Genomic DNA, 264,302 nt, shown 5'->3' with positions numbered 1-264,302 from the left:
CCCCCCCCCCCCTCTCCCCTGCTCATTCTATGTTGTGGCTACCCCTCCTGTTCTTTGGCTTCTTAGTTGTTGGCTACAAATAGGTCTTGGAACAACCGAGTGAATGGCTCCCAAGTTTTGTGGAAGCCTTCTTCCGACCCTCGGATGGCGAATTTAATTTTCTCCATTTGGTGAAATTCTGACCGGTCGGACAGCCAGTCTGCAGCTTTGGGTGGTGCTACTGACCGCCAGCTAAGCAAGGTTCCCCGGCAGCCGATTAGGGAGGCAAAGGCGTCGGCCCTCCCCATGAATAGACTGCCACTCTCGGGCATGGCTCCATTCTCATGCCCACTACTTTGGACATTGCCTCAAAGAAGGCTGGCACGTCTGGGGCAAGACCAGAACCTGGGGCGTGGTTGGCCGCGTCTCCTTGGCACCGTTTGCATTTGTCCTGCACTTCCGGGAAGAATTTACTCATTCGGATTCTGGCTAAGTGGGCTCTGTTAGCTCCATTAGGCTTTGATTAGATTGGATTTGATTTATTATTGTCACATGTATTGGTATACAGTGAAAAGTATTGTTTTTTCCATGCTATACAGACAATGCGTACCGTACATAGGGAAGGAAGGAGAGACTACAGAATGTAATGTTAGTCATAACTGGGATGTAGAGAAAAGATTAACTCAATACGAGGTAGGTCCATTCAAATGTTTGATGGCAGCAGGGAAGAAGCTGTTCTTGAGTCGGTTAGTTCGTGACCTCAAACTTTTGTATCTTTTCCTGACGGAAGATTTCCTGTCCGGGGTCCTTAATTATGCTAGTTGACTTTAAGAGGCAGTGGGAATTATTGACAGAATCAATGGATGGGAGACTGGTTTGTGTGATGGACTGGGCTACAGGTCAAAGTCCATCTGTAGCTTTTTCCTCCCCGACAGGAGCTCTACGATCAGGGCCTCGGGAGTATCGCTGGTCTACCTCCAGTATGGAGTCAACGAGCTGTTGCTGAGCCACCCTCTCTTCCCTATCTCCATGCTTTGTAAACTATAATTTCACCCCTGATCACAGCCTTCAGTGCCTCCCAGAATGTGGAGGGTGAGACCTCGCCATTCTGGTTGTTAGTAACGTACTCGTCTATGGCTTCTGATATTTTTTCACAGAAAGTCTTATCGGCCAGGAGGGCTGAGTCCATCCTCCGGGGGTGAGGGGGGGGTGCGTTAGGTGTGGTCCATCTCCAACCTCGCATCCGTATAATGTAGAGCATAGTCATAGATTACGATCGTGGAATATTCCGCTCTTACTAGCCCTGGAAGCACCGATTTTCCCACTACAAAATAGATCCGTAAATAGGCACTATGTGCTTGGGAGAAGAAGAACTCCTTATCCTCTTAGTGGGTGAATCGCCATGGATCTACCGCCCCATCTGTTCTATGAATAGGGTCAGTTCTTTGACTATGTTCGAGGTTTTTCTCGTTTTGGTCGGTGTGGGTCTATGTTATGGGATTTCCGCCATGGTCTTCTTTACAAACTCTGTCGTCCCAGTTGGGAGTGTAGGCATTTAAGAAGACTACCGGTACCCCGTCCAGGACACCGCTGAGCATAACGTACCATCCCTCTCGGCCCGTAACCTTGTCGCTGTAAACATCATCCTCTTAGCAGTATGGCTACCCCACTAGCCCTGTGGCAGGAGTAGTAGGTCTGTCACACCCAGCTCTTCCTTAGCTACAATCAGTCCTTCTCCCTCAGATAATTCTCTTGGGGGAAGACTATGTCGGCTTCCATACTTTTCAGGTGGGCAAAGACTTTGGATCTCTTCACTGGGCCATTAAGTCCCTTGATGTTCCAGGGGTGTGGCAGTCACCACTGATACATTATATTGTATATATGGGTTTTACGGTAAGGCCCCTGTACTACAGATACGGGGGTAGATCCCTGCCTACTGGCTCCACCCAGTAGGCGGAGTATAAATGTGTGTGCTGTCCGTACAACAGCCATTTCGTCAGCTGCTGTAGGAGGCCACACATCTCTGTGTAATAAAGCCTTGATTACATTCTACTCTCATCTCGTGGTAATTGATAGTGCATCAATTTATTACACAGATTTTTCAGAGGTGGACCTCCGCATCAAGCCGGATCGCCTGCAGCTGCGTCCTCAAGCAGACAACGCCAAAAAGGACTTTGCACATTGGCTTGCTTGCTTTGAAGCGTACATTGGGTCTGCGCCAGACCCAATCTCAGAAGCACAGAAGCTCCGGATTCTGTACATGCAGCTGAGCTCCAACGTCTTTCCCCTCGTCCAGGACGCGCCGACCTACGCAGAAGCCATGGCGCTACTGAAGGAGAATTACGCTCAGTGGACCAACAAGATCTATGCCAGGCACCTCCTGTCCACGCGGCACCAACTTCCCAGTGAGTCTGTGGAAGATTTCTGGTGTGCCCTGCTCGCCCTGGTGAGAGACTGACTGCCAGGCCGTTTCAGCCACTGAACATTCGAACCTGCTGATGAGAGACGCGTTTGTTACGGGCATAGGGTCTGACTACATCGGCCAGCGGCGACCAAGAAGCTAGCGCTCTCGCTTACGGTCGCCTCACGCAACGTACAGGCTTACGCCCCCGACCGCCCCCCCCCCCCCCCCCCCCCGGTGCTTCGTGGACCCCACCGATGACCACCCCATCAGCGACCGCCCCCAGCCAACCAACCTCTGGGACCCAAATGCTACTTCTGCGGACAGGCAAAACCCCCCTGGCAGCGCTGCCTGATGCGGAGCGCGCTCTGCAAGGCCTGTGGCAAGAAGGGACATTTCGATGCAGTGAGCCAGGACCGCTCAATCGTCGCTATTGTTCTGGTAACCCCCACGTGCGGCCAGTGGGCGCCGCCATCTTGCTCTACTCACAACACTGAGGTGGAGGACTGAGCGCTCCACCTACAATTACGAGATTTTGTATCGCCCCGGTAAGCTCAACGAGCCCCCCCGATGCCCTATCCCAAGGACCGACTCCGGACCCTGCACGTCAATCTCTGTCACTCAGGAGTCACCTGTTTGTACGACTTCATTAAGGCCCACAATCTGCCCTACTCCATCGAGGAAGTCAGGGCTATCACCAGAGACTGCCAGGTCTGCGTGGAGTGTAAACCACACTTTTACCGGCCAGACCGTGCGCGCCTGGTGAAGGCCCACCGCCACCTCAGCGTGGACTTCAAAGGGCCCCTCCCCTCCATCAACTGAAACACTTACTTTCTCAGTGTGGTCGACAAATATTCCTGATTCCCCTTTGCCGTCCCATGCCCCGATATAACGTCTGCCACCGCCATCAAGGCCCTCAACACCATTTTCGCTCTGTTCGGTTTCCCTGCCTACGTCCACAGTGACCGGGGATCCACATTTATGAGCGATGAGCTGCGCCAGTACCTGCTCAACAGGGGCATTGCATCGAGCAGGACGACCAGCTACAACCCCAGGGGAAACGGGCAGATGGAGCGGGAGAATGGGACGGTCTGGAGGGCCGTCCAGCTGACCTTGCGGTCAGAAATCTCTCCGGCCTCCCTCTGGCAGGAGGTCCTCCCCGACGCACTTCGCTCCATTCGGTCGCTCCTGTGCACCCCCACCCCCCATGAACGTCTTTTTGCCTTCCCCAGGAAGTCCACCTCCGGGTTTTCGCTCTGAACGTGGCTGGCAGCTCCAGGACCCGTTCTCCTCCGTAAACACATGCGGCACCACAAGGCAGACCAGTTGGTTGAGAGGGTACAGCTACTCCACGCCAACCCACAGTATGCTTACGTAGCGTACCCCGACGGCCGCCAAGACACAGTCTCCCGCAGGGACATGGCACAACTTTTGCATTGTGGGGGCAAAACCCACGCAAACATGGGGAGACCCTGAACAGGCGCCGGAATGTGGAAACTAGGGGCTTTTCACAGTAACTTAATTGAAGTCTATTTGTGACAATAAGTGATTATTATTATTATTATTATTATTAATAATAATGTGGAAACTCCACACGGACAGTGACCCAGAGCTGGGATCGAACCTGGGACCTCGGTGCCGTGAGACAGCAGTGCTAACCACTGTCCCACCATGCTGCCTTCCAGGTGATTACCCTGGTGTTTTTTGTCCCCTCGCTCCTGTGGGATCAACCATACTTACATGGTGGATGCCCCTGCACTCCGGGTTTTCATTTGTTGGTGGACTGTCCAAGATGGCCGTAGTCACTGTTCTCCCCATGAGGTTGGGTCCCTGCGCTCTGGGGTTTTCCTTTGTCCGGGTAAACACAAGATGGCCTCCAACGGGGTAGCCGTGTGGGTGAGCCTCTGCACTACGGGGTTTTGCTTTGTTCAGGGACCCTCCAAAGTGGTTGCTTGCAGCGCCATTGTGTTCTTCATGTGGCCTGTTGTAGCCAGCCTAATGCCCTCAGTCTTTCTTTACCTATCTCTTCCCCCCTGTCTTTTTCCTCCTCTACTCTGTAGCTGCCCCCTTCTCCCTTCCCCCTGTTTCTTCTCCTAGTTGATTGCCCCCCCCCCCCCCCCCCCCCCGCCCACCCGGCCAGGCACTTTCCCCTGACGGGATACGCGCCGCGGCCTCTCCTACACACTTCCCGGTGGTAGCTACCTCGCTAGTGTGATGGCCCCTCTCTTCTGGGGCCAGTTGTGCGTCCTGTCGCCATTCCCCTCACCTGCTCCTACGCTTTGCTGCACTCATTCGTACTTTCCTCTCTTTCTGCTCTCGTCTCCAGAACGAGGCAGTACACTCCCGCACAAATTGGTCGATATGGTGATGGTTTACGGTTGGCTGTACAGAATGTAACAAATAAACACTAAGCACTAAGAGTCTCTACCTATGGGTTCTTCATCGCTGTCCCTGCTGCCGCTTTTCCAGTCCGTTCTCCGTGACGAACTTGTCCACAGGGGCCATAAAGAAGTGGACATGACCCAGAGCTTGGCTGGGTACAGCATCCTGAACCTTACACCGTTTCTGTACATCTTCGCCTCATTAAATTCGACCCAGCGCTTGGCCAGGTCAGCTCCAATGTCCTGATGTATCCAAATCCGGTGGCCTTCCCAGTTACAGATTTTGGACTGCCTGGTCCAGTGCAGGATTCGTTTCCGGTCCCGGTAACCGTGCATTTTGGCAATTATCGCCCATGGCTGTTCCCTAGTTTTGGGCTTTGGGGGAAGCGACTGGTGTGCTCTGTCGATTTCTGGTGAGTTGGGGTAGCTATCACCTCCCACCAGGTTGCCCAGCATTTGGGCCACATAGTCTGTCAGGTTCCGACCTTTGATCCCCTCCGGTCGGCCCATGATTAATAGGTTTTGCTACTTCGACCGGTTCTCCTGGTCCTCGATTTTCCCTTTCTGGTTTCCTTGCATTGCCACCTGCCTTGCCACCTCCTTTTCCAGGATGATGATCCAGTCGCCCTGGTCTGTTGCAGCCCTTTCTAGCTCCTTGATCGTTTCTTCCTGGGCTTCCAATCGTCTTTCCGTCTTATCCAGGGCCACCTGCCTGGTCGCCATAGCTTCGACGACCGCACCCTTCATGTCCGATTTAGTTTCCTCCCGATGCTCTCTCCATTCTCTCGAGAGAAATATCCTCCACCCATCCCCTGGCTTCTCGTGCGGCTGGCCTGTCCCTCTCGGTCTGGCGAAGCCAGGGTTTCGCAGCCTCGTGCCCCGGCCAGTTCGGTTGTTTGCTTGTCCAGGCTTTTTCCGCTCCGGGTTTCCACCTGCCCTCTGGAGTGGCTGCTGTTTGACATTTTCCTCTCTCTGCCGTGTTGTGGTAGTGGTGTGGGGATGTTTTGTGGTGTCAGCGGGCGTTTTTCGGGCAAAAAGTGTTCAGGTTTGTGGGAGGAGAGCCACCTGATATGCGACTTCTCAGCACATCCTTGTCCCAGGTAGTCCCTTTGTTCATGAATCTTAACAACTGGAACAGTGCAGAAGGTTTCACACCCAGATAAGTTCTCAGGTGATATGACCTGCCTTTCCGAAGTCGATTCTCAATTTTACAATTTGTGAACTGGGCCCACAGCAGAGGAAAATTTAAATTCCCACTAACTTCTGCATGTGAAGATCTTTTTCCAAGTTGCCTGTTTGTTCTTGGGCCTTTTTCAGTCATTAATGAATGAAGTAAGTGTTTCAGAGTGTGTACTTTGTGTTGAGATTCCTGGGTGTCTGCATGTGCACATGAATCTTCATCCATCTCTAGTCGAGTGCAGTTGTGTGGCTGCTCATGTTGTATGGCATATCAGCATTTTAGGACTCAACTCTACATGCTGGTCTCAGTGGTATGAGTTCACTCATTGAGCACTGCTGCCATTTTGGTTTGCTTCTGTGCGTTTTTATCTTTTGTGTCTCAGTTCAGATTTGTTAAAGATTTCAAAACTGATTTTCCATGGCAAATTCTTGTTACATACAGCTGGTTGGTATGGTGGCTTTACATGCCAGCTCAATGATGGGGTGAGATTCTTTAACAAATGTAAAGATTCTTCCGAAATTCAAGTTGAGTACTCTTGTGGTTTACGTTACATTGGGATAGAGCGTGTTGCTTTGGATGGTAGCATGAAATGGGTGGTAACACTCAGTGTGCCTGTTATAACACCCCCACCCCATAAACAACTTCATTGAAATCAGTGAAAGGCAGGGTGTACAAGGTAGCCTATCTGTCTTATTTATGCTTCTGCAGACTAATTACATTTTGTGTCCAAAATATTTACTGTTGTAAAATGTTAAAGGCCTCTGAATGCGTGCATGTTCCTGCTGTTGCCGGAATAAAGAAAAGTCTTACGAAAGGTGAGTGGAAGGTGTTTTACTGTGAGGCTGGGCATACTAGATTAAACCTTGAGGTGTTTGCAGGTGATTAAACATTGACGTGAAGATAGTCTCCCCTGGCAGAGCACTGAAATCCATTGTCTCAATCATCAAAATTCATCATTGTTTATAGCCCATTTATTAAAATTGCCTGGTAAGTATACTGGCCGTGTCATATTTATATTTCCGCTATTATAGAGATTTATTTACAGCGGAGGACCCATCACGGCAAAAAGCAAAACAGGATTGATGTTCTTCCAGGCGATTTGTTCTTGCAGATACTGAACTGGCAGTTAGTTGTAATAATAAGAATTATCTTTATTAACACTGCAGTGAAGTTACTGTGAAAATCTAGTCGCCACACTCCGGATCCTGCTCGGGTACACAGAGGGAGAATTCAGAATGTCCAATTCACCTAAAAAGCATGTCTTTCGGGACTTGTGGGAGGAAACCGGAGCACCCGGAGGAAACCCACACAGACACAGGGAGAACGTGCAGACTCCGCACGGACAGTGACCCAAGTGGGAATCGAGCCTGGGACCCTGGCGCTGTGAAGCAATAGTGCTAACCACATTGCTACCATGCCGCCCTTGTATAGTGGGAGAAGGGATAAAAATCTCGACAGCTACAGCATGCTTGTTTTCCTACGTTGCTGGCTAATTTTTCCAACCAATGAGAAAGACCTCTTAGTTTATGCAGGTAATTGAACAATTGTACACTGGCAATTTTCTGGCATTACGACGATTATTTTATTACTTAAATAGAAACGATGGGCACAGAAACTATCCAAGGCACCAGTTGGACCCCACCTGGAATACTGTGAACAGTTTTGGTCTTGTTATCTAAAAAAAGAAACACTGGCATTGGAGGCAGTCCAGAGAAGGTTCACTAGGTTGATTCCAGGTATGGAGGGGATTTTCTCATGACGGGTTAAGCTGGTCGTAATCCCAGCCTCACAGTAAAAAACACCTCCCACTCCAATGTATTCATTGAAGTTTAAATGGCACTGAGTCATGATGCTCATTTGGAGAGCCAGTGCAGACACAATAGGCCAAATGGCTTCCTTCTGGCCCGCAACAATTCTATGATTCGGTGGAGAGCCACACTGTCATAGAGCAAAGATGGAACAAATTCCATTCCCACTGGGATTACCAAATTAACTCTACCAGCACTACTTTTAAACAAAAAGGGACCCACAAGGCCACATCATCAATACTAAGAACACCAGTGGCAAATGTCAGCTCAGCCCAGTAGTAGCACTCTTGTCTTTCAGTCAGGTTGTGGGAGCAAGCTTTACTCTGGAACTTAGACAGAAAATTAAGGCTGATACTTCAGTTGGAATTCCTGCAGTGCAGAAGGAGGCCATTCGGCCCATCGAGTCTGCACCGACCCTCTGAAAGAACATCCGACCTAGCCCCACTCCCCACCCTATCCCCGCAACCCCACCTAACCTGCACATCCCTGGACATTAAGGGGCAATTTAGCATAGCCAATCCACCTAATCTGCGCTTCTTTGGACTGTGGGAGGAAACTGAACCACGCAGAGGAAACCCCACACAGACACTGGGAGAAAATAGAAACTCCACAAGTGTTGGAGGTACTATCTTCTGAATGACTGGTAAAGTAAGGCGTTGGCTGCTTCGGCCATCATAGAAGCTCTAAAGTAGGAAGAGAAGTTCTCCTCAGTACTAGCCAATGTTCAACCCTCGAGCGAAATCATCAAAACAATAACAGATCATTCGCCTCATTTGCATGATCCTCCTGCGCTCAAACTGACTGTTATCTTTGCTGATAAGACAGCAGCAACTATGCTCCAGAAACAATTGGTTGGCTGGGCTACAAGGAGAGATTGAAGAAGAAAATGGAGGATACAAGGGTGTGTGGAATGTTTATCAAACGATAATAGATAAACTGGAGCTGATTAAAATGGCACACGTACAAGCTCTGCACTCAGGAATATGAGCTGGCTGCTTACAATTAACTACTGAGAAGGTGGAGAATGTGTGTACAAAACTACTCAGCGAGACTTGTAGCTACACTTCAAGAGGGAGATGGATAGTTTTTAAAACTCTAATTGAACATTGACCAGCAGCAGACAAAAAAAGGCTCAAGATATTTGAATTACATTCCTCTTTAATTTTAAGGCGGGCATTAATTAATTATTTTAGATGGCTTATTGCTCCCATTAAATGAGTAGACCAAGAAATGCCATGTGTACTGGGAACAGAAATGTATGGGCTGCAGTAGAGTTCATCCTCAGGGAATTGGAGGAGACAGGGATCAGGAGTTTGGGGCTTGGGGCAGGGTGGTCAGGAGCAGCAGCAATGTGAGTTGAATTGGTGTGAGCGAGGAACTCCCAGTAAGGGGTGAGTGAAACCTGTCGACATTGTTCTATTCACAGTGAAAGATTGTTTTCACAGATTAAAGAATGGGGAACAAGGGGATGGAGACTGAGCCTGAGATTGGCAAAGCTACCAATGGTGGACCAGTTAAAATCTGGGATGACCAAGAGGCTAGATTTGGAGCAGTGAAAAGATGTAGGATTTGTAAGGCTGGAGGAGATTAACGATGAGAAGTCCATGGAAGGGTTTGAAAACACAAGGGTGACACTTTAAAATGGAGGCATTGCCGGATTGGCAGCCACTGTAGGTGAGTCAGTACAGGACAAGAATTTGATGTGTACTAGAATATATACGATGATGTGGAGATGCCGGCATTGGACTGAGGTGGATGCAGTAAGAAGTCTTCCAATACCAGGTTAAAGTCCAACAGGGTTATTTGGAATCACTAGCTTTCGGAGCACTGCTCCTTCATCAGGTGAGTTGTGATTGGGCTCAAGATTATAAAAGATGGAAAGTGAGGGTTTGGCCAAAAAGGGCAATTAAATATTCAAGTCTAAAACATTTCAGCAGCAGATGAGCTGAGACACGAACAAAGGTGGGTTGTGGAGGTGGACATGGGCTATGTTGGTATAGATAAGCAGTGAAGTTTATCTCGAGATTAAATACAGCACCAAGGTTGTGAAGGGTTGGACCAGCATTAGGCAGAAATGTGATGGATTTCTGAAGACTGGTTTTGGTATTCCCCATGTCTGTTCATCCAGTACTGGGTATCAGACAAGTTGTCTTTTTTAAATTATTTCTTGAGGTGTGGGCATTGCTGGCTAGGCCAGCATTTACTGCCCATCTCTAATTACCCTTGAGAAGGTAATGGTGAGCCATCACCTTGAACCACTGCAGTCCATGTGCTGTAGGAATACCCGCAGTGCTGTGAGGAAGGGAGTTCCAGGATTGTGACCAAGACAGAGCGAAGGAACAGCGATATTGTTCTGAGTCGGGATGACGTGTGGCTTAGAGGGGAACGTGCAGGTGGTGGTCTTTCCATGCCTCATCTGCCATTGTCCTTTTAGGTGGTAGAGGTCATGGGTTTGGGAGGTGCTGTCAAAGGAGCCTTGATGAGAAACTGCAGTGAAGCTTGCAGATAGTACACACTGTTGTCACTGTGGGTCAATGGTGGAGGGAGTGAATGTTTAAGGTGCTCAGTGGGGTGCCAGTGTTGATAGTTAAATTCTTCACCCGGTAGTCTGGCTCAATAAAATGAGAGATGGATTTGTAGGTATAGTATCATTTAATAATAACTAACTTGCAAGGCTGGCCTACTGGGAGAACTCCAGGACACACAGCTGCCTCCTGTGAGTTCCACAGTAAGTGAGACAGAAGACAAAAGGGTTTCTGCTGATGTATTCAAAATCACAGTAAGAGTCACATATAAGCTTCCCATTGGTCATTCTATACACCTTCTGACCTGGCCCTATATCCTAATTGGTCACTTTGCATTGTAACCCCAGCATCCTTTTCACCTTACTCACCATGCGGCCACCCTCCCCCGATGGTTTCAAACAGGCTTTGGCTGAATCTCTTTGTCCTTTGTCTGTGAGCCCCCTACCATCAGACCGGCCCTACTAACATCAGACCGGCCCTACTAACATCAGACCGGCCCTACTAACATCGGACCGGCCCTACCATCTATCCTATCTTAACTAATAATTCTAATTTTATCACATTCATTTATTCATTTCCTCACCAGTAAAGTGGGCTGCATGTCCTGGATGGTGTCAAGTTTCCCGAGTGTTGGAGTTGCACTCATCCACGCAAGTGGACAGTATTCCATCACATCTTGCCTTGTACCTTGGATATGGTGGATGGGCTTTGAGGAATCATGAGGTGAGTTATGTGCTGCAGAATTCCCAAATCCTGACCTACTTTGTAGCCAGAGTATTTACATGGCTAGCCCAGTTACTGTTCTGGTCAATAGGGCAGCACGGTGGCACAGTGGTTAGCACTGGGAGTACAGCGCTGAGGACCATGGTTCAAATCCTGGCCCTGGGTCACTCTCCGTGTGGAGTTTCCACATTCACGCCCACAACCCAAAGATGTGCAGGTGAGGTTGGTTGGCCACACTAAATTGGCCCTTAATTGGAAAAAAAAATAATTGGGCACTCTAAATTTAAAAAAAAGTTTTCTGGTCAATGGTAACCCCCAGGATGTTGATGGGGATTCAGCGATGGTAATGTCATTGAATGTCAAGGGAAGATAGTTTGATATTTTCATGTTGGAGATGGTCATTGCCTGGTACTTTGTGGCATGAATTTTACTTGCCACTTATCAGTCATTGCCTGAATGTTGGCCAGGTCTTGCTGCACATGGAAACTGTGGAAGGTTTGAGAGAGGCAGTGGTGAGCTAGTTCTGGTTGAAATCAGCATGCCTGTGATTTTGGATGATACTGAGGGGCAGCATGTAGATGAGAAGCAGAAGAATGTCAAAGGTAGATCTTTGAATAAAATAGTAACAGCCTTCAACAGGAAATGGAGATTCTGTAGACGGGTCATATGGACTTGAAACATTAACTCCTGTTTCTCTCTCCACTGAAGCTACCAGATCTGCTGAGTTTATCCAGCATTGTCTATTTTTATTTCAGATTTCCAGCATCCGCGGTATTTTGCTTTTGTCAGCAGGAAATAGAGAGGCTTGTACAACATGGACCAAGGAATCCATAGAATCCCGACATTGCAGAAGGAGGCCATTCGGCCCATTGCGGCTGCACGGCCCTCCGAAAGAGCACTCTACCTCGGCCCACTGCCCGCCCTACGACTATGGATGTATTTATGGGTGAACAACGATATTGTATGACTGTTGGTTATAAGGAGATTCTGAGTGTTACCATGATCACTATTTGTACTTGGTGTAACTTCAGTGAGTTTCTGCAGTGAATGAAATCAAACATCCTCCTATCTCTGGTTTCCACCCCTAAAAATCCAGCTCCCCATTCCTTGGCCTCCTGGATCTTCGGAACTTCTTGTACAAAAGCTCTTGTGAAATCAAGTTAAACTGCTCAGCCATAGATGGCACAACCCTTATACGGTAGGGCTGGCAACCCTTCAGGATTGCCCTGGAGTGTCCAGGAATTAAAGTTTAATCTAACTGGACACTGCTGCCAGCAACACTTGGATAAAATGCAGTGTTACCATTGAGTTTGTAAAATTTTTGTTGAATACTTTTGTCTGTTTATAGGCTCTAAAGCCGTTGGAGACGGGGGAGGGGGGATGTGATTGATGGTCCAGAATTATTCAATTGGATAACAAAGAGTCTATTTGTTACCCAATTTGGCTGCAGAGGTAGCGAACCATATGATTAGTGGTGGCAGGGTGGTTGGAGATATGTAATGACACCTCCAAAAATACATCCAGAGTTGACAATCCTATTATAAGGTGAAATCCATGTTTACAGATACCATATACTCAGATACTTCTGTTATTTCCCTTAGATGGGTATGCATTTATATTTAAGAACATTGCAATTTAGATATAACTCACAAAGGACAAAGTAGGAGTGGAAAGAAAAAAACAATAGAAACTACAGCTACTGGCATATAACCTCGAAACAACGTGGCATCTCATTGATGCAGCAACCATTTCCAGTCTGGTGCTTTGATACACAGATCCATCACTGGACAGCAGACTAGACACAGACATCATTCAAGACAGCCACTGAGAACCTGTAGGCACCACTTAGTGTTCAGTTAGGGTTCATCAAATCATCTGTAAGTTATCAAAATTATGTTTAAGTCTCTTCAATCGCAAGACCTCTTTCAAACCCACACTGAGATTGGACAACGCTATCAAAATACATTGTTGACCAATCAGGCAACACTGAAAAGAATTTAATGACGATCTATACAACAGTTCTTGCACAGCTTCTATTGGCAAGAATATCCCCATTACCAAATATGGAGCTAGCCCTGAAGCTATCCCTGGTATAATCAAAGAATTGTACATCCATTTTCAGCTGACACTCAATTGTATATGACAGTATAATAATGCAGTGACGCATTCTATCTCTATTTTGAATTTACAAAATGTGCCAGTGATTATGCTTCATCTAATCCCCTATTCCATTTGACAAATATGTTCAAACCCGGTTATTCATATTTTAGGGAGGTAAATGTGTGTTCCTGGCAAGTCCAGCATTTCTCTTGTCGGTGCCTAGTTACCCTGAGAAGGTGGTGTTGCGCCTTCTGCGACCTCTACGTGGCAAAGTGATATACAAACTAATTGGCTTTCAAGGCCACTTCAGAGAGCAATTGAGTCAATTGGGGTGACTGTGGGGTTGAAGTCACATGCCGGCCAGACAGGGTCAAAAGGTCAGGTTTCAAAGCAAGGTATTCCCGGTGAATGAGCCAGGACAGTGGGCTAATTTAGGGGGATGCCATTTACGGTAGTGAGGGATAGGTGTAGATATTTGGGGATTCAGGGAGCGAGGGAATCAATAAGCGGAACTTAACGAAGCTGGTGGAGGAGGCCAGGGAGGATCTTAGGAGGTGGGATACACTGCACTTAACATTGGTGGGGGGGGTCCAAGTGGTGAAAATCAATATTCTGCCGAGGTTCTTGTTTATCTTTCAGGCTCTCCTGATCTTTATACAAAAGGCCTTTTTTTTTTGGAAAGTGGACACGATCAGCTCAGACTTTGTATGGGTGGGGAAGGTGCCGAGGGTGGCGAGGACCCTGCTGCCTTGGTGTTGCCGAACTTGCTTCATTATTATGGGGCAGTGTTGGAACCAACAATTCTACGGACACGTGCTTGTAGGATTAGAATAGCGGTTTTAATATACTCACAACAGAGCCAGCCTATTAGCCATTGAACTTTCGGTGAACTGGCCGGCTGACCATGTGGCACTGATCTTTATACAGCAGCTTCCGGGGGAGGAGTCCTGGGCAGAGCCAAGGGAAAAGCCCCGTACAACTCGAGCATTCCCAGAGCTACTCCCCCTGGAGGACAGATAGTGCAACTGCACTTACAATATAGACACATGTATATACAGATTATAATCCGGTGTGAATCACATTCACCACATTCACCCCCTGTGAAAAAAATCAAGTCCAGCGGGGTTGGTGGCTCACAGAGTTAGTCTGTCCGGTGGATGAATTGTTCTTTTCGATCTGTGGAGCACCGGGGTTGCAGCCTCTTGCGGTGGCTGGGTGGGTGTTGAGAGCTGGGGTACGATGGCAGACTCCGGGGCGGGTCTCGTCCGAACTTTATACACCTCTGGCTCGACCGGAGACGGGGGGCGCTGGGGGCGGGCTGGTTCTGGCGCGTGGAACCGGTGGGGTGAGCTTGCGGAATCGGGGGCGCGAGGGGGCGGCAGCATAGGGAACGGGGTAAGGGGTTCCTCAGTGGGGGTAGGGGGGGGGGGCTGGGTCCCGAAGGGATACTGTGACCTGGCGACCGTCCGGGAACTCCACAAATGCTTTCTGGGGGTTGGAATGGACACCTTTTCAACAAGGGGGTCAGTTTTGTGCCCCCTGACGTGCTTCCTCAGGAGGACCGGGCCTGGTGTCCTCAGCCACGCCGGAAGTCAGACTCCCGTGGTAGTGCCCCTAGAAAAAATGAAGAGTCGCATGTGAGGGGTTTGATTTGTAGCTGTACAGAGGAGGGATCTGATTGCGTGGAGCGTGTCTGGGAGGACTTCTTGCCATTGGGAGACTTGGAGTTTTCTAGACCGGAGGGTCAGTAGAACGGTCTTCCAGACCGTCGCGTTCTCCCTCTCCACCTGCCCGTTCCCCCTGGGGTTGTAACTGGTAGTCCTGCTCGAGGCAATGCCCTTGTTGAGCAGGTACTGACGCAGCTCGTCGCTCATAAAGGACGAACCCCGGTCGCTGTGCGCGTAGCTGGGGAAACCAAACAGGGTGAAGACACTATGCAGGGCCCTAATGACTGTATGGGAGGTCATATCAGGGCATGGAATGGCAAAAGGGAATCGGGAAAACTCGTCGATGATGCTGAGGAAATAAATGTTCTTGTTAGTGGAGGGGAGTGGCCCTTTGAAATCGATCGCAAGGCGTTCAAAGGGCCTAGAAGCCTTGACCAGGTGGGCCCTGTCTGGTCTATAGAAGTGCGGTTTGCACAGATCGGGCAGTCCCTGGTGACCGCTTTTACCTCCTCGTTGGAGAAAGGCAGGTTTCGGGCTCTGATGTAGTGGGCGAGCCGGGTGCCCCTGGATGGCAGAGGTCAACGTGGATGGCTTTCAGACGGCTGATCTGCGCGCTGGCGCATGTCCCGCGGGATAGGGCATCCGAGGGCTCGTTGAGCTTCCCCGGTCGATATTTAATATCGTAACTATAGGTGGAGAGTTCGATCCTCCACCGAAGGATTTTATCATTTTTTATTTTGCCCCTTTGCGAGTTGTCAAACATAAAGGCAACCGATCGTTGGTCGGTGATGACGGTGAACCTCCTACCTGCGAGGTAGTGCCTCCAGTGACGAACAGCCTCCACGATGGCTTGTGCTTCCTTCTCGACTGAGGAGTGTCGGAGTTATGAAGCGGATAGGGTACGGGAGAAAAATGCAACGGGCCTCCCTGCCTGATTTAAAGTGGCTGCTAGAGCTACCTCTGAGGCGTCGCTCTCAACCTGAAAGAGAGTGGATTCATCCACCGCCCGCATGGCTGCTTTGGCGATGTTCTCCTTGATGTAGTTGAAGGCCTGGCGCGCCTCAGCTGACAGGGGAAATCGTGTGGCCTTAAAGAGTGGGTGGGCTTTGTCCGCATATTGAGGGACCCACTGGGCGTAGTATGAGGAGAACCCCAAGCCCGTTTGAGGGCCTTGGGGCAATGAGGGAGGGGGAGTTCTAAGAGGGGGCGCATGCGGTCCGGGTCTGGGCCCAGGACTCCGTTCTCCACGACATAGCCGAGGATGGCCCGTCTGTTTGTGCGGAAAACGCATTTCTCCTTGTTATAAGTGAGATTTAGTTTCTGTGCCATTTGGAGAAAACGGTGGAAGTTGGCGTCGTGGTCCTGCTGGTCATAGCCGCAGATGGTAACATTGCCCAGATATGGAAACATGGCCCGCAGCCCATACTGGTCTATCATTCGGTCCATTGCTCGTTGGAACACCGAAACCCCGTTAGTGACGCCGAAAGGGACCTGGAGGAAATGGAAGAGGCGGCCAATGGCCTCGAATGCCGTGTAGTGGCGGTCCTCCGGGCGGATTGGGAGCTGGTGGTATGCAGACTTCAGATCCACCGTGGAAAATAGCCGATATTGGGCGATCTGATTAACCATGTCTGCAATTATGGGGAGGAGCGTAAAGCGATTTATGGTCTGGCTATAGTCGACGACCATGCGAAATGTTTCCCCGGTCTTGACGACCACCACCTGAGCTCTCCAGGGACTATTACTGGCCTCTATGATCCCCTCACTGAGCAGCCGTCGGACCTCTGATCGGATAAAGACCCTATAATGTAGGCTGTATCGCCTGCTGTGAGTAGCTACTGGCTTGCAATCTGGAGTGAGATTGGCGAAGAGCGGAGGGGGGGGGAGATGCGCAGCGTGGTTAGGCTGCAGATAGTGAGTGGGGGCAGGGGCTCGCCGAAGCTGAGGGTGAGGCTCTTGAGGTTGCACTGGAAATCCAGGCCTAACGAGTGGCGCGCAGAGGTCGGGCAGGACATAAAGTTTAAATTTAGAATAACTAGCACCTCGAATTGTGAGCGTAGCAACGGTGCGTCCTTGGATTTGGACTGAGTGGGAGCCCGAAGCGGGGGCGATAGTTTGGTTCACCGGAGAAATAGAAAGCGAACAGCGTCTTACCAGCTCTGGATGTATAAAGCTCTCGGTGCTCCCGGCGTGCTGTACCCGTTCATCTGGACCTCCGCCATCGAACTTCGTAGGTGCTTGGGGCGGGATTGATCCAGGGTGACTGCGCTGAGTTGCGGAAGTCGGCGGCTCGATCAGCTGTGCTGGAGTGGCCCCGTGATGACTGCCCTCTGAGTTCGTAGTCGTCGAGGTGAGTTTCAGAGTTTGAAGGGACTGGATCCCAAGATGGCCGCCCCCATGAGTTGCACATGGCCGGCCGCATGGAGGAGGATTGCCAAGATGGCTGCCCCCATGAGTCGCACATGGCCGGCCGCATGGAGGAGGATTGCCAAGGTGGCCGCCCCCATGAGTCGCACATGTCGGGTGGGGGCGGAGTCGGCATACAGGCTGCAGCATTTCGGGGCCTGCAGGCCTGTGAATTCAGGGAACGAGTGCTTTGAGCATTGGGAGGGTTAAAGGCTGGGGCTTTCTTCGCCAGACACACTCTGGCATAGTGTCCTTTTCGCCCGCAGCTGCTGCAGGTCGTGTTACGGGCCAGGCAGTGCTGCCGCGGGTGCTGGCTTTGGCCACAGAAATGGCAGGCTGGAGCAGCCGAGTGGCTGGCTGGGGCAGCAGAGTAACTGGCTGGGGCGGCAGAGTAACTGGCTTTGGCAGCGCGGTAGCTGGGGGGCCATGCGGCACAGGTTTGGGGGGACTGTTGTTCGGGGGTCCACGATGAGGTTGCGGGGTCCGCGGGAAACGAGGTAAGGCTGCGGAAGGAAACTTCCACAGTGGTAGCAGCCTTCACAGTAGTGTCTAAGTCCTGGGCCCCCTTTTCTAGCAGTCTTTGGCGCACATAGTTAGACCTAAGGCCCGCCACGAAAATGTCCCGCACAGCAAGCTCCCTATGTTCAGCCGCGGTTACGGCTTGATAATTACAGTCATTGGAAAGATTGTTCAATTCCCTTACAAACTCGGCTAGCGTTTCTGTAGGCCGCTGACGGCGAGTCGTAAACAAGTGGCGTGCATAAACCTCGTTAATGGGCCTAACGTACATTTTGTCCAATATTGCCAGCGCTGCGGTGTAAGAACCGGCCGGATTTAGCTGTGTGGATATTCTGTGGCTTACCCTCGCGTGCAGTAGGCTGAGTTTTTGTTCCTCCGTTGTTCCGGCGGTGTTGGCTTCTGCCAGGTAGGCTTTAAAACATCTCAGCCAGTGGGAAAAAATTTCCTTAGCCTCTGCATCCTCTGGGTCGAGTTCTAGGCGTCCGGGCTTGAGGGCTGCTTCCATGATTTCTTCGACTGTTTCCTGAGTATATTAAATTATTGGAACCAACAATTCTACGGACACGTGCTTGTAGGATTAGAATAGCAGTTTTAATATACTCACAACAGAGCCAGCCTATTAGCCATTGAACGTTCGGTGAACTGGCCGGCTGACCATGTGGCACTGATCTTTATACAGCAGCTTCCAGGGAGGAGTCCTGGGAAGAGCCAAGGGAGAAGTCCCGTACAACTCGAGCATTCCCAGAACTACTCCCCCTGGAGGACAGGTAGTGCAACTGCACTTACAATATAGACACATGTATATACAGATTATAATCCGGTGTGAATCACATTCACCCCAGGCAGCAAATGTAAACAAGGTGCGGCGGTTGTGGGAAGGAGAAGGGGGTGAGTGGGTTAGGATGGAGGAGGAATCTTGTCAAGTGTTTAGTTTGAGGTCTATGGTGATGGCAGCATAGCCAATGGCTCAGAGTAGGTATTCAGGGAACCCAGTGGTGCAGCCCACGGTGAAGATATGGAATCAGCTGAGGAGGTATTTTAGGATGGAAGGGATGTCGGTGCTAACACGGCTGTGTGGGAATCATGGGTTTGAGCTGGGGGGGGGGGGGGGGTGGACAGTGTATACAGGAGGTGGAGGGAAGTAGGTCTGGTCAACGTGAGGGATTTGTGACTTCCGGTGGTGGCTATGAGGGAGAAGGTCGCACAATTGGTGGCTCCTGTTTCGGTCGGACCTTTGGATCTTTTCCCCTGACTTTTTGAGCCCGGAACTGGAAAGCAATAGTACTCAGGCACAGGACCCATACAAAATTGTATAGACCAAAGAAGCCGGAGGGACCGTAAACAGCAGAAGACGTGGTCGAGTAAGGGCACAGTGGAGGCTGTGAGAGAGACCAGCATGGCTGGTGTTCAGAGCAAGGAGCTGACAGCCCAGCCCACAATGGAGCAGCTGCTGCAGACTATGTAGGAGGGCTTTTTGCCTTTGAAGCGTGACAAATTGGAGCTGCTTCAGAAGTCGATTGATCGGATGGGAAAAAGGCTGGATGATCAGGCTGAGAAGCTCCAGCAGTTGGAGAAGTCAGTGGAGGAGCAGGCTGACTTTCAAACGGTGGCAGATGTGGAGATTCGGAGGCTGAGGGAGCAGCAATAATTGCTTCTGGAAAGGCTGGAGGATCTGGGCAACAGATCTCCGCCAGCAGAACGTGAGAATCGTGGGCCCCCCGGAGGGGGCAGAGGGGCTAGACGCTGCCGCATATGTGGAGGGTATGTTTCAGAAGTTGCTGGGGAACGAGGTGTTCCTGCACCCGCCAGTGGTGGACAGGGCACACAGAGTGCAGGTGAGGCAGCCGCGACAAGGGGGTCCCCCACGAACGATGGTGGTACGCTTTCACAGGTACCTGGACAAGGAACGGGTGCTGCAATGGGCAAAGAGCACATGAAGCTGTATTTGGGATGTTTGGACTCATGCTAGAACTTTTAAATATATGTGGTGTCTCTCCCGTTTTGGGATGTATCTTTTTTTTCTTGTTTTTGCGTGCTTTTTGCATGGTTTCCCTGAATGTTTCCTGTTTGGGCTCTTTGCTTAGTTGGAGTTTGGCTGGGGGGAATTAATAAAGAAAATAGTTGAAAGGGTTGGGTTAAAATGGATGCTTCAGGGGAACTTTGTGCAATCTTTTTCTGTGTCTGTATGGGTAAGACTGAAGAGTGCCTGTAATTTCTTATCTCGTTTTTTTCTTGTTTAACTTGAATTGTGCTATTGTGGGGGTTGCTTATGACTTGTATAGAGTGTTTGCTTAAGTAGGGCTGATCTGAGGAAGTGGTGCGGAGAGGTCGGGGGGAGGGGTGACTGGGGAAAATGGGTGCGAGACGGGCTGGTGCCGAGTATGGGAGCCCCAGGCTAGCTGAGTGCAGCTAGTCAACAAGAGCCGAGGTGGGGTGGTGTCTATGTAGTTAGATTAGAGCAGGGGTTAGGTGATAGGATGCTGTTGCTGGGGGGGGCGGGGTTGCGAGTTGTTCTGACGGGGATGGAAACTGGGCAAGGTAACAGTGAGGAGGTCATGGGTGGAGCCAGCCAGGAGGCGGGCCAGAGGAAGCGCGACACATGGCTGGGGGGCTGGCCAAGGAAAGGGGATGGCTGATCGGCAAAGGGGGGGGCGAAGTGCCCCCCAACCAGGCTGATCACCTGGAATGTTAGAGGGTTAAACGGGCCAGTGAAGAGGGCGTGTGTGTTTGCGCATCTGCGGGTTCTGAAGGTGGACATAGTCTTGTTGCAGGAGACGCACCTGAAAGTGGCAGACCAGGTTAGGTTAAGGAAGGGCTGGGTCAGTCAGGTCTTTCATTCGGGGCTTGATTCTAAGACAAGGGGGGTTGCGATCCTGATTAATAAAAGGGTACAATTTGAGGCGGAGGGCATAGTCGTGGATGGGGGTGGCAGGTTCGTTATGGTGAGGGGTAAGCTCAAAGGGGTGAGAGTAGTCCTGGTCAGTGTGTGCCCCTAATTGGGACGATGTGGATTTTATTAGGAGGAATGCTCGGGAAGATCCCCGACTTGGACCCGTGTAAGTTGATCATGGGCGGGGACTTTAATACAGTCCTGGACCCGAGCCTGGACCGGTCATGTTCAAGAACGGGCAGGTTGCCAGCGATGGCCAAGGAACTGAGAGGGTTCATGGAGCAAATGGGGGGAGCAGATCCGTGGAGATTTAGTCGGCCGTCGGCAAGGGAGTTCTCGTATTACTCCCATGTCCACAAGGTGTATCCCCGAATTGACTACTTTGTGAGAGTAGGGACCTGCTGGTCGGAATGATGGGGGCAGAATATTCGGCAATTGCCATATTGGACCATGCTCCGCACTGGGTAGACCTGCAGTTTTGTAAGGACAGCTTTCAGCGCCCACCATGGAGGCTGGAAGTAGGACTACTCGCGGACGAGGCGGTGTGTGAGATGCTGAGGAAATGCATGCAGAATTACCTGCAGGTGAACAATACTGGAGAAGTCTCGGCAGCGGTGCTCTGGGAGGCACTGAAGGCAGTGGTGAGAGGGGAGCTGATTTCAATCCGGGCGTACAGGGACGGGAAGACAGGGCAGAAACGGACCGACAGATTAAGGAATTTTATGGACGGACTAGAGTTACGCGGAATCCCCGAGGCCAGAGTTACTCAGGAAATGACAGAGGCTGCAGGCCGAGTTTGGGGTGCTGACTACAGGCAAGGCTGTAGAGCAGTTTAGAAAGGTAAAAGGCGCGATTTGTGAGCATGGTTGTGTCAGTAGAATGCTTGCGCAGCAACTGAGGAAGAGGGAAGCAGCTTGGGAAATAAGGAGGGTAGTGGATGGGGAAGGTAATCTAGTGGGTGATCCAGCAGGGCTGAACAAGGTCTTCAGGGACTTTTATAGGAAGCTTGTTTTTCAGTGTCTCCCCATCTTTATCCTTCTTTAAGAGGCTGAATAAAATTATTCTGGGATTTGTATGGGCAGGTAAGTCCCCGCAGAGGAAGAGAGTGATGCTTGAAAGGAGAAGAGGGGCTGGCGTTGCCGAACATCAGCAACTATTACTGGGCGGCCAACATAGCGATGATAAGGAAATGGATGGTGGGTGCAGGGTCGGTTTGGGAGTGGATGGAGGCTGCTTCGTGCAGGGGCACTAGCTTAGCAGCCCTGGTCACAGTGCCTTTGCCGCTTCCCGGGAGTCCATGAAGAGAGAGAGGCCGATGTTCTGGCCTTTACTTCCCTGTTAGCCCGGCGACGAATACTGTTAGCATGGAGGGACTCAAAGCCCCCGAGGGCTGAGGTATGGCTATCGGACATGGTGAGCTTTCTTGGCCTAGAGAAAGTCAAGTTTGCCTTGAGAGGTTCGCTACTAGGGTTTGCCCGAAGGTGGCAGCCATTTATTGACTTCTTCGCAGAGGAGTAAGCGTCAGCGGGGGGGGTGGGGGGGGGGGGGGGGGGGGCAAGAGTACAGTAGAGGGATATTGAGGCAGGTCCGTGCGTGAACAGAGCCATGGTTTGCACTATGTTTAATTTGTAATTTGTGTCTTGACTTTTTTTTGTACTGTACAATGTCACTTTTTCTATATGCCCAGAATACCTCAATAAAATTGTTTGTGAAAAAAATAGGTGAGGGATTTGTATTTGGAGGAAGCATTTGCCAGTCTGGGGGACCTAAGGGAGAAGGTAGACCTGCCGAGGAGTAGTGAGTTCAGGTATCTGCAGGTTAGGAACTTTGCGCGAAAGGTTTGGAGGGGATTCCCTAGGTTACCGGGATACATTCTGCTGGAGCGACTGCAGCTTCCGGATGTGGAAGTGGAGGGAAGAATTGGCGATATATACAAGTGGTTGGGGAGCAGGGAGGTGAGCGGGTGAAGGTCAAGGAGAAATGGGAAGCAGAGTTGGGAATGGAGATCAATTGGAAGTATGGAGTGAGGCACTGTGAAGGGTAAACGGGACCATCACTTGTGCAAGGATGAGCCTGATACAGTTTAATGTGGTGCAAAGGGTGCATATGACTCGGGCGAGAATCAGTGGGTTCTTTCAGGGGGTATCAGATGAGTTTGAGAGGTGTGGGCAGGGGCCAGCGAATCACGCGCACATGTTTTGGGGTTGTGAAAAATTGGGAAGATTCTTTGCGGTCTTAGCCAGGATAGTGGAGGGGAAGGTGGACCTGGACCCTTTGGTGGCGATATTTGGGGTTTCAGAGAAGCAGGGGCTCATGGAGAGGAGGAAGGCCAATGTCTTGGCCTTCGCCTCTCTGATTGCACGGCGACCAATTTTGCTGGAGTGGCGGTCGGCATCGCCACCGGGGGGGGGGGGGGGGGGGGGGGTAGCAGCATGGTTGGGTGACCTGTACGACTTCCTGCAGTTGGAGAAGATAAAGTATGAGTTAAGGGGCTCTACAGGGGAGTTTGAGAAAAGGTGGGGGATGTTTGTGACCATGTTTGAGGGGCTGTTCGTCTTGGGTGGGTGGGGAGCGGGGGTGGTGGGGAGGGGTGGGGGGGGGGGGGGGGGGGGGGAGGTTGAAAAATTGGAAAAATCTGTACAGTTGATTGTTGGGAAGAATGTTTCCCGGGGTGTTTATTGGCTGTAACCTTCTTTGATACATGTTTGTAATAAAATACATTTAAGAAAAAACTAAAGGTCAGGTTTCCATCTCAAAAAGGCATTCATTAATGATTTTTACAGCAATCCTGTCGTTTCATGGGCACTTTTACTGCTCTCAACTGTTAAACTGTAATCACTACTGACAGATAATACAGTAGCTACAATTAAATGCCAACTGTATAGTTACTGTATGATAACAGTATTAAACCTCTAGTCCTCTCACTACTTGCAGCCTTTGGGTCTTCTTTGCGCTCTCTGTGAAATGATACATAACTCTGACTCACAAACAATGTTAAATATTTTACACCCACAGTTATTCCATATGCTCTGATTCATCTCTCTCTCTGTGATGTCGGGGTCTCGTTTCCTAGCAACTGTCTTAGAATTTCAACAGATGAGAAAACCTTCAGCTTGCCTCCATATCTTATAAAGAGGTTTCCAATTATTCTGCTGAAAGTGCCTCACACTTTCCTTACACGTGGGAAAAGGTGGGAATACAAACATAAAGAAAAGGGAGATTGGGGCATGTACGGAGGGATCGCTCACCATGGCCACAGTCGCACACAATGTCATTTCGGGCTCTTTCAGTACTGAGGCCGGGTGGAGAGACTAAACAACAGAGTTGCGGGTCAAATAGGCAAGGGTTTGAGAGTTGATTAGTTTGAAGACTTTAGAAAAATAAATTCTGCAATATAATAATTCATCTGGTTGTTTTACCATTTGTTAAAATTCATTACGTGGGAAAAGAAAGTGCCGTTAAACTGCCCTTAGTGTTGGACTAACTTATAGAAGGTGTCACCCGGTGATGAGGCTGAGGTTTAGAATTGATGCCGTGTTTTCCGCCTATGAAAGGTATTCAGGAAGGATTCAGGGTGTGAGCAAATCGCAATAAAGGGCCTGTTAACTCAAGCTACTCTTGACGGCAGTAGGTGCTTAAGGCAACTGCATGTCTAGAGAGGACCTGAAATACAACAGGAGACAATCAAAATAAAAGTGGTCTTATATTTTGAAGTAAATGCTTGAATTTAATTTGAGTCCAGCTCAGTTCAAACCAGATCAAACCTAAAGTAACAGCAAAAATTCACAAGGTAATGAGATGCTGTCGTTAGTTGTTCTGTGTAACAACATTGTAATCAAATGGGGGAAGAGGCTCTCTAATCAAACTCAATTTTGGCTTTGCTACTGAGTACACAACACCTTTTTTATATTTATTCTTGGGGGAGATTCCAACCGCATCAAGAAGCCACCCAAGCTCCTACCAGCAGCCTGCCAGCTCCTGGACTATAACGGCAATGCCATCACAGCACTGAGATCTGCTCGTCTCCAACAGGAGCATTCACGCAAGGCCAAGGTTTCAAATCGTCAAGCCAGACGGGGTCTCCCTGCTCGGTGCACATGCATGCAAGCAGCTAAACCTTCTGCAGCCGGTCGACACAATGACCTCCCCCAACGTGGATCTTCAAGCCGGCATTGATGACACCCTCTCTCAGTATCCGGATGTGTTTGACGGGATGGGCATTCTGCCATATCGGTAGAAGATCCTGCTGTGGCCTGATGCCACGCCTGTGGTCCACGCACCACGCCGGGTCCCGGCTCCACTGAAGGAGTGCCTGAAGGTACAGCTAAAGGATATTCAGGGCCAGGGCATTTATTCACCAAAGTTACAGAACCGACTGACTGGGTTAGCCTTCAGGGGAGCTGCGCATCTGCATTGATTACAAGGATCTCAAACAGAATATAATGCGGGAAAACTACCCCATCCCGAAGCAGGAGGAACTCACAAGTGAGATGGCACACGCCCGGTTTTTCACAAAGTTAGATGCGTCACATGGATTCTGGCAAATCCAGCTGGATGAGTCTAGCAGAAGGCTCTGCACCTTCAACACACCGTTTGGCAGGTACTGCTACAATCGTATGCCGTTTGGCATTGTCTCGGCTCGGAGACCTTTCATAGAATCATGGAGCAGATGATGGAGGGCATTGAAGGGGTTTGTGCGAATGTGGGCGACGTTATATGGTCCACAATCCCCGAAAAGCACATCTCTCATCTGCAGCAGGTATTCTGCCGTGTCCATGCCAATGGCCTCAAGCTGAACAGGGCCAAGTGTTGCTTTGGCATGTTGACACTCAAGTTCTTAGGTGACCAGATATCTCAGCAGGGTGTGCGCCCGGACACAGACAAGGTCAAGGCCATCGAAGCCATGAAGACCCCTGAAGACAAGAAGATCCCTGAAGAAAAGTTTACCAATCACTTCCGAGGCATGGTAAACTTTTTGGGCAAGTTTATCCCAAACCTGGCCTCACACACCACGGCCCTCAGACATCTGGTGAAAAAGTCCACTGCCTTTGAGTGGCAGGCAGCTCATCAAGGTTGGAGCTGAAAGCCAAGCTCACCACTGCACCTGTATTGGCATTTTTTGACCCTGACAGGGAAACAAAAATCTCGACAGATGCGAGCCAGGACGGCATCGGCGCGGTGTTGCTCCAGCGCGATGTCACCTCATCCTGGGCATCGGTTGCCTATGCATCACGGGCAATGACACCCACCGAGCAGCGGTATGCCCAAATTGAAAAGGAATGCCTGGGCCTTCCCCCTGGAATTCTCAAGTTCCATGATTATGTCTATGGCCTGCCGACATTCACCATCGGGACGGACCACAGGCCTCTGGTCCACATTATCTACAAGGACCTTAACGACATGACGCACCGGCTGCAGCGCATCCTCCTCAGACTCCGGAGGTTTGACTTTGAACTCGTACACGCCTGGCAAGGAGCTCATTATTGCAGATGCCTTGTCCCGCTCCGTAATCTTGCCTGCTGACCCGCGGCATTCATCCAACAGATCAAATTACAGGTGCAGCTGTGGGCCAGCAACCTCCCGGCGTTGGATGAAAAGATGATTCGCATTCGCGATGAGACAGCCAAAGACCTTCTTCTGCAGCGTGCCATGCGCCGCCTCGCCAATGGCTGGCACAAAGGGCAGTGCCCTCAATTCTTCAATGTGAAGAACGACCTGACGGTAGTTAATGGCATCCTCCTCAAACTGGACCGCATTGTCATTCCACTCAGTTTCCAGAGCTTGGTGCTCCGGCATATCCACGAGGGACATCTGGGTGTCGAGAAGTGCAGGCGCAGAGCTAGGCAACCGTATACTGGCCTGGGATTAGTCAGGATATCTCAAATATGGTTCTCAACTGTCCAACCTGTCAACGCTTCCAGCCAGCACAGGGCAAGGATACGCTTAGGCAGCACAAAATCGTGACCTCCCCGTGGTCCAAGGTAGGCATCGACCTCTTTCACGCCAATGGTCATGATTATGTGTTAATCATTGATTATTTTTCCAACTACCTAGAAGTCGTGAAGCTCTCGGACCTCACATCCAAGACCATCATCAAGGCCTGTAAGGAGACATTCTGAAGGCATGGTATTCCACTCACTGTCATGAGTGACAATGATCAGGGCAGCACGGTGGCCTAGTGGTTAGCCCTGTTGCCTCACGGCGCTGAGGTCCCAGGTTTGATCCCGGCTCTGGGTCACTGTCCGTGTGGAGTTTGCACATTCTCCCCGTGTCTGCGTGGGTTTCGCCCCCACAACCCAAAGATGTGCAGAGTAGGTGGATTGGCCACACTAAATTGCCCCTTAATTGGAAAAAATAATTGGGTACTCTAAATTTATTTTTAAAAAATGAGTGACAATGATCCTTGCTTCAGCAGCCAAGAGTGGTCAAGATTTGCCCAGTTATATCAGTTTCATCACGTCACTTCCAGCCCACATTATGCACAGGCCAACGGGAAGGTTGAGAAAGGGGTGCACATAGTGAAGCAGTTCATCTGCAAGGCCGCGGATTCTGTTTCTGATGTCAACCTTGCTCTGCTTGCATCCAGGGCAACCCCTCCGTCTACCGCATGTCACCGGATCAACTCCTGATGAACAGGGACCTGCGGACGACTCTTCCAGCCTTACACTTGCCTGATCTGGATCACCTCCCGGTGCTGCAGAAGGTGCAGAAACTCAGGGACCAGCAAAAGCAAAGCTATGATGCTCATGCCACTGATTTGCCTGTGCAATCCCCGGCGGATGCTGTTCGGATCAGGCTACCTGATGGAGGCTGGTCAGCTCCAGCTGTTGTTGTTTGATAGGCTGCTCCTCGATCGTAAGTTGTGCGTATTCCTGATGGCTCTGTTGTGCGGTGAAACAGACGGGCACTGCGCACAGTTGTCCGCCCGCAACCACATTCTTCGTTGTTTCCATCCGTTATTGTGCCACCTCCTGATACCTCGAACCACGAGGCCACCAGTCCGGCTTCAATCCCGCCTATCAAGGCGCCATTGTCCCCACCACCACCTCTCTGGCGGTCAACCAGGAACAGACGCAAGCCCCAGAGACTGGACTTATGAACATTTGTTTTGTTTGCTATGTTCTGTTTTCGCACATTAGACACCTGTTTTCACATGTACATATGTTCCGATCTGCCATTGTATGTAAAAAAGTTAGTTTTTTGGCCTACACATGTACTTTTACATATGCTACAGAAAAACAGTTCAAAAGGGGAGATGTCATGATATTCAGACATGCAAATAATGAGATACAGACAGGCAGCTAATGAACACAGAGAACAGGACATAACCAATCAGCAGGCAGAACACTTGGGGGTGGTTTCCCACTATAAAAGGCACGAGGCACTCACACTCAGCCTCTTTCCATTGGGGACATCTACAGCCTGAGTCAGGTGTATATATCACATAACACCTACAGCACGTGGCTAAGAGCTAGTCTGGTTCAGTCAGACAGAGTAATCACACTTAGGTTAGCAGAGAGTCGAACTCACAGAGAACTGAGCTAACTGTGACAGGTTTAATAAATCAAACTGTACTAACTTCAAGGTCTGGAGTATATCTCAGTTATAGCTGCATCCCGTGTTATCTCAGTGTGCTTAACACGATAGAGGAGTCTCAGAGGCTTAGGGCGCAGGGGATGGCAACAGCAATGCTTGGCACAGAGGCCACCCCTGCTAGAATGGCTACCGCAGTGGAGAGCCTGGTGCACAACGTCGGCAGCATGAGTGGAGGAGTCCAAGGTATGGCGCAGGCGGTGATGGACATGGCTGAGCACCACGACAGCATGCACCAGTCACTGGGGGATGTGATCCAGTACCAATTGGACTTTGATGAGGTGCTACGGAGCATTTCCCAGTCTCAAGTGGACATTGCCGAGGACCTCCAGAGCATGTCCCGGTCGCTAGGGGAGGTCTCCCAGTCCTATGTGGGCACAGCCAAGTCACTCAGGTGGGAATAGCCAAGGTGCTGCAGAGCTTGGGGGGGCATGTCTGAGTCGCAGGTGGGCATTGCCGGGGCACTACAGAGCATGCTCCAGTCACTGAGGAGCATCACTGAGGGCATCGACACCATGCTGCAGATATTGGGGTGCCGCCAGGGCTGGCAGAGCCAGGTGACGCAGCAGCAGCCAGGCTCGATCCAGCTGCCCCTCCATCCCGTGGTGAACCTCAGGGCTTTATGGGCACCAACTGGGAGGAGGGGGCACTGGGTGCCAAACCAGAGCTGCCCTATGGAGTGGCGATGGTTTCACCGCTTCCCCGAGACCCACACCACTGACAACGGTGCGTCTCGGAGTCAGCATACGGAACAGGGCAACATGGCGGGGCATGCGGTAGGCAGCATACTACCTCCACTTCTGGGGACACACTTGGTTGCAGCAGTAGAGCATGGAAGGCTAAGGATGTCGAGGATTACTGAGAGGGGGAGTTGGGGGGAAAATAGGGGTTTGGGTGCACTGTGGGGGGAGGGAGGAGGGAGGGTCTGGGAGGAGTGGGGAAGGAGCGGCAGCACCATCGGTGGATTGGGGCAGTTGGGGGACACGTGTTAATTAATAACAATCATTGACTTTGACCAATATGACACCTCTGGCACATTCCTCCACAATGCAGGGTGAGCATCAGCCTCATTCCCCATCTCCCCAGACACGGAGGTCCTGGATGCCTCTTCCCCGCAATCCCTCTATTGCTACCCTATTCATGTATTTGTCAAGACGCCCCTTAAAAGTCACTCTCGTATCTGCTTCCGCTACGTCCCCCAGCAGTGGGTTCCAGGCTCCTACCACCCCCTGTGTAAAAAAACCTGCCTCGTACATCTCATTTAAATCTTGACCCTCGCATCTTAAACCTATACCCCCTCGTAATTGACTCTTCCACCCTGAGAAAAAACTTCTGACTATCCACTCTGTCCATGCCACTCATAATTTTGTAGACCTCTATCAGGTCGCCCCTTAACCGCCCTCGTTCCAGTGAGAACAAACCAAGTTTATTCAACCTCTCCTCATAGCTAATGCCCTCCATACCAGGAAACATCCTGGTAAATCTTTTCTGTACCCTCTCCAAAGCCTCCACATTCTTCTGGTAGTGTGGCGACCAGAATTGAACACTATATTCCAAGTGCGGCCTGACTAAGGTTCTATAAAGCTGCAACATGACTTGCCAACATTTAAACTCAATACCCCAGCTGATGAAAGCAAGCATGCCTATGCCTCCTTGACTACCTTCTCCACCTATCACTTTCAGTGACCAATGTCCCTGTACACCCAGATCCCCCTGCCTATCAATACTCATAAGGGTTCTGCCATTTACTTTATATTCCCCATCTGTATTAGATCTTCCAAAATGCATTACCTCACATTTGTCTGCATTAAACTCCTTCTGCCATCTCTTTGGCCAAGTGTTCAACCCACCTATATTCTGCTATATCCTCTGGTGGTTCTCATTGCTATCTGCAATTCCACCAACCTTTGTGTCGTCCGCAAACTTACTAATCAAATCAGTTACATTTTCCTCCAAATCATTTATATATATATATTAAAATAGCAAGGGTCCCAGCACTGATCCATGAGGAATGTCACTAGTCACAGCCCTCCATTCAGAAACACGCTCTTCCACTGCTAATGACCGAGCCAGTTCTGTACCCATCTTGCCAACTCACCTGTGATCCTATGCGACTTCACCTTCTGTACCAGTCTGCCATAAGGGACCTTTTCAAAGGCCTTACTGAAGTTCATGTAGATAATATCCACTGCCCTATCCTCATCAATTATCTTTGTCACTTCTTTTTAAAACTCGATCAAGTTAATGCGACATGACCTCCCCTTCACAAAACCATGTTGCCTCGCTAATACATCCACTTATTTCCAAGTGGGAGTAAATCTTGTCTCGACGAATCCTTTCCAATAATTTCCCTACCATTGATGTAAGCCTCACTGGCCTGTAATTACCTGGATTAATCTTGCAACCCTTCTTAAACAAAGGAACAACATTGGCTCTTCTCCAATCCTCTGGGACATCCCCTATAGTCAGTGACGATTTCTCTCAAGGCCCCAGCAATTTCCTGCCTTGCCTCTCTCAGTATTCTGGGGTATATCCCATCAGGCCCTGGGGACTTGTCTACCTTAATGTTTTTCAAGACCCCCCAATACCTCCTCCTTTTTGATCTCAACATGACCCAAACTATCTACACACCCTTCCCCAGACTCATCATCCACCAAGTCCTTCTCTGTGATGGATACTGACACAAAGTACTCATTTAATACCTCGCACATTTCCTCTGGCTCCATGCATAGATTCCCTCCCTTGTCCTTGAGTGGGCCAACCCTCTCCCTGGCTACCCTCTCGCTCTTTATATATGTATAAAATGCCGTGGGATTTTCCTTAACCCTTTTTAGCCCTCCTGACTCCTTGCTTAAGTTTCTTTCTACTTTCCTTGTATTCCACACTTGCTTCATATGTTCCCAGCCTCCTAGCCTTGACAAATGCTTCCTTTTTCTTTTCGACTAAGCTCATAATAGCCCTCGTTTTCCCAAGGTTCCCAAAACTTACCATACTTAACCTTCATCCTTACAGGAACGTGCCGGTCCTGAATTCCTATCAATTTACACTTGAAATGCTAGACGTTGATTTGCCCTCAAACATCTGACCCCAATCTACATTCTTCAGTTCCTGCCTAACAATGTTGTAATTAGCCTTCCCCAAATTTAGTACCTTCAGCTGAGGACTACACTTATCTTTATCCATCAGTGCCATAAAACTTACTGAATTGTGGTCACTGTTCCCGAACTGCTCCCCACCTGAAATGTCGACCACCTGGTCGGGCTCATTCCCCAATACCAGATCCAGTATGACCCCTTCCCTAGTTGGAATATCTACATACTGTTTCAAGAAGCCCTCCTGGATGCTCCTTACAAACTCTGGCCCACCCACGCCGCTCGCATTAAGTGAGTCCCAGTCAATCTCAGGGAAGTTACAATCACCCACCACAACAACCTGTTACTTTTAAACCTTGACAAAATCTGCCTACATATCTGTTTCTCTATCTCCCACTGGATTTTGGGACGCCTACAGTAAACCCCCAACATTGTGACTACACCCTTCCTATTCCTGAGCTCTACCCATATTGCCTCGGTGTATGAGGTGTGCTCTCACACTATAGTTGTGATATTCTCCTTAACCAGTAGTGCAACTCCCCCATCCCTTTTATATCCCCTCTATCCCGCCTGAAACATCTTTGTCCTGGAACATTAAGCTGCCAATCCTAGCCTTCCCTTAACCAAGTCTCTGTAATGGCAACAACATCATAGTTCCAAGTACTAATCCAAGCTCTAAGTTCATCTGCCTTACCTGTTACACTTCTTGCATTGAAACAAATGCACTTCAGTCCACCAGACCCTCTTTGATCAGCAGCACACCCTGGCTGCTCTTCCTCTGAGTCTTACTGGCCCTATTCTCTAGTTCAGTGTTTTCAATCTTTTATTCCGGGGACCCATTTTTACCAACCGGCCAATCTTCACGACCAACGGCAACTGTGACCTTCCATTTTCACTTACCTTTAATGCGACAGGTGAGCATGCTTGGTCCTCATAATCTCACTTGCTTTGTCATTCAATGTTACATTTCTGTATGAGTTGTTCATCAGAGGTCCTGAAGCTCAACCAGCACTGCTTTGTCCTGTTGTGGACTCTCCTGCACAACTCACACCACCACTGCTGTGGATTCTCCTGAGCCACTCTCTCCATATAATAATCGCTTATTGTCACAAGTAGGCTTCAATGAAGTTACTATGAAAAGCCCCTAGTCGCCACATTCCGGCGCCAGTTCGGGGAGGCCGGTAAGGGAATTGAACACGCGCTGCTGGCCTTGTTCTGCATTACAAGCCAGCTGTTTAGCCCACTGTGCTAAACCAATAGGCTTAGTTGTGAGATCCTGGCCTGTTTGTGTCTCTGGCGCTCCCTTATTACAAAACGATCCATTTTAAATTTTTCAGTCTTGTTTACTGCTGATGGAAGAATCGCAATCGCGCCCAGAGCACATGTTCGGGGCTGGTGACCTGTTCTTGCCGTCGCTTCAGGCAGGAAGACTGCATTGGATTTTTTAAAAATCTTCTGGGTCAGATCACTGATGTCAGGATGAGGCAGTGTTTCTTGCTGGACTCCTGGTGTGCACACTGATGAGTGGGCACACATGCGCAGTGCGCAGGTCTCGGTGGATTGAAAACACACTAATGTAACTCCCCTATTCAAAAAGGAAGAGGGGCAAAAATTAGGAAACTAGACCGGGTAGCTTGACTCTGTGGTAGAGAAATTGCTGGAATCAATCATTAAGGAGGAGATGACTGTACATTTGGAAATACAAATCTCAACCCACCATTGTCAGCATGGTTCTTTGAAGAGTAAGTCATGCTTGACAAACTTGCTTGAGTTCTTTGAGGATGTAGCCAGCAATGTGGATAACGGGGAACCTGTGGATGTGATATATCGAGACTTCCAGAAGGCTTTTGACAAGGTGCCGCATACAAATTGATCCAGAAGGTGAGATCGCAGTGGGTTGGGGGTAGAATACTAGATTGGATTGAGGATTGGCAGATTGACAGAAAGCAGAGGGTGGGCTGGCAAACTGTAACTAGCGGGGTGTCGCAGGGTTCAGTCCTCGGACCTCAACTCTTTACAATCTATATAAATGATCTGCAAGCAGTGACAGAGTGTAACAGAGCTTCACAGATGCACTAGCAGGTTGTAGCTTGTAAGATACTGCACAAGTCCCCGCTCGAGCCCTGGAATGATCCTGAGGCGTAGAGGTTCAGAGCTGCGACGATCTTGACGGCCATCCAAAGTAGTTTTCTCCTCCTCCATGTGGTACTAAGTCCACGCGAACATGGCACAGGTGCTGCACAGTACCATTGTTGAGGCAGAACGTCCTACGGCGCATGCTATACATCACCTGTTCGAAAGACCACTGACACCTGTACACCATGGGCCATCGCGGGCATCCCCCTTTGGGTCCATACCTGGCCTGATGGACGACCGGGTCCTCAGGGTGTGGGGCTGGACCCTGCACCTGTTGAAAGGAAATGAAATGAAAATCGCCTATTGTCACAAGGAGGCTTCAAATCAAGTTACTGTGAAAAGTCCCTAGTCGCCACATTCCGGCGCCTGTTCGGGGAGGCTGTTACGGGAATCGAACCGTGCTGCTGGCCTGCCTTGGTCTGCTTTCAAAGCCAGCGATTTAGCCCTGTGCTAAACAGCCCCTGTTGATGCTACTGCCGCTGCCTTCACCGGTGTCTGGCCGCCTGGCCTTCCAGCAACACCACTAGGGCAGCTTCCGCGGGGTCCGGGATATCATCCATAATGTGTAATATCTGTAGGGAATTGGAAGAGGGTGTGAGACTGACAAGCAGTGGTGACCCCTACCCGGGACCCTCCAGTTTCCCCATTGCTCCCCCCACCACCCCCCCCGGCATGCCCTGCCCACACACCCCGGCCGCAGTGAGGCTCCTGCTCACCAGACCCCACACCCTGTACCCCAGACATTCACACGTAACATGACCTGGACTGGGGTCTGGTCCCCTGCCTGGTGTTCACACCTACCCTCTGGTCATAGAAATGTTATGGTGCTGTCTCGGATGTTGGCCGTTGTATCCTATTTACCTCCCGCAGTATTCAGCCACAGTGTCCATGCACCATAGTCTGATTGGGTGCTAGGCAATATCCCCCCACATGCTACATGGCACGCTTACCCACGAGGATCCATTTGGGAGGTGTGAAATGCTCACTTAACCATGATTGCTAAATCCCAATTAGCTGTAGCCATCAGCCGCGCCACCAGAGCCCTCCACGGTCAGTGGGAGTTACGGGTGGTCGGGCGGCTGGCAGGCAGGGTCTGAGTAGGGTTGCCCCCAGAACGGGACCACATGATCCAGGAGTTGGCATAGCAGTCCCGTGGGTGCTGAGACACCCATCCTACCCCGCCCCCTTCAGCCCTGGGCATGGGTGGCCATTCCCCATGCTCCAGGCCCCCCTCCCCACCGATGGCGGCCCACCCCAGCCGAGGATGGCTGCCCCGGAGACTCCCCCCAGCCCCCCTACAAGCACCGGGGCAATAACCTCAGTGTCCCCAGTCTCATTGCCTGGGAGTGAAGGTGATTACTCACCTCCCTGGGTCCCCGCAGCAGCCATTCCGCCAGCTTCACGTTTTAAAAAATGAGTACGAATTGATGCCTGCGTGACCACTTGCTGGGGGTGCAGGGGGTGGGGATTAGATCACGGGGGGCCTTTAGATAGGGATCGTTCCCGTTAATTGCATGGAGATTGGGCTTAAGTTGTAATTCAAGGTATAGTTCTACTAAACATGATAACTGGAGGAGAGCATTCCCCACTGATTAGAATTGTACTGCTGGTTACAAATGCAGCATCCAAGTGCCCTCTAGTGTCCGGGATAGATCTGCAATCAAAATTACCCCCAACAATCCGACCTTGGGTTGCTTCAAATTACAGAGAGAGTTAGGTTGACACCAGCTGGAAGAAATCAACATTGCTGATCAAAATGTCCTGCTTAAAGAAACAGGTGGTGACTTATAAGTGCAAAGTACTTGACTTGATTTAACACCTTCTCACGCGAACTATGTCCAAAAGCACTTAACATAGTTAAAACATGGGGCGGGATTCTCCGATCCTGGGGCTAAGTGTTGACTTAAAACACCAGAGCGTTTTATGACAGCATCAACAGGCCCCTAGAATCAGCGATCCTGCGCCGCACAGGGGGACAGCATGGCACTGGAGCGACTCACGCAGCTCCAGCTGCCGATATGGGTATCAGGACGGGCGCCGTGGGTCCGCGCATGCGTGCCACAGCCGGCGCAAGTTCGCCCATGCGCATGGGTTGCTGTCTCCGTGCCGGCCCCGATGCAACATGGCGGAGATCTGCATAGGCCCCCACCAGGATAAGTCCGCCCGCTGATCGGTATGCCCCGATTGCGGGCCAGCCTACCGTGGAGGACCCCCCGGAGTCGGATCCGCCCCCCCCCCCCCCCACTCCACACCAGGCCGCCCCCCTGCAGCATAAATGCTGAGGTCCGCTGAGTAGGACCACACGAGAACAACGCTGGCGGGACTCAGCCTAACTCAGCAGGCGCTCGGTCCATCGCGCGGGGAGAATCGCCACGGCCCCTGACAGGCGCCGCTCCAACCACGCTGCTGCCAATGGGGTCGATTCTCCGGTCCCCGGAGAATTGTTGGAATGCCGTCGCATGATTCGAGTCCCCTGCCCTGATTCTCCGATCCGCAGGGTTGGAGAATCCCACCCATGGTGCTGTGATTATTGTTGAGGCAATAACATTTAAAACTGAAATTGCCCAGTGCCTCATTTAAAATGTTGTTTAGTGGCCAGTGATGAGGTGGTCAGGAGTAAAAGCTGGTAACAAGAAAGTATGAGATGGAAGGAGTGTGCCTCCGCTGTCAGGAAGGATGTGCAATTATGTAATGTCTCAGGATGCTCCAACATAGTTTACAGCCAAATAAGTCCTTTTGAAATGTAGTCATTGTCATATGTGGGAAGCACTTTCATTTCATTTCATTTCATTTCACAGCACTCAATTTACACACAGTCACTGCAGGGTCCCACAAACAGCAACGTGAGATTGACCAGATTAAATGTTTGTAACTGTTGGTTGAAGATCAACATTGGTCAGACTATTGGGAAGAGCTCCCTTGCTATGCTTTGAAATAGTGCCAGGGAATCTCTGAGAGCGCAGGTCGGTCCTCGGAAGTCTTTCCTCTTTCTGTCATCATCTGTTCACTCAGCCTCACCGAGTGATGCCTCCTGTTTGTTTGCAAAGTGATTTGAGTTATCTTTGAACCTTTTTAAAGACTGATTACAGGAAAGGTTCATTGTAGTGCAGAGCAAACAAGCAGACCGTCCAGAATCTGAAGGTCCAGTGCTTTTTTTCACTAAGTATACTTTTTCGAATTTTACATTTTAGAAATCAATGCAGCAAAGTGACAAAATAGTCCAATATTTAAAAAATAATCAGAACAGCAGTTTAAGATACATGGGCCCAGGAGAACGACAACAAAATTGGGGCAGCACGGTAGCATGGTGGTTAGCATAAATGCTTCACAGCTCCAGGGTCCCAGGTTCGATTCCCGGCTGGGTCACTGTCTGTGTGGAGTCTGCACGTCCTCCCCGTGTGTGCGTGGGTTTCCTCCGGGTGCTCCGGTTTCCTCCCACAGTCCAAAGATGTGCGGGTTAGGTGGATTGGCCATGCTAAATTGCCCGTAGTGTCCTAAAAAGTAAGGTTAAGGGGGGGGTTGTTGGGTTACGGGTATAGGGTGGATACGTGGGTTTGAGTAGGGTGATGATTGCTCGGCACAACATCGAGGGCCGAAGGGCCTGTTCTGTGCTGTACTGTTCTATGTTCTATGTTCTAAAATTGGCTCGGTACAAAAATTAGATAAAACCTAATGCCCTCGTAACCCTACCAAGAACTGAAGGAAAAACAGGATAAGATCATGATCCATAGAATTTGTACAGTGCAGAAGGAGGTCATTCGGCCCATTGAGCCAGCACCGACCCTCTGAAAGAGCACCCTACCTAGGCCCGCTCCCACGTCCTATCCCCATAGCCCAGTAACCCCACCGTTGGACTGTGGGAGGAAACCCATGCAGACATGGGGGGAATGTGCAAACGCCACACAGTCGCCTGTGGTCGGAATCGAACCTGGCTCCCTGGTGCTGTGAGGCAACAGTGCGAAACACAGTGCCACCGTGAGTCAACGTGGTGCTCCCCCTCTCATGCCGCTCAGGACAAGTATTATATGAAGCTACAATAAATTTCCTGCAGCCAGATTGGGTGCACACCAACATATAATTCCCTCAACCCCAGCAGCGACACAGGCATCTGAGGCCAAACATAGTCATCTCCTTCAGATAGCATACCCAGCTGCATCTATGCAGAAGCCAAGAGTGGATTTGCCATGCTCAACTCTACAAAGGAAAATCCAGGAGAACCCCAGTTCTTAGGAGAAATTACATACATGCTCTGCAATGGAGCCTAACCCCGTTCCAGGCCCAGAATAGAACTAATATCATTCCGATAATTCCAAAATTATAAAGAGAGGACCGGCAGCAACAATTCTGAGTTGTTCTCGGGCCCCATGGTCTCCCAGACAAAAAGCGGAAAGGAAAGACTAGATATGCCAGAGCTAACCCACTGGATAACAAGAGTTTAGGACCCAGCAGACTCTGACTCACTACATCGTTCGTGAGGCATCCATCAACAGAAAGGGAATAGCCCACTCAAGATTTAAAATGTAAAACTCTCCTGGACTGCTGGCCACGTTGCCTGGGAGATGCAGATCTGATTTTTTTTAGGAACGTGCTTGGGAAAATTTATGGTCAGGAAAGAGGCCACTGCAGTCCAGGGTTTTCCCAGAGGGCATCACCGAGCCACACCCGGCAGAATGATTTAAGCCTTTACAGCACGCACGTCCCAAGCTGTGGATCGCAGCCTCCGCAATTCCGTGACTGAGGCCCAAGTGGCAGCTGACCTTGCCCTTTCCCTGCTCCTCTCTTCCTCTCACTCCCAGGTTTCACAGAGAAGAGCGATGGGCCTGGTGGTTGGGACAAGAGGCTTGGTAAACATTTTGTGTAGGCCGTAAATCTTTAATAAGAAGCTACCTTGTTTGCCCTGAGTGGGTTGGCAGTTGGTGGGGGCTTCTCGCATTGACAGGTCAAGGTTAACAGCTGCCTTCTGTAAAGGGGGCAATGTTCAGAAGGGTGAAAGTGTGACTGTCCTGGGCCAGGAGGTAGGAGGAGGGGGTCTTCACAGAGTCTTCTATCACTGGAGAATGTGGAGATCTTGACTGAAAACTACATAAATGTATGAAATAACATCTTGTCAAAGTATTTTCAAATTTGGATAACATACAACCTTTAATTATATACTATGCGTCTTTATTGCTGTTTTATATTTATTGACATCTGGGGGCACATCAATCTTTGAGAATTAATGGAAAATAGTTCAGGAAACACTGGTGATCAATGTCCTTCCTGCTGATCATTGCAGTGTTTACTCCAGTATTTTCTTCTGGCAGTATTACATCAAATTCCCCAAAATGCTCCATGTGCAGTCCCTGCACCGTACATAAAGGAACTGTACTGGGTGCACAGCTCCATCCGCAGCCTGTGACGACCTTGTACACTCCTTCCGTAGGCTGCATTGATCTATCACCAGCCTGTGATTTCCCCCTGTACACTTCCTCTATTCCCAGTCTGTGTACACTCGCTGCCTATTTTTAAAAATTTGTTCATGGGTGTGGGCATCTCAGGGGGTGCCAGCATTTATTGCCTATACCTAATTGCTCTTTTTTTCCATAAATTTAGAGTACTAAATTATTTCTTTTTCCAATTGAGGGGCAATTTAGTGTGGCCAATCCACCTAACCTGCACATCTTTTTGGGTTGTGGGGGTGAGACCCACACAGACACCGGGAGAATGTGCAAACTCCACACAGACAGTAACCTGGGTCCGGGATCGAACCCGGGTCCTCGGCGCCGTGGGGCACCAGCGTGCTGCCCGGGGCAGTTAAGAATCAACCACATTGCTGTGGGTCTTGAATCAGATGTAGGCCAGACTAGGTAAGGATGGCAGATTTCCTTTTCTTAAAGACATTGGTGAACCAGATGGGTTTTTATGACAATCGATAATGGTTTCATGGTTATCATTGGACTTTCAATTTAAATGTCACCATCTGCAGTGGTGAGATTTGAACCTGGGACCCCAGATCATTATCCTGGGTCTCTGGTTTACTAGTCCAGTGACAATACCACTATGGCACCACCTCCCAATTCCATTGCTCTATCACCAGCCTGCGTACATTCCCTGTCTATTATGCATTACGCTATCCCCAGTCTGTGTCCACTCCTTGTCTATTGTGCATTGCTCTATCCCCAGTCTGTATATCTGCCTGTCTATTGTGCATTGCTCTATCCTCAGTCTATGTACACTCCCTGTCTACAGTGCATTGCTCTATCCCCAATGTATGTGTGCACTCCCCTATGATCTATTGTGCATTGCCCTACCACAGTCTGTGCGCACTCCCTGTCTAATGTGCATTGCTCTATCCATAGTCTGTGTACACTTCCTGTCTACAGGAACCTCGCCAATTTCATCTCTACAGACCCTTTGGCATGCTTCTTTATGCCCCTCTTAAAAGTCTGCACCGCCCGCTCAGCCAGGCTGTTTGAAGAGGGGAGGTACGGGACATTCCAAAGTGCGAGAATTTCCCACTAGTAATAGGGGTGCCGTTATCAGTAACGAGCACCTCCAGGATGCCATGGATACTAAACGATTTGTGTAACCTCTCAATGGTAGTGTGTGAAGTGGTGGGCGGCATCCGGTAAACATCTAACCATTTTGAGTTGACGTCAACTAGTAGCAGGAACATTGACCCTTGAAAGGGTCTGGCGAAGTTGGCATGTATCCATACCCAAGGCCGGACTGGCCACTCCCAGCCGTGAAGAGACGCAGCTGATGAGAGATTTTGATGTTTCTGATGTGTGGTGCATTGTTGCACCAACCTCGCGATGTCGCCATCAAGTCCCGGCCACCACATATAGCTTTTAGCGAGCATCTTCATCTTGGACAATCCCAGGTGTCCATTGTGCAGATTTGCAATTTGGCTTTCCTGCCTTGGCTTGGGACCAGAACAGGCGCTCCCCACAGAAGAACGCTGTCTTCCACACAAAGCTCCTGTTGCTTATTTGTGAAGATCTGCAGCTCCTCAGGCAATCTTCCCTGTTGTCCCCTGCGCAGAATGACGTAACCTCGTTAAGGTCAGGTCCTTCTGTGTCCACTCACAAATCTGTGAGGCTGTGACCAGCAAGGTATCAATAAAATTTAGTGCCAACACAACTTCATCTGCTACTGGTGGAGACAGGGGCATGTCGACAATAGGAGTCAACTCAGGGCATCCACGTGCGAATTGTGCGCCTGGGCGATAATCAAAACAATATTCATATACCACCAATAATAGCTTCCATCGCTGTATCCTGGCCAAGGCATTTGTTGGGAAAACCTTGAATTCCTTGAACAGACTGAGCAGCAGTTTGTGGTTTGTTATGATTGTAAAGTGCTGCCCATAAACGTACTGGTGGAATGTTTTGACCGCAAAGGTTACGGCAAGCCCTTTCTTTTTGCTCTGAGCGTCACATCGATCACAGTCCTTGATGAATAGGGTATTGGCCTGTCCGTCGCATCGTCCACATCCAAAGACCACCCCAATGCCATATGGGAAGGCATCACACATGACCAGGAGCAGCCGGGAAGGGTTGTAATGAGTCAGTCTGGAGGATGATAGCTATCGTTTTATCTTGAGAAACGCCTCTTCTTGGAGGTGCCCTCCATGCCCATTCCTGTGTTTTTTCAGGAGTGCATGCTGCGGTGCCAGTATGGTTGCCAAATTCGGGATGAATTCGCCGTAATAATTTAAGAGTTTGAGGAACGGTCGTAGTTCGGTTGTATTCTCAGGTGTTGCAGCCTGTTTGATAACTCGTATCTTCTCTTTCATCGGGTGCAAGCCATCCTTGTTGATCCGGTATCCCAGGTAAGTTTAACCTGGAATACACACTTGCCCCTTTGTAGATGGATGGAGAAATGGCGGAGGACTTCCTCATAATTACCCAGGTGTTCCTTCTTGGTGACCCCGGTATTCAGGATGTTGTCCAGGTAGACTGCCACTGTTGGGAGCCCTTTGAGGATATTCCCGATAACCCACTGGAAAATTGCCCAGATGGGAGCCCGGTACATTCACTTCTATGGGTATTGATGGTCACATAGTTCCTTTTTTTTAATAAACATTTTATTGAGGTGTTTATGGTTTTATAACAATAACAGAAGAAACTGTGTACATACAATTATAAACATAGTGCAAAAGCCGTCTTCCTCTCTCACAGGTCCCACCTTTTCTAACCCCCTGCTGTAAACTAAACCAACTCCACAGCTCCCCCTCCCCCCCCCCTTCTGCTGACAATTAATTTTCCCTAAAGAAGTTGACGAGCGGCTGCCACCTCTGGGTGAACCCCAACATTGATCCTCTCAGGGAGAACTTGATTTTCTCCAAACAGAGAAAGCTAGCCATGTCAGTTAGCCAGGTCTCCGACTTTGGGGGCTTTGAGTCCCTCCAAGCTAATAATACCCGTCTTCGGGCTACCAGGGAGGCAAAGGCCAGAACGTCTGCCTCTTTCTCCTCCTGGATTCCCGGATCTTCAGACACCCCGAAAGTCGCCAGCCCTAGACTCGGCGCCACCCTTGTTTTCAATACTTTGGACGTGACGTACGCAAACCCCAGCCAAAATTCCCTAAGCTTCGGGCATGTCCAGAATATGTGAACATGGTTCGCTGGTCCTCCCGCACACCTTGCGTACCTGTCTTACACCCCAAAGAACCTGCACATCCGGGCCACTGACATGTGAGCCTGGTGTGTGGATGCGTTGACCCTGCTCAACGCATCCACCCAAAGACCATCCTCCAGCTCTCCACCTAACTCCTCTTCACATTTGTGTCTCAGCTCCTCGGTCTATATTTCCTCTGACCCCATAAGCTCCTTATAAATGCCCGAAACCCTCCCTTCTCCCACCCGCACTCTGGAAACGACCCTATCCTGTATCCTCCTTGATGGTAGGAGTGGGAACGTTGAGACGTGCCTGCGTAGGAAGTCTCGCGCCTGCAGGTACATAAATTCATTCCCTCCCATCAGTTCAAATTTCACCTCCAGTTCCCTTAAGCTGGGAATGCTCCCTTCTATAAACATATCGCCCATCCTCTCGATCCCTGCTCTCTGCCACCTCGGGAACCCCCCCCATCTAACCTCCCCGGGGCAAACCGGTGATTATTGCAAATTGGAGACCAGACCGATGCTCCCTCTGCTCCCACATGCCTCCTCCACTGCCCCCAGACTCTCAGGGCTGCGAGAACCACAGGGCTGGTGGAATAGCGTGATGGCGGGAATGGCAGAGGCGCCGTTACCAATGCCCCCAAACTAGTGCCCTTACAAGATGCCACCTCTACTCGCTCCCACACCGACCCTCCCCCCACCCCCCACCACCAGCATCCATTTCCTAATCATGGCTATATTTGCCACCCAGTAATAATTACTGAAGTTTGGGAGTGCCAACCCCCCCCCCCCCCCCCCGGGCTGCGCTCCAACATCCCCTTTTTAACTCGCGGGGTCTTACCCGCCCATACAAAGCCTGAGATCTTGTTGACAAGTTTAAAACACGACCGAGGAATAAAGATGGGGAGGCACTGAAACACAAACTGGAATCTCGGGAGAATCGTCATTTTCACTATCTGTACCCTCCCAGCCAGTGACAGCAGGAGCACGCCCCACCTCCAAAAATCCTCACCATTTGGTCTACTAGTCGGGCCAGATTAAGCTTGTGCAGCCGTTCCCATTCCCGCGCCACCTGGATGCCTAGGTACCGAAAGCTTCCCCCTACACTCTAAACGGCAGCTCCCCCAATCGCCTCTCCTGCCTCCTTGTCTGGATCGCGAACATCTCGCTTTTCCCCATGTTCAATTTATAACCCAAAAACCGGCAAAAAAAATCCCCATAATTTCTTCCATCCCTTCCAATGGGCCCGACACATATAAGAGCAGATCGTCCGTGTAAAGTGAGACTCTGTGTTCCATCCCCCACCCTCCTCGGACCAGTCCTTTCCAGACCGATGAGGCTCTCAACGCAAGGGCCAGCAGTTCTATGGCTAGTGTGTCGTTCCCCCGGTGCAGCCTAAAATAGCCCGATGTCAGCCTGTTCGTCCGAACACTTGCCAAGGGCGCCTGATAGAGTCAATGAAGCCCAAATCCAAACCACCCCAGTACGTCCCACAGATATATCCCATTTCACCCGGTCAAGTGCCTTCTCTGCGTCCATTGCGACCACTACCTCTACGTCCCTACCCTCTGGGGGCATCATGATAACATTCAACAGGATTCTTACAATGGCCGCCAACTGCCTCGTCTTAACAAATCCCATCTGGTCCTCCCCAATCACGTCCGAGAAGCAGTCCTCAATCCTTGACGACAAGATCTTGGCCAACAATATGGCGTCAACATTTAATAAGGAGATCGGTCTGTAGGACCCGCATAGCTCCGGGTCCTTGTCCCACTTCAGGATCAGTGAGATTGTGGCCTGTGATATCGTCGGGGGAAGCCCCCCTCTCACCCTTGCCTCATTAAATGTCCTCATCAACAGTGGCCCCAGCATCCCAGAGAACTTTTTGTAAAACTCCACTGGGTACCCATCTGGTCCCGGGGCTTTACCCGACTGCATGGCCTTCAGCCCTTCTGCTATCTCTTCCAACCTGATCGGGGCCCCCAGCCTTTCTCCCAAGTCTTCATCAACCTTCGGGAGCTTCAGCCCCCTTGAGAATTGCCTCATCCCCTCTGGCCCAGCTCATACAGCCTGCTGTAGAATTCCTCAAACGCCTTATTCACCCCAGCTAAATCTCTGACCAGGTTCCCACCTCTGTCCGTAACTTTCCCAATCTCCCTGGCCGCCTCCCGCTTTCTAGGCTGCTGCGCAAGCATTCTGCTGGCCTTCTCTCCATATTCATAGATCGCACCCCGTCCTCTTCCTCAGCTGCTCTACCGCCTTCCCTGTAGTTAACAAGCCAAACTCCACCTGTAGCTTCCGTCGTTCCCTTAGAAGCCCTACTTCTGGGGTCTCCGCATACCTCCTGGCGATCTGTAGTATTTCCTTTATCAGTAGGTCCGAGTCTGTTCTGTCTGCCTTCTCCCTATGGGCCCATATTGAAATCAGCTCCCCTCTAACCACCACCTTCAGCGCCTCCCAGACCACTGCAGCCGAAACTTCCCCCGTGTCTTGACTTCCAGTTAGTTCTGGATACATTTTGTCAGCCGCCCACGCACCTCCTCATCAGCCAGAAGTCCCACGTCCAGCCTCCAGTGTGGGCGCTGGCTACCCTCCTTGCTCACCTGTAGGTCAATCCAGTGCGGGGCATGATCCGAGATCGTGATCGCTGAGCACTCAGTGTCCACTACCCCCGTCAGCTAGACCGGTCTAACCCTGGGTCAATGACTGTGTTAAAGTCCCCCCCGCCATGACCAACTTATGTGAATCCAGGTCCGGGATCTTCCCCAGCATCCTCCTTATAAACTCCACATCATCCCAATTTGGCGCGTGTACATTCACGAGTACCACCGGCAGCCCCTCCAGCTTCCCACTGAACATAATGTACCGACCCCCACGTCCGCAACTATTCTTCCCACCTCGAAGGACACTCACTTATTAATCAAGATCACGACTCCTCTAGTCTTAGAGGCCAGCCCCTTGTGGAAAACCTGTCCGACCCATCCCTTCCTTAGTCTGACCTGGTCAGTTACTCGAAGGTGCGTCTCCTGCAACATTGCCACGTCCGCCTTCAGTTTCCTCAGATGCACGCACACGCATGCCCTCTTCACCGGCCCATGTTACAAGGGGCTGTTTAGCACAGGGCTAAATCGCTGGCTTTGAAAGCAGGCCAGCAGCACCGTTCTATTCCCGTACCAGCCTCCCCGAACAAGCGCCGGAATGTGGCGACCTGAGGCTTTTCACAGTAACTTCATTTGAAGCCCACTTGTGACAATGAGCGATTTTCAGTTTCATTTAGCCCTCTTACGTTCCATGTGATCAGCCTGGTCGGAGGGCTTCTTGCAACCCCCTCCACCGATTAGCCATCACCTTTCTTGTCCAGTCTCCAGCCCGCGCCCCATGCAACCGTATGCCCGCCCCCCGGCAGCCTCCGTCCCCGACATCCATATTGTCCCACAGCAAAAGTCCCTCCCACATCAGCAGAATATTTCCCCCCCTCGCCCCCCCCAGTAACAGCACTATACACACAGCCCCCTCCAACAAGCATACCATCTGCTCACCTCCCCACTGCGCTTCCGTAAGCTAGCCCACCCAGCTAGCTTGGTGGCCCCCGCCCATGGCGCCAGACATGTTCCCACCTATTGTATCCCCCCCCCGGGGGGGGCTTGGGCACACATATGCAAACGGAAACAATCCCAACCAAATTTCCCAAAAGAAACACACAAAGAAAATCAAAACGAGGATCAAACATCTAACATTCACACCTCCATCCCCCATCAGGGCAAATGCAAATTTTAACTCAAGCAGCTCGTCCGCAGACCCCAACTCAATACAAAGGGCATTGCAAGTAACATCCAAAGACAAAAACTTTTCTCTTGCAGCAAAGTTCAATCCAAACACCTCAGTCCGCTACCAGCCCTTTTCTTCTCACGAAGTCCATCGCTTCCTCAGGCGACTCGAAGTACTGTACGGACCAGGTATAGTAATCCATACTTTACCTTCTTCTTAAAAAGGGTCGATTTTATCTGGTTAAACCCTGCTCTTCTCCTGGCCACGTTTGCACTCAGATCCTGATATATACGCAGGATGCTGTTCTCCCATTTGCAGCAGTCGCTGCCTGGCCCACCGTAGAATGCACTCCTTGTCCAGGTACCCGTGGAATCTCACCACTATTGCTCTCGGGGGGCACCCACACGCGGCTTCCTCGCTAGCGCTCTGTGCGCCCTGTCCACCTCCAAGGGTCGGGTGAACGTCCCCTTCCCCAGTAGCTTCTTGAATTTATCCGCTATGTATTCCCCTACGTCTGTACCTTTGGATCCCTCCAGGAGACCCACGATTCTCAGGTTCTGCTGGCGGGACCTGTTCTCTTGGTTGTCCATCTTCTCCTGGAGCCTTTTCTGTTGGTCTCTCAACATTCCCACCTCCAACTCCACTGCAGCTTGGTGCTCCTCCTGCTCAGTCAGTGCCTTCTCCACTTTCTGGATCACCCGATCTTGAGCACCCAGTCTGAGTTCCAGTCGCACAATCGACTACTCCGTTGACCGCTGGGTTGTCAAGCGAGAACTCCAGTCCTCAGCCATGCTTTCTCCTGTTGCAGCCTCAGCCCAAGCCATCTCTGTTCGCCTAGATCTTCCTTTGCGAGCACTCCTAGTCCACTTCTTCATGCACTGATGTAAGATTTCTTGTCACTGTTGTATCCAACATCAATTTTCCACTTCAGATGCAACAAAGAATCGGGGAGAAAGGTCCAAAGTTCCGACCCGAGCAGGAGCCACCAAATGTGCGACCTACTCCTTCATAGCCGCCACTTGAAGCCATGGTCACATATTTCCTGGACGCCACATACAACTCAAACTCAAGATACGTGTGGCTCATGTCTAATTTGGAGAGGGAGTGACCGCAGCCAATTCCATCCAGGAGGCCATGTTCGCCGTTAATTTGTAAACGCCACACAAGCGGACAGTTTTATCTGGCTTTGGCACCAAGACTACAGGCGCTGCCCACTCCGCGAACTGGACAGGATGAATAATCCCCAGAATAATCAGCCAGCTGAGCTCATGTCCACTTTCAACAACAGGGCATGGAGACCTGGGTGATCTTGAAATACTTTGGTGGGGGCTTCTGTGTCCAAGTAGATTTTGGCCACGGCTCCCTTTACTTTTCCCAAGCCATTCTGGAAAACATCCGAGTACTTCCTCGTACAATTCCCCAGTGCCCATTTTGAAAATCTGTTAAGGGAGGCACGGTGGTGCAGTGGTTAGCACTGCTGTCTCATGGTGCCGATCAAGGCCCCGGGTGACTGCCCATGTGGAGTTTGAACACTCTCTCCGAGTCTGTGTAGGTCTCACCCCCACAACCCAAAGATGTGCAGGGCAGGAAGATTGTCCACGCTAAATTGTCCCTTAATTGAAAAAAAAAAGGTATTCTAAATTTTGAAAAAAAGAAGAAAAAAAAAAGAAAATCTGTTGCCAGTCCTCGTGGAGCCTCTGCAGCCAGTCACAGCCCAAGAGACTGGGTCCGGGCCCTTGTACCACTATCAGTGGCAAATGAATGGATCGCTGCCCATAGGCAACCGGAGCTATCACTGTGCCAGCAATGGTTAGTGGTTCTCCTCTATGTGTTGCCAAATGTGCCCTAGTGTCTCTGAGGTCCAGGCGTTGGATCCCTGTATGGACTTTCTGGTACATCTACTGTCCTATAACCGAGGCAGCAGTCCCTGTGACAATTTCCATCTGTAGCGGGTTGCCATTAACCTGGATGGTAATTTTGATGGCGGCCACTCTTAGTGCGGTGATGCAGTTTAGCTGCATGCATTCGTCCTCCTCGGGTTGTGCGAGCTGTAAAGCCCTGGTTCTGGGTGGGTGTGTCCCCGCTGACACGCTTCCTGATGGTTCTGGGGCCTTGGCCCCCACAGTTCCTTCGACCACAGGTAGAGCACCACTATAAGTTATATGGTTTAAATACACAGGTTTAGTCTGCTAAAGAAAAACAAGGCTGCAAGACGGCAGGTAGTACATCCGTCACAGCCGGGGCCATCTGAAAATGCTGTTTCCAATCCTGGCCGGTTGTAATCTGTCCGATTCAGCGAGCCCCGCTGTTGGGACTCCGCCCCTCAGCGGGGGAGTTCATAGTCCACGAGCCCCATGGGGCAGATCAATTCGGTCAACCCCATGGGTCTCGTGAGGGCTGTTATATAGGCCTTCAACATAGTCTTTAAAGTTCAATGCCACCTTTCTAACACTCCCTGTGATTCTGGACGATATGCAGTTGAGTTAAATTGCTTTGTTCCTAAGCTATCCGTAACGTCCCTGAACAACTTCGCCATAAAATTGGATTCTTGATCTAATTGGATTTTGCTTGGCAGTCCACATCTGGTAAAACAATTAATTCATCCCTGTATAAGCCTCTTAGCTGTAATATTTTGCTGTAATATTTTAAATGGAGGGCGACACGGTGGTGCTGTAGTTAACACTGTTGCCTCACGGCGCTGAGGACCTGGGTTCGATCCCGGCCCTGGGTCACTGTCCATGTGGAATTTGTACATTCTCCATGTGTCTGTGTGTGTGTGTCACCTCAAGAACCCCAAAGATATACAGGGTGGGTGGATTGCCGATGCTAAATTGCCCCTTAATTGGAAAAATTAAAAAAAGACAAAAAAAATTGGAAAAAATTATTTAATAATGGAATAGCCTCTGGAGAAAATCTAGTAGACACATCCATTATGTTCAACAAATACTGATTCCCATTTTTTGTTTTAGGAAGGGATCCCACACAATCAATTAGGACCCTAGTTAACGGTTCCTCAAATGCCGGAATGGGTATTAAGGGTTTGATTTCTGCTTGAGGTTTTCCTATTACCTGACATGTGTGGTATGTACAGCAAAATCCAACCTTATGCAGTCTAGGCCAATAAAAATGTTTTTTATATTTTTGCTTGAGATTTCCTCCCTCCTAAATGACCCCCTACTGGAACCTCATGCAATACCCACAAAACCTTTCTATAACTGACCTGTAACTTCTGCCCATTTCACTTCTGCCTGAATATGTAATGGTCACCACTTACTCATTAATATATAATTTCTAATGCAATAACAACTCTGGTATACACTCAGATTCTACTTCTATGTATGCTTCCTGAGGTTTATCTCTTGACCAACTTTCCTGAACTAAAGATATCTGCTTCATCCATCACCTGCTCTTGTTCTTTATTAACCACCTGGTCAAAGATGGTTTCTGATAACTGAACTTCAGCCTCCCTATCTTTACTCCTTGATTTCTCCTCCTCGTGTCTCAGCCAATGGCTTTGTGATCTTGTCACAGCACAATCTGGAAATAGCCCAGGATATGCTTCTTTCGACAACTCAGTTGTTTGACATTCCAATGATTTTCAACCACAGTAGATATTACTCCCACCTATGATCCAGCTATATCATTACCCAGGATAAACTGTACCCCTGAAAAGGGTCATTTCTCTCTTACTCCTACCACTACTTCACCTTTCACTGGAATACATAATACGCTTCACCACAAATTCCACATATTACCACTGTAGTAATCCACGGGAGGCAGGAGTTCCGTCACCACACCAATATTTATTTACGATATTACAGGAGCAGCTACAAACAGTGCTGCTAGCAGTCCAGTCAACTTAAGACTGGCTCACAAAGCCTACACAGGTGATTATATGGGCCCCCTCAATGAGTGGTCATTGAGGGAGCTCATACTCCAATTGGCCAACCAATAAAGCCAATTGGAGTTCATTACAACCACCTTTTCTGGCAATACTCCTTCTGAATTACATATCTCCTTATCTCTTACCATTAACAGTTCACTTGCTCCTGTATCCCTTAATTGTTTAACCTCCTTACCCACTCCACCTTCTACACGCGAGTAAACCTTATATTCACAAATCAAATATGAAAAAAGAAAAAAGCTTGCTGATCCACCAACATATGAACGGCTGACTACTCTTTTGCACATCTTCCATTGCAGCCATGGCATTTTATTTACCACTTTACAAACCCCACTGGCTTAACTTGTTTTAACAAGTCTGTTTTTCCAGTACTTTTGTTAAGCCACCAACACTGCGACTCTGTGTGTCCAACTTTATTACTATTAAAACATTTAAGTTTTCTTACCTCTTTGCTACTATCATAAGTTTATTTTTAAACCTGAGGCAAACTCTCCTTCATATCTCCGACTAGGCCACCTTTGTCTTGCCCACCTGTGGATTTCTCATTTTCCCAGTTGCTATCTTTCACAGTTTGAAATTGATGTTCAAAATCAAACCTGAATTTTTGAACCAATTCAAAATCATCTACCATTTCTGCTGCCAGTATAGCAGTTTTAACCCTTTGCTCTTCCACGTGGGTTCCAACTCCTGCTGAAAGTGACTCTCTTTAAATTCCTCAAAAATAACCATTTCTCTAAGAGCGCCGTACACTTGGTCAGTTTTAATGCTCTTATTCGCCTATCAAAATTACTTTGATTCTTTCAAGTTCTGTATACATCTGACCTAGTTCTTTTGTTAGATTTCTAGACTTATGCCTGCTGGCTTCTGTCACCAGTTCATATGTTCACCTCATCACAATCTCTAGACACCTCTTCTGATAGTGATGCAAACACTTCACTAGCTCTACCTACCGACTTTGTTTGAACGTTAATAATACTCACGTGGCCTTTGGCCACTTCAATTGCTTAGCCACTCACATCTTTCTCGTCAAATCTCAACAGGGTTGAATATATTTAAACATATCCCCACTAGGCTTTTGACTAAGAAGTGTTAATCCTTCCTCTAGACTTTCCTCACTGTCTGTCTTTAATTACAACAGTTTAAGTTGATATTATCTTTTCCTTTCGAATTCACTCTCCTCAATTTACATTTTGTGAAGTTCAAATTCTCTCTCATTACTCTTTCCTCTTGCCATTGCCTCTCTCTCTTCCCTTTGTTTCTGCTATTACCTTTCTCGCTTTTTCCTTTTATTCTGTCATTGCCACTCTCTACTTTTCTTTTACCTGCATTTCCAATTGTTTAATTTGTAATCGCTAATCCTGATTATTCAGGCTGTCTCTAGCAAATTTAAATACTGAGTTATTGCTGTAATTATCTCTACCATATTCGCCTCTACAGGTAAAATCATCTCCAGCTTGTTCGGCAAATCTAAAAGCTTTGTTTTAACCACCTTTTGTAAAACACTCCCCGTGATCACTTCCACACCCAAAAAGCCATTGTGCCAATCATTCCCTATTTAAGCTGCAAAAGCTGAACAAAAGCACCAGTTCCGGTGATGAATGTAGGGGTTTCATATGTATTGTATGTTTTTGGTGCAGTAAGGGTTAAAAAGGTGAGTTTGTGTATGACTGCTGCAGTAGTGTCTTTAAAAACCCTCGTTCGCAAGACAATTGAGCTTTTAACAGCCAGAAGTTCAATTAAAGCATCATAAATGTTTGGGCTAGTGACCCTTTATTTATACTAAGTGAGTTCCCTGCAAATCAGTTAGTTAGAGCCAATGGCCGGGATTCTCCAATCCCGCGGCTAAGTACTGACGCTGGCGTGAAAAGCGGCGCCAACCACTCCGGCGTCAATGGTCCCCGATAATGAGGAATGCTCCTCTTCCTAGGGGGCTCGGTCAGCGCCGGAGTGGTCCCCACAGTTCCAGCTGGCGCGGCACGACTGGCACGAGTTCGCGCATGCACGCCACGGCCGGCGTGATTCCACGCATGCGCGGAACGGCCGGCATGATTCCACGCATGCGTATGGGTTCCCGTCTCCGCGCCGGCCCCCAGGCAATATGGCGGAGCCCTACAGGGGCCCGGCGCGGTGGAACATAGGCCCCATAGAACCAGCCTGCCTGCCGATCAGTAGGCCCCGATCGTGGGCCAGGCCACCATGGAGGACCCCCCCAGGGTCGGATCCCCCCGCCCCCCTCCACCCCCCGTAGACACACCTTCCAGGTCCCGCTGTGTGGGACCTGGACGCGCCCGAACTCTGCGGGCACTCGGCCCATTGGGGCCCGGATAATCACTGTGGGGGGGGGGGGTGCTTTCAATGCCCCCCGACTGGCGCGGCGGCCATCCTGTGGGAGTCCGAGAATCGGCGTCGGAGAATAGATAAGTTAGTGTCGGGCGAGATTCTCACTTCCCCGTAGGGATTCTACGACCCGGCGCCGGATCGGAGAATCCCGGCCATTGTGTTCAGTTTAGTAAGATTGATGTAATTACTGGGATGAGCTGGAGATTGAAGCAGTCAGATGTCAAGGGTTTTCACAGAGTTTTAGGTTTTGGCTGGAAGGTGAGCTGAAGTCGAAACAATACAATGAAGAAATACAGCCAGAGATTCTGCATTATTCTTACAAGGTCTTGGGTCTTTTTCTTTAAGCAGTCTCAAAAGAACTCTCTTTATGAAGGTGAAGTCAAGACATCTATGCAGCAAGTATTCCAGACTGCTAACTGTATTTAAAAGTGGATTGGGATCTGAGATGGTTTTGTTGTTTGAATGGGAATAAAGATAGAAGTTAAGGGTTATTGTGTCACTGTATTGATTAGCATTGTTTAAGTGGTAATTGTAAGCTGTTTTCTTGTGCGATGGTAATGATATTTTAATAGTGTGTCAGTAATAAAGTTCTGTTTTGGAAAATATTTTATTGAGGCATTTATAATTTTAACAATTTTAAACATCAAATTTCAATTAGAAAAAACACACAATAATATACCCAACGAACACCCCTTGGAACAAAACCCAGCCAACATGGCTTACACAAACAGTGTCACCTTCCTCAACCACCTCCCATGCCTCCCCTATTCCCCCTCCCCCTCCCTGTTGACAGCTTAATTTTTCTCAAATAAATTGATGAATGGCTGCCACCTCTGAGCAAACCCCTGCAACAAACCCCTCAAGGCGAATTGTTTCGAGTCTGAGAAACCCCGCCATGTCGCTAACCCACACCCCTAACTTCGGGGGCTCCGAGTCCCTCCACCCGAGTAAGATCCGTCTCCGGCCACCTGGGAGGCAAAGGCCAGGATGCGGCCTCTCTTGCCCCTGGGCTCCCTGGTCTTCCGACACACCGAAGATCGCCACCTCTGGACGCGGCACCACCCTCGTTTGTAATACCTCTGACATGACGTCAGCAGACCCCTCCCAGAAACCCCTCAGCTTTGGAGATGCCCAAAACATATGGACATAGTTTGCAGGACCCCATGCGCACTGCCCACACCTATCCTCCGCCTCTTCAAAGAACCTGCTCGTCCGGACACAGTCATGTGTGCCCTGTGGGCCATCTTAAATTGTATCAGACTGGAGCACGACGAGGACGCATTAACTCTCCTCAGGGTCTCCTTCCATAACCCGGCCGCCAACTCCCCACCCAGCTCTTCTTCCCACTTTTCTTCACCTCCCCTATCGGAGTCCCCTCCCACTCCATCAGCTCCTTATAGATCTCTGAGAACTTCCACTCTCCTACTCCTGTTCTTGACACCACCATATCCTGTAGCCCCTGGGGCGGCAGGTACGGGAAGATTGAAACCTGCCTCCGCACAAAATACCTCACCTGCAGGTACTGGAACCCATTCCTCGCTGGCAACTCAAACTCCTCCTCCAGTTCGTCCAGGCTCGGGAAACCTCATCAATAAAGAGATCCCCAAATCTCTCGATCTCTCCTCGCATCCACCCCCGAAACCCCTGTCCAGCACTCCCCCCCCCCCCCGCCCCCCGCCCGGAGCGAACCGGTGATTATCATATATCGGCGCCCCCTCTAATCCCAGTTGCTGCCTCCACTGTCCCCACACCCTCAGGGCTGCCACTGCATTTGGGCTTGTGGAGTACCGAGCCGGCGAGAACGGTAATGGTGCCGTCAATAATGCCCCCAAACTCGTGTCCTTACATGAGGCCACCTCCACCCGTTCCCATACCAACCCCTCCCCTATGACTCACTTCCTGACCATCACAATATTTGTCGCCCAGTAATAGTTGATGAATTTCTGGAGGGCCAACCGCCCCCCCCCCCCCACCCCCCTCCCCGCCACACCTCCATTCCAGCAGCACCTTTTTCACCCGCAGGGTTTTACGCGCTGTTGCACGTTTTACTTGAGTGTTACGTGTTTTATTGGAGTGTATTAACACGCCTCCGTTTAAAGGCCGTGTGCTTAACACTACTACAGCTCTGTGTATGTAATTCAGCTCAGGAGTCGCCAGGTGCCGTATCTAGACACCTCACAAGTATATTAAGGTCAGGTTCAAAGTAATAAATCTGTACACCGATTAGTAAGTTCAAACGATTGATATTTATTATAACAAATATAATAAATACACATGCATACGCTAAAGAGACTAAGTTACTTCTAAACTAAACGACTAAAATACTTATCTAAACAGGAACAGGCAAGGTCAGGGAGCGAGGCCTTCGTCCCGTTCTTGGTCTGCAACTCTCAGGTATTAAAGGTCGTCAGGGTCTAGCAAGTCTGGATCACGTAGCGATCGTCGTGGTGACACTTACAGTTCGATGGCTGGTGGCTCAACGGCTGGTGATGGAACTGGAGTCAGGATGCGATGTATCAGCAAGCGATGAAGACAGTAGAGAGCCGGAGCCAAAACAACAGACCGGACCATGTGCGGGGTTTACTTTTATAGGTCCCCCCAAAGTCCGTGCCTCTTCGGGGCGGTCTCTACCTGCTGTATATCGATTGGGTCTTCTCCCAATCGATATTTTCCAAACCCCCCAATCTGAGGGTCGCTTCTCGATGGGTGGGGCGGTCTCTATGGTGCTTTGTGATGGATACTTATGGTGCCGTTTCGTCTGGGCGTCTACTCAAAGTATCCATTCAAACCTAAATGTTTCTATTGTGTGGGCCTGGATCTGGATCACCTCATTACTATGTAAATCGTTGTTGCCATTTACACCTTTAGCTGAGATTCTGCACCTGGCCATAAACTGGTTTCTGTACGTGCAGAATGCTAATTAGCCTTCTGCAAACTGCTTGTCCTTGCTAAGACTGTTTTCTCCCTGCAGCCTTAGCAGTTCTCCATTTTGTAGTCCAGTGTCCATCTTAGGTGGCTACAGCGCCCAAACAAATGCCGAGATCTCTGCATTCACCTTTTTGAAGATCGCCTTGGCAATAAAGATTGGGAGACTCTGGAAAACAAACGAAAACCTCAGGAGGACCGTCATTTTAACTGTCTGTCCACCAATGACAACGGGAGCGCGTCCCACCTCCGAACGTCCCCTCTCATCTGTTCTACCAGCTGCCCCAAATTCAGTTTATGCAGTTGCTCCCACTCCCGTGCCATCTGGATACCCAAATATCGAAAGCTCCCCCCCACCACCTTGAACGGCATCTCACCCAGTCTCTTTCCGTGCTCCTTCGCATGGATCGCAAAGACCTCACTCTTACCCATATTCAATTTGTATCCCGAAAACCAGCCAGATTCCTCTAATATCCCCAGAATCCCTCCCATTCCCCCCAGCGGGTCCAATATGTACAGCAGCAGATTGTCCACGCAGAGTGAGACCCTGTGTTCCACCCCCACCGTACTATCCCCTGCCAGACCCTCGACGCTATCGATGGCTCTATAGCCAAGGCAAATAACAGTGGGGAAAGTGGACAGCCCTGTTTTGTAACCTGAAGTAGTTCGATCTCGCCCGATTCATCCGCACACTCACCACTGGTGCCTGATATAACAACCGGACCCAATCCACAAATTCCTGCCCAAAACCAAACCACCTCAGGACTTCCCACAAGTATTCCCACTCCACCCGATCAAAGGCATTCTTTGCATCCATGGCCACCACCACCACCTTGCGCCCCTCTGGAGGAATCATGATTACATTAAGCATTTCCTAATGTTGGTCGCCAAATGCCGCCTCTTATCAAACCCCGTCTTGTCCTCCCCCATTATCCCTGGGACGCAATCCTCGAACCTTGTGGCCAGGATCTTCGCCAACAGTTTGGTATCCACATTTAAGAGGGAGATTGGCCTGTATGATCCAGTTTTTTGGGTTCTTGTCCCGTTTTAAAATGAGCAGTCATGATATGCAGACATGCACATAATGAGATACAGTCAGGCAGCTAATGAACACAGAGAACAGGACATAACCAATCAGCAGGCAGAACACTTTGGGTTTCCCACTATAAAAGGCACAAGGCGCTCACACTCCGTCTCTTTCCACTGGGGACATCTACAGAGTGAGTCAGGGTGTATATATCACATAACACCTTCAGCACGTGGCTAAGAGCTAGTCTGGTTCAGTCAGACAGAGTAATCATACTTAGGTTAGCAGAGAGTCGAACTCACAGAGAACTGAGCTAACTGTGTGACAGGTTCAATAAATCAAATTGAACTAACTTCAAGGTCTGGAGTATATTTCAGTTATAGCTGCATCCCGTGTTATCTCAGTGTGCTTAACACGACATGAGGGAGATCAATGCCTGTGACAATGTCGGAGGGAGCATTCCTAGCTCCTTTGCTTTATTGAAGGCCCTTACCAACAGTGGTCCCAACACTCCCAGAACTTCCCAGAATACCACTGGGTACCCGTCTGGTCCCGGAGTCTTACCCGATTGCATCACCTCCATTACTTCTTCAAGCCTGATTGGGGCCCCTAAGCCCTCCACCAACTCCTCGTCCACCTTCAGGAACTCCAACCCTCCCAGAAACCTCCTCATCCCCCCTTCACCGGCCAGGGGGTCCGACTTATACAGTTTACTATAAAACTCCCTAAACGCGCCATTCACCCGCGCCAGGTCCAAGATCGTGTTCTCTCTCATGTCCTTCACTTTCCCAATTTCTCTAGCCACCTCTTGCTTCCTCAACTGGTGCGCTAACATCCTGTTCGCCTTCTCCCCATACTCACACACTGCTCCTCTCACCCCTCGCAACTGCCCTACCGTCTTACCGTCTTACCCATGGATAACAACCCAAATTCCATTTGCAGCCTCTGGCGTTCCTTTAACAGTCCGTCCTCCGGGGTCTCTGCGTATGCCCGGTCCACCTGCAGGATTTCCTCCACTAGCCTTTCTATCTCCACCGCTCCGCCTTTTCCAATGTGCCCAAAATCAAATGAACTCCCCTCAGACTACTGCTTTCAGTGCCTCCCAGACCGTACCTGCTGAAGCCTCCCCACATGTCATTAATCTCCACATACTCCTGTATGGCCTTCCTCACCCGCTCATACACCTCCTCCTCTGCTAACAGTCCCATATCCAACCTCCATTGCGGGTGCTGCCTCCCCCCTTACTCCTAAATCTACCCAGTGTGGGCCATGGTCCAACACCACTATTGTCGAATACTCAACATCCACCACCCCTGCCAATAACGTCTTTTCTACTACACAAAAATCTATTCGGGAGTACACATTGTGCACATGGGAGTAAAACAAAAATTATTTTGCCCTCGCCCTCCCAAATCTCCACGGGTCCACCCCCCATGTGCTCCATGAACCCCCGGAGCTCCTTAGCTGTAGCCGACATCCTCCCCGACCTCGAGCTCAAACGGTCCAGTCTCGGATCCAGGACCGTTTTAAAGTTCCCCCCATAATCAGCCAATGAGAGTCTAGGTCTGGAATCTTACCCAGCACCCACCTCATAAATTGTCCCAGCCCTCCGCTTAGCCACCTCTGCACTCCAGTCCTGGTAGATCCGTACCACCGCGTTCTCCCACCTGCTACTCCGCTCCTTCTTGGCCCACCTGAGCACACACTCCCGGTCAGCGAACCGGTGGAAACGCACCAGCACCGCCCGTGGCGGCTCATTCGGCTTGGGCCTCCTTGCCAGTATTCTGTGGACCCCCTCCAGCTCCAGGGGCCCCTGGAAGGACCCAGCTCCCATCAGCGAGTTCAGCAGGACGACCACATAGGCCCCCAGGTCTGACCCCTCCAACCCCTCCGGGAGGCCCAGGATCCGCAAATGTTTCCGCCTCGACTGGTTCTCCATGTCCTTGAACCGCTCCTGCCACTTTTTATGGAGTGCCTCATGCATCTCCACCTTTACTGCGAGGGCTGAGGCCTCATCCTCTCTTTCAGAGGCCTGCTGTCGGATCTCCCGGATTGCCACCCCCTGGGCAGTCTGAGTCTCCAGCAGCTTGTCGATGGAAGCCTTCAACGGCTCTAGAAGCTCCGCTTTGAGCTCCTGAAAGCAGCGCTGGAGAGTCTCCTGCTGCTCCTGCGCCCACTGCCTCCATTCCTCTAGGTGTGATATTGTGTGAAGCAAATAATGGCATGATGGGAAAACTAGTCAAGTCTTCTTGGTACAATTGAATTTAACCTAAGACACAGATACAAAATACAAAATGTTCGTCATCAACCTAGAAGCAGTCTCAATAAATAACAAGCTGAACAACTGTCTCTTCCTGTATGTAAACAAGTTTGTCCAGTTCTTAAAACAAAGACAAGATAATGATATGAGACTCCAGTCCCCTAAAGGTCAGCAAGGTGACGCCATTGTAACGATTATTACTTATGTTTTACTTTCGATCAAATTCCTGACCAAGTTGTATTCATGTTATCTTGATCCTATAATGTATAAGAATCGCCTTCTTTTCTGTAATATCGCAGACTTGGGACGGACTCAGCAGTTTGTAATTGACTGCTTTCCGACTTCAAATCTCAGCCATACTGCTAGCAGTCAGTTCTAATTCGGAAATAAAGTTCAATTTTGCTTACCTAATGAATCATGTTTGTATTTCTCTATCACAGTCAAGACGCGGGGAAAATATAAAATACAACATTTACCGCGGCTGAACATCGGGAGCTTGCTGTGCGGGACGTTTTCGTAGCGGGCCTTAGATCGAACTATGGGCGCCAAAGACTGCTAGAAAAGGGGGCCCAGGACTTAGATACTACTGTGGAGGCTGCTACCACTATGGAAGTCTCCTTCAGCAGCCTCACCTCGTTTCCTGCGGACCCCGCGACCTCATCGTGGGCCCCCGACCAACAACTCCCCCAGGCCTGTGCCGCACAGCCCTCCAGCTACCGCGCTGCCAAAGCCAGTTACTCTGCGGTCCCAGCCAGTCACTCTGCTGCCCCAGCCAGCTACTCAGCTGCCCCAGCCTGCCATTTCTGCGGACAAAGCCAGCATCCGCGGCAGCACTGCCCAGCCCGATCCGCGACCTGCAGCAGCTGCGGGAAGAAAGGCCACTATGCCAGAGTGTGCCTCATGAAAAGGGCCCCAGTTTCTAACTCCCCAGTAGAGAGAACAAATCGCTCCCAGCACCAGCGGGCCCGCGGGGCCCGAAACGCTGCGGCCTACGCCCCGACTCCGCCCCCTCCTGCCACGTGCGATCCATGGGGGCCGCCATCTTGGCAAACCCCCACCATGCGGCCGGCCACGTGCGACTCATGGGGGCCGCCATCTTGGACGCAATCTTCCTCGCCGCTCACCACGTGCGATCCACGGGCCCCATCTGCATTTCCATGCTCAGATAGCTCATCAGAAGACGACGACTTCCCCGGGCACTCATCACGCTGCCCGCAACTCAGCGCAGCGATCCTGCATCAAGCTCGCCAGAACGTACCGGCATCTACTCGACCGGACGCCCACTCGGAAGACTACGACTTCCCCGGGCACCCATCACGCAGCCCGCAACTCAACGCGGTCACCCTAGATCAATCCCGCCCCAAGCACCTACGAAGTTCGATGGTGGAGGTCCAGATCAACGGGTACAGCACGCCATGCCTCTTTGACTCCGGGAGTACCGAGAGCTTCATACACCCAGAGCTGGTAAGACGCTGTTCGCTTCCTATTTTTCCTGTGAGACAAACTATCGCCCTCGCTTTGGGCTCCCACTCAGTCCAAATCCAAGGACGCACCGTCGCTACATTCACAATTCGAGGCGCTAGTTATTCAAAATGTAAACTTTATGTCCTGCTCGATCTCTGCGCGCCACTCTTATTAAGCCTGGATTTCCAGTGCAATCTCAAGAGCCTCACCCTCAGCTTCGGGGGGCCCCTGCCCCCACTCACTATCTGCAGCCTAGCCACGCTGCGCATCTCCCCCCCTCCTCTCTTCGCCAATCTCACTCCAGATTGCAAGCCAGTAGCTACTCGCAGCAGGCGATACAGCCTACAGGATAGGGTCTTTTTCCGATCGGAGGTCCGGCGACTGCTCAGTGAGGGGATCATAGAGGCCAGTAATAGTCCTTGGAGAGCTCAGGTGGTGGTCGTCAAGACCGGGGAAACATTTTGCATGGTCGTCGACTACAGTCAGACCATAAATCGCTTTACGCTCCTAGACGCGTATCCCCTCCCCAGAATTGCAGACATGGTAAACCAGATCGCCCAATATCGGCTATTTTCCACGGTGGATCTGAAGTCTGCATACCACTAGCTCCCAATCCGCCCGGAGGACCGCCACTACACGGCGTTCGAGGCCGATGGCCGCCTCTTCCATTTCCTCCGGGTTCCCTTCGGCGTCACTAACGGGGTTTTGGTGTTCCAACGAGCAATGGACCGAATGGTGGACCAGTATGGGCTGCGGGCCACGTTTCCATATCTGGACAATGTTACCATCTGCGGCTATGACCAGCAGGACCACGACGCCAACCTCCACCGTTTTCTCCAAACGGCACAGAAATTAAATCTCACTTATAAGGAGAAATGCGTTTTCCGCACAAACAGACTGGCCATCCTCGGCTACGTCGTGGAGAACGGAGTCCTGGGCCCAGACCCGGGCCGTATGCGCCCCCTCTTAGAACTCTCCCTTCCTCATTGCCCCAAGGCCCTCAAACGGTGCTTGGATTTCTTTTCATACTACGCCCAGTGGGTCCCTCAATATGCGGACAAAGCCCGCCCACTCTTTAAGGCCACACGATTTCCCCTGTCAGCTGAGGCGCGCCAGGTCTTCAGCTGCATCAAGGAGGACATCGCCAAAGCAGCCATGCGGGCGGTGGATGAATCCACTCCCTTTCGGGTTGAGAGCGACGCCTCAGAGGTAGCTCTTGCAGCCAGTTTAAATCAGGCAGGGAGGCCCGTTGCATTGTTCTCCCGTACCCTATCCGCTTCAGAACTCCGACACTCCTCAGTCGAGAAGGAAGCACAAGCCATCGTGGAGGCTGTTCGTCACTGGAGGCACTACCTCGCAGGTAGGAGGTTCACCCTCATCACCGACCAACGATCGGTTGCCTTTATGTTTGACAACTCGCAAAGGGGCAAAATAAAAAACGATAAAATCCTTCGGTGGAGGATCGAACTCTCCACCTATAGTTACGATATTAAATATCGACCGGGTAAGCTCAGCGAGCCCTTGGATGCCCTATCCCGCGGGACATGATCAGCCGTCTGAAAGCCATCCACAATGACCTCTGCCATCCAGGGGTCACCCGGCTCGCCCACTACATCAGAGCCCGAAACCTGCCTTTCTCCAACGAGGAGGTAAAAGCGGTCACCAGGGACTGTCCGATCTGTGCAGAGTGCAAACCGCACTTCTATAGACCAGGCAGGGCCCACCTGGTCAAGGCTTCTAGGCCCTTTGAACGCCTTGCGATCGATTTCAAACGGCCACTCCCCTCCACTAACAAGAACATTTATTTCCTCAACATCATAGACGAGTTCTCCCGATTCCCTTTTGCCATCCCGTGCCCCGACATGACCTCCCACACAGTCATTAGGGCCCTGCATAGCACCTTCACCCTGTTCGGTTTCCCCAGCTACGTGCACAGCGACCGGGGTTCGTCCTTTATGAGCGACGAGCTGCGTCAGTACCTGCTCGACAAGAGCATCGCCTCGAGCAGGACTACCAGATACAATCCCGGGGGAACGGGCAGGTGGAGAGGGAGAACGCGACGGTCTGGAAGACCGTTCTACTGACCCTCCAGTCTAGAAAACTCCAAGTCTCCCAATGGCAAGAAGTCCTCCCAGACGCGCTCCACGCAATTAGATCCCTCCTCTGTACAGCGACCAATCAAACCCCTCACGAGCGACTCTTCATTTTTTCTAGCCGCACTACCACCGGGGTCTCACTTCCGGCGTGGCTGAGGGCACCAGGCCCGGTTCTCCCGAGGAAGCACGTCAGGGCGCACAAAACCGACCCCCTTGTTGAAAAGGTGCGCCTCCTCCATTCCAACCCCCAGTACGCATTCGTGGAGTTCCCGACGGTCGCCAGGACACAGTATCCCTTCGGGACCTGGCACCCGCTGGATCCAGCCCCCACCCCATCCCCACCCCTTACCCCATTCCCTATGCTGCCGCCCCCTCGCGCCCCCGATCCCGCAAGCTCGCCGCACCTGTTCCACGCGCCAGCACCAGCCCGCCCCCAGCACCCCCAGTCTCCGGTCAAGCCAGAGGTGTATGAGGTTTGGACGAGACCCGCCCCGGAGTCTGCCATTGTACCCCAGCTCTCAACACCCACCCAGCCACCGCAAGAGGCTGCAACCCCGGTGCTCCGCAGATCGCAATGAACAATTCGTCCATCGGACAGACTAACTCTGTGAGCCACCACCCCCGCCGGACTTGATTTTTTTCACAGGGGGTGAATGTGGTGAATGAGATTCACACAGTATTATAAGTTACCAATGTCACTCTGTTCCCATTGTATATATGTACCGATATTGTAAGTGCAGTTGCACTACCTGACCACCGGGGGAGTAGCTCTGGGAGTACTCGAGCGTTTGTACTGGGCTCCCCCCTTGGCTCCGCCCAGAACTCATTCCCCTGGAGCTGCTATATAAAGATCCGTGCCACAGAGCCAGCCGGCCAGTTCATTGAAAGTTTAACGGCGAACAGGCTGGCTCTGTTGTAAGTAAATTAAAACCGCTATTCTAATCCTACAAGCACGAGTCCGTAGAATTGATGGTTCCATCACGGGGGTCTGTATGTAACTGGGTTATTTTCTGAGGGGGGGCTTTCTGTTTAATGCTGGTTCTGTGTCGTTTTCAGGGCGGGTGGGGTTCGGTGGATGGGCTCGAGGCGGGGGGGTAGACTTGCAGTGTGGGGAGCTGATGGTGGGAAGGGAGCTGGGGCCCCGCGAGGGGCTTGGGCCGACAATGGGAGCTTCTTTAGAGGAGGCGGGGTCGGGCAGGTGGAAAGCGCGGGCTTTTTCCCGCGCTGAGGGTTGATGGGGGTGGGGTCGGAGCTGAAAAGCGCGGGCTTTTTTCCCGCGTGAGAGCGAGAGGGGGAGGAGGAGAGCCTGCTGGTGGGCACTGGGGAGGAGGGGTAGCCCCACGCTGGGAGGGGTCAGAGGAATGGCGTGAGTTGCTGGGGTCAGCAGGAGTCAGCTGGCTTACGGGAGTACTATGGAGGGAGTAACGCGGCTAGGGGGGGTCCTAGCTTGGGGGGTGGGGGGGGGGTACCAGGTTGCTGCTGGAATGGCCAGGAAGGAGCTGGAGTATGCAGGGGGGGTTGAGATGGGGGTTTGCCGCCGTGGGGAACGGGCCGAGCGGGGGGCGCGGGCCAGTGGCGGGCAGATGAAGGGTTATGGCTAGTCGGCAGGGGAGGGGGACAGGGAGCCCCCTGATCCGGCTGATAACCTGGAATGTGAGGGGACTGAATGGGCCGGTCAAACGGGCCCGTGTGTTTATGCACCTGAAGGGGCTGAAGGCGGACGTGGCCATGCTTCAGGAGACGCACCTGAAGGTGGCGGACCAGGTTAGACTGAGGAAGGGATGGGTAGGCCAAGTGTTTCATTCAGGGCTGGATGCAAACAATCGGGGGGTGGCGATCTTGGTGGGAAAGAGGGTGTCGTTTGAGGCGTCAAATGTGCTGGCGGACAGCGGCGGGAGGTATGTGATGGTGAGCGGCAAACTGCAGGGGGAGCGGGTGGTGCTGGTTACCGTATACGCCCCAAACTGGGACGATGTGGGTTTTATGCGGCGCATGTTGGGCCGCATTCCAGATCTGGAGACGGGGGGGGGCCTGATAATGGGGGGGGACTTCAATACAGTGCTGGATCCCCCATTGGATCGATCCAGGTCCAGGACGGGTAGGAGGCCAGCGGCGGCTAAGGTGTTGAGGGGGTTTATGGACCAGATGGGAGGGGTGGATCCTTGGAGGTTTGCGAGGCCGAGGGCCAGGGAGTTTTCATTCTTCTCCCATGTGCATAAGGCCTATTCCTGGATCGATGTTTTTATTATGAGCAGGGGGCTGATTTCAAGGGTGGAGGATGCCGAATATTCGGCGATAGTCATTTCGGATCATGCCCCGCACTGGGTGGACCTCGAGCTGGGGGAGGAGAGAGACCAGCGCCCGCTCTGGCGCTTGGAGGTGGGACTGCTGGCAGATGAGGAGGTGGGCGGGCGGGTTCGAGGATGTATCAAGAGGTACCTGGAGGCCTATGATAATGGGGAGGTCCGAGTGGGGACGGTTTGGGAGGCATTGAAGACGGTGGTTAGAGGGGAGTTGATCTCCATCCGAGCCCATAGGGAGAGAAGAGAGCAGAGAGAGAGGGAGAGGCTGGTGGGGAGTTGGTGAGGGTTGATAGGAGATACGCGGAGGCTCCGGAGGAGGGATTGCTGGGGGAGCGTCGTAGTCTTCAGGCCAAGTTAGACTTACTGACCACCAGAAAGGCGGAAGCTCAGTGGAGGAAGGCACAGGGAGCGGTGTATGAATATGGGGAGAAGGCAAGTAGGATACTGGCGCATCAGCTCTGGAAGCGGGATGCGGCCAGGGAGATTGGTGGAGATAAGGATAGGGGTGGGAATGTGGTGCGAAAGTGGGTAGACATCAATCGGGTCTTTAGGGACTTTTACGGGGAATTGTATCGGTCTGAACCCTCCGCTGGGGAGGGGGGGGGGGGTGGGGAATGGGGCACTCCTTGGTCCGGCTGAGATTCCCGAAGGTGGAGGAGGGGCAGGTGGAGGGACTGGGGGCGCCGGTTGAGCTGGAGGAGCTGGTCAAAGGGATAGGGAGCATGCAGCCGGGGAAGGCGCCGGGGCCGGATGGGTTCCCGGTCGAATTCTATAAAATTTATGCAGACCTGCTGGGCCCCCTGTTGGTTAGGATCTTTAACGAGGCAAGGGAGGGCGGTGCTTTGCCCCCGACGATGTCTTGGGCACTGATTTCCTTGATCCTTAAGCGGGACAAGGACTCCCTGCAGTGTGGATCATACAGGCCGATCTCGCTGTTAAATGTAGACGCCAAGCTTTTGGCGAAGATCTTGGCCACAAGGATAGAGGACTGTGTGCCGTGGGTCATCCACGAGGATCAGACGGGGTTCGTGAAGGGAAGGCAGCTGAACACCAACATACGGAGGCTCTTGAATGTCATTATGATGCCGGCGGTAGCGGGGGAAGCGGAGATAGTGGTTGGGCGCGGAGAAGGCCTTTGATAGGGTTGAGTGGGGGTACTTGTGGGAGGTGCTGGAAAGGTTTGGGTTTGGGGAGGGGTTTGTCAGATGGGTGAGGTTGTTATATGAGGCCCCGATGGCGAGCGTGGCCACGAATAGGAGGAGATCGGAGTACTTTTGGTTATACCGAGGGACGAGACAGGGGTGTCCCTTGTCCCCCTTGCTCTTTGCGTTGGCAATCAAACCCCTGGCCATGGCGTTGAGGGAGTCGAGGAATTGGAGGGGTCTGGTGCGGGGTGGGGAGGAGCACCAAGTGTCACTATACGCAGATGAGTTGTTGCTATATGTGGCGGACCCAGTGGGGGGAATGACGGAGGTGAAGATTCTCAGGGAATTTGTGGACTTCTCAGGGTACAAGCTCAACCTGGGTAAGAGTGAGCTGTTCGTCGTGCACCCGGGGGATCAGGAGGAGGGGATTGGTAGGCTCCCACTAAAAAGGGCGGAGAGGAGCTTTAGGTACCTGGGAGTCCACGTGGCCAGGAGCAGGGGGGCCCTACACAAACTTAACCTTACAAGGCTGGTGGAGCAAATGGAGGAGGAGTCTAAAAGATGGGACATGTTGCCGCTGTCGCTGGCGGGCAGGGTGCAGTTGGTTAAGATGACAGTGCTCCCAAGGTTTTTGTTCCTGTTCCAGTGCCTCCCCATCCTTATCTTGAAGACCTTTTATAGGAGGGTCAACAGGAGTATTACGGGATTTGTATGGGCGCACGGGATCCCGAGGGTGAGAAGGGTGTTTTTGGAACGGGGCAGGGATAGGGGGGGGGGCTGGCGCTGCCCAACCTCTGTGGGTACTATTGGGCTGCCAACGCAGCGATGGTGCGTAAGTGGGTAATGGACGGGGAAGGGGCAGCATGGAAGAGGATGGAGATGGCGTCCTGTGTGGACACGAGCCTGGAGGCGCTGGTAACGGCGCTGTTGCCGCTTCCTCCAACGAGGTATACCACGAGCCCGGTGGTGGCAGCTACCCTCAAAATTTGGGGGCAATGGAGACGGCACGGGGGTAGGTGGGGGTCTCGATAGGGTCCCCGATACGGGGGAACCACCGGTTTGTTCCAGGGAGAATCGATGGCGGGTTCCTGAGTTGGCATAGGGCAGGTGTTAGGAGGTTGAGGGACCTGTTTGTAGACGGGAAGTTTGCGTGCCTGGGTGAGTTAGAGGGGAGGTTCGGGCTCCCCCTGAGGAACATTTTTAGGTACATGCAGGTACATGAGGTTCCTCTGTTGCCCCCGCGTAGGGTCCAGGACAGGGTGCTCTGGGGGGTGTGGGTTGGAGAGGGGAGGATTTCGGACATGTTCCAAGTGATGCAGGAGGTAAACGAGGCCTTGGTGGAGGAGCTGAAGGGTAAATAGGAAGAGGAGCTGGGTGAGGAGATTGAGGAGGGGACGTGGGCGGATGCTCTGGAAAGAGTGAACTCCTCTTCTTGTGTGAGGCTTAGCCGCATACAGTTCAAGGTGCTACATAGGGCTCATATGACCGGGATGAGGATGAGTAGGTTCTTTGGGGGCGAAGACAGGTGTACTAGGTGCTCGGGGAGCCCAGCGAACCATGCCCATATGTTCTGGGCATGCCCAGCGCTGGGGGAATTTTGGAAAGGGGTAGCAAGGACGGTGTCGAGGGTGGTAGGATTCAGGGTCAAGCCAGACTGGTGACTCGCAATATTTGGGGTTGCAGTGGAGCCGGGAGTGCAGGAGGCGAAAGAGGCCGGTGTTCTGGCCTTTGCGTCCCTAGTAGCTCGCCGGAGGATTCTTCTTCAGTGGAAGGATGCGAGGCCCCCAAGCGTGGAGGCCTGGATCAATGATATGGCGGGGTTTATCAAATTGGAGAGGGTGAAATTTGCCCTGAGGGGATCAGTACAGGGATTTTTCAGGCGGTTCCTAGATTTCCTGGCAGAACTGTAGGGAAAAAGGCCAGCAACAGCAGCAGCCCGGGTGGGGGGGGAGTCGTTTCTGTGGGTTGGGTTGAAGGGATGTGTACATGTGTTCTTTGTTTCTGACGGGTGTTAATCTATTTCTTCTTTTTTGTATTTACCTGGGGGGGGGGGGGGGGGGGGGTTTGCTCGTTCTTATTTTTCTTAGTTGCTAATATTTTTTGTTAATATTTTCTGTTATTGATATTTTGTGAAAATCTGAATAAAAATTATTTTTTAAAAAAACACGGGATTAAACGCATTAACATCACAGAAAATACTTACAATTAACAGTTAAACAATTCTCAACACTGAAAAGAAACACTAACTTCTAACGGTTAAGTTCTCTGTCTCGAATTAAGAAAAGTACATCACAGGTCTAAACCCACTTCGAAATGTCGTCAGCAAGCATAGAGATACTTGCAGTCCTCTCGATCACGATTTCATGCAAGAGGCTGTTTGAAGAGAGAGAAACCCTTTCAGGCACCAGCTGCATGTTTTGCCGTCTTTTGGAGACTACTGCTTAACCTGAAAGCCTTTGGCAAAAGCTCCTGCTCAGCTCAAAGCTATCAGCAAAACTCCAAAACTAAACTGCCTGCTACAGACCTGGCTCCTCCCATTAATTACATCATCACTATTTCAATAACTATATTATGACCATCTTATTAAGGCTAATCACAACACTCAACTCTCTAAATGCCAGGAACCTTCTTTCTATCAACAAAATTCCATTAGCCCTATTTAGGGAAACAATATACATTGTTGGAATGAATGCTGATCTCATTTTTTTGAAATCTTAATTGCACCTTCTGCAGACACAAATTTTATCTGTATGTTAAACCAGGATTTTAATTTTTTTTACTGCAAAGCTCAATATGGGTGTTTGGTAACATTACTGCAACTGTATAAGAATTTTCAACATTCATTACACTGTGTATGCCCCCTGACTATTGTTGGTGTACATTCCCTGTCTATTATGCCTGGCTCTACCTGCAATCTGTGTACAATCCCTGTCTATTCTGTGATGTGCTATCCCCAGTCTGTGTATAGTCCCTGTCTATTGTGCATTGCTCTATCCCCAGTCTGTGTACACTCCCTGTCTATTCTGCGATGCTCTATCCCCAGTCTGTATACACTCCCTGTCTATTCTGCGATGCTCTATCCCCAGTTTGTGTACAGTCCCTGTCTATTGTGCATTGCTCTATCCCCAGTCAGTATACACTCCCTGTCTATTCTGCGATGCTGTATCCCCAGTCTGTATACACTCCCTGTCTATTCTGCGATGCTCTATCCCCAGTCTGTATACACTCCCTGTCTATTCTGCGATGCTGTATCCCCAGTCTGTATACACTCCCTGTCTATTCTGCGATGCTGTATCCCCAGTCTGTATACACTCCCTGTCTATTCTGTGATGCTCTATCCCCAGTCTGTGTACACTCCCTGTCAATTCTGCGATGCTCTATCCCCAGTCTGTATACACTCCCTGTCTATTCTGTGATGCTGTATCCCCAGTCTGTATACAGTCCTGTCTATTGTTATGACACCCTGGGCTATTGCCTGGAAAATTCCAGACCCTGGGGTCCAAACACAAGTGAATGAACCAATAATGTGTATATTTTGTCTTAGGTCTGTGACCCTTGATTTCTCCAATGACTTACAGGCATCAGATTTGTAAGTAAAACACAAAAGAACTATTTATTAATAATAAGAGAAGAGTTAAACATGTAATGGCAATAATAGAACGGTCTGCTAATCCACTCATTTTCAAATCCAGAGGCGTGACCAGTGGGCGTGTCATGGGCCGGGTGTCAGGAGGGTCGCGGATCCATGCGTCGCGGCGCTCCCGATCGTGGGGCCATGCGTCTCGGTGTTCCCGGTCACGAGACTATGCATCACGGTGTTGCAAAACGCGGGACCATGCGTCTCAGCGTTCCCGATCGCGGGGCCATGCGTCTCAGCATTCCCGATCGCGGGGCCATGCGTCTCAGCGTTCCCGATCGCGGGGCCATGCGATTCGGCATTCCCGATTGTGGGGCCATGCGTCTCAGCGTTCCCGATCGCGGGGCCATGCGTCTCAGCGTTCCCGATCACGGGGCCATGCGTCTCAGCGTTCCCGATCGCGGGGCCATGCGTCTCGGTGTTCCCGGTCACGAGACTATGCATCACGGTGTTGCAAAACGCGGGACCATGCGTCTCAGCGTTCCCGATCGCGGGGCCATGCGTCTCAGTGTTCCCGATCGCGGGGCCATGCGTCTCAGCGTTCCCGATCGCGGGGCCATGCGTCTCAGCGTTCCCGATCGCGGGGCCATGCGATTCGGCATTCCCGATCGCGGAGCCATGCGTCTCAGCATTCCCGATGGCGGGGCCATGCGTCTCGGCGTACCTGATCGCGGGACCATGCGTCTCGGCATTCCCGATTGTCGGGTCATGCGTCTCGGCGTTCCCGATTGTGGGGCCATGCGATTCGGCATTCCCGATTGTGGGGCCATGCGTCTCAGCGTTCCCGATCGCGGGGCCATGCGTCTCAGCGTTCCCGATCACGGGGCCATGCGTCTCAGCGTTCCCGATCGCGGGGCCATGCGTCTCGGTGTTCCCGGTCACGAGACTATGCATCACGGTGTTGCAAAACGCGGGACCATGCGTCTCAGCGTTCCCGATCGCGGGGCCATGCGTCTCAGCGTTCCCGATCGCGGGGCCATGCGTCTCAGCGTTCCCGATCGCGGGGCCATGCGTCTCAGCGTACCTGATCGCGGGGCCATGCGTCTCAGCGTTCCCGATCGCGGGGCCATGCGATTCGGCATTCCCGATTGTGGGGCCATGCGTCTCAGCGTTCCCGATCGCGGGGCCATGCGTCTCAGCGTTCCCGATCGCGGGGCCATGCGTCTCGGCGTACCTGATCGCGGGGCCATGCGTCTCGGCATTCCCGATTGTGGGGTCATGCGTCTCGGCGTTCCCGATTGTGGGGCCATGCGTCTCGGTGTTCCCGGTCACGAGACTATGCATCACGGTGTTGCAAAACGCGGGACCATGCGTCTCAGCGTTCCCGATCGCGGGGCCATGCGTCTCAGCATTCCCGATCGCGGGGCCATGTGTCTCGGCGTTCCCGATCGCGGGGCCATGCGTCTCAGTGTTCCCGATCGCGGGGCCATGCGTCTCAGCATTCCCGATCGCGGGGCCATGCGTCTCAGCGTTCCCGATCGCGGGGCCATGCGTCTCAGCGTTCCCGATCGCGGGGCCATGCGTCTCAGCGTTCCCGATCGCGGGGCCATGCGTCTCAGCGTTCCCGATCGCGGGGCCATGCGTCTCAGCGTTCCCGATCGCGGGGCCATGCGTCTCGGTGTTCCCGGTCACGGGGCCATGCGTCTCAGCGTTCCCGATCGCGGGGCCATGCGTCTCAGCGTTCCCGATCGCGGGGCCATGCGTCTCAGCGTTCCCGATCGCGGGGCCATGTGTCTCAGCGTTCCCGATCGCGGGGCCATGCGTCTCAGCGTTCCCGATCACGGGGCCATGCGTCTCAGCGTTCCCGATCGCGGGGCCATGCGTCTCAGCGTTCCCGATCGCGGGGCCATGCGTCTCGGTGTTCCCGGTCACGAGACTATGCATCACAGTGTTGCAAAACGCGGGACCATGCGTCTCAGCGTTCCCGATCGCGGGGCCATGCGTCTCGGCGTACCTGATCGCGGGACCATGCGTCTCGGCATTCCCGATTGTGGGGTCATGCGTCTCGGCGTTCCCGATTGTGGGGCCATGCGATTCGGCGTTCCCGATTGTGGGGCCATGCGTCTCAGCGTTCCCGATCGCGGGGCCATGCGTCTCAGCGTTCCCGATCACGGGGCCATGCGTCTCAGCGTTCCCGATCGCGGGGCCATGCGTCTCGGTGTTCCCGGTCACGAGACTATGCATCACGGTGTTGCAAAACGCGGGACCATGCGTCTCAGCGTTCCCGATCGCGGGGCCATGCGTCTCAGCGTTCCCGATCGCGGGGCCATGCGTCTCAGCGTTCCCGATCGCGGGGCCATGCGTCTCAGCGTTCCCGATTGTGGGGCCATGCGTCTCAGCGTTCCCGATCGCGGGGCCATGCGTCTCAGCGTTCCCGATCGCGGGGCCATGCGTCTCGGCGTACCTGATCGCGGGGCCATGCGTCTCGGCATTCCCGATTGTGGGGTCATGCGTCTCGGCGTTCCCGATTGTGGGGCCATGCGTCTCGGTGTTCCCGGTCACGAGACTATGCATCACGGTGTTGCAAAACGCGGGACCATGCGTCTCAGCGTTCCCGATCGCGGGGCCATGCGTCTCAGCATTCCCGATCGCGGGGCCATGCGTCTCGGTGTTCCCGGTCACGAGACTATGCATCACGGTGTTGCAAAACGCGGGACCATGCGTCTCAGCGTTCCCGATCGCGGGGCCATGCGTCTCAGCATTCCCGATCGCGGGGCCATGTGTCTCGGCGTTCCCGATCGCGGGGCCATGCGTCTCAGTGTTCCCGATCGCGGGGCCATGCGTCTCAGCATTCCCGATCGCGGGGCCATGCGTCTCAGCGTTCCCGATCGCGGGGCCATGCGTCTCAGCGTTCCCGATCGCGGGGCCATGCGTCTCAGCGTTCCCGATCACGGGGCCATGCGTCTCAGCGTTCCCGATCGCGGGGCCATGCGTCTCAGCGTTCCCGATCGCGGGGCCATGCGTCTCGGCGTTCCCGCTCACGGGGCCATGCGTCTCAGCGTTCCCGATCGCGGGGCCATGCGTCTCAGCGTTCCCGATCGCGGGGCCATGCGTCTCAGCGTTCCCGATCGCGGGGCCATGTGTCTCAGCGTTCCCGATCGCGGGGCCATGCGTCTCAGCGTTCCCGATCACGGGGCCATGCGTCTCAGCGTTCCCGATCGCGGGGCCATGCGTCTCAGCGTTCCCGATCGCGGGGCCATGCGTCTCGGTGTTCCCGGTCACGAGACTATGCATCACGGTGTTGCAAAACGCGGGACCATGCGTCTCAGCGTTCCCGATCGCGGGGCCATGCGTCTCAGTGTTCCCGATCGCGGGGCCATGCGTCTCAGCGTTCCCGATCGCGGGGCCATGCGTCTCAGCGTTCCCGATCGCGGGGCCATGCGATTCGGCATTCCCGATCGCGGAGCCATGCGTCTCAGCATTCCCGATCGCGGGGCCATGCGTCTCGGCGTACCTGATCGCGGGACCATGCGTCTCGGCATTCCCGATTGTGGGGTCATGCGTCTCGGCGTTCCCGATTGTGGGGCCATGCGATTCGGCATTCCCGATTGTGGGGCCATGCGTCTCAGCGTTCCCGATCGCGGGGCCATGCGTCTCAGCGTTCCCGATCACGGGGCCATGCGTCTCAGCGTTCCCGATCGCGGGGCCATGCGTCTCGGTGTTCCCGGTCACGAGACTATGCATCACGGTGTTGCAAAACGCGGGACCATGCGTCTCAGCGTTCCCGATCGCGGGGCCATGCGTCTCAGCGTTCCCGATCGCGGGGCCATGCGTCTCAGCGTTCCCGATCGCGGGGCCATGCGTCTCAGCGTACCTGATCGCGGGGCCATGCGTCTCAGCGTTCCCGATCGCGGGGCCATGCGATTCGGCATTCCCGATTGTGGGGCCATGCGTCTCAGCGTTCCCGATCGCGGGGCCATGCGTCTCAGAGTTCCCGATCGCGGGGCCATGCGTCTCGGCGTACCTGATCGCGGGGCCATGCGTCTCGGCATTCCTGATTGTGGGGTCATGCGTCTCGGCGTTCCCGATTGTGGGGCCATGCGTCTCGGTGTTCCCGGTCACGAGACTATGCATCACGGTGTTGCAAAACGCGGGACCATGCGTCTCAGCGTTCCCGATCGCGGGGCCATGCGTCTCAGCATTCCCGATCGCAGGGCCATGTGTCTCGGCGTTCCCGATCGCGGGGCCATGCGTCTCAGTGTTCCCGATCGCGGGGCCATGCGTCTCAGCATTCCCGATCGCGGGGCCATGCGTCTCAGCGTTCCCGATCGCGGGGCCATGCGTCTCAGCGTTCCCGATCGCGGGGCCATGCGTCTCAGCGTTCCCGATCACGGGGCCATGCGTCTCAGCGTTCCCGATCGCGGGGCCATGCGTCTCAGCGTTCCCGATCGCGGGGCCATGCGTCTCGGTGTTCCCGGTCACGGGGCCATGCGTCTCAGCGTTCCCGATCGCGGGGCCATGCGTCTCAGCGTTCCCGATCGCGGGGCCATGCGTCTCAGCGTTCCCGATCGCGGGGCCATGTGTCTCAGCGTTCCCGATCGCGGGGCCATGCGTCTCAGCGTTCCCGATCACGGGGCCATGCGTCTCAGCGTTCCCGATCGCGGGGCCATGCGTCTCAGCGTTCCCGATCGCGGGGCCATGCGTCTCGGTGTTCCCGGTCACGAGACTATGCATCACGGTGTTGCAAAACGCGGGACCATGCGTCTCAGCGTTCCCGATCGCGGGGCCATGCGTCTCGGCATACCTGATCGCGGGACCATGCGTCTCGGCATTCCCGATTGTGGGGTCATGCGTCTCGGCGTTCCCGATTGTGGGGCCATGCGATTCGGCATTCCCGATTGTGGGGCCATGCGTCTCAGCGTTCCCGATCGCGGGGCCATGCGTCTCAGCGTTCCCGATCACGGGGCCATGCGTCTCAGCGTTCCCGATCGCGGGGCCATGCGTCTCGGTGTTCCCGGTCACGAGACTATGCATCACGGTGTTGCAAAACGCGGGACCATGCGTCTCAGGGTTCCCGATCGCGGGGCCATGCGTCTCAGCGTTCCCGATCGCGGGGCCATGCGTCTCAGCGTTCCCGATCGCGGGGCCATGCGTCTCAGCGTACCTGATCGCGGGGCCATGCGTCTCAGCGTTCCCGATCGCGGGGCCATGCGATTCGGCATTCCCGATCGCGGGGCCATGCGTCTCAGCGTTCCCGATTGTGGGGCCATGCGTCTCAGCGTTCCCGATCGCGGGGCCATGCGTCTCAGCGTTCCCGATCGCGGGGCCATGCGTCTCGGCGTACCTGATCGCGGGGCCATGCGTCTCGGCATTCCCGATTGTGGGGTCATGCGTCTCGGCGTTCCCGATTGTGGGGCCATGCGTCTCGGTGTTCCCGGTCACGAGACTATGCATCACGGTGTTGCAAAACGCGGGACCATGCGTCTCAGCGTTCCCGATCGCGGGGCCATGCGTCTCAGCGTTCCCGATCGCGGGGCCATGCGTCTCGGTGTTCCCGGTCACGAGACTATGCATCACGGTGTTGCAAAACGCGGGACCATGCGTCTCAGCGTTCCCGATCGCGGGGCCATGCGTCTCAGCATTCCCGATCGCGGGGCCATGCGTCTCGGCGTTCCCGATCGCGGGGCCATGCGTCTCAGCGTTCCCGATCGCGGGGCCATGCGTCTCAGCATTCCCGATCGCGGGGCCATGCGTCTCAGCGTTCCCGATCGCGGGGCCATGCGTCTCAGCGTTCCCGATCGCGGGGCCATGCGTCTCAGCGTTCCCGATCACGGGGCCATGCGTCTCAGCGTTCCCGATCGCGGGGCCATGCGTCTCAGCGTTCCCGATCGCGGGGCCATGCGTCTCGGTGTTCCCGCTCACGGGGCCATGCGTCTCAGCGTTCCCGATCGCGGGGCCATGCGTCTCAGCGTTCCCGATCGCGGGGCCATGCGTCTCAGCGTTCCCGATCGCGGGGCCATGTGTCTCAGCGTTCCCGATCGCGGGGCCATGCGTCTCAGCGTTCCCGATCACGGGGCCATGCGTCTCAGCGTTCCCGATCGCGGGGCCATGCGTCTCAGCGTTCCCGATCGCGGGGCCATGCGTCTCGGTGTTCCCGGTCACGAGACTATGCATCACGGTGTTGCAAAACGCGGGACCATGCGTCTCAGCGTTCCCGATCGCGGGGCCATGCGTCTCAGCGTTCCCGATCGCGGGGCCATGCGTCTCAGCGTTCCCGATCGCGGGGCCATGCGTCTCAGCGTTCCCGATCGCGGGGCCATGCGTCTCAGCGTTCCCGATCGCGGGGCCATGCGTCTCAGCGTTCCCGATCGCGGGGCCATGCGTCTCGGTGTTCCCGGTCACGGGGCCATGCGTCTCAGCGTTCCCGATCGCGGGGCCATGCGTCTCAGCGTTCCCGATCGCGGGGCCATGTGTCTCAGCGTTCCCGATCGCGGGGCCATGTGTCTCAGCGTTCCCGATCGCGGGGCCATGCGTCTCAGCGTTCCCGATCACGGGGCCATGCGTCTCAGCGTTCCCGATCGCGGGGCCATGCGTCTCAGCGTTCCCGATCGCGGGGCCATGCGTCTCGGTGTTCCCGGTCACGAGACTATGCATCACGGTGTTGCAAAACGCGGGACCATGCGTCTCAGCGTTCCCGATCGCGGGGCCATGCGTCTCGGCGTACCTGATCGCGGGACCATGCGTCTCGGCATTCCCGATTGTGGGGTCATGCGTCTCGGCGTTCCCGATTGTGGGGCCATGCGATTCGGCATTCCCGATTGTGGGGCCATGCGTCTCAGCGTTCCCGATCGCGGGGCCATGCGTCTCAGCGTTCCCGATCGCGGGGCCATGCGTCTCAGCGTTCCCGATCGCGGGGCCATGCGTCTCGGTGTTCCCGGTCACGAGACTATGCATCACGGTGTTGCAAAACGCGGGACCATGCGTCTCAGCGTTCCCGATCGCGGGGCCATGCGTCTCAGCGTTCCCGATCGCGGGGCCATGCGTCTCAGCGTTCCCGATCGCGGGGCCATGCGTCTCAGCGTACCTGATCGCGGGGCCATGCGTCTCAGCGTTCCCGATCGCGGGGCCATGCGATTCGGCATTCCCGATCGCGGGGCCATGCGTCTCAGCGTTCCCGATTGTGGGGCCATGCGTCTCAGCGTTCCCGATCGCGGGGCCATGCGTCTCAGCGTTCCCGATCGCGGGGCCATGCGTCTCGGCGTACCTGATCGCGGGGCCATGCGTCTCGGCATTCCCGATTGTGGGGTCATGCGTCTCGGCGTTCCCGATTGTGGGTCCATGCGTCTCGGTGTTCCCGGTCACGAGACTATGCATCACGGTGTTGCAAAACGCGGGACCATGCGTCTCAGCGTTCCCGATCGCGGGGCCATGCGTCTCAGCATTCCCGATCGCGGGGCCATGCGTCTCGGTGTTCCCGGTCACGAGACTATGCATCACGGTGTTGCAAAACGCGGGACCATGCGTCTCAGCGTTCCCGATCGCGGGGCCATGCGTCTCAGCATTCCCGATCGCGGGGCCATGTGTCTCGGCGTTCCCGATCGCGGGGCCATGCGTCTCAGTGTTCCCGATCGCGGGGCCATGCGTCTCAGCATTCCCGATCGCGGGGCCATGCGTCTCAGCGTTCCCGATCGCGGGGCCATGCGTCTCAGCGTTCCCGATCGCGGGGCCATGCGTCTCAGCGTTCCCGATCACGGGGCCATGCGTCTCAGCGTTCCCGATCGCGGGGCCATGCGTCTCAGCGTTCCCGATCGCGGGGCCATGCGTCTCGGTGTTCCCGCTCACGGGGCCATGCGTCTCAGCGTTCCCGATCGCGGGGCCATGCGTCTCAGCGTTCCCGATCGCGGGGCCATGCGTCTCAGCGTTCCCGATCGCGGGGCCATGTGTCTCAGCGTTCCCGATCGCGGGGCCATGCGTCTCAGCGTTCCCGATCACGGGGCCATGCGTCTCAGCGTTCCCGATCGCGGGGCCATGCGTCTCAGCGTTCCCGATCGCGGGGCCATGCGTCTCGGTGTTCCCGGTCACGAGACTATGCATCACGGTGTTGCAAAACGCGGGACCATGCGTCTCAGCGTTCCCGATCGCGGGGCCATGCGTCTCAGCGTTCCCGATCGCGGGGCCATGCGTCTCAGCGTTCCCGATCGCGGGGCCATGCGTCTCAGCGTTCCCGATCGCGGGGCCATGCGTCTCAGCGTTCCCGATCGCGGGGCCATGCGTCTCAGCGTTCCCGATCGCGGGGCCATGCGTCTCAGCGTACCTGATCGCGGGGCCATGCGTCTCAGCGTTCCCGATCGCGGGGCCATGCGTCTCAGCGTTCCCGATCGCGGGGCCATGCGTCTCAGCGTTCCCGATCACGGGGCCATGCGTCTCAGCGTACCTGATCGCGGGGCCATGCGTCTCAGCGTTCCCGATTGCGGGGCCATGTGTCTCAGCGTTCCCGATCGCGGGGCCATGCGATTCGGCATTCCCGATTGTGGGGCCATGCGTCTCGGCGTTCCCGATCGCGGGGCCATGCGTCTCAGTGTTCCCGATCGCGGGGCCATGTGTCTCAGCGTTCCCGATCGCGGGGCCATGCGATTCGGCATTCCCGATTGTGGGGCCATGCGTCTCAGCGTTCCCGATCGCGGGGCCATGCGTCTCAGCGTTCCCGATCGCGGGGCCATGCGTCTCGGCGTACCTGATCGCGGGACCATGCGTCTCGGCATTCCCGATTGTGGGGTCATGCGTCTCGGCGTTCCCGATTGTGGGGCCATGCGATTCGGCATTCCCGATTGTGGGGCCATGCGTCTCAGCGTTCCCGATCGTGGGACCATGCGTCTCAGTGTTCCCGATCGCGGGGCCATACGTCTCAGCATTCCCGATCGCGGGGCCATGCGTCTCGGCGTACCTGATCGCGGGACCATGCGTCTCGGCGTTCCCGATCGCGGGGCCATGCGTCTCAGTGTTCCCGATTGTGGGGCCATGCGATTCGGCATTCCCGATTGTGGGGCCATGCGTCGCCACATTCCCGATTGTGGGAAGTAGTGCCCGACAGTGCAACCGGCTTTTAAAAATGCCGGGCGCGACTGTCTTTCAGAATCCTGGCCGTTTTGCGCATGCGTTCCCCCTCAGCAGTGTGCAAATCTGGAGCCCAGTGGGGCAGAAGTCCTCCTCCTGACATCAGTGCGCTGACCTGGGAGTACTTTTTAAAGAAATTGCTGAAGTCTTCCCGACTGGAGCGATGATAGAGAGCAGGTCACGCTGACGTCACGTGTTCTGGGTGGGAGAGAGATTCCTCCATTTTATAGCTACCAGCAGTGCTGGTGTGAACTCCAGAGCCTCTGGTAAACAACCCATGAAGAAGAAGCTGAAAACAGAACCAAAGCGGCATAAAGATGATGACCTGAGGTGTGGGTTATTCATTATTAATTGTGTTGAAAGCCGCTGGTTGGATTTCTTTGGAAGGTTGAAAGGGAACCTGATCGAGGTATGTAAAAAGTACTGAAAGTGATTCATAAAGTAAACATAGACCCTTGTGGGGCAATCTAGAACAAGAGGTCACAGATATAGTTTGAGAGGGGGTAGATTTAGAACTGAGATGAGGATGAACTACTTCTCGCAGAGCGTGTTGAATTTGGGGAACATGCTGCCCCATAGTGTGGTGGAGTCTGAGTCATTAAATGTTTTCAAGAAGGCAGACATATTTCTGATTCTAAAAACAGTTTAAAGGGATACGTTGATCAGGAAGAGATCAGGCATAATCTGATGAATGGCGGAGCAGGCTCGAAGGGACTGAATTGCCTACTTCTGCTCCTAATTCCTATGTTCCTAAAACACAAAAAAACGATTTATTCATAATAAGAGTTAAACGTGTAATAGCAATAATAGAATCTCCACCAGATTGACTCGCAGTCTCACTGAGACTATCTTAGAATTCTGTGCCTGAGAATTTAAAAGAGGTTTTTCCATCCACTCTGCCTCTTGAACGATTGTCTGGCCTTTGTGCAGATTTTCTGGCTGCAGGGTAGAGAGAAAAGAAAAGGCTTTTCTTCCAGACCTTTGGAGGCCTCAGGAGAGTGCTATCAGCCCTGTACATTCCTCAGCCTTTAAAACAGAGGTTAGGCTTTCCAGACCTGGCCACAGAGGCTGCTTGCAGTCTTTTTAGCAAAAGTTAAACACCAGCCTTAGCTGATAGAGAGAGTCCCCACCTGCTCCCTCCTGGGCTTAAACAGAACTGAATGAAGTTGGAGTGTGCTCCCTTTCTTCCAGAATCTTCTGAATTTCCCCACCAATTAACAGCAAAAACCCACACAAGTCCTGGGAGTTTAGAAGCGGTGCTTGGCTACTGGCCAAGTCCATCAAAAAGGTGTCATCACTGGACTATGTCACATAGCACACTGCACTGAGGGGAGTCCTCGGACCAGTTCAAATAGCACTTTGTACCGGGGGTGTTTCCGTTTAAAAGCAAGGTCTGCAGAATTGTGGAATCCAGCATAACACAACATAAAGGGGATGACACAGGAAAGCCAGATTTAAATGGGGAAAGCAAGGTTTAAACACAATGTCCTTATACTATGCGCCGTCATTATACACTCCCTGTCCATTTGCATTGCTCAATCCCCAGATTGTGAAACCTCCCTGTCTATCATGCATTGCTCCACCCTGTTTCTGTGTACACTCCTTGTCTATTGTGCATTACACTATCCACAATCTGTGTACACTCCCTGTGCACTGTGGGTTATGCTTTCCTCAGTCGGTGCACACTCCTTGTCTGTTGTACATTGCTCTATTGTTACGCCACTCTGGGCAAGTGCGTGGCCAATTCCAGCCCCACGTGCCTTTGGAAGTCTTTGGCCCGAAAGGGTAATAGGACAGACATGAGAATGGTCAGTGCTGGGTGCAAGTTCCAGAGGAGTAGTTAGCTAGCAGACTCCATGATAATGTGCTCTGTATCAGTTTGCTATCTTACCACACAAGACTCAAAAAAAGGTTCTGGTTTGGACAAGTCGAAGTGTTTGGTGAGTTCCTTCGTGAAGTACAAAGGACCAAACACAACATGGTACCACGAGTGCTGAAAATCTAAAGATAGCGACGGCAGTGATAACATTAGGCATTCGGCTGGAATACTGGTCTGGCGACCCAACTTGTAAGAAAAAGCTGAAGCTCAAGATGGACGGACTGAGTGTCCCTCACCAGCTTCAGATGTCCGGTAATGTAGGTGAGAATTGGCAGCTGTTCAAACAGCTGTTCAAACTTTGTGTTGCGGCTGTCGGCCTACAGGCCCAACCTGATGAAAGGCGAATCGCGTTGCTGCTAACAGTGGACGGTTCACAAGCGATTGAACTGTATGACTCGTTTGAGTTTGATAATGAGGAGGATCACAAGAAATTTGATGAAGTGATGAAGCACTTTGTTCCCCTAAGAAGAATGAAACGTTTGAGCGCTATGTGTTCCGTATGTGTACCCAGAGACCTCGCGAATCATTTGACAGTTTTGTCACGGATTTGAGGCTGAAGACCCAGTCATGCAATTTCAATTGCCTGAAATCTTTGTTAATTCATGACCAAATTATCTTTGGTTTACCAGATGATAAGCTTGGGGCGATATTTTTGCGGGAGGAAGATTTGGTGCAGGAAAAGGCAGTGATGACTTGCCAGGCGAGTGAGATTGCTGCACAAAGAATAAGCGCACTCTGCTCAAAGCATTTTAGCGGCAACATGGAAGAAGAAAGGGGAAGCACGGTGTCGCAGTGGTTTGCACTGTTGCCTCACGCCGCCGAGGTCCCAGGTTCGATCCCGGCTCTGCGTCACTGTGCGTGTGAAGTTTACACATTCTCTCCGTGTTTGTGTGGGTTTCGCTCTCACAACACAAAAAGATGTGTAGGGTAGGTGGATTGGCCACACTAAAATTGCCCCTTCATTGGAAAAAATGTATTGGGCACTCTAAATTTATAAAAAAAGCATGGAAGAAGAAGCCAGCACCAATAGTGCTGTGATGCACATCATGAAGAAACGTGGTCTCAGTGCGGGCAGCCATTTTAAGCGGCCGACAGGAGCTGCCACGGCCCCCTTGTGCCAAAATTGTGTCACTCGACATGCCTCACAACAATGTCGGGCCTTTGGAAAAGTTGTTTCCAGGTGCAGCCGTATTGGCACTTTGCAATACAATGTTTTACGCGTTCCACCATACATCATGCACGAGCGGTGCATGCAGTAGTTGAGATAAACACGGAAGAACAGTTTTTCATTGATCTCATTGCGGCGAGAAAGTAGAAAAATCTCAGAAAGGTGAAAACAAAATCGTAACACAGAATGAAGATAATAAGAACACTCGGAAAACCTTTTACGTCAGTACTCCAATTGAACCTAATGCATTCATTCATTGTGACTTTGACTCTAAAACGACAGCCAACCTCGTGAGTCGACATGCTTTGCAAAAGTTAAACGTGCAGCGGGACTTTGCTGATCGGCAAGGGCTGATGATAGACTTCGGAGCAAGAACTTTGGAGATCTTTGATGTTTGCGAACTAGTGCTCTCAATGGCAGTCATTAAGCACAAACTACCCTTTCACATTGTAGACATGGATGTGGACTCAGTACTTGGGATATAATGCGAATCCCTGAATCTACTCGAGCGGCTAAATATCCTAGAAGATAGCTGGCGAACGATGAATCACAACAAAGCATTATGGTATGTATGGTGTATGAGAACGTCGAAGAAATCCAAGTGGAGGACGACAAACCAAAAGGACGGAACTGCCAGTGAGCATTCCGCAATTCTGGTTAACAGTCTTGGAGAATGTGCACAGGCTCAATGGCATGGTACGAGAACACGACAAAACCGTATTAAAGCATCTGCAAGATATGAGTATTAAATGGACAGAGCAGGGGAAGCCGTGGAGCTTCACTCTGGAGTTTACGTTCGGGCCTAATGAGTATTTCACGAGTGAGGTGATCACTAAAGTGTATCTGTTGGGCTCACGGCCACTGAAATAATTCTTTGCTGAACCACAAATCATAGGCTCCAGAGGCTGCACAATCGACAGGAGGGAGGGAAAAAATGTTATAGTAAGAACACTTCCAAAGTACAGGGGTCGGAGCACTCCAAGAACAGCGACAAGAACCACATCAAATGAATCGTTCTTCGACTTCTTCAGTTCCACTGAAGTCCCACAGGATGGGATCTTAAGCCAAGCTTTGGCAACTAAACATAAGACTGATTTTGAACTTGGTGCTCTATTTCAAAAACAAATAATTCCCTATGCAAAGTTAGATTTTTCAGGTGAAAAGACTGTTGATGATGCTGAATCCGATGCTGATTACTATGAACATCTGCTTGAAGTTATCGACGATGATATAGAAAGTGATGACATGGAAGGTGAGACGGTGATGAACACTATACATCTTTTCTCCAGCAGGACGAATGATGCTCCAGCAGCACGGCTCCGGTGGTCTGCAAGCAATGACGCAGTGGTCACGGGGGACGCTCAGACAACGCTGGACTCTGTGGAGAGAGGGAGTTTGGAGATGGCGTACGTAGAAATTGAAGCTGCTGATACAACCGAAGATCAGCTGTTGATTGAACCAGAGGTGCAAAAAGTCATCCCAATCTTGGAAAAACTGGCCTGTGGTGACCCATTACAAGTCCTTGAAACAGCTCCAGTAGTTTACTCCCAAGCAATCGACAACACCAACGACGAATGGGAAGACATAGATGAAGATGCTGAATATAGCGACATGGAGATTGCAATAGTAGGCAACTCGGACACTGACTCTGAGGACGACCTAATGACTATCTCATTATGCACTCCACAAACCACTTGCACATTTGTAAGTTTGATCACAGACCCTGTGCCTGGATCAGCTCAGCCAGAAAGCATAGTCATCTCCAGTCACGGATGCTTCAGCACGCCTAGAAGACGTGAAACTGACAACCCCAGTTCCATCCTTCATGCCGGCACTAGAAACCGAGGTGAACCAGCATGTCGATGAGGCTGTAGAAGTGGACATGGTTACACCACCCAGAGATGATGCAATGCCTAAACCTTTGCAAATAACTCAACACACGACAGCCAGTGCCACGCCAGAGGCTGCTACAAAGACAAATAACAAAACCAAGCAACACACCAAAATACATCACTGTATCCTAAAAAGTTAAAAGAAAAAAGATGAGAATACTGGAGGAACTACCTCATCCCACCAGCCAACCTGCAAGGCAACCAGTCGCCTGTTCGGGTATACAGAGGGAGAATTCAGAATGTCCAATTCACCTCACAGCACGTCTTTCGGGATTTGTGGGAGGAAACCGGAGCACCTGGAAGAAACTCATGTAGTCATGGGGAGAGCGTACAGTCTCTGCACAGACAGTGACCCAAGCCGGGAATCGAACTGGGGACCCTGGAGCTGTGAAGCAACAGTGCTACCCACTGTGGCTTACAGCAGGTAACAGTCTTTCTTGCAAAGTCATTCATTCAGGTTCCCTGCACGCCAGAAAACACAGTAACTACAGGCAGAAGCTTTCTGGAGAGAAGGTTTATTTCTCATCAAACTGGGCCTTCAGCTTGAGGTACACATTCAGGCCGACATCTTTATGTAGACACTTTATTTCACATCAAACTTGGCTTACAGCTTGTGGTTTGACCTCAGGTCTTTGCAGTCTCAAGACTTGCTGGAGAGAGAGTCTGCCCCCACAGTAGCCTTCCGGACAGAATTAGTTGGATCTTTTTGGAATGTGTGGTCTTAAGTAGGATGCTCTTTCCAAGGGCAGGTGCAGACTCAATGGGCCGAATGCCCTCGTTCTGCACTGTAAATTCTACAATTCTATGACCTATACACCATCCCCAGTCTGTACATACATTGTCTATTGTACATTGCTCAATCTGCAGTCTGTATACACACTCTGCATTATGTACATTACTCTGTCCCCATTCTGTATACACATCCTGTATCTGCGCTATAGCTCCATTCCTGCCTGTGCACACACCCTGCATATTTTGCATTGCTCCATCCCAGTCTGTATAAATTCCCTGTCAATTGTGCATTGCTCTATACCAGTCTGTGTACACTCACTGTCTATTGTGCATTGCTCTATCCCCAGTCTGTGTACACTCCCTCTCAATTGTGCATTGCTCTATCCCAGTCTGTATACACTCCGTCTATTGTGCATTGCTCTATCCCCAGTCTGTGTACACTCCCTGTCCATTGTGCATTGCTCTATCCCCAGTCTGTGTACACACCTTGTCCATTGTGCATTGCTCTCTCCCAGTCTGTGTACACTCCCTGTCTATTGTGCATTGCTCTATCCCCAGTCTGTATACACTCCCTGTCTATTGTGCATTGCTCTATCCCAGTCTGTATACTCTGTCTATTGTGCATTGCTCTATCCCCAGTCTGTCTACACTCCCTGTCTATTGTGCATTGCTCTATCCCCAGTCTGTATACACTCCTTGTCTATTGTGCATTGCTCTATCCCCAGTCTGTGTACACTCCCTGTTTACTGTGCATTGCTCTATCCCAGTCTGTGTACACTCCCTGTCTATTGTGCATTGCTCTATCCCAGTCTGTAGACACTCCCTGTCTATTGTGCATTGCTCTATCCCCAGTCTGTGTACACTCCCTGTCAATTGTGCATTGCTCTATCCCAGTCTGTAGACACTCCCTGTCTATTGTGCATTGCTCTACCCCCAGTCTGTGTCCACTCCCTGTCAACTGTGCATTGCTCTATCCCCAGTCTATGTACACCCCTTGTCTATTGCTCTCTCCCAGTCTGTGTACACTCGTCTATTGTGCATTGCTCTATCCCCAGTCTGTGTACACTCCCTGAATATTGTGCATTGCTCTATCCCCAGTCTGTGTACACTCACTGTCTATTGTGCATTGCTCTATCCCAGTCTGTATACACTCCCTGTCTATTGTGCATTGCTCTATCCCCAGTCTGTGTACACTCCCTGTCTGTTGTGCATTGTTCTATCCCCAGTCTGTGTACACTCCCTGTCTATTGTGCATTGCTCTATCCCCAGTCTGTGTACACTCCCTGTCTATTGTGGATTGCTCTATCCCAGTCTGTGTACACTCCCTGTCTATTGTGCGTTGCTCTAGCCCCAGTCTGTGTACACTCCCTGTCTATTGTGCATTGCTCTATCCCCAGTCTGTGTACACTCCATGTCAATTGTGCATTGCTCTATCCCCAGTCTGTGTACACACCTTGTCTATTGTGCATGCTCTATCTCAGTCTATGTACTTGCTGCGTGTTGCCGTCAGTTCCGGCCTGTCAGGGACACGGAAGCGGGCCTGTGGGGAGTGGGCGGCCACCATCAGTGTGTGTCTCTCGGAGGCTCATTCATGGATTTGAGGCGGTGGCGGCGGCCCTGCGCTCCCGGCCTGTCCCGGAGAGACAGGGCTGTGGGCGGCTAGGATCCCCGCTCCGTGCCGGCGATGGAGAGCGGCCTGAGCTCGGCTGGCCCGGCCCCCAGCCTGGGCCTCGGTCTGGGTCTGGGCCTCGGGCTCCACCGCTTCCCGAACGGCTGCACCCCCCTCAGTCACCAGGTGGCCGGACACAAGTACGGGAAATCCGAGCTGGGTGAGTGCGGGGCCTGGGGGAGGGTCCGACTGTCCCACTCCACCCTCACCCTCCACCCTCACCCTCCACTCTCAGAACCCTCACCCCCAGAACCCTCACCCTCAGAATCCTCACCCCTCCACCCTCAGAATCCTCACCCCTCCACCCTCAGAATCCTCACCCCTCCACCCTGAGAATCCTCACCCCTCCATCCTCAGAATCCTCACCCCTCCACCCTCAGAATCCTCACCCCTCCACCCTCAGAATCCTCACCCTCCACCCTCAGAATCCTCACCCTCCACCCTCAAAATCTTCACCCCTCCACCCTCACAACCCTCAGCCCCTCCACCCTCACAACCCTCAGCCCCTCCACCCTCACAACACTCAGCCCCTTCACCCTCACAACCATCAGCCCCTCCACCCTCACAGCCCTCAGCCCCTCCACCCTCACAGCCCTCAGTACCCTCCACCCTCACAACCCTCACAACCCTCCACCCTCACAACCCTCCACCCTCACAACCCTCCACCCTCACAACCCTCCACCCTCACAACCCTCCACCCTCACAACCCTCAGTACCCTCACAACCCTCAGCCCCTCCACCCTTACAACCCTCAGCCCCTCCACCCTTACAACCCTCAGCCCCTCCACCCTCACAACCCTCAGCCCCTCCACCCTCACAACCCTCAGCCCCTCCACCCTCACAACCCTCAGCCCCTCCACCCTCACAACCCTCAGCCCCTCCACCCTCACAACCCTCAGCCCCTCCACCCTCACAGCCCTCAGCCCCTCCACCCTCACAACCCTCAGCCCCTCCACCCTCACAACCCTCAGCCCCTCCACCCTCACAACCCTCAGCCCCTCCACCCTCACAACCCTCAGCCCCTCCACCCTCACAACCCTCAGCCCCTCCACCCTCACAACCCTCAGCCCCTCCACCCTCAACCCTCAGCCCATCCACCCTCACAACCCTCACAACCCTCAGCCCCTTCACCCTCACAACACTCAGCCCCTTCACCCTCACAACCATCAGCCCCTCCACCCTCACAGCCCTCAGCCCCTCCACCCTCACAGCCCTCAGTACCCTCCACCCTCACAACCCTCACAACCCTCCACCCTCACAACCCTCCACCCTCACAACCCTCCACCCTCACAACCCTCCACCCTCACAACCCTCCACCCTCACAACCCTCCACCCTCACAACCCTCCACCCTCACAACCCTCCACCCTCACAACCCTCCACCCTAACAACCCTCCACCCTCACAACCCTCCACCCTCACAACCCTCAGTACCCTCACAACCCTCAGCCCCTCCACCCTCACAACCCTCAGCCCCTCCACCCTCACAACCCTCAGCCCCTCCACCCTCACAACCCTCAGCCCCTCCACCCTCACAACCCTCAGCCCCTCCACCCTCACAACCCTCAGCCCCTCCACCCTCACAACCCTCAGCCCCTCCACCCTCACAACCCTCAGCCCCTCCACCCTCACAACCCTCAGCCCCTCCACCCTCACAACCCTCAGCCCCTCCACCCTCACAACCCTCAGCCCCTCCACCCTCACAACCCTCAGCCCCTCCACCCTCACAACCCTCAGCCCCTCCACCCTCACAACCCTCTGCCCCTCCACCCTCACAACCCTCTGCCCTCACAAGGCGCCCCCTCTGCCCTCACAAGGCGCCCCCTCTGCCCTCACAAGGCGCCCCCTCTGCCCTCACAAGGCGCCCCCTCTGCCCTCACAAGGCGCCCCCTCTGCCCTCACAAGGCGCCCCCTCTGCCCTCACAAGGCGCCCCCTCTGCCCTCACAAGGCGCCCCCTCTGCCCTCACAAGGCGCCCCCTCTGCCCTCACAAGGCGCCCCCTCTGCCCTCACAAGGCGCCCCCTCTGCCCTCACAAGGCGCCCCCTCTGCCTCACAAGGCCCCCCTCTGCCCTCACAAGCCGCCCCCTCTGCCCTCACAAGGCGCCCCCTCTGCCCTCACAAGGCGCCCCCTCTGCCCTCACAAGGCGCCCCCTCTGCCCTCACAAGGCGCCCCTCTGCCCTCACAAGGCGCCCCCTCTGCCCTCACAAGGCGCCCCCTCTGCCTCACAAGGCGCCCCCTCTGCCCTCACAAGGCGCCCCCTCTGCCCTCACAAGGCGCCCCCTCTGCCCTCACAAGGCGCCCCCTCTGCCCTCACAAGGCGCCCCCTCTGCCCTCACAAGGCGCCCCCTCTGCCCTCACAAGGCGCCCCCTCTGCCCCCACAAGGCGCCCCCCCTGCCCCCACAAGGCGCCCCCCCTGCCCCCACAAGGCGCCCCCCCTGCCCCCACAAGGCGCCCCCCCTGCCCCCACAAGGCGCCCCCACAAGGCGCCCCCCTGCCCCCACAAGGCGCCCCCCCTGCCCCCACAAGGCGCCCCCCCTGCCCCCACAAGGCGCCCCCCCTGCCCCCACAAGGCGCCCCCCCCTGCCCCCACAAGGCGCCCCCCCCTCCCCCCACAAGGCGCCCCCCCTGCCCCCACAAGGCGCCCCCCCTGCCCCCACAAGGCGCCCCCCCTGCCCCCACAAGGCGCCCCCCCCTGCCCCCACAAGGCGCCCCCCCTGCCCCCACAAGGCGCCCCCCCTGCCCCCACAAGGCGCCCCCCCTGCCCCCACAAGGAGCCCCCCCTGCCCCCACAAGGCGCCCCCCCTGCCCCCACAAGGCGCCCCCCCTGCCCCCACAAGGCGCCCCCCCTGCCCCCACAAGGCGCCCCCCCTGCCCCCACAAGGCGCCCCCCCCTGCCCCCACAAGGCGCCCCCCTGCCCCCACAAGGCGCCCCCCCTGCCCCCACAAGGCGCCCCCCCTGCCCCCACAAGGCGCCCCCCCTGCCCCCACAAGGCGCCCCCCCTGCCCCCACAAGGCGCCCCCCCTGCCCCCACAAGGCGCCCCCCCTGCCCCACAAGGCGCCCCCCCCTGCCCCCACAAGGCGCCCCCCCTGCCCCCACAAGGCGCCCCCCCTGCCCCCACAAGGCGCCCCCCCCTGTCCCCACAAGGCGCCCCCCCTGCCCCCACAAGGCGCCCCCCCTGCCCCCACAAGGCGGCCCCCCCTGCCCCCACAAGGCGCCCCCCCTGCCCCCACTACCCGCCCCCCCTGCCCCCACTACCCGCCCCCCCTGCCCCCACTACCCGTCCCCCCTGCCCCCACTACCCGTCCCCCCTGCCCCCACTACCCGCCCCCCCTGCCCCCACTACCCGCCCCCCCCTTGCCCCACTACCCGCCCCCCCCCTGCCCCCACTACCCGCCCCCCCTGCCCCCACTACCCGCCCCCCCCGCCCCCACTACCCGCCCCCGCCGCCCCCACTACCCGCCCCCGCCGCCCCCACTACCCGCCCCCGCCGCCCCCACTACCCGCCCCCGCCGCCCTCACTACCCGCCCCCGCCGCCCTCCCTACCCGCCCCCGCCGCCCTCACTAACCCGCCCCCGCCGCCCCTCACTACCCGCCCCCGCCGCCCTCACTACCCGCCCCCGCCGCCCTCACTACCCGCACCCCGCCGCCCTCACTACCCGCCCACCGCCGCCCTCACTACCCGCCCCCGCCGCCCTCACTACCAGCCCCCGCCGCCCTCACTACCCGCCCCCGCCGCCCTCACTACCCGCCCCCGCCGCCCTCACTACCCGCCCCCGCCGCCCTCACTACCCGCCCCCGCCGCCCTCACTACCCGCCCCCGCCGCCCTCACTACCCGCCCCCCGCCGCCCTCACTACCCGCCCCCCGCCGCCCTCACTACCCGCCCCCGCCGCCCTCACTACCCGCCCCCGCCGCCCTCACTACCCGCCCCCGCCGCCCTCACTACCCGCCCCCGCCGCCCTCACTACCCGCCCCCGCCGCCCTCACTACCCGCCCCCGCCGCCCTCACTACCCGCCCCCCCCCCCCCCGCCCCTCACTACCCGCCCCCGCCGCCCTCACTACCCGCCCCCGCCGCCCTCACTACCCGCCCCCGCCGCCCTCACTACCCGCCCCCGCCGCCCTCACTACCCGCCCCCGCCGCCCTCACTACCACTCCACTCCACTCTTAGCACCCTCCCTGCACCCTCGGCCAGCCCCCTTCACTCCTCCATCCACTCTCCCTCCAACCAGACCACACCGTTTGCCAGCCCTTTGGCCACCCCTGTCGCCAGCCCTTTGCCCGCCCGTCGCCAGCCCTTTGCCCGCCCCTGTCGCCAGCCCTTTGCCCGCCCCTGTCGCCAGCCCTTTGCCCGCCCCTGTCGCCAGCCCTTTGCCCGCCCCTGTCGCCAGCCCTTTGCCCGCCCCTGTCGCCAGCCCTTTGCCCGCCCCTGTCGCCAGCCCTTTGCCCGCCCCTGTCGCCAGCCCTTTGCCCGCCCCTGTCGCCAGCCCTTTGCCCGCCCCTGTCGCCAGCCCTTTGCCCGCCCCTGTCGCCAGCCCTTTGCCCGCCCCTGTCGCCAGCCCTTTGCCCGCCCCTGTCGCCAGCCCTTTGCCCGCCCCTGTCGCCAGCCCTTTGCCCGCCCCTGTCGCCAGCCCTTTGCCCGCCCGTCGCCAGCCCTTTGCCCGCCCCTGTCGCCAGCCCTTTGCCCGCCCCTGTCGCCAGCCCTTTGCCCGCCCCTGTCGCCAGCCCTTTGCCCGCCCCTGTCGCCAGCCCTTTGCCCGCCCCTGTCGCCAGCCCTTTGCCCGCCCCTGTCGCCAGCCCTTTGCCCGCCCCTGTCGCCAGCCCTTTGCCCGCCCCTGTCGCCAGCCCTTTGCCCGCCCCTGTCGCCAGCCCTTTGCCCGCCCCTGTCGCCAGCCCTTTGCCCGCCCCTGTCGCCAGCCCTTTGCCCGCCCCTGTCGCCAGCCCTTTGCCCGCCCCTGTCGCCAGCCCTTTGCCCGCCCCTGTCGCCAGCCCTTTGCCCGCCCCTGTCGCCAGCCCTTTGCCCGCCCCTGTCGCCAGCCCTTTGCCCGCCCCTGTCGCCAGCCCTTTGCCCGCCCCTGTCGCCAGCCCTTTGCCCGCCCCTGTCGCCAGCCCTTTGCCCGCCCCTGTCGCCAGCCCTTTGCCCGCCCCTGTCGCCAGCCCTTTGCCCGCCCCTGTCGCCAGCCCTTTGCCCGCCCCTGTCGCCAGCCCTTTGCCCCTGTCGCCAGCCCTTTGCCCCTGTCGCCAGCCCTTTGCCCCTGTCGCCAGCCCTTTGCCCCTGTCGCCAGCCCTTTGCCCCTGTCGCCAGCCCTTTGCCCCTGTCGCCAGCCCCGCCCCTGTCGCCAGCCCCGCCCCTGTCGCCAGCCCCGCCCCTGTCGCCAGCCCCGCCCCTGTCGCCAGCCCCGCCCCTGTCGCCAGCCCCGCCCCTGTCGCCAGCCCTTTTCTCCAAGGTGTGGGGTGAGGTGAGGGGGTGACGACGGTGATGTGTGGACTTGCCGCCACTCCAGTTCTGGGGTTTCTGAATGGTTGACAATTCAAAGAATTGCTCTGTAGACTCTGTCACACGCGGGCCATGTGGTGCTTGGACCTTCAGGTAGATGAGTTGTTTGGAGGTCTGTGCTCTTCCTCTGACACAAAACCTCTGCTGCTGCTGATTTTGGTCTGTGGTATCGTCCACTAGAAGCAAGGGCAATTTGATGGTGTTGGGTGCTTTCCCTCAGTGTTCCCAGAAACCTTGAAGCAGGTTAGCTACATGTTCTCTGATTACACAGTGAAGTGCAACGTGCCTATGATCAGTGGTTTTTAAAATCTAAAACCTAAACCCCCCCCCCCCCCCCTCAGAAAAATGATAACGTCCTTCCATGACCGTTGGGCGAGGGACTAGAGTCGCCATCTTCTTTCGTATGGCATTAAGAGCAGAAGCTGGCACCACAGTTTTGAAGTCAAGTTCCCGAACATATCCAATGCCCTGCTGGACAGCCGTTTGTCACTCCAGGACGCCACTCCCAAACTTCAGGCAGGGACAAGATGTGCTCCCCGGTTTGGTCAGGGTTTCCGCAATGACAGCTGAGGTGAGGTTTCAAGGTGCCTCAGGGGCAATGCCCAGTCAGCCCTCTATTGAGGGTTGTCTGCACACTCCACGGGAGATTGAAATCTGTTGGTCGAAATGTTGGGCCAGAGATGGTGTGTTTATTTGGTAAGGTGTTTTCTGCCCAAGCCTACCTCAGTGTTATGAAGTTGGAGACCCTCGGTTTGTTTTCAGAGAGGGTTTGTAGAGCAATGGGTGAGGTGAGGAGGAGTAGGGGGTGTTGGGGGGGGGGGGGGTGCTTCTTCAATGTCTCTATGAATGGGGAAGGCTAACATTGCTGGGATGACGTTTAAGAGGACTGATTGATCTCCGTGTTCCAGCGATTATCCTCATCACTGAGTGAAGTTGTGTGCCAATGAGTTTGGTGTAATGACTTGTGGCCCATCTGGGTGCACAATACTCAGCTAGGGGATTTAGCACAGTTGGCTGGACATCTGGTTTGTGGTGCAGAGCGAGGCCAACAGCGTGGGTTCAATTCTCGTACCGGCTGAGGTTATTTATGAAGGCCCCGGCTTCTCAACTATACCCCTCGCATGAGGCGTGATGATCCTCAGGTTAAATCATCACCAGTCAGCTTCCCCTTGCCCTCCCCCCAAAGGGGAACGCAGCTTATGGTCATCTTGGACTACTTACTTTACTCAGCTGTCAAGAAGACCAGAGCTATGGTAGAGGCATGCTGCACTGTGGTTTTTGCACCCCACCTTGTGCTGGTGAGTTTGCGGGTGATTATCTTTCCAACTTTGCTCTGGACTGGGCTAGTGCCGAGACTGGCGGGCAGGGTGTTGAGGAGCAGAGTCAAGGACTTTGATTAGAAATCAGTGTCGCGGTTGCGGATTTGAAGTTTCCTCATGCGAGAATGGAGGCGAGGTGTTGGAGAGGAGCGCACAAGCCTCCAAATCTTCAAGCACTACATGCCTCAGAGTCTGCAGATCATAATTGGACTTATCCACCATCTCGGGACCCATAAAACCAGAGTGGAAGCAAATCATTTGTCACTTTACCTCCCTTCCTAACCACCACCTCTGCCTCTCTCTCTCTTTCGTAATAACATTCCTTAAAATCTATCTCTTTGACCATGTTTTGGGGTAACTGTCCTGATGCATATGAGGCTCCTTGTCAAATTTTATCTGATAGTGCCCCAGGGCAATACCTTAATTACATTATGATGCTATATAAATACAGGTTGTTGTATGATTTGGATAACTTCTTTCTGTTAAAATTAGACCGGGTTGAAATTGTTTTGATGGTTGAGATCCCAGACAAGGGGAACTTGTGCATGTCTGATGATGATACTGGGCCTTGTTTGAGAAACAGGGATTTCTGGTTGAAGGATGAGCAGAAAGGAAAATGCCGGAAATGCCCATCAGATCAAGCAGCATCTGTGCAGAGAGAGACTCAGTTAATGTTTCAAGACTGAGGAAAGAGAGAAATGTAATAGGTCTTGAACAAGTGAAAGAAGAGAGGAAGAACAAAAGGGTAGGCCTTTGATTGCGACACAACAGGAAAGACTAAACAACAAAGGTTTTTCTTGTACAAAAGCCAAAAGGAGATTAGTAATCGGTGAAGTGAAGAAACCAAAGGACAGGCGAACTGTATCTGCAAATGCTGCACCAGTCGACATGATTAGAAATTCAGTTTTCACTCTGCTTTAGCCTCCTACAGATAATAATCTTTATTAGTGTCACAACTAGGCTTGTCTTGTACGCTACGACGTTTCAAGTACTCCTCTAAATACTTCTTAAACGTTGTGAGGGTTCCCGCCTCTACCACCCTTTCAGGCCGTGAGTTCGACCACCCTCTGGGTGAATTCGGTTTTCCTCAAATCCCCTCTAAATCTTCTGCCCATTACCTTTAATAATAATAATCTTTTATTATTGTCACAAGTAGGCTTACGTTAACACTACAATGAAGTTGGGCAGCACGGTGGCACAGTGGCTAGCACTGCTGCCTCACGGCGCCGAGGTCCCAGGTTCGATCCCGGCTCTGGGTCACTGTCCGTGTGGAGTTTGCACTTTCTCCCCGTGTTTGCGTGGGTTTCGTCCCCACAACCCAAAGATGTGCAGGCTAGGTGGATTGGCCACACTAAATTGCCCCTTAATTGGAAAAAATGAATTGGGTACTCTAAATGTTTTAAAAAAAAAACACTACAATGAAATTACTGTGAAAAGCCCCTAGTCGTCACACTCTGGCGCCTGTTCGGGTTCACGGAGGGAGAATTCAGAATGTCCAAATTACCTAACAGCACGTCTTTCGGGAAGAAACCGGAACACCCGGAGGAAACCCACGCAGACACAGGGAGAATGTGCAGACTCTGCACAGACAGTGACCCAAGCCGGGAATTGAACCTGGGACCCTGGTGCTGTGAAGCAACAGTGCTAACCACTGTGCTACCGTTCCCCAAGGGACTACAGTTTATTTTTCCATTACCTACTTGGTTATTCACAGGCCTGCATTTTGCCGAACTGTGTTGGCTCGTTATTTGGTGAGAGAATTATTTTTCTACAATATATCATTCTGAAGGTCTTGGCTGTGTCCTGGGATATGCTTTTGCAAGCACACTGCATCGCCAGTACTTTGCTCAAGAGGCAAATGGAGAGGCAGTGGCTTAGTGATATTGTTGCTGGACTAGTAATTCGGAGGCGCAGGGTTCCGGGTTCGAATCCCACCACGGCAGATGGTGGAATTTAAATTCAATTAAATATCTGGAATTTAAAGTCTAAAGGTGACCATGAAACCTTTGTCGATTATCATAAAAACCCATCCTTACCTGGTCCGGCCTACCCGTGACTCCAAACCCACAGCAATGTGGTTGAGTCGTAAATGGCCTAGCAAGCCACTCTGCTACAAAAACACAAAAAAGGAATGGAACCGGACAGACACCCGGTATCGACCCAGGCACCCGAGAAAACAAAACCATCCCTGGTGCCAAAGATGGGAGAGCTGGCTCGCAGACTGGTCAAACAGCACCCTGACATAGTCATACTCACAGAATTATACCTTACAGATCATGTCCCAGACATCACTATCACCATTCCTGGATATGTCTTGTCTTACCAGCAGGACAGAACCAACAGAAATGGTGGCACAGTGGTATACAGTCGGTAGGGAGTTGCCCTCAGTGTCCTCAACACCAACTCTGGATCCCATGAAGTCTCATGGCTACAGATTAAACAAGGGCAAGGAAACCTCCTACTAATTGCCACTTACCGTCCACCATCAGCTGATGAATCTGTACTCATGTTGAACACCACTTGGACATGCCTCTTCGCTTTGGAGGAGCTGCTTAATACTTTGTTCTTAGACCAAGCATTTGTTTTGCTGTCTTAATATCTCTTTTGAGGCTTTGTGTTAATTTACTGCTGTGCAGTGCTTTAGAATGTTTTACCACATTAAAGGTGCTCTATAAATGGGCAGACAGCAGGACAGACCCAACAGAAATGGGGCTGATTTAGCTCACCAGGCTAAATCGCTGGCTTTTAAAGCAGACCAAGCAGGCCAGCAGCACGGTTCGATTCCCGTATCAGCCTCCCCGGACAGGCGCCGGAATGTGGCGACTAGGGGCTTTTCACAGTAACTTCATTGAAGCCTACTCGTGACAATAAGCGATTTTCATTTTTCATTTCAAATGCAAGTTACTGCTGTATCAACTAACCCGGCACAGGCCATGGTCAAATCTGCGCTGTGTGGCTCCACTTCCTGCTGGGTAGACTCACTGAGCTATCTGGGTACTGGCTGTGTTTCACATAATTTATGCCAGGCCTATTGCTCGTTTTCGGTCCCAACAGCATTGCCAATACTGTTGCTAATATTAATGATAATGTTGTTGAACCACAAGCCTTCCCTTATATCGATCAAATGACCACACAACCAGTTAGTTCAAAAGATGGTTTATTTACATGCACAAGAGTTACCTTGACATGCAAACACAGTATCTACTACGAGTTAAACTACACCTATCAGCTACAATAAACTATACTTCAGGGCGACCGGCACTGCGCAAATGGATAAGGCCTTTATCTGGATTTTACTTGGCTGGTTCGAAGAAAGTGGTTCTGTATCTACTGGGCTCATCTGTCAGGTAGCGATCGTTGGTCTTGAACTTGGTTGGCTGTTCCTGCTACAGTTGGCTGGCACACGCCGGATCCAAAAGAGACAGAACACATGGCTGTGTCCTCTTTTATCCCTCTGGGATTTTGCGCTCTTTGGGGCGGTCCTTAACCTTGGACTGAATAGTTCAACAGGGCTCTGAATACTCCCTTCGATTTCGGTGAATAAAGGGGTGGGTGCCTTGGTAGCTGGGCGGGTCCTTAGAGGTCATTGACCTTGGCAGTTGTGCTTTCTGAGTAAGGGGAGTGGCGCCGATCAGTCTGGGACTGTACCGGTTGCTTGATTGGAGTTCGATTGTCCTGGGAAAATGGGTCATTAAAATGCAAATGAGCGGGGGTTTCGATCAGGCCTGGTTACCTGTGTTTCAGATACACATAGGCTGTGTATCTGTCTGAGCCCTGGGTTGGCCATAATTCCCATGGTCCTTTGCAGGTGGCCATCTTAGATGGCTGTAGGCCTACAGAGCTGAGACAGTCTCTAGGATCCTGAAGTATCAGAACATAGTTCACAGACATAGTGCATACTTGGAATATTTCCAACAAGTTTGCCATCGGTTATCTAAAATCAGCAATGCCCTCGTCCATGTAAATGTACCCCTCCCATGCTCAGGTCCCAGCCTATTTCTCAGGACAGTGACAAGCCCATTTGTTTTTAGTTTTTCTGCATTAAGCATTGGCTGTCCATTTTGCATTAATAATTTCATGGTAACCAGGAAGGACACTGGTGTGAAAAATCTGGGCAATTTCTCCATCCACAGCTTTCTGCAAGTGATGGGTTTGAACCTCGGGATGGTGTGCAGGCTGATTTTATAACAGGGTAACATGGTGTGCTGGGTGTGGTTGTACTGTTTTCTATTGCTCTTTTAAGATTTTTAACCTGGGGGCAGTGTATTAACTCTTGGCTGCTTTATTACAGACCATTGGGAGTCAGAAAACACTTTAATCGGGTACTGGGTACATGAACCTAAAGCTTGTGTAGATTTGGCAAAATTCAATGATCAATCAGCTCTAACAATCCAAATCTTGAGTGTTAATTGTGGCTCACTGTGTCACACTCTTGGCTTTTAAGTCAGAAGCTCTCACTCCCGGGGCTGGGGCACAAATCCTATGCTGACACATCAGTGTAGTGTCTCAGATCATAGAATTTACAGTGCAGAAGGAGGCCATTTGGCCCATCGAATTAGCACCGGCCCTACTTAAGCCCACGCCTCCACACTATCCCTGCAACCCACATATCCCCACCTAACCGTTGGACACTAAGGGGCAATTTAGCATGGCCAATCTACCTTACCTGCACGTCTTTGGATTGCGGGAGGAAACCGGAGCCCAAACCCACGCAGACACGGGGAGAAAGTGCGAACTGCACACAGTCACCCAAGGCCGGAATTGAACCTGGGTCCCTGGAACTGTGAGGCTGCAGTGTTAGCCACTGTGCATTGTGGCATGTCTGTTTAAAAATTACTGATCCCTTTGAAGTGGTGCAAAAATAACGTGGCCTGTACAATATTTGTCCCTCGCATTACTTAAAAACCGAAAGTATTAAGTAGCTCTTCTCATCATTGTAATGTGGGGGACCTTACTGCAGGCAGACTGGCTGCTGTGCTTCTCAAAAGTGGCTATAAAGCATTTTGGGACATCCTGAGGTTATAAAAACTGCAATTTAATTATTTCTCTGATGTGCCTTTGTTCCATCTGGAAGCTGTCAAAAAATGTGACTTATTTTTTTAAAGTTGCATTCATCGAATATTCCGTGAAGTTTTAATTGGCGTGCGGTGTGGTCGGTACAATTCCTGATCATTTTGGGATGTTCTGGAGTTTATTTTGAGGAATTAAATTCCCGTTTTCTACTCACTGTAAATATGAAGCCAGCTTTTGCACAATAATTGTTATTCAGAAACCTTGTCCAAACTGTCATACAATGCTACTTTTATTTATGTTAATCAGCTATCTGTCCCCTTAAATGTGAACTGGATTTCAGCTGGATTTGCTTTGCTGGAGTTTGATTGCTTTGTTGTAAAAGGCAAATTTAAAGGTTCAAATTTCTCAAAAGCCCACTGAACAGAGAGTGATCAACTCCAGACGGTGTGTGGTGATAAACTGTGTATTTTCTGCTGAATTTTAGTGTTGAACAAGATGAGACACATGTGCACAAGGGACTGGGACTCTCACACCCCCACATCACTGGTTCTTGCATTCAGTGTTGGTGTTGAGGTCAAGTACAGCACAAGTCAGTTTCAGCCTGCTTTTATGTTGGTTTTGGGTGTCATGTGGGAACTGGTGGCTGCTGGCGCACTGGCATTTTACAGCTGGCACCACCCACACAATTATCTCCCTGGATTTCCTAAGGCTGCTGGCCAGGTGAAAATGAAATGAAAATCGCTTATTGTCACAAGTAGGCTTCAAATGAAGTTATTGTGAAAAGCCCCTAGTCTCCACATTCCGGCGCTGATCGGGGAGGCTGGTACAGGAATTGAACCGTGCTGCTAGCCTGCCTTGCTTTCAAAGCCAGCGATTTAGCCCTATGCTAAACCAGCCCCAGGTGGACCACTTTAAAAAAAACGAAGGCTTCTCTGCTGCTCCCCTCATTTAGGGTTTCTGTGTTGGCTGCATAAGATTCAGGAGTTTCATAAGGGCAGCACGGTAGCCTTGTGGATAGCACAATTGCTTTACAGCTCCAGGGTCCCAGGTTTGATTCCGGCTTGGGTCACTGTCTGTCTGGAGTCTGCACATCCTCCCCGTGTGTGCGTGGGTTTTCTCCGGGTGCTCCGGTTTCCTCCCACAGTCCAAAGATGTGCAGGTTAGGTGGATTGGCCATGATAAATTGCCCTTAGTGTCCACAATTGCCCTTAGTGTTGGGTGGGGTTACTGGGTTATGGGGGTAAGGTGGAGGTGTTGACCTTGGGTAGGGTCCTCTTTCCAAGAGCCGGTGCAGACTCGATGGGCTGAATGGCCTCCTTCTGCACTGTAAATTCTATGACATTCTATGAGTCAGCATCTCGTACCTGTAGAGTAAAGCTGCCTAGGTTCTGCCTTAACTATTCATAATGCCAATCACCGCAGTATATCGTCAACTTGAGAAGTTGTAGCAAATAGGAACGGAATAGTGACCTCGACCCCTCGAATCTGCTCTACCATTAGGTCATGATTGATCTGGTTCATAACTCCAATTCCCTGCTGTGGTGCCAGATTCCTTAATACCCTTATTTCACAATTTATCAATCTTTTGTGTCAATAAAGCACACCCACCTGGGATAGAGCAGCATCTGCCCACTGAATTGATATTTGTTGAGTTGTTGAAGTTTGAACAAAGTCTCTACCCATCGGATTTGAACTTTGGATTGAGGAATGGAAGTTTAAAGCTGTAACTGCAGTGCTTCTTAATTTCTCTTCCTGCTCTGGAATGTGGCAGAGGAACCGAAAGCAAAGAGGTTTTTTTTTGCTTAAAAAAAGATTGACCATATGCAATTGTCTTTTTGAAAAAGACAGCGATCACTAAAATACAAAAGATGAAGAAGACTTGAAATATGTTTGTTGTACAATGAGCCTAAAATGAAGCTGCTTTGTTTTTGGTGGGTTCCTTGGACCAAGTCACAAAACCTTTGTGACCTAAAGCATTTTAATTACTCTAGGAGACCAAATTTGTCGTGCTATATAGAATATCCTGGAAGTGGAGAAGATGATGCTTTCTGAACAACAACAAATTGCTGGGCCTCTCCATAATACCCAGTCAGTTGATTGTCCACACTTCTGATATCTATGTAGGTGTGTACTTGCCTGTTTTGTCCCCCTTCTCTCCATTTCCCACCCACCCTTCATTGAGAATGCTACTTTTAGGAAAGAGATGTATCCCACTCACTACTTTGGGGATTGCCAGCCTCAATCCTGCTTAAGTGCACACGGGGAACCATGGATATTTGCAGCCCAGAAGGTTCATAGAACCTGCAGTGTTTTGCAAGTTTATGTACTTGTTTAATTTGGAAAAAGTCTCTGCTTTAGCTGCTTCCCATCAGCAAGGATTCCACATAGCTCTTGTGTACTGCAGTATCTCATCGTCCCACTCCTCATTCACTCAGTGAAATTATGCCTCCTCATCACTGACGCCCCGCTCAGGAGAAATCATCTTTCCTTTGTCACCCCTTTGAAACTTGATGAGAACTACCCAGCCACTTTCGGATCTGAGTCTTTTTTTCTTAATCTTTCAATCTCATAGTGTAGAATCCCCAGGGAGGAGCGATCATAATTTAATAGGTTGTTACATTGAATTCAAGAGTGATGTACTTAGGTCAAAATCAGAGTCTTGAACTCTGATAAAGCCAATCACAGAAGAATCAGGGTCAAGATGGCTGGGTGAGACTGGGAAATGTCATTAAAGGTTATTGACAGTGAGTAAGCATCAGTGAATATTTCAAGCAATACTTCACAAACCTCAGCTCCATTGAGAAATCAAAATTCCATGGAAAAATGATCCGTCTCTGGTTGATTAAAGGCATCACGGATAGTATTAGATTTAGAGGTTTCTAAAATTTCATCCCCAATAAAGCAGTAAGTGTCAGAATTGGGAGAGCTTTTTGAATCAGTGAAGGATGAACATAAAATTGATAGAGGGGGAAAATAAAACAGTAAACTTGCTGGGAGTATAAAAACTAATTACAAGGGCTTCGACTGGTGTGTAAAAAGGAAGGTAAGCGGGTGTAAATGTAAATCCCTTAGAAGTTAAGGCATGAGAAATTAAAATGGGGAAAAAATAAATGGCAGAGCAATTAACAAATATTTTCTATCTTTTGGCACAGTGGAAAACACAAACCGTATAAAATAGCGTGGAACTTGGGGTACAATGAGAGTGAGGAACATGAAGTCATTAATGTTGGGTAAAAAAGCTATTGGAGCAATTAATGGGACTATAAGCCACCAAATCCCCTAGACCTCAGGGACCACATCCCAGTGTTCTAAAAATGATGGCTGCCGTGACAGTGGATGCATTGGTTGTGATCTTCCAAAATTCCCTAGAACATGGAATAACCCCCTTGAGTTGGGAGGTAATTCCATTGTTCAAGAAAGAAGGGAAAGAGTTAGCCTGACAACAGTTGCAAGAACAACGCTGAAAATATAACTCAGTAAGTGGTATAGAGCACTTTGAAAACCATGTCATTAGGCAGAGTCAGCATGGTTTTATGAAAATGTTTGATAAACCTATTGGAGTTTTTTTGAGGATTTGCACTGCAGGATGGAGAAAGAGGAAGCAGCAAATGGCTTTTCAAAAGACTTCTGATAAAATGCTACAAAAAAGGTTGTTCAGTTGGAGAATGGGTCATGGGGTTGGGCGTAATATATTATTGGAATTGAGGATTGGTTAAAGAAGGAGAAACAACAGGAATAAATCATTTTCAGGTTGGCAAGCTGTTACTTATGGGTTGCTGTAAGGATCAATGCAGTAGTGATTTAGACGAGGGGGATCAAGCGTAATCCAAGCTTGCATGAAGTGGGGGGAAATTACAGAAGAATGAGAAAAGCAGAATACTTTTTAAATGGTGAGAGACTGTTTAATGTTGGTATTGCATAGAATTGCAGCATGGTTACTCAACAGAACAAAGCCATTGGTCTGTTGTCCCCAAGTTGGTTCCCTGCCTGTGGGAGGACCCATCCCACTTTTGGCCTGAGCCCCCCCCCCCCCCCCCTCTCCCAATCCCAGCACCCTTTTTTGTCTACACATAATGATTCAGTTCTTTTTTGAAAGCCACAATTGAATCTGCCTCCACCACACTCTCAGGCAGTGCATTGCAGATCCTGACCATTCAGTTTATTAGTAACTATCTTGTATTTATGGTTGCTACTTCTGGATTTTCCGCAAGTGAAAATGCACTCTCCACATCTACACTGTCCAAATAATTTATAATTTTAAAGCCGCCTTTCCTCTCACCTTTCCAAACGAAAAATGACCCAGACTAGTTCAGTCTTTCCCAAGACGTTCTAATCTCTCAGTTATTTTTTTATACATCAATTTGTACCCAATTATTTTTTCTAATTAAGGGGCAGTTTAGTGTGACCAATTCACCTACCCTGCGCATCTTTTCGGGTTGTGGGGTGAGACCCACCCAGACTCGGGGAGAATGTGCAAACTCCACATGGATAGTGACCTGGGTCCTTGGCACCGTGAGGCAGCAGTGCTAACCACTGCGTCCTCGGTGCTGTGAGGCAGCAGTGCTAACCACTGCCGTGTCGCCCTAATCTTTCAGTTCTGGCACCATTTTGAGTTTAGGTTATTATTGTCGGAATAACAAATGGTGTTCCCCATCCCTGAGCCACTGATAGAGCTAAGCAGATGTAACCGACAGTGCCACTTTGGTGTGTTGCTTAACAACTGATATATTCTTTGGTATAATGACCAGGTTTGGAGCCCTATCTACAATTCTATGATTAATTGCTTTGCATTTCTCAAATACAAAAGTTTATCTTAGTGCACTAATAAAAAATAATGTGATGTTGCATATGAGTATTTAATCACAAAGAAAGGATCGAGGCATTTGACTTGCCAATTTCTTATCTCAATGTCCTAGCATTGATAAATGCATTATACTTTTTTAACAAAAACCTGATGTGGCCTTTTTTTGTCCTTTCCTGGCGAGAGATGCTGGAATGTTTCTTATCTTCCAGTGAGTGACCACATGGCCTTGTGATCAGAGGATGACCTGAACTTTTTAAGGAGTTTGACTTTGAAGTAAGGATGAATATGTAAAAACAGCACTGGAAATGCAAAACCATAATTTCATGGGTTGTTCTTTGGTCTTGTTTCCAGGTATGTTGCAGCATCCAGACGGCACGGTCTTGAAGCAGTTGCAACCTCCTCCACGTGGTCCCAGGGAGTTGAATTTCTACAACATGGTAATTGCTGTTTTGGTTGGACATTATTTAAGGTGGAATTAACCTGCCGTGCTACTGCATTGAACCCAATATTGGAGTTGCAGCCTCTGTGCAGAGAAGCTATGGTACCAAGTTGCACTCTGGCAGATGTGCTGTACCTTGTGGTTTGCGACAGGATTGCCATATTCCAGCTGAGATGCCTAGTAGCAAGTGAGCCCATTGATGCTGCTACCATGAGACCTCCAAGAATGTTAGGATAGACTGGGTAGGAATGTATGAAGAGAGAGGGGGGAGGGGAAACTCATATAATTATGATCAAATTAAATTTATATAAAATTAAACAGTATTCTGAAGGGGTTTAGAGTTGTAATCAGCTGAAATTAATTAGTTGGGAATTGAAAGCAATTTTTATGGGTTATTAACTCAGCAATATATTTGTTGTGTTCCTAATGCCTACAACGTGCGCATTGCTTGGCAATGTTCCTGTTGCTTACGACCCACATCTGTTCAAACTTTTTAGCTTTGAGAACCCGAACAGAAATGTTAGTTTCTCTGTACTGATGATTAATTCCTTTTAGGTATTTTGATTTTTGTGCCCTGAGCACAGAAAAATAGTAGTTTTAAATAATTTGTTACAACACAAATTTATTCATGTCAATCCTTGATTCCAAGCTCTGTAATTGTTATTTTGAGAGAAATATATGCTTAAAAACCTCTTTCAAAGTGGACACTTTGCAACATTTTTGAGATGATTTAACTATTGGAGTTATGGAAGAGAACTGCAGGGAAGGAGGCAGTTTGGCCCATTGAGTCAATGCCAGGGCTTTTGAAGAGAAGTCCAGTAGGTTTGTCCCCTCCACTGCTTTTCTCCCATATCCCTGTAATTATTTTCTTCATGGAATTATCCAATTCCCCTTGGAACACCACTGTTGAACCTGTGTCCACTACCTAACCAACAACACTAGCTTGTATTTATGTAGCACCTTGAACATAGTAAAATGTCCCAAAGTGCTTCGGAGGAACGTTATAAAACCAAATATGATACCGTGCTGAATAAGGCGATATTTAGTCAGATGACCAACCAAAGAGATGGGTTTTAAATGGTATAAAACCAAATACTGTGAATGTTAGAAATCTGGAATAAAAACAGAATGTGCTGGAAAAGTTCAGCATGTTGTAGGGGATAACAAATTAGTCTGGATAGAAAATTGTTTTCCTCCAACCCGAGTAAGTAGTAATGGTCTTGTTTGGTTGATAGGATGTGACAAGTGGAGTCCTGCAGGGGTCTGTACTGGGGTCCTCAGCTTTTAACAGTTTACATCAATTACTTAGATGAGGAGAGTGAAGGCATGGTACCTAAATTTGAAGATGGTACAAAGATAGTTTGGAAAGCATGTTGGGAAGAAGACATAAGGAATTTGTCAACGGTATAGATAGATTGAGTGAGTGAGCAAAACTCTGGCAAATGGAGTATAATATGAGAAAATGTCATCTCTAACTATTGCACAAACACCATCATTGATTAATTTTGCTACCCCTCCACTCTTTCTTCAGTTCTTATTTTTTGTGAATATCATATCCTCCTCGTTCGTTGTCATCCTGCAGTCAAGTCTCCGTCATAGCTATCAGATAATATTTATTTACTTCAGTGTGTACAATCAATTCATTTACTTTGTTATGAATGCTATGTGCATTCAGGTACATAGCCTTTGGTTTTATTTTTTTGTTACGTTTGTAACCTGACCCTAATTTTCCATTTACTATTTTCCTCTCTTACCTTGTCTCCACGCTTTGACATACCATGGGCGGGATTCTCTGGCGCTTTTGCCTGCGCCGGCAAGAGATTCTCTGTTCCCGCAGCCGGCCAATAAGGTTTCCCATTGTGGCCCACCCCACGCCATCGGAAACCCCCGCGGCAACAGTGCGCTGCCGCTGACTGGAGGATCCTGTCGACGGAGAATTCTGCTGCACGCCTTTCCACACTTGATCCCTTTCGCCATGACCTAGTTTAAAACCCTCTCTCCTTCCTTAGCTCTGCAATTCTCAAAAAGGCCGATCCCAGCACGGTTCAGATGTAGATTGTCCGAACAGTATAGATCCCACTTGTATAGATCCCACTTCCCCAGTACTGGTGCCAGTGCCCACAAGCCAGCACCTACTTCTCCCACATCAGTGTTTGAGCCATCTACTTCCCTCACTAATTTTCATGTATCCCATGCCAATTTGCACGTGGCTCGGGTAATAATCCAGAGATTGTAACCTTTGAGGTTCTTCTTTTTAATTTGATGCCTAGCTCCTCGTACTCTATATGCAGAACTTCTTTCTTAGTTCTACCTATGTTATTGGTACCTAAGGGCAGCACGGTGGCCTAGTGGTTAGCACAACCGCCTCACGGCGCTGAGGTCCCAGGTTCGATCCCGGCTCTGGGTCACTGTCCGTGTGGAGTTTGCACGTTCTCCCCGTGTCTGCGTGGGTTTCGCCCCCACAACCCAAAAATGTGCAGTGTAGGTGGATTGGCCACGCTAAATTGCCCTTAATTGGAAAAAATAATTGGCTAATTAAATTTATAAAAAAAAAAATGTTATTGGTACCTAGGTGAATCATGACAACTGGATCTCCACCCCCCCAAAAGCAAGTTCCTCTCCAGCCCTGAGTAGATGTCCCAGGCACCAGGCAGCAATACAGCTGTCTGGACTCTCGCTTTTTGCACGGTGACCTTGCTGGGGCATACCCAGACAAGAAGTCCATAAGAAAATTCTGATGGTGCAAAACCTGCTCAGATTGTTATTTCCAGGTCTTTAAACATTGAATAGTTTATTATAACAAATAGGAGTGAGTTAGTTTGCCTCTTGGTAATTTATTTTGCTTCTGTGAAACTGAATACGGTATTCTACTTCTAAAATATTCTTGCACGTCAAGTTCAGACGAAGAGTGCTTTGCATGCCTGAATGTATCACTGCCTGCAACATAAACGCTACTTCTATTTCTATTTCTAAAAACGCCCTTCCACTAAATGTACCTTCTGTTGGGTAGTTTCATTAAACTACAACTGGTGTCCTTGTGTTATGCTCCTTCTGAACAATTACAAAGGAAGGTACTCTTAGATGACTTGTGACATCTGCAGGAAGAGTTCTGGTTTGAAAAATGTGTGTAAATTCTTGCCAGCTTCTGCCACAGCTTTGGAATTTACGATTAGGTCTGAAATGCAACGTTTTAATAGTAATCAAAGCTTCTAATCTTCTTGCCAGAATATTTGCCTTTTCACAGAGATATGAAATATTAATTTAATAATACAGGAAGCTCTTAGGGGAAGGTGGTTGTGAAAGTGAATGATGAATCACTATGGACGAATGAATAGTTTCAGATGCAGAGACTCGACTGGTCAAGTTCAAAGTATTCCAACAGCACCCTGAAGACTCAAAATATGAAACGATATTTAGGTTCAGTAATTCCCATACACTGTGCTCACTATGTAGAATCCTATGACGCACATTGCTCATGCAAAATCATTTTTATCAGCAGCAGTTTATTCTTCCCACACGGCTTCGCTATGTACCATCTCACAGACTTGGGAGCAGGAAGCTGAATATTCTGCTGATTAAATCTGCAGCGTTTCATCTAGGCAGCTTATTTTCACAAAAAGACTGAATTAACACTTGCATAAATTTAAACTTTCCTGCTGCTGCAGAACACGCAGTTCTTGTCAGACATGTAGCAGTTCCAATTTAAGAAATAAATAGTTATTAAATTTCACTCTCCTTTGTCCCACGCACTGAATAGAGCAACAGCAGGAATTTTTTTTCTCTCTCATTTTTTTCTCTATCTTGTTCTGTTTCTCCAAATCTAATTTGCAGCATGTTTTGGTCCACTTATCAGACCATTGATGAGGGCGAGACATTCCATGGGCATCTAATTAATCCTTCATTCTTAGTGTTACCAAAGTATTTAACTATCACGCCTGAACCTAATTCTGTGCTCACTACACATCTGTGCTGGCACTTTTCACTGGAGAGCATTGTATTATATTTTGTCCAATGATTCCACTTAACAGCCATTAGATTCCATTAAATTGAGCATTTTTCTAATTCAGCCCACTGAATCCATTCTCCATTAGAAATCAGAACACATTGACCATCTTTTTTAATAAGGTAATGATCTATTGTATTTTTCTAAGTAAGATGGTGTAATTTGACTCTTCCGTGTTCTCTAGCTAATCTCTCGGTTCGCTGCAGGCTAGTAATTGGCCAGTCAGATATTACATGAAATTTAATGTGAAGGGATGTAACATTTAACATCTTGGAAAAGTGCACCAATTGCTGAGAACTTAAAGGAATAGCGGAATGGACGGTTAAGTGGTTCAGATGCACACATTTTTGAAAAAGTTTTTTAGAAAAGCATTTTTATAGGTTTTATAAATAAGGGCACAGAGTAAAAGATCCAATTAAACTTAAAGAAATATTAATTAAGCCTCGGTGATTACAGTTTTGAACCCTCTCCTTTAGGAAAGATCTCAAGTCCATGGAGATGGATCAAGAGATTCACCCATATGGTATGAAGGATGTGAGGGTTTGTTAATGAGCTGACTAAAGAAACTGGTCTTTCTTTGTAAGGCTATGTTGCGAATGATGGTGTTTGTAACAGTGAAATCCTGGACAACGATGACAGGGCAAATCTATTTGGATGCTCAAAATGTTGGTAACTCATGATACACAGCGGCTGTAGAAGTGATGTATTTCCCATCCTCAATTCTGGGGCGATCTAATTTCTATTAAGAACCCGAACTAGGATGAATTCCGAGGAGTAGTTCATTCAGACACATGAAAACGTGAAGGGCAGCACGGTGGCGCAGTGGGTTAGCCCTGTTGCCTCGCGGCACCGAGGTCCCAGGTTCGATCCCGGCTCTGGGTCACTGTCCGTGTGGAGTTTGCACATTCTCCCCGTGTCTGCGTGGGTTTCATCCCCACAACCCAAAGATGTGCAGGGTAGGATTGGCCACGCTAAATTGCCCCTTAATTGGGAAAAAATGAATTGGGTACTCTAAATTTTAAAAAAAGAGAAAAAAATACATGAGCGGAGGGCCACAATGCTGCCTCCTTTTTCACTAAGGCAATAAAGAGGTGGGGGTTAGGGTAGAAAAAGTCAGATCTACAGGGCAAAGACAAAAGAATAAAGAATTATTATTTCACATAGGCCCACAGTCCCGAATCAACATCCAATGGTGTGTTTTTTTTTGACTGTGGCCGGCAGGTTGAAGACTGATGCTATATAATTCACTTTTCCAGTCGAGCTTACTTGCACAATGGAGAGGCACATGGAAGTTAATTAGTTTTGTAGCCTATGGTGTAGAAACAGTATAGATGGGGGCCAGACATTCACCTGGACCAAGCCCTTATTCTGAGCTGCTACTTGCTGGATGACAGACGAATTGGCAGTACGGCAAGACAGTGTAACTTGTTCCCCCAGCTAGGGGGCGGCAGGGTCGTGTAACGAAGGATGTGTACTCCTTTCTTTGGATTCTTGAGATTGATAATGTTTTAACCATTAAGGATTTGAAAGACGGTTGCCGGGTCCTAGGTGCTAGCCAATAGTAGTCTCCGTTGGCTTGACCTGGCTGAGGAAATGTAAATGGTCTTTGTATAATTTTCTTTGAATTTGGTTTCTGCAGCTCACTGGGTCATTAACATCTTCAGGGGTTAGACAAGAAGTTGTCAGCTTCTTTGATACCACCAGAAAGTTCCTTTTGTTTCAAAGTCACAGCCATACATGACTCCAGTAATTTTAAAGTCTTTGTCCAGTTTTTAATATTTTATAAATTAGCCATGAAGATGTATATTTATTGGGGTAGTGTCTTGACTCCGATTAAAGTTTTAATCTGCAAAGAGATTAGAAGGAATTATTTTAGAGTTCGGAATGGAAATGCAGAAATTGTGGTAGATACAGCAACCATTATCGCTCTTCAAATGGAGGCAGATGAAATAGCTGAGAAATGTTGAATTTTAGAAGGCTTATAAGGGCGGCAGAAGGTGACTAAGTGGATAGCTCTTCGAGACAAGCGCAGGGATGTGAAGGCTGAAAACCTGAACAGTAGGATTCTGTGATACTAGCTTATGCTGTAAAACCTTCCTTCATGCTATGCTGTAGCTACTTGTGTGTGAAGGATATGGAGAAGTAAGACTAATGGATTTAATAAATTAACTTTGAAAGCCCTGCCATCTATCTTTTCTGGCCACTTCCTGCTTTGAATATTTTCTGCCTGTCAGTAGTGTAAATCCACATATTATCAGTGACTTATGTTAGTCCATAATTCACAGTTTATTCCACTCCCTTTTGCTCATGAATATGTGAAGCCTTCTGTAATCATCCATCTGGGTGTGTGCCTTTCCTTAGACTGAGCAACGTTTTTAATTCGCTGTTCTGTGCCGCACAACACACGTTCCAGACCTCTGATGGCAGAATGATGACCTGTCTTTGTCAATACCTGCATTGTTCAACTAAGCATGTCATGTAACACATGATGGCTTTGGTAGATGCTTCACTGAGCTTTAATTGCTCTATTTCAGTATCTGACTGCTTTACTAAATAGCAGGTATGTTTGCTTGCAGTAAGGATCCAGTTTGCGCTGGTTACTTAGCCAAATAGATGCTGAGTCCTTTAGAATTCCAGCAGTGACCGACAGCACTAAAATATCATTCAGAACTTGTTGCTTAGAGGCATGTAGCTGAACCGTTGGGAGGTCTTGTCACTGGATTTTAATTCTATCCCCCCCATCCCCTGTCCCCAACGCTTGTTCAGTGTAGTGAGGTGGCTACTCCCTCGTGGCTGAGATTAGTTTTTCATCAACTTGAGTTCTATCTGAATGCTTAGTTCCTTATTAATATTTAATTGTTTCAAACAAAGTCCACAGTAATTGCTCACAATTGATGTTGTGCAATGAAATATTAAACCATTTTGGTTAACTTAAATGATCATTAGAATGATGTAACTGAACAACAAATTGTATGGGCAGCTGCTGCCTGGAATATTTGTACGAGTTGGTGATGAATTGCTGTTGTACAGTTACTTTGCTCATGTTTTGATGTCTTGATGGCGGAAGCTGCAGTGAAAAGAAAGATACTTCTCTTTCTTTCTCCCGGTGCTTAACTCCCTCTGTTTTCTAAATACACTAAAATGTCCGTTACTTTATATGTGGTGGGAGAATTATAGGAACAAGAGTTAGCCATTCAAACCCTTGAGCCTGCATTCTTAGATCGGGACTATCATCTTTGCACCATATCCTTTGATAGCTTTAGCTAACAAAATATCTTAGTCCTGAGAATTACAATAATCACAATATTTTGGTAGAGTTTTCTGAATTTCTGCAAGAAATCCTGATTTTGCTCCAAAAAGGTCTGGCCTTAAATTTAAAATTTTGCAGCTTTGTTCCAGATTACCATCCAGAGATGGCATCTTCTCGTTCCAGATGGGTTTTAAACACCTTGGAGACTTAAATACATAACAACTAAAGGAATAGAATCCAGCCAGAGCACAGTGTAATGTAGTGTTAAACCTCTGTAGCTACTGGGCAAAGACCATCTCAAACAAGAAAAGTCCCTGCCGCCTTCCCATGACCTTCAGTAGTATTACAGTAGTTGCCTAATTCCCCCATTTTGGAGGTCACCAATGACCATCTACATCACCGCGCAGCTACAAGAGTAGGGCAGAGGCTGGATACTTCTGTAAGTGGCTTCTGGTCTTTGTCAGGAGTGTGACAGAATGTACCCATATCCTGGGATGGGTATAGCTTGACGCCCACACCATGTATCTCAGTGTAGTTCTCTTGATCAACCAACTTTCCATTGCAGTCTATATTCACTTTCTCTCATAATTACTTCAACAGTGATTGCCATGTGTACTATCCAGGATGCACTGCGGCAACTCACTAAGCTTGGGTTAACAGCAGTTCACAACCCATTCATCTTCAGTGTTAAGATCAAGAGCAGAAGAGCATGGTCTCCACATGTCTTACGTTCCTCCAAGTCGCACAACATCCTAACAGCATATATTGCTTTGTTGGGATGTATCAAAATCTACGGGCTAGATTCTGTAATTACAAACAAACTAGTCAGATTCCTTATTTTGTTATTACCATATACAAGTATTCGTTTCCACTTTTGCAATTAAATCCTGATGTGTACAAAGTTTTTCTTCGCATTAAGATGTGTTAGTTTTGCTAGTTTTGGAGCAGCATGGTGGCGTAGTGGGTTAGCCCTGCAGCCTCATGACGCAGAGGTCCCAGGTTCGACCCTGGCTCTGGGTCACTGTCATTGTGGAGTTTGCAGATTCTCCCCGTGTTTGCATGGGTTTCGCCCCCACAACCTAAAGATGTGCGGAGTAGATGGATTGGCCACGCTAAATTAATTAGAAAAAATGAATTGGGTACTCTAAATTTATATTAAAAAATAATAATTTTGCTAGTTTTACTGTTTTCCATGTCTGTATAGATTCAGACCAACAAAATAGCAGGTATCACTTTCAGAAGCAGCGTTTATTTTCAGTTTCTTATGTATGTCTGCATTGCTCCAGAGTGAAATTTTGCAGAGGTGACGTTTGTGTGTGTGTGTGTGTTTATTGCTCTGAAATGGACAATAAATACTGCTCTAGGAATATTCCGATATGGTGGAATTTATGAAGTGATGATGAGAATTCACAACTAAAATAAAATTTAGTTTTTCTTCAACCTCTGAAGTGTACTTCTGTGTGTCGTTATAGTTCTGCATGTCATAAAGCAAGACAAATCCGATTAGGCCATTTACCACCCCATTAACGTACACTCGATCATAAGCAAAGTAATGCAAGATGTTGTCAGCAGTGTTAACAGCAGGCTAGCAGGGGTGAACTGACTCCCGTCTCTGCTTCTCAGTTTGTTATATCAGATTTTGAATTTAAAAGCAAAGCAGTATTGCCACTTAACACCTAACCGTGTATAGCTTGGTGCAAGAAATACACCAGCCCTTTAAGTTAACAAGCAGAGGGTTAGCTTTTTTTCTACAATTCACTTGGATAAAGATGCAGAAATTAACAAAAGATTGAAAATATTACCATAGGTTTAACGACCCACTGATGCAAAAACAACACTGCAAACACACACAATCCCCCAAGTGAAAAAACAAAACTTATCAGGTCTTTAAAAACTTGGCCAAGAAACAGAAAAAAGTTGTCCAGAGGTTTGTTTACAGCTGAAGGGTCCTTGCCATAGTGGAGCAGTTGATGTGCTATCATGGTTGGTTGATTTAGAGTGCTCCTTTAAGAACTCATGGTTTGCAGCAACGTGATCTTTTGGTGATTTTCTTTAGATCACGAGCAGCTCGGCTTTGACGAGAGGGCACTTAGAAGAAAGAGAAATCGGGTAAGGGTGTTGTCCCTGTGGCAGAGTCTCTGACTGTCCAAAAATCCAGTATCTTTACATATGCAAGTTGGATCATGTGAACTTGAGTGCTCCATGGATACTTGCTTCATAATACCGTGGCAGCACGATAGCCTTGTGGATAGCACAATTGCTTCACAGCTCCAGGGTCCCAGGTTCAGTTCCGGCTTGGGTCACTGTCTGCGCGGAGTCTGCACATCCGCCCCGTGTTAGCGTGGGTTTCCTCCGGGTGCTCTGGTTTCCTCCCACAGTCCAAAGATGTGCAGGTTAGGTGGATTGGCCATGCTAAATTGGCCATGCTAAATTGCCCTTAGTGTCCAAAATTGCCCTTAGTCTTAGGGTGGGGTTACTGGGTTATGGGGATAGGGTGGAGGTGTGGACTTTGGGTAGGGTGTTCTTTCCAAGAGCCGGTGCAGACTCGATGGGCCAAATGGCCTCCTTCTGCACTGTAAATTCTATAAAAATCATCTTGGGTCCTTCATTAATGTAACATAATAGCTGCTGTAGGAAAGTGTTATTTTCAAAAAAGGTTCGATGTCCAGCTGATGACATTCTAAATGAATATTGCATATCAGTACATCTTCATAACAAAAGTGATATCAAGTGGCATTTAGTCAGCAACAATGTGCTCATCAATGCTCAGTTTGGGCCCTACCAGGACCTCCGCTCAAGACCTTGTTACAGCCTTGGTCCAAACATGTGCAAAAAAGTTGAATTCCAAAGGCAATGTGAGAGTGACTGCCCTTGAAATCGCGCAGCATTTGACAGAGTTTTGGACCAAGGAACCCCAGGAAAATTGAAGTCAATGGAATTGGAGGAGAAGCTCTCCCTTGGTTGGAGCCTTACCCAGTCCGAAGGAAGGTGTTTGTGGTTTTGGGGACCAATCATCTCAGTCCCAGGACATCATGCAGGAAGTCCTCAGTGTGGGTGTCCTCAGCTCAGCTGCTTCAGCAATGACCTTCCCTCTAATATAAAGTCAGAAATGGAAACGTTTGCATAGCATACAGCATGATTTGCAACTCCTCAGATGCTGAAGCAGTCTCTGCCTGCATGCAGCAAGATCTGGACAACATTTAGGCTGAGGCTGATAAGTGGCAAGTAACGTTCATAGCACGCATGTTTCTGACAATGACCGTCTCCAACAAAAGAGGATCTAACCCATTTCCCTTTACATTTAACAACATTACCACGGCTGAATCCCCCATTGTCAATATCCTGAGGGTTTCCATGAACCAGAAACTGAACTGCACCTTGTGGGTGCAAGAAAGAGCATGTCAGAGGCTGGGATTTCTCTGGCAAGTAACGGTAGCATGGTGGTTAGCATAAATGCTTCACAGCTCCAGGGTCCCAGGTTCAGTTCCCGGCTGGGTCACTGTCTGTGCGGAGTCTGCACGTCCTCACCGTGTTGTGCGTGGGTTTCCTCCGGGTACTCCGGTTTCCTCCCACAGTCCAAAGATGTGCGGGTTAGGTGGATTGGCCATGCTAAATTGCCCTTAGTGTCCTAAAAAATAAGGCTAATGGGGTGGGGTTACTGGTATAGGGTGGATATGTTGGTTTGAGTAGGGTGATCATTGCTCGGCACAACATCGAGGGCCTGTTCTGTGCTGTACTGTTCTATGTTCTATGTAACTCACAACCTGACTCCCCAAAGTCAGGAGTGTGACTGAATACTCTCCACTTGCCTGGATGAGTGCAACTCCAACAACACTCAAAAAACCCGACACCATTCAGGGCAAAGCATCCTGCTTGATCAGCCCTGCATCCACCATCTTAAATATTCAATTCTTCAACGCTGATGGATGCTACAGAATGTATTCCAGCAAATTAACAAGCCTTCAACAGCACCTTCCAATTTTGAGACTTCTGCCATCTAGACGAACAAGGGCAGCAGGCACATGGGAATGCCCCAATCTGCAAGTTCCCCTCCAAGTCACACCACCCTGACATGGGAGTATATTGTTGTTCCGTTGCTGCCTCTGGGTCAAATTCTTGGAGCTCCTTTCCTAACAACACTGTGGGTATAGCTAGGTCACATGGCCCGCAGCGGTTTAATGAGATGGCTCGCTACCACCGTTTTCAGGGCCATTTGGGATGGACAATATGTGCTGACCTGGCCAATGATGCTCACATCCCAAGAAAGAACTTTAAAAATGCTCTTGTTTATTGTCTCTGAATCTGGAAAGATCTACTTGGAGTGTTCATCCTGTAAGCTGGAAAAGCCTAGTCATTGATAACAGCCTGGTTTACAGATGATGGAATGAACAGGCCACTTGTGAACTGATGCAGGAGTTTGTTACACATCACTGGGCTTTTGGGAGTTGGTTCAAATGGCCCTGGTTGCTGGGAGTCGGGTCAAATGGAGTGGCTGTGAAGTGTTCCATTACGGTGTGGTTGCTTAACAATTGAATGTTGGGGAACCTTTCCACAATATTGTGCCACAATCTGTCAGTTGTCCAGACTCTCAAACGTCTTTTCGATCTGAGCATGTGAACTATTACACGCCTTAATTGGAGACTACAGTATTCTGGAACTGATGAATTTGATGGTATGTCATTTTTTAAGCATCTGGCTAGTTAAGCTTGAAAGTAGTTCAGCTTATGACATCCTGATGTGCTTTTGCTACAGAATAGCAAATCTCTCCTCCACCTCACCCGGTAGAGGAGCAGCAGGTTTGTGTTTTAATCTAACACGATGGGTCAGTTTGCGGCTGCACACATTCTTAATTTTATTGCAGTTGTAAGCACACGTCGACAGTTTAAAAAAAAACAAAGTATGACTGATCATGTAGCAAGCTTGCTTTAGGAGCTGCCCATTCGGCCCTTGCTCCTTCTCCTACCCCTTCACAATTTTCTAAGACCTGACTGCCGCGTTGTGAAAAGTTAAACCTTTGGTTGTCAGCCATTCTCGTTACAATTGCATGCCGCATAAAGTATTTTACTCCATTTCAAGGATCATGATGCTTATCAGGAAATAGTGCAACTTTATGGCGGTCCTGTCAGAGCAGTAACTTGCATCATTCTCATCAACCTTTAAGACATTTTAGTGTAGTGAATGACTCAGAAGTAGAATCTCTTGCTAGCTTTCAGTTCCACAGCAGTTACTCAGTAAGTAAGAAACCATTAGGTGCACAGAGTTAGTTCATTCTAACCTGCCAGCATGTTCACGGTGCACATTAATAGCTCATGCAGTGCTCTTTTCATCATTTTAATATGACGCCAACATGCAAATCACCTATTGTGCATCAGGGGAATTTTGGACATTTAAAAAATATATATATATTTTTTCTTCCATTTGAACATTTTCTTGTGCCATTAGTGAATGATAGGGTAGCACAGTAGTTAGCACAATTGCTTCACAGTGCCAGGGTCCCAGGTTCGATTCCCGGCTTGGGTCACTGTCTGTGCGGAGTCTGCACGTTCTCCCCGTGTCTGCGTCGGTTTCCTCTGGGTGCTCCGGTTTCCTCCCACAAGTCCCGAAAGAAGTACTTGCTAAAGGAATTGGACGTTCTGAATTCTCCCTCCGTGTACCCGAACAGGCGCTGGAGTGTGGCGACTAGGGGATTTTCACAGTAACTTAATTGCAGTGTTAATGTGAGCATATGTGACACTAATAAAGATTATTATTACGTTGCGCTCAGTCGTGCCTCCATGTGGGCACTGGAAACTTGGTTGATGTACCTTGATGTTTTCCAGGAGGGTCTGGGTAGAATAAAGAAAATATAAATAGAAATAGAAAATCGCTTATTGTCACGAGTAGGCTTCAAATGAAGTTACTGTGAAAAGTCTCTAGTCGCCACATTCCGGCGCCTGTCCCGGGAGGCTGGTACGGGAATCGAACCGTGCTGCTGGCCTGCTTGGTCTGCTTTAAAAGCCAGCGATTTAGCCCAGTGAGCTAAACCAGCCCCTTCAAGGGGACCTAGGCTCGTATATATGTGGATCCAGATGCTCAATCCAGATATTTTAGGGCGAGGCCCGTTCCTTAGTCTTACGCACAATAGTTGATGCAGAGCTGCAGCGCCTAAAGGATCTGGGAATTCCATGCTCAGTACGATTTGCAAAGTGGGCTGCTCCCATAGTACCAATTATGAAGCCGGACAAGTCTGTCCAACTCTGCAGAGATTACAAACTCGCAATGAACAGGGCGTCGCGCCTGGACCGATCCCCGATGCCCAGGGCTGAAGACTTGTATGCAAAACTGGCTGGAGGGTATTCCTGTACAATGCTTAATATGAGCCATGCCTATTTTCAGGTGGAACTGGGCTCCGCATCCAGGACATATGCAACTATAAACACCCACAGAGGGTTATCTGAATACACTCGCCTCCTGTTTGGTGTCTTGTCAGCTCCAGAAATCTTGCGAGGAGTAATGGAAGGCATTTTTCAAGGGCTGCCAAATGTAACTGTGTACTTGGATGATGTGTTCATCTCGGGTGCCACCGACAGAGGGAGATGTGGAAAACCTGGAGGAAGTGTTCAGACGGTTCTCCCAAGTTGGCGTCTAGCTGAAGAGGAGCAAAAAGCAAATTACTGTGGATGCTGGAATCTGAAACAAAATCAGAAAATACTGAACAATCTCAGCAGGCCTGACAGCATCTGTGGAGAGAAAAGGGAGCTTTGACACTGAGTCATCAAGACTCGAAATGTTAGCTCCCTCTCTCCACAGATGCTGTCAGACCTGCTGAGGTTGCCCAATATTTTTGGTTTTTGATTGTGAAGAGGAGCAAATGCATGGTCAGAGCAAAGGCTTGAATGTGCTTGGGGTACGGATGGACAGAGATGGCCTCCTATATGTGGAGGAGAAGGTTCAGACCATAAAAGGGGCCCAACCCCGAAGAATGCCACCAAACCCCAGTCATTCTTGAGCCTGGTGAATTATTATGGAAACTTCTTCTCAAACTTGGTCACTGTTGGCATCCCTCCACAAATTGCTTAAGAAGAATCTAAAGTGGTTTTCGGGTGCCTCACAGGAAGAAGCATTTGCCAGGGTAAAGAGGCGTCTGTCGTCCTCTCAATTCCTCACCCATTATGACCTACCTCGACCGCTAGTCCTGACTTGTGATGCCTCTCCCTAGGGCATTGGAGCGGTGCTGGCCGCAATGGCATGAAGCGTCCTAATGACTATGCATTGAGAACTCTGGCAGGCACGAAATGCAGGGTGCTGCCCAAATAAAAGAGCTTGACACTGATAAATGGAGTCAAGACATTCCATCAGTATGTCTATGGTAGTACTTCTTCACTGTGACTGATCCCAAGCCTCTGCCAGCCTCTTTAAAGAGGACAAGGGGATTCCCCCCAATTGCATCGGTCTGGATTCGGCTTTGGGCTGCACGTGTGTACTTGTTCCAACATTGTCTGGATGCACAGCCCACATTGATGCCCTGAGTCATCTCCCACTCTCTGTGAGTCCCCCGTCCCCACCAGTGGCGGATGGAGTTCTGGCAACCCTGAATTTTATAGATACTCTGTCGGTGATGGCTGTTCAGGTTCGAGCACGAATTACGAGAACCAAAGTTGGCAAAGCTACACCTCATGCTATTAAATGGCGGATTACAGGCGAACCCCCAGCAGCCTTTGCCCAGAAACACACGAGCTAAGCGTGGAGTATGGTATCATATTGTGGGGAGCTTGTATGTCATCCCACCGCAGGGTCAGGAGCCCTTCCTGAAGGATCTACACAGTGGTCATCTGGGTGCCTTGAATATGAAGATACTGGCTCAAAGCTACGTCTGGTGGCCTGGCATTGATGGGGACATGGAGCAAGTCATATGCAGTTGCCCGGCATGTCAGGAGCACCAAAGGCTCCCACCGGCAGTCTCCCTTCACCCCGGGAATGGCGAGGCATCCCTGGATGAATGTACATACCAATTTTGCAGGGCCTTCCTTGGAGTCCATTTTCCTCATTATCGTGGACGCCCAGTGGAAATGGCTCGACGTTTATAAAATGACCGTGATTACGTCAAGGGTCACTGTCGAGAGGGAATGGCTAGCGCATCCCTGGGTGAGTTTACATATCAATTTTGCAGAGCCTTTCATGGGTCCATGTTCCTCATCATGGACGTCAAGTCGAAATGGCTCGATGTTTATAAAATGACCGTGACTATGTCAGCGGCCACAGTTGAGAAACTGAGGTGCTCATCCTGCACTCATGGGATCCCTGAAGTCCTGGTGACGGACAACGGAACACCATTTTCTAAACTGAACAGAATCCAGCACATCAGACCACCCCGTACCATCCTTCATAACAGCCTGGCTGAAAGGGTAGTTCAGACATCCAAAAGAGGCATGAAGAACCAGACGGCACCATAGACACATGACTAGCAAGATTCCTTTTTAATTATAGGACGCCTCCACATGTGACAACAGCAGAACTGCTGGTGGGCCGCAGGCTCAGGGTTAAGCCTGACTTTCCCAAACCTGGGTGCAAAAGTGGAAGTGCAGCAAGAAGCACAGAAGCAACACTGTGACCGTCGGCACCAGGTCGGAAGTTCCAATCAGGAGACGGGCTCTATGCTACCGTCTATTGGAGACGGTGCACTCTGGCTCCCTCGAGTCGTAATTTAGAGAACAGGACAAGTCTCCGATAAAGTCAAAGGGAAAATCCAACACAAGCATGTGGACCACCGTAAGCAGGAGCCCGCGCTACACGACACCCAACGGGATATGTCAGTGCATCCGCCTTGCCAGGAACCACCCCTCAGCCAGGGGACCCACCCGATTTGTGGCCCATCGACCGTACCAGCAGGAGGAAGGTGACTCCGGCTCGGATATGGACACAGAGGCGTGCATCCGCGGGGAAACCATTATTGATCTCCCCGTGGGTCTCGTGGAGTGTGAACTTTCCAGGTAAGGGGCGGAGGCCCACCCAGTTGTGGCTCGTTTAAAGGGCAGCTTTTGTTTAAAGTTTTTTGCCTCCTTGTTCATTAAACAGAGGCTTGAAAAATGCTTTTTGCACATGATTCAAAGATGGTTAAGCAGTGCATGATAGAAGTTAGAACATCTTATGCCTGGATTTAAGCATAAAATAATTCACCGGAATAGTTAAATTGAGAATTTGAAGCATTTGTGATGGAGTAATATTAAAAGCTGAAGAAAGAATAGGAAAATAGCATGGCAGTGGATGAGACCAGTTGAAGGGCAAGACACGGTATAATGGTGAACACAACCTACCTCTGGTTTATACGTTTTCTGACTGTTTGGTCAGGGTGTTTAGTACGCAGCTAAATTGAGTTCTTGAGTAAATGTATGACAATTGCGATGTTGATCGCTTTATTGTCAGTTACAGCCTTTGAGAAGACATTTGGGAGGCAGCTATGTGGTGGGTCGAATTGTTGTTAAACTGCTGCTGATGCTGTTTCCTCGCAAGATTTGCCAGTGTTTGAGGTGCTCAACCATCCATTTAACTACACAGTGCTTACACACCAGATTGCATTGTGTGCTTGTACAAGAGGATGTGTATCACTCAGACTGCCTGGAAGGACTCTGCAGTCACTTGGATAACTGAGCATCTACACAAGAGCTCTAGCTCTGCCTGTGTGAAGCAAGAGGGGAGCACTTTCTGCACCTGATAAAATTGCAAAGTGGCGCCTTGGATGAAAAATTGCAGATGAGGCATTGAGGGATATGAAAGAGTCCTGGGGGTTGTGAGTGCCCAGTGTGGTGCTGCCTGACAAGTCCTTTACAATCCGAGTTGTTGGCCAGAATGTCCACCGGTCACCATCCTGTGTCCAGTTGGCTACCTCCATTTTCCAGTTCGATCGGAGGGCATTTCATTTGCATGGAACAGCAAAGCACTAACAAATTGTTCCAGTTCAGTTTTAAGCTTCTCTGAAAGAACAGTTGAGATGTCTGCTCGACACTATTGAAGTCACATCATCTACTTTAAACTGGGACATGATGTGTTAGAGTTGCAGACCTGTCAGAAATATTAGAATTGGGATAGTCTACCTTGAAGGATGCATCTTGACTTTTATCACTAATTCAACAGAGTAGCTTTGTACCACAGTTATCAAGAAACAAAATTAAAGTTTAATAAGACCATGGCAGTTAACATTAACGTCAATTTCTGCTGACAGAGCTGCTTTTGTGACAACTGACATCATATTTCCCCTTTCAAGAGCTATTATTGAGATGACAATCAGTCCATTTCCTTCCAGGCCTCTAGCTGTGTACAGCCAGCTACTGGGAGAAGAGTGTTGCACTTCAGAGAATCCTAACAGTGCAGAGGGAAGCCATTCGGCCCTTCGAATCTGCACCGACCCTCTGAAAGAGCACCCTGCCTAGAGCCAGGCCCCAGGTAGGCCCCACCCTATTCCAGTAACCCCACATAACTTTTTAGACGCTAAGGGGCAATTGATCAAGGCCAATCCACCTAACCCACCTTTGGACTGTGGGAGGAAACCGGAGCTCCCAGGGGAAACCCATATAGATACTAGGAGAAAGTGCAAACTCCACACAGTCACCCAAGGCAGGAATTGCACCTGGGTCCCTGGCCCTGTGAGGCAGCAGTGCCTACTATTGTGCCACCGTAACTGCACTTCGTGCACCTCTGGTAACTGGCCTGAGATGGGAACTTACCGTGTGGTAGTCATAAGGATGAAACCTGATCATGCGTGTGCATGTTGAAATGTTACTATGTTATTCTTGCAGCCTATATTTAATAGAATAGGATAATTATAAACTATTTTTATATGTCAAACATTGTAGAGCTAACTTCTAAACATGTCTCTCTCGCTGTCTCATTCTCTTCCGCCACATTGAACGTTTATCTCACACAATTTACAGTGCAGAATGAGGCCATTTGGCCCATCGAGTCTGCACCGGCTCTTGGAAAGAGCACCCTACCCAAGGTCAACACCTCCACCCTATCCCCATAACCCAGTAACCCCACCCAACACTAAGGGCAATTTTGGACACTAAGGGCAATTTATCATGGCCAATCCACCTAACCTGCACATCTTTGGACTTTGGACTGTGGGAGGAAACCGGAGCACCCGGAGGAAACCCACGCACACACGGGGAGGATGTGCAGACTCCGAATAGACAGTGACCCAAGCCGGAATCGAACCTGGGACCCTGGAGCTGCGAAGCATTTGTGCTATCCACAATGCTACCGTGCTGCCCACGGGACAGACTTATGTATGCCACATGAATTAGAAGCAGGAGTAGGCCATTCAGCCCTCAGGTCTCCTCTGCTAATTGATAAGTCATGACTGAACTGATTGTAGCTGTATTCTACTTTCGTGTCTACCCCCATAGCCTTTGATTCTGCTGTCTGTCAATCTAGCTAACTCGACCGTAAAAATATATTCAATAACCCAGCATCCACTGCTCTCTGGGGATGAGAATTCTTCAGATGAATGAACCTCTGGGAAAAATAATTCACCTCATCTCCATTATAAATGGGATGCCCCTTATATTTAAATTGTGTCCCCTAGTTCTAGACTCTCCTGAAGGGGGAATTTTTGGGCAGCATGGTAGCATAGTGGTTAGCACAATTGCTTTACCGCTCCAGGGTCCCAGGTTCGATTCCCGGCTTGGGTCACTGTCTGTGCGGAGTCTGCATGTTCTCCCCGTGTGTGCGTGGATTTCCTCCAGGTGCTCCGGTTTCCTCCCACAGTCAAAAGATGTGCAGGTTCGGTGGATTGACCATGCTAAATTGCCCTAAGTGTCCAAAATTGCCCTTAGTGTTGGGTGGGATTACTGGGTTATGGGGATAGGGTGGGGGTGTGGGTCGGGTGCTCTTTCCGAGAGCCAGTGCAGACTCAATGGGCCGAATGGCCTCCTGTACTGTAAATTCTATGATTAAAAAATTCTATGATGGGACATATCCTCCGAGCATCTACTCTGCCAATTTCCCTCAGGATTTTATATGTTTTGATAAGATCACCTCTCACTCTTCGAAACTCCAGTGAACACCAGATCCAACATATATCCAACTTGTTCTCCTGCAATAATCCCTTCATCCCAGGAATTAGTCGAGTAAACCTACTTTGACAAAGAGTCATCTAGACTCGAAACGTTAGCTCCCTTCTCTCCACATATGCTGCCAGACCTGCTGAGATTGCCCAGTATTTTCTGTTTTTGTTTGATTCCAGTATCCGCAGTGATTTACTTTTATCTTCTCCATGTTGGTTTTATCAGCAAGAACATGGAACTTAATTTTTTAATCACTGCAGCTAATCTCAAAAGGTTAAATCTGTTTTTGTTCTTTCATGTGATGTGGGCACCGCTGGCAATGCCAGCATTTTTATTGACCTTGAGAAGGTGGTGGTGAGCTGCATTCTTGAACCCCTGAAGCCGTTGAGGTGTAGATACACTACAGTGCTGTTAGGGATGGAATTCCAGGATTTTGACCCAGTGACAATGAAGGAGCAGTTTGAAGTGGCTAGGAGGGGAAACTTGCGGGTGTTGGCGTTCCTCTGTATCTGCTGCCTTTGTCCTTCTAGGTGGTAGAGATCGTTGCTTTGGAAGGTACTGTTGAAGTAATCTTAGTGAGTTGCTATAGTGCATCTTGTGGGCAGTGCACACGGCTGCCACTGTGCAGCGGTGGGGGAGGGAGTGTTGTTTGAAAGTGTTGTATGGGGTGTCAATCAAGCGGGCTGCTTTGTCCTGGATGGTGTCAAGTTTCTTGAATGTTGTTGGAGCTGCACTCTTCCAGCAAGTGGAAAGTATTCCATCACACTCCTGACTTATGCCTTTGTAGATGGTGGACAGGCTTTTTCGAAGTCAGGAGGTGAGTTACTCATCTCAGAATTCCCAGCCTCTGACCTTGTATAGCCACAGTATTTATATGGCTAGCCCAGTTCAATTTCATTAATGGTACCCTCCAGGATGTTAATAGTGAGGGAATTGGTGATTGCAATGCAAGTGAATGTCATGGGGAGATCGTTGGATTCTCTCTCGTTCGAGATGGTCATTGTCTGACGCTTGTATGAATATTATTTATTGTGCAGTTGTGATAGCTACAATATAAAGGGAAAGACAGCATTTTAATTGTGAGGAAAGGTTGGTTAAATTGCCAGAGGTGATGCCTTTTATGTGACAAGGCACTTCAATTCACTTTGAGCCAGGACAAGAGAGCAGCTATAATGTGAAGAAATTTCTGAAGTATATGAAGCATGCAAGTGTGCAAACTTATTTTAAGTAAAAAAATATGCGAAAAAGCAACACAACAGAGATTATATATGAACAAGAAAAGGCCGTGGATGACGTTCAGAATCTGTAGGGGAAAAACTGCAATCTTTCTGCATGTGGTAATCTTTAATCTGAAGGCACTTTGTCTTGAATGGTAGTACTCCAGTTGATAGTGAAGTGGCAATCTGTTTCACATTTTCACTACTTCCTGTTTTGTACTGCTCCCAAGATAGAATTTCAGCTTCCATATGTTATCATGCCAACGAGGTTCGCAAATTGATGCAGGAGTTTTACCATGACCATGCTTTGGAATATAACACCTTACAATTCAAAGCATAGACAGTAATCCTGTATATTCAGTTTCATTGTTGATTTCAGTTGCTGTAATTCTGGAAACTGTTTTATTGGCAATGCATTGACCCATATCTTTGAATATTTCAACACTTATAAACTCAACTGTATCGTCCCAATTTGGCCCACCATTTTGTCATCTGTTTAAGGCTTAGCAACATAAACAAGGAGGCTGTGTTTGTACATTGCTCTCCAAACTACAATCTAAAACTAAACAAGTGCTGATGCAGAAGTACTTGAAGAGTTAAATCATAATCCTGTCAGTTCTGCCATTGCCCATATTGCTTGACCGTGGCAGTGTCTTTTGCAGTTCAATCAGATAGACTTCACTTTTAGTGCATCACAATATAATCCTGAACCCTATGTACAATATTTAAAGACTGTACCATTTTTCTTATGCGCTTCATATAAAGACAAGTCATTGTCACAAATGATAAATTGCGAGAAATAGTTAAACGCCAGCTTCAACTTGAAGTTTAAACTTGGCTGTTTATACAGCCTGTTTAGTGCTTGAGATCTCCTGATTTCCATTAGGCATTTTCAGTTGTTGTAAATAATGGATGTCTTGTGCATGTCAGTCTGTTCCTGGGATAATGATTGCATTCAGATGGTTATCACCCTAATAGGAAAAAAGTGATGTTTTTATGTTCATTCCTCAGGGTTTGGTGTCTATCGTTTTGAAAACAAAAGTATACTAAAGGACATATTGCAGTGCAGTTTCAAACTGAAAAATTCCTCCCCTCAGTCAAATACTTGCTGCATAAATTGCAAACTGAAATCTCAGTAAGTGGTCATTTATCGCACCGAATGAGGCCGTTCAACCCAAAGCGTTTTTTGGAGAACAAGCCAGGCAGTCCCATTCTCTCATTCTGTCCTTGTAACCCTGCAAGTTTAGTCTCTTTCACCACCTTGGTGTTCTGTCAAAGACTTTCACATCCTAAAATGTGGTGAACAGAACTGAATGCAGTACTCTCGGCGTGGCCGAACCAAATAAAGGTACAGCATAACTTCCCTGCAATTGTACTCAATAATTCCTTGAAGTCCAAAATCCCAAAAGCTTTGTTAACTGCACTCTCAGTATGTTCTGTCACCCTCAAAGATCTTTGCACATGCACCCCCAAGATCCCTCAATCCCTGCAACAACTGTGTTTTTAAATCCATATTATGTCGCAATCCTTCTGCCAAAATGCACCACCTCGTACTTCTCTAAACTAAATTCCATCTGCGACTTGTCTCCTCATTCTTTTAGCCTATGTCCTGTTGCATTTCATTTGCATTGTCCTCCCGGTTTGCCATCCTCCCAAGTTTGGTATCATTGGCAGGTTGTGAAATATTGCTCTGTACAGCAATATCCAAATGATTTATTTATATCAAGGGAAGCAATGATTCTAACACTGACCCATGGGGAACCATCCACCAGTCTGAAAAATAACCATTTGCCACTACTTTGTTTTCTGTCCTTAAAACCATTTTTAAAATACCTAGTTGACACTGACCTGCTTATTCCATGTGCCACAATTTTTACGCCAAATGACTTCTTAAAATCCAAGGGACTAGTTCCTTTTCTCAGCTTTTTCTGTGACTTCATCCAAACAATTAAGATTAATCAAGAACGATCTGCTGGCGACACATGGCACAGTGGTTAGCACTGCAGCCTACGGCGCTGAGGACCCGGGTTTGAATCCCGGCCAAGGGTCACTGTCCGTGTGGAGTTTGCACATTCTCCCCATGTCTGCATGGGTTTCACCGCCACAACCCAAAAAGATGTGTAGGTTAGGTGGATTGGCTACACTAAATTGCATCTTAATTGGGAAAAATAAATAATTGGGTACTCTAAATTTATATTTAAAAAAAGAACGATCTGCCTTCACAAATGTGTGCTGGCTGTCCTTGATTAACTCACAGTGCCTGTTGACTTTTCCCCCCTCATTATTGTTTGTGAAACCTTAAACTGGGGGGAAAAAACTGGGGAAAAAAATAATTAGCACTGTCCTTGCTTGTTTTCTTGAGTGAGGGTGTCACATTTACTGCACTCCAACTTCTGCCGTTCCCTCCGTATTGAGAAAAGATTGGAAGATTATGACCAGACCTTCTGCTTTCTCCACCCTCACTTCCTGTAGCAATCTGGATGTAAGCCATCTGGCGATCCATTCTAAATAGTCAGCCTTTGTAGTAACCCCTTCATCTGGATTTTCACTCCTCCACTACCTGCACTAGCTCCCCTTCCTTTGTAAATACTGGTGCAAACTACTCATTAAGTATTCCAGCCTTGCCCTGCGTCCCTAAGCATATATCATCCTTTTTGTTCTTAATAGGACTCGCTCCGCTTACCACTCACTCACTATTTACTTGCCATTGAAGATATTTGGCTTCCTTTTTATTTTGACTGCAATTCTACTCACACATTTTCTCTGCCAGTCTTATTTTCCTCTTCACTTACTCTCGCAATCATTTGAATTTGACCAGGTGTTTGCTTGAAGAATTCCAACTGTCTTGCATCATACATCTTCCTTTTTCTGGTTCATTGTGTTCCCTATCATCATCATCCAGGGAGTTCCAGCTTTGGTTTCCCTACCTTCCACTCTTGTGAGGATGTACCTATCCAGTACCCAAAGTTTCTCCTGCTCAAAGATGATTTCATTTCAGTGGTGGCGTTAATTGGGGTTCTCTTTTCGGAGGGTTGGAGTGTCGATGGACCGAATGGCCTCCTTCTGCACTGCAGGGGTTCTATGGAAACTTATGGAGTTGAGGGCAAATTATTGACATGGTTAGGCAATTGGCTGAGTGGACGACGTCAATCAGAGTGGGGATAATGGGCAATAACTCTAATTGGTGACTTGTGGTGTACCACAGGGATCTCAATTATTCACCCTATTCATTAATAACTTGGATGATGGCATAGAAAGTCATACATGCAAATTTGCTGATGATTTAATAAGAATAGGGATGGAGGTAAAAGACGAGGGGGAGTGGCACTGTTAGAGAGTGCATCACAACTGCAGAAAAGGAGGTAGTCGAGGAGGGTTTGCCTACTGAGTCAGTATGGGTGGTCAGAAACTAGAAAGGTGCAGTCACTTTATTGGGAGTTTTCTATAGACCCGCCCCCCCCTCCCCCAATAGCTGCAGAGAGCTGGAGGAACAGATTGGGCAGCAGATCTTGGAAAGGTGCAAAAGTAGCAGAGTTGTTGTCGTGGGTGACTTCAACTTCTCTAATATTGACTGGAACCTTCTTAGTGCAAATGGGTTGGATGGAGCAGATTTTGTCAGGTGTGTCCAGGAAGTATTCCTGACTCAATATGTAGAAAGGCCGACTGGTGGGGGTGGTGGGGGGGGGGGGGGCGAGGCAAGGCCATATTGGATTTGGTGCTTGGTAACAAACCAGGCCAGGTGTCAGCTATTTCGGTGGGAGAACATTTCGGTGGCAGTGACCACAACTCCTTGACCTTTACCATAGTCATGGTGAGGGACAGGAACTGAGATGAGGAGAAAGTTCTTCACTCAGAAGATGGTGACCCTGTGGAATTCTCCAGAAGGCTGTGGAGGCCAAATCACTGAATATATTTAAGAAGGAAATAGAGTTCTAGATTCTAAAGGCGTTGAAAGGGTATGGGGAAAGTGCGGCAGTATGGTGTTGAAGGAGGCCATTCAGCCCATCGAGTCTGCACCAGCTCTTGGAAAGAACACCCTACCCAAGTCCACCCTATAACCCAGTAACCCCACCCAACACTAAGCGCAATTTTGGACACTAAGCAATTTAGCATGAGCAATCCACCTATCCTGCACATCTTTGGACTGTGGGAGGAAACTGGAGCACCCGGAGGAAACCCACACAGACACTGGGAGAACGTCCAGACTCTGCACAGACAGTAACCCCAGCCAGGAATCGAATCTGGGACCCTGGAGCTGTGAAGCAATTGTGCTAACCACTATGCTGCCGTGCTGCTCTTATATCATCGTTGATACTTTTAATAATTAACAAGACTTTTGGCAATATTTCAGATTTTGAGCCACCCACATTGAGTTCCTAGAAATTGACCAATATTGTGCTCTCCTTAGTATTTAGTACTTATAGCTTCTTGATCTATTTTAAAGTGCTCTTCCAATACTTTCTCCCTTCAGTGTGAAGCTGTTGCAGTACTGCTATGAGTAATCCCTGTATTGATTATTTTTCTTCTATGCTGTGTTGAATTTGATTCCATAGATTCTATTATCGCCCCCAATGTACCACTCTTCATGAGATTGACCAGAGTGTGCCAGCTGACTTACTAACCTGGCATGATGTCCGGATGTGCATCTTTGAGTGGTAATTGGACATTGGTCAGTGATTTGGATCTGTCACTGACTTTTCTTTCTACCTCTTTTAGCTTGGCCATTAATCTCGTAGGCCAGATTTTAGTGCCTTCACTGATATCTTGGCTAAGATTGAGCAAGTCGATTCAGATTGGGGACAAAGCTGGGACTTACCTGGTTTGGTTTCTTATAAATACTGAATGGATTCCTCCCATGGCTCAGTCTATTACTGAACCGTCGAGGAGGCTCAGAACCCACTCATGTTTGTTAAATTCTTGTTCAACCCTAAATAGAGGATAATGGCATAAAGAGCTGTGAAAGATCACCGTTATTAGGTGTTTCCTTCAACACTGGCAGGCAAGTTTGAGTTCTGTAATTTGAACTAAAATAGCATTTGATAAACAGAAATGAAATTGTCTGAACAGTTTAATCCAGGTGATTTATTCTTTTAAGTGCAAATGGGATTCAGTTGCAGAAAATCTCAAGAGCTGTACTTTCAAATTAAACTGCGTGTGGAGTTGGAGAGGTCACTGGAAGGGCATTCCAGTACTTAACCAAGAGGATTACTGACTCTGTCATTATATGTCTAAGTTACAGACTGGTGATTGATTGTGTATATTTCTTCCACAAAGTTTACATTTTTATTGAATTATTTTATTTTATCTTTTAATACTTAGTACCATACTGCTATCACTAAGGACACAGAAAAGGGATATTGAGTTATAATCAGATAAGAGTTGAGGGAGGGATGAGCTTGGATCAAATCCTAGGAGAGACAAATGTATTATACTTGGCGGAGGGAAAGGGATTTCTACAGCTTTTCAGAACCGGTGATACAGTTTAATTTTAGCACAGGGCATTCTGAGGTCTGTAACAAGGGAGAAGGGTGGATTAGGTATATTGAGCCTGCACTAAATAATACTCCTTTTTCCTTTAAAGGGTTACTTTAGGTTATAGTTCTAGTGGAATCGTACACTATAAAATGTCATGCTGATGGAGGGCAAAAAACACAATGACACACAATGTTAAACTTTAGAACATGAAGTCCTGAGTTTTTATTTAAATTGATATAAATTCAAAAATCACTGAGAATATAAACTGCCTTTAACTGCAGGATATTTCTCTTCCGGGTCAATGGAACTCTTCCCTGTTTCCAGACAAGGCACTTCTCAAAAGCATCCAGAGACATACATTCAACACTCGAACACATCGACAACAAGGACACCTACGTCAGACTGCTATTCATTGACTACAACACCACCTTCAACACCATTATCCCGACAAAACTAATAACCAAACTGCAATCTTGGACTTGACGTAACCCTGTGCCGCTGGATCCTTGACTTCCTGACCAACAGACTGCAATCTGTCAGGATAGGTAACAGCTCCTCTTCCACAATAGTCCTCAATACCGGGGCCCCACAAGGATGTGTGCTCAGTCCTCTACTGGACTCGCTATACATACTCGACTGTGTGACAAGATTCAACTCCAATTCTATCTGGAAGTTTGCAGATAATATGACTGTGATAGGTCATATCTCAAACAACGACGAGTCAGACTACAGAAGGGAGGTAGATCACTTGGTTGCATGGTGTACCGAAACAACCTCTCTCTCAATGCCAGCAAAACCAAAGAACTGATCATCGACTTCAGGAAGCGTAGCATGCCACGCGCCCCTTTCTATATCTGGCTTCCTTTTTATTTTGACTGAAATTCTACTCTCACATTTTCTCTGCCAATCTTATTTTCCTCTTCACTTACTCTCGCAATCATTTGAATTTGACCAGGTGTTTGCTTGAAGAGTTCCAACTGTCTTGCATCATACATCTTCCTTTTTCTGGTTCATTGTATTCTCTATCATCATCATCCAGGGAGTTCCAGCTTTGGTTTCCCTACCTTCCACACTTGTGAGGATGTACCTAGCCAGTACCCAAAGTTTCTCCTGCTCAAAGATGATTTCATTTTGGTGGTGGCGTTAATTGGGGTTCTCTTTTCGGAGGGTTGGAGTGTCGATGGACCGAATGGCCTCCTTCTGCACTGCAGGGGTTCTATGGAAGCTTTTGGAGTTGAGGGCAAATTATTGACATGGTTAGGCAATTGGCTGAGTGGACGACATCAATCAGAGTGGGGATAATGGGCAATAACTCTAATTGGTGACTTGTGGTGTACCACAGGGATCTCAATTATTCACCCTATTCATTAATAACTTGGATGATGGCATAGAAAGTCATACATGCAAATTTGCTGATGATTTAATAAGAATAGGGATGGAGGTAAAAGACGAGGGGAAGTGGCACTGTTAGAGAGTGCATCACAACTGCAGAAAAGGAGGTAGTCGAGGAGGGTTTGCCTACTGAGTCAGTATGGGTGGTCAGAAACTAGAAAGGTGCAGTCACTTTATTGGGAGTTTTCTATAGACCCGCCCCCCCCTCCCCCCAATAGCTGCAGAGGGCTGGAGGAACAGATTGGGCGGCAGATCTTGGAAAGGTGCAAAAGTAGCAGAGTTGTTGTCGTGGGTGACTTCAACTTCTCTAATATTGACTGGAACCTTCTTAGTGCAAATGGGTTGGATGGAGCAGATTTTGTCAGGTGTGTCCAGGAAGTATTCCTGACTCAATATGTAGAACGGCCGACTGGTTTGGGGGGGGGGGGGGGGGGGGGTGAGGCCATATTGGATTTGGTGCTTGGCAACAAACCAGTCCCAGGTGTCAGCTATCTCGGTGGGAGAACATTTCGGTGGCAGTGACCACAACGCCTTGACCTTTACCATAGTCATGGTGAGGGACAGGAACTGAGATGAGGAGAAAGTTCTTCACTCAGAAGATGGTGACCCTGTGGAATTCTCCAGAAGGCTGTGGAGGCCAAATCATTGAATATATTTAAGAAGGAAATAGAGTTCTAGATTCTAAAGGCGTTGAAGGGGTATGGGGAAAGTGCGGCAGTATGGTGTTGAAGGAGGCCATTCAGCCCATCGAGTCTGCACCAGCTCTTGGAAAGAACACCCTACCCAAGTCCAACCTATAACCCAGTAACCCCACCCAACACTAAGCGCAATTTTGGACACTGATAATCTGATCATCGACTTCAGGAAGCGTAGCATGCCACGCGCCCCTTTCTATATCAATGGCACTGAAGTTGAGATGGTCAATAGCTTTAAGTTCCTGGGAGGTCATCATCACCAACAGAGTATCCTGGTCCACTCGCGTTGATGCAACAGTTAAGAAAGCCCAACAACGTCTCTACTTCTTATGTAAACTAAAGAAACTTGACATGCCTGCATCGACTCCCACAAACTTCGACAGAGGGCATTCTATCCGGATGCATCACAGTTTGGTATGGCAACTGCTCTGCCCACGATCGCATGAAACTGCAGGGTCTGATGAACTCAGCACACGCATTCCACAAGCTTGCCACCCTCCTATTGATTCTGTCTTCACCTCCTGGTGCTTCAGTAAGGTAGACAGCATTGTCAGAGACCCCTCTCACCCAGGCTTTCCCCTCTTCCAAACCCTTCCATGAGGCCAAAGATGCAGAAGTCTGAAGACCCTCGCATCCAGATATAGGAGCAGCTTCTTCCCCACGGTTACCAGACTCCTCAACGACTCTCCCTCGGACTGAACTGTTCCCTATAAGACACTATTTGTGACGGTCTCTGCTGCTCTTGCATATGTCATATTTGCTTTCTTATTTTGCCCTTGTTCCATACTGTAACTAATTACTTATTTGTCAAAGTACTGTGTACATTTTCGCATTCACTGTAACTCCATTTTTGTCTCCTGTGTACGTTTCCTTGACCACAGAAAAATACATTTCACTGTACTTCGGTGTATGTGACAATATATAAATCAAACCAAAGACTGATTACCAACTCTGGTAAAAACAAAAACTGCTGCATGCTTCCCGATGCTCGGCCCGACAAGGTCATCACTGCTATGAAACGTTAATTGGTCCACTTAATGAGGGCCCACGGGCTTCACACTGCAAAAGATGGTCCTGCTGGCTGATTCGCTTGCCAACCCCCCACTAACGAGCGATATTCGCACTTAAATCGCTCCTGTACAGCCAACAGCCGTGCTTCCAAGAAGGTGAGGGTCCACCATCCCCAGCCCAGATGAACTGTCATGCGAGTTGTTAATGCCATGCAAAATGACCCATTCCTCCCACTGACAACATGTCCATTCTCCCGCAGAATCCTCATCCCGGTGCACGACGTCGGCAGCATGAGTGCGGGTGTCCAAGTCGTGACTCAGTTGGTGACCGCCAAGGCTCAGCGCCTTTGACAGCATGCCCCAGTCGCTGGGGATTGTAACCCAGTACCAGGCAGACCTTGATCAGGCGTTGCATGGCCCAGTCTCAGGTGGGCATAGCTGAGGCACTGCAGAATATGTCCTGGTTGCTGGGGACGTGTCCCAGACTCGGGTGGGCATTGCCGAGGCCCTCCAGAGTACGTCCCGGTGGCTAGGAGAGGTCTCCCAGTCCCATGCAGGCATAGCAAAGGCACCGTGGGACATGTCCCAGTGTCAGATGGGCATGGCCGAGGCACTGCAGAGCATGTTCTGGTCGCAGTGGGCATTGCCAGTGTGCTCCATAGGATGTCCCAGTCACTGAGGACCATTGCCCCGTTGACACTGTGTTGCAGACATTGGGGAGCCACCAGGACTGATAGAGCCAGATAACTCGGTGGCAGCTGGATCGAGCCACCGGGGCTCGATCCACCTGCCCCGCAATTCTGAGGTGAACCCCTGGCACCGACCAGGAGACGGGGAGCACTGGGTGCCAACCCAGAGCAGCATAACGGACTGGCGACGGCGGCCAGCCGCTCCCCCAAGACCCACCCCACTGACAGCGGCGCATCTGAGTGCACCAAAATAGGGTGGCATGGTGGAGCATGTGCCACTGGCATGTGAGCCGGGTTCCTCAGGCCCCAGAGGACACCCACCAGGGGCATCCAAGGCCACAGGACGCAGTAGGCAACAGGCTGCCTCCACCTCTGATGTGCATACTGGAGACGCCTAGAAACAGTGGTAGAGCACGGAAAGCCAAGTAGGATCCCTGAGATGGAACCTTGCAGGGGGTGGGGTGTTTGGTGCATTGTGTGCTGGGGGGAACAGTTTGGGAGGGTAGCGGGGCACCAAGAGGGGATTGTAGCAGTTGGGGACACTGGTGTAAATTATTACAACTCGTTGAACAATATGACGCCTCCGGCATGTTCTTTCACAATGCGGGGTGAGCACCAATCCCATGCCCCATCTCCCCGGACACAGAGGTCCTGGATGCCTCTTCCCACTCCTCCCACCTTGGGGGGCACACCACGTGCAGGTGATGAGTGCGAGTGAACATTCAGCGGACAAGCAGCAGTCAGACTATCACATTGTATGAGGAGCACCGGCTCAGCAGGTTACTGCCCCCCCCACCCGACAGTGACCAGTGACTTGCTGACGGTGCGACACAGTCTCATCACCCTGGAGTGATGTTACAGAGACACTGGGAGGGGGGATGGTGCGAAAAGGGATGAGGAATGGGGGTGGGGGAAGGGGAAGGTTGGGGGAGGGGGCAGGGGGTTGGGAAAAGGGGAAATTACGAACGAGGCCACGTCCTATGTGAAGCGGCTGAGGGTGAGGGCCTTGCTGGCCCTCCGGGCTTGATGGACTTCCACCGCTGCCGCCTGTCCTCCGACTGGTCCTGCGGGTCCTCACCGGGCTCGTTCTCCAGCCCCAAGTGGCCCGATGCATCCTTATCCTCATTGTCCTCGGAGGTGGCCACATGTTCCTCCCCCACCATCTCCAGCACATCGACCCGCTGCGGTGCCAGGTTGTGGAGGACACCGCAGACTACCACCATGCAGGTGACCCTCTGGGGGATTGTATTGCAGTGCACCACCAGAGTGGTCAAGGCATCGGCACCGCATCTTGAGGAGTCTGATGCACCGCTCAGTGATAGCCTGGGTGGCCCCATGAGCCTTGTTGAATCGATCTCTGCTTCGGTCACTGGCCTTTGTACTGCCGCATTTAGCCAGGTCCTCAGGGGATAAGGGCCAAGATAAGGGCCGTTCTGGGATGGTGCTCGAAGAGGCTGGGGATGTCTGACTAACCCCGGATTCCGTGTAGCTGTTGTGCCCACTCCCTGGGAAGCGTGCACACACATGCATGATCTTCATATGGTGGTGCACTCGAGCTGGATGTTCAGAGAGTGGAACCCCTTTCTGTTGTTGTACGGCCCTCCCAGACGATCTGGTACATGCAAGGCGACATGTGTGCCATCTATTAGCCCTTGACCTAGGGCATCCCCTTATGGCAGAGAATCCTGCTGCCCGGGCATCTTGTTGGGCTTGGTCCATGCCAAAGCAAATGTATTCCGCTGCCTGGGAATACAGGGCATCCGGGACTTCACAGATGCACATGTGAGCTGTAGCTTGTGAGATGCACACAAGTCCCCGCTCAAGCCCAGGAATGGAGGCTGTTAGATCACAAGGGTAGTTAGTTAGGGAGTCGCTCCTATTAATTATATGGAGATTGGGTTTATGTGGTGGTTATTGGTTTCTTTCATGTTATGGTGGGGGTATCGTGATTGGTTATTATAACGGGCAGGTTGTAAAGAGCTCTTAGTGTGAGACAGCTGAGAAGACTGGAACCTGAATACTGTCGTGAACCAAGTGAAGGATGTTCACAGTTCACAGAATCACAATCTTTTCAGTGTAGAAGGAGACCATTTGAACCAAAGTTCGCACCTTTTTGGAGAGGGTGGAACTCTGATGGAGTAAAGCTGCTTTTGGAGGCGACTCAATTACCAAATCCCGCATGAAGATTAAAAATTTGAGCTCTCTGAGGATGACCCAAAGTGTGACGGGCCTTGCGCTGTACGTGGTGCTATTCCGCTCTGAGAGGACCGCCTGTGAATCCATGAGATCTATCTTTGTCGATTTAAAGTGCATTTTATAGTTTCAGCTGAATACAGTTTGCCTGTTAATTTGTGGTTAATTTATGTTGCTTTCGGCTTGATCGTTATAGTAGAAGTTATAAAAGGTGAAATCTTGTTCATCAATTTCTTTGTTTGCCGTCATATAGCAAGTTTGACTGTTTTGGATTATTGGTCTCCATGGGCAACTAAGCATTGAACAGAATACTGCAGATACTGGAAATGTGAGCTAAAAACAGAAAAAACTGCAATCACTTCTGCATGGTGGGCACCATTAATCTGAAACCTGAGCCCTATTATTCTTCAGCATTTCTGTTTTTGTTTTGGAATGTGATTCTGCACTATCAATGCAATGATGCACACAGCTTGTCAGTGTTCATTCCTTATTGAGTAGACACTCGTAGAAATTGGAGCAGAGTTACAGCTGTTGCATGCAGGACCTTTTTTTAAATTCACAAAATTATCTAAATTATTTTTTTTTACATTCCCATCATCACATCATCTCTGTTGATGTAATATTTTCCAGTTGACATATTCCTTTATAAAAACATTTAATTTGAACAAGTAACACAATAAAATCAAGGAAATTGTACAGTGCCACAAAAATGTTCCAGTCTACATAGATACAGAAGAGGATCAGGAGAACAGCAACATGATTGGCCCAGCACAATCGTTAAATTTAACTTGGTTCCCCTATACTACCAGGGAGAGCAAAGATAAGGCCAGGAAAACATGGCAAAATGGTGCAGTCCTTCCAAATTCAGAACAAGAACTTCTCATCATGTTGGGATGCGCACCAGAACATATATCTCTCAACTCCAGTTGTTCAGTCTCCTTTCTGAAGCTGTGATGCACAAGTACGGTGTATAGCTTTTCCTGCATGCATTACCACTGTATAGTGAAGGTTTAATGTAGATATACAGATATGGTGAAACTGAAACCAATTTTGAACAATGAGCTGTGGGCCAAAAGGCTGTAAAATACAAGAATATCTGCACATTCGGGTTGAAATACACTTGGCTAATTCTTGACTACTGAACAATATTTCTAAACTCCCTGAATTAAGACATTCTTTTCAGTCAGAGTCTCTAAAAATACTCTGAGAAACATTATAGGTGAGAAAGCTTTTCGTGTCGTTCTGAAGTTCAAACATTTGTTCTCAGTAGACTTTTCTTCTGTTTTCAGGTGTTTGGTTCATCTTGTCATGAGCATGTGTTCTTAGAACTACGAAAATTCCTGCCTAAATTCCTTGGCACCTGGACGCCGACTACTGCGCCTAATGGTATCCTTTGCACTGAACTGTAATATCGTGTACAGTATGAGCTGGTAACCTGACGATTCTTACTTGATGCTGCCATATAAATCTAATGTTTTGTCATCTCCCATCATGCCCTCTCTATGCAAGTCTTTCCCATGAGACCCAGCCCTTGTTCCCTTGAATTTACTCCCAATAAACTGCTGATCACATAACTTTGGTTCTCCCTCTTTAGTTGTTGTCTCCTTTAAATCTAACCTTTCCTCCAAAAAATACTCTTGACCCCATCATCCTTGCAAGCTAACATTCCATCTCCAACTTTCCTTCCCTCTCTGAAATCCTGGAATGTATTTTCAAGTCCAGAATTGTTCCCATCTTTAGAACTCATTCGAATCAGGTTTTCTCCCGACCATAGTACTGAAACAGCTCTTGTCAAAGTCACAACTGACATCCTATTCAACTGCACCAAAGGTAAATGTTTCCGTCTCATCTTTCACGACCTGCTCTGCAGCCTTTGACATGGTTGACTACAGCGTCGTTCTCCAAAGCCACTGGTGTGGAGCTGGGAGAGACTGCTGTTATTTGGTATATTTCATCAATGTCAGAGGATTACTTGCAATGGCTTCTTTGCCCCACACCACTACCTCTGGAGTACCCCAGTGGATCTTCCCGTAGTCCCCTCCTATTTCTCATCCACTTGCTACCCCATGGCCATCCAAAGGCACAGAGTTAGTTTTCACCTGCAAGCTGACAATGCCAGCTCTACTACCTAGAACCGCCCTCCCTTGCTAAATTGGCAGACTGTTTATCGACATCCAAAATTGGATAGACAGAAATTTCCTCCAGTTAACTATTGGGAAGATTGAAGCCTTTGCTTTCAGTCCCTGCTGCAAATTTTCTTCCCTATCTACTGATCCTATCCCTTTCCTGGCAGCAAGCAGTCTGAGTATGCTAGCCTGTTCGTAACCTTGTTGTCATATTTGATCATGACATTAGTTTCCACCCTCCAATTCACGCCACCACTAAGACTGCCAGTTTCTCCCTCCATAACATTTCCTGACAGTGCCCCTGTCTCAACTCACATATTAAAACTCTCTTATATCCCTTTTTTACCTTTAGACTCAACTATTCCAATGTACCCCTGGCTGGTCTCCTACATTCTACCCTCTAAACGTAAAAATTTTTTTTTTTTTTTTAAAGAGTACCCAATTATTTTTATTTCCAATTAAGAGGCAATTTAGCATGGCCAATTCACCTACCCTACACATACTTTGGGTTGGGGGGGGGTGAGAATGTGCCATTCCACATGGACAATGACCCAGGGCCGGGATCGAACCTGGGTCCTCTTCATCATGGGCAGCAGTGCTAACACACTGCACCACTATGCTGCCCCTTACGCTCTGTAAACTTGAGGTCATGCAAAGCTCTGGTACCTGAGACTTAACTCTCATCAAGACCGTTTCCCTAATTACCCCTGTGCTCACAGACTTTGGCTCCCAGTTAAGCAATGTTTTGATTTTAAAATTCTCATCCTTATTTTCAAATCCTGCCATAATCTTACCCTCTCCTGATCTTTGTCATCTCCTCTAATCGCACAACCCTTTGAGATATCTGCGCTCCTCTAATTATGGCTTCTTGAACGTCCTCACTTTTATTTGCTGCATTATTAGTGGCCATGCCTTCAGTTGTCAAGGTCCCAGGTCCTGGAATATCCTCCCGGCCCCTCTACATCATTTAGAAAGCCCCTGAAAGCCTAGCTGTTTGTCCAAGCTGTTGGCCTTATTTCCTTATGTGGCTCGGTGCCATACTTTATTTTCTATCATTCCTGTGAAGTGCCTTGTGACATCTGACTATGCCCTGAAGAGAAAACGCCTGCCATTCTCTTGGAATTCCCATCCTCTTTAGCAAATAGCTTCACAGTTTGTGTGGGCAGTATTTGTGATAGCCACTCATTGTACGTACTAAAGAAGCTGAGACACTCTACACACTTCATAGAGAGATTTTCTCCCCACCCCCCTCCATCTGTTGTGCGGGCAATTGTTTACATAATCTCTGGCTTCAAAACTTAGAAAACGACCATTTGATTGGTTTTTAAAGTTTCATGGCCCTACTGTTTAATGTTGTAAATGCTTGTGGGCCTCTAAGATTAAGCGTATCCATAGTACTGAATGCAGTTAGTGTGATAATTCCGATAGTAGTGCTCACAATTAATAACTGTTAGGCTGTATAGCAATAACCGTATACTGACACCGACTTAATTGGTCTATGAACACACTCCTGACCACTGCTCCTACATGACATCTGCTGGTGCCATCTGTGATCAACGGAGACAAAATATCCTCCAACTGTTGATCAGCTCTGAGCAACCAAATAATAGAGCAGAGTTCCAAATTTCTGTTGTTTCCCCAATATAGTTAATCTTTCAAGCAAAAACAAAAATCTCGGGTGTGTGGGTGCTGTTCTTTCAACGCAAGAAAATCAAATTTGAATAAACCTTCTGAACACCCCATACTATTATAAAAATGCATTTTTTCATTTCTAAAATCTATTGCTGCTGCTTTCTGCCCTTTTTGATGTTTCAATGTTTCAACTAATTTATTTTCACAATGAAGGTAGAAAAATTGGATTCAAAATTTGCTGATTTTAGTTTTTTATGATCACGAATTGGCCTGTGTAGTCCCAATGCCTTTAATGGAAGGAAAGACTTACAGGAGTGTTTAAAAGCGAATACGACATTCAGCACATAAGGCGATGACTAAAAGCCTGGGCCAGGAGGTATGTTTTAAGAGGTGTCTTGAAAGAAAAAAGCAAGTTGTGGGCAGACAATCCTAGAGTCTCGGCAACTGGTCGCCAAAGGTCAAGGGGCCAGAATCAGATGGGTGCAGCTATCACAAAGGGTTGTGAGGCGAGAGGCGATTACAGAAGTAAGGAGGGTCGAGATCACGGAGCCATTTGAAAACAAGAATGAGAATTTAAAAATCAAACTAGCGCTTGATCGTGAGCTGGTTTAGGCCAGGTGAACATGACGTGAGAGTTAGAATAAGGCAGCAGAGTTTTGGATGACCTCAAGTTTCCAGGGGGCAGAGTGTAGGAAACCAGCCAGCAGTGCATTGGAATAGTTAAAAGTCCAGTGGTAACAAAGGGATGAACAAATTTCAGGAGCAGATGAGATAATACAGGGGTGAAGTCAGGCGATACTGAAATAGAAATAGTGGCATAGTTGTTGGTCGCTCGTTTCAGGGTCAGATGTACCACCAATTTTGGCAACAATCTCATTTTGTCTCAGACAGGTTTCCAGGGAGCGAGATGGAGTCAATAGCTATGGAACACAGTTTGAAACAGGGACCGAAAACAAAGTCTTCCGTCTTTCTAGTATCTAACAAGAGGAAGTTGCTGCTTACCCAGTCCTGTAAGAAGTCTCATAACACCAGGTTAAAGTCCAACAGGCTTATTTGAAATCACAAGCTTTCGGAGCAGGTGGAAGTGGTGGTAGGTTCACAAACACAGCATATATAGGCAGAGACACAATTGCAAGATAATTGCTGGTTGGAATGTGAGTCTTTACAAGTAAACAAGTCTTCACCGGTACAAACAGTGTGAGTGGAGTGAGGGATAATCACAGATAATTGAGGTGTGAATTGTCTCAAGCCAGGACAGTTAGTAGGGTTTTGCAAACACGGGCAATTGTGTCTCTGCCTATATATGCTGTGATTGTGAACCTGCCTCCACTTCGCCTGATGAAGGAGCAGCACTCCGAAAGCTTGTGATTTCCAATAAACCTGTTGGACTGTAACTCTGCCCACCCCATCCAACGCCACTCCATCCCATCCAACCCCAATCTCCACATCATGGCTACCCAGTACTGGATGTTGGACAAGCAGTCTAGTAATTTAACAACCAGGGTGGATTCCAGAGAGATGGTGGTTTGAGGTCGAGCTTACTAAGGTAAACTTTCAGATGATGTTACCACGGGTCAGCATGTAGCTGAGATATAGGAAGGGGCCATGTATAAATCCTTTGGGAACACCAAAGATAACAGTATAGGAGCAGGAAGAGAAGCCTTTGCAAGTGATGAGATTAAATAGCTAAGAATGGAGCCCAGCCACGAGCAGTCCTACACACAGGTTACAAAAGTGGAGCAGCATTGGAGGGGCATGGTGCGAGCAAGGCAAGAGGGGCAACAGCTGATGCGATGGGATTTTTAACAATATTGGCTGACACAAAGACTAGGAGGGAAGTTCAGTGGTTAGCCTTTTAGTGAAGATAGGGTTGCAAGAGCAAGAGGTGTGTCTCGTGGATATGGCTAAAAGGATCAGCTAAATACCATAATCAGCATGAAGTTTTGATAAGTAAGTAGTGAGGTGTTGATTTGATATTTTCACCTTGAAGGTCATGGTAAATAACTAAAGAAAATAGGCGTAGGAAATTATTTCAAGGGATTACCACTGAGGGTTAATTCTTTAACTTCTGAGTTCAGAGTTGTACCTTAAACTGGAAGATGTGACACGGAAGTTCAACAAACCATGCATTATGGATGTAAAAATAGGCAAAAAAAGTTATGACCCGGATGCATCAGCCGAGAAGATACAGCAACAGATCAGTAAATATCCACTGATGGAAGAAATTGGTTTCTTGGTACTTGGCATGCGGGTAAGAGAAATTTATTGACAATTCCAAGAGCCATAAGTTTGAATGTGTTCGGTTTTACATATTGTTTAGTTAAAGTGAGTTGTTAAGTTTCTAAAGATGATGGGTTCCCGACAAAGTCATTGTTCAGACTACACTGAACTGTAATTTGCGGCTGTGACAGCAGGTGTGGACTGTAAAGGGCATTGCATGTGCCTAATCATGTTACAAAATGAAGGAAATACGTAAGATTCCCACACGATCAAGTATCTGGTCTTTGTGATTTACTTGGAGCAGCAGCACTTAAACAGAGGAGTAAGTAAAAATGTTCAAACCTATACAAATCAATTCCCTGGCCTACAAAGTTTAAAGAAAAAAACAAAGGCAGTAGTAATTGTTGAAAATAAACTGAGAGTCAGAATTTTACAGGACTAATAGCTGAAATCATTATTGGTATTTGTAAATCTGAGTGCACTCTGCCCAGGATTTTACCACCATTTGTTCTTGGCAGTGTGTAGCTGAATTTCCAGTTCTCCCTACCGGATAAACGAGGCTGTCCGTTGACGGCACAGTTTCATGAAATTGTCTCCCATCTGTTAATTTACAAGTCAAATCTTCCAAAATGTTTCCTTTATTAAAAGCAAGATTTATTCCTACTTTGAAATAAATCACCAATAGAAACCAGCTGTATCATTAAAATTAATATTGCACATAAAATTTGCTAATAGTCATTTGGTAGTACAGAACCTGACTATTGCTGAAAAAGTTTTTCATCTTACACTCATCAGGATAGTTCGCAAGGATGCCATTGGTCATGGAGAATGCACCATGGTGATGCCTCTACGAGGTCCACTTGCCAATCAGTCAGTACTCTTCTCACGCAGTATAAATTGTTGTTCCCTTTACTATTGGTTTTCTTGTGAACTGCACTGATGAGTACAAGGTGAAAAACTGTGACGGCATGTCTTTTTTAAAGCAAAACCATCACTGTTTTTAAAAACTGGCCTAAGTTACAGTTTCAGTTTTTAAGACTTCATACTTTCTGGTGCAGAGCTTGTTATTTTTGTCAACAATACTCTTTCTGTATGACCAAACGACTATATGTATGTTTTTGATAGCAACATGTTAAATTTGTTAATGCGATTACTTTTGCTCAGCTGTAATGTCTCAATGGCCTCTCTTATCCCCAGAGGAAGAGCGAGTGCTCCTGACTTCCATTTATGTGATAAAGTGCTCCCTGATTTCAGTCATAAATGGCTTTGCTCTAATTTTAGTTCTGGTTTGTCCCACCAGAGGAAATTATTTCTCTGTATGCCACCCTTTTGAATCTCATGTATTTTTTATCACCCCTCAATCTTCTAAAGGGAATAGAAACCATGTATATCCATCCTGGCCCTATAAATTGGCCCTTCAGCCCAGTTTCATTCAAGTGGATCTGCACAGTACCCCTTCCCAAGACTGTGAAACCCTTCCTGGTGTACAGTGCCCAAAGCTGAACGCAGTACCCCAGATTTGGTCTGTCCAAGGTGCTGTACAATTGAGGCATTACTTGCTCACTTGTGTTGCATTTCCCTTGAGCTAAAGGCCATCTTTCCACTGGCCACTTGATTGCTTTCTTTGTAAATGACCTTTGCTCCTATTCTCTCGGAAACTATTCTGATTTTTGTCTGGCTGATATAAAAGGCCCTTAGCAGGCTAAGTGGGATGGATACTGGCTTTAATACTTTGAGAATGTATTCTACTTGTAGCAGCTTGGACCATTGTGATGATCATGGCTATCTTAAGATGCCGGCATTTCAATAATTAGATCATATCTATTTTTGTTAATGGAGTATTGCAATTTTAGTTTGTCATAAATCAGGGATTCAGAACACACTATCAAAGCAGCAATGTGACTGGTGTGCTTCCTCTTGTGTCTTCTTGTATAACAGTACTTTGTATTTTACTGGAAATTCTTTTTTGCTTCTATGTAAGAGTATAGTTTACTGGTTCGTATTTAACTATATTTGCAGAGGTTGTGGAGTATGGATAGTTAACTACTTGGAAGTTGTTGCGGTACACCTTTGGCAATTCTTTTGCTGATGTAAATTGGTAACCTTGTAAGAACCTTAAATTCCATCAACGTTTATTTTTAAAAAAAAATTATTTTAATTGGTTGTGGGTGGCTCTGGCTCAGCCAGCATTTATTGCCCACTCCTAATTTCCCTCGAGAAGGTGGTGCTGAGTTGCCTCCTTGAATTTTTCTGCCACTGGGACATTATTCTGATAAATTGTCTTTGACTGCCAGACTGCTTGTTTCTAGGTATTAAGGAAAAATTGAAGATCTTTCAGTGGGAAATGAGACCCTGGTTATTTCATGGGTTGAGTTTTAATTGATTTATTAGCCATGGTATTACAGCAACAGCTGGTGGACTTGACTTGTGAAATCCCAAGTTTGTTACCGTTGCAGCCAGATTACCATTGGCTGTTGGTTACTGTGGCAAGCCCTGCAATGCAGAATGGTTTCAAGAGAAAAGGGATGGAAGATATAATACAAAGATGTGTAGTCGAAGCTTGGAGCACTAAATGAAGAGGAGCTTGCATAAACTTGGCATAAATGAAGAGGATAGCGTGCATAAACTTGGCTTAAATGAAGAGAATAGCTTGCATAAATTTGGCCTGCATTCCTTTGAGTGTGGCAGAGTTGAGAGGTGATCTGATTGAAGTGTTTAAAATATTATAAAGGATTTGATGGGGCTGCTCCATAACATTTATTTTCTCTGGTGGGGGAATAGAGAACAAAGGAATATCAATTTTAAGCTTTCCATCAAAATTAGGAAGCCTTTTTCTTTCTACATAGCATAGTAGAGATCTGGAATTCTCTACTACAAAAGGTTAAAGGTATTGGGATTGATGGATTTTGATTAGGCTGGGGTAAACATGGGATATAGCGAGTAAATAGAGATGATGGAAAGCTGTGAAGACTAGTCATGGTCACGATTGTGGGGCTAACTAGCCTACTCCTGCTTAATCTTTCTATCGTACTGATAAATGGAAAAGTTGCATCTAATGGTCTTTCTTGTTCTTATCCCTCTAAATTTAGTCTAAGAAAATATATCTACCCAGTAAGGCCTTTAAAAACTAGTAGACATGGAAAAAAACGATACGTCTTAAGTTTAGAATCCAACTGCTTATGCTAGTTATCTTTAAGTATTTGTTTATTCTGTGATGTAGAAGTCTGCTATACTTTGTTTGGTAGGCAGTTTCACAGAATCCACGGTGCGGAAGGAGGCCATTCAGCCCATCGTGCCTCCAAGGGCTCTTTGGAAGAGCAGTGCACTTAATGCCATCCCCACCTCCTCATAACCCTTGACATTCTTTGTGCAAATAACAGTCTAATTCCCATTTGAAAGCATCGATTGAACCTGCCTCCATCACACTCTCAGATGGTCCATTCCAGGTCTCAACCGTTTGCTGAGAAATTTATTTTCCTCATATCTCACTTTTGCTTCTTTTTAAAATTGCTTTTAATCTGTTGATTTGATTTATTGTCACGTATACCGAGGTACAGTGAAAAGTATCTGTGTCCCCTTGTTCTTGATCCTTTTACAAGCTAGAGCAGTTTCTACCTATCTACTCTGCCCAGACCCCTCATGATTTTGAACAGCTCGATCAAATCGATCAAAACAAGTGGCTGGTTTAGCTCACTTGGCTAAATCGCTGGCTTTTACAGCAGACCAAGGCAGGCCAGCAGCACGGTTCGATTCCCGTACCAGCCTCCCCGGACAGGTACCGGAATGTGGCGACTAGGGGCTTTTCACAGTAACTTCATTGAAGCCTACTCGTGACAATAAGCGATTTTCATTTCATTTCATTTCAACAGACCAAGCAGGCCAGCAGCACGGTTCGATTCCCGTACCAGCCTCCCCGGACAGGCGCCAGAATGTGGCGGCTAGGGGCTTTTCACAGTAACTTCATTGAAGCCTACTCGAGACAATAAAGCGATTTTCATTTTTCAAATCTCTTCTCGGCCTTCTCTTCAAGGAAAATAGTCCTAACGTCTCTGGCCTATCTTAACTGAAGTTCTTCGTTCCTGGAACTATTTGAAGGAGCAGTTGCCTGTTCCAAAATGCAGTCATCAATGCTGAAATATGCAGCCATGACAGTTTTCATTTAATAAATGTATGCTCAATTTCATTCCAAACGTTTATAAACAGCTGATGTGGGCTACTTAAAGGTTTCATTCTCACTTTACAGTTTGGAGATTGCCTCCCTTTGAAAAGGCTGAGTCACTTTTGCAATTTGCTGCGGCTGTCTCATTTATAATGAAAGTAGGTTTTGTAGCACAACAAATCTGACAGTGGCAAGTGAGACAAAGCCCCAATCAATATCAATGTTGGTTATGCAGAGCATGATGTACCTGCTACTGGAGGCACTACATGACTGATTATTCAGAGCTGCAGTATTTAAACACAGTGTTTGGAATGTGTTGCACTAAGCTGCTGCAGCTGCACAAAAGATCTATTCCAGCTGGGTTTAGTTGTCTGCAGGTGGAGGATAGAGGAAAGAAGGGAAAATAACATTGGCCAAACCAGCATTTGTCAGAAGCAGCCTGTAAAGAATCATAAATAAGGAAAACTATGGGTGAGCACCTACTGTGTAAAATACCATCTCACTCAGTTTCTTAGGCTTCATAAACAAATTGAGGCACCTCACTGTTAGAAGTGACCCTCACTTAAGTTGCATATTCACTAGAGAGAGGGACCTTGTTGCTGGTGAGAACAGTGTTAACCAGGTTAATAGGCTCGAACAGGTTCATATTAAGAAGGAGGATGTGCTGCAAATTTTGAAAAGCATCAGGATAGATGAGTCCCCTGGGCCAGACGGGATATACCCAAGGTTACTACGGGAAGCGAGGGAGGAGATTGCTGTGCAGTTGGCGATGATCTTTGCGTCCTCACTCTCCACTGGAGTAGTACCGGAAGATTGGAGGAAGGCAAATTGTTGCTCTTTTTAATGGAATACTATCCCACGAGCGTCACCAATAATGTTGCCAATTAATAATGATGCTCTTTAGAGTTGGTAGGTATCAAATGATACCACCACAAGGCTTTGCCGGATATCGATCAAAGGACCACACAACCAGTTAGTCAGTTCAAGTTCAAAGATGGTTTATTTACACACAAGGATTACTTCAACATGCAACACAAAACACTACGTTAAACTACACCTAACAACTACAATAATTCATCCTTAACTTCAGGGCAACCAGCTCTATGCAGATGGACAAGGCCTTTGTCTGGATCCTGCGTGGCTGGGTGGAAGACGTAGCTCTGTTTCTGCTGGGCTCATCCGTCTGGTAGCGATCGTTGGTCTTGAACATGTCTGTCTGGTCATTATGCTGCACTTGGGTTGGCATAGGCTGGTTCCAAGAGAGACCGAGCGCATGGCTGTGTCTCTTATCCCTCTGCGATTTTGCGCTCTTTGGGGCTGCCCTTAACTTGGACCCAATAATTCGACAGGTTTCACTGAACTTCCATTTTGGCCAATAAAGGGGCGGGCGCCTTGATGGCTGGGCGTGTCCTTAGCGGTAATTGACCGTGGCTGTTTGGGCTCCCTGAGTAAAGGGAGTGGCGCCGATTAGTCTGTATCTGTAACGGTTACCTAAGTACAGTTCTTTTGTTCTGGGGAAATGGGCCATTAGAATGCAAACGAGCGGGGGTTTCGATCGCGTCTAGCTATCTGGGTTGCAAATACACACACAAGCTCTTAGTCTGTCTGAGTCCTGGGTTGGCCATAATTCCCATGGTCCTTTGCAGGTGGCCATCTGAGATGGCTACAGAATGCTGTTCCCCTGTTCAAGAAAGGGAATAGGAAAATCCCTGGGAATTACAGACCAGTCAGTCTTGCGTCTGTGGCGAGCAAAATATTGGAAAGGATTCTGAGTGGTGGATTTATGATTATTTAGAAAAATATAGTTTGATTAAAGATAGTCAGCATGGCTTTGTGAGGGGCATGTCATGCCTCACAAGCCTCATTGAATTCTTTGAGGATGTGACGAGACACATTGATAAAGATCGGGCAGTGGATGTGGTGTACATGGATTTCAGTAAGGCATTCGATAAGATTCCCATAGTAGGCTCAGTCAGAAAGTTAGGGGGCATGGGATACAGGGAAATTTGGCTGTCTGGATACAGAATTGGTTGGCCGAAAGAAGACAGCGAGTGGTAGTGGATGGAAAGTATTCCGCCTGGTGGTTGGTGACCAGTGGTGTCCTGGGACCTCGGCTCTTTGTGGTTTTTAGAGAAGGCGTATGGTGTGTTGGCTTTCATTAACAGGGGATTGAGTTTAAGAGCCACGAGGTTTTGCTGCAGCTTTATAAAGCCCTGGTTAGACCACACTTGGAATATTGTGTCCAGTTCTGGTTGCCTCATTATAGGAAGGATGTGGATGCTTTGGAGAGGGTGCAGTGGAGATTTACCAGGATGCTGCCTGAACTGGAGGGCAAGTCTTATGAAGAAAGGTTGAGGGAGCTAGGGCTTTTCTCACTGGAGTGAAGGAAGAGAGGTGACATGATAAGAGGTAACAAGGTGATGAGAGGCATGGATAGAGTGGATAGCCAGGAACTTTTTCCCAGGGCGGAAATGGCTGTCACGAGGTGATTTTAAGGTAATTGGAGGAAGGTATAGGGGAGATGTTAGCGGAGGTCTTGGAGTCAGAGTCATTAGGGACATTTGGGGGCTGGTTTAGCACAGTGGGCTAAACAGCTGGCTTGTAATGCAGAACAAGACAGCAGCGCGGGTTCAATTCCCGCACCGGCCTCCCCGAACAGACGCCGGAATGTGGCGACTAGAGACTTTTCACAGTAAATTCATTGAAGCCTACTTGTGACAATAAGCAATTATTATTATTATTTAAACGACTCTTGGATAGGCACATGGACAGCAGTAAATTGACGGAGTGTAGGTTAGGTTGATCTTCGATGAGGATAATTGGTCGGCACAACATCATGGGCCAAAGGGCCTGTACTGTGCTGTACTGTTCTATGTTCTATGTAACAGTGTAAGCGCTCACCATTATGGGTCTCATTCCATTGCTGGAAGAAGTGCATCATGCAGCTGCACTGATTATTCCTGCAGTTGGGTGCCGTCTAGATTATTCCCAGTCTATTCCACAGTGTGAGGTCTCGTTGCAAATGTTTCCCTTCGGCAAATGGTTCAGACCGTATAGTCCTTGTCTTCGAGAAGTTGAGAAGGCACTACTGAATCCAGAATACCTTCGAACTGCTACGAATCCCAGTACTTTTAAATTAAGAGATTGAGAAATTCTTTGGAGCAAAAAACACTTCCCAATCTTCCTAGCAACAAGCAACAAGTCAAAAATTGCACTCAATTTTTATAGGCGAACTTGTTAATAGTTAAAATATTTTCAAGTTGAATGTTTGGACAAAGTCAGTATTCGCAAACTAGGAAAAGCTCTAAATTATAAGCGTAATTCTGTTGGAGATTCTGTTGGAGATTCAATGCTTTTAACATTTTTAAGGTGTGCTGGACCAGTAAAAATTTTTTTTTGTTAATTCCCCACATTTCTGTGCTTTACATGTTAGAATGATTAAATCTCTTGCGATAGAAAATAATGATTTCGCAAACCTTTAGCATCGGGAGTTATATTTTTTCTTTTGATGAAAGGAGCAATGAATACCAATTCTAATTGAAGAAACATAAATTCCCCACCATCATAGAATCCCTACAGTGCAGAGGGTGGCCATTTGGCCCATTGAGTCTGTACCAACCCTCTGGAGAGCACCTGAGCTAGGCCCACTCCACTGCCCTATTCCCATAGCCCCACCCAACCTGAGCAACTTTGGACTGTGGGAGGAAATCAGCGCACCCGGAGGAAGCCCCGCAGACACCGGAAGAATGTGCAAACTCCAGACAGTCACCCAAGACCAGAATTGAACTTGGGTCCCCGGTGATGTGAGGCAGTAGTGCTAATCACTGTGTCACCTTGCCGCCATCATCCTCCGATGATTATAAACTTAATGGAGACTCAAATCTGTCTCTTCCAGTGAAACCAATTGGTATCCCATTTCCATTGAGGGGGACATGTCATGGACATCCCTCTTGTGTGCCAGGCCTACCTGATAAGGTGGTGAAAACTGGCACTGCTCAGCACCCTTAGCTGTTGCCTGTGCCACAATTCACAACACCCATCATTGAAGGGCAAGACTGTATTTCTAAACTCAGACATTATCCTGCACGTTGCAGAGGAATATGCTGCACCTGTTGCCGATTGACCGTTTGCTTCTGTATGCTCAATGATGATTTTAATAGCTAAATGAGAGGCAGACATTCTATGTAACATCTAATTAAAAGTAGAAGTAAATATCCAAAGCAAATACCTGCTTCCAAGCTGTCTTTGTCCAGCACTGTTTACACAGCGATAGAGGAACATAAATCTGAGATGGTAAAGGGGTTAAAGATTATTTACATTGTTCAGAATAATCTGGTTACATGAACAAATCCACTTTGCTTTCAGGGACGTGGTTTTCAGTTGAAGGGGTTTTAACTATTTGCTGAAGAATTTATTTTTCTCTTGCTCATTTTCCATCTCCGCTTCAGACTCTGTATGGTTATGTGTGTGGTTCCTTGAAGTATTTTGCTTGTGTTCTCGTGTCAAGATTTACAGTGGGCTATTCGATCGCCAGGTTATCTGGGGCATCGCAGCTGAGTCAGCCTTGCTCTCGCCCAGTGACCACACTGCCATGACCGGCATGGACTTGATGGGCAGCATGGGAGCCTCCTGTGCAATTACGACTCTCCGACTGTCACCTGCAGCAGGGGTTGCACAACAGTGGTGAGGAGTGGGAACCCTGACCATTTATCATGTCTCTAGCTTGGGTGGAGTGCTCCAATTACCATAATACCGTAATGCTGCTCTGACTGAGAATTACTCAGCACAGACTAGCAAATTGAACCAGGAGCGCAGCGACCTGTGGAAACATCTGCAGAGCTTTTGAGGTTGCGTTTCAGATATTACAGGAATCAGGATTTTAAAAAAATACTGTGATAGCTATAGGATTGTACTGGCTCATTCCGGTTGAAATTCTGTATCACCGTACAAATTTGGTGTTTCCGTTTTTGGACAAAATGATCTCCACTTTACTTTTTAGCCTCACTTTCCTGGCGGGATTGTGTATGAGGAGAGTCTGAGGAGACTGGGCCTGTACTCTGGAGTTTAGATCAATGAGAGGCGATTGCATTGAAACATACACAATTCTTACAATGCTTCACGTGGTGGACGTAGGAAGGATATTTCCCGCTAGGAGGGGGTTTTTGAACCAGGGGCACAATCTTAAGAAAAAAAACTAGGTCATTTACATAGCAAGCAGGAAGAGAGCCTGCTCTGCCATTCATTGTGGTCATGACTGATCATCCAACTCAGTAACCTGTTCCTGCTTTTCCCCCCATTTCCTTTGATTCCTCTAGCCCCAAGAGCTATAGCCAACTCCTTGAAAACATACAATGTTTTGGCCTCTGCAGTAGAGAATTCCATAGGCTCACCACTCTCTTGGGTGAAGAAATTTCTCCTTATCTCATTCCTCAATGATTCACTCCATATACATAGACTATGACCCCCTAGTTCTGGATTCTCTCCCAACCCCCGGTCACCAGCGGTAACAATCTTCCTGCATCTACCCTATCTAATTCTGTTGGAATTTTATAGGGTTCTTTGAGGCCGCCCTCATTCTTCTAAACTCCAGCTAATATAATCCTAACCCACTCAATGTCTCCTCGTGCATCAGCCCCGCCATCCCAGGAATCAGTGCCCCCCCCCCATTGCAAGAACATCCTTCCTCAGATAAGGAGACCAAGACGGCACATACTATTCCAGGTGTGGTCTCACTAAGACTCTGTATAATTGCAGCAAGGCATCCCTGCTCCTGTACTCAAATCTTCTCATTAGAACGCATAGAATCGCTATAGTGCAGAAGGAGGCCATTTGGCCCATTGAGTCTGTACCGACCCTCTGATGAAAGAGCACCCCACCCAGGTCCACACCCGTGCCCTATCCCTGTAACCCACCTCCCATTTGGACACTAAGGGGCAATTTTAACAGTGCCAATCTGCCTAACCTGCACATCTTTGGACTGTGGGAGGAAACGAAGACACTGGTTGAATGAAGGCCAACATTTACTTAGCTGCCTTTACCGCCTGCTGCACCTGCATGCATGCTTTCAGTGACAGGTGTACAAGGACACCCAATCCTTTCTCTCAATCTGTAGCAATTCCAATAATTGGCTTTCCTGTTTTTGCTATCAAAGTGGATAACCTCACATTTATCCACATTATACTGCATCTGCTATGCATTTGCCCACTCACTCAGCTTGTCCAAATTACACTGAAGGATCTCTGCATCCTCCACACAGCTCACCCTCCCAGCCAACTTAGTGTCAGCAGCAAATTAGGAAATATTACATTTGATTCCTTCATCTAAATCATAAAACACATTGTGAATAGGTGCAGTTCTTGCACTGATCCCTGTGGGCACCCCACTAGTCACTGTCTGTCACTTGGTAAAAGACCCTTTATTCCTCCACTTTGTTTCAACCTTCCTATCCATCTCCATACTCTACCCGAAATCTCATTCGCTTTAATTTTACACGTAAATCTCTTATGTGGGACCTTGTCAAAAGCCTTCTGAAAGTCCAAATAAACTACATCCACTGGCTCCCCCTCATTAACTCTACTAGTTACATCCTCAAAGAACTCCAGAAGATTTGTCAGGCATGATTTCCCTTTTGTAAATCCATGCTGACTCTGTCCGATCCTGCCACTGTTTTCTAAGTGCTCAGCTATTAAATCTTTGATAATGGACTCTAGCATTTTCCTCACGACTGACCTCAGGCTGCCTGGTCTGTTTTTTCTCTATCTTCCTTTTTAAATAGTGCGGTTACATTAGCTACCCTCCAACCTGTAGGAACTGTTCCAGTGTCTATAGAATCTTGGAAGATGACCACCAATGCTTCCACTACTTCCAGGACCTATTCCTAAGTGCACAGGGATGTAGATTATCAGGCCTAGGAGAATTATCAGTTTCCCCAACACCATTTCTCTGCTAATACTGATCCTCTCCAGTTCCTCCCTCTCACTAAACTCTGTGTCACCAACAGTTCTGGTATGTTATCTGTGTCGTCCATTGAGAAGGACTGAGAGAACGAGGAATTTCTTCAGAGTGTGGTGAATCTTTGGAATTCTCTACCTGAGAGGGCTGTGGGTGCTCAATCACTGTGCATGTTCAAGCCAGAAATCGATACGTTTCTTGAAAGTAAAGACATCAAGGGTTATGGGAAAGTGCAGGAAAATTCCATTGATGCAGAAGATCAGTCCTGATTTAATTGAATGGTGGAATAGGCTCGAGAGGCTGAATTGCTTCCTCTTATTTCCTTTGTGCCTATGTTCGGTTGCTGTTTGCAAAAGGATGCTGATTGTTTGAATTGTGAAAATGAAGTAAAAATTTCCAGCCAACCAATAAATCAATTTCTTGTAAGTAGCTCAGAGGTTTGCAATAAATGTGCGTGTTTTTTGTTGACCCAGTGGGGTGGTGTTATCAGTGATCACTATAACATTCTGCTGTACATCACACCATCTATAATACAAAATGGGAGCAAACTTCCGTGTGTGTTGCATGTGAAAAATTTACAGTCCTTACTGCCTTTGGAATAATCAGCCCTGAAAATCAATGGTTCCCTTGGCCGTACCTTGGTGTCATAGATAACCTTTCGACAACCAAGATGAGTGATGTTGAAGCCAAGGTTTGAACATTTACAGGTCATGGTGAACTGATGACTCTGAGATTAATAGGTGACCAGTTCTAAGTACCACTTCCAGCAAGAGGGATATTCATTTGCAGCCCTTTGTTTTTCTGAATCATTATTCCAGGTTTGCTGTAACAGTCCGGATTAGTGGGCACGTGAGGTTAAAAGCATTGATGTACAAAAAATACCCATGACATTACGGACTAGAAAATTGGTGTCAAGGTTGTGGATACAGTAGTCGGAATCCAGTATTGGAGTTAGTTTCCTACTGGTGATATATTGGTGTAGATTAGTGACCGACATTGACCATTTTGTCCCTGTTTATGCATATTTTATGTTTCTGCAGATCCTTAGACCGAGGAACCCGAAAGCAATGTTGAACAGCCTTGGTTTCAAGTCTGATTTCTTAGGACTTCTTTTATTTCCTGTAGTTAACAATTTATTTTTTATCAACCAATATATTTTAAAAGGGTAAAGGTGAAGTGAAGTTTTAAATAACGAGACTCCAATATTTTGCAAGGTTTAACTGGAGTAATTAATCTGAAGATTTATTTTCCCTCTGCTGCTTTTCTCCTCGTTGAGACTGACCTGGAAAGATACAATATAGTTTCACAGGCTGCCATTTGTTCTCTGGTACCTCACTCAGGGGTAAGCTGTTGTTCCTACGTAAGCTTGATGGGGCTGACAGACTGCTCGTCAATGGAGGGCTCCGAGGTCAAGTCACATTCATTGACACTGGTGCACACTGGTGTCTTTCAGGAAAAAGAATTGGGAACAGGGAATCCCGGCCAGTCTTCCTTTCCTTAACCCAGGACAATAAAGCCAATTCCAGCATTCTTTCCCCAGCCATGATTGCTGTGACCTTCCTGCGTGCCAGGATAGAGGATACAGGATGGGGACAGTCTGGTCTGCAAGGCCCAATGGCTTGTCTGTAAACTTGGTTCATGAGCTGCGCTGCTGAGTTTAGAAAGAAAATGAAGCAGAGACTTAGTACTTTGGGGAAGGCCTTCATTCTTCGTCCTATTTTTATATATAAACCATTTTTTAAAAACCGTGGATTAACTGCTTAATATATAGAAAATTTTATCTTCAGATTAATTAACGTAAAATTGTGGAGTTTAGAATGTATACTGCTTGTTAAACCAGATTTGCTGTTTAGTTTGAAAGCAAATTGAAGCTTACTTCTAGATGTCTGGGTACCGTATGCAAGGCTGCAGGTAACATTTTGACAGTTAGTCTGCTTCATCCTTCTCCAGGTTGAATCTTCCTACCGATAAAGGCAGTAAAGGAAAGTATTGTTTTTATGGGTAAAATGCATTTAAGACCAATAAATGCCAGGTATGTTAAGATTACCATGTATATCCACTTACAAGTAATGCTAGTCCAAAATGCCACTTTACACACAAACACTCAAAGATGCATCACTTGGCATGTATAATTCCTGTTTAGCAATGAATGTTGTCTAAAAAAGGCTTCAAATGTGTCTGACCACTACACCTATCTCACAGCTGTACCACCCTTTACGTAATGCCTTTTGTAAGATGTCACAACTTTGCTCTGGCTACATTTTTCAATTTAAAAAAAAAAGAAAGAATCTCTTGCAGACTTTCATATATATTTGTAGATTGGGCTGTTTTATTGGTATGACTATTGAGGGTTAAAATATACATTAAGGTATGGCTTACATAATTGTAATGATTTCTGCTTGCTTCATCACGGAGGCTGACAATGTGCAAATTATAGTGTGGAATTACTGAATGCTTATGAAATGCAATATCTGATTTGAAGTTTTATTTTAAAAAGTTGTTTGCAGATCTGTCTGCAGACATTTCAGAAGTGTTGTACTTAATACATCAATCGTATAAAATGTCTTGATCTTTTTTTCGCAACTTTTTAAAGTAATTTTGTAAAATTATTATACTGACCTCATATCTCTAACTTTGCCAACACACCATTTTTCCTCGCATATTGCCCCAATGACCTGTTTATTTTTGTATTCCTAAAGCTGCTGGAGCATCCCAGTTATTAATTTTTTAAAAAAGTCTCATACAAACATTAGCAAAATGGCCCATTGCGGATCCACCTCTTAAGAAGAAGTGTATATATAACATGCTTGCGACTCAAAGGTCTGATCCGCAAGACATTAGTGTGAGATCCACTCATGCAAACCAGGAATAGTCTAACAGCCTAAGGGTAGAGCTACTGTTGCACGATATTGCTACACAATTTAGACACAAACCTTATCAGGGTTGATAAATTATCAAGAGCTGTCAGTTAGCAAGATGCTGACCTGCATGATTATCATTTTTGGAAGATGTTTTTGCATTTTGATTTTTCACTGAGAGTCCCCAAAGTTTCCCAAATGATTTTGTGCATGAGCAGCACCCTGAGAACCAGCAATGCTGGGCAGCGATTTGTATGCACACCAGGCATCACTCTTGATTTCGCTAGTTGCTTTAGGCAGCAGATGTTTTGACATTGTAAAACTTTGACAAATAAAGCATATATATATCAATAATTTTAACCAATTTATGAAGCATGGATCTTGCCGACTCAACTACTAAAGAAATCTGTTCACAAATTTACATTTTGCTGTTTCCCATTATGGTCGATAAGGTAAGCCTCCCTTTGAATTTCACATGGCTCTCTGCAGTGATTTCTTCTTTTGTGCTGCTCCATCCACATCCATCTTCCAATACAATTCACTTCAGCCTGTCTTTGGTTCTGCTGACTTTCGTAAAGCATATTTTTGTGCAGGAAAACGATCAGTTTGAACTACTGGCTTGCTTACCTCCCAAGGGGCATGTTGCATTTGCAGTTGATGGAATATTTAACCAGCACGGCAATAATTAGCAGCAGGCAACTGCAGATTTTATAGTGACTTTTTGTTGATTGAGTTATGGGATGTGGGCCCAGCTAGCAAAACCAGGATTTATTGCCCATCGCTAATTGCCCTTGGGAAGCAACCTTCGTGAACCACAATGGTCACTCTTGCCTCACCTCTGGAATTCATCCTGGGCAGTTTTCCATATTGGCAGGTGTCATTGTTGTTACTATATGAGAACAGCTTGGCTGGAGCCCTGACCAGTTTTGGAACACAGGTTTTTAACACTATAGCTGGGATGTTGTCGACACCATAGCCATGGCTATATCCGGTGTGCTCAGTCACCTCTTGATGGCATGGGAAATTACTACAAGCCAGACACAGCCAATTCAGGCACCTCAGGAGGAAGCTGAGGTAGAGAATCATTTCAATCTTCTAACTGAAGATGATTGTAAACACTTAACTTTGTCACTTGCACTGATGTTCTGGGCTCTACCATTTTTCAGGATGTGGTTGTTTGTGGAGCTTCCTTCGCTATTTATTTAATTGTCCACCATTCATGAATGGATGTCACTGGACTGCAGAGCTATGATCTGATCCGTTGGATTGCTTAGAACTTTACTGCTTCTGCTGTTTAGCATGCAGGTAGTTGAACCACTTTGATACCGTGTTTTTAGACATGTCTTATGCTGCTCCTGGCATGTCATCCTGCACTTTACATTGAACCGGGGCTGATCCTCAGGCTTGATAGTAATGATTGAATGAGGGATGTGCTGGCTTACTGTTTGTGGTGGAATACAGTTCTTCTGCTGATGATGGCCCATAGCACCTCATGGATCCCCAGTGTAGAGCTACTGGATTTAACCTGAATCTATCCCATTTAGCATTGGATTTCTTTATTGTCACATTTACTGAGGTGCAGTGAAAAGTATTTTTCTGCGAGCAGCTCAAACAGATCATTAATTTATTTATAATCTTTATTGTCACAAGTAGGCATACATTAATTCTGCAATGAAGTTACTGTGAAAAGTACATTAAGTACATGAAAATAAAATAAAATGAAAAGAAAGTACATAATCGGGCAACGCAAGCTACACAATGTCAATACATAGAATACAGGAATGTCGTATTAATCAGGTCAGTCCATAAGAGGGTCGTTTCGGAGTCTGGTAACAGCGGGCAAGAAGCTGTTTTTGAATCTGTTTGTGCGTGTTCTCAAACTTTTGGGTCTCCTGCTGATGGAAGAAGTTGGAAGAGTGAGTAAGCCAGGTGGGAGGGGTCTTTGATTATACTGCCCACTTTCCCCAGGCAGCGGGAGGTGTTGATGGAGTCAATGAATGGAATGGGAGGTGGTTTGTGTGATGGACTGGGCTGTGTTCACGACTCTTGACGTTTTTTGCGATCTTGGGCCGAGCAGTTGCCATACCAGGCTGGTATGGTGGTAATACTACACAATACAATGGAAATCGTCCTCCGTGTACAGATGGGATTTATCTCCACAAGGACTGTACAGTGGTCACTCCTATCAATACGGTCATGCATAGATGCATCTACGACAGGTAGATCGGTGAGTATGACGACAACTAGATTTGTTTCCCTCTTGTTGGTTCCCTGACAGTCTGCCACAGGCCCAGTCTGGCAGCTATGCAGTGAAGGGCTAGACCAGCTCAGTCAGTAGTGCTATCAAGCATCTCTTGATGATGGACATTGAAGTTCTGTGCCCTTCCTACTCTCCGCTTCTAAAAGTGGTGTTCAGTATGGAGGAGTACTATTTCATCAACTGAGGGAGGGGTGGTAGGCAGGAGATTTTCCTGACGTGTTCACATGTGAAAGGTACATTGACTTCCCAAAACTGTTTGAAGATTTAAAAAAAAAGAAAGACTGGAATATTGCATGACCACAAGATGCCTTGAAGTGCATCATAACCTGTGTGCAGTTGCTGTTATAATGTATTGGAATGTGTCTGCCAGTCGGGGCACAGTAAAATCTCATGTACAGAATGAAATACATAACCACCTAATCTTTTTACATTATGTCGGTTGAAGGATAGATGTTGGCTGACACCTGAAGAACTCCTCTTAGAGTAGTACCATGGGACCTTTTACATGCACCTAAAAATCCCTGACATCTCATTTGAAAAACAGTGCAGTACTCCCTCAGTACTGTACTGAGGTGTTAGATGAGCTGACATGCTGATCTCCTGGAGTGAGATTTGTAACTGATGAGGTCAATAGATGACCTGATTTATACCCTGTTCGCCTATTAAAATGGAGTCCCAGTAACTGGATAAGAGATTCCGAGGACCTGAGGATTACTCACTGTCCTAAATTTCTGAAATTTATTACAACATGGATAATTGAGGCAAACATAGTTACGAATGTTGATGACTGGAAGTAATTCCTGTTGCTGGTAAGTTCCAAAAATGATATGCAGTGGCTTTGAGGATTTGGTCAATATGAGATTGCAGCCATTGATGAGTGGCAAAGCACTGAAGTTAATAATGATGCCTGCTTTTTAAGGTAAAGATAGATAGTTTTTTGAAGAATAAAGGGATTAAGGGTTATGGTGTTCGGGCCGGAAAGTGGAGCTGAGTCCACAAAAGATCAGCCATGATCACATTGAATGGCGGAGCAGGCTCGAGGGGCCAGATGGCCTACTCCTACTCCTAGTTCTTATGTTCTTATGTTCTTTTCACTACCCAAATTTCAGTGTCTTTCCGAGCCTTAAATTTTAAAGACTGTAATTAATGCCAGTGTTTACTACAGGTTTACACATAGTTCTGTGTTTTGGCATGTCAATTTACTTCGGTAATTGTCCTAATACCACAAATGTGGCAGTGTTTTTGTTATAGTTTGTACAAATGTCAGTATCCAGCTGAGGTAGATTTAACCAGCTCAGATTTGCAGGAGCAGAAAATGGATTCCTCTGGCACAGTGGTACAACGGGTCGCTTTTCAAAACCTGCCCTTCTCTCAGTCTGGACATGTTACTGATTTACTTGCTCATTATCATTTCCAATTTATTGTCACTTAACTGTCTAAATGTCTCCCCTGACAAAGAAGGCAAATTCATCAGTTGATCCTAGACCCATCTCAATGGAATTCTTAACTCCATGACTATACTGGGAAGTGGTTCAGCGTAACTTAAACCCCATAAGGTTCTCATGGTTTCTACCTGTAGGGATTTTGCTCGTTCCTGTTGTAATGCCTCCTTTCATAACTCTGTTGTATAGGGAATTGTCACCACAAATACACAGGCTATACAGCTCTGTTCACGTTCCTGTCACATTTATAACCCTGACTTTGTTTTTTTTTAAAAAGCATTCTATCCTGAAATTTATTGATTTCCCTACCAGCCCTTTCCCCACCATTCCTCCAAACCCTTCCCCACCATTCTCCCAGACCCATCCCCACCATTCTCCCAGACTCTTCCCCACCATTCTCAGCACTCTTCCCCCACCATTCTCAACACTCTTCCCCCACCATTCTCCCAGACTCTTCCCCCACAGTTCTCCCAACCCTTCTCCACCATTCTCCCAACCCTTCCCCACCATTCTCCCAGACCCTTCCCCACCATTCTCCCAGACCCTTCCCCACCATTCTCCCAGACCCTTCCCCACCATTCTCCCAGACACTTCCCCACCATTCTCCCAGACCCTTCCCCACCATTCTCCCAGACCCCTCCCCACCATTCCCCCAACCCCTCCCCACCATTCTCCCACACCCTTCCACACCATTATCCCAGACCCTTCCCCACTATTCTCCCAGACCCTTCCCCACCATTCCCCCAAACACTTCTCCACTATTCTCCCAGACCATTCTCCCAGACTCTTCCCCCACCATTCCCCCAAACCCTTCCCCCCGTTCTCCCAGACCCTTCCCCACCATTCTCCCACACCCTTCCCTACCATTCCTCCAGATCCCTTCCAACATTTCCTCCACCATGCGCCCTCCCCACCCTTCATCCTGCCCCCTCCCCACCATTCCCCTTGCCCCCTCCCCACCATTCCCCTTGCCCCCTCCCCACCATTCCCCTTGCCCCCTCCCACCATTCCCCGAGCCTCCTCCCCACCATTCTCCCAGCCCCCTCTACCACCGTTCCACCAACCCCCCTCACCATTCCCCTAGCCTCCTCCCTCTAGCCTCCTCCCTCTAGCCTCCTCCCCACCATTCCCCTGGCCTCCTCCCCACCATTCTCCTGGCCTCCTCCCTACCATTCTCCCAGCCTCCTCTCCCACCGTTCCACCAACCCCCCTCACCATTCCCCTAGCCTCTTCCCTCTAGCCTCCTCCCCACCATTCTCCTAGTCCCCTCCCAAGGGGATTATATTGAGCTATTTTCTGTGAATATTAGTAGCCAGCAGATATTTTATATGAAATGAATGCTGCCACTTGATCTTAATTAAATGTTTCTACTTAGGTCTACCAGTTCTCATCTGATAGCTACATGACATACGATCAGCGCTATGGAAGAGGTCTAACCAAGGAAACTTTGAAAGATGGTGAGATTACATTCTTACAAGATTATACGTTGTTCTGACATTCTGTCATGTAATCTAAAAGATTATATTGGAAGCCATATTTAACAACATTGCTATTGCCTCCTATCCTCATGCTTAGCATTAATTACTGAAAAGTGGCATGTTGTCAAAGTGTGCTGCACTTGGGAGAGCAGTAAGTGTGTATATAAAAAAGGCAAAGGCGGGGCCATAAAGTCAAACTCCAGGAAGAGCTCATATTTTTAATATCTGTGCTCGTCATTGAACCACCAACAAAGGAGCTATTAATTATTTCCCCCAAAATGTCAAGAAGCACCATGACATCTAGGAAACGGAAACCTGGGTGTTATGACTAATATCTCACAGCATGAATGTGAAAGTCCTTATTTTTATTCCGCTATCCCCTCTGTTGCCCTGCTCCCCAACAGTAGCTCATGCTGTCGCAATAATCCCACATGGGCCCACAGCCCAAATTAACCATACTCAATTAATCATCTTTCAAATGTAAGCCTACATAGTGAGTGCAGATGGCACATTAATCCATTGAAGACATGATATCTGTGTCCGATCTTGCCCTCGAGCAACATTAAACTTGTAGCGTCATTGCAAATAATTGAGAACAGGCTAACTTATTTAACCATTTAACCTATTCTTTCTCCCCCCTCCCCAGTCAGAATATAGTTATATCATTCTACATTACAAATATCTTGCAAAATGTGGCATTGAATGCAATGTGTAAAATTGCTGAGAGGCAGAACAGCCCATGTTTCTCTTTTGCCTGTTCTGCATCCTATTTTACCAATTACCTTAAAGAAAACTCTTACATTTTACACCATCTTCACTTTACATTAGCCTGTTAACACAAACCTCACTGTTCAGGGTGGATTATCAGCAAGGCACGTTTGATGTTGGTTCATGCTGAGAATTTGCATTTCATGGTATGTATGCAATTAGTGGTTGAAACCAAAATGTATCTGGTGAACGACCAATGGAAAAGCAAAATACTGAAAATAGAGTAATTACTTCCTATTGAAGTTTTCTGAAGAACTTTTACAAGTGTCATAATGATGAGCTTCTTCTGAACAGAAGCACAATGGTAAGAAGATAAAGAACAATACAGCACAGGAACAGGCCCTTTGGCTCTCAAAGACTGTACTGGTCAGGATACCACTCTTGGCCAAAACTCTCAGCACTTCCTAGTGCCGTATCCCTCTATACCCATCCTATCCATGTATTTGTCGAGATGCCTTTTGAATGCCGTTAATGTATCTGCATCCACAACCTCCCCTGTCAGTGCATTCCAGGCACTCACCACCATTTGCGTAAAAAACCTGACTTGCATATCTCCTCTCAACTTTGCCCCACGGACCTTAAACCTATGCTCCCTGGTGACTGACCCTTCCACCCTGGGAAAGAGTACCTGCCCATCTACTCTATTCAGGGCCCTCATAATCTTTTAGACCCCTATCAGGTCACTACTCAATCTCCATCGTTCTAATGAAAACAGTCCGAGTCTGTTCAGCCTCTCCGCATACCTAACACCCTCCAGACCAGGCAACATTCTGGTAGACCTCCTCTGCACCCTCTCCAAAGCCTCCACATCCTTCTGGGAGTGTGGCGACCAGAATTGTGTGCAATATTCCAAGTGCGGCCATACCAAAATTCGATACAACTGAAGCATGACTTACCAGTTTTTATATTCGATGCCACGTCCAATGAAGGCAAGCATTTTGTATGCTTTCCTGACTACCTTGTCCTCTTGTGTTGCCACTTTCAAAGGTCTGTGGACTGCACGCCCAGATCTCTCTGGTTTTCTATATTCCTAAGAGATTTGCCCTTTACGGTATATTTCCCCTCTATGTTAGACCTATCAAAATACAATACCTCACATTTATCTGGAGTAAACTCCATTTGCCCAAGTCTCCAACCTATCTATGTCCTGCTGTATCCTCTGGCAATCCTCAACACTGCCATTCCATCACTCTCGGTGTCAACGTGAACTTACTAATCAGACCAGCTACATTTTCCTCCAAATTGTTTGTGTACTACAAACAACAGAAGCCCCAGCACAGTGTCCTGTGGGACACCACTAGTCACAACCTTCCATTCAGAAAAACACCTTCTACTTCTAACCATTGCCTTCCGTGACCAAGACAGTTCTGAATCCATCTTTCCACCTCACCTCTGATCCTGTGTGACTTCATCTTTTGTACCAGTCTGCTATGAGGCACCTTGTAAAAGACTTTACTTAAGTCCATGCAAACAACATCCACCGCCCTCCCCTCATCGATCAAGTTAGTGAGGCACGACCTCCCTTTCACAAAACTATGCTGTAATGGTGTTGTAAAATGGTTAATAGGTATTTAGATTTACTGCTAATTAGTTTTATCTGTTAATCTGATGATTTGCTTTGAATACAGAATATTGTATACATGCTGATTTGACAAAGAAATCTTAGTGCTGCTTTGAGGTGCTGTCTGAGGATCTTTCCCCATGGAAACAATGCAACATTAGAAGTCAATGCAGTTCTTGTGCTTTGCCTTGATCGATTCTTACTCAAATGATACAAACTCCCAACATTTGCTTGGATAGCTAATTCATTAGTATAATACTTTGAAATTTATTTGAAGATACAGAAAACCTTGAAAAAAGATGTGGATCTATGGTACTTCAGAATTAGCGAGTAGCTACTCCATCAGTATTCATTGTAAATTTATCCCAATTAACTCCTAAGGCTCTCATGCAGACTCTTGAACATGACACCTAAATAGTGTTGTGTGCATCTTAACAGCAAAATGCTGTGGTTGCGAGACATTTGAGATAAAAATAGAAAATGCTGGAGATATTCAGTGGGCTTGGCAACATCTATGGAATAAGAAACGTTTCAACTTGTGGCTTTTAAATTCCTTATTGTGTTCGAATGACTCCATGGCTTTGCTGCTCCACATTCTGATTTTATGCATCCTGTAGATGTAACCCGATAAAGTATGTGGACCATAGGAATTAATCTGATGGGGGTGGGGTAATGGATGCCAATATAAACTCAATTTTACTGACTATCCGCTGTGTTATTTTAAAGTGTTTCTACCTTCCCCATTTTCCCAACCCCAATGTCAGTACTTCTGATAAAGTGACAAATAGAGTTCTCAAGCTTATTGAAGCATTTGGAGCCATGGCAGCATTATCTTTTTAATCCCAATTTCTTCTGCACTTTTCTGTATCTTGAAATACCCTTAATTTTGGGGTAAGTACCTATCTCTTTCTCAGACTCTGTTCACTCACCCATTAGCACAGTGATTAGCACTGTTGCTTCACAGCGCCAGGGTCCTAAGTTCGATTCTCGGCTTGGGTCACTGTCCGTGCAGAGTCTGCACGTTCTCCCCATGTCTGCGTGGGATTCCTCCGGGTGCTCCAGTTTCCTCCCACAAGTCCCGAAAGACGTGCTTGTTAGGTGAATTGGACATTCTGAATTCTCCCTCAGTGTATCTAAACAGGCGCCGGAGTGTGACGACTAGGGAATTTCACAGTAACTTCATTGCAATGTAAGCTTACTTATGACACTAATAAAGAGTATTATTATTATTATTACCCCCGTGCTTGCTGACTTACAGCTAGCTCCCAGTCCAGCAGCACATCTATTTCCTGGCTTTTGAATCCGTCTGTGGCCTTGCTCCTCTTTATCTCTGTAACCTCCTCCTTCAAGATCCCAGTGCTCTTCCTAATAATGGCATCTTGCCCATTCCCCAACTTCAGTCGTTCCATTATTGCCAATTGTGATTTCAACTGTCTCGGACCTATTCTCTGGTATTCCTTCCCTAAACCTCCTTGCCTCTTTTCCCCCTTGTATCCTACTTTGACCAAGCTATTGTCTATCTATCTATCTTGGATATCTCATTCTATGGTTTGGTATCAGGTATTTATTCATCACACCCATGTCACGTCTTGCTTCTACTAAAGGGATTATGCAAATGCAGGCTATTGGTTGAAACCCCCAGTTAATGTACATACAAGAATACGCGTTAGGGGCAGTCAAGATCATGGCTCATCTGATTGTGGCCTCAACTTCACATTCTCACCAACCTCTTTGATTCCCTTGTCACCCGCTGCTTCTTGAAACAATGTTTTTCTCATTCTCAACTGTTTGTGTAAAGACATTTTTCTCCACCAATTGCTTTTGACTGACATTTTAAATTTTCCAACTAGAGGAAAGATTTGTCTCCTTATTAATTTATTTTTCTTTTAAATCCCCCTTCAGCTTCTCATCTCCTGAGGAAAATAATTTATCAACTCTTTCATTGTTACTAAAGACACTTCATAACATTTTATGTAACAGCAGTAGGACTTTCTTGACTTTTATATTCTATACCTCGTGATGAAATCCAGCTTCCTAGTAGCCCTTTTAAATGCTTTTGCACATTGAACTAACTTCTGGTGACTTGGATTCCTAGACCATTAAATTCCAACCCTGCCACCCAACGCCCTTTTATTTTTAAAATATATGCAATTAAAATTATATTCACACTGTCATTCTTGCATGCAAAGTCTACCGTCATTTAGTCACCTGCTATGACTCAGTGTTTTGAACTTTATTCTCTTTCACAATTCATGATACTTAGCTTCGTATGAATTGCGATCTTGGACATATTTTTAGTGTGGCAACAAGAGTGGATCGTGACGGGAATTCTGTGATGAGTAATTTGCTTCCTGACTCCCCAGAGTCTGTCTGCCATCTACAAGGCACAAGTCAGGAGTGTGATGGAATACCCTCCACTTGACTGGATGAGTGCAGCTCCCACTCAAGAATCTCAACACTGTGCAGGACAAATTAGCCCGCTTGATCAGCACCTCACCCACCACCTTAGATATTCACTGCTCCCACCACAAGTGCACTGTAGCAGCAGTGTGTGTCATCCAAAGGATGTATTGCAGTAAGTTCACAAATAAATAATAATCTTTATTGTCACAAGAAGGCAATGAAGTTACTGTGAAAAGCCTGTTCGGGTACATGGAGGGAGAATTCAGAATGTCGAAATTGCCAAACAGCACACCTTTCAGGACTTGTAGGAGGAAACCAGAACACCCGTAGGAAATCCACACGGACACTGGGAGAACGTGCAGACTCTGACCCAAGCCGGGAATCGAACCCCGGTCCCTAACGCTGTGAAGCAACAGTGCTAACCACTGTTCTGCCTATATATCCTATGTGATTGTCACAAAAGTGAACTTTTCCTTTCTTGACCTATCTGCAGCCCTTGACATGGTTCGCAACACCATCATTCTCCATCACCTATCCACTCTTGTGCAGCTGGGCAGAGCTACTTTCTCCTGCCACCATTCTTATCTATCTAATCATAGCCAGAGAATCTCTTGAAATAGCTTCTCTTCCTGCTCCCACACCATTATCGCTCAGGCTCTCCAAAGCTCCACTTAATCCCCTTCTATTTCTCATCTATATGCTTCCCCTCGTGACACCATCCGGAAGCAAAGCAGTAGATTTTAGGGTTCTGAGGAAGTCTTATTTGAATCGAAACATTGACTCTGTTTCTCTCTCCACAGATGCTGAGCACTTATCATTCATTTTCACTTGTATCCTGATGATACTAAGCTCAACCTCACCACCATCTCTCAACTCCTTCACTTTTGTTAAATTATTATACTGCTTATCTGACATAGAGCACTGGAAGAACAGTAATTCCCTCTGTTTAAATATTGGAAAGACTGAAGCGATTGTTTTCGGTCCCCCGCTCCAAATACCATTCCTTAGCTACTCACTCCATTCCTTGACCACTTTGAGTTTAACTCACAGTTATCAACCGTGTCATATTTGACCCCAAGATAAGCTTCCAACCGCATAGTCGCGGCATTACTAAGACTACCTATTTCTACTTGTGTAACGTATGTAACGTTTCTGCCTCTCCTCACCTGCTGCTGAAACACTTTTTTATGTCCATGTTACCTCTAAACTTGACCATTCAAGATTTGCATTCTTGGCTGGCTCTCATGTTGTAATCTCTGCAAACTTGACATCATCCAAAACTGTTCTGCCTGCGCCTTTACTCGCACCATGTCCCATTCACCTATCACTCCAAGCTCGCTGACCTACATCGGTTCCCTGTCTTGATTTTTGAATTCTCATCTTGATTTTACTTTCCTGCATGGTGTTGCCCTCCCTTGCCTTCATAACCATCTCCAACCACTAACCTTCCGAGACATCTGCGCTCACCCGATTCTGGCCTCTTGAGCATCGCCAATTTATTTGACCCCTCCACTGTTTGTGGCTGTGCCTTCAATTAGCCAGGCCCCAAGCTCTGAAATTTCCTTCCCTACACCTCTCTACTTCACTTTGCTCCTTTAAGATGAGTATTCAACTAAGCTTTAGATCATTCGATGTAATATTTCCTTCTGTGGCTCAGTGTTAAATTGAAGCATCTTGGGAATTTTTGCTTTCAAGGTCCTGTATAAATACAAGTATTTTTTTCATTCTTCGGTTTTTCCTGTTTCTAGAATAATAACCTGTATTTATAAAGCACCTTTAATGAAATGTCTAATCCTTCTTCCCTGAGCTTACCCTCTTGACTTGGATCTTTCATGCATTCCCATCTCCCTTTGTTCAATTATTGGAGGCCATTCTTTCAGCTACCTGGGCCCTTTTCTGCCCATCCTCCTTCTCCTTCTCCACTGCATTATTCAATGCTCATCCCTTCACCCTCTTTATCCTATTTTGGCTTGCTTCTCTGTGAACCTCTTAGAAGTATCTTTTTGTGTTCATGATTATAGAAGTGCTCACTGTTGATGCTGTAGTAATTCCAATTCTAAAAAATTATTTGCTTTCATTTTGTCTTTGGGTCAAGAATCAGTAGCTTGGATATTGTACCTTTTGTCCAACTTCATATTTCTAGTACGAAGTCTTACAACACCAGGTTAAAGTCCAACAGGTTTGTTTGGAATCACTAGCTTTCGGAACACTGCTCCTTCGTCAGGTGAATCACCTGAGGAAGGAACAGTGCTCCGAAAGCTAGTGATTCGAAACAAACCTTTTGGACTTTAACCTGGTGTTGTAAGACTTCATACTGTGCCCACCCCAGTCCAACACCGGCATCTCCACTTCATATTTCTAGTTCTCTGAAGTATCTGTGCAGAGCTAGTCTTGCTGTATTTGGACATAGTTCAGATCTGGGTCCTCCCTCGTGGTGTTTTTGTTCAAATCATATTTGTGGTGTTCCTCAAGAAGATGAAAGATCTCATTGGGCAATCACTTTTCCACTTCCGGTGTAGTATTCATGTTGAATATGGAGCCAGGGGCAATTGCAGAATGAAGCTGCCACTACACATTCCCAACGATATGTCTAAACATGAATGTGGTGAGATAAATGGCCTTCAGGCCTACCTGGGCTCTTTCCACAGACCAAATTGTAGACTGTGCCATATATTTAATCTCCTGATCAGTGTATTTGCACGAATACTTGTTGATTGTCCCTCTCCCATCTCCAAACCAAAAGTCAAATTCCTGAGCAATCGTTCTCACAGCTCTACTAATCAACATCACCTCCTGACCCCATGAAATCCTATTACCCCATAGCAAATGGATCTTGGGTCCTGAAAAGTACCCGATAATCTGTTCATACATAATCATGACATTCCACAGCTCATATTTATCTTCTATGGAATTAATCCAAGTGGCATCTCTGGTTTTGTTCGGAGTGAGTTCCACATTTTCACTACTTGGGAATGGGGGAGGCATGGGAATTTCTCCCGACCAAAGTCTGCCATGACATTTAAAAAATGTTATATACTTGTTTCTCCTCCATGCAAGTTGCTCTATTAGTTGCGATTTCACAGCGTCTCGTTTGCGGTGCTGCCAAATCTGGCTTCTGACTTTCTTATCCTGGTGGCAAACCAATTGTCCATGGATCAGCCAGTCTGATATTGGGTTAAAGGAGCCCATGACATGAACAGTGGGAGCGGGCTCATAAATAACATTCCATCCAAATTGAAGCAGCAGAATGGGCAGCACGGTGGCGCAGTGGTTAGCATTGCTGCCTTACGGCACCAAGGCCCCAGGTTCGATCCCTGCTCTGGGTCACTGTGTGGAGTTTGCACATCTCTCCCCATGTTTCCTTGGGTTTCACCCCCACAACCAAAAGATGTGCAGAGTAGGTGGATTGGCCACGCTAAATTGCCCCTTAATTGGAAGAAATGAATTGGGTACTCTAAATTCATTTAAAAAACCAAATTGAAACAGCAGAAATATGAAAGGAATACAAGTATAAACGCTCTTGAAAGTGATGTAACATTTGCCAGTTGCATTTTGAAGATCATGTCCCACTCCTCCAGCAGTAAATCTTTGTTCCAGTGCAAACCAGTTCAACTCCACAACCCTCTTTTCATGACTGGGTCTTGAACTCTTCCGACCTTGGATGAATCCTCCCAACTGGACCCACCCATTGACCTCTCCAACCAAGACTGCCAGCTTGTGCTGCATTCCTGCTGCGTGCCTTGAGAAACAAAAACTGCCACAGAGGGGAAAAGATGGTGTGCATCCCAGTCATTGGTTTTAATAGGATACAGATCATTTGTTTACTGGGAACCTTGTATAAATCATGATCTTGAGGATGTTTACGGATAATCTCTTCAATTAGAAGATCCTATGAAGGAGAATATTTCTCCTTAGCATCTGACTCAATTGTTTTCTTCCCATTGTGCTCCTAATCAACACATCTTTGGAACTCCGTTCCAGAGAAAGTGGGAGAACCCTTAAAATCTCTGTTTGGGACTGGGCGGACTGAGACAAATAGGCCCCATTAGTAACCCCCATTCTATTATGCGAACAAAAAGTGTGACAAAAATGGAGGCTTGTTCTTTCTGGAAGGGATTTGTTTACTCCAGATTGCAGCATTGCTCCTATTTTAAAGGGCAGCTTTTGGTTCTATTAGCCATCAGGTGGTGCTGTGGTCTCGCTTTGTAAATGTGCAGCTTGGGTTTTTTCCCCACAGGCTGCAAAGCTTAATATTTAATATGTTGTCTTGAACCTTGTTCTGAACAATGTGGAAAAATAAAATCTGTTGCCATCTGAGAATATATTTTGTTTAAAACCAGTCCCGTCCATAAATTGGAAGCCAAATGGTTTTGAGCTCAGTTCCTTCGCCATTTGCTCCCTTTCCGGTTTCTTTGATCTGATTCTCAGAGTGAATGTTCACGCCCACAGCAAAAAGATAAAGCATCAAATTAAGAAAAATGAGGTTTAATATTGACGTATCAAAAAGATATTAAAAGAGAATCTAGTACTGCCCTGGGAGGAGAGGGATTAGCTTGATTACGTCAGTAACTAATTCCATACTGTCTGTAGCCCACAGTGTGAAACACGAATACTCAGAAGCAAGAATGTGGTTTAACTGCATTGAAGAAGTTTGCAAGTCACTGCTTTCCCAATGTGCAGCAGATCCCAATTTTTTACACCCAAGTTGATGATGTGTCTTCCTCTGTGTTACCTTATCTGGCATTAGGACTGCTACTAATGTTCTATTAAATTGGTGTCCAGTCGGTTTGTTGACTAAGTAAATGGAAACGCAAGGCCCAAAGCAGCGAGGGAGAAGTTCAGACAACGAACAAATGAACAGAGGCTCACTTAGTTTCTTTAATGTTACATTTCCATTCGAGATTAACTTGCTCATTCAAGCCGTTTCGTTCTAATTTTCTGCATCAGGTAGTAGAAAGATGACCATTATTGACCAGAGAGACTAAAGGAGCAAGCCCTGGGGGAAGAGAGTCGTAAAGGAATGAGCTGGGAGGCAGAACAGCACGACCCTGGAGAGAGCGATAAAGGAATGGGTTGGGAATTAGCTGTAAATGGAGGAAAAGCAGAACAGTGAGACCAGAGGGAGCTGACGTATAGAAAAAAAGAGAGCACCTTCCCTTTCTCAATCTAGCCAGGAGGCATAAGGGTATAAAATATATTTAAAATATTGGCATGTATTGATTTGACTCAGGCACTTCTTATTAGTTTTAAAGGTCCCCCTAATAATAATAATAATCACTTACTATCACAAGTAGGCTTCAATGAATTTCCTGTGAAAAGCCCCTAGTCGCCACATTCCGGCGCCTGTTTGGGGAGGCTGGAACGGGAATTGAACCCGTGCTGCTGGTCTTGTTCTGCATTACAAGCCAGCTGTCTTAGCCCACTGTGCTAAACCAGCCCCTACTTGTATGTTGCCTAAAGTTGAACTCGTGACTGTCTTCGAGGAGAGGGTCTAAAGAAGTGAAGAAGAATATTAAAAATGGCCTTTTTGGAGTTGATCTGCCTTGACGTTGATTTGCTTGATGATAGGAGTTTGAAACTGAGTCAACCAATGTTCTCTCTAAGGTGTGCGCATGCATGGCTGTGTAATGATCAGAGATGTACCACCATTTAACAGGCTCTTCACAAAGTTGAAACAGTGACCTTCAGAATGCCCACGGACAGGAAAATGCAATGCTCAGGGGAGTTTGTAGTCCACTTGGTCCAAAGAAACTTCAAAGGGAACTCTTTTTTTTTAACACACTTGGTAACCCCACAAGGGACTGTTGATGATTGCCCAGTCTGTCTGGTTCAAATGGAGCTCAGATTCTTTCTATTTAGTTCCTGATAACCCTGCAAGCTAATGCTTTAAATGATAGTTCCAGTTGGACAAACAGCAGATAGGTTACCAATGCTCTTTGCAACAGTGCTTTTAGCTGGTCCAACTCCATCAGTACTCCTGTAGAAATTCCTTAGCCAAGCACATGATCTTTATGGATTTGAGCAAGTTGGATATTTGTACTCCACAAATTCGAAAGGTGCAGATTTCTTTAGTTGTTTGGTTTGAAGATAGATTTCTCTTTTTCCTGCCTGCTATGCCACCAACCTTCCCCTCATTCCCTCAGATTTGTTTGTGAAACCTCCAGACACCACCTTCACCACTCGCTCCTGATGCCTACATTTGATGTCAAAGTTAATTTCTAATTTGTTGCATTTCCTGAAATGGAAAGGGGTGAGGAGGCAAGTAATGTATTCCCATAATAAATCGAAGACTGCAATGTTTATATTCTAATCAGTGCTGCAAGTGAGTGACCATTGATGCTCAGTATCAGCAAGCTCCATGATGGAGTATCGACATTGAAGAGCTCAGGCTGGTAACAGTGGATATACTTTCCTTTGTGGCATTTATAATGGAGACAATTCGGTGAACAATGCTTCTCGTTTAAGCTATTAACTACCTAAATTTTACTGCTGCATGTTGCTAAATGGATGTTGAATGTAGATTAATTTGGGCAGTAGCAGATAGAGTGCAACCTATTAAAGGGCAGTAGTCATAAAATAACGAAGGAAATTTTTCATGACCGTTATAAAAAGAGTAATCTCTCCGTTACAATTTAGACAGCTCAGCCAATACTCTCACGGTGGCCACTGCAGCTGTCAGCTTCCAGGAGAACAAGTGCATGTTCTTTGGGATGATGTTTCAGGCCTCTTGAGCATCCCAAGTTTTAATCGCTCCACCTTTGGTGGCCATTCCCTCAGTGGCTGGGGACCCTGAGTGCTGTCATTTCCTCCCAAAGGGCGGCATGGTGGCACAGTGATTAGCACTGCTGCCTCACCGCTCCGGGGACCCGGGTTCAAGTCCGGCCTCAGGTGACTGTGTGTTGAGTTTGCACGTTCTCCCCATGTCTGCGTGGGTTTCCTCTGGGTGCTCCGGTTTCCTCCTACAGTCCAAAGATGTGCAGGTTAGGTGGATTGGCCATGCTAAATTGCCCTTAGTGTCCAAAGGTTCGGAGGGGTTTCTGGGTTATGTGGATAGGTTGGAGGTGTGGGCTTAAGTAGGGTGCTCTTTCTAAGGGCCGGTGCAGACTCGATGGGTCGAATAGCCTCCTTCTGCACTGTAAATTCTATGATAAACCCCCACCCCCCACCTCCCCAGCTCCCTCTTCCATTTAAAGGTGCTACTGAAAAACCTACCTCTTTGACCAAGCTTGTGGCCACCTGCCCTAATGTCGCCCTGTATAAATCGGTGGCACAAGTTGTTTGATAAAGTTCCTGTGCAGCATCTTGGAGGGGTTACGTTATGTTAAAGGTGCTTTAAAATACAAGGTGTAGTTGTATTGCTGAAGCATTGTCCAGGTATAATGAGCTATCCACCATAGCATCCTGGTGTTGCCAACAGAAAATGGTGGAGTGGCGGGGGTGGAATCCACAATGTCAGCTTGTCCAGCTGGGGCTGGAAGTATTTTTGGTTGTATTAAAAAGGAGCAGGTTAAGTTGGTGGCTGACTTTGAATACCTAACCTTTCTCTTGCTTTATAATTTGAAATATGTCTAAAAATCTTTTCTCACCGCCACTCTGCCTCCAGAAATTCAGATAAAACAGGACATTAGCAGCATGTACCGTTCTTGTCCCCATGCTTTAGTTAGGTGGCTTCTACATGAACCAGAGGCACCAGGCCCCTCATACTGCTGGACTTGAGCCATACAGCTGGCTCATTAGTCAATTCCCAAACCATAACAGCAAATAAAGCCTTTTTTTTAATCAATCATATCCATCAAGCAGATTGAGCCTGAATTGCTGGCATTTGGCACCCAGATGCTGTATTTTGCAGACATTGCAGACAGATATAGTGTCCTGGTGGTAATTTAATGCAGGCTAATATTCCACAAAGTAAAGATGACTTTTGGAGACCTGGAAAATAATGTGACCATTGCTTCCAAAAGGATCCAGTGTTTGCTTAGATTTAGCTCAAAAATTACTGGAGCCTTTAAGGTTCACACAGACAGCCATGATTTTAACTTGAGAGGCTCAGAAAAAAAACCCTAAATCCTGTTTTTTTTGCAGATTATTATGAGAGAAGGGACAAAAGCAAATAATGACTTGTATTTATATAGCACTTTCATGACCTAAGGATATTTGCAAAGCTTTTTACAACCAATAATATACTTTTTCCCCAATGAAGTCAAACTGTAGAGAGAGGAACTTAAGTTCACGATTCCAGTAGACGGCCGCTCGTTTTATCTGGAAAAGGTTTAGAGATGCTTGTAAGCAACTAGTGAGGCAGGGAAAGGTGGGAATGAATGGAAGGACAAAAGGAATGCTGGCATATCCTTTTTGAGTTCTGCGAAAGTTCATTGGCCTGAAACTTTAACTGTTTCTCCCTTTGCGAATGTTGCCTGACTTTCTGCTTTTATTTTGGTTTAAAAGAATCTGCAGTATTTTGCTTTCGTCAATATTTTTTTAAAAGCATAGTCTACTGGCAAACTGTGGCAGCCAACTCTCGAACATAATGTGGTATTTTCCTTTTTTTAGTTGTTGACTGAAGGATCAATATTGGCTAGGATAGAACATAGAGCAGTACAGCACAGAACAGGCCCTTCGGCCCTCAATGTTGTGCCGAGCCTTGTCCGAAAACAAAGTATTTGAATTTGACAAATTTGCCCAGCTAAATTCACATTTTAATGCCTTGAGCCAGGGTAAATCTCGGTTTTGGCAATTACTGATAGAAGCTGGATGTAGAGAGGAGACATACAGATGGTCCAAATCCCTAAAAAGGACTAATCACACTGCCGCATGGTCCCTTCTGTCGCTGAGTCAGTCCACCAAATTGAGAATGGTCTCAAAAATGTAATGTGTGAATATGGGTTGTATTTCTTCAGCTCAATTACAGAGCTGTGCTGCAAATATATTCTATCTAGCATTTATTTCTACTTGATATTCCCTTCTAATTGACTGTAATCAATCAATTTGTAAGTCTTAATCTCACACATTTCCGAGGAGCGGTTTCAAGTGCATCTTAATATTGCCGCAAAGGACATGTATCCCTTCACAATGAGGTTTCTATAGTAACATGGCTTTCTGAATTTTGGTGGTAGTTCGCTCACCAGTATGATGTCCTTGCAAATGAAAAGCTTCCCAATTTCCATTCAGTTTTAAAGGTCTTTTTAAACTTGTTATGGGCCAGGGTTTAGTGAACCCCAAAGTGTACCATGAAGTTCACATGACCCGTAACTTTTACTAGATTGTGGTATGGGGAGCACACGGCCCACTCTGCAGGTGTGGTAGAGCAGAAATGGAAAGGTATTTTTTAAAGCAAAACAATGTTTATTCTATGAACTCAAGTTAATCTTTTTAAAACATACAGTGAACATCTTAGCAACCATTAATTCAAATATAACCCCCAAAGAATACAACACTAAATAATCCTTTAAGCTTTCCTTTCAACATGCACAAGACTTAAAACACCTTTTACCAGAAGCACATCAAGTTAAAGTCACTACTGTTATTAGTTTTAAATCACCAGGATCGATTTACAGTCTTTAGATTACAGAGAGAGACTCTAATACACTTTTTGGCTGTGACTGCATCTATCCAACTCTGAAAACGAAACTAAAACACACCCTGCAGTAAACAGCCTAAAAACAAAAGTAAAAAGCTGACAGACAGCCCAGCTCCCACCCGCTCTCTGACATCACTGCAGCAATAAAGACTCATTTCTTAAAGGTACTCTCACTACAGATTCTTATATACACACCCATCTATAAACACCCATTTCTTAAAGATACTATCACATGACAAACTTCAGTACTTAAAAACAATGAAACACCGTAACTGGTATTTTGTTTTGCAAAAGTTGCTCAACGTTATCTTACCCATCCCATATCAGCTATGCTAAACTTCCCTTGTCACAACTAGTACATCTTTTTTGTGAAGTAATCCCTACAATCAAAACTTATAACAAACTTGGATAGCCAGTGACTTTGTTGTATTACATTCAGGCCGACTGATCCTCCATTGAATTTAATACCTGGCATGGTATTTCTCTCACATTGCTTTATTTGCCCAGGCTGTCATCCTCATTCTTATCGTACTGGGGCCTTTATCTGGTGTTGTGAGTTAGTATTATATCAGCTCATACAATTGTTCAGTTCCCATTGATGTTGTTATTTCCCTTTCAACACCAAGAGCAGATATAGGAACATTAGAGCAGGTGTAGGACATTCAGCCAGTCAAGCCTGCTTCACCATTTAAGAAAGTAGCAGGGATAATCCAGGAAACTTTGGCCGGTGAAGCACACGTCGGTAGTAGGTAAACTATCAGAGAGAATTCTCCAGGATAGGATTTATACCCATTTGGGAATAAATTGACTCATTAGCGGTAGACAGCATGGTTTTGTGAAGGGGAGGTCATGCCTCACTAACTCGATCGAGGTTTTTTGAGGAGGTTGCAAAGATGATTGATGAAGGGAGGGCGGTGAATATTGTTTACATGGACTTAAGTAAAGCCTTTGACAAGGTGCCTCATAGTAGACTGGTACAAAAGGTGAAGGGATCAGAGGTGAGGTGGCAAGATGGATAAGAACTGGAGCGGTCACAGAGGCAAAGGGTAGCAGTAGAAAGGTGTTTTTCTGAATGGAATATTGTGACTAGTGTTCCACAGGGATCTCTGCTGGGGCCTCTTGTTTGTAGTATACATAAACAATTTAGAGGAAAATGTACCTGGTCTGATTAAGTACATAGATGACACGGAGGTTGGTGGAGTGGCAGATGGTGTTGAGGATTGTCAGAGGATACAGCAGGACATAGATGGAGACTTGGGCAGAGAAATTGCAAATGGAGTTTAAGACAGACAAATGTAAGGTGATGCATTTTGGTAGTTCTAACATTGCGGGTAAATATACTCTAAATGGTAACACTATTTTGAATATGGAAAGTCAGAGAAGTCTGGACGTGCAGGTCCACAGATGTTTGAAAGTGGCAACGCAAGTGGACAAAGTAGTCAAGAAAGCATATGAAATGCTTGCATTCATTGGACGGGGCATCGAGTCGAGAAACTGGCAAGTCATGCTACAGTTGTATAGAACTGTAGTATGGCCGTACTTGGAATATTTTGCACAATTCTGGTTGTCACACTACCAGAAGGATGTGGAGGCTTTGGAGAGGGTGCAGATGTGGTTTACCAGGAAATTGCCTCGTCTGGAGAGTGTTAGCTATGCTGAGAGGCTGAATAGACTCGGACTGTTTTTATTAGAATTCGAAGGTTGAGTGGTGACCTGATAGAGGGGCATGGATAGAGTGGATGGGCAGACACTCTTTCCCAGGGTGGAAGGGTCAGTCACCAGGGGGCATAGGTTTGTGGTCTGTGGGGCAAAGTTTAGAGGAGATGTGGGAGGCAGGTGTTTTACACAGAGGGTGGTGAGTGCCTGGAACGCATTGCCAGGGGAGGTTGTAGAAGCAGATACATGAACGGCATTCAAAAGGCAACTTGACAAATACATGGAAGGGATGGTATAGATGGATACGGCTCTAGGACGTGCTGAGGGTTTTGGCCAAGGTGGTACCCTGACTGGTACAGGCTTGGAGGGCCAGAGGGCTGTTCCTATGCTGTATTGTTCTTTGTTCTGATTGGACACTGCAATGTCTTTTACCTACATTGTCCCCATATCTCTATGCATTACTGTTAATCAGAAATCTACAATCTCTGCTTTAAACGTACTCAATGACATGAGCTTCTACAGCCCTCTGGGGTAGAGAATTCTAAAGATTCACAACCCTCTGTAAATAAATTTCTCCTCCTCTCTGTCTTGAGTGGCATCCCCTTATTTTGAAATTGTGTTCCTGGTTTAAGAATCCCCAAACCAAGGGAAACATCTTACCTGCATCCACTTTGTCTATTCCTTTAAATATTCTGTAGATTTTGATGAGATCACCTTTCATTATTTGTCGCTCTGGAGAATACAGGCCCAGTTTTTCCAGTCTCTCTTAATAAAACAGTTCCACCATCCCCAGAGCAAGTCCGGTCTTTATTGCACTCCCTTTATGGCAATGATATCCTTTCTGAGGTAATCTGCTCCCGTAGGAAATTCTTTCCTTGGACAGATCAATCATAGCACGCCACGACGGTGCAGTGGGTAGCACTGCTGCCTCATGGCGCTGAGGATCTGGGTTTGATCCCAGCCCCGGGTCATTATCTGTGTGGAATTTGCGCATTCTCCCCGTGAGTCTCACCCCCACGACCCAAAGGTGTGCAGAGTATGTGGATTGGCCATGATAAAATTGCCCTTTTATTGGAAAAAAAGAATCCCCTGTTGCCAGAAGCTTGCAGCTTGAGGGGCCTGCATCAAGTCTCTCCCATTCTTCCCACTTGCCATTATGTGGAGATGCCGGCGTTGGACTGGGGTGAGCACAGTAAGAAGTCTTACAACACCAGGTTAAAGTCCAACATGTTTGTTTCAAACACTAGTTTTTGGAGCACTGCTCCTGAGGACTTTAACCTGGTGTTGTAAGACTTCTTACTGCACTTGCCATTGGCATGTCCCTTGGCCATCAAATCCTGGAGAGGGATTCAAACCCGGAGCTTCTAGCTCGGAGACACAGAAGCTACCCACTGTGCCACATGACCTCCAGTCCCCAATGACGTGGACTTCCTGAACTCTTGATTCCTTTTTGTATTTTTGAAACCTCACCTGAAGGGGCAGTTTTCAAGTTGTGGAATATATAGAGATTATGTAACCCCATTGATCTTGGTTCTGCAAAGAAAATGGGTTAGTAGATTAAAGCAAATCAATGACAGAGGATTCATGTTATCTCCACCATTTGGATTGAGAATATGATGCTGTTTCAGTTGTTTTACTGATCTACTCAAAATGGTAATTGTGGTTCATGGTTAGAAGTACCCGTGTCTCCACTTCTGGTTACTGATCCAGTGCATTCTGTTGGTCTTCCATCTTCTCAGATCATCCATCACTCTTAACTCACACCTAAGTCCCATTCATCTATTACTCCTGTGCTGGCTGACCTACATTGGCTCCCGGTCGAGCGATGTCCTTGTCTTGTAATCCCTCCATGGCCTTGCCTCTCACTATCTCTGTAATCTGCTCCAGTCCCACAACCCTCCAAAATATTTACACTCCTCTAATGCTGAGACTCACGAATATTCCAATTATAATTAATTGGTGATCACGTCTTCCGTTGCTTAGATGGTAAAATCTGTAATTTCGTCCTATGACCCTACACCTTTCTAACTTACTTTCCTTCTTTGAGACCAGCCTTAAAACGTTTCTCTTCAACCAAGATCTTTGTTTTCCCTGATATCTCCTTCTGTACCTTTTTGTCATATTTTAGTTTATAATTCAAGGCGACTTGGGACACTTTATTACGTTATAAATATGTCTTTTTGATTAACATCTACAGATAGTGCCTCCATAGAAATGAATCATACGACACAGAAGTAGGTAATTTGGTTCATCGTAAATTGCTGGCTGACTGCTGAAAGGGCTGTCCAATTAGCTTCATCCTTGTGCTCGTTCCCCATGGCCCCACAACTTCTTTCCTTTTCAAGTGTTCATCCACTTCTTCTGGAAGTTATTTTTGAATCTGCTTTCATTGTCCTTTCAGGCAGTGCATTCCAAGTCAGCGGAGTTTGCAGTGTAAAAACATTTCCATCTCCTTCTTGATTCTCTTGTCAATGATCTTCGGTCTGAGTTCTCCGGTTCCTGACACTTCGAAACTCCACAATTTTTCACGCATCTATTAAGTTGCCCCTGAAACTTCTCTAATCTAAGATGGAAATAACTTAAAAAGGAGAAATAAATTTGCACTCCCAGAGTAATTAAAGAAGCATTTTCCATAACCTTCAGAAATATGGGTTCTGACATGAACTCTGCAAGGCTTAAATTGTAAGAGTTGCTTGGAAATTCGGGATCCCGCATTAAGCAGATGTATCTATTTTCTAATGTGACATATTAATATTTAGCTTTCTAATGTTTCTGATCAATGACTTCTGTCAAGATTTTTCAGTTATTTTAAGGTACTCGGGGAAACTGAATGGAACATTGGACTATGCACATTAGCAATATTCTATTCTGCATCTAACAAGGTCTTATGTATCTGGAGCACATGAGGGTTGAGTGCAAGGTCACTTGGTACAATTCTGCAAACTGCCCCAAATAATTGGCTGTGGAGGGTAACCTGCAGGCGACAGCACTTGGGTGATTGTTCACCTGCTTTGTTTCTCAGTTTTCGAAGTGCCGTCTAGAAACGTTGACGGTGTATAAGTGGCTCTGTTAGTGTTAATGTTTCATTGTTTGAGACAAAATCAGAGGATCTATGCTTCCATTGCTGACGTTTGCTTTTCTCAAATCGGTTTTCAACTGCTGACCAGTTTGAGCTCTGCGTCAATGATAATTACCATTATCAAGCTGTGCTTAACGCCCACTTCAACTGACTGGGGCACTGTGGCCTCCAGTGGTAATTCTTAAGTTGGTATTTATTGTTATACTTCCCTTGTATCTTCTGCAGTGCCTTCTAGGGATAGACAAAGGATAATTGGTTTCCTTTTTGTGCCTACCTATGTGTGAAGACACTTAGCTGTCATTTATTTCAAACTGCTGTAGGAACAGGCTCGAGCGTGTGCAGTTTGGATAGTTTTAAAATGTTTCCAAGACCACGCCTTGTTTGAACCTGCAACACTACAGTGATTAGACACTAGAGTGGGCAAAGAGGCACATGTCCAACACCGTGTACAAAGCTGGGAATGGTGCAGAATGCACATGGCGCAGCCAATTGCCACAAATAATTGATATTGTGCAATGTTGACGTTCATTATGTTTATGTTCATTGAAGTGAACAATGTAACTTCTCAGAAATTAAACTTCTACTTTGAGTCTTTGCCAGGCAAGTCACAACGCACGATGGAATCGCAAGGTGCAGCGTGAGATTCCTTCTGTTTAACCAAAATATGTTTGATTCCAATTTCAAAGGAGCAGCTGCTCTGCTGCCCTTGTAGAACATTTCCCACACCAGATATTCATATCTCCTTACTCATTGAGAATGGCAATTTACCGCTGAACTATGAGCAGTATCCTCCTGTGGAATTGGATCCAGATAGAGACTGGTCAAATTTATTTCACTTCAGATTATCGTAGCAGGCAGAGACGAGGCTCTCATCGGCTAACTGGAATGAATGTGAGCCCAGATCAAAAGCTCACGTTCCCAGCATAAGAAGTTGAATCTCTTCCTTGAAGATCTGTTCATCACCATCGGGTTGGAGGGGCTTTACTGAAAGAAATTTGGGGTGGGGGCAGCGGGTTGGTGGGGGCTGCATAGGGAGTGGTGGTGGGGCTGGGGCAGGGTAGGGAGTGGTGGTGGAGTTGAGGGAGGGGGGGGGGGTGAGCAGGGAGCTGCTTTGAGTTCAGACTAAGTCGTGAACTGATCTGGAGCTTTAGGAATCCATGTTTGGGTAATCTGCGACAACAGGGTCCTGGGACTATCAGCTGGAAAATGGATTTGTCAGGAGCTGTAAGTTATCCATTACATTTGTTTCTAATTGAGTCATTTGGATTCATCTCATCAATGATGCAGCGATCGACAGCCAACTACCTACAGCTCAGGAAACTTATTTTTTAAAATCCAAAAATCAATCCAAATTCTTGTATATATCTCTCTCTCAAATGATGGGGGGGGGGGGGGGGGGGGGGTTTGAAAGAAAAGGATTTCCTTTGTGTCTCTTTCCTCTTTAAGTTAACTGAATACATTTTTACCTGAAGATAGGAGCGGAATATAAAACATTTTGGGATAAGAGACGTTTTTTAGATCTAAGATTAGAGTTGAACAATGGCTTGGGGCATATGGAATTTAAATGGGATTTGGAGCTAGTTGAATTTAGGAACATTGCCTTTGATGGCCGCCAACTGCTCAACAGAAATAATCTAGTTCCTCATCAATATAGTACGCATGAATATTTTATTCATTTGTTGACTTCACTTTTCTCTGACTAGGATTCTTACAGCTGAACCTGTTTGCATCTGGCGGAAGTTCATAGCATCACACAGTACTGCTGCAAGTCTTCAGAACCAGATGCTTCTGTTTTTGGGAAGGGAAGGTTGCCACAACAGCCACACGTGCGTATGCACACAAACCACACGTGCACTCAGATGCACTTTACCGTATCCAATAAATGTGCTGGCCGGGTAGTTTCCTCATCTCACCCGGGAATGAAGAATAAACTTGCAAATGTTCTCCGGCCTCTGACTGTTCTACTCAACGCTCAGAAACTGCAGAACCTCGGTTGATTGGTTAAAGTTTTCAGATTTTGCTGCAGCTTTCCGTTGTGCCCGAGATCAGAAAGCTTTATAAATCAATTGCTGTTTTCTTTTGTTTTTTGCCAAACATGCCTAGAAACATACATAGAAAATAGAAGCAGGTGGAGACCACTCGGCCCTTCAAGTCTGCTCCGCCATTCATTATGATTATGGCTGATCAGCAAGTTAAATACTCTGATACTGCCTCTCCTTCCCCCCCCCCCCCCCCCCCATCCTCCATATCCCTTTAGCTCCAAAAGTTATATCTAATTCAAAGCTATATCAAAGTCAGAATCAAATTCGGATCAGCTGCTTGCCAATTATCACAGGTGTGGAGCGTCCTGGAGCGGTTTCAGTGGAAACAGTGGCTACTGTAGCATCAGACTAAGCAGTGCAAATTTGAGAAACCTTGCACACTGAGCCCCCCCAGGGTGCACACTGATTTCTCTGAAGCTCTGATTTATCCCTCGTTCTAACTTCCAATGGAATAATTTTAAGATGTATACTTGCAGGAATCTTAATTGCCTTCTGATACTGTCCAAATTCTTTATTAATGTTTCGGATTTTTGAGAAAGGATTTTCCCACTGCCACCAATTTTCTGCCTTCCCTGCTAGGGTGGAGTTCTTTTGGGACCTTTAGCCTTCCAAGTGGCCAGACTGGTCCTCGATGATGATTATTTGTAATACATGTGATTGTGAAAAAAATTACAAAGGAATTTTATCCTTCCTACCTGGTAACACATTGCCACTTTTCAGCAGGAGGCACTGGATTGGGAACTATCGCTGGTTTTAGATTTTAGAGTCATAGAGTTTTACAGCGCAGAAGAGGCCCTTCAACCCATCTTGTCTGTGCCAGCCATCAAGCATCTATCTATTCTAATCCCATTTTCCAGCACCTGGAATGTTGTCTTGTACGCTACGGCATTTCAAGTACTCCTCTGAATGCTTCTTGAACCTTGAACATTCCCGCCTCTACCACCCTTTCAGGCTGTGAGTTCCAGATTCCCACCATCCTGAAGGTTTTCCTCAAAACCCCTCTAAATCTTCTGCCCATTACTTTAACTAATAATGATCTTTATTATTGTCACAAGTAGGCTTGCATTAGCATGGTTATGAAGTGACTGTGAAAATCCTGTAGTTGCCACACTCCGGCACCTGTTCGACTACAATAAGGGACAATTCAGAATGTCCAAATTACCTAACAGCATGTCTTTCGTGACTTGTGGGAGGAAACCGGAGCACCCGGAGGAAACCCACGCAGACACGGTGAGAACGTGCAGACTCTGCACAGTGACCCAAGCCGGGAATCAAACCTGGGACCCTGGTGCTGTAGGCAACAGTTCTAATCACTGAAATCTAAACCCCCTGGTTATTGACCCCTTCAACCAAGTGGAAAGTTTCTTCACATCTACCCTATCTATGCCCTTCATAATTCGATAGACCTCAAATCAAGTATCCCTCAGCTTTCTCTGCTCTCAGCACAGAAAAGCCTACCATCTTTAACAATCATTTTTTTTTTTTTTATAAATGTTTTTATTCAGTTTTCATATTTTATATTGAACAAATTACAAATTGTTAGGAGAAAGAAAAAAAAAACAAACACGCAAAAATTAACATACATATTTACAGGTAAGCATCTTCGTAGTAGTAACTGCGCGGCCCCCCTCAACATGTTTATTTAGTTTGGTTTTGGGCCTTAGCTAGCCATCGAACCCCCGTAACGAACCTGTAGCCCCCCCCCCTCCCGCTACCTTCCCCCGACTATTCTTCCTCTTGTACATTGGCCACAAATAGGTCCCGGAACAGTTGCATGAATGGCTCCCACGTTCTGTGGAAGCCGTCGTCCGACCCTCGGATGGCAAATTTGATTTTCTCCATTTGGAGAGATTCCGAGAGGTCGGACAGCCAGTCCGCAGCTCAGGGCGGTGCTGCTGACCGCCAGCCAAACAGGATTCTACGGCGGGCGATCAGGGAGGCAAAGGCAAGGGCGTCCGCCCTCCTCCCCAGGAATAGATCTGGCTGTTCTGAAACCCCGAAGACCGCCACTATCGGGCATGGCTCCACCCTCACTCCCACCACTTTGGACATTACCTCGAAGAAGGCTGTCCAGTACTCCACGAGTCTGGGGCAAGACCAGAACATGTGGGCGTGGTTGGCCGGGCCTCTTTGGCACCGTTCACATCTGTCTTCCACCTCCGGGAAGAACCTACTCATACGGGTTCTTGTTAAGTGGGCTCTATGTACCACTTTTAGTTGCGTCAGGCTGAGCCTTGCGCACGTGGAGGTGGAGTTGACCCTATGCAGTGCTTCGCTCCAGAGTCCCCACCCGATCTCCATCCCCAGGTCGTCCTCCCATTTCCTCCTTGTTGCGTCCAGTACGGTGTCGTCCCTATCTACCAGTCGGTCATACATGTCACTACAGTTCACTTTCTCTAGGATACTTGCGTCCAGTAGGTCTTCCAGTAGTGTCTGTCGTGGCGGTTGTGGGTACGTCCTTGTCTCCTTTCGTAGGAAGTTTTTGAGCTGCAGGTACCGTAGCTCGTTCCCCCCAGCTAGCTGAAATTTCTCTGTCAGTTCGTCCAGTGTTGCGATCCTGTCGTCCGTGTATAGGTCCCTGACTGTCAGTGTCCCCCCGTCCTGCCTCCACCTTTTGAAGGTGGCGTCGGTCAGTGCTGGTTTGAACCTATGGTTGTTGCAGATGGGAGGAGCCCTGTTCGACATTTTGGTCAGGCCAAGTTGCTGCCGCAGTTGGTTCCAGGATTGGAGGGTGGCTGTCACCACTGGGCTGCTGGAGTGTTTTTTGGGTGGGGATGGGAGTGCTGCCGTGGCGAGGGCCCGGAGGGAGGTTCCCATGCAGGAGGCCTCCTCCGCACGCACCCACTCAGCTTCTGGCTCCTGGATCCATCCCCTTACTCGCTCGGCTGTTGCTGCCCAGTGGTAGAATTGTAGATTCGGGAGGGCTAACCCTCCCTGGTTTTTGTTTTTTGTAAGACCTTCTTTGGGATCCTAGCATTTTTACCCCCCCATACGAACGCCATGATGAGTTTGTCCAGCGCTTTGAAAAAGGCCTTGGGGATGTAGATCGGAATGGATCTAAACAGGAAGAGGAACCTGGGCAGTACGTTCATTTTGATCGTCTGAACTCTCCCCGCGAGGGAGAGCGGGAGTGTGTTCCATCTTTGCAGGTCCTTTTTTAACTTCCTCCGTCAGGCTGGTGAGGTTCCATTTGTGGATCCCTTTCCAGTCATGGGCTATTTGGATCCCCAGGTAGCGGAATTTATGTCGGGCTTGTTTGAACGGCAGCCCCTTTAGTGCTGCCCCCCCCCCCCCCCCCCCCCCCCCCCCCCCTTGCGGGTGTACTGGGAAGATCTCACTTTTGCTCATGTTGAGTTTGTAGCCCGAGAAGGCTCCAAACTCTTTCAGGAGCGCGATGATTCCGTCCATGCTGCTTTGTGGGTCCGAGATATAGAGGAGCAGATCATCCGCATAGAGTGAGACTCTGTGCTCTCTACCTCCCCTTCGGATCCCCCTCCAATTTTTTGCTGCCCTGAGCGCGATTGCTAGCGGTTCAATTGCTAGTGCGAACAGCAGCGGGGACAGTGGGCATCCTTGTCTGGTGCCCCTGTGCAGCTGGAAGTATTGGGAGTTGGTATTGTTGGTCTGTACACTCGCCATGGGAGCGTTGTACAGGAGCTTTACCCAAGCGGTGAACCCTGTTCCAAGCCCGAACCGCTCCAGTACCTCTATGAGGTATTTCCACTCGACTCTGTCGAAGGCCTTTTCTGCGTCCAGGGAGACGATCACCTCTTGTGTTCTCTCCCCGGAGGGGGTCATTATCACGTTCAGCAGGCGCCTGATGTTCGCGGTCAGCTGTCTACCTTTGACAAAGCCCGTCTGGTCTTCTGTGACCACCTCAGGTACACAGTCTTCTAGCCTTTTGGCTAGGATTTTGGCCAGTATTTTGGCGTCTGCATTCAGCAGAGATATGGGTCTGTATGACCCACATTCCGTTGGGTCTTTGTCTTTCTTAGGTATCAGCGAGATTGAGGCCTGTGCTAACGTGGGTGGCAACGTGCCCCTAGCTAGCGAGTCTGTGAACATCTCCCGCAGGTGCGGGGCCAGCGCTGTCGCAAATTTTTTGTAGAAGTCCGCCGGGAATCCGTCCGGTCCCGGCGCCTTCCCCGCCTGCATGGAGCTAATGCTCTCCATGATCTCTCCCAGTGCTAGTGGTGCTTCCAGATCCTGTTTTCTGCCCTCTCCCACAACTGGTATGTTCAGTCCGTCAAGAAACCGGTTCATCCCAGCCTTCCCCGTTGGGGGCTCTGAGGTGTACAGCTCTTGGTAGAAGGCCTTGAAGGTTTTGTTAATCCTCTCTGGTTCTGTTTCCAACGTGCCTCTGGTATCTCTGATTTGCGCAATTTCTCTGCTGGCTGCCTGCTTTCTCAGCTGGTGGGCCAACAGGCGGCTGGCTTTGTCTCCGTGTTCGTATAGGGCCCCGCGTGCCTGGCGGAGTTGGTGATCTTTAACAATCATAACTGAAATGCTCCAGCCCAGGGAACACCCTGGTGAATCCCCTCTGCACCTTTTCTAGTGCAAACACATATTTCCTATAGTGTGGTGACCAGAACTACACACAGTACTCTAGCTGTGGCCTAACAAATGTTTTATACGACTCCAGCATAACCTCCCTACTCTTTTATATTCTATGCCTCAGCTAATAAAGGCAAGTATCCCATATGCTTTCTTAACCACTGCCTTCTGTCCCATTTATCTATCCTGCTGCCTTCAGGGACCTATGGACATGCACCCCAAGATCTCTCTGGTCCTCTGTACTTCTAGCGTCCGACCGTTCATTGTGTGATTCCCTTCCCTTGTTAGTCCTCCCAAAGTGCATCATCTCTCACTTTTCATGGTTAAATTCTGTTCGCTACTGTTCTGTCCATCTGACCAGCACGTCTATATTGCCTTTAATTTAAAGCTTTTCTTGTTGCTATTTGCCACCGGTTTTTGTGTCATCTGTGAACCTTGTGAGCATATGGTAATCATACCACCCACATTCCCACCTTGATCATTAATGTACACTACAAACAGCAAAGGACCCAGCATCGTCCCTGCGGTACACCACTGGACACAGGTTTCCATTCACAAAAACAACCTTCGATCAACACCTTCTGTCTCCTGCCACTTAGCCAATTTTGGATCCGATTTGCCAAATTGACCTAATTCCCATGGGCTCTTACCTCTTGATCCGTCTCCTTTGAGAGACCTTGTCAAAAACCTTACTGAAGTCCATGTAGACTACATCAACTGCACTGTCTTCATTTACAAAGCTTGTCACCGCCGCGAAAAATTCAATCAAATTTGTTACACAATAACTCCGCTGACAGAGCCATGCCCCTCCAAGTGAAGATTGATTCTGTTGATTAGAATTTTAAAAAATAATTTCCTTATCACTGATGTTGGTCTCACTGGCCTATAATTACCTGTTTTTTTTCCCCTTTTTCTCTTCTTGAATAATGGTACCACATGAGATGTACTCCAGTCCTCTGGCACCTCTCCTGTGGCAAAGAGGATTTGAAAATTAGCATCAGAGCCCCTGCATTCTCCTCTCTTGCCTCACACAGCAGTTGAGGATAAATCCCATCTGCGCCTGGTGATTTATGCACTTTGAAGCCCACTGAACCCACTAATACCTCCTCCCTCTCAATGCTAATTTGTTCAATAAAGTCACAGTCCTCCTGCCTGCTTTGTTTAACTACGTTGTCCTTCTCCATAATTAACACAAATGCAAAATACTTATTTAATACCTCAATTACATCTTTCAGCTCCACACAGATTCCCAAATAGGCTTTACTCTTTCCCTGGCTACCCTTTGTCCCTTAACATACTTGTAAAACTTCTTTATTTTCCCCGCCAAGTGATTTTTCATTGTCTCCTCTTGCCCTCCTGATTTCTTTTTTAAGTATCCCTGTGCAGTTTCTCTACTATTCTAAGGCATCCACTGTTTTCGTCCCTCTATATCTGCCATAAACCTTTTTTCTCCCCCCGATCCAATCCTGTATTTTCCCTTAACAATTCGTGTTCTCTGGATTTTTGGACCTACCCTTTCACCTTTTATAGGAGCCATAAGATTTAAAACAAAATTTGGTCATTCGGCCCATCGAGTCTGCTCCACCATTCGATCATGACCGATATGTCCCTCATTCTCCTGCCTTCTCCCCATAATTCCTGATCCCCTCATTAATCAAAAAATCCTCTTATCTTATTAATCAAGAACACCAGATTTGTGCTCGAGGTGGTGTTACCTACAGGGCTACAGACCAAGAGCTGGAAGGTGTAATTAGACAGAATTGTTCTTGGAACAAAATAACTCTGAGCAGGGGTAGGCAATGTAGCCTCCTGAGTCTGCTCCACCATTTAATACAATCATGGCTGATCTCATGACTCCCTCTCTACTGTCCTGCCCATTCTCTGAAACCCTTCAAAAGATCACTAATTAAACATCTGTTTAACTCCTCAAGTTTACTCACTGTCCGAGCACCCACTGGAATCTGCGGTAGGGAATTCCACAGATAACATCTGTGCTTGACAAAGAGTCATCGGACGCGAAACATTAGCTCTTTTCTCTCTCTACAGATGCTGCTAGACTTGCTGAGATTTTCCAGCATTTTCCCTTTCCACAGATAACCTGATGGCTTTGTATTTCCTTCTTGTTCTCAGACCAGGGACATGGTGTCTAATTAGAGGACCCCAGACATTTCCAAGGCTGATTTGATTTCAGAATGGTTGCCTAGTGCATATGTTATTGGAGCAATGGCCGACGAGATATGATTTCACAGACCCTGCCATGACACGTTGTGAAATTGAACTCCGTATGTTTGGTAATTAGTCAAATTGTCATGGATCGCTGCTGGATCTTTGTAAAAATTCAATTAATGTTTGGCTCTTAATCCCACACTCTGGGTAACTCAATGTGCCCTCCAGCAACCTGGCAGGGCAACAGGGTATGAGCAACAAATGTAGCTCTGCCAGACTTACCTGCATTCTGAGAATGGAAAAAAAATCTAGGATAGTAAACCCCAAACAATTATAAAACATTATGGTATTTCATTGACTGTAGAGGATAATCCTTACTATTTGTCCATTTGTAGAAATGAATGCTTCTTGTTAAGCTTTCTTGTATTGCTTCAGGCCCAGTATAAACTCTGTACAGTGATTGTTCTCACTCCTTCAGTGACATTCCAGCAAACTACTGAACTAATTTGTCTTACATCTTTTTTATTAAAAATTAATCTCAGGATCTTTAATCGTCCAGGGAGCTCAATCTTTGATGCCCTTTCTTTCCCCATTGTAGAGATGTCTAGAGATGATCACTGCAGCAGTTTCTCAGGGTTGCATCCTAGGCCCAAGAATCGTCAACTGCTGCGTAAATGACTTTCCGTCCATCATAAGGTCAGAATTGCAGATATCAACTGATGGATGCACAAGTGTTCCGTTCCACTTGCAGCTTCTCAGATAGTTAAACAGTCACTACCGCATGGAGAAAGACCTGGATACCATTCAGGCTTGTAAATGGCAAGTAGCATTAGTGCCACGCAAGTGCCAGGTAGTAATCATCTCTACTAAGAGCGCTCAGCAGTTCGTTTTGACATTCAATGAGATTTCTATCCCTGAATGGCTCCCCATCAACATTCTGGTGGGAAGGGGTTATCATTGATCAGAACCTTAGCTGGACCTACTGTGATTAGAGGAATAGGCTGAGGCTGGGTATTCTGTGGTGATTAACTCAAGCTGACTCCCTTCGGTTTTTCTACTAGGCACAAGTCAGGCGTGTGATGGCATGCTCTCCACTTGCCTGGGTGAGTGCTGCTTCAACACTTGAAAAAACTCGGCACCATTCAGGGCACAGCAGCCTTCTTGATTGGTGCCCTACCTACCACGTTAAATATTCACTCCCTACACCACTGGCACACTGTGATTGGTATGTATCATCTGCAAGTTGCACTGCAGCAACTCAGCGCCTCCCAAATCCATGGGGCTAAATTCTCCAATATTGGGAACATATCCCCACTCTGGCGGCAATTGGTAGAGTTTTAAGCCAGAAAGACTTGCATCAAAGAGAGACAAATTCCCACCTTGCAGGGGACTAGCAGGGACCCGGAGTAGATCTCTCAGCTTTTGCTGCAGATACGGGCCCCCACACATCCGGGTCAGAGGCCGTGCATGTGCATGGTGCATTCGGACCGTGGAGCTAATCTCACAAAAGAGAGCCCCCGATCGGCCACGCGGCCGACCCTCAACCCCCGCACAAGCAATACTCGGCCACCTATAAGGCCCCTCCCTGGCCTCCGATCCACCCGCCCCCGACCTGGGCGGCCGCGGACTGAGTCCGCAGCCACCACACGAGTATCCCAACCGGCTGCAGCACATTAGTTCCACGCCATCGGGGTTGGGGGCGGAGAAAGGTTGAATGGTCCTCTGGCAATGATCCCAGGTAGGTCCCAGGGGCCTGCAGAATCGGTGAAACGGTGCCAGTCTCGATTTCTTGTGGGAACATGGATTCTCCGGCCCTCGTGCTTTTGACGCAAGGGTGTGGAGAATCCAACCCATGGCCTTTACTACCTTTTAATAGAGGTTTAATAGAGATGTTCAACTTCATGGAGCGGTTTAGATAGTTTCTTCTCATTTATTCTATTTTATTCTATTTCAAGTGTCAGAAAGGTCAGTAACCAGACACAGATTTACAGTGTTCACCAAAAGAACCAGAGGCAACATTACGTGGTGAGCTGTAAAAGCCTGCAGTGCACTGCCTGAAAAGTTGTTTGAAGCAGATTCAACCGTAACTTGCCAAAGGCAATTGGACAAGTACACAAAAGGGTCAAAAGTGGCGGGGCTATGGCCAAAGAGTGAGGTTGTGGCACTAATTTGAAAGTGCTACCAACTAGCTGCTGCAGGCATAATGGGTCGAATGGCCTCCTGTGATGCTGCATTGTAAGAAGCCAAATGGCACTCAATGAGCCATACAACAGATTTACTGAAGTTAATGACAGTAAACAGATGCAGAGAAACTGGAACCTTAAAAATACAATTTCCCTAATCGAACTGAAGTAAAACTCTGCATATGGACAAGTGCCTCCATATTGGCATAATGAGATGCACATTCCCCGAGGGGGAGGCATTTAACCCTGCGATTATATTAGCTTTTATACTTGGATTGCTCAGTGATTTGAATGTGTTTAGTAAATTTTCTACTGCATTTAATAACTTCAGTTTTATAATTACAGAAATCGGCACTTTTTGTTCTGGAAATCAAGTATTAAGAATGTATTCTATAAACTGCATAATGTGAATATATGAGAGCTAATCTGTGTGGTGAAATGAAGCAATTAAATATATACAGGCAGTGAATTTAATATCTTTTTCTAGCAGTAAATCTTTGCATGCAGCTTTAACTGTCATTGGCAAATGCTCTACAACTTAAGCCAAAGTAATATTGATAATGAGGGTGGTAATAAAAGCTGACTGTTCAGCTTGTGAAACATCTGGCTGTGAACTGTACTGTGAGCAAAGTTTTACTAATTTACTGTATGTTTTGTGGCAACCTGGAGACATTTATTTGTTAGTACTGATAGGAGGCCATATAAGTCCTAAACAGCTGGCAGCATATTCCATTGCATTTCCCTAAACTGATACTTTGAGGGAGCAGTTGTGAAAGTATTGAGTTTAATTCGCATCACTGCTTTGTCCAGACTCTTATTGGATTGAGTCAAGCTGCTATGTAAAATGTGGTTCCACTAGCCAGTTTACATTCGCCAGAAACCTAGGTAGTGTCCGTCGGTCTACACTGTGGCTCATCACTCTTACCTGAGGGAGAAAGTTGCAGGTTTAAATCCCACTCCAGTGGCTTGAGAATGTAGGCTGCCACTTACCTGCTGTCCTGAGGAAGCGCTACGCCTTCAGAGTGTCACCTTTCAGGTGAGATGTTAAACCGAGGTCCTGTCGGCGCTCTCAAGTGGACGTAGAGATCCCTTCGGCATGATTTGAAGATGAGTTAGGGATTGTCTGCCCAATATCCTCTCCCAATATTTATCCCTCAGTCAACATCACTGATCATAACTGTTCATTTTCAGATTGCTGTATGTGGGGCATTCTGTGCACAAATTGGCCACCGCGGTTACCGATGACAAAAGTACTTCATTGGTTGTAAAGCACCGAGGGAGGTCCTGTGGTTGTGAAAGGCGCTGAATAAATACAAAAGTTTCTTCTTTTGAAAGGTTTACTCAGTCCCCCCCAGTCCATGTGCAACAGATTTGTTCTTCAGGTTGCATTGTTGTCAGAATGTCTTCAAGGCTGTTCAGTAGAGAAACAGCTTTTCTCTTTCTCTCTTTTTAAAAAGTAAATTTAGATATTGATATGGATGTTCAATGGCCGTCTCATTAGGATGATATTTTGCCAATCATTTTGCAGGTCTGTCGAGATTCTTCCATGATGGAAGCTGTTTGAGAAAGGACGCTGTCGCCTCAAGTATTCGAGAGGTTGAAAAGATACTACAGTGGTTTGAGAATCAAAATAAGCTCTGTTTCTATGCAAGCTCCTTACTGTTTGTTTATGAGGGATTGCCTCGGCTGACCGAGATGGGTGTCGTTGATGAATCCCACAAACCAGCAGCACCAAAGGGAATAAGGCGAACTGGAGAAGTAGTGGAATACAATAATAATGTACATGTATTGAGCTCCAGGGAGAATGGAATGATGGAGGCCTCAGTTGGTCAAAGCCTCTCCAATATGTACGCACTTCACAGGAAAGGGTGCTCCAGGGCACATCAAAGTGTGGTCCCACTACAGCTGAAGAATTCAGAGCAAGACCACAGCATATGCAAATGCTTAACTCTCGTTTCACCTGGACAGCCAAATGGCAATGAAATAAAACAATTGGAGAAGGATTTAATGCATACCTCGAGCGTGCTTCAGGAGCCTCCAGAGGTTGATGTAAGAATGATAGACTTTGCACATGTGTTCCCTAGCAACACAGAAGATGAGGAGTACATTTATGGGCTGAGACATTTAATCAGTGTGTTACGAAATATGCTGGATGATTAATTTTTTAATTTTGGGGATATCGAGAGCAAGGAAATAAATAAGGAGCAGTTTTATTGATTTCTGCACAAGTTCTGATGCATCATTTTGTGTTTCTAATGTGATTCCAGGTGTATTGTATGTGCTTTTCATTGTACGGTACCTCTGGTGATTGATTTGATATTTATAATAGCTCAGGAAAATTTACCAACTCATCATTGACAGCCATTGAAACAGTTCCAAAAGCCTACAGAGGGCAGCTGAAGCTTAGCAACTGCTGACAAGGAAATTTATGAGCTCCCACTGTTCGTAACAAACCCGCAGACTTCAATGATGGTAATTGGTTTTTCAGATGTGTAACCAACTGCCTGCCAATCCTAGGCATGGATCTTGTGCCTATGGACAAATGCTATCTTCAGTGAAAACCAGGTTAGTCAGACTTTAGATTGTTTTGGGAATGCCACTTTTCTGGAGATGCGTATTTTATTCGCCTTTTCTTTCAGTTGAATTATTGCAATTAGAGTGAAATGTTTGGTCCCATCCATGTAAAATAGAAACAAACCGTTGTCTCTTTATTTTGATGCATTCAGCTAGAACTCCCGGAGTATTGCAGTCCTGCAATAGCTGGTTAATTTGTCAGTCTAATGAAAGCTAATGCATTAGATTGCCATCATATCACCTGGACCCCTTTGGTTAAGATTTTCCACCGGATAGCGCAACAACGGCATAGTATGTTTTAAAATCTTTTTTCTCCCTTTAAATCCTTCATTTTTTTTAAGTATGCTGGGATCGGCAGGAGTTGAGGTGAAAGAGGAGGAAACCTCTAAGTGAAATGTTCCATTAGATTTTAATGAATTTTTAAGTGTCTTTTCTCCTTACACTGGGTTACTTTTAAAAAGGCAGACATTTTAATTTGTTCGCTTGTCTCATTTAGTCATCTACGGTGGCACACTGGTTAGTGCTGCTGCTTCACAGCGCCAGGGACCCGGGTTCAATTCCGACCGTTGGTGACTGTGTGGAGTTTTTACATTCTCCCGGTGTCTGCGTTGGTTTCCTCCGGGTGCTCCAGTTTCCTCCCAAAGTCCAAAGATGTGCAGGGTAGGTGGATTGGCTATGCTAAATTTCCCCTTGGGGTAGATTTGTAGGAATTAGGCGGGGGGGGGGGGGGGGGGGGGGTGGATTGGACCTAGGTAGAGTGGTCTTTTGCAGGGTAGGTGTGGACTTGATGAGCCGAATGGCCTCCTTCAGCACTGTAGGGATTCTGTGATACTAGTAGTGATATTGTGTGATAGCTTCCAATGTTAACTTCCGAACACCCAGTTTAACAAATTGCTGATTTGATTTGCTCTCAATTTCCCCTGGGCTGTTATGCGTTTGGGTTTGCCTTTATAAGACAGGCACACTAAAAATTGTTGCTGTGTTGGACCAACCCATATGTCTAAGAATATTCTATACTTGAACACTAACTTCTCAGATCAACTACTAATGGCCTTGTAGGCTTCACTATTAGAATACTGAGTGAACAAGCAACTGCACTTGCACAGTGTATTTATGTCACCATAACTGACTTGTGACTCCAGCAAGATAACTCCTACCATTGGTGGTTGTGTTGCTGATTCCATTTCCATTACTTACACTTGTATCAAAAGAATGGCCAAATTCTTGGCGCTAGTCAAGTTGTGTATTTGACGATGACATGCAAGCACTAAAACAAAAAACATTTCTGCCGTTCTTAAAAATGCACTAGATTTCAGAATATTGGGTTCCTTTCATTACAGTTTACATTTGCACAAATCAATGTACTTTTGATATTTTGATAGCGTTTTGAATGATTTCCACATTGCTATCACTTTGTCAGCTTCAGAAGCAAATTTGGTGGCAGGAACTGTGATGGAGCAGTAACTAGTACAAGTGAATAATGCATGTGAAAATTGTTAGTTGTTTAAATGTATTTACCAAATGTGTGCTTTTTCTAAAGAGAAAAAAGTTATTTCTGAAATATTTTTTAATTGTAAACTATGCTTTTTTGTATGTTTGTTAACAGAGGTTTACATTGTGCAGCTGTACATTCCTCAGACCCGCCCCATTTGTTATGTTCTGTTCCTCAGTACTACTGACTATTCTCGAAGACTTTCAACGAAAAAGATGATTGATAATTTGCTTGTTTTGGTCCTTGAAAAATCAGGATGATTTGGGTTTGATTATTTTCTACCTGGTCACATGTCAGAGTTGTCTCCTCTGATCAGCTATATGCATCACAAGGGACAGGTGGAAATGGCATTTTTTTTAAAGCAGAACAAGATTTCGATTGGCCTTTTACCTAATCAGTTGGATTCTAAAGAAATTATGCTGCTAAATAACCATTGACATGGGGAATATCACCAGGCTTTAGTTTGCATGTTATTTCTGGTTTTTTGTCTCTTTCACTTAATTTCACCTGTTCTACTAATTCTCCCCCCTCCAATACCCTAACCGATTCTCCTGTCATAGTGGAGTTGAAAGTCAAATCTTTTGCTGGTTGCGAGCTTAGCAAGTTGAGGAGATGTCAGCCTCTCTGGCTTGAGTTCTCTGGGGACTGTTAAACAGGCCTGGGCAATTTTAAAATGCCTTTTCCCTTCCATTTAAAAGGTAACAAAATTAATTCATTTAGTAGCCTCAGAGTTTTAAAATTTGATTATTGTGCTGGCCACAACTTTTGTTTGACACTTCCAGTTACAGTCATTCAAAATAGTCTTGTTTCCCAGTGAGTTTACAGCTAATTGTGTTGACACTACTGAGGCGATGACTGGCCAAATGGATGGTTGACCTATCCTGTGTCTGCTCTTGGGAATTGGGCATTCAGTTTTATTGTTTCACGTTTTGGAATATATTCCATTCATTTGAGGATTTCAGATCTCACCTTCTATCATCTCATATGTCTATTATACAAGTAAGATCACTGTTTGTGTTGTGCTGTTCAGGGTCACACTGTTTAATGCAAGTTATGTTAACATAGGAAATATGCATCCAAGTGCCAGCAAGAAAGTCGCAGCAGTCACTAATTTGGATTAGATTTGTTTGTTTACAGCCCTTGCAGTTTGTGCTGTAAATGTTGGTGAAACAATGTACACAATGGAACCTCAAATTATCTCAAATTATTTTTTTATAATAACTCCAACGTGAGTCACTCCACCAAAACAACCGCTGGGAGTTTTGCTGAATATATTTTAAATGAATGCAGGTTCTGTAACCCGTATTAGCTCTTGATTCTTTCAAGAAGCATTCTTGAAGATTAAGTTGTGGCTCCTCATTAGGATTTCATTGTAGTTCTAGATTTGTTACTTTATATGCCTGAAAACATTTGGGTGTACTTTCACTTGGCATTTGAACATCCATTGAGCTGTCATTTTGTTACAAGGTCGAAGACAATAGAATCCTCTTGATGGGGACTCTGCTGTGGTGCACCAAGCGTCCATTTGTCGGACTGTTTCCCTTTTGCAACTAATGCGTTGAAAGGCATTTGGGATAAGTTGTATTTGAGCGGTTGTGGTCACAACATCTGTGGTCTTCCACGGTACCAATTGACATAAATAACCTTCAGCTGATGAAGCGGCAGAGCTTTTGCACCACAGTATCGAGTGTAAACTCCTGCATTCACAAAGTTTAACCCCCTTAGACTGGCCTGAGAGTATTTTAGTGGCATGTCCCTCGTGGAAAAGCATCTGCAGTGAACAAAATGAGATTATTCAGCATTTCTTCAGGCGGAGTTATTGAGAAATGACAATTATGAAATATATTTGTTTTGTATAAAGGATAATATATGCTGTTATGTAAATTTGCCCTTTTAAAATGCTCTGTATAGAAAGGTGAAAAATACCTTTAATGCAGTGCATGTATTTTATATGTGGCTTTTATGGCTCAGTCTGACTGGCTGAACTACAGAATACATTTCATTGAAGTACTGATCAGTTTCATATTAAAAGTACCTTAAAATTTATTGCCTTCTACTTTGAAACTAACCTTAAAATATCAATAGGCCACATTTTCACAGACCTAATCTTGATTAAAGTAGTCACTGTTCAATACAGATTGCAGTGCTTCATGTAAACGGTGCAGTATACTTTTCCTTTTTGTTTTTCTAAATCAATGCCAAGTACAAACTTGACTTTTTAACAGTGGCAGGTTTTACACTGATTGAAACCGTGTTCACTTTTGATTATACTGAGAGGGGAGTGAGGTGAAGAAGGGTTGCCTCTGCTCGCATCAGCACACACTTGTCATTTGTGGTGAAGCATGGCATCAAGTGGAGAATGGTGCATGCACCAGACCTCAATCTAATTTCAGCTCGACTTCTTCCAGATGGAAGCTTGCTGTACCCGAGAACGAACTGTGAAACGAGAATGTTAATTTAAATTGCTTTGATTCAAATCAGACACACAGTCCAACATTCGGTGTGCAGCCCTTGGTGAGGTCTGTGGGATTGTGAGCCAGGTTGAGAGAAGCTTAATTTCTCCCTATAGTTCCAATAAAGTGAGGAGTTTATTGTCTCACAAAGTGAACCTACTTTTTCTTGTTTTTACAATGAGTCAGCATCCTTTTATATAACCTTGGCCTATTAAAGCTGGGCGTTAAATTTGAACACAGAGCAATCTACTTGTCATTCCTGTTAGGTGGATCGGTTTTTGAACACATTTCGGACTATTTTTAAAACGCTGCACACAACGTTTGGTACAAGTTAATGCAAAATTCATCAGTCACCTTAATTTACAGTTCATTTATAAAGTGCTCATACTCTGACTGCACTCTCGGATAAACCATGGCTTGCTTTTAACAGGGGCATTTTGAAAATGCGTTCTCTTAATTTTAGATAAAGTACAATTTTAACTGCAGACTAGATGGGAACAAGTGGGATTATTGCCCCTTTTGTTATTGAGCATGCACACAGACACTTTAGTATTATGGGAAATTATGCTGGAATTGGTATGAAAGTATCAGAAAAGCAGCAAATGCACATTCATATACTGTGGTTATTTATAATCGATCATCCATAACGTATCTTGGTATAGTCTGACTTATCTATCTTCTAATATATAATGAATTGTTATCTTTATTTTGATTGTGATGAATTATATGCATTACTTGTTTTGCTGTGGATGGAGTGCAGAGGTGACTGCTGTTATGTAATGGGTGCTACTTGTTTTACAGAGGAATCAAAAGTACTAACTGATGAAGATTGCTTACTTTTGTAATTTAATATGATGAAAAGATATTTAGGTAAATCACATAGCTGTATATTTGGCAAAAAATGGAATTACTAATAAATTTTCTGTAAACAACACAATCAACTTGAGTTTGTCATCTCTGGGACCCAGGAATTATTGATGCAACTAGTGTGGAAGAGCTAATTGAGGAGATTTGCCATATTTACTTGATCAAACATGATTTCACTACTCCTTCGGTTCTGTATTACATCAGGCAACTATGCCCAATATACAAAGCAGTCTGGACACCAGCAACTGAGATCTTAGAATTCGATTCTACTGTACAAAACAGATAAGTAGTGCCAAGTGTTTTTTTTTAATATAAATTTAGAGTACCCAATTATTATTTTTTTCAATTCAGGAGCAATTTAGCATGGTCAATCCACCTAACCAGCACATTTTTTGGTTGGGATGAAACCCGCGCAGATGAGGGGAGAATGTGCAAACTCCACACACACACTGACCCAAGGCTGGGATCGAACCACTGGGCCACCGTGCCGCCCACGTAGTCACAAGTATATCCGTAAATTCTGCTCATGTACTGCCATAGTTTCCACCGTGCTTAAGTGAGTCCAAATTCTCTTGGAATCTGTGACCACGCACCAGAACATCAAGTATCATTGAAGTATCTAACTTTTTCCCATTTTATTTTCTGGCTGATCTGTCGACCGTAACTCACTCAACTTGCTTCTCGAAGAAGTGAGGCAGCTTTCCAACTTTGTATTGATCTGCTGATCTTTCTGTCACAGTACCGGTTCTGCCTCTTGGTTTTTTTGACATTGTAATGCATTTGAATGTTCTGGGAGTCGATGAGATTCTGACTTGCGAAGCAGTGTTCTAATGTTGTGGAAGCTGTGACTCATTTATACTATTAAGTGATGTTTTAAAAGAATTTCTGCAAAGATCTTAAAAAAAAAAAAAATAGCATTTAAAAATGCTGTGGATTTCTTGCAGGTTCTGCTTTGAAACATCCCTGAACGGAGTACGACAAAAGTGTGACATAGGGAAACGAGGTGCTTAGTTTTTTTCGGAGTGCTGATGCCTGCACAGTGGGCTGAATATTCCCTTCCCCGTGTTAACTTCAGCAAAGCTCCCTCAGGAATCACTCGTTACACTGAATTTTTAATTAATCTTCTCTTAACCAGCTACAATTTACGTTTATATTGCAACTCTATTATTTCAAACTCTGCGAAGGCACTTCAGAGGAGGTCTGTCGAACAAAGTTTGACATCAAATCACCTTCAGTAACCCTTAGGACAGGGGACAAAGAGTTAATTCAAAGAGATATCCTTTAAGGAACATCTCCGAAGAGGAGAGAGAGAGATTCTGGAAACTCAGTGGTGCGGTGATGAAAATTGGGGATGCACAAGCTCAGGACTGGGATATTGTAAAGATCTAGCAGGATTACAGGGCTAGAGGAATAGGGAGGGGCAAGGGGAGATTTTTTAAAAACCAAGCTTAGGGTCAAACAGGACTTCAGGATTGTAAATGATATTCCAGAGCTTAAGTCCTCGGCAACTGAAGGCATGGCAGCCAATGGCGGAGTGATTAAAATTGGGGATACTGAAGAGTTTAAGGAACACAAATCACAGGAGGTTGTACGCCTGGAAAAGATAACTGAAATAGGAAGGGGCAAGGCTGTGGAAGGAGGGAAAACAAAGTTGGTTATTTTCAATTTGAGGTGTTGCTTATCTGGGTGCCAGTGTAACAAGCAAGCGGAGGTAGGCTGATAGATGAAAGGGACTTGGTGTGAATTAGGACTGGGGCAATTCACAGAATTGTAACAGCACAGAATCTTGTCTGCTCCAACTCTTGGAATGAGCAATTAACCAGTGCTACTTTTTCACCTCCCCGTAGAATTCTTGCTTTTCAGTTTAAACGTGTCCTTCCCCTTTGAATGCCTTGATTGAGCCTGCCTTGACTACATTTGTAGTGCATTCCAGATCCCGCCCATTCGCAGTGTGAAAATTCTTTTCCTCGTGCTGCTTTTACCAATTAATTTAAATCTCCTCCCTTGCGATTCTTGTCACGAGTGGGAACAATTTCTCCGTTTCAGATCTGTTCGGTCTCCTCATGATTTTTTTTTTTTAAATTTAGATTAGCCAATTATTTTTTCCAATTAAGGGGCAATTTTGCGTGGCCAATCCACCTACTCTGCACATTTTTGGGTTGTGGGGGCGAAACCCACGCAAACACGGGGAGAATGTGCAAACTCCACACGGACAGTGACCCAGAGCCGGGATCGAACCTGGGACCTCAGCGCCGTGAGGCGGTTGTGCTAACCACTGTGCCACCGTGCTGCCCCGGTCTCCTCATGATTTTGAATATCTACATCTAGTCTCCTCTCAGCTTTCTCTTCTCTAAGGAAACCAGTCCCAACGTCTCCAATCTATCTTGTAATTGAAGTTCCTTATCCCTAGCATCCATCTTGTGAATCTTTTCTGCACTCTCTGTAATGCCCTTCACATCTGCCCTGAAGTACGGCACCCAGAACTGAATGCAATACTCCAGCTGAAGCCGAACTAGTGTGTTACACAAATTCAACATAACCTCCTTGCTGTACTTTATGCTTCATTAATAAAGTCTAGGATGCTAATTTAGGGAGGGATGCCATTTACGGTAGTAAGGGGTAGGTTTAGGTATTTGGAGTTTCAGGTAGTGAGGGACTGGACGGTGCTCCATAAGTGAAACTTAACGAAGCTGGTGGAGGAGGCCAGGGAGGATCTTAACATTGGTGGGGAGGGTCTAAGTGGTGAACATGAATATTTTTCTGAGGTTCTTGTTTATCTTTCAGGCTCTCCCGATCTTTATACCCCCAAAGGCCTTTTTTCAGAAAGTGGACACGATCAGCTTGGACTTTGTACGGGTGGGGAAGATGCCGAGGGTGAGGAGGACCCTGCTATAGAGGCAGAGGCAGCAGTGGGGGTTGGCGTTGCCGAACTTGCTTCATTATTATTGGGTGGTGAATGTGGACAAGGTGCGACGGTGGTGGGAAGGAGAAGGGATAGAGTGGGTTAGGATGGAGGAAGAATCTTGTCAGTGGTCTAGTTTGAGGGCTGTGGTGACGGCAGCATTGCCAATGGCTCCGAGTAGGTATTCAGGAAGCCCAGTGGTGCAGTCCACGGTGAAGATATGGAATCAGCTGAGGAGGCATTTTAGCATGGAAGGGATGTTGGTGCTAACGCCTCTGTGCGAGAATCATGGGTTTGAGCGGGGGGGGGGGGGGGGTGGATAATGTATACAGGAGGTGGATGGAAGTGGGGCTGGTCAAGGTGAAGGATTTGTATTTGGCAGAAGGGCTCGCCAGTCTGGAGGAGCTGAGGGTGAGGGTAGAGCTGCTGAGGGGGAGTGAGTTCAGATATCTGCAAGTTAGGAACTTTGCGCGGAAGATCAAGAGGGAGTTCCCTAGGTTGCCGGGATACACCATGCTGGAGCAACTGCTGCTTCTGGATTTGGAAGGGGAGGAAGAATTGGGGATATATATGTGGCATGGGGAGCAGGGAGGCGAGCAGATGGTGAAAATCAAGGAGAAATGGGAAGCGGAGTTGGGAATGGTGATCAATTGGGGAGTATGGAGTGAGGTACTGTGAAGAGTAAACGGAACCTCCTCTTGTGCAAGGATGAGCCTGATACAGTTTAAGGTGGTTCACAGGGTGCATATGGCTCGGGCGTGAATGAGTGATCTTTCAGGGGGTAGAAGATTAGTGTGACAGGTGTGGGCGAGGGCCAGCGAATCATGTGCACATGTTTTGGAGTTGCAAAAAAAGGGAGGATTCTGGGCGGGAGTGTTCGCGGTCTTAGCCAGGGTAGTGGAGGAGAAGGTGGACCTGGACTCTTTGGTGGCGATATTTGGAGGCTGTGGTCAGAAGATATGAAGACGTCAAAAAAAAGTCTTGCGAGCTCCAAGCTCCTTTTATCCACGTTATATATTTTCTTAATTTTTATTTAATATCTTATTGTCTGATATGAAGGAATTGAACGGGGATATTTAAATATTGATGGAATCATTCTCATGTTTTGTTCACACTCTCATGAATACAAAATATAGTCTATATTGCCAAACTGACCAATTAGAATCTCGTTCTAAAGCTATATTTCAATTAATATAAAATGAGAAGGAGGTTTATGTGAATTATGAACCTCCTCAAACACAGCAATTAAATTAAAACTTTGTTCGTTCCGGAGATATGTCTTAAAATAGAAAATGCTGAAACTGTTCATAGCCTGAAATCACCATAAACGAAGTGGGTTGTTTAATATGAATGTACTGTCTGCAGGCAGTACTTATTGAGCAGTGCTTGAGTAAATGGTGGATTAACAAGCATAACAATTTTGCTGCGATTCAAGATTTTTTTCAAGCTATCAACTCGAAGTAGCAAGCCTGCATTACAAAACTTTAAAAATGATGGTGATGAACGTGCAACCTCTACCCATGTGTTTGCTTTTCCATGCCTTTTAACTTCAAAGTATGTGTTTCCTCTAATCCCACACAGATTACAGTTAGATTAACTTCCAGTGACATCCACAAATGGTATAATTTATTCAGGGCATTTTAGTGAGGCAAACTGGCTTCTTCAAACAGTAAGCCATTTAAATTTGAAGCTCTTGAGATATCAACAAGTTTACTATAGCCTAATCAGAGTATCAGTGCTATTCATAGAATATTCAGCACAGGAGACCATTGTGCCTGTACTGGCCCTTCTTGCCCTATGTCTCTGCAATCTTCTCCTTTTCAAGTATATAGAATCATTAAACAGGAGAGCATTCGCCTGTTCAGCTAATACCGAATCTTTGAAAGAACTATTTATTTATTTGAAAAAAGAATTAGAATAGCCAATTGTTTTTTTTCCCTCCAATTAAGGAGCAATTCAGCATGGCCAATCCTCCTACCCTGCACATCTTTGGGTTCTGGGGGTGAAACCCACGCAGACATGGGAAGAATGCGCAAACTCTACACGGGCAGTGACCCAGGGCCGGGATTTGAACCTGGGTCCTCCAGCATTGCAGTCCCAGTGCTAACCACTGTGCCACCATGCTGCCCCCACAAGAACAATATACCTAGACTGCCTTTGCCTAAAGTCCTGGACATTTTTTTCTCTCTAGCTAACTATCCATCACCCTTTTGAAATCCCTCCCCTAGAACCATCTCTCTTCTGAAAGTTTTTTAAAATAAATTTAGAGTACCCAATTATTTTTTCCAATTAAGGGGCAATTTAGCATGGCCAATCCACCTACCCTGCACATCTTTGGTTTGTGGGGGTGAAACCCACGCAAACACGGGGAGAATGTGCAAACTCCACACGGACAGTGACCCAGGGGCGGGATTCGACCCCAGGTCCTCAGCACTGTGAGGCAGCAATGCTAACCACTGTACCACTGTGCTGCCCATCTCTTCTGAAAGTTAAGAATAAATATGCTTCAAGTAGCTTTTCCGAGACTGCTCCAAATCACAGACGCCTATAGGACAGGAGGAGGTCATTTGGCCAATTGTGTTTGCGCTGGATCACAGAAAGGGCAGTCTATGCTTCATCCCTTGCTCCTCTCTTCGTCTGTAGCCCTGTAACACTTTTATCTTCAAGTAGCTGTCCAACCTCCTTTCAAATTTATGGAACCAGCTTCCACCACCTATTCAGGTGCAGCGTTCCAGATCCTGACAGTTCTCTGAGTAATGCTGATCCCTGAACCTGAGTCCAAGATATTTATAATGGGCCAAAAACAGATACTTGGGGAACGGTGCTGCAAACCACCTGCAGTCTGTCATCCATCCATCCACCACCACCACCTTTTGCTTCCTGTAATTTGTTCTCATCTGTCTTTAATGGATTGCAGCATGACATCACTGGAAAGGAAGTGTGTCATGTGATCCAGTCTTCGTTTTGCTTTTCCTTCCAGCAGAGTACACAGAGCTCTGCAATTTGGATGTCTTCAAACTTTCTGTCCATACCTACCTGTTCATGTGCCTAGTCTAAATAAATGAACCTGCAACATGTTTACCCAATCCCTTCCGGGTGATTGGTGCCTTTATATCAGGACAACACGCAATGCCTCACTGAAATGGTCATTTTTCCCTTATCACCACTTTCCCCTTAATACGACGAGTTCTCATCTTCTCAATCAGCCTGTATGGCGTTTTGTCGAATGCCTTCAAAAAGTCCATATGTATAACATCTATTACATGATCGTAATCATCATCCTTTGCTGTCATCTCAAAGAATTTAACCAAGCTGGTTAAACATCATTTACCTTTAATAAATACATGTCTTTCCCGATGAAAGTTTATTTTGTTCACTGGTAATGGTTTGTATAGATCATAACCAGTGGCAGGAAAAAACATTCTCGTCTCCCATCTGGTTACTTTGCCATGTATTGTATGACTTGAAAAATGAAAAAATGAAAATCGCTTATTGTCACGAGTAGGCTTCAATGAAGTTACTGTGAAAAGCCCCTAGTCGCCACATTCCGGCGCCTGTCCGGGGAGGCTGGTGCCTGGCGATTTAGCCGGGTGAGCTAAACCAGCCCCATCATGGTTCTACTCCTGGAACAACTGCATGCTTTGGCTAAATTTAAACTTAAAGCATCTTGCCCCTTGAAGATTTTCAACTGTACTGTTAACATTCTTAGCATAAACTGGGGCTGGTTTAGCTCACAAGGCTAAATCGCTGGCTTATAAAGCAGACCAAGCAGGCCAGCAGCACGGTTCGATTCCCGTACCAGCCTCCCCGGACAGGCGCCGGAATGTGGCGACTAGGGGCTTTTCACAGTAACTTCGTTGAAGCCTACTCGTGACAATAAGTGATTTTCATTTCATTTTCATTTTCATAAACACACCATTTGCTAAATAATATTGGTTTTGAAAAAAATCTTGAAACGTTTAATCAATGAAGCACTCAAAAATTACCAGCGCATGGCGACAGCAAAATATAATTAGACTGATCAAGGTAGCTTTTGGTGAATTTTTCCTTAGTCACTTTCACTTATTATTAACTAGGTAAATCACATACTGCAAATAAACTTGCACCAGGAAATGGACTTCGATAATTATTGATTTGTCTTCAGCGCAAAACTGAACAGGCATATTGTGCTCATTTTAGACAATGGGCACAAAACATAAGGGTACCTTTTCATGACGAAAGTTGTCTATTTCTGGATAAATGGCATCCTGCGTCAGAGATTGACACATACCTACCTCATTGAAGCCTCTTTTGTATCTAGATGCTCCCTTACAGGTTGGATCCCAATGTTTTTAGATTTTCTTTTAACTCTTTCATGGAATACTCGACCAGTTGCCTATTCCTAATTGCTCTTGAAGCCAATGGCTCCGCCATTTCAGAGGGCAATTAACAATCTCTTCAGCAGTGGGCTGAAGTAATAATGCTCTCGTATCTGAGCTGGAAGATTCTGATTCAGAACGTGAAGCAAAAATAAACCGGGTCTGACACCCCAGTACCATCCTGAGGGTGTGCTGCACTGTTGGGAGGTATCAGTTTTCGGATGAACCTTTCTCCGGTAGGTGTAAAAGTGATCCCATGGCACTATTTCAAGGGAGAGCAGGCGAGTTGTCCCAAATATAATATGTAATATTTATCTCTCAATCACCCTAATTAAAACAGATTATCTGGTCATTATCACTTTACTGTTTTGGTGCCCATTTCATGTGCAAATTGGTTTCAAATTTATTTAATTGGATGTAAAACGATTTGGGAAGTCCTGAGATATAAAAGGTGCTCTCTAAAAATGCAAGTTGCTCCTTCACCTTACAATAAGAATGAATCTGTGTTAACAGGATGCCTTATCTTAGACTTGGGACATCTCAAAGAATTTTACAATTCCTCTTACGTAAGCATTTGCACTTCAAAAGTATTTTTATATTTACATTTAGGCCAACGTAGCAGCCAGCTTTTTGACCGTAAGGTTCTGCAAACAGTGAATGAATTAATGACTAATCCGATTTAAGCTGCCTGAGGAGTGGTGTTTGCTGGGATATTGAACAAAGAACAAGAAAGGTACAGCACAGGAACAGGCCCTTTGGCCCTCCAAGCCCTTGCCGACCATGCTGTAGCCACCTGGGTTGGCCACTTCCCTAGTTTAAAATGGAGATTCGCAAAGAACGCAGGGAAAAATGGACAGGCTCAGAGAAGCAAGCAGTTTGCAAAGTTTTCCTGTATATTCGACTTGCAGAAAGCAGACAGCATTGAAACCAGCAATCTGAATATTAATGAGCGATTTCCAGGCACAATGTTAACAATCGAGAACGGTCAAAACAAGTCCGTCTCCTCGGCGCCAGCAGGAGTCCAAGACAAAAGAGGCTAACGAGCCCCAAGGAACGCCTAGCGATCCGAGAACAGCCCCAGTATTGGGGAATTCAAACCGATCGATTGGTACGTGATCCAATCGATTGGAGTCAAGAATGGGGTCCGCCCAAAAGGGCGCGAAGCCCCTGGGGCCTATAAAAGACAGGTCCCAAATTCAATTCGGTCTCTTAGCCAGCCCTCCCAGCAGAACATCTTAGCAGCTTGGAAGAACTCTTGACCGTGAGAAGGAGAGGCCTAGCTAACAGCTACACCGACAAGTAAGTGTCCAGTCAACGCACGCTACGAGATAGGCGCTCCTGACCCTTAGTCCGTACCAGTTGGAAGCCCGCAGCCCCAGGATTGAACAAGAGGCCATTGTTCCCTGACCCAGTGGGTTCTTTTCCAAAGATAAGTATTGGCCTGTAGTGGTAGAGATAGTCTAGTTTTGTAGTGCTTATACATGAGTATCGAATAACTGTGTATATAATAAATGTGTTTTGATTTGAACCTTACTAATTGGTGTACCGAGTTATTGATCAGCATTTGAACTTGAACCTCGTGGTGGTATCATAAAGATACCTGGTGACTCTAGAGCAAGGTAATAAAACAGAGCCAAATGAGTGTAAAGCACACTCACCAGAACGAGCAATATTTAGTGACGACTCCGCCGGGACTCGATTTAGAAGTGGCCCCTCCACTCCGAGAGAACCCAGAAATTTGAAATCAGAAATCCAATTGGGAACAGAAACAACCACAAGAGTTCAAGCAGTTCTGATCAATCCTCGTAATTCGGAAGTGTGTTAATGCATGCGTAACTAACAGGGTTATAAGGTAAAACTGATAGATTCTGTTGCGAAAAACTGTCGGGAGTTTATATTCCTGAAAATAGCGAAAGCCGTACCCGTGTTCACAGCACTGCCTTAATATCCCTCATTCCAAATTTTAAAAGAGAGCATAAGATAGGATAAATGGCCATGCAGGCAATGGAACGCCTCATGAACCCTCAACAATTCGTGGTCGCAGTGACCAGCAGCAGAGTAGGTCAGTGTCCTGTTTGGGAAGTTGAATTGAGAAAGTACCTCAAAGGGAAGGGATGGCCCCTTTGGAGTGACTTTTGCTCAAATGAGGAAACGGGTCCAGGGAGTATAGGACATACTTGGTGGGCGAACCTGAGTGAGATTCATAAAAAGAGTTTAGGAAAAGCCTGTAAGCCAATGGCAATTGTGTCCTGTTTGGCACAATTGCGAGGCACAGAGGAGTTCGTTCGGACGCTCCGCAAAGAGTTAGAGAAACATCAAATGAGTAAAGTCTATGTTAGCGAAGTAGAAAGCGAGAATTTAGAGTTAAGAAAGAAGTTGGCAGAAAAGGACAGAGAGGTAGATGATGCCAAGAGGGCACACCAGTCTTGTCGAGCGCATCTGAGCAGCTTCCAAACACAGTACAATAAGGCCTATCAGGATACGCAGCATGCAGTCCTGGTAAGAGAGGAAACAGAGAAGCAGGTAGAGGCATTGCGAAAGCAATGCAGTGATTTAAAAGCAGCGTTAAGAGCACTACCTGCTGCTACCACGGAGCAGAGACAGAGCTCCTTAGACCATGCGAAATGTTGGAAGCAGATTGCTGAACTGCGGTCTTTGCATTCCGTACAAAATGGGTTTCAAAGCACCTTTGGATCCCAGTTAGAGGAAGAAGATGGCCCTGATTGGCAGCAACTGAGTGAGACAGCGCAGAGATATGTTCAGGGAACATGTGTGCAGGGAAAGCCCCAGAAAAGAAAAGCACCCCAACCCCCCACAGAGCAGATAAATCAGGCACCAATGAATCCAGTCACCACCCACCGCACAGCCGCATCGGACGGAGAAGTGGAATTCCTTTACACCACCCCCTTAACTGTGACCCAACTAAGGGAGGCGTGCGAGAAGCTCCCACCGTTCCTCCCCACCGCAGACCCCCACCAATTCTTCGCTAGAGTAAAGCAACAGGCGACCATGTACGGCCTGGATGAGCGTGAGCAGGTGAAGCTCACCGTTTTAAGTTTAGTCCCCTCAGTTGTAGCGGCCCTTCTCGCCCCCCAGAACGTTGGAGGAGGCACCCTTGCAGAGATACACACGCCGATCCTAGACGCAATCGGATATAACAGAGGTGACCCAGTTGAAGGCCTGAATAAGTGCAGGCAAAAGAAAACAGAACACCCCACAGCGTTTGCAGGACGTCTGTGGATACATTTCACAGCCGTTTTCGGTGACTTAAATCGGGCCCATTTGACCCCAGACAATACGGCCAAATGGACCCGCACCCTTATCTCCCATGCCACAGAGGCAGGACAAAGAGCCTGTGCTAACTACGACTCCTCAGAGGAAACTCAGAATGAGAAATAGGTTTTAAAAAGGTTGTCCCGCGCTTGGGAGCAATCTGTCCATAGTAAACCCGCAGTTAGGAAACCCAAAGATCAGCATGGTGAGGCTGATATTCAGGCAGTTAGAGCACACCAGAACCCCGCATGGTGGAATGAAGGCAGGAACAGCCCCCCACTGAAACCACAGGAGTGTTACAACTGTGGACGGTTGGGACACTTAGCTGTAGAATGTAATGCCCCACAAAAGTCACAGCGAGCCCAGCAGACAGGCACTCTGAATAGGAACAGGACAAAGCCCATTCACAGTGTAGGCACCCGTTCAGATCAGTCAGACCTGGACGGAACAGACTGACGGTGTTCGGGCTCCCCCACTTGGGTCTGTGACACCCTTTGGGATAGGTCCGGACGACCAGTAGTCGCAGCAAAAATACGTGGACAGCCCATTGAATTTCTTTGGGACACAGGAGGGTCCCGCACCACAATTAATTCCTCCAATATGTTTCAAAAGGACACGTGGCCCACTACAGCCACAATCACCCTCAGCGGCTTCACAGGCCACTCACAGCAGGGACACATCACAGCCCCTGTACCCATTCAGATAGGTAACATCACAACAAGACACCCCATAGTTTTAGTGGATCTGCCCCACACAGCAGAGCACATTTTAGGCATAGACTTTATGAATTCACACAGCCTGTCATTTGATCCAGTGAATCAATGTGTCTGGAAAATGGCAAGGTCAGCAAGAGCCCCCCCCCCCCATCCGCCCCCCCCCCCCCCCCCCCCCCCCCCGCAACCCTCACAGTAGGTGAGTATGCAAACAAGATTAGCGCTGTCGGAGAATATTGCTTTGATCCGACCACACTTAGTACCGACAAACAGGTTAGGGCAGTTTTGCAAAAGAACAGACCAGCATTTGCCAGTCACAGGCACGACTGCGGCAGAATGGCTGGACCGGTTCAAATTACAGGACCTGACCCTAGACCCCAACATGGATTTCCCCAAGAGGCAGAGGGAGAAATCGCAACGGTTATTGACAGCTTATTAGAGCAGGGCGTACTTAGATCAGATCAGATCAGATTAGCCTCTACTAATAATGCCCCGATTTGGCCAGTGTGAAAGCCCGATGGATCATGGCGACTGACCATCAATTATCGGGAACTCAATAAAGTCATCCCCGCAGTAGCCCCCACGGTTGCCACAAGTCCTGAGACCATGCTCAAACAGGGACTCAACTCGCAATACACGGTTTTGGATATCAGTAACGGATTCTGGTCCATTCCATTGGCAAAGGCGTGCCAGTACAAATTTGCCTTCACATTTAAAGGTCAGCAGTACATGTGGACATGCATTTCACAACTCTTCCCTCCATTTTCCACCGACAGCTGGCAAATGGTTTGTCTAAGTTCTCTCGCCCCGAATGTCTGGTCCAGTATGTGGACGACCTATTACTGCAGACAGACACCAAGGCAGAACACATCACACTTCTGTCTGAACTCCTGGAACTACTACAGACAATTGGCTGTAAAGTAAACCCCAAAAAGGCCCAAATTTTGGAAAGTAAAGTGATATATTTGGGTACGATTATCACGCACGGCAAACGCGAGATCGAGCACAAAAGGATTGACTCGATTGTCAAATTGCCCCTTCCCCAAAATGTATCAGCGCTCCGGTCGTTTTTACGTCTAGTTGGGTACTGTAGAAACCATATGGACTGTTTTGCAGCCAAAGCAGCACCCCTCTCAGACCTCCTTAAGAAAGGAGCCCTTTGGGAATGGCTTCCGCAGCATACGGATGCTGTGGACGACTTGAAAAGAGCCCTTATCGCAGCCCCCGCACTACAATTTCCAGACCCGCTTTCCCCCTTTTCCACTGAGGTAGCTAGTACGGATCACACCCTTTCGGCCGTGCTCCTCCAGGAACAGCACGAGCAGTTAAGACCAGTGGCTTATGCTTCCAGAATCTTAGGTCCTGTGGAGCAGGGATTTTCAGCCTGTGAAAGGCACCTGCTCGCAGTTTTATGGGCAGTGCAATATTTTTCCTACATAACCGGACTGAACCCCATCACAATTCTGACCGAACACACCCCCACACAGCTTTTGTTAGACGGACGACTAAAGGACGGAACTTTTAGTCAGATTAGAGCAGCGAGATGGACCCTCCTTTTGCAGGGACGGGACATCACTGTAAAAAGGACAAAGACTCACACTTTCTTAGCAGACAACCTCCAGTACCCAGGCACCCCCCCATGAATGTGAAATCATCTCCCCACTTAATAACACAGGCCCCTTTATTGCAAAGACACCCCCCAGAAAGATAGGAAGTTCACCCCAAAGCCCCAAGCACACAGACACGTGCGCACCTTTAAGGATTTATGTGGATGATTCATCCACCATTTTAAATAGAAAAGGCATTACAGGATGCGGTATCTATGTTGAGGACGCGCAGGGACGCACCCTCGATGAAATTTCATTACAGTTACCAGGTCACTTAGGCGCGCAAGCAGCAGAGCTAGCGGCCATTGCGTACGTTGTAGAGCACCCAGATTCATTCCCCAGCCCGGCAGACATTTACTCGGACAGCCTTTATGTCTGCAACAGCCTCACAGAATTCCTACCCCTGTGCAAAGCAAGAGGATTTGTTTCCGCGAACGGTAAACCCCTTCCTTCAGCCCCATTGCTCCGCCACATTTTAGAGAAAGCGAAAGATAGGACTTTTGGAATAATTAAAGTAAGAAGTCACCACCGTTCATCCCCCGCTGGAAATGTGAAAGCCGACGCACTGGCTAAGGCAGGTTCCAGGCATGGACATTTTTGGAACCCCCGCTGAAAGCGCCCCAGTGAATGCAGTTCAGGTCTCGCAAGCTAATATTGAGGATTTAGTGCAGGCCCAAAAGCAGGATAGTAATCTCAGGGAGATTTTAAAAGGAAGGTTTACAGCCCCGTACGATAGGTTTAAAAATGCACTGACACCACATGCGGTGTGGTTCTGAAAGACACCCTTTATGTGGTTCCTGACCAGGATAGGAATCAACTAATTTCTTTGTTCCATGATGGTCATGGACACCAGGGAATTGACCCCACTACAGCCCACCTGAGACAGGTCTGTTGGTGGCCACATCTGAAAGAAGACGTTACCCATTACATAGAGAATTGCCTTTTCTGTGCCCAAAATAATCCGGACAGATATTCCAAGAAAGTGCAGCTTAGCCACACCCGCCCCGTTAATGGCTCCTGGACTAACCTCCAGATTGATTTTATCGGACCATTGCCCCCTTGCAGGAATGGTTACAAGCATGTTTTATACACTAAATGTTGCTTGTTCTGGTGAGTGTGCTTTACACTCAATTGGCTCTGTTTTATTACCTTGCTCTAGAGTCACCAGGTATCTTTATGACACCACCACGAGGTTCAAGTTCAAGTGCTGATCAATAGCTCGGTACACCAATTAGTAAGTTTCAAATCAAAACACATTTATTATATACACAGTTAATCGCTACTCATGCATAAACACTACAAAACTAGACTATCTCTACCACTACAGGCCAATACTTATCTTTGGAAAATAACCCACTGGGTCAGGGAACAATGGCCTCTTGTTCAATCCTGGGGCTGCGGGCTTCCAACTGGTATAGACTGAGGGTCAACGTAGCGTGCGTTGACTGGACACTTACTTGTCGGTGTAGCTGTTAGCTAGGCCTCTCCTTCTCATGGTCAAGAGTGCTTCCAAGCTGCTAAGATGTTCTGCTGGGAGGGCCGGCTAAGAGACTGAATTGAACTTGGGACCTGTCTTTTATAGGCCCCAGGGGCTTTGCGCCCTTTTGGGCGGACCCCGTTCCTGACTCCAATCAATTGGATCACGTACCAATCGATCGGTTTGAATTCCCCAATACTGGAGCTGTTCCCTGATCGCTGGGCGTTCCTTGGGGCTCGTTAGCCTCTTTTGTCTTGGACTCCTGCTGGCACTGAGGAGTTGGACTTGTTTTGACCATTCTCGATTGTTAACATTGTGCCCGGGAAACGCTCATTAATATTCAGATTGCTGGTTTCAATGCTGTCTGCTTTCTGCGAGTCGAATATACAGGAAAACTTTGCAAACTGCTTGCTTCTCTGAGCCTGTCCATTTTTCCCTGCGTTCTTTGAGAATCTCCATTTTAAACTAGGGAAGTGGCCATCCCAGGTGGCTATAATGCTGCCCGTCTAAACTAAAATCTACAACACTTCCTGGGTCCATAGCCCTCTATTCCCATCCTATTCATATATTTGTCATTCTCGTCCCTCCTTCCACCACCACCTCCGGCAGCGAGTTCCAGGCACCCACTAACCTCTGTATTTAAAAAAAACTTGCCTCATACATCTCCTCTAAACCTTGCCCCTCGCGCCTTAAACCTGTGCCCCTAGTAATTGACCCCTCTACCCTGGGGATAACCCTCTGACTATCCACTCTGTCTATGCCCCTCATAATTTTGTGGACCTCTATCAGATAGCCCCTCAACCTCCGTCGTTCCAGAGAGAACAAACCAAGTTTATTCAACCGCTCCTCATAGCTAATACCCTCCATACCAGGCAACATCCTGGTAAATCTCTTCTGCACCCTCTCTAAAGCCTCCACATCCTTCTGGTAGTATTGTGACCAGTATTGAACATTATATTCCAAGTGTGACCTAACTAAGGTTCTATACAGCTGCAACATGACTTGCCAATTCTTATACCCAATGCCTTGGCCAATGAAGGCAAGAATGCCTTATGCCTTCTTGACTACCTTCTCCACCTGTGTTGCCCCTTTCAGTGGCCTGTGGACCTGTACACCTAGATCTCTCTGACTTTCAATACTCTTTGAGGGTTCTACCATTCACTGTATATTCCCTACCTGCATTAGACCTTCCAAAAGGCATTTCCTCACATTTGGCCGGATTAAGAACATAAGAACATAAGAACTAGAAGCAGAAGTAGACCGTCCGGCCCTTTGAGCCTGCTCCGCCATTCTATAAGATCATGGCTGATTTTTCGTGGTCTCAGAACCACGTACCCGCATTCTTGCCGTATCCCGTAATTCCTTTATTTTAAAAAAAAACATCTACCGTATCTTTAAATATATTCAATGAAGTAACATCTACTACTCCTTTCGGTAGGGAATTCCATACTTTAACCACCCTCTGAGTGAAGAGGTTCCTCCTTGATTCCGTCCTAAATCTGCTCCCCCTAATCTTGAGGCTATGCCCTCTTGTCCTACTTTCACCTACCAGTGGAAACATCCTTTCTACTTCTATCTTATCCATTCCCTTCGAAATTTTATATGTTTCTATTAGATCCCCCCTCAATCTTCTGAATTCCAGTGAATATAATCCCAATCTACTCAGCCTCTCCTCCTACGATAACCCCCTCAATTCCGGAATCAGCCTAGTGAACCTCCTCTGCACCCCTTCTAGTGCTAGCACATCCTTTCTCAAGTGTGGAAACCCAAACTGCACACACTACTCCAGGTGTGGCCTCACCAGCACCATGTACAACTGCAACATTACCTCTCTACTTTTAAACTCAAACCCCTTCGCAATGAAGGACAACATTCCATTTGCCTTCCTAATTACTTGTTGCACCTGCAGACCAACCTTCTGTGACTCATGCACAAGTACACAATTTAAGTAATAATCCGTTCTATTGTTACTCCTACCAAAATGCACGACTTCACACTTATTGACATTATACTCCATCTGCCAGACCTTTGCCCACTCACTCAATGTGTCAATGTTCCTCTGTAAGGTTTTACAGTCCTCAGTACACTTTGCTCTGCCACACACCTTCGTGTCATCTGCAAACTTGAATACCTTACACGTAGTTCCCAACTCCAAATCGTCTATATAAATTGTAAATAATTGTGGTCCCAACACCGATCCCTGAGGCACACCACTCGTCACTGATTGCCAGCCAGAATAGCACTCATTTATTCCCACTCTTTGTTTCCTGTTAGACAACCAATCCTCTATCCATGCTAGTACTCTACCCTTAACACCATGCATCCTTATCTTATGCAGCAGCCTCTTGCGCGGTACCTTGTCAAAGGCCTTTTGGAAATCCAGGTACACCACATCCACTGGGTCCCCTTTGTCTACCTTGCTCAAAATGTCTTTATAGAATTCCAAGAGATTTGTCAAGCATGACCTGCCCTTCATGAATCCATGCTGCGTCCGTTCAATGGGACAATTTCTATCGAGGTGCCCTCTTATCTCTTTCTTGATAATAGACTCAAGCATCTTCCCCACGACAGAGGTTAAGCTAACCGGTCTATAATTCCCCATCTTTTGTCTACTTCCCTTTTTAAACAGTGGCATCACATTTGCTGTTTTCCAATCCTCTGGGACTGCCCCAGTGTTCAGCAAATTTTGGAAAATTACCGGCAGTGCATCTGCTATTACTCCAGCCATCTCTTTCAGTACCCTGGGATGCATTCCATCAGGGCCAGGAGACTTATCTATCCTGAGCTCCATTAGCTTGCCCAACACTTGCTCTTTCGTGATAGTAATGGTTTCCAGGTCCTCACCTACCTTCTTCTCTCGGTCAATTGCTGGCATGTTATTAGTGTCCTCCACTGTGAAGACCGATACAAAATATTTGTTCAATGCCTCTGCCATTTCACCATATCCCATAACTAAATGACCACTCTCATCCTCTAACGGACCAATGTTTACTTTAGCCACACTTTTTAGTTTTATATAATTATAAAAACTTTTGCTATCTGTCCTTATATTCTGTGCCAGTTTTTTTTTAGTGTTCTATCTTACTTTTCTTTATGGCTCTTTTCGTGGCTTTCTGCTGACCTTTAAAGTTTTCCCAATCTTCTAGTTTCCCGCTGATCTTGGCCACTTTGTAAGCCTTCTCTTTCAATTTGACAGCCTCATGCATCTCCTTAGACACCCATGGTAGATTACCTCTTTTCTTACAATTCTTCCTTCTCACTGGAATATACTTTTGTTGAGCACTATGAAAGATTTCTTTGAAAGTACTCCACTGCTCCTCAACTGTCCTACCATAAAATATTTGTTTCCAGTCTACTTTAGCGAGGTCCTTCCTCATTCTATTGTAGTCCCCTTTGTTCAAGCATAGGACCCTGGTATTGGATTCTATCATCACACTCTCCATCTGTATACTAAATTCAACCATGCTGTGATCAGTCCTCCCAAGAGGATCCCTAACGATGAGGTCATTAATTATTCCTGCCTCATTACACAGGACCAGATCTAGGATAGCTTGCTCTCTCGTCGGTTCCATTATATATTGTTCCAGAAAACTATCCCGGATACATTCAACAAACTCCTCTTCAAGGCTACCCTGACCGAGCTGCTTTGACCAATCTATATGCAGATTAAAATCTCCCATGATAACTGCTGTACCCTTTTCACAGGCATTAGTTATCTCTTCATTTACTGCCCGTCCCAGTGTGATGCTATTATTTGGTGGCCTATAGAGTACGCCTATCAGTGTCTTTTTCTTCTTAGAATTTCTCATTTCTACCCAAATGGATTCAACCACATTCTCCATAGAACCTATATCATCCCTCAATGCCACCCTGATGTCGTCCTTGATTATTAGTGCTACTCTACCTCCCTTGCATACCTGTCTATCCCTCTGAAACATCTGGCACCCCTGGATATTTAACTCCCAGTCGTGACCATCCTGCAACCATGTCTCCGTAATGGCTATCAAGTCATATTAATTTGCGATGATTTGTGCCGTTAATTCATCAACTTTGTTACAAATGCTACGAGCATTCAGGTAAAGTGTCTTAATGCTGACTTTCTTATCATTATTAGAGAAATTGGACATCATGAGATGTCCTAAGTTATCCTTCCTTTTTGCTTCATTCCTAGTCTGCCTTGAACTTAAACCCACCTGCACACATGCTAACCTGCTGCTTATCCTTCCATTTAACTCCCTACTCCCTGTCGCTTTCCCTTTCCCTTCCCCCCCGACTCAGAAGTTTAAAGTCCTACTGACCACCCTATTTATCCTTTTCACTAGAACACTGGTTCCAGATCGGTTCAGGTGGAGACCGTCCCAACGGTACATATCCCCCCCTGTTCCAAAACTGGTGCCAATGCCCCATGAAATGGAATCCCTCTTTCCCACACCAATCCCTTAGCCACGTGTTTACTTCCCTAACTTTCTTATCCCTATGCCAATTAGCACGTGGCTCGGGCAGTAATCCGGAGATTATGACCCTCGAGGACCTGTTCTTCAATTTCCTTCCTAGTGCTTGATAATTCCCAAACAGGTCCTCCACCCTAGCCTTGCCTATGTTGTTAGTCCCAACGTGGACCACAACAACTGGATCCTCCCCCTCCCGCTCCAGTATCCTTTCAAGCCGGTCGGAGATGTCCCGCACCCTGGCACCGGGCAGGCAACACACCATGCGGGGCTCCCTATCCGGCTTGCAAAGGATACTATCTGTCCCTCCAATTATAGAATCCCCTATAACAACTACTTGTCTTTTTGCTCCTCCCTCTTGAATGGCCTTTTGCACCATGGTACCGTGGTCAGCTGGCTCATCCTGTCCACAGCCCTTTTCCTCATCCGCACAGGGAGCAAGAGTCTCATACCTGTTGGACAAGGTCAAGGGCTGAGGCTCCTGAACTCCGAATCCCCCTACCTGCCTCACTTGCAATCACACCCTGTTTTTCCTGAACACTTACTAAATTTGAATTACTTAATCTACCGGGTGTGACTGCCTCCTGAAGCAAAACGCCCAGGTAACTCTCCCCCTCCCGGATGTGCTGCAGAGTTTGAAGCTCAGACTCCAGATCATCAATTCTGATCCAGAGTTCTTCCAGCAGCCAACACTTGCTGCAGATGTGGTCACTGCCGTTCACAATGGGATCAGCCAGCTCCCACATCATACAGCTACAGCACATCACCTGTCCAGCCATCTCTACTTATTTAATTAACGTTTACAAATTTATGTTAAATAATTTCTAGTACTTCTCTGCTAAATAAAAGCTTAATTCAACTACTATAATACTCAATAATAAACTTATACCAAATAAGAGTTTTAAAAAAAAAACGTTACCTTATCAAATTGCTTAGAGGAGGAGGGCATGTGGGAGACACTACACGTGTAATGTCTCGGGTTTAGCCGCCGCCCAAATATATAGGATCACTTACCTACCCGGCAGCCCTCCTGGTCTACGTCACCTCTGCTCCCACTCCTCCCTGCGAAGAAAAGGCCGCTGGTGTCGACAGGTAAGTAATCTAAACAAAACGCTTACTTTCCTGGCAGCCCTCCTGGTCCACGTCACCTCCGCTCCTGCTCCTCCCTGCGATGAAAAGCAGGATTAAACTCCATCTGCCATCTCTCTGCCCAAGTCTCCAAACGATCTAAACCCTGCTGTATCCTCTGACAGTCCTCATCGCTATCCGCAATTCCACCTATCTTTGTGTCGTCTGCAAACTTACTAATCAGACCAGTTACATTTTCCTCCAAATCATTTATATACTACGAACAGCCAAGGTCCCATGTGATCCCTGTGGAACACCACTTGTCGCAGCCCTCCAATTAGAAAAGCACCCTTCCATTGCTACTCTCTGCTTTCTGTGACCTAGCCAGTTCTGTATCCACCTTGCCAGCTCACCCCTGATCCTGTGTGACTTTACCTTTTGTACCAGTCTGCCATGAGGGACCCTGTCAAAGGCCTTACTCAAGTCCATATAGACAACATCCACTGCCCGACCTGCATCAATCACCTTTGTGACCTCTTCGAAAATCTCTCTCAAGTTAGTGAGACACGACCTCCCCTTCACAAAACCATGCTGCCTCTCACTAATACGTCCATTTGCTTCCAAATGGGAGTAGATCCTGTCTCGAAGAATTCTCTCCAGTAATTTCCCTACCACTGACGTAAGGCTCACTGGCCTGTAGTTCCCTGGATTATCCTTGCAGGGTGAACTTGCTGATTTTTAAAATCGAGTCATGGGGATATTTTATGTTCACTTGTGCCATCAGTATAATATGCTCTGGTCACAGAGAAAAAAACAGAGGTATTCAGACATTGGAGGTTGAAGAAATGAGCCTTGAGGCTGATTTCTATGTTCAATCATCAGTGTTTTGAGGTGAGATAGGGTGAACCGGGGCTTTTATTCCTCCAATGGGATGCTGAGAGCGAAAGAGAGAAGATTGGAAAGGCAAATTGGGAAAATAACTTTAAAGTAAAATGCATTAGTTAGCTGGACACAGACTCAAAATTAGTAAAGAGGCAAATTGCTTTCCACATGCAGTAATCAATAAATGGACTGGACTTCTCAATAAATAAACTGGATTTCTACAGAGTGTAAGTGAAGGGAAATGCTCTGGAATCATGCAAGAACCAATCACACAGATAGGAAATAGCCTTCCTTATCTGTAATTATCTTGAGAAAATGTAATCGTAGGATGCCTACAGTGCCGAAGGAGGCCATTCAGCCCATCGAGTCTCCAACAACCCTTTGAATGACCACACTACCTAGGCCCAATACCTGTTCTATTCCTGAAACCCCACCCTAAGGGGCAATGTAGCATGGCCAATCCACCTAACCTGCACATCTTTGAACTGGGAGGAAACTGGAGCACCCGGAGGGAACTCATGCAGACATGGGGAGAATGTGTAAACTCCACACAGTTAGTGAGGTCCGAATCAAACCGGGTCCCCAGCACTGTGAGGCAGTAGTGCTAACCCCTATGCCACCTTGCCACCCCAAATACGTTAACATATTCGATAAATGGCTTTGTCGTTGGGCATAACAAGAACTCGGGTAGGTCAATACTTGTGCAAAATTAAGCACGTACCTATTATTCTCCAGTTGGACACCTTGGACCATCCCAAATCTCTCAAATTTTGTTCTAGTTTTTATTTTATTATTTCTTCTTTTTGCTCAGAGTAACGTTGTTGGCAAGTTTTTTTTTAACATTGTCATCATACGTCAGCAAGATAAATGACAAATAACTAATTTGTATTAAAGTTTCAGAAGCCAAGGTTTCCAAAGAGACCAAAGAAAATCCAATATTTATGTACCTTTATTTTGTCATCCAAAAGTTCTTTCTTTTTATTCACTTTAAAAAAAATACATTTTTATTGACATTTACCAATTTCAACAATTTGACACATAAAGCATATATTTACAGAATATGCTGTTTCTTACATACAATTTTACACACACCACTTCTGTCAGCCCCTCCGCCTGTTGACAGTCGGGCTCCCTCATGGCACCACCTTTTGCCCTGGCTGTCATATTGCTATATTTATTACCTTCCCAATGCAATTCTTGCTGTTATCCTTGTCGGTTCATTGAGAGGGGGGCTTTTCCAGATACTCCCCTGGGCTCCTCTCTACTTTGTGCACTCTTGTCTGCCCTCATCGGTCTCCCGTCTCCTCTTTCTTCCTAATCACCATTGGTTTCGCACAGGTCTTGGAACAGGTTGCTGATTAGCCCCCACGCTTTGTAGAAGCTCTCGTCTGACCCTCAGGTGATGTACTTGATCTCCAGGTGGAGAAATTCCGACAGGTGTGCCAGCCAGTCTGCAGCTGTGGGTGGAGCTGATCGGCAGCCGAGCAGGATTCTCCGGCGTGTGAGTAAGGATACAAAAGCCAGAGCATCGGCCCTCTTCCCCATATTTACTTCTGACTCCGAAACCCCAAAGACTGCCACTCAGGCACTGCTCAATCCTCTGCTAAAACCTTGGACATCACCTCGAAGAAGGCTGTCTAGAACCCAACAAGCCTGGGGCAGGCCCAGTGCATGTGGGTGTGATTGACTGGGCCTCCCTGGCACCGTTCGCATTTATCCTCCACCTCTGGGAAGAACCTGTTCATTCGGGTTCTGATAAGGTAAGCTTGCGCATCACTTTATACTGCATTAGGCTTAGCCTTGCACAGGAGGAGGTGGAGTTGGCTCTACTTAGCGCTTCACTCCAGAGTCCCCAATGCATTTCTGGCCCGAGTTCACCCTCCCATTTCTGCCTCGCTCCATCCAATGGTGTTCTTGCCCTTTCCAGCAGTCATCTGTAGATGTGCCCACATTACCCCCCTCTCCCTGCTGTCCATGCCCAGTAGTTCCTCCAGTAACGTATCTCTCAGGGCCCGAGGGATACCTGCTGTCTTCTTTCAGAGAAAGCTTTTGATTTGTAGGTGCCGGAGCTCCTGTCCTTTCAGTAGCTCCAGTTCTTTTAGTTCGTCTAGGGGCCCGAGCCCGTCCCCCATATACAAGTCCCTGACCGCTATTGTCCCCCTGTACTGTCTCCACTTCTTTAAGGTGGCATCTAGCATGGCTGGCTGGAATTTGTGGTTGCCTCAGATGGGGGCCATAGAGATCATCTCAGTTCAAGCGAAATATTGTCTCATTTGGTTCCATGTCTTCAGTGTAGCTACTACCACTGGGCAGGATGTTTATTTTGCTGGGGGGATGGGAGCACTGTGGTGGTGAGGGCTTGGAGGGTTGTTCCCTTGTAGGAGGACTCCTCCAGCCTCAACCATTCCATGTTCAGTTCCCTCAATTGGTGGGTCAACAGGTGTTGGCTTTTTGAGTATCAGAGGGCAGCACGATCCTGTCAACCTGGTCTGTCAACACCTTCTCCAGCCCTTGAATCATTTTTCCCTGCGTCTCCACCTTCTTCCCCAGTCCATCGAACTGTTTTAAAAAAAATAATCTTTATTGTCACATAGGCTTACATGAACACTGCAATGAAGTTACTGTGAAAAGCCCCTAGTCTGCACATTCCGAGGTCTGTTTGAGTACATGGGGAGATTTCAGAATGTTCAAATTATCTAATAATTTGGGAGGAAACCAGAGCACCCGGAGGAAGCCCATGCAGACACCGAGAGAACAGTGACCCAAGCCGGGAATAGAACCCAGGACCCTGGTGCTGTTAAGCCATTGTGCTAACCACTATGCTACCGTGCTGCCCACATTTTTGCATGGCGATCAACCTCTCTGTAACTGCCACATTGACCACCACCTGGATTTCCACCTTTATCACCTCTCTCATTGTGGCCAGTTCCTTCATAAGGAATGCCTTCCATCCATCTCCAGATAGGGTGGGGGGAAGACAGGCTGCTGCTCAGGTTGTCGGTCTCCCTCCCGGGTGGTCAGGGCTCTCTCCTTGTGGGTCCACAGGCCTGTCCACCTGCTGCTTGTGTCCTTTTCCTCCGCTCCTGCCATCCCTTCAGGCCTCTCGAGCTCACATTTGCTGGTATGCTGGCTGTGTCTATTCCCTTTCTCGATTGAGGGTGTGATGCTGGCGAATCTTCAGGCAAAATTCACCTAAAAGTACCTATTTGGTTAGATTCTGGAGGGGAGCCACCTGATGTGCGTCTGCTCAGCACATCACCATCACCGTAAGTCTTTTTAATCATTCATGAGGCGTGGGCTTCACTGGTTAGGCCAGCAATTATTGCCCACCCCTAGTTACCCTTGAGAAGGTGATGGTAAGCTGCCTTCTTGTCTGAAGTTACTTTTGGGTTACTTATTTGGGACCTTCTGGTTGACAATGCAATCAACACCACCACAATCGAATAATGTGATTCTGTAGCAGAGAGGCAAAGCACAGTTCTGCCCGTGCCATTTTTCTTGGTTTAACATTTAAATTAATTTCAAAGGGAGAATATCGTCATCACAGGGCATGGATAAGAGGTTCTAGTTATTTTTTTACCATAATAATGCTTTTGCAAGACTTTGAGACATAAATTTGTATCCTGACCCTATGCTCGGACCTTGTTTCACTTATTTGATGCAAGAATAACAAGATAAGATGCCTTTCATGCCCAAACAGACATTGAAATGCTTTTGTCGTCACCGTTTTAGGACCCAGTAAAGCAATGAGACAAATGACCAGGTAATCTGTTTAGCTTTGACAAAGATTCATCCAGACTCAAAACATTAGCTCCCTTCTCTCTCCACAATGCTTTCAGACCTGTAAAGATTGTCCAGCATTTTCTATTTTGGTTTCAGATTCCAGCGTCCGCAGTCATTTGCTTTTGTCGATTTAGTTATGTTGAGTTCAGGAATAAACACGGGGAAGATTACAAAGGTCCTGCAGGATCGCTTGCATACACCTGAAAAGGATGTTGCTTTAATGCTTCATCTGAAAGATGGCACCTCTGATTATGGCTGGTTATTCATTTATGTCTCTGAAATGGAGCCATGACCTTTTGACCCTAAATGGAGTCTGTACGAGCATGTACAGACCCATGGTGGGCATCTACTTGTGCAATCATTTAAACTGAGGGCTGAGGCTCTTTAATTAATGTGTAGCTCATTTTTGATTTCTTGTGTGCACCCATTTGCAATTTTGTAAAAATCAAAAATTGCCTTGGTTTTCCATTTATAACGAGGTACCGGAATATTTTGAGTGTGGTGACTGTTGGTGGCATCAGGCTGTGAAAGGGTTACTGATGCTGGTTTGAAGGTAAATCTTCATTCTTAAAATTTTAATTGTCATGAATCCAGCTACTTAGCATCAACTACATGTGCTATCTCCGCTCTTCCAGCCGAGTTCAGTGATCCTTTAAGCCTGTAACTCTGATTACATCAACAACACTTGTTTATTTCAAATCATTGATTGGAATGAACAGAACTGAAGAACGTGATTGGTGAGTATAATTAGAGTCATAGACTTTCACAGCACAGAAGGGGCCCTTCAGCCCATCGTATCTGTGCTGGCCATCAAAGAACCTATCTAGTCTAATCCCAAAATTCTTAGAAACTGATTTTTTTTTTTAATAAACATTTTATTGAAGTATTTTTGGTATTATAGCAACAACAAAATAAACAATGTACATAAAACTATAAACATAGTGCAAAAGCCGTCTCCCTCCCTTACAGGTCCCATCTTTATTAACCCCCAACTCTAAGCTAAACTAACCCCTCCCCCCCCCCCCCCTTCTGCTGACGATGAATTTCCTGCAAAGAAGTTGACGAATGGTTGCCACCTCCGGGCGATCCCTAACAGCGACCACCTCAAGGCGAATTTGATTTTCTCCAAACAGAGAAAGCTAGCCACGTCCGATACCCAGGTTTCCAACTTCGGGAGCTTTGAGTCCCTCCAAGCTAGTAATATCCGCCTCCGGGCTATCAGGGAAGCAAAGACCGGAACGTCTGCCTCTTTCTCCTCCTGGATTCCTGGGTCTTTCGACACCCCGAAAATCACCACCTCTGGACTCAGTGCCACCCTTGTTTTTAACACCGTGGACATGACATCTGCAAACCCCTACCAAAATCCCCTAAGCTTCGGACATGCCCAGAACATGTGGACATGGTTCGCTGGTCCTCCCGCACATTTTGCACACATGTCTTCCACCCCAAAGAATCTGCTCATCCGGGCCACTGTCATGTGAGCCCGGTGAACGACCTTAAATTGTAACAGGCTGAGCCTGGTACATGATGCGGATGCATTGACTCTACTCAATGTGTCCGCCCACAGACCATCCACTATCTCTCCTCCCAGCTAATCCTCCCACTTGCGCTTCAGCTCCTCGGTCTGCGTCTCCTCTGACCCCATAAGCTCCTTGTAAATGTCCGAGATGCTCCCTTCTCCTACCCACCCTCTGGAAACTACCCTGTCCTGAATCCCCCTGAGCAGTAAGAGCGGGAAGGTTTTCACCTGTTTACGTAGGAAGTCCCGCACCTGCAGATACCTGAATTTGTTTCCCCTCGCCAACCCAAACTTCTCCTCCAGCGTCCTCATACTCGGAAAGCTCCCCTCTGTAAACATATCCCCCATCCTCTCAATCACTGCTCTCCGCCATATCCGGAACCCCCCATCCCTACTTCCCGGGGCAAACCGGTGATTATTACAGATTGGGGACCAGACCGATGCTCCCACATGTCTCCTCCATTGCCTTCAGACTCTCAGGGCCGCCACCACCACGGGGTGGAGTACCATGCTGGCGGGAATGGCAGAGGCGCAGTTACCAATGCCCCCAAACTGGTGCCCTTGCATGAAGCCGCCTCCATACGCTCCCATGCCGACCCCTCCCCACCACCCACTTCCTGATCATGGCTATATTTGCCGCCCAGTAATAGTTACTAAAATTTGGCAGCGCCAGCCCGCCCTCTCCCCGACTCCGCTCAAGCATTACCTTCCTTACTCGCGGGATCTTGCCCGCCCAAACGAAGCCAGTGATCACTTTGTTGACCTGTTTAAAAAAGGACCGCGGAATAAAGATGGGGAGACATTGAAACACGAACAGGAATCTCGGGAGGACCGCATCTTCACCATCTGCACCTCCCAGTCAGTGACAACGGAAGCGTGTCCCATCTCCGAAAATCGAACTTCATTTGGTCTACTATTCGAGCCAGATTTCATTTATGCAGCCGGTTCCATTCCCACACCACTTGAATGCCTAGGTACCTAAAGCTTCCCCCTACTAATCTAAACAGCAGCTCCCCCAATCGCCTCTCCTGTCCCCTCACCTGGACCGCAAAAATCTCACTTTTCCCCGTATTTAGCTTATACCCCGAAAACTAGCAGAATTTCCCTAGAGTCCCCATGATTTCTTCCATCCCCTCTATTGGGTCGATACATACAGAAGCAGGTCGTCTGCATAGAGGGAGGCTCTGTGCTCCACACACACACACACACCCCCCTCCCCCCCCCCCCCCCCCCACCCCAGACCAGCCCCTTGAGGCTCTCAGAGCAATTGCCCACAGCTCTATAGCTAGCCTGAACAACAGTGCTGAGAGGGGGCATCCCTGTCTCGTCCCCCAGTGCAGTCTAAAATAGTCCGATGTTGTCCTATTCGTCTGTACGCTTGCCACAGGAGCCTGATACAGCAACCTGACCCAGTCAATAAATTCCCGCCCAAATCCGAACCGTCCCAGCACCTCCCATAGATAGTCCCATTCTACCTGATCAAAAGCCTTTTCTGCATCCATGGCGACCACTACCTCCACCTCCCTACCTTCCGGGGGCATCATGATCATGTTTAACAACATTCTTGCATTGGCCACCAACTGCCTTCCTATAACAAACCCCACCTGGTCCTCCCCAATAACGTCTGGAACACAATCCTCAATCCTGGAGGACAAAATTTTGGCCAGCAGTTTGGCATCCACATTCAACAGGGATATCGGCCTGTAGGACCCACACAGCTCCGGGTTCTTGTCCTGCTTTAGAATCAGTGAAATCGTGACCCGTGACATCGTCGGGGGCAGCACCCCTCTTTCCCTTGACTCATTGGACATCCTCATCAACACCGGCCCCAATATCCCAGAGAACGTTTTATAAAACTCCACTGGGTACCCGTCCGGCCCCGGGGCTTTACCTGACTGTACGGCCTTCAGACTGTCCACTATCTCTTCCAACCCGATCGGGGCATCCAGCCCTTCTACCAGCTCCCCGGCCACCTTTGGGAAATGAAATGAAATGAAAATCGCTTAGTGTCACAAGTAGGCTTCAATGAAGTTACTGTGAAAAGCCCCTAGTCGCCATATTCCGGCACCTGTTCGGGGAGGCTGGTACAGGAATTGAACCGTGCTGCTGGCCTGCCTTGGTCTGCTTTCAAAGCCAGCGATTTAGCCTAGTGTGCTAAACCAGCCCCTCCAAGAAGTGCCTCATCCCCTTCGGCCCCGTGGGGGGTTCCGACCTATACAGCCTACTGTAGAAATCCCTAAATGCCTTATTCACCCCTGTTGAATCTCCAACCAGGTTCCCATCTCCGTCATTTACTTTCCCTATCTCCCTGGCTGCCTCCCTCTTTCTAAGCTGCTGTGCAAGCATTCTGCTGACCTTCTCTCCATACTCATAGATCGCCCCACTTGCCTTTCCCAGCTGCTCCACCGCCCTCCCTGTGGTTAACAAGCTGAACTCTGCCTGTAGCCTCCGCCGTTCCCTTAAAAGCTCTGCCTCTGGGGTCTCCGCATACCTCCTATCGATCTGTAGTATCTCCTTTAGTCGGTCCGTCTCTGCCCTGTCCACTTTCTCCCTATGGGCCCGTATCAAGATCAGCTCCCCTCTGACCACTGCCTTCAGTGTTTCCCAGACCACCGCTGCTGAAATTTCCCCCCGTGTCGTTGACCTGCAGGTAGTTCTGAATACATTTCCTCAGCCGCTCACACACCCCTTCGTCAGCCAAAAGTCCCACATCTAACCTCCAGTGAGGGCGCTGGTTACTGTCTTTACTAACCTGCAGGTCAACCCAGTGCAGAGCATGGTCTGAGATTGTGATCACTGAGTACCCTGGATCCACCACCCCTGCCAGTAAGGCCCTGCTCAAAATACAGAAATCAATCCGGGAGTACACTTTATGCACGTGAAGGTAGAAGGAGAACTCCTTCACCCTCGGCTGTCCAAACTTCCATAGATCCCCCCCCCCTCCATCTGATCCATGAACCCTTTTAGTTCCTTTGCCATTGCTGGCACCCTGCCTGTTTTTGAGCTTGACCGGTCCAAGCCAGGGTCAATAACTGTGTTGAACTCCCCTTCCATGACCAACCTGTGCGAATCCAGGTCCGATATCTTCCCCAGCATCCTCTTTATAAACTCCATATCATCCCAATTTGGCACATACACATTTACTAATATCGCCTGCACCCTCTCCAGTTTCCCACTGACCATAATGCACCGACCTCCCACATCCGAGACAATTCTACCCACCTCAAACACCACCCGCTTATTGATCAGGATTGCGACCCCTCTGGTATTTGAATCCAGTCCCGAATGAAAGACCTGACTGACCCAGCCTTTCCTCAATCTAATCTGGTCATTTACTCTGAGGTGCGTCTCCTGCAACATTACCACGTCCGCCTTCAGTCCCCTAAGATGCGCGAACACACGTGTCCTCTTGACCGGCCCATTTAACCCTCGAACATTCCAGGTGATCAGCCTAGTTGGGGGGCTCATTGCCCTCCCCCCTTCACCGATCAGCCATCCCCTTTATTGGGCCTCCATGGCCCACCCCTGGGCAGCCTCCGCCCCCAACCTCCTCTCTGTCCCTTAGCCCAAGTCACTCCCTCGTCAGCAGAACATTCACCCCCCCTCCTCCCCCCTAGTAACAACACTCTGCAATCCAACCCCTTTATTAATCTGAACATATGCACACCCCCCACTGTGCTTTTGTGAGCTAGCCTGCCCAGATAGCTTGGTGGCCCCCATCCCTGGGGCTGGATAGTCTCCCACCCATTGTTCCCTCTCCACCCTCGCCCCCCCCCCCCACCCACCCCCGCCCCTGTAGTGATCTCTATATGTGCATGTATACAAGGGGTTAATGTGTAATCAGTAGCACCACATGATCACTAGAGGGCCGGACCAACAGGGGTATAAAAGGCAGCCACATGGGGTCTCTCTCTCTGTCTCGGGTGCACTGTGACCAGAGCAATAGCAGACTAGTTCAGATGGCTAGTGGAGTTACATTACCGTAGTTAGATCTTGTTAACCTTATCACTAGTATCAAAGTTAAAGTAAAGAACTCATGTAAATATTGTTGTAGTTACTCAATAAACCTTTTGTTACTACTGGACAAGTTCGAATCTTCTTCATCGAGATTCAGAATACCTCATCACTAACCAAGGATTGAGTACCACATGTTACCTACCACACAGTTAACAAAACACCCCCGCTCATACAAACATACTCTAACATCAAACAATCCCCACACAATTGCCCGAAACACCAAGATCTAAACAAGCACACCTCCATCCTCCAACAGTGTAAATGAAAACCTCAACTCACTCAGCTCTGCTGCTGGTCCCAAATCAATGCAAAAGGCATTACAAACAGCTTCCACAAAACAAAAAACAAGAAACGTTTTTAAAAAGAACAAAAAAACAAAACAAAAAAGAATGAACGTTGCAACAAAGTTCAAAAGTTCTCAATCCACCACCAGTCCTTTCCTTTTTGTGAAGTCCAGCGCGTTCTCAGGCGACTCAAAATAAAAGTGCTGTTCCTCGTGCGTGACCCAGACATGGGCCGGATACAACAGTCCGAACTTCAACTTTTTCTTAAAAAGGATCAACCTAATCTGGTTGAAGCCCTTCTCCTGGCCCCGCAGGATACTATTGTACCACTTACAGCTCCGTGTCTGCTTGGCCCACTGTAGAATGTGCTCCTTATCCAAGTACCTGTGGAATCTCACCACCATTGCCCTCAGGGGGGTCTCCCATTTGCGGCTTCGTCGCGAGTGCTCAGTGAGCCCTGTTCACCTCCAAGGGCCTGGATAATGCCCCATCCCCCAACCCCCAGTAGCCTCTCAAACATGCCTGCAATCTATGCCCCAGCGTCCGCTCCTTCGGACCCCTCCGGGACCACAACAATTTTCAAGTTCTGCCGGCGGGACCTATTCTCTAGGTCCTCCACCTTCTCCAGGAGCTTCTTCTGCTGGTCTCTGAACATCTCCACCTCCAACTCCACTGCAGTTTGATGTTCCTCCTGCTCAGCTAGCGCCTTCTCTACCTTCTGGATTGCCCGATCTTGGGCATCCAATTCCGAGCGGGAGCCACCAAATATGCGACTTGCGACTTCTTCATAGCCGCCACCAGAAGTCTAGAAACTTAATTTTTTAAAAATCTTAAGGCCTTGTCAATGAAATGATGCATTTTTTTTGTCCCATTTTCCTCACCATGTGTCCTGCTTTTGATGACTAGCTCAGAAATAGATTTTTACAGGTCACCTTAGCACAAGGCCAAACTTTAGTGATCTGTTTTTTGATTGGTCAGAAATCCAGACTTTGAGGTAGCTTTCAGCCAGTCAGGGACTGAGTATCAGTGATGTCTGTGGGAGAGCTCTTGGGCAGGAGCAAACTCCAACCAGACAGTTATACCTCTCAATCCAGCAGTGGTCTCTGGTTAGAGCTGTTACAATCACAGACAGAAGCTATCCATCTGTAATATAATAGCTGCTCCCTAACTGCTGGAAAAACTAATTTGTGCACTAAGTAGAATTTTGCCCTTCTCATACTTTTTTTCATGAAAGCAGGTGACATTTTCAATTAAATTAGTTTAATAAGACATGAAATGTTAAGGATTGGAAAGTATATTCAGCAAGTGGTGATCTTCCATATGTTTTACTTTCTCCTCATGCGTTGTGAATGCCCAGAATGTTTTTGCCTCTGCTCCTGAGAGTAGAGTGGGAGGTCCACCTTGCCCTGGAAAAGGGTATCTCTTACTGCCAGATTATCCCAGAAACACTGGAGTTTGAATAAAGAAATGTACTTTGGCCTTTTAAAATGGACACCCTCTGAATCCAGGCACAATTTGAAGTAATCTGCAGCACCCCCAGAAAAGCTTCATTATTTTGCTTGTTTCTAATGTTGGACTCACGACCCTGGGGTCAAGCTCAACAAGTTTTAAGTACAGGCATTAAATTTGCCAGCTCCTATTTGTGTAACATCAACAGTACCCAGTGACCTCTTCATGGCGAGAGAATCCCTCTATAGTCTACAGCATATCCAGAAAATATTAATTTGATACTTTAATTTGGAATTCAATGCCCCATCTTTTACCGCTCTGCTGGAAGAATTCTTGAATCATTTGTTTAAAACCTTTGTTTCTTGGCTCCTTTTCACACCTCTAGTATTTCTTTAATGTTTTCTTATTTCCCATTTTAATTGACCTTGTCATAGAATCATCCAGCACAGAAGAGGCCCTTTGGCCCATCAAACCTGCACCGCCAAAATAAAACAGCTCTAATCTACACTAATCCCACGTCCCAGCACTTGGCACATAGCCTTGAATGTTCTGACATTTCAAGTGCTTATCCAAGCACTTTTTAAAGATTGTAAGTTTTGCTGCCTCTACTACCCTCCCAGGCAGTGCAATCCACATTCCCACCACCTCTGGGCGAAATTTGCTTTTACTCAAATCCCCTCTAAACCTCCTGCCTTTCACCTTAAAATTATGCCCCCTTGTTATTGGCCCTTCAACTAAGGGGAACAGCTGATTTCTATCCACCCTGTCCATGCCCCTCATAATCTTCTACTCCTCAGTCAGGTCCCCCCTCAGCCTTTCCTACTCCAAAGAAAACAACCCGAGCTTATCCTTCCTAGTTTATCCTTCATAGCTCAGATGCACCATCCCAGGCAACATTCTGGTGAATCTCCTCTGCACCCCGTCTAGTGCAATCACATCTTTCCTCTAGTGTGGTGACCAGAACTGAACACAGTACTCTAGTTGTGGCCTAACCAACGTCCTGTACAGCTCCAACATACCCTTCCTGCTTTTATAATTTGTGCCATGACTGATAAAGTCAAGTGTCTAATATGCCTTCTTAACTACCCTATCATCCGACAGGGGGGCTTCTTCAGTCAGCTTTGATTTTGTTCCAAATTCAATCCTATACTTTTAAGCAAGTCCCATTTTTGGTTTCCCTCCAGGGGCTGGATTTATCCATTGGCGGGATTCTCCGTTGCGCCAGCAGCAATTTCCCGCCTGTCTGGGGCTGCCCACAATGGGAAACCACATTGGCCGGATGGTGGGACGGAGAATTCCGCTGCCGGCGGGGCAGCGCTGCATGAGAAAACTGGAGCCGCGAGGTGGAGAATCCCACTCCACATCTTTCAGAACTATTTTCCAGTTAATATTGTTTATCATGTCCGTTATTTCTTTGAAGTTGTCAAGGCCTTTGGTGTTACCTGACAATGTTAACTTAAGTTGGTATGACACTACTAGTGACCAAAAGATTGTTATTGTGAATTCTAACCTTTGACTCATGGGAAACAGGTCTACATGTGAACTACCCCTTTCCGAGGCTACTGTTTTGTTATGCTCTTGATGTAGCATAAGCTGCTTCCTTGATGTGCTCTCTGACAAAGGAAGGTTCAGACTTGGAGATAGCTTTAACACATTTATTAAACTATTAACGATTCTCCTACTTGGATTCGACTCTCTTGTTAATCTTGCTATAGCTATTCAGACTGACGAACCAGTCTACTACAATCCAGGTGGTGGGTGTGATGTGTTTCAAATCGACCCTGTGTACTCACTGACTGTCTCCACTGGAAAGAGGAAGACCATGTGTGCTGTGTCCTTTTATATGGGTTGGTGTAATGCCCTCCTGAGGTAGTGTCACCTCTGTGTGTGTCGGGAATGCTCATTGGTTGTGTCCTATCTTACTGACCTATTGGTTGAATGTCTGCGTGTTATGTCTCTGGTGCTCCCTCTAGTGTTTAGCTAGTCTACGTGTATTTACATTAACCCCTTGTGTATTTACAGTGATGCATATCACCACATCCCCCCTTTATTTGTGTTACATATTTTCTGTACAGTGGTAAAGAAAATTGAACAAAAACAGGTAGATAAGTGATGCTCTGCACAAATCATGATAACAGTGATCATTAAACAATAAGTCCAAATAATATGCATGAGTCCAAAATTCATTAATTATTGTGATCGACTGTCTTTCTTGTTTGGTTGGTGAGGTGGTGATGTTGATTTGTCAACGCCGTCAGTGTCCCTGTGCGTAAGGAACCAAGAAGTGGTCACATCACTTTGTTGTCTGATTTGGAGTCTTTTTTTCTTCCGATGCTTGTGGTAGCAATGTATGCAATCTGTGTCATCCTGCCAAGGTATGTCATTGTACTGAGCTGAGCAGTAACCGTGTCCCTCATTTGTAGAGTTGTACCATGTCGTACCAGTCGTTGTTCCATTGTTGTTGTTTTTGTCATGCTCGCTGTCAACATTGTTGCCGCTGGTACGCTTCTCGTTATTGTCTTTGATGTTGTTGTTGTGTTGGTTGGTTTTGTTGTCATGTTTGCTGCGCTCAACCGCCACATTCTGGATAATACCAGTGTGGTGATATGATCTGCATACCTGTCTGCCATTGGGCCAGAACGTCGGCTTACCATTGGCCCTGGTCGGTCATGTGCCTCTCGACCGATTGGCCGAGAGGCTGAGTTAACCACGCCTCTATTAACGAGGTATAAATGGTCAGACGCCTGACGATCGTCCTTTCCATTGTAGACGATTGCAGAGCTGTGTTCTAGTCTATTAAAGCCGGACTTCGGTAAATCACTCGCCTCGCGTACAATTGATGGTACATCAACGAGTCCTTCACACAGTTACTCGTGTCAGCGTCCTTTTATGACATCTTCTGTTTCCTTGAGCGTGCCATCACCGAGCTTGCGGCGCTCCCCGTCTGGAGTCATGTCCGGCTTACTTGAATGAGCTTTGGCTTGTCGATGCTCCCCGTCTGGAGTCTGGTCTGTTTCACCTGAGTCAGTTTTGGCTTGTCGATGCTCCCCGGCTGGAGCCCTTTCTGGTTCACCTAAATCAGCTTTGGTTTCTTGCCGCTCCCCGTCCGGAGTCATTTCAGGTTCACTTGCATCTTCTGAGGTTTCTTGATGTTCCACGTCCAGAGTCAAAACATTCAGAATGCATTTGCTTGTGAGAGGCTTGAGCGAATGAGGTTTGAAGTAACGTGGTGTCACCGGAGTCACCAGTAGTCTCACTGTGATTGTCGAATGCTTCTGTACACACTAGCTGAGGTCTGTCACGTTGCACATCTGGTATGGGAAGTGGGATGCCGTCGTCACTTGTCTCACATACAGTGGGTAGAGCCTCAGTGTCGTCTTGTCGTTCACTTGAGCTGGGTAGACTGTCAGAGTCTTGTTCACTTGAGCGTGGCAGACTTGCATTGTCTGCTGCTGGTTGCTCAGAGGAGGTTGCTCGACCCTCATGGTCTTGTTCATGCAAGGACTGCGCTCTCGAGTTTTGCATTGCTTCTATCGTAGAGGCTGTCCACGAGCTCGCTGTGGAGGCTTGTGACACTGGAGTCACTTTCTCTATGGAGATGTGCAGTTCTCTCTCTGTGGAGTCTTTCAACGCTCTCTGTGTGGAGGCTGGGACCCTTCGTGGTGCGTGAACCACGCTCTGTATGGAGGCGGGGACTGTTTGCGGTGCGCGGACCACTCTCTGTGTGGAGTTGGGGACTCTTCGTGGTGCGTGGCCCACTCTCTGTGTGGCAGCAGGTCACTCTCTGTGGGCTTGTACCGCTCTCTGTCTCTTGGTGTCAGGTTGCAGCATAATCCTGCACTCACGAGTCGGGGTGTCATTTCTGCTAGGCTGAAGATCCTCAAATCCGAAGAACACGTCGTTGGGGTCTTCGATGTACAACACGTCTAGTTGTGGTTCGGATTTGGTACTGGGGTAGCCACCTCCCAAAGTGAAATCTTCATCTGAGTCGTTGTCTTCCAAGACCATATCATCATGTTTTGTGTCGGAGCTGGCAGTGGGCTTGTGATGTCCAAAGAAGAATTCAAGGTCTGAGTCATAGTCTTCAAGGACTGCATCATCTCTTTGGACGGTGCTAACTGCTTGTTGCAGGGTTCTGCGGAGGTTACGTTCAGCTACTGGTCAAATTTCAGGCATTGTGCTGTCGTTCCAGGTGAAAGAATCGGGTTTTACGACTTTAAAACTTTTTTTTCGCGTTTTGGGACATTTCCCCTTTAAGTGGGCGTGGTCAGGGCCTCTGACATCATGACGCGTGTGACGTAGGTCGTAGGAAGCGATTGTGCGTGCGCATATTGCTGTGCCTTTACTTGGGGCCTTTTTTGCAATTTTGCAAACGGACCTTCTCGTTCTGTGCACTTCTCGTGCAACTGCGCATGTGCTGCACCTTTTCCAAGATGGCCGCCAATCAAAACTGCAGATTTCTTCAATGGAAATCCTACCTTCGCCCCGTGGTGAGTTTTGGCGCCTCTTTTACTGCATTTTCTTGTACGTTCCTCGCAGAATACTTGGAATTTTTCCAGGAATGCCTGAAAATTGCTCTTGTTTTGCCACTTTGAGTATTTGAAGGTCTGTAAGATTTCAGCTGCTCTTGGACCCGCGATGTTAAGTAGAAGCTTTATTTCTCTGCATCCGGCATCCGTCTAGATCGGACGCTACCAGGTAGATCTCGAATCTCTGCCTGAACCAACGGCAGTTTTCACTGAGATTGCCTTGGTACCTGAGCTGCTGTGGAACCGGAATCCCAAACATCATCTTGTCTGGGTGCCGTTGCTGGTTGTCACTGTTCGCTGAGTTGTAACTATATGGATTTAAACAGTTACCTACTGGTACCATGTTTTGTTATGCTCTTGACGTAGCATAAACTGCTTCCTTGATGTGCTCTCTGACAAAGGAAGGTTCAGACTTGGAGATAGCTTTAACACATTTATTAAACTGTTAACAGTTCTCCTAATTGGATTCGACTCTCCTGTTAATCCTGCTATAGCTACTCAGACTGATGAACCAATCTGCTACAATCCAGGTGGTGGGCGTGATGTGTTTCAAATCAACCCTGTGTACTCACTGAGAGTCTCCACTGGGAATAGAAGATCATGTGTCCTTTTATATGGGTTGGTGTAATGCCCTCCTGTGGTTGTGTCACCTGTGTGTGTGTGTGTCGTGAATGCCCATTGGTCGTGTCCTATCTTACTGACCTATTGGTTGAATGTATGTGTGTTATGTCTGGTGCTCCCTCTAGTGTCTTTACATTAACCCCTTGTGTATTTACAGTGATGCATATCACCACAGCTACAACATTTGGAATCAATATTGAGGCACATTTGCTGTTTCTGATTGTCATTTTACTTCAATCTAGGCATTCCCAGTTTAAAAAAAAAATCATTTATGGGACCTAGGCGTCGCTGGCTAGGCCAGCATTTATTGTCCATCCCGAGTTGTCCCTAAGAAGGTGGTGGTGAGCTGCCTTCCTGAACTGCAGTGGCCCCTGAGGTGTAGGTACACCCACAGTGCTGTTGGGGGGGGGGGGGAGTTCCAGGATTTTATCTTATTTATACAAGGCCAAATCGAACTCCTGACAAAATTGTCTTTATGTCATTGCTGTCATCATATTCATGGTGCAGTGGCTAATATATTAGCACAGATAGGTGACTGGTTAGTGAATGCAAAACAAATGAGTAATTTTGAGGTTGTTAAACTGTATTTAGTGGAGTACCGCAAATATCAGAGATGGTGCCTCCACTATTTACAATCTATACTGATGAATCATAGAATCCCCACAGTGCCGAAGGAGGCCATTTAATCCATCAAGTCTGCTCAGATCCTCTGAAAGTGCACCCTACTGAGGTCATACCCCCATAACCCCACTGAGGGGCAATTTATCATGGCAAATCCACCTACTCTGCACATCTTCGGATCGTGGAAGGGAACTGGAGCACTCAGAGGAAACCCACACAGACATGGGAAGAATGTCCAAACTCCATACAGACACCTGAGGTCGGAATCGAACTCAGATCTCTAACACAGAGGCAATAGTGCTAACCACTGTGCTACCGTGCTGCCCGAAGGAACCAAATGTAGCTAAATTTGTTGACAATATAAGGGAGGGATATGCGACGTCTCAGAGTTGGAGAAGAAGCATGGTCAGGGACGGAGAAGGGGGCCATCTTGGATGGGCGCAGTACAATTAGAACGGGCAGAGCCAAAAGGGGAAGATGGCAGATGGTAGAGTGGAATAGAGGCATAAGCCCCCGATATGACTTATAACATGGAATGTGTGAGGGCTCAATGGACGGGTGAAAAGATTTCAGGTTTGCACGTAGCTCAGGAGTTTAAAGGCGGAGATGGTCCTTCTGCGGAAACGCGCCTCTGCGTGAAGGGCCAGGATAGGTTGAGAAAGGGATGGGTGGGTCAGGTATTCCAATCGGGGTTTGACTCAAAGTCGCGGGGGTGGTCACCTTCATGAGCAAGAAGATGGAGTTTGTAAATGCGAAAGAAGTGAGGGACCTGGGTGGAAGATACGTGATGGTGAGTGGGGTATTAGAGGGGATGCCAGTGGTACTAGTGAATGCATATGCACCGAATTGGGACAATGTAGGTTTTATGAGGAGGTTGCTGGAAGTGATATCGGACTTGGCGATGCACCAGTTAATCATGGGAGGAGATTTTAATTGTGTTCTAGAGCCGAGGGTAGTTAGATTGAGCCCCAGGCCAATGAGTAGGATACGAATGGCAAAGGAGCTGGCAGGGTTTATGGAAAAGATGGGTATGATGGACCTGTGGCACTTTAAGAACCCAGGGGGAAGGGAGTATTCCTTTTTCTTACATGTTTACAGGACAGGGTGTACTCCAGAATCAACCTTTTAGTGGTGAGCCAGGAGGTGTTGGTGGGGATGGAGGGGGCAGAGTATGCGGGGATAGTAATTTTGGACCATGCACCCCACTAGCTGGAGATTCAGCTTAGATCGGGATGGGAGCAGAGGCCGGGGTGGAGGCTTGATTCAGGACTGTTGGCAGATAGAGGGTTTTGTGAAAGGTGCGGTCGGTGATTAAAGATTATGTAGAGTTGAACCAGAACGGGAAGGTATTGGCGGCCACATTTTGGGAGGCACTGAAGATGGTGGTCTGAGGGGAGATTGGGAGATTATCTCATTCAAGACACATGTGGATAGGAAAAGGAAGGAGTATGGGCTCTTAGCGAAAGCTTAGTCAAAGTAGATAAGGAGTATTTGAGGGAGGGATTGGCGAGAAGAAAAAGTTGCAGAGGCAATTTTATAGGTTGACGATGGGGCAGCTGTGTAGGGCAAGGGGCGTGCAGTAGGAGTACAGGGCATGTCAACTGCTAGCACATCAACTACGGAGGCTGGCCGTGTCCAGGGAAATATTGAGGATACGGACTGAGACAGGGGAGGTGGTCATGGAGCCGGGGAGAATAAATGAGACATTTAGGGAATACTTTAAGGAGCTGTACAAGGCAGACCCAGGGGGTGAAGAAGGGGACATGGGGCAGTTTTTAGATGAACTGGAGTTTCCACAGTTGGAGGAAGAGAAGAGGCAGGCACCAGAGGAGCCTTTGGGGCCGAGGGATATCTTGGACAGTATAAGGTGAAGTCGGGAAAGGTCCTGGGGCTCGATGGTTATCTATGAAATTTTATATGGAGTTTGCGACGGACCTGGCACTACATCTCTTGGGGGCATTTAGTGAGGCATTGGAGAAGGGGGAGCTGCCGGAGACAATGACGCAGGCAACGATCACATTGATAAAAATGAAGGGGAAAGACCTGTTAGAATGTGGGTCGTACAGGCCCATATCACCGTTGAAAACAGATGTAAAAGTGCTGGCTAAACTGGTGGTGGGGAGGATGGAAGGTTGTGCCCCGGGCTGATTGTGTCGTGGAGGACCAGACAGGCTTCATAAAGGGCAAGCAGCCCTCTAGTAATACACGGAGGCTGTTAAATGTGATCATGACTCTGTTGAGAGGTCGGAAATCGAGGTAGTGGTGTCTATGGATGCGGAGACTGCATTTAACCAGGTGGAGTGGCGGTATTTGTTTGAGTTCCTGGGAAGGTTTAAGGTTGGGCTGAAGTTTGTGGTATGAGTGCGCCTATTATACATGGCATGGGTGGCGAGTGTATGGACCAATGATATGGGCTCACCAAACTTTGGGTTACACAGGTGAATAAGGCAGGGGTGACCATTGTCGCTGCTGCTGATCGCGCTAACTATAGAGCCTCTGGCAATGGCCCTCAACGGAATGGCAAGGGATTACGCGGAGGAGTAGGGAGCATCGGATCTTGCTGTATACGGACGAGCTGTTACCGTACGTTTCGGACCCGCTGGAGAGCATCGGGAGGATTCTGTGTCTGTTAGGGAAGTTCAGGGCGTTCTTACGATACAAGTTGAACGTAGGGAAAAGTAAAAGTGTTCCCGATGAACAAGCTGGATTGGAGAGCCAACCTAGGGAGGGTTTCCATTCAAAGGAGCCCGAGAAATATTTAGACATCTCAGGATTCAGAAAAAGGAGAGAGTAGGTGCACTGAATAAATGGCATTTAACAAAACTGACGGAGGAGGTTAGGGAGAGCTGAAGAGGTGGGACAAGCTGATTCTGACTCTGGCAGGGAGGGTCCAAGTGTTGAAGATGAACGTTGTGCCAAGGTTTCTATTCATATTCCAGACGCTTCTGATTTTTGTACCAAAGGCTTTTTTCCGGACGTTGGACACGATTATCTCAGAGTTTGTGTGGGTTGGGAAGATATCAAGGGTCAAGAGGCAGAAGGGGAGGTTGACTTTGCTAAACCTGCTGCATTATTATTGGGTTCCGAACGTGGAGAAGGTGAGTCGGTGGTGGGAAGGAGAGGGAGCAGAATGGGTTAGGATGTAGGAAGGATCCTGTAGCGGGGTCCAGGCTGCAGGCTATGGTGATGGTAGGAGAGACTAGTGGTGCAATCCACAGTGAAGGTCTGGAACCCGTTAGGAGGCACTTTAGGATAAAGGGGATATCGGTGTTAACGCCACTGTGTGAAAACCACGGTTTTCAGCCTTGGGTGGGGGTGGGGGGGGGGGGGGGGGGGACAATTCTGTGATACTATTTAAACAGAAAGAGGCGCAGATTGCTATGGTACAGAGGGAGCTGGGTGTCTTTGTACAGGAAATAATTAGGAAGATAAGGCATATAATAAGAACCTAAGAACATAAGAACAAGAAGCAGGAGTAGGCCATCTGGCCCTTTGAGCCTGTTCCTCCATACAATGAGATCATGGCTGATCTTTTGTGGACTTAGCTCCACTTTCCTGCCTGAACACCATAACCCTTTATTCCTTTATTATAAGGAGGCACGTAGAATGTTGGCCTTCATTGCAAGGGGGATGCATAAAAGTAGGGAAGTCGTGCTACACTTGTAGAGGGTTTTGATGAGACCACAGCAAGAACACTACGTATAGTTTTGGTTTCCTTATTTAAGGCGGGAAATACTAACATTGGAAGAAGTTCAGAAACGGTTGAGTTCTGGAATGAAGGTGTCGTCTCATGAGAGAGAATTTGGCCTGTACGCGTTGGAGTTTAGAAGAATCAGCAAGATCTTTTAAAAATATATAAGACTCTGAGGGGGCTTGACAGGCTAGATACTGAGAGAATGTTTCGCCTCACAGGGCAATCTAGAACCAGGGGGAGAAATTAAAAAATACTGGGTCTCCTTTTTAAGATGGAGATAAGGATGAACTACTTCTCTCAGTGGGTTGTTTATCTTTGGAATTCTTTACCCCAGAGAGCAGTGGAGGCTGGATCAATGGATACGTTCAAGACTGAGTTGGACCGATTTTTGATTGACAAGGGAGTCAAAGGTTAGAGTCATGTAGAGTTTTGCAGCACGGACAGAGGCCCTTCGGCAGAGAGCGTCCCTGCCGGCCATCAAGCACCTAACTATTCTAATCCCGGCAGGAGAGTGGAATTAAGGCCACAATCAGATTGGCCATAACTTTATTGATCAGGGAGCAGACTCGAGAAGCTGAAAAGCCTACTTCTCTTAATTATTATGTTCATATTATGTTATGTTTTCTACCTGAGCAGTGTGTACCAGAGGCTTGTCGTTAATATATATGTCTTGAATGGGTAGTTGGATAAATGCATGCGATAAAGAAATAGAATACACAAATAGGGTGAGGGTGCAGTAGGGTGGGAGGGGAAACAACAGCATTGATCAATTGGACTAAATGGTCTGTTTCTGTGCTGTTAAATCTTATATTGTCGTCTCCTCTTAGTGTTTCAGCAATTAAAGTCAGCCTGGCTCATGCGTCTTCTTTGGAATGCCAAATACAATTTTCTTACTTTCTGAATAATCTTGAAGAAATACAGCTCCCACTCCTCCCTTGCTGTCTTTTCGATTCTTTCTAATCACCCTATCTGCCTGTATATTGAATTCACTTCCACCCCCTGCTATGAGGCCTGCTTCTGTATTCCAACATTTTTTCAGCTGTTACATAATTCTCTAACTCCAGCATCTTCATCCCAGTGTTTACAGAGACTTGATTGGATTCCTCACTGCCTGGGATTATTCATTATTTTATGTTCCTTCCCTCCCCTGGATTTGTCCAAATTCTGCTTATCTATTATTAAAACTCCTATTCCTCACCCCCCCCCCCCCCCCTCCTCTCCCATCATTTAATTCAAACGAAACACAGTTCCTTTGTACTAACAGATATTTCTCCTGATCCGACCCCATTTTGACAAAGCCCATATCTCGGCTAACAACTCGGTTAATCTCAACAGTTGTTCAATGATTAATGTGCATTTAAACCAGTGTCATTTGACCAGAACTAACAGGCTGACCATTCAATCACCTCCGTGTCTTCTAATACACAATCCCTCCTGTTCCTACCTCGAGAACCTTGCCTGCTGCGAAGATCTTCTTTGATTTAAAGTATTTCCAAACTGCTGACACAGGTTGCCTTCAGGGCAGTGCTCAACAAGAGAGAATTGTGTGATTGGGTTATTGTGATCTTTTACTTGCCCTCTGATAATTATTTAACTGAAGAAAACTAATCACATCAGAAAATCAAGACGTGCTGTGCCTGTTGTGCGGCTGTTTTTTTTTGTTGAAAAAAGGGCTCATTAAAAGTGATTTAACTTGAGATTGCCTTGGGTAAGGCTGTGCTTTATTGCTACGGGTTTCTGTTTTTGTTTCAACAGGGAGTAAAGAATGCAAATTACTGAAGATCCCTATAAACCTAATAGCTGCACTTTGTGTCATTAAATCAGCAATAATTTTCACTAGTAACTAATATCGTGCATCATGCTGTGCTAAGTGTTACCCTGAAGGTACCCATTTGATCCATTTCTAACTAGTTGTGCCACCAGTGTGACGTACCTCAAATTAAAGTTCCTCTCCACATGTGAGGGCCCGGAGGTGGGAGGAATTATGTTTCATTGAAGATCATTATTTTCTGGTGCTAACCGTGACCATGATGATGACACAAATGCCACTCGCTGTGTGCCTGGTATCTAGTATTAAAGTGTCTGTACTCAACAAAGCAATCAGAATAATTTGGATCACAAATAATTCCATTGCGCTATTCAAAGTAAGAATACTTGTGTGTTCTCCACTGGCAATGTTTATCCATCAATAGAACTGATATTCTGGTCATTATCCCACAAGCAAGGTAGCACAGTAGTTAGCACTGCTGCCTCACCACGCCGAGGACTCGGGTTCAGTCCCAGCCCAGGGTCACTCTCTGTGGCGGGTTTGTGCATTCTCCCCATGGATCTCACTCCCACAACCCAAATAATATGCAGGGTAGGTGGATTGGCCATGCTAATATGCCCCTTAATTGGAATTTGTTTTAAAAAATGATCACATAAGAACGTAAGAACTAAGAGCAGAAGCAGGCAATTCAGCCCCTTGAGCCTGCTCCGCCATTCAATATGATCAAAGCCAATCTCCACGCAGCCTCAAACTCCACTATCCTGCCCATTCTCCATAAACCTCCAACCTAAATTTAAAAATCTGTCTTTCTCCTTTCGGGGCCTCACGGTAGCATGGTGGTTAGCATCAATGCTTCACAGCTCCAGGGTCCCAGGTTCGATTCCCGGCTGGGTCACTGTCTGTGTGGAGTCTGCACGTCCTCCCCGTGTGTGCGTGGGTTTCCTCCGGGTGCTCCGGTTTCCTCCCACAGTCCAAAGATGTGTGGGTTAGGTGGATTGGCCATGCTAAATTGCCCGTAGTGTAAGGTTAATGGGGGATTGTTGGGTTACGGGTATACGGGTTACGTGAGTTTAAGTGGGGTGATCATTGCTCGGCACAACATCGAGGGCCGAAGGGCCTGTTCTGTGCTGTACTGTTCTATGTTCTATGTAAATTGACGCGAAGTCCCAGTATCCTCCGCACTCTGGGGTAGTGAATTCCACAGATTTGCAACGTGTTGAGCGAAGTGGGAGCTAGCTGTTGTGATGAATGTAAGAAATTGTCATATTTTGCATACTTTTTAGCAGTAATGCTATTTCAACCTTGGTTAAGATGCATATAGACAGTATATCTACTAAAGCTGTGATTAAGATGTCATAAAAGTGAGATAATCATAGATTTTGCAGGTGAAGTGTTCTGTTAATAAAGTTGAGATCCATTTACTTGTTTACAGCTAGTGAGGTAATGGAATATTGTTTACATTTAAAGGACAACTGGGGTGTAAATAATTTATGAGGGGTATTGTGTTTGGGCCTGGCTAAACTGGGACATCTTCTTGAAGGAGACAAAAGAATGCCTTATGCTTTGGATACAGAGGATGAAATTAAGGGGAGGAGCCAGGTGTATCTGAAAAAGGTAGCTCTTCCTCGTATTTTAATCATAGAATCATAGAATTTACAGTGCAGATGAAGACCATTCGGCCCATCGAGTCTGTACCAGCCCTTGGAAAGAGCACTCCTCAAGCCCATGCCTCCACCCTATCCCCATAACCCAGTAACCCCATCTAACCTTTTGGATATTAAGGAACCAATCCACCTAACCTGCACATCTTTGGACTGTGGAAGGAAACCGGAGCACCCGGAAGAAACCCATGCAGACATGGGGAGAAAGTGCAAACTCCACATAGACAGTCACCCAAGGCCGGAATTGAAACCAGGTCCCTGGAGCTGTGAGGCAGCAGTGCTTGCCACTGTGCCACCGTGCCACCCTCTGACCAGAGGTGTTTCATTTTTGGTCCTGAAAGTTTCTCTCTCCAAAGATCCTGCACAGGGAATAGCAAGTAAAAAAATCACGTTGGTAACTTTAATTGCGAGTGGCATTTGAATTATATTAGTTTGCTTAATTGTAATATAGTGATAGGTTTAAGAAGTAAGATGAAGTTTCTTATTTCACTTAAGAATTGTTGTAACTGTTAACTGTAAAGCTATTTCTCTGTTGTCAATGTGGTTGATTCTGTGTTTAAATTGAAATCTGTTTTAACATAAAAGATAAGTCTTGGTCATTGCTACCACTCCTATGGGACAATCACCTTTCCTCACTGTTTTGCAAATTGCAAATAACTGGGTTCACGTCCAGGATCCTAACACTGTGCACAAATTGGCTGGCGTAGTTCCAGCATTACATGAGTGAATACGCTTCACGGATACTTCATTAGCTGTAAAATGCTTTGAGCTATCACGAACACCGTATAAATCAAAGGCTTTCTTCCCTTCATAAGTTATGATTCAATTCTATCAGAAGTGGAAAGGCCAGTGAACAAGGATATTCCCATTGTGTCACTTTGAAAGTCCCTTGAGGGAAAAGCATTGCTCTTCATTTGTGGCGCTGTCAGATGAAGATGATGCTGTTCCCAAGTTTGTTTTGTGCCACAAACGTGATACTTTTGCGCCCAAGTACAGGAATTCCAGCCACTGTTCGACTGATTTATGCTTAGAAATCCTTTGCCCTGGAAGAGTGAGCCTGAAATTATCAGTCCTCATAACAAGGCATAAAAACAGATGTTGTGTTACGCAGGTGATAGTTCACTGCTTGGAACTGGCAATTATGAGTCAATTATAAAATACAACAAAAGCAGGTGTGAAAGTAATAAGGGAATCCAAGAGAATACATTTAAATTTGCCACTTTAAAAAGAAATGCAGAGAACAGTTGAGTATTGGGACATATAACAGCCTCCCAGAAATAACGGTGGACGGAGAATCCATAATTGTTTTTAAAAGGGATGTGGATAAATATTTGGGAAAGAAGACGTTAGCTGACACAGGGGCTTGGGCTGGCTTTATTCTGTTGCTATGAAATTCTATGATTCTATTATTGGATCGGTGAAACTGGTGATGCAGAGCTTAGCCGCAGTAAAATGAAATGCTGGATTGGATCAACAGAAGGGTACAATGACGGACAAAAGAAAACAGGTTACCATGTAAAGCATTGGGTGAGGCTTATCTGAAATAGTGTTCCCAGCTCACTGTGACTTTTGAAAGATATATTTCGATTGAACATTTTTAAATGAATACAGAAAAATAAAATAAACACAACAGCCCCCCTCCCGCCCTAACAGCAGACGGTGACTAGCTCTTCAAAGAACAGAATGAAAGGCCACCATCTTCGAAGAAAACCCTCAAGGTCTGACACCCCAACTATGCCCCCCCAGAGTCTAGGCTCCAATTCCATTTGCAGAATCGCTGACATGGTGCTGAAGAAGCAAATTTAGAATATTATCAGCTCAGGACATGCCCAGAACATGTGCACATGATTTGCCGGGCCCCTCCCACAACTCTCACACTTATCTTCCACCCCGTGAAACAACCATCTCATCCTAGCCCGAGTTGATTGGAATAGGAACAGAAACTGTGGCAGAATGTTAATTTTCACTGACTGCACTCGGCCTGCCAAGGACAGAGGGAGGCTATCCCACCTCTGTAGATCAGCCTTAACCCTACACACCAATCCTGTGCTTCCTGCACCCCTAAGTACCTAAAATGGGTGCCCATCAAACAAAATGGCAAACCCCCGGATTAACTCCCTTCTCTGGTGGGTTAACTGAAAAGCACTAGCTCACTGCGACTTTTGCTCGGTGCCAATTATAATGGGTGTTAGGCACCAGGGAATGCCAGACACCGAGATACTGTTACAACAGTAGTTGGATTTTTCTATTAACTCCAAAATGTAGTCCCGGTCTGTTAAACAAAGGGAGAATGGCAAATATTACGCAGTTAATCGGACAAGCAGAGGGCAAAGGATATGTCACATGTAAAGAATTCTAACTGGTCATGGAAGCTACCCATGCCAGCTTGTAGCACGACTGGCATGATGCCAAGGCTTGAACTGACAGGTTCCATTTGCAGCGCACATATGCCAGGTAATTAATATCTTGAACAAGTGAAAGGCTGGTCACCACCTTTTAGTGGCAGCATCACCACAGATTTCCCCACCACCTACAAACAAATGAGTTAGCAGCAGCAGGTGCCCATTCGGCCCTTCAAGCCTGCTCCTCCATTTGATAAGGTCACGGTTGATCCGACTGTGGCCTCAACTGTAGATTCCTGTCTATCCCCTATAACCTTTGACTCGCTTGTCAATTTCTTGGTGGTCCTCACTGAGCAGATACTGAACTATGACTGCCATATCAATGCAATGGTCACAAGAACAAGTATGGGCACTCTACAGTGAGTGATGTCAGAATAGTCACCATTGATAATTGACCACTCGCCCAGTGGCCGGGATGGGAACTATACTGGGAATTCTGAGGAAGTTCGGCCAGTTCTCAGGATACAAATTAAATACGGTCAAGAGTGAAATGTTTGTGGTCCAGGCAAGGGGCCAGGAGAACAGATTGAGAGGGCTACCATCTAGGCTGGTTGAGGAAAATTTCTGGTATTTGGGAATCCAGGTGGCATGAGACTGGGGCAGGCTGCATAAGTTAAATTTGGCCAGGGTGGTGGAGCAAATGAAGGGAGAGTTTCGGAGATGGGATGCACTCCCGCTGTCACTGGCAGGGAGGGTGCAGACTGTAAAGATGACAATCCTCCCTCGATTTTTGTTCATTTTTCAGTGCCTCCCGATCTTTATCCCACAGCCCTTCTTCAAAAGAGTTAACGGGCTGATCGTGAGCTTTGTCTGGGCGGGGAAATCCCCGCGGGTGAAGAAGGCGATGTTGGAGAGGAACCGCAGCGAGGGAGGGCTGGCTTTGCCGAGTCTGATCAATTATTACTGGGCGGCCAACATCGCTATGATAAGGAAGTGGATGGTGGGTACGGGTTCTATTTGGGAGCGGGTGGAGGCGGCTTCGTGCAGGGGCTCCAGCTTGGCAGCCCTGGTCACGGCTCCTCTACCGCTGCCGCCGGCCAAGTACACCACCAGTCCGGTAGTGGTGGCGACCCTGCGGATATGGGGCCAGTGGAGGAGGCATGTAGGGGAGATGGGGGCGTCTGTCTGGGCGCCAATCTGCGACAACCATCGGTTTGCCCCCGGGAGTATGGATGGGGGGTTCCGAGTATGGCGGCGGCGGGCGGGGGCGGGAAGGGTGGGTGATATATTCCTGGAAGGGAGCTTTGCGAGTCTGCGGAGCTAGGAGGAGAAATTTGGGTTGGTAAGGGGAAATAATTTTAGATACCTACAGTTGCGGGACTTTGTTCGTAGACAGATCCCATCTTTCCCAAGCCTCCTGCCAATGGGGATCCTCGACAGAATAGTCTCTAGGAGGGAAGAAGGGGAGGGCAGAGTCTCGGGTATATATAAGGTGCTCATGAGGGAGGAAGGGTCCCAGACAGAGGAACTGAAACTTAAATGGGAGGAGGAGCTAGGCGGGGAAATGGAGGATGGGCTGTGGGCAGAGGCCCTGAATAGGGTAAATACGACCGCGACATGTGCTAAGCTCGGGCTGATTCAATTTAAGGCCCATATGACGGTGGCTCGGATGAGCAAATTCATCGGGATAGAGGACAAATGCGCTAGGCGCGCGGGAGGACCAGCGAACCACGTGCACATGTTTTGGGCATGCCCTAAGCTGAGGGGGTACTGGGAGGGTTTTGCGGGGGTCATGTCCCGGGTACTAAAAACAAGGGTGGTGATGAGTCCAGGGGTGGCAATTTTTGGGGTTTCGGAGGACCCGGGGGTCCAGGGGGAGAAAGAGGCCGATGTTTTGGCCTTTGCTTCCCTGATAGCCCGGCGACGAATACTATTGGCGTGGAGGGACTCAAAGCCCCCGAAGACGGAGTTGTGGCTTGCGGACATGTCGAGTTTCCTGGGTGTGGAGAAAATTAAGTTCGCCTTGAGGGGATCTGTGCAGGGGTTCGCCCGGAGGTGGCAACCATTTATTGACTTCTTTGGGGGGGTAGAGTAGAGTAGGAGGGAAAATATGGCAGGTAGTACCGGTGGGAGAGGAGCGGGCTTGTGCAATATGTTATGATTGAAGTATTGAAAGTACATGGATGTTTGCACATTTTTGCCTTTTTTTTGCTTTCTTTCTGATGATGTCTGTAACTGTTTATAAAGCCAAAAACTACCTCAATAAAATTGTTATTAAAAAAAAAAATAATTGACCACTCGCATCAGACCCACCTTGAGCATGCTAGCTGAGCTTACAGATACAGTGAAATCACAATGAGTCAAACTCGGGTGACACAAAACTCTGGTTCTTTCAAAGTCCTCAACCATACCCACTGGTGGAATAGCAAATTCCATAGAATGATGCTCGTGCTAAACCGAAATAAACCGCACTGGTAATTCTGGATTAGCCGAACTTGTCTAAACTTGTTATATTACTCTGCTAACCAATCAGAACGGATTTAGACCACACACGCACAAAATCATGTAATTCTGGGCCAATCATCATTTGACATTGAGATCCCCTTTTGTGAAAGGATGACTGTACAAGATGCTGAGAGCAAGGAGGAACTGGGTGAGGCCAACCAACTGATGACTAGGAACTATTTGTTCATCTACAGAAGGCTAGCATGGAAATTCCAGCAGACACGAGCATGGAAACGTACACCAAGGTGGACGATGTAGTACGCTGCACGACGGAACTGACAGATGATGCCATTGGAGATGCAGCACGTTCTTCAGCTGAGGAGATGATAACCCTGAAGAGTCCGATGGATGCCCGTGTGCTTGCCCGTCAGCTTTCCCAGCTGATACCGCAGACTGCAAAGATGTATCGGGATTTCATACTGCTGCACGAAAAGCGAAATCACGTTTGACTGCAATGGCGAACATGGCGGGCTGTATTGTGCACTTCTGAAGACAGCATGCTAAGTAGAAAAAGATCTTGGGCTGGATTCTCCATAGCCCAACAGCAAAATCGTGATCAGTGATCAGGCAAAGAATGGATTCCTTTGCCGGAATCGGGGCAGGCGCCAGTTTGACACTGGTCCGCCATGCTCCACCCCTCTAAACCGGCATCATCGTGACACGGCCGGGTGCCGTTTCAACGCCATTGGCGAGTCATTGGCTGGCCCACCCATGATGCTCCGCCCCCCCCCCCCCCCCCCCCCCCCCCACCCATGGGCTGAGTTCCCGACGTCGTGGGTCACGCATGGTCACAGCATTTGTGAACGCGCCGTGCTGGCCGCGGACCATGCCCAGCGCCACCACTCTCATCCTGGGACCCGTGCTGTTGGCCCGAGGGGGGGCTTCTGCTAGGGCTGGGTGGACTCAAAGGGGGTGGCCAGGGGTTGAGCTGTGGGCCGCGGACGGCGGGTTAGGATTCAAGCATGGCTGGCGCCATATTTATGGCGCAACCCATGCAGGTCGTCAGCCCTGTGTATGCGTGGCCAGGACCCGGCCATTCTCCGGCCGTTTGCGACGCGATCTGCCGGGGTTTCAAGTGATCCCTTCCCTGTCGTGAACCTCCTGCGGATTCTCTGTTCGTGCCAGCACATAGCCTCAGAAACGGAGAATCCAGCCCACTGGGTTTTCCCGGAATTAACTCCTGACATTTTTCAATGCAAAACTCCAGCCTTTTACAAGGCCAGGCCAGTGTAAGATGTGAACAAATTGAATAAAGATTTTTTCACACATTTACTGCTTTTACTGTGTTTTCACTTGGCATGTGAACCTGTTGTTTTTGACACACACTCTGCTTTTAGGCATAGCAAGTTAAATAAGAGATACATTCCTCTGGGAATGAGGCTCATTAACTATCACAAAGCTCTGCTTAAAACAGATTTGTGGGTGGATTTCCTGAGATTTGACTCACTGGGATTTTACTTTATATGCAAGAAGGTTATGGTGATTTTAATAAAATAAAACAATTTTCAGATTGCAGCAACCAACAAACAAATTATCCTGTATCTTGAAAGGGTTATGTGGAATCGAATAACACAGCCCTGGTGACAGAAAATGGTTCTTATAATGAAGTGTTGACAATTTTTAGGACCATAATTCTGCAGTTGTACTGTGCCTTTAATCTTACAGCACACAAAGGCATGGAATCAGAAAGATTACAGCACAGCTGTAAGTCTATTCAGACCATCATGTCGGTGCTGATGTGAATTCTTCAGCTGGGGCTGTGTATTCTCATTCCACACCTCTACCCATCGCGTCAATTTCTTATTTGTCCTTTTCAATTCATTTAATAATAATAATCTTTTATTGTCACAAGTATGACGTTACTCTGAAAAGGCCCTAATCGCCACATTCCGGCACCTGTTCGGGTAAGCTGGTACGGGAATTGAACCCAGGTTGCTGGCCCTGTTCTGCATTACAAACCAGCTGTCTAGCCCTCTGAGCTAAGCCAGCTCTTTTAATGGATGTTACAGTCTGCCTCAGCAGCAACTTCTGGTAAACTATTCAATGCTCTAATTATTCTGCGAAAAATATAATGTGCCTCCCTGCAACCAATTTTCCAACAGAAAAATCCTCTCCTGGTGTTTCCCAATTTTTATAATAATAATAATCTTTATAAAGTCTTTATTGTCACAAGTAGGCTTACATTAACACTGCAATGAAGTTACTGTGAAAAGCCCCTAGTCGTCACAAAGAAGGTATTTTATTTCAAAGACATGTAACATCAATAAAGTCCAAAATACACAGTCCATCAAATCTCAATTCACTGCACCTCTCACTGCCTTGGGAAAGCGGACAGCATAATCAAAGACCCCTCCCACCAAGGCTATTCTCTCTTCCAACCTCTTCCATTGGGCAGAAGATGTACAAAAGTCTGTACATCAAGTACCTGATTCTTTTGATTCTTTGCAACTTTAGAATTACATTATATGGGTGCACGGTAGCACAGTGGTTAGCACTGTTGGTTCACAGCGCCAGGGTCTCAGGTTCGATTCCCGGCTTAGGCCATTGTCTGTGCGGAGTCTGCACACTCGCCCCGCGTCTGCGTGGGTTTCCTCCGGGTGCTCCGGGTTCCTTCCAAAGTCTCAAAAGACGTGCTGTTGGGTGAATTGGACATTCTGAATTCTCCCTCAGTGTACCCAAACATGCACCAGAATGTGGCGACTGGGGGCTTTTCATAGTAACTTCATTGCACTGTTAATGTAAGCCTACTTGTGACAATAAAGATTATTATTATTAACAGATTCAAAAACAGTTTTTTTCCCGCTGTTACCGGACTCCCGAATGGCCCTCTTATGGACTGAACTGATCATTCTATGCATTTTTTCTACTGTTGTAGAACTACACTCCGTATTCTTCACCCGATGTCTGTCTATATATTTACATTGTGTATTTATCTTATGTCCTGTATTTTTCATGCATGGAATGATCTATCTGGACTGTACGCAGAACAATACTTTGCACTGTACCTCGATACACATGACAAATCTAAATCCTCAAAGACCTCCACTGACCCCCTCAACTCGAACGTAAGCTTCACCAACCTAGAAAGTCATAAAAATCCCCCAGCCAAGCTGCCACCCCCAGCGGTATGTCCGACTCCAATTTAACAGGATCCTTCGTCGAGCAATCAGAGCGGCCAAGGCCACACCATCGGCCCTCTTCCCCTCCAGACGCTCCGGCACATCCGAATCCCCCAAAAGCACCAGGCCTTTCTGAATTTTAACATGCTCTATTTGTAAATTTATCTATTCCAATGACAAAAGCATTTTTTTAAACCTTCTCTTGGTGACTTCACAATCGCTATGTTGTTGGATCATTTTACTGAACCTTTGCGTAATCCTCCACTCGCTTTTACTTTCTTTTCCATGACCATCTATCCTCCTATAATGGGATGGTTCAAACTGTGGGCAGCGTAATCTATAACTTGTCCGAACATGATTGTCTTTTTCTAACATCTGATGTCCTTTCCATAAACCCAGAATCCAATCTGTCTTTTCATGGCCGATTACCGTTTTCAAAATCTCAAACCATCAAACACTGCTCCCACAGACCATGTGCAATCTCTTCAAACATTGATTCTTCAATTTACTTGATAACAAAGGAAAATAATGTAACATTTCTCTTACCTCTGTTTCCTATTCCATGTTCCCACAATAATCAAGAAAACCTGCAGAATAGCAATCGTTCTCGCATTGTACAATGGCTCGATATTTTCCTCAGATGGCACTTCCTTGGTTACAGCAAACTGCCTCCAGATGCTCGAGAAAATGTTGCTCACTTTCATGTTTTGTCATAATCACCTCTGCACTGCCTTGATGATACGGGGGAAAGAGAACCTCTGCTCCAATCTCATTTGTTTATTTCTTCAGTATTTGCCCAGGCAATGTCGGGGTCCAGTTGGAATATTCCTTGCACCCCTAGGTATCTTTCTGCAATATTCGTACCGTTGGTATAAAAATCAGTTCAGTTTTTAGCTGCTATGGTGCTCAGTTTTCAACTTCCTAATCGGCAAGTTGCATATGGGAAGTACTAACATTGGTGGCTCATCGAAAACTCTTGAGTCAATCCAGAAATTTCCGTGGCCTCTACTCTTGCCCCAATCATTACACACTGCTTTCACTCCGCGGGACCAAAAATGACTTCACAGAACCATAGAACCACAGCATTTACAGTGCAGAAGGAGGCTATTCGGCCCATCGAGTCTGCACTGGCCCTTGGAAAGAGCACCCTACTTAAGCCGACAGCTCCACCCTATCCCCGTAACCCAGTAGCCTCACCTAAAATTTTTGGACACTGAGGGCAATTTAGCATGGCCAATCCACCTAATCTGCACATCTTTGGACTGTGGGAGGAAACCGGAGCATCCTGAGGAAACCCACGCAGACACGGGGAGAACGCGCAGACTCCGCACACACCCATTGGCCGGGATTCTCCGAGATTGCGCCGGATCGGAGAATCGGCGGTAACTTTGGAAATTCCCGCCATGCTGCTCCGGCGACCGGAGAATTGCCGCCAATCACGTGCTCGAGGTCGGCGCACCGCTGGTGGGGCACCCGCTGTGATTCTCCGCGGTCGACTGGCCGAGTTCCCGCCGGGTTCCGCCGGCGTGGTTCCAACCTGGTGCCATGCGGCGGCAGCTCGGACCCGCAGCCGCAGTGGCCGTCCGGCTGGGAGGTGCGGGGGAATCAGACTCTGGGGGCGGGCCTGCATGACGGCCAGGCCCGCGATCGGGGTCTACCAATCGGCGGGCGCGGGTGATCTTTACCTTCTTCCGCGTGGGCCCACTGTGTCACTACACCATGTTGCACGGCGCCAGTGTGGAAACAGCCACCACACGCATGCGCTGGTGCAGAAGCGGCCACCACGTGTACGCACGGACCCGCGCCGGATGCTGCCACTGAATCACTGGGCCAAGAGGCCCATTGATGCCGGCGTGAAACACTCCGGTGTTTACACCGGCGGCAATACTTGCCCGGGATTTTGGAGAATCCTGGCCATTGTGTCTAATGCAGTATTTAATTATCTCAATTCAATTTGTATTTGTCCCTAAAAGCTTAATTTACATTCCTAACTACCTATTCTTTTATAGAAGGAGTTAATCACAAGGCGTTAATTGCTTTTTCTGTGATTCATTTCCCATACTATTAATCTCTGCATTGAGGTTGAACCAGTCTGTTATAAAGTTTCACCATAATCTCCTTTCTATTGTGCTGCATGATTCTTCATAGAAAGCCCAAGATCCAGTATGCCTTATTAACCGCCTTCTCATGCTGCCCTGCTACCTTTAATAATTTGACACATATACACCCAGGTCCCTCTGCTCCTGCACCCACTTTAGAATTGAACCTTTCTTTTACCATGCCTCCCCTCAATCTTCCTACCAAATTGTATCACTTCACTCTTCCCCACATTAAATTTAATCTACCACTTTTTATCCTTCTCATTGTTTTTCAAAGTAATATTTTTATTAAGTATTCTTTGATGAACTATAAAATAATAAAGCAAGAAAGACAACCCCCCCAAAAAAAACAACAACCGCCCCCCCTCCCCAGAACTTAGCACTCCCCCCCCCCCCCCCCCCCCCCCCCCCCACAGCTGACGGGGACGAGCAGGTTAAAGTGCTGAATAAACAGTTGCCATCTTTTGTACAACCCCTCAATTGCACCTCTTATGGCGGTGTTTCTCAAACATTTTATTCAGGGACCTATTTTTACCAACCAGCCAACCATCGCGACCCATGCTGGCTGTCCTTCGCGACCCATGCGGGCCGTTTTTCAAGTCCCACGCCGCCCAATCTTCATGACCCACCATTTCTGCTTGCCTTCAATGCGACAGGTGAGCCTGCTTGGTCCTCACGATCTCATTTGCTTTGTCATTTCTTCAGCCAGAAGGTGGTGAATCTGTGGAACTCTTTGCTGCGGAAGGCTGTGGAGGCCAAATCACTGGGTGTCTTTAAGGCAGAGATAGATAGGTTCTTGATTAATAAGGGAATCCAGGTTATGGGGAGAAGGTAGGAGAATGGAGATGAGAAAAATATCAGCCATGATTGAATGGCAGAGCAGACTCGATGGGCCGAGTGGCCTAATTCTGCTATTATGTCCTATGGTCTTATGGTCTTTCAATGTTACATTTCTGTATGGGTTGTTCATCAGAGGTCCTGGAGCTCACACCAGTACTGCTTTGTCCTGTTTTTAAAATATTTTTTAAATAATCTTTATTGTGTTGCTCGTTCTGGTGAGTGTGCTTAACACTCAATTGGCTCTGTTTTATTCCTTAGCTCTAGAGTCGCCAGGTATCCTTACGATACCGTCACGAGGTTCAAGTTCAAGTTCAGATCAATGACTCAATACGCCAGTTAGTAAGGTTCAATCAAACACATTTATTATTACGCAGCAAATCGATACTCATGCAACTAATACTAATGGACTAAACTTTTCCTACCACTATAAGCCAATACTTATCTTCGATAAGGGAACACACTGGATCAGGGAACAATGGCCTCTTGTTCTGTCCTGAGACTGCAGGCTTCCCAGTTGTTACGGGCTAAGGGGTCAGGAGTGTCTATTCTCGTAGCGTGCGTTGGTTGACACTTACTTGTCGGTGTAGCTGTTGGCCAGGCCTCCCCTTCTCACGTTCAAGTTCTTAGAGAGCTGCTGCAAAGGTGATCTGCTGGGAGGGCCGGCTAAGAGAGAGAGCTGGACTTGGGATCTGTCCTTTATAGGTCACAGGGGCTTCGTGTCCATCTGAGCGGACCCTATACCTGCTTGCAATCGATTGGACCTCATACCAATCGATTGGTTTGAATTCCCCAATACTGGGGCTGTTTCCCGATCGCTGGGCGGTTCTTGGGGCTGTTTGTAACTTATTGTCCGGGACTCCTGCTGGCGCCTAAGAGTCTAGCTTGACCTTTGTTATTCTCGATTGTGTCCATCGTGCCCAGGAATCACCGGGAATCACTCAATTAGTATGCAAACTTGTTAGTTTCAGTGCTGTCTGGTTTCTCTACAGACAGAATACACAGAGAGAGTCTGCAGCCTGCTTGTCTTTCTGACATTGTCCAATTTTCCCTGCATGCATTTCAATTCTCCATTTTATGTCGGGAAGTGGCCAACTTCGGTGGCTACAATTGTCACAAGTAGACTTACATTAACATTGCAATGAAGTTACTGTGAAAAGCCCCTTGTCGCCACATTCCGGCACCTGTCCGAGTACACAGAGGGAGAATGTGTAGCCACCTGAGGTGGCCACTTCCCGATTCCAAAATGGATGCCTGCAAAGAATACGGGGAAAATTGGCCAGCCACAGGAAAACAAGCAGGTGCAAGGTTTCCTGTGTATTAAGATTTGCAGAACCCAGACAGAACCGAAACCAATAGCCATCTACATACTAATGAGCAGTCCCCATGAACAATTAGAAACATTGAAGCAATCGGGACCAAGACAGACTCCCCGGCGCCAGCGGGAGCCAGGACAAAGGAAGACCAACGGACACATAGATCAGGGAACACCTCCAGTATTGGAGAAATCGATTTGAACGATTGGGACATGGGCGCGAAACCCCTGGGGGCTATAAAGTAGAGTCCCCAAGTTCAGTTTGCTCTCTTGGCAGTTCTCTCTTGGCAGCTCTCAAAGAACTCTTGACCGTGACTCTCAATGAGGAGAGACCTGCCTAGCAGCTGCACCAACCAAGTAAATCTCCAGTCAACGCATGCTACGAGATAGGCGCTCCTAGCTACTATTCCATACCAGCTTGAAGCCTGCAGACTCAGAACCGGACAAAGGCCATTGTTCCTCTGACCTGGTGGGCCATTTGAAAGCTACGTACAGGCCTTTAGTTGTAGTGATAGTTTAGTAAGTAGAGTTTTATGCATGAGTAGCGATTGACTGTTTGTATAATAAATGTGTTTTGATTTGAAACTTACTAACTGGTGTATTGAGTTATTGATCAGCACTTGGCTTTGAACCTCGTGGTGGTATCAGAAAGATACCTGCCAACTCTAGAGCAAAGGTTATTAAAACAGAGCAATTAAGTAAAAGCAACACCTAGCGACGTTTATTGGCAAACTCTGACGGGACTCGACTTAGAAGTGCCTCCCCCCCCCCCAACTCCGAGAGAACCCAAAATTTGAATTAGAATCCAATTGGGAACAGAAATAACTACAAGTGATCAAGCAGTTCTGATCAATCCTCCAGTATTCGGAAGTGTGTTAATGCATGCGTAACTAACAGGGATATAAGGTATTGGGAAGTGTGTTAATGCATGCGTACTAACAGAGATATAAGGAAGTGTGTTAATGCATGCGTACTAACAGGGATATAAGGAAGTGTGTTAACGCATGCGTACTAACAGGGATATAAGGAAGTGTGTTAATGCATGCGTAACTAACAGGGATATAAGGTAAACCTGATAGATTTTGTTGCGAGAAACTGTCTGGTGTTTGTATTCCGGAAATTAGCGAAAGCCGTACCCGTGTTTGCAGCACCGCTTCATTACCCCTTGTTCCAAATTTAAAGAGAATTCAGATAGGAAAAAATGGCAATGAAGGCAATGGAACGCCTTATGAACCCACAGGAATTCGTGGTCGCAGCGACCAGCAGTAGAGTAGGACAGTGTCCCGTTTGGGAAGAAGAGATCAGAAAGCACCTCAAAGGGATGGGATGGCCCCTTTGGAGCGAATTTTGTGCAAATGAGGAAACAGGTCCCGGGAGTATAGGACATACTTGGTGGGAGAACCTGACAGAGATCCATAAGAAGAGCTTGGGAAAAGCTCGCAAGCCGATGGCAATCGTGTCCTGTCTGGCACAATTGCGAGGCACAGAGGAGGTCGTTAGGACGCTCCGTAGAGAGATAGAGGAGAGAGATAGAATGAGTAAAGTAGATATGAGCGAGATAGAGAAGGTGAACAGAGAGTTAAAAGGGAGGTTAGCAGCAAAAGACAGAGAGGTGGATGATGCCAAGAGGGCACACCAGTCTTGTCTGGCGCACTTAACCAGCTTCCAGACCCAGTATGACAAGGCCTACCAGGACACACAACGTGCGGTCTTGGTAATACAAGAAACAGAACAGCAGGTAGAGACATTGCAGAAACAATGCAATAATTTAAAAGCAGCCCTACGAGCACTCCATGCTTCCACAACAGAACAAAGGCAGAGCTCGGTAGACCACGCAAAGTGCCGGAAGCAAATTGCAGAATTGCAATCCCTACTTTCAGTTCAGAATGGCTTTCAGAGCACATTCGGACCCCAACTAGACCAGGAAAACGGCCCCGATTGGCAGGAATTAAATGAAACAGCCCATAGATACGTACATGGAGCATGTGCGCAGGAGAAGCCCCAGAAAAGTAGAGCACCCCAACCCCCCACTGAACAGGCAGTGTTCACCCCCATGAATCCGGTAACCACACACCGCAGAGCCGCAGCAGAAGGAGACACAGATTTCCTGTACACAACCCCTTTAACCGTGACCCAATTATGGGACGCGTGCGAGTAAATCACACCGTTCCTCCCCACTTCAGACCAATTCTTTGCAAAGGTTAAGCAGCAGGCCACCACGTACGGCCTGAACGAGCGAGAGCAAGTGGAGCTCACAGTTTTGAGCCTAGATCCTTCCGTAGTAGCAGCCCTTCCCGACCTACAGAATGTAGGAGGAGGCACCCTAGCAGAGATGCACACAGCGATCCTTGATGCGATCGGCTATAACAGAGGAGACCCAGTAGAAGGTCTGAATAGATGCAGGCAAAAGAAGACAGAGCACCCCACAGCGTTTGCTGGACGTTTGTAGATTCATTTCACTGCAGTTTTCGGAGACAAACCGTGCCCATTTGTCCTCAGATAACACGGCCAAATGGACTTGAATCCTCATGTCACAGAGGCAGGACAGAGAGCTTGTGCGAATTATGACCCCTCAGATGAGGCCCACAACGAAAAATGGGTTTTAAAAATGTTGTCCCGCGCTTGGGAGCAATCTGTGCACAATAAAACAGCATTTAGGAAACCCGATGAAGAGCAGGTAGATGCAGATATGCTTGCAGTAAAAACGCACCAGAACCCCGCATGGGTAAATGAAGGTAGGAACAGCCCACCCCAGAAATCTCAGGAATGTTATAACTGTGGTCAATTACGATACTTTGCACGAGAGTGCTATGCCCCACAAAAGCCACAGAGAGCCCAACAGACAGGCACCCTAAATAGGAATAGGACAAAGCCTATTCATAGTGTAAGTGCCTGTTCAAACCAGGCAGACATGAACGGCACAGACTGACAGTGTTCGGGCTCCCCAACCTGGGTCTGCGACACCCTTTGGGATAGGTCCGGCCGACCGGTCGTTGCAGCAAAAGTACGGGGTCAGCCCGTTGAATTTCTTTGGGACACAGGAGGGTCCCGCACCACACTTAATTCCTCCACCATGTTTCAGAAAGACACGTGAACCACTACAGACACCATCACCCTTAGCGGCTTCACAGGCCACTTACAGCAGGGACACATCACAGCCCCTGTCTCCATTCAGATTGGCAATATAACAACCAAACACCCCATAGTGTTAGTTGATCTACGCCACACAGCAGAACACATTTTGGGAATTGATTTCATGAGCTGTCACAACCTTCCATTCGATCCAGTAAACAAATGTGTCAGGAAAATGGCAAAGACACCAAGAGCCCCCGCCACGCTCACAGTAGGAGATTATGCTAATAGGATCAGCGCAGTAGGCGAATACTGGTTTGACCTGAGCACAATTAGCACAGACAAGCAGGTTAGGGCAGTTCTGCAGGAAAACAGAGCAGCATTTGCACATCATAAACACGACTGTGGCAGAATGGCTGGCTCGGTTCAGATTACAGGACCTGACCCCAGACCCCAGAAGCAATACGGATTTCCCCAAGAGGCAGAGGGAGAAATCTCCAAGGTGATTGATAGCTAATTAGAACAGGGCGTACTAAGATCAGTAACCTCCACTAATAATTCCCCGATTTGGCCAGTAAGAAAACCCGATGGATCATGGCGACTGACCATCGATTACCGGGAACTTAATAAAGTCACCCCAGCAGCAGGGCCCACTGAAGCCACAAGTCCCGAGACCATGCTCAAACAGGGACTCCATTCACGATATGTTACAGTTTTGGACATCAGCAATGGATTCTGGTCCATTCCATTGGCAAAAGGGTGCCAGTATAAATTTGCGTTCACTTTCAAAGGTCAGCAATATACGTGGACATGCCTCCCACAAGGATTTCACAATTCCCCCTCCATTTTCCACCGACAGCTGGCAAATGGTTTATCTAAATTTTCTCACCCCGAGTGTCTGGTCCAGTATGTAGACGACCTGTTACTACAGACAGATACAAAGGCAGAGCAGATCTCACTTTTGTCAGAACTCCTAGGGCTCCTGCAGCAGATTGGATGTAAAGTGAACCCCAAAAAGGCCCAAATTTTGGAAGACAAAGTGATATATTTGGGAACAATTATCACACATGGTAAACACGAGATCGAGCACAAAAGGATTGACTCGATTGTCAAATTGCCCCTTTCCCAAAATGTATCAGCTTCCGGTCGTTTTTAGGACTGGTTGGCTACTGCCGAAACTATATCGATGGTTTCGCCACTAAAGCAACGCCCCTATCCGACCTTCTCAAGAGAAAGGCACCTTGGGAATGACTTCCGCAGCATACGGATGCCGTGGATGCTTTAAAACGCGCACTCATCGCAGCCCCCGCACTACAGGTTCCAGACCCACTCTCCCCCTACGTTATAGAGGTAGCAAGCACAGACCGCACCCTTTCGGCCGTGCTCCTCCAGGAACGGCACAAACAGTTAAGACCCGTGGCATACGCCTCAAGAGTTTTAGATCCTGTAGAGCAAGGATTTTCTGCCTGTGAAAGGCACCTGCTCGCAGTTTTTTGGGCAGTTCAGTATTTCTCGTACATTACAGGACTCAACCCCATTACCATCCTCATGGAACACACCCCGACACAGCTATTGTTAGACGGCCGACTTAAAGATGGCACAGTCAGCCAAATCCAAGCAGCCCAGTTGGACCCTTTTACAGGGACGGGACATCACTGTTAAAAGGACTAAAACCCACACTTTCCTCGCCGACAACCTACAGTACCCAGGCACCCCCAATGAATGTGAGATTATCGCACCACACCACAACACAAGCCCTTTCATCGCAAAAACACCTCCGAAGAAGATAGGTAGTTCACCCCAGAGACCCCAGCACACAGACACGTGCGCACCCCTGCGAATACATGTGGATGGCTCTTCCACAGTATTAGATGGTCAACGCATAACAGGATGCAAAATTTATGTAGAGGACGCGCAGGGACACGCCCTAGAGGAAATTTCATTGAAGTTGCCAGGACACTTAGGCTCACAGGCAGCAGAACTGGCAGGAATTGCATACATAGTAGATCACCCCGATTTGTTCCCCAGCCCAGCAGACATATACTCAGACAGCCTGTATGTTTGCAACAGCTTGACAGAATTCCCTGTGGAAAGCAAGAGGATTTGTTGCCACAGATGGAAAATCCCTACCATCAGCCCCATTACTCCGCCATATTTAAACAGGCAAAGGACAGGAAATATGGCATCATAAAAGTTCGAAGTTCCCCACCTGGCAATGTGAAAGCTGAAGCACTAGCTAAAGCAGGTTCCAGGCATGGTTATTTTTGGAACCCCTCCAAAAGCGTCCCAGTACACGCAGTTCAGGTCTCACAGACCAATATCCAAGATTTAGCGCAGGCCCAGAAACAAAACGAAAAGCTCAGGGAAATTTTAAAGGGAAACTTCCCAGCACTATACGATAAATTTAGGAACACCCTGACCACACATGACGGTGTGATCCTGAAAGATAGTCTCTATGTAGTTCCTGAGCAGGACAGGAATCAACTCATTTGTTTGTTCCATGACAGTCATGGACACCTGGGCATTGAGCCCACTGTAGCCCACCTCAGGCAGCTCTGTTGGTGGCCAAATTTAAAAGCAGACATCACCCACTACGTTGACAATTGCTTGATCTGTGCCCAAAACAATCTGGACAGGTGTGCAAAGAAAGCTCAACTTAGCCACACCCACCCCGTTAATGGCCCCTGGACTAACCTCCAGATCGCCTTTATAGGACCCTTGCCCCCTTGCAGAAATGGTTACAAATATGTGTTGGTGGTCATCGACGCATTTACAAAATGGGTAGAGGCATTCCCATCCAGAACTAATACGGCAAAGACCACAGCCAAAATTCTGACCCACCACATCTTTACAAGATGGGGACTCCCCCGCAGCATAGAGTCCGACCAAGGCTCCCATTTCACAGGACGCATTATGAAAAACGTCCTGACAATATTTGGCATTACTCAAAAATTTCACATCGTATACCACCCCCAGTCCAGAGAATGAATCGGACCCTAAAAGCCACCCTCAGAAAAATGGTTCAACAGAACAACAGCACTTGGGACTCCCATTTTCTCTCGTGTTTTTAAGAAACACGATTTCCACATCCACAGGATACACCCCCACACTCTCATGACCGGGCGCCCCATGAAAGGCACAGTATATTTATTTGGACTAGACTTGACCAGCCCCGAAGTGACGGCCCTCACCCACGAGAACGCAGTAAGACAGCTTGTAGATAATGTTAAAACGGCTCAGTTAGCAGCCGCAGTAAGATTAGGCACCAGGAAGAAACAGAGCAAGGCTTGTTTCGACAGGACAGTGCATGCGACTGAGTTTGCAGTAGGGCAGCAGGTTATGCTATCCCTTTACAACTCCAGCACATTCCTGTCACCCAAGTACTCAGGTCCGTACTCCATTTCGGACAAAGTAAGCCCCTCTGTATAAAATAAAGTACCCCAACGGAAAGTCTGCATGGTTTCCTATAAACCAGCTCAAGGCATATGGCTCGCAGTCCAACCACGGACACCACGTCATGCTCGCCGCAGCAGATGACCACGCCCCGCCCACAGGAGGCGCATTCCTACCCTCCCCAGCCCATCCACGGACTCGACCTTGACTCTGCCCCCTGACCCACGGCTCCGCCCTGCCACGCCCACAGACAGCAGCAGCAGCGACAGCGACAGTGACACAGACGACAGCCACAGGACACCTCGCTACTCTGCAGCATCGTGCAGACTATTCGCATGAAGAAATGGCGAAGGAGAGCCCACCTCTCTCGCACCCCGGTATACAGAATAAGATCCCCTATTTTTGGTTTCCACCAGGCCCCCGAGCCCCTTGACATGTAATAAAGAACTTTCATTTTGTTGTGCGTCTTCATTTGTAAATAAAAAATGTGCCCATTTGTGACTAAAAGATTGTAAAACTCTGTGTTTGACTGCCAAACCAGAGGAAAATTTTAATGCTGCTATTTGTACAGTTAGGAAGTTAGTATGTTTGAATGATTTAAGTGAGAGTAGTTTATTGAGGATAGTTAGAGGTTCCAGTTTTTTGTTCTGTAATGCATGTCCTTTAATGACATAGAACCCCTTAGAGTTTTGATGATGTGCATGTAAAATTGTTAGTTAAAGTTTTATTGCATAGTTATGGTCAGTGTTGAGGCCAAGGAGGGGTGCCCGCTGGGTCAGGGAATGAAGACACCGCAGTAATGTGATCCTTCACGCTTCATGTTGAGGATCACAAGGAGGGAGTGTAGCCACCTGGGGTGGCCAATTCCCGATTCCAAAATGGATGCCCGCAAAGAATGCAGGGAAAATTGGCCAGCCACAGGAAAACACGCAGGTGCAAGGTTTCCTGTGTATTAAGATTTGCAGAACCCAGACAGAACCGAAACCAATAGCCATCTGCATACTAATGAGCAATCCCCAGGAACAATTAGAAACATTGAATCATCGGGACCACGACAGACTTCCTGGCGCCAGCGGGAGCCAGGACAAAGGCAGGCCAATGGACACATAGGGCCCGCCCAACGATCAGGGAACACCTCCAGTATTGGAGAAATCGATTAGATCGATTGGGACACGGTCCAATCGATTGGGACCAAGTCCGGGGACCGCCCACAAGGGCTCAAAACCCCTGGGGACTATAAAGTAGAGTCCCCAAGTTCAGTTTGCTCTCTTGGCAGTTCTCTCTTGGCAGCTCTCAAAGAACTCTTGACCGTGACTCTCAGCGAGGAGAGACCTGCCTAGCAGCTGCACCAACCAAGTAAGTCTCCAGTTAACGCACGCTACGAGATAGGTGCTCCTAGCCACTATTCCATACCAGCTTGAAGCCTGCAGACTCAGAACCGGACAAAGGCCATTGTTCCTCTGACCTGGTGGGCCATTTGAAAGCTAAGTACAGGCCTTTAGTTGTAGTGATAGTCTTGTAAGTAGAGTTTTATGCATGAGTAGTGATTGACTGTGTGTATAATAAATGTGTTTTGATTTGAAACTTACTAACTGGTGTATTGGGTTATTGATCAGCACTTGGCTTTGAACCTCGTAGTGGTATCAGAAAGATACCTGCCGACTCTAGAGCAAAGGTTATTAAAACAGAGTAATTAAGTAAAAGCAACACCTAGCAATAAATGTCCAGTTCACCTAACAGCACATCTTTTGGGACTTGTGGGAGGAAATGGGAGCACCCGGAGGAAACCCAGGCAGACAAAGGGCGAACGTGCAGACCCTGCACAGACAGTGACCCAAGCTGGGAATTGAACCTGGGACCCTGGCGCTATGAAGCAACAGTGCTACCACTGTGCTACCCAGCTGCCCCGTGTTCACACCATCATTGCTTTGTCCTGCTGTGGATTTTCCTGAGCCACTCTCTACAGCAGGTATAGTTGTGAGATCCTGGCCTGTTTGTGTCTCTGGCACTCTCTTCCTTATTACAAAACGATCCATTTTAAATTTTACAGTGCTGTCGCTGGTTTGCTGCTGACAAAATGGAGGAACCGCTATCGCGCCCAGAGCACGTGACGTCAGTCTTCAGAGCATGTGACCTGCTCTCTGCCTCGCTTCAAGCGTTGACGTCAGGAGGAGACGGTGTTTCTCACTGGGCTCTGGGCATGCACACTGATGAGCAGGCACGCATGGGCAGCTGGTCGCATTCTGAAAGCCAGTCACAGCCGACATTTTTAAAAGCCAGCTGCTGCGGCCGCTGTGCAGCAATTCCCATGATCGGGAACACCTTGATGGATGGCTCCGCAACTCTCCTGACACATGCCGGCGACCCGTTGAAAATGACTGCCTTATGGCGTACTTAATGTTCTCAAGGTATAGAAACTCCGTAAAATCCTCCAGCCATACTGAGACATTGGCTGGAAAAGTTGACCTTCACTCCAATAGAACCCACCTGCGAGTGATCAGCGAGGCCATGGCTAAGACATCCACCCCCTACCCCCCACCCCCCAACATGTCTGCAGCTCTGGCAGGTCTGACACCCCAAACATGGCCCTAGGGAACTAGGGCTCCACTTCCATTGCAGAATCGGCAACATGGTGCTGAATCTCACCAACTCATGACATGCTCACAACATGTGCACGTGGTTTGCCAGGTCCCTTCCACTGTGTTCACACTTATCCTCCACCTCCTCAAACAACTGACTCATCCTAGCCCTTGTTAAATGAGCCTGGTGTCCCACCTTTAACTGTATAAGCCAAGTGTCGCGCACGACCAAGTGGTACTCACTCTTCACCGAGCGTCACACCACACCCCCTCCTCCAATCCCGCCCCCATCTCCTCCTCCCACTTGGCCTTTACCCCTTCCAGGGATGCAGTGTCCTCCATCAACCTTCTCCCGTAAATTCCAGAACTCCCCTCCTCTGTCCCCGTGAGTGACAAAAACTTTGGCAACAGTGGCGATGATGGCACTACCGGGAATGACGGGAATCTCTTCCTCGCAAACTCCTGAACCCGCAGATACCAAATGTTTTCTAACTGTGGAAGCCCAGACTTCTCTAACAGCTCCTCCAAACTTGCAAATTTCCCCTCCAGAAACAAATCCCCCATTCCTTCCACCCCCTTGTCCTCCCATCCTCTAAACCTGGTATCTAATCTTGCTGGTTTGAACATGTGTTCACCACAAATTGGCAGCACCTTCCACACTGCTAATTTTCCGGAAATTGTCTCCATATTTTCAACCATATTTTCAACTTGGAGCGTATATATTCGCCAAAAACCACCGACATGCCATCCAGCACCCCCTGTGACCATGAATGACATCTATCCCCCATGGTCAGCCACCACCTTAGGCATCTATAATTGGACTCTTTTGTTAATCAGGAATGCTACCCTTGGGCTCTACTGTCAAAGCCCAAATGAAACACCTGGCCTACCAAACTCCTACGGAGCCTTATCTGGTTGTTCACCCACAAGTGGGCCTCCTGCAACAGCACCACATGGGCCCCTCAAACTCTTCAAGTGATCAGAAACTTTCGCCCGTTTTACCCAGCCCTCCCAGCCACGGAAATTCCATGTCCCCAACCTGATCGTGGATCTCTCATCGCAAACCCCCCCCCCCCCCTTCACTCAACCAACACCCCATGAGCGATGCTCACATCTCCCCAAGATTCTCCAAAAACTAGCGCCCTTTTGGGTGACAGGAGCAGCAAGAGCCGGAGCAGTGGCACCATGGCTGGCCCTGCTGTACAGAAGAGGGGGGCAAAGCATAATAGAGCAATGCTAATTGGGAATTCAATAGTCGGCGGCATAGATAGGCATTTCTGTGGTTGTGAAAGAGACTCCAGGATGGTCTGTTGCCTCTTTGGTGCCAGGGTCATGGACATCTCTGAGCGGGTACAGGACATCCTGAAACAGGAGGGCAAACTCGCAGATGTCATTGTCCATGTTGGTGCAAATGACATAGGAGGCAGGAAGAGCAGCAAGGTCTTGCAAAGACATTACAGGAAGTTAGGTAGTAAGCTAAAAAGCAGGACTTACAGGGTAGTCATTTCAGATTTACTCCCCGCCACATGCTAGTGAGGCTAGGAACAGAGAGGTACGACAGTT

The 264,302-nt window shown here is 47.8% G+C and overlaps 1 protein-coding gene across 1 annotated transcript; it reads left to right on the top strand.

Annotated features, from left to right (window-relative positions):
- The first annotated feature begins 85,133 nt into the window (after nucleotides 1–85,133).
- Nucleotides 85,134–191,635, top strand: ipmkb (inositol polyphosphate multikinase b). Its single transcript, XM_038822022.1, has 6 exons — nucleotides 85,134–85,425; nucleotides 102,251–102,336; nucleotides 135,593–135,689; nucleotides 140,140–140,312; nucleotides 159,327–159,408; nucleotides 190,947–191,635. Exons 1-6 carry the CDS (start codon nucleotides 85,281–85,283, stop codon nucleotides 191,576–191,578), a joined length of 1,215 nt encoding a protein of 404 aa, XP_038677950.1. The 5' UTR covers nucleotides 85,134–85,280; the 3' UTR covers nucleotides 191,579–191,635.
- The last annotated feature ends 72,667 nt before the right edge of the window (nucleotides 191,636–264,302 follow it).

This window comes from Scyliorhinus canicula, chromosome 16 (assembly GCF_902713615.1).
Source record: "Scyliorhinus canicula chromosome 16, sScyCan1.1, whole genome shotgun sequence".
Classification (NCBI taxonomy): domain Eukaryota; kingdom Metazoa; phylum Chordata; class Chondrichthyes; order Carcharhiniformes; family Scyliorhinidae; genus Scyliorhinus; species Scyliorhinus canicula.
Note: the sequence above shows the minus strand (reverse complement) of the source record. Positions and strands in the feature narration are given on the sequence as shown.

Bases quoted from the DNA above. Each gene is read 5' to 3' on its own strand.
- ipmkb (XM_038822022.1), top strand. From the start codon at position 85,281: ATGGAGAGCGGCCTGAGCTCGGCTGGCCCGGCCCCCAGCCTGGGCCTC. The intron at 102,337-135,592 runs GTAATTGCTGTT...TTCTGTTTTCAG, and splicing joins AGTTGAATTTCTACAACATG to GTGTTTGGTTCATCTTGTCA. The intron at 159,409-190,946 runs GTGAGATTACAT...ATCATTTTGCAG, and splicing joins CAAGGAAACTTTGAAAGATG to GTCTGTCGAGATTCTTCCAT.